Source organism: Jaculus jaculus, chromosome 5 (genome assembly GCF_020740685.1).
Source record: "Jaculus jaculus isolate mJacJac1 chromosome 5, mJacJac1.mat.Y.cur, whole genome shotgun sequence".
Taxonomy (NCBI): domain Eukaryota; kingdom Metazoa; phylum Chordata; class Mammalia; order Rodentia; family Dipodidae; genus Jaculus; species Jaculus jaculus.
The window spans coordinates 48,940,089-49,197,055 of record NC_059106.1 but is presented as its reverse complement, the minus strand read 5'-3'; the positions used below and the strand labels follow the sequence as shown (position 1 = coordinate 49,197,055).

General features: G+C 49.1%; 6 protein-coding genes across 7 annotated transcripts in view; 1 reads left to right on the top strand and 5 right to left on the bottom strand.

Annotated features, from left to right (window-relative positions):
* Casp9 (caspase 9) overlaps positions 1 to 4,357 on the top strand; it is a 17,745-nt gene extending 13,388 nt beyond the window's left edge. The window contains exons 7-9 of the mRNA XM_045149082.1: positions 3 to 104; positions 1,022 to 1,131; positions 3,669 to 4,357. Coding sequence (XP_045005017.1) covers positions 3 to 104; positions 1,022 to 1,131; positions 3,669 to 3,761 — 305 coding nt within the window. The 3' untranslated portion in view covers positions 3,762 to 4,357. The remainder of the gene's footprint in view (positions 1 to 2; positions 105 to 1,021; positions 1,132 to 3,668) is intronic.
* A 6,431-nt stretch (positions 4,358 to 10,788) lies between these two features.
* On the bottom strand, positions 10,789 to 20,936 carry LOC101615533 (chymotrypsin-like elastase family member 2A). Its single transcript, XM_004657364.2, has 7 exons — positions 20,897 to 20,936; positions 19,454 to 19,542; positions 17,919 to 18,016; positions 15,542 to 15,670; positions 15,089 to 15,225; positions 13,694 to 13,839; positions 10,789 to 10,962 (listed from the first exon to the last, which is right to left on the bottom strand). The coding sequence occupies exons 1-7, from the start codon at positions 20,934 to 20,936 to the stop codon at positions 10,789 to 10,791; spliced, it is 813 nt and encodes a 270-aa protein (XP_004657421.1).
* Positions 20,937 to 34,965: 14,029 nt separating this feature from the next.
* Ctrc (chymotrypsin C) lies at positions 34,966 to 43,413 on the bottom strand. The gene is made up of 8 exons (XM_045150006.1): positions 43,262 to 43,413; positions 41,808 to 41,899; positions 41,624 to 41,721; positions 40,861 to 40,986; positions 38,670 to 38,806; positions 36,718 to 36,863; positions 35,863 to 36,015; positions 34,966 to 35,046 (listed from the first exon to the last, which is right to left on the bottom strand). Exons 1-8 carry the CDS (start codon positions 43,299 to 43,301, stop codon positions 35,032 to 35,034), a joined length of 807 nt encoding a protein of 268 aa, XP_045005941.1. The 5' UTR covers positions 43,302 to 43,413; the 3' UTR covers positions 34,966 to 35,031.
* Positions 43,414 to 50,360: 6,947 nt separating this feature from the next.
* Efhd2 (EF-hand domain family member D2) lies at positions 50,361 to 69,177 on the bottom strand. The gene is made up of 4 exons (XM_004657625.2): positions 68,870 to 69,177; positions 54,690 to 54,837; positions 52,757 to 52,891; positions 50,361 to 51,921 (listed from the first exon to the last, which is right to left on the bottom strand). Exons 1-4 carry the CDS (start codon positions 69,175 to 69,177, stop codon positions 51,790 to 51,792), a joined length of 723 nt encoding a protein of 240 aa, XP_004657682.1. The 3' UTR covers positions 50,361 to 51,789.
* A 14,491-nt stretch (positions 69,178 to 83,668) lies between these two features.
* Positions 83,669 to 220,393, bottom strand: Fhad1 (forkhead associated phosphopeptide binding domain 1). Its single transcript, XM_045150005.1, has 34 exons — positions 220,353 to 220,393; positions 218,046 to 218,152; positions 210,637 to 210,843; positions 203,286 to 203,541; positions 197,695 to 197,804; positions 196,734 to 196,967; positions 187,695 to 187,818; positions 185,278 to 185,408; positions 182,035 to 182,124; positions 179,808 to 179,912; positions 172,379 to 172,486; positions 169,736 to 169,819; positions 168,000 to 168,152; positions 165,181 to 165,376; positions 152,361 to 152,431; positions 151,040 to 151,192; positions 144,772 to 144,879; positions 144,419 to 144,526; positions 139,021 to 139,128; positions 135,078 to 135,185; positions 130,894 to 131,067; positions 128,775 to 129,000; positions 127,070 to 127,154; positions 123,942 to 124,048; positions 121,504 to 121,663; positions 114,567 to 114,702; positions 105,549 to 105,678; positions 104,888 to 105,012; positions 101,060 to 101,146; positions 100,442 to 100,662; positions 99,791 to 99,953; positions 92,053 to 92,136; positions 88,521 to 88,574; positions 83,669 to 83,834 (listed from the first exon to the last, which is right to left on the bottom strand). Exons 2-34 carry the CDS (start codon positions 218,136 to 218,138, stop codon positions 83,721 to 83,723), a joined length of 4,413 nt encoding a protein of 1,470 aa, XP_045005940.1. The 5' UTR covers positions 218,139 to 218,152; positions 220,353 to 220,393; the 3' UTR covers positions 83,669 to 83,720.
* An 18,749-nt stretch (positions 220,394 to 239,142) lies between these two features.
* Tmem51 (transmembrane protein 51) lies at positions 239,143 to 252,590 on the bottom strand. 2 transcript variants are annotated; one of them, XM_004657626.2, is made up of 3 exons: positions 252,515 to 252,590; positions 244,938 to 245,470; positions 239,143 to 240,241 (listed from the first exon to the last, which is right to left on the bottom strand). In XM_004657626.2, the coding sequence occupies exons 2-3, from the start codon at positions 245,276 to 245,278 to the stop codon at positions 239,830 to 239,832; spliced, it is 753 nt and encodes a 250-aa protein (XP_004657683.2). In that variant the 5' UTR covers positions 245,279 to 245,470; positions 252,515 to 252,590; the 3' UTR covers positions 239,143 to 239,829. The 2 variants fall into 2 exon arrangements, with proteins under 2 accessions (XP_004657683.2, XP_045006039.1); XM_045150104.1 differs by having other exon boundaries at positions 240,180 to 240,237.
* Positions 252,591 to 256,967: the final 4,377 nt, after the last annotated feature.

Genomic DNA, 256,967 nt, shown 5'->3' with positions numbered 1-256,967 from the left:
TGCTATGCCCATTCAGGAAGGCCTGCAGACTTCCGATCAGCTGGATGCCGTGTCAAGTCTGCCCACTCCCAGTGACATACTGGTATCCTACTCCACCTTCCCAGGTGAGTTCATCCTACCAGCCCGTAGGTCCTCCTGTCTCCTCTCAAGGTAGCTCAGTCTTGGCTGCCCGTGTGGCCCTGAGCAGGTTACTTCATCTCTTGAAGCTCCTTCTCAGGGTGGTGTGAGCAAGGCACCTGTGGTTCAGATTTAGAAATCATGCCCCCTGGGGCCTGTGGCCTCTTTTGTCTCATCTTCCTCCAGGCCTGCCTCAGTCCTCTTAATCTTTTTTTTTTTTTTTAAATATTTATTTACTATTTTTTAGAGGTAGGGTCTCACTGTAGCCCAGGCGGAACTGGAATTCACTATGTAGTCTCAGGGTGGCCCCAAACTCATAGCAATCCTCCTACCTCTGCCTCCCAAGTGCTGGGATAAAGGCGTGTGCCACCATGCCCAGCTAAAATATTTTATTTTTATTTGAGAGGGAGAAAGAGGCAAATAGAGAGTATGGGCGCACCAGGGCCTCCAGCCACTGAAAATTAATTCAAGATGCATGTGCTACTTTGTGCATCTGGCTTACATGGGTCCTGGGGAATTGAACCTGGGTCCTTCGGCTTTGTAAGCAAGCACCTTAGCCACTAAGAGTTCGCCCTCTCATCTTTCAAATGTGACTAGTGCCTTGGAGTTATCTTGAGAAGTGAAAAGGGAGGGGGAAGCTGGGCAGTTCTTAAGCTGGGGCAGAGTAGGAAAGGAAGGAGTGAAGTGCTTCCTTCATCCTCTGAAGAAGTCACCTGCTTCTCAGACCCTTGGTGTCCTTGTTGAGAAAGCAGAAGCCACAAGCCACAGTCAGGAGGTGACCTTGAGGGTGGACAGGCAGTAGTGGGTGGCCCCCGCCTCACATAAGAAGGCTGCAGTCGAGTCGCGCCTGTGCATTGGGCCCGTGGCAGCTCGATGGCAAGACTGAGCCTCCCTCTTCCTGTAGGTTTTGTCTCCTGGAGGGACAAGAAGAGTGGCTCCTGGTACATCGAGACGCTGGATGCTGTCCTTGAGCAGTGGGCTCACTCCGAGGACCTGCAGTCCCTCCTGCTCAGGGTGCGTGTCCCTTCCTCTTGAAGAACAGGGGCAGCTGCATGGGGGGTGCAGGGGTAGTGAGGGGACACAAGGAGTGGCCGAGGCGCCAGCCCAAGGTTGTAGACCCCTGACTGCGTCTGATCCCTGGCTTGCTGGGAGAGTTGGCGGGTGCCTTCTGCTGGCAGTGACATTTTGTTTTGTTTTGCAAAGGGCCATCTTCTCTGTCCTCCTTGGAGGCCCCTAAACAGAAGTCTCCTGGTCCCTAGCTGACAGAGTGGTGGTGGTCAGTGACTGCTGGGATGGGTCAGTGGTCAGGCATGGCACCTCTGAAGAATGGCCATGGACCCCTCCCTCAACCACACGGCACAGTTCTTAATTCTTTTCCTTGTTTGCTTTCTTTTGTTTTTGGTTTGGCTTTACGAGGTAGGGTCTCACTGTAGCCCAGGCTGACCTGGAATTCACCATGTAGTCTCAGGCTGGCCTCAAACTCACAGTAATCTACCCACCTCTGCCTCCCAAGTGCTGGGATTAAAGTGTGTGCCACCACACCCAGATTTTATTTATTTATTTATTTTGTTTTTTGAGGTAGTTGTCTCACTCCAGCCCAGGCTGACCTGGAATTCACTGTGTAGTCGCAGGGTGGTCTTGAACTCTAATCCTCCTACCTCTGCCTCCCAAGTGCTGGGATTAAAGTGTGTGCCACCACATCCAGATTTTATTTATTTATTTATTTTGTTTTTTGAGGTAGTTGTCTCACTCCAGCCCAGGCTGACCTGGAATTCACTGTGTAGTCGCAGGGTGGTCTTGAACTCTAATCCTCCTACCTCTGCCTCCCAAGTGTTGGCATTAAAAGTGTGCACCACCTGCCCGGCAGATTTTTTTTTTTTAAAGAAAGGATCTCATGTGCCTCAGGCTAGCCTCAATAGGTATATACCTGACTATGGCCTTGAAATTCTTTATGTATGACTGTGTGTGTACATAGGTGAACGTGCATCTCTGTGTGTGTGACGTGTGGAGTGAGGGGACATCCTTCAGTGTCATTCCTCAGGTGCAGTCCAAGTTTTTGTTTTTCAAGGTAGGGTCTCTAATCCAGGCTGACCTGGAATTCACTATGTAGTCTCAGGCTGGCTCTGAACTCACAGTGATCCTCCTGCCTTCGCCTCCTGAGTGCTGGGATTAAAGGTGGGTGCCACCATGCTGTGGGGGGGTGGCGCTAAGAATTGGCACACCAGGGCCTCTAGCCACTGCAAACAAACTCCAGAGATATGTGCCATTTTGTGCATCTGGTTTTACGTGGGTACTGGGGAATCACGCCAGAGCCTCTAGCCACTGCAGTCGAACTCCAGACATGTGCGCATCTGTCTTTTGTGTATTCTGGGCAGTTGAACCTGGGTCCTTAGGCTTTGCAGGCAAGTGCCTTAACTGCTAAGCCATCTCTCCAGCCTTTTTTTTTTTTTTTTTTTTGAGGTGGAGTTTCACTCTAACCCAGGCTGACCTGGAATTCACTATGTAGTTTCAGAGTGGCCTCGAACTCACAGTGATCCTCCTACCTCTGCCTCCCGAGTGCTGGGTTTAAAGGAGTGTGCCAACACACACACCCAACTACTTTTTTTTTTTTTGAGACAGGGTATCTCATTGGCCTGGAACTCAACTACATAGGCTAGACTGGCTGGCCAGGGAGTCCCAGGAATCTTTGTCTCAGCTTCCCCTCCCACATCTCCCCCCACTGGGATTGCCAGTGCCTGCCACCATGCTAGGCTTATTTTATGTGGGTTCTGGGGATCAAACTTAGCTCTTCATGCTTGCAACATAAGCACGCTACTCACTGAGCCATCTCCCCAGCCGGACCTTGAACTTCTGATCCTCCTACCACCACCTCCCCAGGGTTGGTATTGCAAGCCCTGCACCACCATGTCTTGACCCTCAAACATTATGACTCCCCCTGGTTGTACCCCCTCCTGGGGAGGTCCCAGTTAAGAGAGTAGTCAGGGAAGGGGGTGGGCAGCCCTGTCTTGCTCCATGACAACCCAGTTTTTGGCACTTGCTTCTCTGAGGGTCTCAGAACCCTTGGGCTGCCTCTGTAAGAGGGACCTCTGTTCTTAATCCCTTATCCCAGGACTGTAGAAACTGGGCCTCCCATGCTTCCAAGGGGGTTCTGGCTTGAACATTGCTATGCAGAGCTCAGGAGAGTTGAGGGAATGAAGGGGTCACCTCCACCACTCCAGAGCTGTAGGAGCCATGGCCACAGGCACGTGACTCAGGCCTCTGGGTCCCTGTGGGGCAAGGAACAGCCAGGATCACGCAGCACATTTGGTTCCTGGTCCTGTCCCCCTTTTTCCAAGCTTCCTTGCCTGAGCCTTTCATTCTGGGTGGAACCTAGCAAGTTTTTGCATTGGAAGTTTTACATTTTACATTTTCCCAACCTGTAGTTGCGGTTCTTACCTACTCCCCCCCACCCCGGAAACTGAGTTGCCGTCAAAGGGCCCCTTCAGTGGACCTTTCCCCAGTGCCCCTTTTCTGTCCTTGCTCACAGACCTCCCTGTGATTTTGTTTTGCAGGTTGCCAATGGTGTTTCCGAGAAAGGGATTTACAAACAGATTCCTGGTTGTTTTAATTTCCTCCGGAAAAAACTGTTTTTTAAAACTTCATGAGGACCACTCATCCTGCATTTTCATTCTTCCCCAAACCTGCTCTGCGCCTAGATGTGCCTGAGGCCCAGACTGTCCTACAAGGCAAGGATTCTGAGGCCTGGGTGGGCTGCTCTTTCTCAATCCACAACAGAGAGGCTTCTAGCAGCTTCCAGGCCTACTGATGGGGGAGAGAAGAGCGTATAGACGCCAGGTGGCCTCCTCAGCTGTGGCCCCCAACACCCTCTCTAGAGTTTTTCTGCCTCTATACCACTGACCTATGGAGAGAATCCAGTCTTGGGGCTGTCTTGTGGGTGATAGGGTGTTTTGTGCCCCTCCTGGCCTGTACCTTCTAGCAGCTAGGAGTACCCCTCTGGGTCGCACCAATCAGAAATGTCTTCAGACATTATCACATGTGCCCCCGGGGAACATGCATATCCCTAACTTGAGAACCGTCGGTGCTCAGGGGTCTGTGGCTACAGCATGTCTCAGACTCACAAGTTCAGCTTCCCAGTGTGAACAGCTGGATCCATCATCCCGGCCAAGTTTCTGGAAGCTTCACTGTCCCTCTATTACATTATTTATTCTTAAAAAGATAAATCTTAATACTGAACAGTGGACACTGCAAGCCTTATATTTGGTCAGCCAGGCCAAATGAGCCAACAGGTGCAATAGTGGCATGTCTGTCATGGTGGAAACCAACTGCCCTCTAATTGGATTGGAGGCCTGCTCCAATGGAAGGTATACATCCCTGATACTGAAAACTTAAAATGGGGGTAGTCATGAGCCCTGGGCATATAGCATGTGCTGCTCTCTGGCTAAATGTATATACTATGCTTATCAAAGTCCCAGTAAGCACTTCTCTTAATGTTCATACCCTTATATTAATGCTACTCTCAATTTTGGTAGAGAATCTTCTCTTTTCAGATGACAGGGATGACTCAAAAGGCATCATGGTGCTGGGAAGAAGTGACAGGAGTGCTCAGTACTTCAAAATCTCTATCACAACTTCCAAGGCTCAGGGTCTATTGCTGAAGAGGTGGCAGAAAGAATGTAAGAGCCAAAGGAAGGGTAGGGCTCCTTACAATGTGCTCCCCCCATATACAAAATGGCCTGGATATCCATGACCTCACAGTGCCTGACACTACCTACACAAGACCATCATAAGAGGAGGAAAAGATGATATCAAAAGAGAGACTGAGAGGGGGAAGGGATATGATAGTGGAGTTTCAAAGGGGAAAGTGGGGGGAGGGAGGGCATTACCATGGAATATTTTTTATAATCATGGAACTTGTTAATAAAAAAAAAAATTGACATGGTGTCGTATATGCCTTTAATCCCAGCACTCAGGAGGCAGACGTAGGAGGACTGTGACTGCTGTGAGTTGAAGCCACCCTGAGACTACATAGTGAATCCAGGTCATCCTGAGCTAGAGAAAAACCCTACCTTGAGAAACAAAACAAAACAAAACAAAAATTTTGAAAAAAAAAATCTTAAACCAGGAGTAATGGTACATGCCTTTAATTCCAGCACTTGGGAGGCAGAGATAGGAGGATTGCTATGAGTTCAAGACCACCATGAGACTACATAATGAATTCCAGGTCAGCTTGGGCTAGAATAAACCCTACTTTGAACCCCCTCCCCCCAAAAATCTTAGAGCTGTGTGTGGTGGCACACGCCTTTAATCCCAGCACTCGGGAGGCAGAGGTAGGAGGATCACTGTGAGTTCTAGGCTACCCTGAAATTACATAGTGAATTCCAGGTGAGACTGGAGACCCTACCTCAAAAAAACAAAAGAATAATAAAAAGAAATCTTAGGTGAATATGGACTTTCTTTTGCCCATTACCCCTCATTTTTCTTCAGAAAGAGACTGGCTTTTTGTCAGGATATTTCGATGTCCACCCTAGCACAGGATGTGGCTGGAGCAGGGCCCAAGAGCTCTATGATCACGTTTCCTGTTTAAGGGAACACTGTCGTCCGAGCAGACACCGGGCAGAGCTGGGTTCTTCTGCCCCAACCTGGGTACTTTCCTTGCTGAGGGAACCCCATTCCTGGACTGCAGGGTGACCACTGCTGTGCTGTGGTGAAAGGCTGGTCTTCCCCACAGAAGAACCTGTCCCGAAGGTCTTTTAAACTGTCCCAAGTTCATTTAATTTTATTTTTCCCTTTTCCTTCCCTTCTTCCTCTTCTTCCTTTTCCCCCCGTAATTTCAATAGTTATATTTTGCTCTGCTATTCATTTGAGTTTAGATAAGAAGTGCCATGAAGGCCTCAGCGTTTTTTTTTTTTTTGTTGTTGTTTTTTTTTGAGATGGGGAGGTCTCACTGGGTAGTGCAGGTTGTCCTTGAGCCCTGGATCCTTCTGCCTCCCTGAGTGCAGGGGTTACAGGCTTGTACCCCCACACTCAGCTCCTCCACCCATTTCTTGTTTGGGGCCCAGAAGTTAGGATGGTTTGCTAATAAGACACACCAAGAGGTGATTCACGCAGTTGTGACTTTATTACCCTTTTCCTTCTGCAGTGCCGCCAGGGTGATATCCAGAGACTGGTTGTATTAGTAGTTTTGCATCACCTGCAGGAGTCACGTGAGAAGAGAAGCAAGTTAGTTCTGCCCAACACATAGCTCTTGGGCATCAAGTTCTTAGGACAGGTGGAAGGAAGTGTCAGAGCTTTCGTCTGGCTTGCTGGGGTCCTCCTACAAAGAGGGGTCTTCACCTGGAGTCCTGTTTGAGCTTCAGGCCCTGAGGACCTGCTAACCTATAACATTATATGCCTATTGTACAGATGTTTGTTTCTGAAGCCAAAGCTGCAGTTTGAGGCACCGGGGTGCACTGTGGGCGGAGCTTCCATTCGCGTGCAGAGGCCAGTTGAGCCGTGTTTTGGGGGTTGACAGTGGAACCCAGGGCCTCTCATATACTAAGAACATGATATACCACCAAGGGATAACCTAGTCCCTAAGAATTTTAGCTCCAAGGCCCAGCAAGGGTGGCTGCTTTTGTAACACATACTCAGACCAGGCCGAGCAGGCATGTTGGCCAGGAGTGGGAAATGTTGCTTATGAGGTCTGTGGGGTGGACGGCCACATAGCCATTTAGAAGAATGACAGGTGTGTACTCTGATGAGCAAAACGTGATGGCTAAGTAAAAACTAAATTGAGGGATTGAGGATCAGGAGTAAAATCCCCCTTTTTGGGTTCACATATAGGTGCTTTTGTTACTCTCTTTATTTTGTTGTTGAGATAGAGTCTCACTGTGTCGTCCAGGTTGTCCTTCAGTTTGCTCTCCTCGTGCCCCAGTCTCCTAAGTTCTTTGATTATAGGTGTGGACCACTGTGCTGCCCATCTGCATATTGGTGTTTTTGTTTGTTTCTTGAGATAGGGTCTCTTGTAGCCCAGGCTGGCCCCAAACTTGCAATATAGCCAAGGCTGTCCTTCAGTTCCCTATCATCCCGCCTTCACTTCGGGAGTACTGGGTTTCCTGATGTGCGGCACCACCACATCCAGCAGTAAAAGTATTTTTTTTGTTTGCACATAAGTTTCAGAAGAGCACACATTGAGTTATTAACAATGATTGCCCCTGTAAAGTGGGTCCGGAGATGTAGAATGAGAGGGGACATTTTCAACTTGATACACTTCTTTAACTATTATTCTAAAAAAATGTATTCCCTTCTGAATAAATAAAATAAAGCTAGTGATCGCTGAAGGCTCTCGTATTCCTGACATTCAATGGGTATTTGTTGAAAGGACAAATGCTCTGGGCCAACCTCTCCCACTTGTGTCTTATTGGAGGCTTGCTGGTTTTGTCTGGTCACCTGTCTAGATGTGTCCAGGCAAGTGCTCCCAGACTCGCTCAGGGCCTCAGCTATTTGTCACTCAAGGCCGCACACACACACACACACACACAGAGGCATGCACAGTTTGGCCCAGGGCTGGGACAACAAGGTTCCAGTAACCCTCCTGCACCTGTTGAGGTGGCTTTCACTATTGGGCCTTGAGAGGCCCGGATGTGAGGCCTAGTGGAACTTCCTGAGTCTGGCTAAAGGTTGGTGAACTGCCTCCGCCCAGCTATGACTCAGCAGGGGACCAAATGGCCTCTGGCCTGTCACTTCCGCACAGGAAGTTAGAGTCCCCCGCTCGTGCGCGCTTAGAACCAATCATCTCAGAGGTCGCGGTAAGCTATTGGCCCTTACATCTCACCCCACCCTAAAGTCTCCGCCTTCGTTGTCAACATTATATAAATACCCGCCTGTAACAATAAAGTGAGTTCCTGCTTCGAAAAGACTCCCGGCTCAGTGTGGTTTTTCTGCGGTCCGACGCTCATCATCCCCTCAACCCCTAAGGTGGAACCAGCAGGCCTGGTCCTTCCCTCGGCACCACCTGGCCCCACGCTCGGAGCCCGGCATCCCACCAGGAACAGCTGGCTGCCTGGCTTTCCTACTCCTGGCATCTGAGTGGCCCTGGCTGCTTTCCATCCAGCTGCCAGGCAAGGTTTGCTTTCCCTGTTTGTCTTTCCCTGCCCGTCCCCAACCATGTGGCCTGCTAGGTCCGCCTGCCCCTGGAACAACAGATGCTGAGACAAAGCAGGACATTTGTTCTTGGCACCTGCTCTGTATCCTGAAGGTGATGCCAGGCTTAGCTGCACATACGCAGCAGCTGGGACCACAAAAGAGGACCCTAGAGTTTTGCTGAGCAAAAGCTCCAAGCATTCTTCCATCCTGTCAGTGAGGTTCCTTTGAAATATTTGCAAGACATAGCTGGGCTTAGATTTCCCTCTGCCAAAATTTAATCATGATTTCCCTCAGCTTACAATTAAGACAAACAAACAAAAAAAAAAGCTACACACACACACACACACACACACACACACACACACACGGCCTAACCCCAGTTGTCTTTCTTGCATTTCCATTTTTCTCCAACAAACTTTCTTGGAACCTCTGGGTCTATGTCCACTGTCAGACAAATGGACACAGAGTTGGCAAGCAAAGCGGGCAGACTTGGGAACAGCCACTTGCTCACTTTGGCAATGCCATCTCCCTCCCAGGACCACATACATGCTCACGGCTATGCTTTCATATTTGTTTTGTAACTAACAATGACAACTTAACTCAATTTAAAGTTTGCTACAGAATTGAACTTGAAATCACAGAATGGCGCTAGCGTCCCGTCTCTGTAGGCTCTGCTGTAAACGTCACGGGAGTCTGGGCTCACTTCAAGTTCCAATTTACAGAAGATCAAGGAGGTGGCAATGGTGGAGGTAGCTTAAAATCTGCTCCATGGGCTCCCACCATCCTCACCCAGACCCCATGCCTCCACCCTCACCCAGGGACCCCTTGCTTCCTCCTGTTCTCCCTACTCCCCCAGCTGCTGCTATATCTGCAGCTGCTGCCCAGTGTGGGCGCCAGCAATTATTTTTAAGATTATGAGTTTTGTTTTGAGTTTCTGTAACAGGATCTTGCTATGTAGCCCAGGTTGGCTTTGAACTCAGGGTCCTACATCAATCAATCAAGTGCTGAGATTTGAATTATTTTAGTTTTTCAAGGTAGGGTTTCACTCTAGCCCAGTCTGACCTGGAATTCACTATGTAGTCTCAGGGTAGCCTTGAACTCTTATTTAGGTGATCCTTCTACCTCTGCCTCCCGGGAACTGGGATTAAAGGCAGGAGCCACCACGCTTGATTTATTATTTTTTTTATGTATGTGTTATGCACGTGTTACACATGCATGTGGATGCTAGAGGGCAACCTTGGGCGTTGTTCTCAGGAACACTGCCCACCTTTTTTGAGCCAGGATCTCTCATTGGCTTGGAGCTCACTAATTAGGTTAAAGTGGTTGGGAGCCCCGGGATCCTCCTGTCTTTGCCTCCCTAGTGGCTTGCAGGCATTCTAGCAATTTGGCATTTTGGTCTGAGGATCAAACTCAAGTCTTTATGCGTGGCAAGTGCTTTACCCACTTAATCCATCTGCAGACCCTAAGTCGTTTTTTTTTTTTTTTTTTTCTTCTCGAGGTGGGTCTCACTCTAGCCCAGGCTGACCTGGAATTCACTCTGTAGTCTCAGGGTGGTCTTGAACTCAGGTGGCTCCTACCTCTGCCTCCCGAGTGCTGGGATTAAAGGTGTACACCACACCTGGCTCTAATTTATTTTTATTTTTATTTTTAGGCAGAGTTGCACTCTAACCCAGGCTGTCCTGGAACTCACTTTGTAGCCCAGGTTGGCCTCAAACTTAGATTGGTCCTCCTGCCACAACTTCCTGAGTGCTGGGATTTTAGGTGTGAGCTACCATGCCCAGCTTCCAAACTATTGTAATAAATAATTTTTATGGTTATTATAGTAAAAAAGAAAATTGAGTTCCCAGGAGACGCTCTCTAGGGATAGTCACAGGAAGATTGACTCAACCCCATTTGCCTAAGAGTGGCCCATCATGAAACCAGTCCTTTTTCCCCCAGTTTTCAGGGCCGGTTGATCACCCTAAAGAACAGCTGAGGGGACTCTTCAGGGGCCTGACTTTTATTAATGAAGTGTGTGTGTGTGTGGGGGGGGTGCTCTCAGGCCATCAGGTTTGGGCTTTGCAGGTTAATGCGACCATTGATAGCAATGGAGGGTTAAGTCTGGGTCTGCACACCGATGACACCCCCAAGCAAAAAGCACCCCACTCATCCCAAGGAGCCCTTGATGCCTGAGACGTGTCTTTGTGTTTATGCCTTTTTTTTAAATTTATTTTTTGAGGTAGGGTCTCACCCTAGCTCATGCTGACCCGTAATTAATCGCAGGGTGGCCTTGAACTCACAGCGATCCTCCTACCTCTGCCTCCCGAGTGCTGGCATTAAAGGCATGTGCCACCACGCCTGGCTGTGTTCATGCTGTTTGAACACACTCATCTTTTGCCTTCCTTTCACTCAACTTTACCCAGAGGCCCATGGGGCTGAGCTGGGCTTGCCCAGGTTTGCAGTCCCCTCCAGGTGGCCCCTGTCTAGTTGGAGGAAGGAGTTCTGGGCCCCAGGCAGGCATGGTCCCATGAGAGCAAATGAGTAAGATGGGCTATGGGAGCTGTGGGCTCAGGGCCAGCTGGCTCTTACCGAGTTGATCCAGCTGATGTAGTTGGAGACGCGGGTGAAGACGGATGGCTTGCGGGGGTAGTTGCAGCCCAGGGTGGAGCCGAAGCTCACTATGCCGTGCACCTGCCACTGGCCGTTGGATGCCTGGCAATTCAGTGGTCCGCCAGAGTCCCCCTGGGGAAGCCAGAGTTGGGGGTGAAGGGAGGCCGAGGCTCTGCCCACTGGGACACTGGTTGTGTGTACTGATAGTGTTCTACAGGGCCACTGTGTCCTTTGAAGGCAGACGTGTAGTCACAGGTGGCACCAGTGGGCCTCCTGGAGCTACCGTTTCTGCTTTTCGAGACCTTGCCTCACTCGGTGGCCCCGGCAGCTCACAGCAGTCCGGCTCCAGCCTCCCAAGTGGTGGAACTACAGGGTGAGTCACCATCCTGGCTCCATCCCATTTTTCTTTTTCTTTTTTTTTAAAAAAGTGGGCTGGAGGGATGGCTTAGCAGTTAAGGTGCTTGCCTGCAAAGCCAAAAGACCCAGGTTTGATTCCCCAGGACCCACATAAGTCAGATGTACAAGGTGGTGCATGTGTCTGGAGTTTGTTTGCAGTGGCTGAAAGCCCTGATGTGCCCATTCTCTCTTTCTCTCAAATAATTTTTTTTTTTTTCTAGGTAGGGTCTCACTCTAGCTCAGGCTGACCTGGAATTCATATGTAGTCTCAGGGTGGCCTTGAACTCACGGTGATCCTCCTACCACTGCCTCCCAAGTGCTGGGATTAAAGGCGTGCACCACGCCTGGCTCAAATAAACAAAATTTTTAAATATATAAATATATATATATATTTATTTATTTATTAGAAGTGGGGCAAGTAGAGAGAATTAGCACCCCAAGGCCTCTAGCTACTGCAAATGAACTCCAGATATATGTGCCACCATGTACATCTGGCTTGCCTGAGTCCTGGGGAATCAAACCTGGGTCCTTAGGTTTCGCAGGCAAACACCTTAACCACTAAGCCATCTCTAAACCAGTTGTGAGATCGTTTCACTATGTAGCTCTGGCTGGCCTTGAACTTGTGGCAGTATCCTGCCTTAGCCTCCTAAGTACTAGAATTATAAGCATGTACCACCATGCTTGGCTATTTAAATTTGTCTTGAGATACGGTCTTGGGATGTAGCTCAGGCTAACCTCAAACTCTCAGTAATCCTTCTACTTCAGCCTTCTCAGGGCTGGGATTACAGACGTGAACCACCATGGCTGCTAACGTTTCTTCTGTGTGTCCCATGCTACACTACACACTTGAAAATATTTTATTTTTATTTAACAGAGAAAGATGGGGGGGGGAGTGGGTGTGCCAGAGCCTCTAGCCACTGCAAACAAACTCCAGATGCATGCACCCCCTTGTGCATCTGGCTAACATGGGTCCTGGGGAATTGAAGCTGGGTCCTTTGGCTTTGCAGGCAAATGACTTGACTGCTAAGCCATTTCTCCAGCCCCACTGCACACTTTATATATCCCATTTCATCCTCACGAAGGCCTGTGAGAGCAGCATGATTGTCCCTGGCTCACTGGAGGGGAAAACTGGGATGCTTGGAGGTTGTGACTTGCCCAAGGACGGGCAGTAGGGAAGGGTCAGAGTTGGTACCCTGGTATTAGGCCGTCGAGCTCTTTACCACTGCTGCTCCTTCCCCATGATGAGGGGCTTTCCTGGGGGTCTATGTGGGAAAGGGTCGGGCACAGTTGATCAGAAGGGGATGGAAAGTCCTTTCCTCCCTCTGTCCCTTCTCTACTGCAGCATCTTTTGGGTCTAAGGTTCTTAGTCTTCAGGAAGGTTTCCCCCTCACTCACCTCTCTCTCTCTCTCCCTCTCTCTTTCTGTAGATTCTCATGTCTTTGGAGAATAGAAGTTGACATTGGGTGTCTACCTTAAGTCACTTTCCACCTTTAAAAAAATTTTTTTTTGTTCATTTTTTATTTATTTATTTGAGAGTGACAGACACAGAGAGAAAGACAGATAGAGGGAGAGAGAGAGAATGGGCGCGCCAGGGCTTCCAGCCACTGCAAACGAACTCCAGACACGTGCGCCCCCTTGTGCATCTGGCTAACGTGGGATCTGGGGAACCGAGCCTTGAACCAGGGTCCTTAGGCTTCACAGGCGAGCGCTTAACCGCTAAGCCATCTCTCCAGCCCCTTTTTAAAATTTTTATTTTTGGGAGGTAGGGTCTCGATCCAGCCCCAGCTGACCTGGAATTCACTATGTAGTCTCAGGGTGGCCTCGAACTCATGGTGATCCTCCTACCTCTGCCTCCCAAGTGCTGGGATTAAAGGTGTGCACTGCCATGCCTGGCTTCCATCTTATTTTTTGAGACAGGGTCTCTCACTGAACCTACTGTTGCCAATTCATTGTAGACTGGCTAGCCAGGAGGCCCTGGGCATTTTCCTATCTCTACCTCTTCAACACCTTGATTGCAGGCATGCGTTACCGCATGCGACTTTTTAATATAGGTGTTGAGGATCTGAACTCAGGTTCTCATGCTTTGGTGGCAAGCATTTTGCCACTGAGCCATTTCCCACCCCTCCGAGGAGGCTTTTTACAGCAGCTACGCTGAGAGGTCTTTCTCTTGGGCCATTAATAGGATGATGCCAACACATAAGGTAGACGTCCTTTTATAAAACGGGACCTTAAGAGACCTTAAGAAGGACTTCCCAGCACTGAGGCAGTGTTGTTACTAGAAGGAGAAGCTTAGAATGTCCTTTCTGGGGACTGTAAGGACAAAGGTCAGGATCTGTAGTGTTAGGAGCTCTTTCCAAGGCTTCTGCTAAGACGTGAGAAGGGATGGGTGCTAGGATCCCCTGGGGGCTTTCCCCCACCCCAGTCGTACCCTGTTGTAGGATGGGGACACCCGATTCTGTGTACTCACATTACAGCTGGAGATCACTCCATCGCCTCCGGCGCAGACCATGTTGGTCTTCACAGAGCTGCCCCACCAGGTAGGGCTGGAGCACGTGGCGAAGTCCACCACCAGCAGCCGGCCCTGCTGCAGGATGTCAGGACTGGCCCCATTGGCTGCATGAGATCAGAGACAAGGCATCAGAGGACAAGGGACTCCTGAGTAAAAAGGAAGGAGTGACACCCGCTGGGTTTTCTGTCCAGCCCCTTTCTTGAGGGCCTGTGCACTTTCTGCTACCTAAAGGGCTGTGGTGGGAGCTATCGTATTTGTCTGCACTTTCTCCCCCCAGTTGGCGATTCGTGTTCTGGCTTCTAGTGATTGGTTCAGGGGCTCAGCACCTGACTCCTCAAAGGGGCTCGGGGTGCAGATGAGCAGTTGGTGGTGGCTGCCACCTCCTTCTGTGTAGAAAAGGATGATGTAGGGGCTGGGGAGGTGGTTCAGTGAGTAAAGATGCTTGCTTTCAAAGGCTGCTAGCCTGGAGTTCAATTCCCCATTACCCATATAAAGCCAGATGGTCAGCAAGACACCCTGGTGTATACACACACACATCACACACACCTGCAAATAATTTTTTTTGTTGTCGTTGTTTTCTGTGCTCTACCACACCCAGCTAAATAAAAATTTTAAGTTAAAATTTTTTTTTGAAGTAAGGCACTTTAAAAAATATTTATTTATTTATTTGTAAGCAGAGAAAGATAGAAGAGAGACAGACAGAATGGGCATGATAGGGCCTCCAGCCATTGTAAATGAACTCTAGGAGCATGTGTCACCTTATGCATCTAGTATTATGTGGTCACTGGGGAATCGAACCTGGGTCCTTTGGCTTTGCAGGCAAGCACCTTAACTGCTAAGCCATCTCTCCAGCCCATTTTAAATTTTAAATTGAAAAAAGAAAAAGATGGCTGGGGAGATACTCAGTGTGTGTGTGTGTGTGTGTGTGTGTGTGTGTGTGTGTGTGTGTGTGTATAATTTTACTTATGTATTTATTTTGGTTTCCTGAGGTAGGGTCTCACTCTGGCTTAGGCTGACCTGGAATTCACTATGAAGTCTCAGAGTGGCCTCCAACTCACAGTGATCCTCCTACCTCTGCCTCCTGAGTGCTGGGATTAAGGGTGTGCACCACCACGCCTGGTGAAGGTGCTGTTTTCTTTCCCATTTGACAGAGGAGGAAAACTTGCACTGGGCTCAGTCATGTGCTCAGATCACCCAGCTAATAGAGGGAGAGCTTCGGTTTGAACCTAGGCAGATATCGGTCCTGCAAGGCCACCAAACACCTTGGTGATGTGTGTTGTGAGAGGCACTAGCCTGATGGGCAACACCACCTCCCTTCCCCACCAAGTCTTGGGGCGTTAGGTTAGAACTCACTCTGCAGACGGCCCCAGCCTGTGACATAGCAAGGGTAGTTGTTGGGTAGAATGGTGCCAGCAGGTGGGAGGCAGGCCAGCTGGATCTTGCTGGACAGGGAAACTGGGTTGGCCAGTTTGACCAGGGCAATGTCATACCTGGATCAGGATAGAGGAGGAGCACCAAGATGGTTGACAGTTTCTCTCCTTTTCCTAACCTTGTCATTTTCTCTGTATATTAGTTACCCCAGGTTGTTCCTCTTAGGCAGGGTAGCAGGACTTCCCACTGGTTTTGCTTTTCCTTCCTCTAACCACACCCCACCCAGGCAGCTTTGGGTCTGGTTCCACGTCTAGGAGGTCAGAGTTCCTTCCTTCCTTTCAGAAGGGGCAGAGGAGGGGCAGGGTGGGGTTGGTTGACCCCTCTCTGTGCCTGCCAACCCCACCCCAGAGCACACTGGGATAGGACAAGACTAACCCATTGGACAGCATATTGGAGTTCCACTTCTCATGCACCACGAGCTTGGAGACCTTGATGGCCTTAGAGCCAAACTCATCATTGGAGAGACTATGGCGGCCCAGCATCACGCGGTATGTCTTGGAGTTGCTGGAAGGGACCAGGTGAGAGGTCAACAATCTCTTCTTTCTGCTCCTGACCCCATCCCACCCTGGACAAGCACATCCCAATGCAGAATGCCAGATGGTCTGAGAGAGTGACTGTCGTGTTAATCACTAATGGGGCTTGGGGATTTGTGTTCCTCAGGAATGACTGACTAGCTATAACATAAAAATATAACATTATAATTAGAACTGTGTAATAAGTTATTATCATCTCAGGCTAATTATAAGCAATAATGTATAATAAACATTATACATGAAATATTATGGAGAGAATGAGGAAAATAGAAGTCATATGCCCTCCAGGGCAGTTTCTTCTTCTTTCTTTCTCCCTTCCTTCCTTTCCTCCCTCCCTCCCTCCCTTCTTTCTTTCCCTCTATCTCTCTCTCTCTTACTTTCAACAGGGTCTTGGTAGCCTGGAAGTCAGTATGTAATCAAAGATGACCTTGAACTTAAAAAATATATTTATTTTTATTTATTAGAGAGAGGGAGACACTGAGAGAGAATAGGTGCACCAGGGCCTCTAGCCACTGCAATTGAACTCCATACACACGTGTATCTGACTTACATGGGATCTGAGGAACTGAACCTGGGTCCTTAGGCTTTGCAGGCAAGGACCTTAACCACTAAGCAATCTCTCCAGTCCCAACCTTGAACTCTTTTATTTTAAATTTTTATTTATTTACTTGAGAGACAGAGATGGGGGTGGGGAGGAAGAGAATGGGCACACCAAGTCCTCTTGCCTCTGCTGACAAACTCCAGACACATGCACCACTTTGTGCATTTGGCTTTACATGGGTACTGGGGAATTGTACTTGGCCACAGGCTTTACAAGCCAGTGCCTTTAACTACTGACTGTCTCCTCAGCTTGACCTTGAACTTGTGATCCTCCCTCCTTAATTTCCCCAGTATTCATATTACAGGCATGCACTACCATGCCCGATTTTATTCAGTGCTGGGAATCAAACCCAGAGCTTTGTGTATGTTAGGCAAGCATTGATTCTATTAACTGACCTACATCCCCAGCCCCAAGGAGCTTCCTCCACATTTTTCTTTTTCAGATGGGGAGACTGAAACCCCAAGTGAGTTCAAGAGTCCAGTGAGAATTCAGGCTTTGAGATAGGACATCTGACTCCTGGGGCTGTACTATTTTCCTCACAGTCTCAGATAGTGTATCATGAGGTGGGGGGGTGGGGGACCACACCCAGCAAGGAATCCCATAGCCCCAAGTGAAGCACCAGTGAATTCCAGCGGAGGACACAAAGAAGGACAAGAGCAAGTGAACCACACTGCAGAGCCTTTCTCTCCCTGGAGAGCTTGTATGATGGGTATAACTGTCATTAACTTTTTGTTGATGTTTTTTTCCAGGCAGGGTCTCACTCTATCTCAGGCTGACCTGAAACTCTTTTGAACTCATAGTGATCATTCTACCTCAAGCCTCCCGAGTACTGGGACTAAAGGCATTCACCACCACATGCAGCTGTCATCATTAACTTGTGTGTGTGTGTGTGTGTGTGTGTGTGTGTGTGTGTGTATACATTTGTGCGTGCTCTCGTGTGTATCAGGTGTACATACAGAGGTCAGAGTACAACTTTAGAATGTCAGTCCTCGCCTTCTGCCTTGTTTCATACAGGGTATCTCATTGTTTGGGGCTGTGTAAACCAGGCTGGCTGGCCCTTGAACTCCCATGATTCTCCTGCTCTGCCACTTACTTATTTTGCTATAGGTGTGCTGGGATTACAGACATCTGTACCACTGTGTTGGCTTTTATGTGAGTTCTGGGGATCTGAGCTCTTGTCATCAGGTTTGCATAGCAACAACTAAGCCATTTCCCCAGCTCTCTCACCACTGACTTTGAGCATTTATTAAGTGACAGGCCCTTTAGCATACCATCTTGTGTAATCCTCACAAATTCTGTTATCTGCCCTCATCCTTTTTGCAAGCGATAATGTTAAAGCTCATTGGAATTGCTAAGGAGACTTGATTCCAGATCCAGAGGGATTTTTCCTCCTGTGTACCCTCCCTCAGGGCCTGGCACAGGCTATGCAGCTCCTACCTTATTTGGACCCAAAGCTGAATGACCCTGAGTCATAGATAGACCAGTTTCCATGTCAATACTGGGCTGCTTCCAAGGCTCCTTTACACAGTACAGTTCAGCCTTTTGGGAATCCACACTTAGAGCTGAGTACTGGCTGTTGGGCAAATAGCTAGGTGACCAAAGAAAGACAAGTAGTTACCTGATGCAGTGTGCGGCTGTTAAGACCCAGTTGTTGGCCACCAGGGAGCCTCCACAGGTGTGATACCACTTTCCTAAGTAGCTGTACTGCAGGGAGACCTGAGGAGGAAGCAGAGGTGAGCTGGTGGAAAGAGCCGTGATCTCGCATGGCTGGCACAGGGTGAGGTGGGCATTTGCCACAGGTCCTGTACTTAGCCATCAAGATAAAAGTTTATGCTGGGGGTTATGGTGTATTCAGAATATGTACAGTTTTTGAGAGAAGATCTTGTTAGGTAGCCTACAAGACTTTTTTTTCTATAGCCAGTTACTCTCAGTTATCTTCAATAAGAGAAATTTTCTGATGTTGGTTGTAAAGTTCGTAATTTCCTTTGAAGATTCTAGTAAATTTGTGCCCCACAAAGTATTTGAGTCTTGATATCACCGTGATTACCAATACCATTGATTTGCCTGTAGTTAAAGGTTAATTTGCATAAGCATCACTGAGTGGTTCCTTAAAGCAAAGGAATTAGCATACGAGTGATGAATAGCTCAGAGGATAACTACATGGTTGTTTTTTTTTAATGAGAGAGATAGAGAATTGGCACAATAGGGCCTCTAGCCACCGCAGTTGAACTCCAGACGTGTGCGCCCCCTTGTGTGCATGTGCTACATTGTGTGCTTGTGTCATTGTATGTCTGGCTTATGTGGGATCTGTGGAGTTGAATGTAAGTCTTTAGGTTTTACAGGCAAGTGCCTTAACTGCTAAGCCACTTTAATTTTTGTTTTTAATTTTTTATTTATTTACTTGAGAGAGATAAAGAGGGAGGGGTAGAGATAGGGAGTGAGAATGGGCATGCCAGGACCTCTAGCCACTACAAACAAACTCCAGATGCATGTGCCACCATGCGCATCTGGCTTATGTGGGTTTTGGGTCCTTAGGCTTCACAGGCAAGTGCTTTGACATATAAGCTATCTCTCCAGTCCAATGACTACACTTTTAACTTTTGTTTGGTTTTTCAAGGTAGGGTTTCACTCTAGTCAAGGTTAACCTGGAATTCACTATGGAGTCTCAGGGTGGCCTCTGACTCACGATGATCTTCCTACCTCTGCCTCCCAAATGCTGGGATTAAGGTATGTGTCACCATACCCGTCTACACTTTTAATTTTTATCTATTATTTATTTGGAAGTTGGTGGGGGGAGAGAGAGAATGGGTCCTGCAAATGAACTCCAGATGCATGTGTCACTCTGTGCTTATGGCTTTATGTGGGCAGTGGGGAATCAAACCCGGGCCTCAGGTTTTGCAAGGAAGTGCCTTTAACTGCTGAGCCATCTCTCCAGCCTGATAACTACATTTGTAAACAAGCATCTTGTTGGTTGGCAGAGCTGTGAGTTGTGTGTCTGCATAGTGATAAGGGCAGCTCCTGGGCGAAGCTGGAAAAAGTACCTCTCCTCAAGCCCCAAACATCCAGTGGTTATTTTTGGTCAAGTTGCTTTCTGAGTTTCCATTAGCCCTCATCTCTGTCAGCACAACTGACCTAACATTGGGGTTGACTCACCTGCCAGGGCCAGCTGTTGGGTGTGGCATCTTCACCCCCAACCACTCGGCCCACGTGTGGCTGGTAAGTGGGGAGCCCGCAGCTGAGGGCTAGGAAAAGAGAAACAGCAATGACACAAGCTGCTCACCCAACCCTGAACAAGAAATCCTTGCTGTGACGGATCCCAAGAGGTTGTAAAGTCTTAACCCTTTGCTTCACTTCCAGGCTGTCTTCAAACTCACTGGGTAACTCAGGATGGCCTTGACCTTGTTATCCTCATGCCTCAGCCTCTAGAATGCTGAGATGACCAGGCATTTGCCACCATGTCTGGCTGCTCCACTTTTTTATTTTTTGTTTTTCTGCATAGCACATGTGTTTGTATTCATGTAGAGGCCAGAAGTCAGTGTCAGGTGTTTGGGTGTCTTTCTCAATCAGTGGCTTTGCACTATTTTTAAGAGGATTTTATTTTTTTAAATTTATTTATTAGAGACAGCCCCTTTGCACTTTTAAAAAAAATATTTTTATTTATTTATTAAAGGAGAGAGAGAGAGAGAATTGGCACACCAGGGCCTCTGCAAATTAACTCCAGATGCATGCGTCACCATGTGCATCTGGCTTATGGGCAATCAAACCTGGTCTTTAGGACAGCTAAGCCATCTCTCTAGTCCTGCACTTTTATTTATTGGTGTGTGTGTGTGTGGGGGGTCATCACAGCATACTTGTGGAGGACAGAGGATAACTTTTGGATAGGTCCTTGCTTTCTACCTCACTTTTAAGACAGGGTGTCTAGTTCCTGGAAAACCCTCCCGTCTCTGCCTCCCTTCTCAGTTTAGGTGCACTGGGATCACAGAAGCCCCCCTCCCCCCACTTTCTGGATTATTTTATTTATTTGAGAGAGAGAGAAAGAGGTGGATAGAGATAGAAAGAGAGTGGGCATGCCATGGCCTTCAGCCACTGTAAACAAACTCCAGACACATGCACCACCTTGTGCATCTGGCTTACGTGGGTTCTGGGGAATTGAAGCTGGGCCCTTTGGCTTTGCAGGCGAACGCCTTAACTGCTAAGCCATCTCTCCAGCTCCCACCTTCTGGATTTTATGTGGGATCTGGGGATCTGAACTCAGGTGCTCAGGTGTATAGCAACTTTTATCCACTGAGTCATCTCCCCTGCCCCTTAACTTTATTTATTCAAGGTAAGGTCTCACTCTAGTCCAGGCTGACCTGGAATTCACTATGGAGTCTCAGGGTGGCCTCGAACTCAAGGTGATCCTCCTACCTCTGCCTCCCGAGTGCTGGCATTAAAGGCGGGCGCCACCATGCCCGGCTTATTCCAGCTTTCTTAAATCTAGGGGACTGAATGTAGTGGGGAGAGGGGTCAGCAGGGAGAAAGGGAGGAAGGAAAGTCCCATTCCCAGCCCCATCAGAGCATGATGGAAAAGCCATGCCTCTGGGCGACAGGGCTTACCTCCAGCCACCAGCGCTGACAGCAGCAGGGTCCTGATCATGGTTTGTCTGTGGACGTCTTTAGTCCCGGACCCAGCTGAGCTCAGGTTTTATGAGCAGGCTTATCAGTGGGAGATATCGACAGAACCCGCAAGATGGAGATTTTCTCAAAGCCCTTTGGAATAAAGGGCTGAGATCCAATTTATTTTCCATTTCCTCCTACCTGCCACGTGGGAAATACACTGAAGATGGTATATACAGATATTGACATGTAGATTCTATTGGGCCTGTCATCCCAGCATTGGGAAAGTAGAGGCAGGAGAATGAGGAGTTCAAGGCCATCATTAGCTGTAAAAACAGTCTGAGGTCAGTCTAGGTTACATGAGACCTGTCTTAATCCACCCTCCCTCATAAAAAGAAGTGTTAATTCTGTCTACTTCTAAATGATGACATTGTATGTGAAGAGAAGGAAAAATACTGCTTGTTGGTTCTTGGGGTAGCTTTTTTGGAAGCAAGGATTAGGCCAAATGTTGAACAAACAGTACAGCTCTCAGTAGGGTCCGTTTAGGTACCAGGGCACACTTGATGCAGGCCTACAGACACTTTTGGTGGTCATGGCTGGAGAGGGCGAAGAGCAGAGAGACACCAAACATTCTACATGACGAGCAGGGATTGTCCCACTTGGTGACAATGCCAGTGGCGTGAAGATGGAGGAGCCCTGCTCTAGGCCGCGCTGTGGCTGGTTGTGTGACCTCGATGGAATCATGCGAGTCTCTAGGCTCCAGCTGCCTCTTCATGGAACGTGGAGAGAGATGTGCTTCCGCTTTGCTTCACAGCATCCTGGGGCTCAAAGTGCCGGATCTTACTTTGGGGAAGGGCAGGGTGGGCCCACGCGATTGGACCTGAAAACCCAGTGCGGGGCAAAGGAGAAAGTTGGCAGAGAGGAGCTTCCTTAGGATGGTCAGGTGCATTTTATCCTTCTGTTCTATTTCTCTTATGGAGGCAGGGCCTCACACCATAGCCCATGCTGACCTGAAACGTACTGTGTAGCCCAGGCTGGCTTGAAATTCACAGCAACCCTTCTGCCTCAGCTTCCTGGTGCTGAGATCACAGGACCATTTTCTGCTCCCAAGAAAATAACATTTTTTTTTCCTCCAAATGGGATTAAAGGAAGAATTTCTTAAAAAGAAAGTGGAGCAAACAGGCAAGGAAGGTGGCACTCAGATGCTTTCATATTTTCTGTTTCTAAAAAAAATATTTTAGTTTTATTTATTTATTTATTAGAGAGAGAAAGTATGGGTGCCTCTGCCACTGCAAATGAACTCCAGACACATGCACCATCTTGTATATCTTGTATATATGTGGGATCTGGGGAATTGAACCTAGGTCCTTAGGCTTAGCAGGCAAGTGCCTTAACTGCTAAGCCATGTTTCCAGCTCAGTTTTGTTTTTTTGAAGCAGGGTTTCACTCTAGCTTAAGCTGATCTAGAACTCACTCTGTAGCCCCAGGCTGGCCTCAAACTCATGGCAATACTCCTTCCTCAGCCTCCCAAGTTCTTGGACTGTAGGCATGATCATATTTCTTTTTTTTTAATATATTTTTTGCTCATTTTTTATTTATTTATTTGAGAGTGACAGACACAGAGAGAACGACAGATCGAGGGAGAGAGAGAGAATGGGCAAGCCAGGCCTTCCAGCCACTGCAAACGAACTCCAGACGCGTGCGCCCCCTTGTGCATCTGGCTAACGTGGGACCTGGGGAACCGAGCCTTGAACCGGGGTCCTTAGGCTTCACAGGCAAGCGCTTAACCGCTAAGCCATGTCTCCAGCCCATGATCATATTTCTTATCCTAGCCTCAGAAAACTCTGCATGCAAGTCCTTTATTTCAGATGAGGAAGCTGAGGTTTCAAGAAGTTGACTTGCCCACCACGGCCCACTTCCCTCTCTGGGGTGCGGGTTCCTTACTGCTGGAAAGTTTGACAATATGGCTGCCCATCAAATCTAAACTAGGCTGCAACCTTGAGCTTGCGGTGGGGCAGGGCTACAGATGTGATATTCTCACGGGTGTATGACTCATTCCAAATGAGAAGCCAGGTGGCTCCCTGGCTTAGGGCCTGGGCTGAGAGCTGGATGTGGGGACGCTGGTTGAGATCTCTGCTACAGAGTGTGGCCAGGCATGACAGCTGATTGGAAATTGAGAATTTCCTACCCCCACCCTGGGAATCAGCAACTGCAAACTAGCAAGACTTCAGGGTAGGATCTTGGCCTAGCTGTGGAGAATGTGTCATTTTGCTGTTCACAGTCAAACAGCCCCAAAGTTAATGCTGCTGAATTCAAACTGGTTAGAATTAGACAGCATGGGTTGGAGAGATGGCTTAGGGGTTAAGGCACCTGCCTGCAATGCCAAAGGACCCAGGTTTGATTCCCTGGGACCCATGTAAGGAAGACATATAAGGTATCTGGAGTTCTTTATAGTGGCTGGAGGCCCTGGCACACCCATTTTTTCTCTGTCTCTCTCTCAAATTAATAAATAAAAATAAAAAGAATTAGACAACATGATAAACTGGACATGATGGTGTTCACTTGTGATCCCAGCACTTGGGAGGTAGATACAGACCAGCCTTAGCTATATGAGACCCTGTCTCCAAACAACAAGAAGAAACCAAAACCAACCTAACAAACACAGAATTAAACAGCAATTTCCTTACGACCCTCAGAATAGGAAATGTGTAAGCATACTGAATGTACCATCATCATACAGGAGCTCATATCCCAAGCTGGCCTCAAACTTGCTATGTAGCTGAGGCTGGTCTTGAACTCCTCATTCGTCCATCCATTCATCTTTCCTTCTATTCTTTTTTTTCCAAGGTAAAGTCTCACTCTAGCTCAGTTGGACCTGGAATTCACTATGTAGTCTTAGGGTGGCCTCAAACTCATGGTGATTGTTCTACCTCTGCCTCCTGAGTGCTGGGATTAATCTTTCTTTCCTTCCTTTTTTCCTCCCTCCCTTCCTTCCAAGAGACTGGGCATACCAGGGCCTCTGGCTACCGCAAAGGAACTCCAGGTGCATGTGCCACTGAAAGGCAGGATGGAAAATTTTAAAGTAAACTTAGTGAAGAAACAGCTGGTTGCTACAGCTAGGGGACAGCCTGAACTGTATATTCAGAAAGGGGTAAATCAAAAATAGGCTAAAAGATAGGGTGCGGGTGGCCCAAGATATGGGTTGGTTGGGCCAACCTAAACTTTATGTCCCGGGAAGAGGAAAAACAAAAATGCAGGTTTTTTTTTTTTGTTTTTTGTTTTTTGTTTTTTGGTTTTTCGAGGTAGGGTCTCACTCTGGTCCAGGCTGACCTGGAATTAACTCTGTAGTCTCAGGGTGGCCTTGAACTCATGGCGATCCTCCTACCTCTGCCTCCCGAGTGCTGGGATTAAAGGCGTGTGCCACCACGCCTGGCAAAAATGCAGTTTTGAGAAAAACCAAAATAATAAAAGTTTCCCAAGACAGCCTGATCAAGGACTTAAACTCTGGTTGTGCACAAATAAGATATGTACACATAACTGTACAAGCTTTGCAAATACCCTTGTGAACCCCCCCTCCCCTTCCTTGCTAAAAACCCTATAAAAAGAAACACTCAATAGGGCTCAGGGTCGACTCCTCTGTCTCCTGCATGAGATATGTGTCGGCCCCAGAGCTCTGGTCTTTCCGAATAAAGCCTCATGCTTTTGCAGCAAGTTTGGTCTCCCGTGTGTCTTTGGGTGCGTGCTATCTCGAGACTTGAGTGAAGGTCTCCCTCTGGGGGCCTTTCACCACCATCTGCGTCTGGCCTATGTGGGATTCTGGGGAATCAAACCTGGGTCCTTGGGTTTCACAGGCAAGCATTTTAACCACTAAGCCATCTCTCCAGCCCTGAACTCCTGGTCCTTCTGCTTCTATCTCCTGAGTGCTGGGATTATCAGCACTCGGCCTGCACCTCTACACCCAGCTTCAGTGTTCTCTCTCTATCTGTCTTTTGCTCTCTTTCTCTTTTTGAGTCAAGGCCTCACTCTATAGCCTAGGCTGGCTTACACTTGCAATCCTTCTGCCTCAAGCTTCTGAGTGTTGGGACCCCAGGTGTGTACCACCGTTCTTGGCTCTTAATTCCTTAGTCATGTGTGGTGGTTTGAATGTGCGATGTCCCCCATAGCCTCACGTGTTTGTGATTAAACCTCATACTCAATCTCAAGCTAGTGGGTCCTTCAGGAAGGAGGTAGAGCTTTGCTAGGAGGTGGTGTGTCACTGGGGGTGCACCTTGAGGTTTGTCAGTCCAGCCCACTGGGTGTTCAGCACTGGCTCCCTCTTGCTTCTGCTTTCCAGTTTATGTCACAAGATGTTATGCCCAGCTCTTCTCCGCCATGATGAAACTTCCCCTCGAGACTATAAGCTGAACGAACCTTTCTTCCCATTAGCTGCTTTTGGTCAGGTGTTTTGTCCCAGCAATGGGACTATATCATGCAAGCCTCATATAGCAGAACAGCATGGAATTCTTCATTTTTTCCAACAAACAACCCACTAAGTCTGGGGTGTTCTTGACTTTTTTTTTGTGGAAAAGGCTAGACAGCAAGTACCTTAGGCTTGCAGGCCATATGGTCTCTGTCCCAACCAGTCAAGACTGTCATTGTGCTGCTGTGTTGGTTTGAATGTAAAATGTCTCCATAGCCTCATGTGTTTGAGATATAGCCTCCTATTTAATCTTTAGCTGGTGGAGCCTTTGGGAAACGGAGTCTTGCTGAAGGAGGTGTGTTACTGGGGGCGGGCCCACGGGATGTTCAGAGTTAGCTCACTCAGACTTTCCTTCCTGCTGCTGAGACAAGGTGTGACACCCTGGCTGTCTGTTGTGCCACACTTTCCCTGCCACAATGAAGCTTCCTTTTGAAACTATAAAACAAAATAAACTCCTTCCTCCCATAAGCTGCTTGTGGTCAGGTGTTTTGTCCCACTAATAAGAAAGTAATTGACTCAGCTGCCAAGTGGCAATCTGATCATGGCTGTATTTCAATAAAACTTTATTTACAAAACAGGTCTGGTTCATAAGCTCTAGAGTCACACCAGGAAAATACTCCAGAAGTCTCCTTCAGCTAAAAACCTTGAATGAATTTTGCCCATTCATGATGTAGCTGGTGGTGTGGTTTGAATGTACAGAGCTCTCCACAGGCTCATGTGTGTGAACACTTGATCCTCAGCTGGTTGGCGCTGTTTGGGAAGGTTGTAGAGTTTTTAGGAGGTGGAGCCTTGCTGGAAGAATTTGTCACTGGGGATGGGGTTGTAGTCTGTTCTCATTTTCTGTTTACTCTCTGTTTCCTGCCTAATGATGTGACCAGCTCTAATTTGTGCTCCAGTCACAATGCCTTTCCTTCCATAAAACTTCCCCTAGAAACTGTAAGCCAAATCAAACTCTTTTCCTTCTGTTAGTTGCTCCTGGTCAAGTATTTGTTCACAGAAGCAAAAAAAAAAAAAAAAACCACACAAAAAAAACACAAACCCCCTCCAAACCCCCCACCAAACCAAAACAAAACAAAACAAAACAAAACCCAAAACTAATATAGGTGGGTTTATTTATTAATTATTATTTTTTAATAATAAAAATTGTGCGTGGGTAAGTATGCCAGGGCCTCTTGCCACTACAAATCTACACCAAATGCTTGTACTACTTTTTGCTTCTGGCTTCCATGGGAGGGAGACTTGGGAACTGAATTCAGGTGGTAGGCTTTACAAGTGCTTTTAACTGCTGATCCCTCTTCCCTGTCCTCATTTAGTATTAAACTCTATTTTATTTATTTTTACTTCTTTATACAATTATTTACTTTTTTTTGACGTAGGGTCTCACTCTAGTCTAGACTGACCTGGAATTCACTATGTAATTTCAGGGTGACCTCTAACTCATGGCGATTTCTCCTACCCACACCTCCTAAGTGCTGGGATTAAAGGTGTGCGCCACCATGCCTGGCAAAAATTTATTTAGTTTTTTGTATGCCATACTCTCTTGCCACTACAAATGAATGTCCATCTGGATTTACATGGGTGTCTGGGGAATTGAACTCAGGCCATCAGTCTTTGCAAGGAAGCACCTTTAACTGCTTGGTTAAATATAATTCATCTTAAATTTATAATTAAATTTACACTTAGTAGTAAGGCCCCTTATTATTAAAATTTAGATGCGTGTGTGTATGCTTGCTCATGCGTATGCAGTTGCACACACATGGGTACATGTGGAGGCCAGAGGGCTATGTTGAGGATCATTCTCAGGAATGCTGCCCGTCTCTCTGGAGGCAGGATCTTTCACTGACCTGGGGCTCACCAAGTAGGCTAGATGAGCTGGCCAGCCAGCCTCAGGGATCGATCCTCCTGTCTCTACCTCCCCAGCACTGGGATTGTAGACATTCACTACCACACTCAGTATTTTTATGTGGGTCCCAGGAAAATCAGACTCAGGTCTTCATGCTTGTCAGGCACACACTTTGCCAGTTGAGCTATCTTTCCAGCCTGATTTATTTTCATATCAAGGGGCACACGCCCTGTAATCCTAGCACTCAAGAAGAGGAGGCAGGAGGGTCACAATCTGAGGCCATCTTAGGCTGACATAAATAGTGAAATCCTGTTTCAAAAAGTCAACAAGTGGGGCTGGAGAGGTGGCTTAGTGGTTAAGGCGTTTGCCTGCAAAGCCGAAGGATCCTGGTTCAACTCTCCAGGACGCATATGTGGTGCATGCGTCTGGAGTTCGTTAGCAGTGGCTAGAGGCCCTGGAGTGCCCATTCTTTCTCTCTCTCTGCCTCTTGCTCTCTTAAATAAATAAATAAAAATTTTTAAAAAACATATATTTTTAAAAAAAGTTAGCAGGAGCCAGGTGTGGGTGGTGCACACCTTTAATCCCAGCACTTGGGAGGCAGAGGTAAGAGGATCGCTGTGAGTTTGAGGCCACCCTGAGACTACAGAGTGAATTCCAGGTCAGCCTGGGCTAGAGTGAGATCCTACCTTGAAAAACCAAAAAAAAAAAACAAAAAAAAAAACCAAACTAACAAAAAACCCGTAAATGAACAAAAATAGACTTTCTTCTCTTCCAATCTTCCAGGAAAATGGATACTTGGATACTTTGGGAAGATACTCTGTGTATTCTCTGTTTCTCCATGGCCCCTTGAGCTGCTGCTAGGAAAATCTACATGTCTCAGGCTGATGAGAATGAGCTATGGGAGCTGGTTCCAAGGACATGCTGAGGATCTGAGGAGCACAAGAGACGGAGGTTGCATACTAGGAGTCCAAGGTATAAGGCAAAAATAACAGCAATGACTCCACTCAATCACCAGACTGTTACTACATTGGCTCCAACAGGCAGAAATGGCAGGTGTCCTTTTTTTGGAGGGGGCGGGGGTGAAAGTAGAGGAATTTATTTACCTGGGGGCCAAAGAGCCTGAGATAGCTCTCAACAGAATCTCAGACCTTGAGCTGCGATTTCTACTTTCATCTTGTATTGTGTATAGCCAAGTGGGGGAGGGGGAAGCAAGCAAGCCGCTGGTTTACAAAGGCAGGACGTGGCAATTAACTGAGCTGGCTTGTGTAGTCTGTATGATTCAAAGCAAATATTTTATTTTATTTTTTTAACATTTAAAAAAATTATTTATTTTAGAGAGATAGAATGGGCACACCAGGGCCTTCAGCCACTGTAAACAAAACTCCAGACACATGCGCCACCTTGTGCATCTGGCTTACGTGGGTCCTGGGGAATTGAACCTGGGTCCCTTTGGCTTCATAGGCAAATGCCTTAAAGGCTAAGCCATCTCTCCAGCCTAACATTTTTTACTGCACATGTTTCTTCCCATCATATGTATGCCCAGTTATCCATGGGCATAAGATGGTAAAAAGGAATTTCTCTCTACAATTTCACATTGAGGCACATGTTGCCTTACTAGTGGGCACACACCCCAAACCAGTCCAGGCTGGATGGCCCTCCGTTGCTTGGATCCCAGATCTATCTAAGAACGTTTTTGAATAAGAACTGCTCATGAAGAAAGGTCACTAAGGAGAGGAGAAAACGAGTTCATTGTGTGGAGTGGGGTGTAGGGGTGTTAGTGCAGCTCAGTACAGATTCCCAGCAGGTTGCTAGGTGCATTGTTTAGGAGAAGGGTGTGCTCACTGCTCAAGCCAAGCAGAGTCCCAGGGTGGCGCAGCTGCGCTCCATTTGTGCCTGCCTTACTGGCATGTCGTTATGACTGGAATGTAAAAAGCTTCCCATAGGCTCTTGTTTGAACCATTGTTCCTCAGCTAGTGGCGCTGTGTTGAGACACTGTGGACCCTTTCGGACATGGGCTTTAGGAAAGGGGCCTGAAGTCTATAGGCCTGCTTAGCTTCTGGCCTGAGTTCTCTCTGCTTCCTGGTCCGCAGCAGTGTGAGGCATCTCAGCCGCATGCTCCAACTGCCATGAGCTCTGTCATGCCTTTCTTGGCATGATGGATGGCACCCTTTCACACCATAGGCCAAAGAAATCCTTCCTCTTGTCATTGCTTTGTTAGACATCTGTCACCTCAGTGACAGATGAGCTGAGCATTAATGCGCACACTCAGCTTGTTTGCTCTGCCTCCCGAGTGCTGGGATTAAAGGCGTGCGCCACCGTGCCCGGCCCCGAAACTTTCTTGAATGCCGCCACTGCGCAGGACATGATGTTGGGGGTGCACACAAAGAGATGGTGGTTGGTGTCTCTGTCCTCAACATGCCAGCAGTCTATTTTGAGAAGCCACACCCTCCATGAGGAGAAGTGGAACAAAAGCAAGGCTTTTGTCACAAGAACCCCACGGGGTCTCACTGTATCGTCCAGACCTGGAACTTGGGGTGCAGTGCAGGTCGACCTCAGGCTTCGAAGTGCTAGGGGTACAGGAGTGTGCCCCGACGTCCAGCTCTTCCCCTTAGTTGGAACAGCAGTTAACAGCAGAGCATTTATTTAGCCCACTGGGTAAAAGTGGAGGCAGCCTGAGCTTGAAGTTCAGCCTTATCGCTTACTGTTAGGTGACCTCAGACAAGCTATTAGACTAGCTTCCTCAAAGCAACATTAAAATGGGGATTAGGTCAGTGCCTGTCACACGGTGAACACATGGGCTATCATCACTGTTATTATCTTCGCTAGGTATCTATGACTGTGCAAAGCAAATATTTTAAAACATGCACATTAAAACATTCCTGCAGTCAGGTTGCCCTAACTCTGAGCTCTATTTTACTTTATTTTAGCCTAAATTGTCCTGTCTTTGGGATCTTTCCAACTGCTGACAGAGATACGTTTAGCTCCTCAGCATTTAACTCTTACAGTAACTAGTGAATCAGTTCACCTTTCACTTCTTCTCGACTACCGGCTTATATCCAGTTCAAAAGAGGAGATATTTGGATAAGCCATTTAAAAGCAAAGGGAATTAAAACAAAATTGGGGACTGGAGAAATGGCTCAGCTGTTAAGGCACTTGCCTGCAAAACCTAATGACCCAGGTTCGATTCCTCAGTATCCATGTAAAGCCAGATGCACAAAGTGACATATGCATCTGGAATTTGTTTGCAACGGCTAGAGGCCCTGGTACACCCATTCTCACTCTCTCTTTCTTTGTTTCTCTTTTTTAAAATTTTATTTTATTGACAACGTCCATAATTATAGACAATAAACCATTATAATTTCCTCTCCCACCTCTCCCTTTGCAACTCTGTAATGGAAATATTTGTATCCCATCCCCCTCTGAGTTTCTTATTTTTATTTTATTTAAAAATTTTTATTTATTTGCTTATTTGAAAGAGAGAGGCAGATAGAGATAGATATAGAAAGAGAGAGAATGGGCATGCCAGGGACTCCAGCCACTGCAAAGGAACCCCAGATGCATGTGCCACCTTGTGTATCTGGCTTACACAGTTCCTGAGGAGTTGAATCTAGGTCCTTTGGCTTTGCAGGCAAGTGCCTTAACTGCTAAGCCATTTCTCCAGCCCCTCTTTTATTTTGATGTCATCTTTTCCTCTCATTAGGAGGGTCCTGTGTAGGTAGTACCAAGCACTGGTACATGGGTATCCAGGCCATTTTGTGTCTGGATGATTGCATTGTAAGAACTCCAGTCCTTCCTTTGGCTCTTACATTCCTTCTGCCGTCTCTTCCTCAGTGAGCCCTGAAGCCTTGGAGGGTGTGCTAGGATTGCTTCAGTGCTGAGCACTCCTCTGTCACCGCTTCTCAGCACTATGGTGCCTGTTTTTTTTTTTGTTTTTTTTTTTTGGTATTTTCGAGGTAAGGTCTTACTCTAGCTCATGCTGACCTGGAATTCACTATGTAGTCTCAGGGTGACCTCAAATTCAGGGCGATCCTCCTACCTTTGCCTCCCAAGTGCTGGGATTAAAGGTGTGTGCCACCATGTCTGACTATCTTAAAATATTATTTATTTGCAAGGAGAGAGAGAGAGAGAGAGAGAAGAGAGACAGAAAGAGAATGGGCACACTAGGGCCTGTAGCCATTGTAAACAAACTCCAGTTGCATATGCCACGTGTGCATCTGGCTTACGTGGGTCCTAGGGAATCAAATCCAGATCTTTAGGCTTTGAAGGCAAGCACCTTAACCACTGAGCAATCTCTCCATCTCTCATGTGGGATTTTTTTAGATGGGATTAATTAAGATGGAAAGACCCACCCTAAATGGGGGCATCACCATTCCACGGCTGGGGTCCTGGGCTGGATAAAGAGGAGAGGGCTGGCTGGGCAGCAGCGTTCATCACACGCTGCTTCCTCACTGTGGATGCTGTGTGAGCAGCTGCCTCAGCTCCTGACGCCACGCCTTCCCCGCCACGATGGACTGTGACCTGGAACCGTGAGCTGGAACAAATCCTTCCTTCCTTAAATAGCTTCTTTCAGAGCATGTTATCACAGCAACAAGAAAGGCAACGTCTACGACCACCCCACCCTTATGCCTTCATATTGCTTTGGCAAATGGAGCTGCTGGGTTCCCTTCCAGGCTGTTGGGACTTTATTCAGGACACTTGACCCCCCTTTCCCTCTGGGACTCACTAGGAGCGTGCTGAGCTGCAAGAAACCAGTGCTTGCTACAGTAGCTAGTACACATGCAGGTTTATTGTTCTTTCCCCCCAAAACTCAGAGGTGGATGGTTGTTGGCCTCAGATGGCCAGCTTGACACGGTCTGAGCTGATATGTTTGCAGTTCTCTTCGCCATCATGCCCACATTCACGCATCAACTGTGCCAGACCCCTTTTCTCAGGAAAGATTTAGCCCCCTTCTCTGTACCTTACAATGCAGTAGGGCTGGGTAGTCCAATGCATGGGCTCTGGGAGGCACATTACCAAAGCTTGTGGTATGCTCCCCACAGGACCCAAGTATGTATGTATGTGTGTGTGTGTGTGTGTGTGTGTGTGTATATACATATATATATATATATATACATATATATATATATACATATATATATATACACACACACACACATATACACACACACACACACACACACACACACACACACACACACACACACACATATATATATATATATATATGTATAAATTTTATTTGAGAGAGAGAGAGGTAGGGAAAAAGAGAATGGGCACACCAGAGCATCCAGCCATTGCAGATGAACTCCAGATGCATGCATCACCTTGTGCAGCTGGCTTCTGTGAGTCCTGGAGAATCAAATCTGGGTCCTTAGGCTTAGCAGGCAAGCGCCTTAACCATTAAGCTACCTCTCTAGCCCCAGGTGTTTTAATAAAGCTTGTAACTTGGGTCTCCAGCCACTTGGCTGGACGAGGTGTCACTTGGGGGCGGATCCTGGGGTCCAGCCCTAAGGTGTGTCTAGAAGTGACCTGATTTCCAGCCAAAATGTGTGCAGAGTGGCAGGGGCTCTTCCTGCGCCCCTGCTGTCTGCTGCTGGTTTTGCGCTTGTGCTTTTGGTGTTTGCTGGCTGGCGATGGTTTTGCTCTGCTTGGATGTTTGCAAGTAGCTTCTTCCGCCATTTGGTGGAACTTCCCTGCATCTGTAAGCTTGAAATCAACCCCTTCCTTCTGTAGACTGAGCCTGGTTTGGGTGTTCATCCCGGCAACGGGAAGCTGACTACAGTACAGCTCCACTGATTCGTTTCATTTCCTTCCCTCCCTTCCTTCCTTCCTTCCTTTACCAGTTCAGTAAACCAATGAGTTTATTGGGAGTTGCTTACAGAAGAGATTATTATAGGAATGTGGGACCCCCCCCCCAAAGCAGCCACTTTGATAGGGCTGGCATGCTTGCTTGCTTGCTTTCTCCTTCCTTCCTTTCCTCCGTCCCTCCTTCCCTCTCTCTCTCTCTCTCTCTCTTTCAGGTAAGGTCTCATTCTAGCCCAGAGGAAGGTTCCGTGCAGTCTCAGGACTACCCCTGCTATGTTACTGGCTGGGGTCGCCTCTGAAGTGAGTAAACCTCTCCATATTCCTGATGTGAAATCCCAAAGCTCTCCTAGAGGAAGTGTTTCACACAATCACCAAGCCACCATATTCACCTGCCATGCTTCCTTATGTCTTGCTTCTTCATATTTTTTTCTTTTTTCAGGCAGGGTCTCATTCTAGCCCAGGCTGACATGGAATTCACTGTGTTGTCTCAGGTTGGCCTTGAACTCATGGTGATCTTCCTATCTTGGCCTCCTGAGTGCTGGGATTAAAGGCGTGCATCACCACACCCGGCCTGTATTTATTTATTTATTTTTGTTTAATATTTATTTAGCCAGGCATGGTGGCGCACGCCTTTAATCCCAGCACTTGGGAGGCAGAGGAGGAAGATCACCATGGGTTCAAGGCCACCCTGAGACTACAGAGTGAATTCCAGGTCAGCCTGGGCTATAGTTAGACCCTACCTTGAAAAACCAAAAAAAAAAAAAAATTATTTATTTGCACGTGTGCACATGTATGGACACACCAGTGTCTCTTGCCACTGCAATCACCCTACGTTTGTGCCACTTTTAGCACCTGGCTTTGTGTGGGTGGCTGAGGAATTGAAGGCTAGCAGGCTTTGCAAGCGAGTGCCTGTAACTTCTGAGCCACCTCCCCAGCCCCTGGGTCTACATTTCTGTTTCTACATGCATCCACCCAAGGAATTCGATGGTATGTTTCTGGCCTGCCTCCTTCAAAGTGCGAACCTGGGGACGCTTCACCCCGGTGCTTGCAGAGTAAGCAAAGTCATGCCTGCGAATGGCATCCTGGCACGTGGGAGGCACAGCTCGGTTCCCACCTCCAGCGGCCAGTGTCTGACCGGGAAGCAGGGCAGTTGAGGGGCCAATCAGCAGCTGTCTTGGGGTTGTCTGAGAGGAGCTCAGAGGCTGGGGTGCAGCACCCAGTAGATCCACACATTCTCTGGAACACCTTACACCAGTCCCTCTGGCCAGGGGAAGGGCGTCCATTCGGGATGCCTCTCACTGGACCACGGGCATCTCATCTTGGGTCCCGCTGGTTTCCCGCCAGCCTCAGGAGAACATTCCTTCCCCAGCCCCTCCCAGATCACGGGCTACTGGCTTGTTCCTGGCACCAGGCCCAGCTCTCTCTCTGGGCCTCAGTTTCTCCACCTGTCATATGCGGTGAAGGCTACTCCTATGGCACAGTGTGACAACCACTGCTTTCCTCAAACCTGTGCTCTGGGGCTGGGGTTCCCCCTTCCTGTAGCCCACTGTGAAGGCTCATCCTCTGACCAACAGCCACTGTGGGGACTGTGCTCCGGGTCAGGGAGCTTCTCCTCAGGGGCCAGAGGTTGTCTCTGAGTTCGGGGCATCCTCCTCTGGCACGGCCTGCCTGGGCAAGGTGAGGCTGGCTGTGAGATGATTCCAGCCTCCACCTGCAGCTGAAGGCTCTGGAGGCAGGACTGGGGTAGACTGGCTCTCATCAGAGCCATGCTGGCTTATGGTGAGAGAGGGAGGGGCACGTGTCTGCAGTCCTGAATCCTGACCCAGCAGTCTTTCTCCAGATTCCCCTCAGGAGCCGGCCCCTCCATTAATACCTTAGTGGCTCCCTTTGAAGTCTCTGAACGGCCCCTCCCCCTGCCCCACCCCAGGGCCTCAGGAAAGGCGCAATTGACAGTCCAAGCAACTCAGGGAAGGAGGTTTGTTTATTACTGTTGCAGGGATGGGCTGCCAGGCTCCAAGAGATCCTCGCATCACAGCTGCATTTTCTGGGGGAGCAGAGGACAGTGTGAGGGACTCTGGGACTTTCTGGGAAAGCACAGGGCTCTGAGGGGTAGGTAGCGGTGGTGGGGGAGGGGCAGCCTGGTGTCGCCTTATCCCTGCCATCCCCCCTCCCCCCCCGCATGTTAGATCATGGTGCATGTGGGCTCAGACTGCATCCTGGGCCCGTTGAGGGCATCCCTTTCTCCACACCCTCAAGACCATCCTTGCTACCCATGCTGTCCTTCTGTTGCTGGGCCCTCCCTCATTCTTTTTTTTTTTAAATATTTTTTTTGTCTTGCTTTTTGAGGTAGGGTCTCACTCTAGCCCAGGCTGACCTGGAATTCACTAAGGAGTCTCAGGGTGGCCTTGAACTCACAGCGATCCTCCTACCTCTGCCTCCCGGGTGCTGGGATTAAAGGCGTGCGCCACCACGCCCGGCTTTTTAAAAATATTTTTATTTTAATTTTATTTATTTGAGAGAGAGAGAGAGAATGGGCATGTCAGGGACTCTAGCTGCTGCAAACGAACTCCAGACGCATGTGCCACCTTGTGCGTCTGGCTTACATGGGTCCTGGGGAATTGAAACTAGGTTCTTTGGTTTTGCAGGCAAGTGCCTTAACCACTAAGCCATCTCCCTAGCCCTTTCCCTCATTCTTGACTCAAGGTTTACCCTGGGTAGCTCTGGGCCAGGGCTTCTTCAGTGAGTGAGTGAATGTGTGAACTTGAATGTGGATATACGTGACCGTGGACGAGTGAACACACGTCAGAAGGAGCCTGTAGGGAGAGGTCCCATGAGGGGAGTGGCTACGGGAGACACCCACCTCGTTGATCCAGTCAATGTAGGAGGACACCCTGGTGAATACTGTGGGCTTCTTGCGAGTGTTGCACCCACTGGCAGAGCCAAAGCTCACCACACCACGCACCTCCCAGGAGCCGTTCTCAGCCTGGCAGTTCAGTGGGCCTCCGGAGTCCCCCTGCACCAGAGCAAGCACACTTTGAGCCTTAGGGGGGCTTTGGGGCCCAGGTGTCTGTGGTGGAGGATGTGTTGTAGGTCACCAGGCCCAGGACCCCTGCTTCTGGCCTGAAAATGTGGGGTGCTGACTTGGACCTCATTCTGGAGGTTCTGGGGTATCGACTAGCTCTTGGTTTGCTGTGTGACCTTGGCATGACGCCAGCCCTCTCTGTGTCTCGATTTCCTTGGCTGTCAAGATCATCGTGTCTAAAGTTGCAACGAGTTGCTCAGAGAATTGAGGAGGCTGGGAGCCTTTGTGTGTGTGTGTGTGGGGGGGGATAGCCTGGGATGTGGGGAGGCTGGAGTGGGCGAGGGTGGTATGTCTTGGATGTTTTGTGGTTAGGAGTCCTTGTGTCCCTGCAGGGGCTTCTATGTGAAGGGGTACCACAGTTCCATTTTCCATATGGGAAAGCTGAGGTTCAGAGAGGTTGCCCAACCCTTCACTGGCACATGACCTCAGCTGCTTCTGCCTCGCTCTCTGACATTCCCTACATGCTGGGGGCAAGCAAGAAGGGGTAGTAGGTTGGGGTGACAGCTATCCCCTAAGCCTGGAGCTCCATCTTCTCCCAGGGAAGGGTTTGCTCTATCCCATCCTGCTCCACACGTACAGCCCCGTCTACCTGGCTGCCTGCAGTGGGGCTGGAGGTGGGGCCCGCACACTCACGTTGCAGGCGGAGGTGACACCGTCTCCTCCGGCGCACACCATTGTTTTCTTCACCCGGATGAACCACCAGTCCAACCTGGAGCACGTGGCGTGGCTCACAACGGGCTGCAGACCCTGCTGGAGCACCTCAGAAATGGGGCCGTTGGCTAGGGAGAGAGTGACAGTGACCAAGGGGCCAGCTTGCTCCCCCAGCATGGCCCAGCTGTGGCCCTCATTGGAAGATAGGGACAGAACACAGTTGAGTATGGGGTGCTGTGGGACCCACGCGTGGGCCCATCATCAGGGTCCCTCAGGCGGTGAGGGAAGGAAAGTAGGGGACACAGGACACCCTTGAGGCATAGTACTAAGTAAGTCAGCTTTAATTTAGAGTCTGAGGTGTTTTTGTTTTCTTCACGTGCGCACACACATGTATGTACTATGTGTGGTGGTGTGTGTGTGGCGGATGCACGTGTGTGCAGGTGTGCATGTCCTGTACACACATGAGTAAAGGCCAGAGGAAGGCATCAGGTGTCTTCCTCTACTTCCCAACCCTGAGAGACAAGAGTCTTTCACTAAACCTGAAGCTGTTGTTGTTTTGGTCAGAATGGCTGACTGGTGAGCCCAGTGATCCTCCAGTCTGCGCTCCCCACCAGACTAGAATTACATGCCTGAGTCTCCATGCCCAGCTGTCTACATGGGTACTGGGGCCTCGAACTCAGGTGGCCTCAGGCCCTCATGTTTGTGCAGCAAGCACTCTTATATCCACTGAGCCATCTCCCCAGCCCGTGTGTGTGTGTGTGTGTGTGTGTGTGTGGCGCTGGGGATCAAACCCAAGACCTTTCTCATGCTAGGCAAATGCGTTACCACTTAGCTGTGTTCTCAACCCTCTTTTTGTTTTACTCATTTTTATTGAAATGTTTTATTTGTTTGTTTGTAAGGAGAGAGAGCGAACAAGTGAGCACCAGGGCCTCTAGCCACTGCAAATGAGCTCCAGATGCCTGCACCATGTTGCACATCTGGCTTTACATGGGTACTGGGGAACTGAACCCAGGCCTTCGGGCTTTGCCAGCAAGTGCCTTTAACCACTGAGCTATCTCTCCAGCCTTCTTTTTACTTTTTAGAGACAGGATCTTACAAAGTTACACAGGCTGGCCTTTAGTTCACTCTGTAGACCAAGCCAACTTTGAATTTGTGATCCTCTTGCCTCAGTTTCCCAAGTAGTTGGGAGGACAGGCTTGTGCCACCACTCCAGGCTTGAGCGTTTAGCTGTCAACCATTACCTTGTAAGTCTGCCTTTGACATCACTATTCAGAGGTATTTCTCATGATGTCCTAAGAATTGACCTGCGTGTCCTCTAAGTCTGGGTAATTTCCACTCGCACGTTACTTTTCATTCAGCTAGAAGGCACTTGGGCGTTAGTCTGCCATCGGGTCTGACCTCCCATCCCAGGTGCCTGAGGATGACCTTGAACTCCTGACCTGCTGCCTTCACCTCCCAAATGCTGCACCACCACAGCCAGCCTTGAATTTAGTTCCTTCTCGTGATGTGGGCAGTGCACCAAGTCCTGTCTAAGCAGCTGACCAGTACTCATCTATTAATCCTTGTGGTACCCATTGCATGCACTTGTCACATAGTCTATGATGAATAAATATTAGTTGCTATCATTACAAAGCTTAAGATATGAAGCGCCAGGTGGGGTGGTGCATGCCTTTAATCCCAGCACTCGGGAGGCAGAGGTAGGAGGATCGTCATGAGTTCGAGGTCACCCTGAGACTACATAGTGAATTCCAGGTCAGCCTGGGCTAGAGGGAGACCCTACTTCAAAAAAAAAAAAAAAAAAAAAAAAAAAGATAGGAAGAAACAAGACATGAGGAAGTGTGACGGGTGCATATGGTGGCTTGGTGATTGTGTGAACCACTTCCTCTGCGAAGGCTTTGGGATCTCACAGAGGGGGCAGGGAGGGGTTTACTCACTCCAGAGGCGACCCCAGCCGGTGACGTAGCAGGGGTAGTCCTGAGGCAGCACGGAACCTTCCTCTGGGAGACAGGCCACCTGGATGGTGTCACTCAGCTCCACAGGCTCTGCCAGCTTGATGAGGGCAATGTCGTTGCTGGGTTGCAGAGCAGAGGGCAAGGGGCAGGAGCATTAGGGCTGGGGTTGGGGATCGTAACAAACACCTGCCAGGGCCTTGTCAGCTGACGGGAGACACAATAGGAGCACCCACTGTGTTGGAGGTGGCTTTCCCCTTCACCCGTCAGCCCATAACAGGCCTGACAGATCAGGAGCATTCAGAAAGGGAGTCACAGGGCTGGAGGGATGGCTTGGTAGTTAAGGTTTGATTCCCTAGTACCCACATAAAGCCAGATGCACAAGGTGGCACATGTGTCTGGAGTTCATTTGCAGTGGTTAGAGGCCCTGGCATGCCTATTCTCTATCTGCCTCCTTCTCTCTCTCTCTCTCTTTTTTTTTTTTTGGTTTCTCAAGGTAGGGTCTCTCTAGCTCAGGCTGACCTGGAATTCACTATCTAGTCTCAGGGTGGCCTCAAACACATGGCAGTCCTCCTACTTTTCTGCATCCCAAGTGCTGGGATTAAAGGACTTACTTTATTTTTTAAAATATTTTTATTCGTGTGTGTGTGTGTGTGCTGCAAACAAGCACCACTTTTTGCATCTGGCTTACATGCATAGCCTGGGAATTGAATCCAGGCTGTCAGGCTTTGCAAGCAAGTGCCTTTAACCACTGAGGCATCTTCCCAGCCCCCAACCTTAACTCTTTCTAAGACAGAGAGAGGGAGAGGGAGAGAAAATGGGTATGTCAGGGCCTTCAGCCATGGAGAATGAACTGTAGACGCATGAGCTCCCTTGTGCGCATATGCGATATTACAACTTGTGTCACTGTGCATCTGGCTTATGTGGGACCTGGGGATTCAAATATGAATTGTTAGGCTTTGCAGGCAAGTGCCTTACCTGCTAAGCCATCCCTCCAGCCCTTGATTTTAAAAATAATATTTTATTTACTTATTCGTGCATGCACACATGTATGTGCATGTGTGAGAGCATCAGGCTCTCTTGCCATTGCAAAATGGAATTCCATGTTTCCACCACTTTTTTTTTTTTTTTTTTTACTCTTTGCACCTAACTTTATTTTTATTTTGAGAAATAAAGAGGCAGATAGAGAATGGGCATGCCAGGACCTCTAGCCACTGCAAACGAGCTCCAGATGCATGTGTCACCTTGTGCCTCTGGCTTATGTGGGTCCTGGGGAATTGAACCTGGCTCATTATTCCACCACTTTTTATATGTGGTAGGTGACTGGGAAATTGAACTGCAGCCTGCAGGTTTGCAAGCTAGTGCCATTAGCCATTGAGCCAACCCCTCGCCCCAGCTCCTCTGTCTTAATGTTATTAGTTGTTGCATTATTTTTGGTTTTTGGAGGTGGGTCTCACTCTAGCCCAGGCTGACCTGGAATTCACTATGTAATCACAGGGTGGCCTCGAACTCATGTTGATCCTCCAATGTCTGCTTCCTGAGTGCTGGGATTAAAGTCGTACACTATCATGCCGGGCTGCCACCTTATTTTTTGAGACAGGGTCTCTCACTGAACCTGAACCTTACTACTTCCGCTGGACTAGCTGGCCATAAGACCCCAAGGACATTCCTGTCTCTCCACTTCCTCAGTGCTGGGATTATAAACATGTGCCTGTACCAGCACACCTGGCTTTTTTTTCATGGGTGCTGGAGATCCAAACTCGGGTCCTCATGTTTGACTGAGAAGCATGTGATTCGCTGCCAACAGACCTGTTTCGACATCTGATTTTGCCATGCCCTGGGCTGTGTGACCTGGAAAGTACTTCAGACTCTCTGAGTCTCGTGCCCTTAAAATGTGAGCATGCAGCCAGCACTCACTCAAGGCGAGACCGGGCTCTGTCTGTGGCTGGGTGACTTCTGTCAGGACAACTGTCAGGGGTGGGGGGGGGTGTCCTTGGAGTCTCCATCTCTTGTGCGTCTTTCCCAGACCTTTAGTCAGTGTGAGGGACAAAGGGATCATCTCACAGTGGTGCGGGTGGGCATAGGTGCTGGGCACAGTGGACAGGCCTGCAGCTCTGTTTTGGGGGCCCTTCTCTTTCCCTGGCCCAGTGCTCTACTCAAGGTGGATGGTACTCACTGTACCAGGAGGGGGTTCCACTTCTCATGGACGTAGATGGTGTCCACCCCCACGTACAGGGCGCCTTCCTCGTCCTCCACTGTCAGGTTGTTCTTCCCCAAGCCCACGCGGTAAGTCAGGGCATCACTGTCAGAAGAGAGGAATGGGTCAGTTGGCCTTCCGCCCAGCCAGTCACAGAGTTGAGAGGGAGCTGGGGGATTTAGTGACCTAGCCTCCTGGTTACCATGGGGATCCATGGAGAAGAGGATCTGTTTTCATGGGCTTTGCCCAGGGTGGGGGCTGGGGGATGGGCCCAGGACGTGGAGCTAGGGACTTGGGTTTGGATTGTGGTGTTGCTGCCCCAGCTGGGCAGGCTCTGGCCCAGGCCCCTCCTGGGTCAGGTGGGTAATAGGGGAACTTACCTCACAGGAAATCCAAGCTACCATTGCCATTCTTGTGGCATCAGCCATCTGACTATCTCCTGCTCTGCCCTGGTTTCCCACTCTACTGTCTGCTCTTTGTCCTTTCCTTCTTTCCTTCTCTCCTTCCTTCCTTCCTTCCTTCCTTCTTTTTTCTTTCTTTCTTTCTTTCTTTCTTTCTTTCTTTCTTTCTTTCTTTCTTTCTTTCTCCTTTCTCTCTCTCTCTCTCTCTTTCTTTCATTCCTTCTCTCTCTCTCTTTTTAAATAGAGGGACTGGAGTGTGTGGTAAACCCTTAATAAGAGCCGTTTCATCAGGATCCTGCCCTGGGTGAGCAGCTGGATCCCGGGGTGTCTCTCCTGCTCACTTGATGCAGTGGGCAGCTGTCAGGACGAAGTTGTCGGCGATCAAAGTGCCTCCACACGTGTGCCCCCATCTGTCGTCCTTGAGGTACTGAAGAGAGACCTGCAGAAGGGCTGTGTGTCAGCCCACAGGGCCCCTCCCGCTAGCCCTGGGCCCCTTGTCCCAGCCGCAGCCCCGAGCTTGCTTACCTGCCAGGGCCAGCTGTGGGGAACAGCGTCATCTCCTCCTACCACCCTGGCTGAGAGGTTGGGTGGGAAGGTGGGGACTCCGCAGCTGGCAGCTGGGGAGACAAGGGGAGTGCAGGTGAGTGGCTGACCTCCCACGGGGAAGGGCAGGTGGGACACTCTGGCTAAGTAACGGGCTTCTCACATCCTACTTATTGACACTTAGTGGGGGAGACCCCTTAATTCCCTGAGCTTCAACTCCTTTTTCTGCGCGGTGAGAATAGCAGACGCGGGAGTTTTCCGAGAACTAGGTTACACAGCACACTTGAAGAGCTTGGACCAAGGCTCCGGGCAGAGCAGACGTTTAATCAGCGCAGGAAACAGACAAGCGCCTGGCGTGTGCCAGGGCCTGGGCACGCCTGGTCCTTCTGCCCCTTCATGGGCCACAGCACCACGCTGGAAGATTGGACATGACCTGAACAGAGCGCCACGCTGTCATGGCTGGGGAGCGGCGAGGAGGGCGCAAGAGCGTGTGCTCTGCGGCAAGGCAGACCGAGGTTCCCGTTCTGGCTGCACCGCTTGCCAGCCTGCAGTCCCGGGGAGGGCACCGACTGTCCCTGAGCCTCGGGGACCCCACTGTGAGGTGCAGCTGTAGATAGACCCTTGTACTTCAAGACTGTTCCTTTGGGGCTGGAGAGATGGCTTAGCAGTTAAGGTGCTTGCCTGCAAAGCCTAAGGACCCATATTTGACTCTCCAGAACCCACCGTATACAGACACACCAAGGTGAGGCCAGTGCAAGGTCGCATGTGCCCACTTGGTGGCTCAAGCATCTGTAGTTCGATTTCAGTGGCTGAGGTCCTGGTGCACCAATTCTCTCCCCCCCTTTCTCTCTTTCTGTCTCTCTCACTGTCTCTACGCTTGATCTTAGGCAAAAGGCTGAGAAGTGATCTTTTGCTCTTTCTAAAGAAAAAATAGATTGTTCCCTTGCGTATAGCAAGCAGGAGGTAGACGGGAGCCTGCTATGATTACTGTAGTTATTATTGAAAGGACTCTTCCTCAAGTGCTCTCACTTGCCAGAAAGGGTGATGTGTAGGGGTCCAACGGAGAGTGAGTGGCATTAAGTCATGTCCTTTGGTTCATAATCCAGGGGAATGCCACCAAAATGGGGGAGCAAAGAATGCCTGAGGGGGAGACCCAGCTGAAAAAGGCAGGCTCAGGGGTCTCTGGAGTGACTCCAGGATGAAGCTTCCATTGTGGACCCTTCGCTTAGTGCTTCCCACACTGCAATATGCTTGCCAGCTCTTGTCAAGGAGGTGGGAGCAGAGCCGTCCACTTGTAACTGACTCAACCGACACCCAGCTGCTCGGTAGCTAAACCCACACCAGATCCCGGCGTGCCTTTCCTTGGGAGCACAGGGCACCCAGAAGCCAACCTGAGCTCCTAGCTTGCTCACTGCCAGTACCCCCCCTCAGCTTACCACAGGCCAGGATCGCGGCGAGGACTGTGACACCCAACATGGTGTAGGTGACCAGGACTGACGGGCCGTGGAGGCAGGCGGGAGACTTATAAGAACAAAGAGGTGAGTGAATACACAGGGTCAAGGCCAAGCCACGCCTGGGGACAAACCTGTTTCCACCAGGTCTTTTCCCTGACCTTGGTGGTTACTATGTAATCTGCGAAGGTAATGTTTTCCCAACTACCCCAAGGTGGAAAAAATTCCAAGGGGTAAGATTTTTGGAGGGAAAGGGGGTTCTTGCTTGCACTTGGGGTGTGTTTTCATTCTCTTTCCCAACCTCATTCCTTTTAGTTATCATATGCCAATGAACTCAGTACAGTTTTGCTTTGTTTTCTTTTTTTGTTTTTTCGAGGTAGGGTCTCACTGTGGCTCAGACTGACCTGGAATTCACTATGGAGTCTCAGGGTGGCCTTGAACTCACAGCAATCCTCCTACCTCTGCCTCCCGAGTGCTGGGATTAAAGGTGTGCACCACCACGCCTGGCCCTCAGTACAGTTTTTATAAAAAAAAATTTTTATTTATTTGGGGGAGGGGGTGGAGAAAGGCAGATAGAAAGAGGGGGAGAGAATGGGCATGCCAGGTCTTTAGCCACTGCAAGACACTCCAGACACATACGCCACTTTTGTGCATCTGGCTTTATGTGGGTACTGGGGAATCAAACTGGAGTCCTTAGGTTTTGGAGGCAAGTGTCTTAGCCACTGTGCCATCTCTCCAGCCCTGTTTTTATTTTTTATTTTTGAGACAGGGTCACATGTTGGCCTTGAACTCGTTTTGGGTAGCTTGAACTCCTGATTCTCCTGCCTCCACCTCCCAAATGCTGGGATGACAGGCCCACCGCGACTGGCTTTGCTCAGCACTTGTACTTCTTGCATTATCTCACTTTAACTCTTCCAGCACTGTGACTATTATCCAGCCCCTAAAGATGGGAGCTGGGCTGGAGAGATAGCTCAGTCAGCTAAGTGCTCGCAAGAGGACCTGAGTTTGATCTCTAGAACCCACATAAAAACACAAAATTGGGGGCTGGAGAGAGGGCTATGAACACTTACTGGGTGAGCTCAAGAGCCTGAGGAGGCCTGAGAGAATGCTTGAGTTTGATCCCCAGGACCCACGTAAACACCTGGGCATGGCCTTGTACATCTGTGACCCTAGTGCTATAGGGGAGCAGAGGCCTGGCAAGCTCTGGCATCAGTAAGAAACTGGCTCAAATAAGAATGGGCAGAAGGGCTGGAGAGATGGTTTAGTGATTAAGGCGCTTGCCTGCAAAGCCTGAGGATCCTGGTTTGACTCTCCACAACCCATGCAAGCCAGATGTACAGGTGGTGCATGCATCTGGAGTTTGTTTGCAGTGGCAGAAGGCCCTGGTGCACCCATTCTCTCTCTCTGCCTCTTTTTCTTTCTTTTTTTTTCCAAGATAGGGTCTCACTGTAGTCCAGGCTGACCTGGAATTCACTATGTACTCTCAGGGTGGCCTCGAACTTATGGCGATCCTCCTACCTGAGTTCCTTCCTGAGTGCTGAGAATAAAGGAATGCATCACCACACCCAGATTTCTGCCTCTTTCTCTATTTATTTATTTATTTGAGAGTGACAGAGAGAGAGAGAGAGAGAAAGAGGCAGATAGAGAGAGACAGACAATGGGCGTGCCCAGGGCTTCTGCCACTGCAAACGAACTCCAGACGCATGTGCCTCCTTGTGCATCTGGCTAACGTGGGTCCTGGGGAATTGAGCCTTGAACCCGGGTCCTTAGGCATCACAGGCAAGCGCTTAACCGCTAAGCCATTACTCCAGCCCTCTTTCTCTCTTAAATAAATACAATATCTAAAAGTTAAAAAAAAAAAAGGGATTGGGAGCTTGTGTGTTGCTGGAAGGGTACATGCATGTGTATATGCCCCACACACTACACTGTACACACATGCTTTTAATTCCAGCACTGGAGAGGCAGAGATGAGTGGATCTCTGGGTTCCCTGTCTAGCCAGTTTAGCTTACTTGGGGAGCTGCAGGCCAGTGAGACTCTGCCTCACAGAAAGGTGAACAGCACCCGAGTTTGTCCTGTGCCCTCCACACGTGCATCTGCACGCACGTGAGCATACACACAAGGATGGGAAAGCCAAGACATGTAATTTAAGCACAAGGGAGGCTGAGGCAGAAGGATTACAAGTTTAAGACCAGCCTGAGCTGGACTGTGAGCCTGCTTAAAAAAAAAAACCCACAAAACAGGGCTGGAGAGATGGCTTAGTGGTTAAGTGCTTGCCTGCAAAGCCAAAAGACCCAGGTTCTATTCTCCAGGACCCGTGTAAGCCAGGTGTACAAGGTGGCACATGGATCTGGAGTTCGCTTGCACGCCCATTCTCTATCTGCCTCCCCTTCAAATAAACAAAGCAAAATAAAACAAACAAAACCCCGAGGAAGCAGAGACTCAGGGTGACATTCAGGGTGCAGGGTGGGGCGCCATGCAGCCGCACTTTGAGAAGTGACCCTGGTTGCAGCTCTACATATGACGAGGTTTGTTCTGGGCGGGAGCTTGGCGAGACACAGGCTGGAAAGTTCCTTCTCTATGGATTCCACATCCGAAACGACCTGGAGACCATGAGTGGTTCAGGATGCGAAAGCTGAGGCCCCTTTCAGCTGGGGCGCCTACTTCAACCATCCTCCAAGGCTGATTGGCTGATGAAACGTCTGTGAGGGTGGAGAGATGGAATGTTGCACATTCAGAGCCAAATCATCTTGGGCTATCTTTAGCTTCCATAATCACCACTTACTGCCCACCTGTGTGTCTGACCTAACACCCTTGTGACCATCTGGTGGTCAGGTGAAACCTTTCTGGAATGTACTAACCGAGCGCCAGTTTCCACTAACCCAAAGGCTGAGAATCCGTCGGATAGCATCAGAGATTTATAGCAGAGATTCCCCCACTCTGCTGTAACTGCCCACCTGATGGTCAGCCAATGTAGGTGAAAAGTGCCTTAATTTATGACTGTCTTTTTTTTCCCCTCAGGGAAATATTATTTATTTACTTGTTTGTCTATCTTTTTTATTTTGTTACTATAAAAACTTCATGAAAACGTTAACACATTGGAACATGGAATTTGGGGTGACTCTGTGTTCATTGGCCATGATCACTTTTATATGTAGCTCCAGAATAAATTATGTCCTATTTGCTTAGAGGCGAGAGCTGTGTGCTTGGCAGCAAGTTTCTGGTGTTTGGACAGAGGCCCCAAGGACAAGCCACTTTCACCGAAGGATCAAAGCTAGGTACCAGCAAGGGTCCCTGTGTCCAAACAACCTGGCACTGTCTCCTCAGGTGTACCATGATGAGTTCTTTCTGGGGCTTGGACCTCCCCTGATTTGCTTGACAGTCCATTTGTTCATTCTGAGCTGCTTCTAGGGTCCTATTGGTTGGCAACTTTTTTTTTATTAGCTGACAGAACCATCGCCTGCATCCCGCTGGACCCTGTGATTCCCAGGGCCTGAATCAGAGCTCCAAGGATGTTAGAGTTCTTGAGCTGCCACTCAAGGCCAGGCTGTAATAGAAAATGATCTGCAAGTGATCTGAGTGGGTAGTGGGAGGCAGCCAGATGACTCTCTGAGCCTCAGGAGAAGCACTGGCAAGGTTGGGAGGGAGGAGGTGGGGTGAGGGCCTGAGAAAGGGGCAGGTGCTCAGATCTTGGGACAGGACTCAACAGCCTCTTGGATGATGGAGGCCCACAAAAAGGGCAGACCAAGGGGTTGGCAGAGCTTCTCAACATCACATATGAGAATGGTGGGCTTGCTGAGGGATTGGAGATCGCCAGGGAGGAGCGGTAAAAGTTCAGGGGGGGGAGAGGGAGGCTTGGGGTCATGGGGTTTTAGTTGCTTGATGATGCCTCTGGGACCTGGTAAGAGGATTAATGAGAAAATGGGGTCTAGGGAGTGCATGTATGTTAGGGTAGATGTGTGTTCGTGTGTCTAGAAGCCAGAGGCAGACATCAGATGTCTGATTCAGTCAGCCTCCACCTTTTGACATAGTCTCATTGAACCCAGAGCTTATTGATTCAGCTAGACTGGCTAGCCAGCCTGCCTCAGGGATCTTCCAGTCTCCCGCCACTTCCCCCACACTGGGATTACAGGCACATGCTGCCAAGCCTGGCTTTTGTGTGGGTGCTGGGGATCTGAACTCAGGTCCTCATGTTTATGAGTGGCAAACACTTTATCCATTGAGCCTCCGTCCCAGCCATAATTTTTTATTTTAAAAACTATTTTATTATCATTTATTTGAGACAAAGAGTGAGAGAGGGAGAGAGAGAATGGGTATGCCAGAGCCTCTAGCTACTTCAAATGAACTCCAGACACATGTGCCACCTTGTACATCTGGCTTACATGGGACCTGGAGAATTGAATCCTGGACCCTTAAGTTTTGCAGGCAAGTGACTTAACTGCTAAGCCATCTCTCTAGCCTTATTTATTTATTTATTTATTCATTTTGAGGTAGGGTCTCTCTCTAGCTCAGGTTGACCTGGAATTCACTCTGTAGTCTCAGGGTAGCCTTGAACTCACGGCGATCCTCCTGCCTCTGCCTCCCAATTAAAGGATTAGAGGCGTGAGCCACCATGCTCGGCTTCCTATTTATTTATTTATTTTTTGAATAGGGTCTCTTGTAGCCCAGTCTGGTTTTGAATTCCTGATTCTCCTGCCTCCACCTCTCAGATGCTGAGATTAAAGGAAGGTTTCACAACACTCAGTTGTGGGGGAAAGTATTAGGGAGTCCTCTCTCTCAGGTTTGGGGTTCCTCTAGGCTTCCTCATTCCTCAGTGGGCTTCCTCTGCCAGCACTGGCAGCGAGCAAGGGTCTCGGCAGGCTGCGGCCCTGGCGATGGACAGCAGGCCCCTGCAGACTCTGGGATCCCAAGGGCTCCAGGCTCACAGACATCACCAGGCCAGCCAGAGTTTGACTGTATGTCTGTCTGCCTTAGGCTCCTCCCCATCCCTGAGTCCCTCCCACCAGCACATTAGGGGTCCAGGGTTCTTGCCTTGAGTGAAGGGTGCTGAAAGGCAGTGCTTAGCCTAAAATATTGTGCTGACGATGGTGTCATCTCAAGCACTGAGTAGCCTACTTCAGGACATACACCTAGGGGACTCTGCCCTAGCCAGAGGTGCAAGGCGGGATGAAGGGGGCGGTGTCACCTAGTACTGCAGTTCCATTCGTGGCCACGTAGAGGCAGCAACATCCAGGCCAACAGAACACTGCTCCCCGACTCAGCGCAGTGGCAAAATCAACGTCACACTGAGCAGATGGAGGAGGATGTGGTGGGCACTTATTTTGTCCACGGCCACCCCACCGCCTCAGGGGCACTGTCCCAGCTTGCTCAGGATTGTGAGTGTCTGTGTGTGGCGGGGGCACATTGGTCTCGAATTCCCATACTCTTGTTGCCATTCCTGACCGCTGTCAGGAATGTTGTTATAGATTCACTAGACAGGGTCTTAGAATGTCGCCCAGGTTGACCTTGAACTCTTGCCTCTGCCTGTCTAAAGCTGGGATGACAGGTGTGTGCTATCACATCAGGCTCTGGCCACTGTTGGGGTGTGTGTGTCCATAGACTTTAAGGCCTTCCTATTCTTTTAAAAAAGATTTGGGGGGAGGTTTGAAGAGATGGCTTAGTGGTTAAGGCCCTTGCCTTGAAGCCTAAGGACCCCAGTACCCACATAAGCCAGATGCACATGGTGTCGCATGCATCTGGAGTTCCTTAGCAGTGGCTGAAGGCCCTGGTGCACCCATTCTCTTTCTCAAATAAATAAAAATTTAAAGAAATATTGGGGGAGGTGCTGAAGAAATGGCTCAGCACTTAAAGAGCTTGCCTGCAAAGCCTAAGGACCAGAGTTCAACTCCCCAGGACCCATGTAAACCTAGGTGGTGTATGCATCTGGAGTTCATTTGCAGTGGCTAGATGTCCTGGTGCGCCTATTCTCTCTCTCTCTGCTTCTTTCTCTCTCTTGAATAAATAAAGTATTTTAAAAGGATTGTTTTAATTATTTTGGAGAGAAAGAGGCAGAGAGAGAACGAGTACACCAGGGCCTTCAGCTGCTGCAAACGAACTTGAGACATATGCATCACCTCGTTCATCTGGCTTTTGTGGGTCCTGGGGAATTGAACCTGGGTCCTTTGGCTTTGCTGGCAAGCACCTTAACTGCTAAGCCATCTCTCCAGCCCTAAAAAAAAAAAAAAAGATTTTTATTTGGGGCTAGAGAAATGGCTCAGTGGTTAAAGGCTCTTGTTTGCAAAGCCTGACAGCCCAGGTTCCACTTCCCAGTTCCCCCATAAAGTCAGATGCACAAAGTGGTGCTTTTGTCTGGAGTTTATTTGCTACAGCAGGAGGCCCTGTCAACCCATTCTCTCTCTAGCTCAAATAAATCTTCAAAAACATTTTTATTTATTTGTGAGAAAAAAATTTTCAGGGCAAATGAGCTCCAGATGCATATGTCATTTTGTACATCTGGCCTTATGTAGGTACTGGGGGAATGGAGCCTGGGCTTTGTCAGGCTTTGCAAGCAAGAGCCTTTAATGTTTATTATTATTATTATTATTATGAGAGAGAAAGAGGCAGAGAGAGAGAGAAAGAGAATGGGCATGTTAGGGCCTTTCAGTGGCTGTGAACAAACTCCAGACGCATGCACCCCCTTGTGCGCATGTGCAACACTGCACACTTGTATCACTGTGCACCCGGTTATGTGGGACCTGGAGATTTGAACATGCATTCTTAGGCTTCGCAGGTAAGTGCTAAGCCATCTCTCCAGCTCACAAGAGCCTTTAACTTCTGAGCCATCTCCCCAGCCCAGGCCTCTCTATTCTTACTTGGAATAGAGAGATTAAAAAAAGGCACCCCCTTCACGGTTTAAAGATGAAATGAATTTACAATACACATAGCGGGAGAATGGCCAGTGGCATCAGGTGGGCACTACAGACCAATCTCTCCATTAGGAGGAGTCCTCTCTTTCCCAGGCTCCTTGGCATGACTGCCCAACACCCAGTGACCTCATCCCTGACCCCTCCCTTGCCCTCCTGTTTACTATCAAGAATCACACACACATAGGAATATAGAATTTTATCTCATTTTAGTTAAAAAAAATAATCGTACCACCAAATGAAGAAGTAGCAGTTTTTCTTTTTTTGAGGGGTGAGAAGGGAGAAAAATAATAATAAAATGCAAAAAGCCAAAAGGAAAATTTATATTCATCTGTATAAACATATCTGCTAAGGCAAACGCAAGCCAGGGCCACGGCTGCTGCGCTCGGCTCGGCACCTCCTCGTCTCTGCAGGTTCTAAGGCCGAAAAAATAAAGCCTCTGCAAGTCCCACGGGAAGCTCCAGGGACTCTTGGGGCATCGTACTAAAATAAAGAGTTATCGAGTTTCCAAAGCAGTGATGCTGTCATGACAGACACTGAAAGTTGCATAACTGTGGCCTGGAGGGCCAGCTCACGTGTTGGGACCGGGTGACGTCACAGTTTCACGATACAGCAACGGGCACACACATACACACACACGAGCAAGCACATAGGAGCTATGGAAGAATGGCCGCTGGCATGGGCTTTACTATGGCCCGTGGCCACGAGCTTGGGGGTCCCCATGCTTTCTAGGGGGTGAGCGTGACAGGTGGGTGCCATCACTGGTGACAAAGGGGGAGTAGCCCCCGGGGAAAGAGTGTGTGAAAGGGGGCCTGGCCCCACTATGGGTGCACGCAAACACGCTGAAGCAGACTGTCAGGTTCCTTCCTCCCTGGGAAGGTCCATTCCTCCCTCCTCTCTACCCCTCTCCACAGCCTCTTGGGGACCCTTCGGCTTGTTCTGGAAGGTTCTAGGGAGTGGTGTTTCTTCATCCCAGAACCTTCCCCGCCCATGGCATGCCCAGCAGAGTGCGGCCTGTGAGGTAGATTCGCACAGCGGCCTTCACCCTGTCTGGCCTGGGACCCATCTCTACATCAGCCTGGGTTTATCAGGGCCTGGGTCCTTTCACCAAAACACAAGTGCCCCCCGGCCCCCTGCAGCAGAGAGGGGGCAGACCTGGAAGAAGGCGTGCTGGGGAGGGGCACCCAGGACTACCCGGGCCCTTGGGTCCTACTCTCTCCCTGTCTCAGTGGCTTTCTGTCTAGGAAGGGATTGTCAGGCAGGGCGGCCTGTGGTTAAGGTCGGGTGGGCGGGAGAGCAGCTGGTACACAGGGCAGGGATTTTCTGAAGGCTGGAGCGGGCAGCAGAGTGGTCAGGGAGCAAGAGACGCAGGGAGGGCCTGTGGGGGTGCTGGTGGCTGGTATCGCAACCTCAGGAACAGCAGGAGTGAGTGGGAGTGGCTGGGCCACTCAGGAGACCCCTGGAAGAGATCCCCCTTCACAGACTATTTAGGTTTTAGTAGTGGTCCTGTCGCATGGCCCAGGACTCAGGCTCACCTCCCTGGGTGGCTCATGCCCGCCCGTGCCCTCTGACTGTGCAGTGGGGCAGGGCTGGGTCCTTGGCCTTGGCCCACACTACTTGAAGGTGGACTGCAGCTCCTTGAAGGCCGCTTTCCGCTGCTTCATCTCCTCGGCCTGTTTCTTCCTTTCTTCCTGCTCGGCCTTGATCTCCTCCTCGAAGCGGCTGGACACGTTGATGGCCTGTACCTGGGAGAGGGGGTGAGAGGTACCTGATACACAGGCTGATGGGGAGGCTTAAGAGATAAGGCTTATTCAGTGGCAGCTGTGGAGTGGGCCCTGCAGGTGGGAGTGAACGATGCTGTCCTCCATGCCCCGTCCTGGAAACCACAGCACCCAGCCTGGTCTACTGCTGAATCCAGGAATGTTTGGAAGCCGGAGGGAAGTAGGAGGATGCCTTGGGGAGGAAGAGTCTGCAATGGTTGTCAACTTGACAGAATTTAGAATCACCATGGAGACAAATCTTGGGGCATGCCTGTGAGGGTTTCCCTGGATTAGGTTAAGTGAGGTGGGAAGACCCACCTTGACTGTGGGCAGCACCACTCCCTGGGCTGGGGTCCCTGACTGTATAAAGAGGAGGCGCTGGCTGAGCAGCAGCAGTCACCACTCTGCTTCCTCACTGGGGGCTGAATGTGAGCAGCTGCCTCGAGCTCCCGCCACCACGCCTTCCCCACCATGATGGACTGCGACCTGTAACTGTGTGCTGAAAGAAACCTTCCTTTCTTACACTGATTGTTTGTCCCAGCACAATGAAAGGTAACTGATACATGGAAAGAGGAGTAAGGACAGATGGGGGTCCTGGGTGGGTAGGATGCTGGAGCCACTGGACCAAATGTGTCCCCTCCATCCATGCCCACACGGGAGGAGATGGGGCTTTGTGTGTACCCCCATGGCTCTGCCCACACCACGGGGTCAGCTCTGGATCTGCCCGTGGTCTTAACAGGAAGGGACTGTGCCATTCCTCAAGCTAAGCTGGGGTAAACATGCCACCTGCCTGGGCTCCTCACAGCCCTTGGCTTCTCACCTTGGCTTCAAAGAAGCTCTTGGCCCCCTTGACGCCCTCCGTGGAGACGTCGATCTCAGAGAGGCGGGCCAGCACGTGCAGTCCGCTGTCTTCCTGCAGCTCCCCAGCCGCGGCCTTGCGGAAGATCAGGAGGAACTGGGGCAGGAGACACACGGTTAGCAGGAGACAAAATGAACCAAGTCCCAGGCCATACCCAGGCTCCAGCTCTCTCCTCCCCTAGAGAAGGGGCAGACGGGATAGGACTGGAGCCTGACAGCTGTGCTTTGGCTTCTCCCTCCGCAGGCCTCTATTTGCCTATCTGCACAATGGGATCTAGGGGGCTGGTCTGTTTGGCCAGGATCCTGGGTTAATGAGCACAGTCCATTCTCATTTGTGACTTCATCCTGCCTTTTATCTTTGTCACCCACTGTTCCCAATATGTCTATACTGTTCCACATTCACAGAGTCTCAGAGGAACCATGCACCCAGTTTGCAGAATGAGGAAGGCTCAGAGAGAACAGAAGAGTGCCAGAAGGATGTGATTCTGTCTGTGTCACCTGACTCCAAGCCATTGCCCTGGCCTGTCACCGTCTTCTTCTCTGGCCTCTTGTCCTTCTCAGAAGCCCTTACCTCTTCCCTCTCTTCTTCCTCCTTTGGCTTCCTGCTAACTCTCCCAGGCCCAGGACTTCACAGAGAACCCTGTTCCCATGCAGATAACCCCACAGCACCACGGCTATCTGCCTTTGAGCCTCTGCTTCCTTGGTCCGTCTGCAAACAGACTTCCAGAGAGTGCCCACTTCGGAGCGGAGGCTCAGGTCCATGATGTAAGTCACCGAGCATCATGCTTGGTCCCTTTGGCCTTCCAGCATGCATCACTGCTTTCCTGTGCCCCTCTTCCCCGGCACCAAGCACCGCAGCGTCTCTCTCCTGGCTCCTCCCCTCCAGGCTAGAGGGCCTGGGGCACAGGGCTTTCTGTGGACTGTGCTTGGGCATACAGTAATCACTCAACAGTTTGCTGGGGTGGCTCAGGCCTACAATCCCAGCACTTGGGAGGTTGAGGCAGAAGGATTTCTATGAGTTTAAGGCCAGCTTGGGCTACAGTGTAAAACTGTGTCTCCAAAAAGGGTGTGTGTGGGGGCGGGGGTGTGAGAGACATCTAGCTGGGGAGATAGCTCATTTGGTAAAGTGCTTGTCTTGTAAGAATGAGGACCCGAGTTCTGATCTTCAGAACCTGTATTAAAAAGGGACGGAGGGGGGGTTGGAGAGATGGCTTAGCGATTGAGGCATTTGCCTGCAAAGCCAAAGGACCCAGGTTCTATTCTCCAGGACCTACATAAGCCAGTGCACAAGGGGGTGCATACATCTGGAGCTTGTTTGCAGTGGTTGGAGGCCCTGGAGCACCCACTGTCTCTCTACTTCTTTCTCTCCCAAATAAATAAATAAATATATTAAAAAAAAAAAACAGCACAGCTGGGCATGGTGCCATGCTTGTGATCCCAGTGTTGAGCAAGCAGAGGCAGGACGCCCTGGGGTTCCCCGGCCAGCCAGTCAAGCCCATTTGGTAGGTTCTAGGCCAATGAGAGAGCCTGTCTCTAAAATGGTACCTGAGGAATGCCACCCCAGGTTGTTCTCTGGTCCCCACACATGCAGACACATACATGTACATATGCACAAACATGTATGTGCACACACACAAAGAAAAAGAAAATGCACCAACCACTCAACATATGCTCACTACAGGAAGGACTGGATGTCCCTCCTCCTTACTGAGGCATCTCAGTGTCCTGATGGGACCTAGGATGCCTTGCAAGCCTCACGCAGCCAAGTATCAGCATTCCCAGCTGCCTGTCCTTACCGCTCCCCGCTCCCCTGGGAGACAATGTCTGTCATTACCCGCACAGGCCACTCAGTGCTCAGGAGTGGCTGGGTGAGGAGAGGGCTGGGGTAGGCTCACCTCCCGGAAGCTGAGCTTGCTGTCCAGGTCCTCGTCCACCTCCTTGATCATGTTTTTCAGGCCTAGGTGGGTCTGGGGAGCCCCAAGTTTCTCCATCATGAGCTTCAGTTCCATAAGATCGATGAAGCCATCTCTCCCAGCATCATACCTGTGGGTGGGGAGGGAGGAGAGGGGGGGGGAGGGAGAGAGAGGGAGGGAGATATGGGGACATCTTGCCATAACTCTCATTTGACCAGGACACCTCCCACTATCACGTCTTTCCATCATGGTGGAAAGGGAGCTCAACGTCGGTGTGGCCGCCTCTGACGCCGGAGAACTCCCTGCCTGCATGTTGAATGCAGACTTTTACATGACCCGAGGCATGAGGGAGGAACCCGAAGCCATAGTTTCCTGCACCACGTGTGGCGTGTGCAGGATGGGAGCAAAAACTCACACCTCAGGGTGTGGCCCCTCCAGCTGTCTGTGGTCACCCAGCACCTACTGGCAGACTGGCATCTCCACAGACACTTAAGGGACATCTGAGCCTCAGCTTGACCCTGCTCTGTGACTCCATCCAGGTGGCAAGGCCTGGTGGGTCGGTCGGGGCGAGGTATCTCGACTTCAGAATGTTTGGATGGTGGACAGGGTCGTTCCTGGCTGTAGGAGCTGCTCTGCGCATTGTGGGATATTTATGGTAGTCTCCCTCCTGGCTTGCGACAGCTAAATATGTCTCTCAGTCACTGCTAACTTACCGTAGGGTGGGGGTCATTCCCAGTGGAGAAGTATGTGGTAAAGGAATGATGTGGAAGTGAGCAGTGGCCTCTGTTCTCTAAGACAGAGCTTTCCTATGCACGTCCCTGCCTGGCCTGGGATTAAGTAGACCCGGCCAGCCATGCATTTGTGGCGTTCCTCCTGCCTCTGGGACCATAGACATGCACCACCATGCCTGGCTATTTTATGGATTATCAGGGGGATGCTGATATGGAACCTAGGGCCTTAAGCATGTTAGGCAAGTGCTTCACCACTGAGCCACCCTCTCTTTCCACAGAATCGCTGCCTCTCCTTGTACTGCACTCCATACTGGGGACTTTCCCTCATGCCCCAGTGTACACTGACTAGGTCCTGGCAGGGAGCGTAAAGCACCTAATAGGTGCTCAGGCCGAACAACACAGGCACCCATGCAGGGACTTGAATATTTGGCAGCATCTTCCGCAGAGCGCTGTGTCCAGGAGGGCGGCCCAGGCAGGCCGACGGTCAGGTCACTGGGGAGGGAGCCTGGGTGTGTTCAGGAGGCAGGCTGTGCTTGGAGCGCTCAGGGAGTGGTGGAGATGGTGGCAGCCCCGTGGGGCACTAGGTGATAAGGTGGCCTCTGTCCCCACCCTGCCCTTCTCTGCCTGGAGGATGGGTGGTGACAGGTGCAATATCCCTCTCTGCCGGCCTCCTTGTGCCGTGAGTGTGCTCAAAGGTGGTCTCTGGTCTGTCCCCTGGTGGGGGAGGAGCTGCTTGTGTCAGGAGCAATGTCCCTCTTGTCAGGCTGACTAAACTCTTGTCCCGCTTGTCTCCCGGGGCAGGGGTCTGGGGAGAGTTGGTCTCAAGGTTTCATGCAGAACTCAGGGCCTCTAGCTGGCTGAGTGACAGCTAAAGCCCAGACAGACACACGTGTCCTGGGGACTTGGAGATCCTGTGTGGACACACAGCTCCTTCCTAGTGCATCTTTGGGCTCTCTTGGTCTCTCTCCCAACCTCTGCCTGACTTTGAGCATCTAATGGCAGCCACAAACTAAAATCTGTTTTTGCTCCCCTCCACCCCTGCCGGAGGTAGGGTCTCACTCTAGCCCAGGCTGACCTGGAGTTCACTATGTAGTCTCAGGGTGGCCTCAAACTCTGAAACTCTCAGCAGTCCTTCTAGCTCTGCCAGGGATTAAAGGCGTGCACCACCACACCCGGCTGTTTTTGCTTTCTTTTACTTAATCCCTTTTAGAGCCGCATTTTACAACAGAGGTTCAGAGAGGCTAAGTGACATGCCCAATGTCACACAGCAATAAGGAAAGAGCCAAGCTGCTATCCCAGGTCTGCTGATCTGATAAACCTGCAAGTTTGCTGTGCGCCTAGCCCCCTTCCGTGTCCTGTGGCCACCTGCGGCGCAGAGACTTCCTGGAGCACCAAGAGGAGCATTTGTGTGAGGGGTATAAATAGTTCACAAGTGAGTCAGGGCTTAGAAGTGACACCAGAAGGCAGAGATGGGACCCTGTGTTCCCTCCAGGGTGAGAAGGCTGGGTGGGGACAAGCGAGCTAGCAGACCCCATGGGTGGCGGGGGGGGGGGGGGGGAGGGAGGGCAGTGCCCCAGTGAAGACAGAAGTGAGAAACTGGAAGGATGAGGGTCAGGAAAGTGGAGGCTCATCTCCCTGTGCTGCAGGAAGGGCCTGTGGGGCGACTGGGCACCCCTCCTTCTGTCTCTCATCTGTGACTGTGGGAGGCTGGGTGTCTGTCGCATGTCTTCTGCAGCAGAAGCCTGTGAGGACCTGTCTTTCCCAAGCGAGCCACACGGACAGGTCCCCTCCTACTTTCAGAAGCTTGGGTCCAATGAAGGTCAGCAGTGATGTCAGAAAACCCTCCAGCACAATGTGCTGTGTCCTTCAAGGGACATTTGATGACATCTGGAGATGCTTTTGGTTGTCTAAACTGAGAAGAGGGGTGCTGCCAAGCCGAGATCATGGAAACTACCACACAGCCTAGAGTCCCCAGAACACAGCCCCGGAGCAATGGTTCAACTCCAGGTTCCACCGGTGCTAAAGCTCAGATGTCATGGTGTCTCTCACAGTCACTGGGAGAACTGCCCGAGTTCCCACACACCAAGGACCCACAAAGAACCCAACAGCGAAGCCAGCTCCAGTGGACGTCCCACCACTCCAGTGAGATTTAGTGAGCTCCACTCAGCTCCCTCTGCATGCCAGGCTCTCTCTAAGCTCAGCTGTCCTGGTGGGTCAGGAGAGGGCACAGAGGGCCAAGGATTTGGATCCCAACCTGGGAGCTGCATGCCAAGCTTCTCGGAGCCCCAGTTCAAGGGTCTGTTTCTTCCAAAGCCAGGGGCAGTTCAGTCTCAGAAGTTCAGTGTCCAAACTTAGATGGAAAGTCGGAGTGCGGGTGCCTAACTCTCTGGCAGCTCTCAGGCTGCCTGGGCCTCGGCTCAAACCACCGCTCATATCAGTCAAGGGCTAATCAATTACCAGGGATGGGCTCTGACCCAAGGAAGGCTCCCGGCGGTCATGGGCAATGATGAGGTTGGCCACAGTATGGGTAAATCAGTTACCAGGCCAGGTGTCAGAGGGCTGGGGTGGGAGATGAGCCCTGGAGGAGGTGACTGTTCCCAGGACTCCCTAGGGAAGGACATCTGTCACATGCCTGATGGGAGGTGCTAACCTCAGGGAAAGGGGCTTTGAGGTGTGTTCATGTCAACTCCAAATCCCTAGCTCTGTTCCCTGCTGGGTGGATGACCCTGCTCACGTCCCTGGACCCCATGAACCTCAACTTACTTATTTATATCATGCAGAGCAAAGGACTCATTTTGGGACCCAGACAAGGGTTGGCAGATATGATACAAGTTGAGTCTTAGGATGGAGACAACTTACTTTAAGCACCTAATACACACTAATTGCAACGATAATTGCCAGTGATTGTTACTGTTTGCCTTTGTTAAAGGGCAAACACAATTAAGGATATTATATAGTGGGTGCTTAAAACCTGTTAATGACATGATAATGGCATCTGCTTGCCACACTGAGTACATCACACATATGCCATGAAAATAGCAAGGGGGCTGAGGAAATGGCTTAGCGGTTAAGGCCCTTGCCTGCAAAGCCAAGGGAACCAGGTTCAATTCCCCAGGACCCACGTAAGCCAGCTGCACAAAGGGGCGCACACATCTAGAGTACGTTTGTAGCTGCTGGAGGCCCTGGTGTGCCCATTCTCTCTCTCTGTCTCCCTGCCTATGTCTCTCTCTCAAATAAATAAAGAAAAAATGGCAATATTAAAGAAGACTAAGAAAAATATTGCTTGCAAAGCCTGCCTGCCTCCCCAGTTTGATTCACCAGTACTCATGTAAATCCAGTTGTAAAAACAAAGCTAAACTGCGTGGTGGCACACGCCTTGAATCCCAGCACTCGGGAGGCAGAGGTAGGAGGATTGCCATGAGTTTGAGGCCACCCTGAGACTACATAGTGAATTCTGGGTCAGCCTGAGCTAGAGCGAGACCCTATCTTGAAAAACAAAACAAACAAGGACTGGAGAGATGGCTTAGCGGTTAAGCGCTTGCCTGTGAAGCCTAAGGGCCCCGGTTCGAGGCTCGGTTCCCCAGGTCCCACGTTAGCCAGATGCACAAGGGGGCGCACGCGTCTGGAGTTCGTTTGCAGAGGCTGGAAGCCCTGGCGCGCCCATTCTCTCTCTTTCCCTCTATGTGTCTTTCTCTCTATGTCTGTCGCTCTCAAACAAATAAATAAAAAATGAACCAAAAAAAATTTTTTAAACAAAACAAACAAAAACCTAGGCTGGCTTCTCCAGGGGCTTGAGGTGGATGGTCCTGGGAGATGGGAGTGGAAGATGACTCATGTCCTGCCCTCTTGTGCAGCCCCATTTCTTGTTCCCTACTAAGCCTCACTTAAAGGCCCAGCAACGTGGGCAGGGGACTGGAGCTGAGTTTGCAGGAGGCTCAGAGCACCCAAGCAAAGAAAGGCCAGCCTCATAATCTGGCCCACCTGCTCCATACTAGAGAGGAAAATTAGGGTCCCGAGTGGATAGTGACTAGCCCGGGGTCACCCAGCAGGTGGGCCTCAGAGGCTATCAGCTGTGGGCTTTCTCCCTGCCTCCCTCTTCCTCCTGGGCCGGGCCATGCAGGTGTTGGGGGAGGCTGGGCGGAGGGCCTCACTTGGGGCCAGTTTGGGAAAGCCAGTGTCATCCGGTGGCTGTGGGCGCAAAGCTCCCTGGCTGGGAGCTCAGCACTTTTCTCTAGCACTGGAGGGAGGCTGTGGGGCTGGCACCGGGCCCGCATTCCTGCCCGTCCCCCCCCCATAGTTCTTTCCAGGGGAAGGCTCAGCAGCTGCTGCCCCGGATGCTGGTGACAAAATCCCTCCCATCCCTCCCCTTGGAAGGGGCACACCCAGCTGCCACCCAGGCAGACCCTGTACTTTGAGCAGAGCATGCTCTCAACCCAGCTGACTGCTTCCCAGCTTCCCCGTCTCACCCCGGTCCTGATGGCTGGGAGTCCCAGTGGTCACTGGGGCTGGTCTTACTGGTACTTAGTATGGTCTGGCTCTGCACCCAGCTCGTTTACTTTCATAAAGTTCTCATTGCTGGTGACTTTGCTGAGCACTTACTCTGTGCTGGGTCAAGTGTTCTGTATCAGATTCTCCTAAGAACCTTGTGAGGGCTAGACAGATGGCTTCGTGTTTAAGGTGCTTGCCTACAAAGCCTAAGGACCCAGGTTCGATTCCACAGTACTCATGTAAGCCGGAAGCACAAGGCGGCATGTGTGCCTGGAGTTCATTTGCAGTGGCTGGAAGCCCTGGCATGCCCATTCTCTCTCAAATAAATAAACAAATAATTATTATTATTTGGTTTTTCGAGGTAGGGTCTCACCCTAGCCCAGGCTGACCTGGAATTCACTATGGAGTCTCAGGGTGGCCTTGAACTCATGGTAAATCTCCAACCTCTACCTCCCGAGTGCTGGGATCAAAGGTGTGTGCCACCATGCCCGGCAAAATAAGTTATTTTTAAAAAAGAACCTTGTGAGACAGGCCCAGATGTCTCTACTCAATAGACCAGAATCTGAGGGCAAAGAAAAGAAGTGTATCAGCAAAAAGTCAGAGGTGACACAGCTGAGCAAGAGTCCCAACCACAGGCCTGGCCATAAAGTACACTATCTCCTTCTGGTGCCTACAGACCCTGGGTGAGAGTGCGGCAAGGGATACTGGAGATCATGGCGAACCCTTGGTGAAGGCCACATTCCCAGTGCAGAGTTCCGGTTCCATGTCTTGAATACCTCTGAGGACAGGCGGCACACTGCTTCCCCAGGGCGAACTCTTTGGCTTCACTGAGCTGGCTGATGCCAGAAGGAAGCCATGGTCATGGCTGCTGCCCAAAAGTGGACAGGAGCACAGGGAATCCCAATGCTGTCCCTTCTGATACCCATCCAGGCCTTTGCTATTGGGCCCTCTGGGCATGTAGATTCCCAGGAAAGGTTGCTGGAAAGGGGGTTGTTTAGTTTATGGGCTCAGGAGCCCCAGCCCCCCAAGACTGCTGCCACTCCGCTAAGGGTATCTGTAGATGGGTGACTTCATCTGTCTGAGCTATTCAGTAAGAGGTGAATGGAGCTGAGATTAAGTAAATAATAAGCACAGGGTTATATTGGGCTCAATAACGCTTTTTGTAATTGCTCTCATAACAGTGATTATTCCGGGCTGGTGGGAAGAGGTGGTTGGGGGAACTCAGCCGAAGGCAGCCTCAGATGCTGTACGTGGAAGACACTGCCACTGTGGCTCCTGTGGGTGGTGCTGAATTTGAGGTTAGGATGTCCCCAAACCTTGACAGTCCCAGCAAGTTGCTGTTAGCCTGAGGTTCCCACTTGGTTTTCAGACTAGCTAGAAAGATGAGAGGCACTTGCAGCATACACACAGGTCCCTTCCCTTTGGCTGACACAGGGCAGTAGATCAAGGTCAGGGTCTGTCCCGAGGACCAGAGGAAGTGAGGAGTGCCCAGCTTTCCCCATGAGTCAGACAGTACGGGGTGGGGGTGTGCCCAGCTGGCCCTGCCTGAGCAGCATTACCAGGCACTGGGTACCCACCTGCCCTTCTTTCCTCTGCTGGCAGGCAGGGCCAGGCTGGTCAGAAGAGTTAGCAAAGTCAGAATTCATCTGTCCTCTAGAATGCTTCTGCCTCAAGGAAGCTGCCTTACTTCTCAGGACATTGAGTTCAGGAGTCACTTGGTCCTCTGTTCACAGGACTGGGAGGGGGCAAGGGGCTCAAATCCACAACTGTAATAATTATGATAGAATAGGTCAGGGATGCAGAGATATACAGCTCAGTGGTTAAAGGCACTTGCTTGCAAAAGCCCTGACAGCCTAGGCTTGATTTCTCCATTGCCCTTGTAAAGCCAGTTGCACAAAGGTATACGTATATCTGGACTTCCAGGCCCTGGTTCACCCAAAGTCACACTCTTTCCCTCTCTCAGCTTGCAAATAAATAAAAACTGAAAATATTTTTGATCCTCTCAGCGCTCTGTTCCCCATAAGGTAAGCGGCCTCTGACAGGTGCTCCCATCATCCCGTTCTGCTTCGCCATGATCAACCGAACTAGGACTTCAGATGGAACCTCTGAAACCATGGACCAGAGTAATTCCTCCCATTTCTCGGGCGTTTGTCTCAGTGACATCAAAAGTGACATCAAAGCCAAGGGACCCAGGTTCAATTCCCCAGGGTCCACATAAGCCAGATGCACAAGATGGTGCATGTGTCTGGAGTTCATTTGCAGTGGCTGGAGGCCCTGGAGCACATTCTCTCTCTCTCTCTCAAATAAAAAAATAAATCTGAATAGTGAGATTTAATTCTGGATTCTCTCTTTTCGTTTTTGCTATAATGATCTACTTTGTCCTTTTGTGATTAGAATTATCTGGTTTTAATTGTTCTTTGTGATATCTCTGGTGTTGGCTATAATGACTGACAAGATATGTGTTTAATTAATTTTATTGACTTGTATTAAATTTTTGGTACTTAGGGCTGGGGATATGGCTCAGCAATTAAAGGCACTTCCTTGTATAGCCTGTTGGTACCGTGTTCAGTTCCCCAGTACCCACGTAAAGCCAGAAGCAAAGTGCTGCATGTGTCTGGTATTTGCAGTGGCAAGAGGCCCTGGCATGCCCATATTCTCTCTGTCTTATAAATAAATGTAGTTTTAAATTTTATGGTATATACAAATACCTGATAAGTTTCAATCTGGAGCATTTTTAATTAAAAGAATCAATTGTTAAAAAAATATATTTTTTTGAAGAATAGGTCTGAAGCCCCCTACTGTGTGATAGCTATTTTTATTTTTTTTTGAGGTAGTGTCTCACTCTAGCCCAGGCTGACCTGGAATTCACTATGTAGTCTCAGGGGTGGCCTTGAACTCATGGTGATCTTCCTACCTCTGCCTCCCGAGTGCTGGGATTAAAGGTGTGCGCCACCATGCCTAGCACTGTGATAGCCATTTTATATCCAGCTTACGCTAACTCCTTAGTAATTCTAGAGGTAGACATTAATGGTAAAATAATCAAATTCTGATTCCAAACACCAAGGTATCATGTATGCTAGGCAAGTGGTCTGAGTCACATTTCAAGCCCCCTTTCTGCTTTGTATTTTGAGAAAGAATCTTACCAAGTTGCCTAGGCTAGCTTTGAACCCACTCTGCAGCCCAGGCTGGCCTTGAACCTTCTTTCCTCCTGTATCAAGTTTCCTGAGCAGTTGGGATTATGGGTCTGCATTACCAGGCTTGGTGAGCATTTCTGATGCACACCTAGGGAGGCTTGTTAAGATGCAGGCTCTTATCTGGCAGCTCTGGGGTGTAGCTGATGCTGTTGGCCCATGGATTATGTGAGGGGCCAGGGACCTCCCTCTGCCTTTCAAGGGCATGAGACTTTTACCTTTTGAGCCTATCTCCTTACTATGAAGTGGGTGGTGGCACCCTTGTGGGATTTTAAAAATGATTAAGCAGGAGGTCTGGAACCGAGGGTCAACAGTGGCCTTTTCAATCAGACATGTAGCTCAGTGAAGGGAGCCTCCCCCAGGCTCAGCACTGCCCATGCCTGGCCCCAGCTAGCTACACCTGCCTGGCACGGGTGCCTCATTTCTTCTCCCTTCAAAGCAGAAGTCTGCCAAGACTGCCAGGCAGCCAGAGGGAACTCAGCTGCTGGAGGGTGTAGGGACTGTCCTTGCAGTGGTTGCAAAGTGACCTCACCACTTCCACTGGGGTGGTCTTTCAGGAAGGGTTTCTTTCTTTCTCCTTCCTTCCTTCTTCTTTCCTTCCTTCCTTTTCTTTCTTCTTTTTTTTTTTGAGGTAGGGTCTCACTCTAGCTCAGGCTGACTTGGAATTCTCAGGGTGGCCTAGCACTCATGGCGATCCTCCTACCTCTGCCTCCCGAGTGCTGGGACTAAAGGCATGCGCCACCATGCCTGACTTCAGGAAGGGTTTCTGACCTGTCCTAGGGTACCAGAGCTGGGTATCCTGAGCCTGGAATCTGCAGATTTAGCCAGGTCTTGGCCTAAGGAGGCAAGGAAAAGCATGAAGGAGGGGAGGCAGGTAGGGAGGTGCAAACCCCAGGGAAGTAGAGGAATAGAGAGGAGAGCCCAACTGTTGGGAATCCCCCCTTTCTGGAGCGTGAGGCTCCTCCCCTGCCAGTCAGGCTCTTTGCTCCTATGGGCAAGGACCAGACTTCTCCAGCCTCCACACCCATGACCACAAACATAGCCCAGTGGGCCTCTGAGGGCTCCCTGCAGGGACACCCAGTTCTAATCCTGTCACCAGCACTCATGACCTTGGCCAAGTGACTCAACCTCTCAGCCTCAATTTCCTCATCTGTGGAGTGGGGGCAATGACCCTATCGACCCCACTGTGTTAATATGAAGATTAAGCTTGATCCCTAGGTGATTCAGCTAAGTTCCCTTGGGGGCAGCTCAACAGGGCGGCTCTGTTGAATGAGGACAGGACATGAAGGGAGCAGGGGCTGGCTGTGGGAGATAATGGCTGGGGTCTTTCCTGAGCTTTCTGGTCTCATGGTATAAATAAAGGAGCCTTCTATTTCTGACCATGTGGGGTTATCAAAGATCCTGCAGGTCATGTTCTCGGAGGCTTTAAACCTCTTGAAGGTCGGAACCTGCACACCCAGAAACTTAATATCTGTCGGATGAGTGATCACATGAGGAGACCTTGTTTTCCAAAAACACTATGCATGACGTAAATGGCCCCCAGGCCAGACACTGTGCTGGGCTGTTCCCCCCCACCAATTTTCAGTGCTTTACTAGGTAGGTTTTGTAGCCCCAAGAGAAACCAGGGTTCAGAAGCCCAGACCCTTGCTCACAGGGACCCAGCTGGGTGGCAGCAGGCAGGGACTGGCGTCCTACTTTTGTGTCATTCCAGGGCTGCTGTTTGCTTTTCCTTTTTTTTTTTTTTTCCTGCCACCTGCCTTCCACGTAATTAAGTGGTAATGAATTCATCTCTCTGTTTTTGTTATTTATCAAAGCTGTATGTGGCTGTCAATCACAGCCTCAGTTGGGCAGGAGGAAAGAGGAGTCTCAGGCTGGGTCCCAGTCACTCTGGTCCAGCCTGACCGCCTGGTAGCTGTGTTGGGGGAGGTAGAGGCAGCCAGTGGTCTGTGTGGAACTACCTTAATTTCAGCTCTGGTGGTGGCCAGCAGGGCCAGGGTATATGCTGAGTGGGGCTGATGGCAACTTAGTGCTGGTTCTGAACCAACCACTGGGTTAGTTCTGGGAGGTGGGAACTATTTATCCCTGTTTCAGGGTGAGGAGGGAGGCTCAGAAAGGTTTAGGCGTCTTGGTCCAGGCCCACCTCTGGGATTCAAACCCAAGGCAGCAGATTACAAAGAACCCACTCTCAACCAGGAGGGAAGGGCAGGTGGCCTCAGGTGTTTGTGAAGGGAAGTGCTGGCCAGAAAGAAAGGGATGCCTGCCTGTCTGATGTAAGGGGTCACGAGATAAAGGTAGGGCTGGTGAGGTCAGGCAGGATGGGGAAGTAGGGCACCTTCCTCAGATTCCAAAGCAGGCAGGTTTCAACTTACAGAACCCTCTAGAGTCCCATCTAGGCTGTTGCCAGTTTAGGGGTGGGCATCTCTGAAGGTCTCTGGAGTTGTCCTAAACCGCCTTGCCCCAGCAGGTTCTAGAAACAGTCCTAGATGGAAAGAAGAGATGCCCCTGTAGGCCCTGACACAGGGCAGAATTCAGTGTATGCCATCTCCGAGCCCTTGTCACAGAAGCAGGGCCGCTATCCCCATGGTCCATTTAAGAAGGCTCTGGTTCAGCCACTGAAAACCTCCCATGACCCTGAGCAGGTCACTTCTCCTTTCTGGATCTCAATTTCCTCCTCAGTAAAATGGGGAGAGGGGCTGCTGTCAGCTGGAGTCTCTCCTGGGGGAAGCTATGCAGCTGTTAAGTGTGGGGGTGAGTGATGGGTGGCAGACAGCCTCTTGCTTCCCTGTTCTTCCTCCACAGCTAGCCATCCTCAGACCACGTCTGCTGGTCCTCAGTGAACATGGACCAGAAGACTGTGGACCACAGGGCAGACGTGCGCACAGGCTCAGGGTGCTGCAGAAATAAGACTAGAGCCGAAGGACTTTTGGGAATCCTCAACACACAGCCTGTTCCTTTCGCACATGGTAGACTGAGGCTCGGCAAGGGAAAGGGGGACTAGGGGGGAGCCCAGCTTCCTAGGTCTGGCTGCCAGTGAAAGTCCTTCCAGGGCGGCAGGTTCCCCATCTCCCTGCTTTCAACAGAGCCCTGGCTGTGGTCCCTGCTGGGCCCCAGGAGGCAGCAGCCGCTTGCACAGGGGAAGCAGACAGGCGTTTTGTGCTCCACGAGGCAGTCAGTGGCTGTTCCCAGCCGGGACTTGGCTGGTCTGGGCTCAGCAGGCACAGTGAGGCCTTGTTTCCTTGAATACAAAATCAGTAGCTTTCTACTCTGGTCAGAGCCCCTGGCGGGTGGCACTTCCTTCCCTAGAGGTCCAGTTTTCTGGCCCCTTCCTGCCCCTTCACCCTCCCAATACCCCAGTGTGCTTGGCACCGGTGCCAAGAGGTAGCTTGGAGGGGGTCTGGATCTCACTTATCTCTACGAAATTACTTCTATCAAACTGGTTCCTGCAACAACCTGTGTAAAAGCTGAGTGTGTCTTGCAAACACGGTTTTAAGACCTCCCAGTGCTTAAGTGCAGTACGCCAAACCCTTGGGGCCTGGATTCCCCCAAACAGCTCCGTGGTTTTGGAGAACAGGAATATTACAGAATCCCAAGAGAAGACGGGACTAGGGGAGAAACGGAAAGAGGGCCGGTGGTAGACGCTCCAAGGAGTCAGGCACACACGCGGAGCGGGAGGTTGAGTGTGTGTGGGACTCTGATGCAGATGTCTGTGTGGGAAATCAGGAAGGCGAGAATGTGAGTTTTGGAGTCATCGAGTCTGGTGTTCAAATCCTGATCCTATCATCTTCTTGCTGTGCAATCTTAGCACATTGCTCTACTGGTGTGTGGCCTGCCTCCCATCTGCTCGAGGGTGATGAAACTGTCCCAGGTCACGGGGCTGGTGGGAAGCCCCATGGTGAGCTCCTCTGCCTCAGCCCCATCGCCGCAGGGCTCTGTGACGCGCTTGCAAACCTTCTACATTCTGCCACGGGGCAGCTCGACCTGATGGTCAGCTAGCCCAAGGCTCAAAAGCCAAGAATGCAGGCTCTCTGGGCCTGGTCAGTCTGGCTGGGAGGAAACTTTATCCAAACTCTAGTAGATACCCTGTGTCAGAGGGGCTCTGTGACCTACACGCAGAGGGGCCGAGGTCTGGGGATGGGGTTAAACAACGTGGGGTTTCCTAGCCTCTTGAAGCTGGGAACAGAAACCTTCTTCCCCTTGTGGTGTCAGAATGCAGAAGCTCCAAATATGGGGGAGTGAGAAGTGGGAAGGGCTCTCTCAAGCGTGGGCTTGGCAAATGCCCCTTTCCTGGGCTTCCTGGTTGGTATGTGGGCTCTGTTAGCTGGGTGTGGCCGAGGCTGTCCTCCTTCCTCTATGTGCCTCTGCCACCCCAAACTCAGCCTCTGATGAGACTACTTGCCTCTGCTACCCCAAACTCAGCCTCTGAAGAGACTGCTTGCCTCTGCCACCCCAAAGACAGCCTCTGATGGTTCTACCCCGGTCTGGTCACACTCAATTCCAGTGCCTGGGGGCTGTTCCCTCTAGAGGTGGGGTAACAGGAGGCTGTCCTAAGGAAGGGCACCTTCCCTTCCCCATGGGCAGGGCTAATGCAGGACTGAGGCGAGAGGGTGGACCCAGAAAAGGAATGGAAAGGAACAACAGCTCTTCCTCTCTAAACCTCTCCAGCTACTGGTTGGGTTTGTGAGGAGTGGAAGGACTGGGCCACGGGTCTGTGAGAAGCCCAGCTAACCTGGTGAGGACACAAGGAGGAATCCTAGGGACTGGAGGGTCGGGTCAGGAGGCCCCATGCAGGGCACATAATAAGGGGTTCCCTTGCTGCCTGGAGAGGGTGTGGGGTTATCAGGGATCCTATGTGGGGAGGGAGGTATGGTTGTGTGGGGGAGAGGGTGGCCTTTAGATAGATAGCAGGAGAGTGGCCACTAAACTGTTGGTTGTAGGGATGGAGGGGACAGGAAGGAGGACCCACAGTGTGTGAAGACAGACTAAACCCACAGCTCTGAAGGGACGATGGGGGAGAGGGGCCCCTTCCTAGAAAGATCCCCCGAGGAGCAAGGAATTGGGACCCTGCTAACAGAGTGGGTGGGGGACAGAGCGGACTGGAGAGTTTTCCTCCAGTTAGTAAACAGACTCACTGGGGTTGGGGGCAGGGTGTCTGGCCGGAACCCATGTTGAGGGATAGCAGAGATAAGCAGACAGAAAGGACCCCAGTGAAAGGGACGTGTCTGGCGTGGGTGCAGGGAATGCCCTCTTTGAGAGGCAATGGGGGTACGGTGGGGGTGGGGAACTGAGGATCTGGGATGGGGAAGAAGGGAGGCCACCGGTCTTCAGTTTCAGGGTGTGTGGGTGGAGGTGGGCGCAGAAGCAGGGAGAGGAGGGCAGTCCCCGTGTGTGGCGGAGGTGGGGGGGCGGTGTTCCAGGTTATCTGGGCTCCTCAAGCCGCGTGCGGGCCTACAGTGCACTGGACGCAGCATCATTAGTTGGAGGAATCACTGCCACGGGTCTAGGGACCCAGACCCACTGCATGGTGGGGTGGCCGTTCTGAAAGCCCGATGACGATCTGGAAAGGGTTGCCGAGTTTCCGAACCTGGTGTGTGGAGGTTCAGGGGAGCTCAGCTCGGAGGAGGGGGACCCTGAGAGGTGTGGGATCAGAGGGCTGGAGCGCGTGGGGGGTGGAGGGAGAGGGAGGCAGGGGTGGAGTTCGGGCCCAAGGCCGGGTCTCCGGGTTGGCGGGGAACCGAGACGCGCGGGCACTTACTGCTTGAACATCTTCTCCATGTCCTTGATCTGCTTCCTGGAGAACTCCTTGAACTCGGTGTAGGGGTTGAAGACCCGGCGGCTGGGCGACTGGGGCTCGCCGATGCCCTGGTTGAGGTCCGCGCGCCGCAGCAGCTTGGCGCTCAGCTCGTCGTCCGCGCTGCCCAGCGCCTCGGCCGCCTCCTCGGGAGCCCCGGGAGCAGCGGCCGCCGCCGCCCCGTTGAGCCCGGGTGGTTCGGTAGCCTCGCCGCCCTCACCCTCCATCTGCAGCCGGCGGCTCAGCTTGCTGGCCAGCTCGTCCGTGGCCATGGTGGCCCCGCGCGGCGCTCGCCTCCGCCCGGCCCCGCGCTCTGCCCGCCGCGCGCCGTCCTCCGCGCACCGCCGCTGGCCGCGCTCTTCCTCTTCCTGACACTCCCCGCCGCCAGGCGCCGCCCCCGAAGGTGGGACTTGAGGGACCGCCTGTCCCCGTCCCCTTATCCCCGCCCCCGGTTCCCAGCAGCCCGGCGCCCCGTTCCTCTCCGTCCCTCACCCGGGGGATAGGGGGGCGGGTGGATGGGTCAAGCGCGCGCAGCGTCTGAGCTCTCCATCATGCTCCCCGGGGAGGCCAGGGGGACCCCCGAGAAAAGCCATCATCATCTGGCCTGCGCGAGGAGGGTGTCTCTGAGCTGGGGTAGGGTCTCAATGGGAGGGAAAGAGGCTCGATCTCACGCTCGGGATTTGGCTATGAATTAGGGCCTGGGGGGGTGCGGGGTGTGCATCTCCCCTAGCCCCTTCTCTGGAATCCCCCACTCCGGAAAGTCATAATCCCGTGTCTGTGACACTCTGTCGGTTGCCATGGAGATGACTGCCAGTGGAACGGTGGTGTTCTCCGTGAGGTTGCCGGGGTCTGAAGAAGACAGACCCGGCGGCTGACGCCCAGTGTGGACGGCCTTCTCCCATCCGCTCGGGTCCTGAGCAGCTGGCATCTTTTTGGGAAAGGTGGACCCAGTAGCGGCGAGGGAGATGGGACTGGAACCCAGCACAGGAAGGTTCTCAAACACAGAGACCAGGGAAAGAGGAAGGGGGCTGGTCCTCTGCGGCTGGGCCTCACCACCGCTTGAAGACTCAGTAGGAAAGCTGCCTGGCCAAGTTGTCGACTATTTCTCCACTTTAGGGCGACAAATAGGGAAAACTTGATGTTGTCATTTTGATGAGGGTCCCAGAGGAGAGAGATCCCTCCAAGGCTCAAGGAAGCAGTTGGCTGCTGGTGGGTTCCGAGAGGATTTGTCAAAACAAAACAAAACAAAAACCCTGTCACTTTAAAACCAAGCCGAATCACCACCATCATCACATAAGGCAAGTGTTCAAGACCTCACCCGGTCTGCTTCCTGGCATGAGGCCGGGGAATGTGCATTTTCACTAGCCCTCCCAGCACTTCTGCTCATTGCAGTTTGAGAGTCTTTGACTTGGATGGTGGACTATGTCCTCTGCATATCCAAGTAATGTTAGGACAATAGCCAGGTATGGTGGTGCGTGCCTTTAGTCCCCTTAGTCAGGAGGCTGAGGTTGGAGGATCACCTTGAGTTTCAGGCCAGTCTGGGCCTATAGAGTGAGTTCCAGGTCAGCCTGGGCCAGAGTGAGATCCTGCCTGGAAAAAAACAAAACAGCCAAATAAACAATAAATAAAATGTTAGGATAATGCTGAGGATCCCAAGGACAACCCCCCTCTCACCAAGGTGCAAGGAAAAGATTGGGGGAAAAGGGGCGATAAAAACTGATGCTGGCAAGGCAGAGGGCACTCGAGAAAACAAAACCTGCAGGCTGTTATGGAATGACTTAAACAGATGACAGTCAATCAATATCTGTGGTGTGTTTAAGAACATTACTGAATTAAATGGCATTTTAAAGAATGAAATTGAAAAATATCCTCTGGAGTTCAGAAAGTGAAATTAAAAAAAAAACCCAACCCATTTTATTTATTTATTTGCAAGCAAAGAAAGAATGGGTGTTTTCAGGGCTTCCAGCCACTGCGCACTCCAGATGTATGCCAGGGTCTCTAGCCACTGCTAATGAACCCCAGATGCATGCGCCACTTTATGCATCTGACTTTATATTGGACTGTGGAATTGAACCCTGGTCATTAGGCTTAACCACTAAGCAATTTCTCCAGCCCCAATTATTTGACTTTTTTTTTTTTCCCAGTATAAGGTTTTACTCTAGGCCAAGCTGGCCTGACATTCACTATGTAGTCTGAGGCTGGCCTCAAACTCATGGTGATCCTCCTACCTCTACCTCCTGAGTGCTGAGATTAAAGGCATGCACCATCATACCTGGAGTCGGCCCCAACTTAAAAAAAAAATGATTTGCATGTAGGTGTATGGGTGTATTAAGCTCTCTCATGGCTGCAAATGTGTGCCAGATGCTTGTGCCACTTTTTGCATGTGGTTTTATGTGGGTGCTGGGCAATTGTACCTGGCCTGGCAGGCTTTGCAAGCAAGCTCTTTCAACCATTTAGCCATCTCCAAGCCCTATCTATTTAAAGAACAGTTTTATTAATTTATTTGCAAGGACAGAGAGAATGAGGAGAAAGAGAGGATGGGTGTTCCAGTACTTTTTGCCACTGCAAGTGAACTTTAGATGAATGTGTTACTTTGTGCATCTGATTTTATGTGGGTATTGGGGAGTCAAACCCAGGCCATCAGGCTTTGCAAGCAAGTTTCTCGAACCATTGAGCCATCTCTCCAGTCCCTTATTTCTTTTTCTTTTTCTCTTTTCCTTTTCTTTTCTTTTCTTTCTTTTTTTTTGGGGGTTTTTTGAGGTAGGGTATCACTCTAGTCCAGGCTGACCTGGAATTCACTATGGAGTCTCAGGGTAGCCTGGAACTCAAGGCAATCCTACTACCTCTGCCTCCCGAGTGCTGGGATTAAAGGCGTGCGCCACCACGCCTGGCATCTCTTTTCTTTTCTTTCTTTTTCTTTTTCTTTTTCTTTTTTCTTTTTTTCTTTTTTTTTTTGAGGTAGGGTCTCACTCTAGCCCAGGCTGATCTGGAATTCACTAAGGAGTCTCAGGGTGGCCTTGAACTCACGGCGACCCTCCTACCTCTGCCTCCCGAGTGCTGGGATTAAAGGTGTGCATCACCACACCCGGCTTCTTTTCTTTTTTATAGACAGTGTCTCATACTGCAAACCAGGCCAGCTGAGAACTCATTATATAGCCCAGGCTGGCCTCAAACTCATGACAATCCTCCAGCAGCCTATCCTTCTGAGTACTGGGATTAAAGATTTGAGCCACCATACCTGGCTTGAGCAACCTTTTATTTTTTATTTATTTTTTGTTTTCTCCAGGTAGGGGCTCACTATAGCCCAGGCTGATCTGGAATTCACTCTGTATTCTCAGGGTAGCCTTGAACTCATGGTGTATTCCTACCTCTGTCTCCCCAGTGCTCAGAATAAAGGTGTGTGACACCACACCCAGCTTGAGCAATCTTTAAATACTTCTTGTTGGGCTGGGGAAATGGCTTAGCAGTTAAGGCATTTGCCTGCAAAGCCTAAGAACCCCAGTTTGATTCCCCAGGATCCACATAAGCCAGATGCACAAGGGAGCACATGCATCTGGAGTTCATTTGCAGTGGCTAGAGGCCTTGGAGTGCCCATTCTCTCTGTCTGCCTCTTTCTCTGTCTCTTAAATAAATAAATAAATAAATAAATAAATAAATAAATACCTCTTGTGTTGATCTTTCTGGTACTTCTAAAGATTTGCAGGGCTCTGAGACTTGGGAGAAGGAGCTCGTATTGCTTGCTGCTCTGCCCATGTCAGAGGCTTTGGGTTTAGGTCTTGCCTGGAGAGCCCGCAGATGTCTAGAGAGAAGCACTCTGGAGAAACACTCATTTGAACTTCTTTCCCCTCAGACATCAGTGGGCTTCAGAAAACACCATAGTGAGGGAAAGAAAGGCAAAGTAACTGCTGAGCTCTGATGGGAGAAGAAACTTCCAGGAAGCACCAGCTGCCTTTTTATTAGGGGAAGTCACTTCAGAATGACCTGTAGTTTTGTGCCCTGAGCACCAAGCACCAGCAGGGACCAATCTGTGAGGGTGACACATTCCAGCATCTGGTCATGTGGAAAGAATGATCTTTAGGAAAATTCACACCCTCCGCAAAGGATTTCTGCAGAGGCTGGGGCAAGCGAGAGCCAATTTCGACGCTATTCCAGTGGCGAGGGAGCCAGGCCAGCTTAGTCATCGTTGACTTGTTTCTTCTCTTCCTCCTCCATGTACTTGTATAACTGTCTTTTGGGGAGGAGCGAAGGAATTTTAAGAAAAACAACAGTACTTTGAAAAAGAGGAGAATAGAACCAAGAAACAGTTGGGAAGAGCTGTCCGATGATAAGAGAGTGCATAGCCATGGGGTGGGGGTGGCGGACAATTCCAGAGCCTGACAGAACTGGGTGGTCTCTCCAGGGGGCATGCTGGAAAAGCAAGAAGGGATTAGGGAGACCAGCAGAGATAGCAGCGGCTCATAAAATGCAGCATGGGTTTAGCACTTTGCAGATAACAGCACACCTATTAATCATTACAAGCTCTCCACAGCCATCAGGGTTGAGAAAGATGCTCAGAGGTCAAGGTTCAGGGACACCATAAATTCTCACTTTCAACAATGGGAATCAACTTTTTTTTTCTCATGGCTGTGCATGTGTACACAGATTTTCACACTGTGTACACATATGTGGAGGTCAGAGGAGCCTGTCAGGTTTCTTCTACCTCTCATCTGAGTGTTTCTTTTAGATGGAGTCTCTCACCGAACCCAGAGATGCCATTTTCGGTCACATTGGCTGGCTAGTGAACCCCAGAGATTCTCTTGTCTCTGCTTCCCCCGAACAGGCATGTGAGGCCACACCCAAATTTTTAGGTGGGTGCTCAGGCTCTCATGCTTTTGTAGCAAGCTTTCTTACTTGCTAAGCCATCTTTCTAGACTCATACCCTCAAAAAAAGGTGGGGGGTGGAGAGATGGCTTAGTGGTTAAGGTGCTTGCCTGCAAAGCCTAAGGGCCCAGGTTTGATTCTCCAGGTCCCACGTCAGCCAGAGGCACATGGTGGCACATGAGTCTGGAGATTGTTCGCAGTTGCTAGAGGCCCTGGAGTGTCCAATTCTCTCTCTCTCTCTCTCTCGTCTCAAATAAATAAATAAATAAATCTTAAAAAGATCTTGTAAGATCTACAAGCCATGCAAAGGTTTAGTATGGGGAGAAGCTGGTATCAGCAAGGCACTCATAGGGTTACACTGAGTAGGGCGGGCAAGAGAAAAGAGGATAGTGTGTGTGTGTGGGGGGGGGCAACAGCTACAGGTAGACCATGTGCAAATTATTAGAAGTTATCTCCTGTGTAGAGCTCGTTGGGAGTTATCTTAGAGACTATGAATTTACCTGAGACTCTAGATGCTATTTCAGATTGCTTGCACGTGGGCTGGCTGTGTGCATGGTGTGCACGGGCGTGGGGCGGTACCTTGAAACCCAGCCATGCTGTCTCTGTAGTGATCTCTTGAACCCCTTCCAAAGTTGCTACTAATATGGGCTGTATTTTTTTTTTTTTTTTCCGAGGTAGGGTCTCACTCTGGCTCAGGATGACCTGGAATTCACTATGGAGTCTGAGGGTGGCTTCAAACTCACGGCAATCCTCCTACCTCTGCCTCCCGAGTGCTGGATTCAAGGCGTGTGCCGCCGCGCCCGGCTTAGTTGTAATTGTTTTTGCATGCATGTGTGCATGCATGTGCACATGTGCGCGCGCCTGTGGAGGCCACAGGTCGATGTCAGGTTTCGTCTTCAGTCGTTCTCCACTTTATTCTTTGAGACAGAGTCTTGCACTGGACTTAGAGCTCACCCAATTTGCCTTGCTAGCTAGCCAGCAAGCCCTAGGGATCCAACTGTCTCTGCCTCCCCAGGGCTGGGATTATAGCTATGCTCCTGTGCTCAGCACTTTCACACGCTGCTGCAGAATCTGTCCTCAGACCCTCATGCTTGCACAGCAAGCCCGTTGCCCACGGAGCCATTCTGTGAGCTCCTGATTGATATCTGTTTGTTGGTTTATTGTTTGTTTTTTCAAGGAAGGGTCTCACCCTAGCCCAGGCTGATCTGGAATTCACTATGTAGTCTCAGGGTGGCCTCGAACTCACGGCGATCCTCCTACCTCTGCCTGGGATTGAAGGCGTGCGTGACCACGGCCAGCTCCGGTTGTTGTTTTTGTACTGGCAGAAGCTACTCTGGGAAAGCCGTGTTCTGCTGCTTCTAAGCCAATCAAAACACATGAAGTGTGCTGGACACTGGGCATAGATGGGTACTAGACAGCTGCTGGTTTGAGGCAAGCAGGGGACCCATGCAGGGGCAGTCAGGAATAGCCACGTTGAAGCGTGAGAGTTACTGGATCCCACGGGCGGGCGGGCCTGAGAGTGGCTGCAGCTCTTGCGGGGGAACTCTCCCTCTTGTAGGCCCCAACGCTAATTATCCCTCATGAATAAAATAGCAGGTGCCCCGCCCCCAACTGGACTTCTTGTTTCAACCTTGCAGCTCCAGCACCCGGCATGGTACCTGGCCTGAGGCAAGCGCTGGAGAACTATTAGCAGAGTGAGTTAATGATAGCTTGTGATTCCTGAGGTACCCTGGATAGTTTCTGCCCTGCAGAGTGTCCGATGGCCCACTTCTAGGTCCCCCGGTCACTGCCAAGAAAGAGAAGCTGACAAAGACACACTCTGTGCACCCACATGACTCAACAGAATCAGCAGGAATGCTTGGGACACAAGCTTCTCAAGTGTCCATCCCCTGCCACCTCCAAGGACGTGACAGTGGCATCAGATACGGGTTGGGACTGCGTGACCTGCTGACCTTTGGGCATCACGGTGGCCCATGGGTCATTTAAGCAGCAATCTCCTCAGCAGACAGGGCAGAAGGAATGATAGATAAAGGTACCAGTAAACACCGCATGTGATCACTTCAGAGGCACCTGAGAATTGGGGACACTGTAAATTTAACACACTGTGGATCAAAGCAGAGTGAGGTGAAGTTAGGTGGAAGGAATGGCAGGTGCCTTCACCCAGGGCTACTGCTCTAAGGTATTAATAGAAAAACAAAGAGCAGGTGACTCAGCAGGCGTCAGGATGGCAGGGAGTGTAGAGAGAGGGGACACGTTCGGAAGGTGGCATCCTTTCAGGCTGGAACAGGGCAGCAGGCCCCTGGGCAAAGATCCCCGCTGTGTAGACACAAGTCTCTGATGGCAAAGGCAGTGTGGAGGGATGGTTGGGAGCTGGGTTTGCAGATCCCAGTGGGATGAGCTCAGAGAAATACTGTCTACGGAATGGTCCTCCTAGAGTTCCAAAGTCTGTCTATGGAGCCCAGGCTAGCCTTGAGTTTGCAGCAATCTGCCTGCCTCATCTTCCTCAGTCCTGGGATTACAAGGCTGTGCCCCTATGGCTGAATGTAAGGAGTTCCTGAGAGGATCAGACACCACTAACAAGCTTTCCATACTAAGACAGCAATCACCTGGCAGCCATGCCACAGGCACTAGCTATGCGGACATGAGTCATCTAGCCCCGGGAACAGTTTAACACCAGGGTTGGCAATTCTGGCCCATTACTCATTTTATAAATAAAGTTTTATTGGAACACAGTCCTGCTCATCCATCTATCATGCCTTGATGTTAGTGTGTAGTAGTGACAAAGGCCCTATTGTTGATTATGTATAATGGCCTTTTGTAGAGAAAGGCTTTTGTTGGCCTTTCACAGATAAAGTTTGTTACCTTTATCCGCAGTGGTAGGAGATAATGAGAACTGGGCATGGTGGCATGGGCCTTTAATCTCAGCACTCTGGAGGAAGAGGTAGGAGGATCACTGTGAGTTTGAGGCCAGCATGGGATGACAGAGTGAGTTCCAGGTCAGCTTGGGCTAAAGTGAAGACCTTATCTCAGACAAAAATAAAAAGAGATAATGAGAGGGATCCTTGAATGTCATTAAGGAAAGTGATATATTGAAGCATTTAAGACTAAGTCTCAGGGCTTGGGAGATGGCCTAACAGTTAAAGGTGCTTGCTTGCAAAATCTGTGGGCCTGGGTTCAATTCCCCAGCACTCGTGTAAGCCAGTAGCGAAAAGTGGCACAGGCATCTGGTATTTCTTTGTACTAGCAAGAGACCCTAGTACATTGCCCCCACCATGTGTGAATAAAAATAAATAACTTCAAAACTGAAAGAAGTCTGGACTCTGACACATGCTCTGTCACCTTGGGAAAGTTTCTTACCTGCTCTGGGTTCTTCATTTAACAGGCAAATCAGGAGTGACATAGAGAGAGGACGAGGTGGGGTAATGTCTGGACTGCTTGGCACACTGGCTGATGGTTCACAAGCACGCATGAAAAGCAGTTCCTGTTATTACTAAACAATGCTAGAAGGCACAAAGAACCCCCCAGAAGAGGGTCGTCACTACACGCAGCTCTTTAGAGAATGCCCAGCAGTAAGTTTGTGCTAACCCCAAAAAATATCCATGAATGTCAAAAGTGAACTTGGGGCTGGAGAGATGACTTGGTGGTTAAGGTGTTTGCCTGCAAAGCCAAAGGACCTTGGTTTGATACCCCAGGACCCACGTAAGCCAGATGCACAAGGTTTCACAGGCATCTGAAGTTCGTTTGCAGTGTCTGGAAGCCCTGGAGCACCCATTCTGTCTGTCTGTCTGTCTGTCTCTCTCTCACTCTCTCTTATAAATAAAAATTTTTTAAAAAGTGAGCTTGTTCCTGTAGCATATGCAGCCAACTGATTCCAACCCCTTTTATTTAAAATAGTAGATCAGAGCTGGAGGGGAGAAAAGGCCAAACCCATGGTGCCTAGCATAGTAACATCAGCACCAGGCTTAGAGTGGGTGCCCAGGATTTGTGGCCTGAATGAATGCAAGCTGATCTTTTACCTGTACAAGATGACTTGTCAGTCAAAACTGATTTCTCTAAGATCCCAGTTAGCCAGAGGCTAAGATTTCTGCTTCACTGTTTTGGGGTTTTAGGGAGGGAAGCTTATTTATTCTTATTTGTTTTTAGCATAAAGTATGTTTCTGATAAAGGTGAGAGGACACCCCAAACAGTCAACCTGCTAACATATCTGCTACAGGATGGAGGCATGGCTGAGGATTCCTGGGGACAAATGGGCAAAGAAAAATGTTTCATGACAAAAGCAAGACACATAAGGTCATGAGTTGGCCCAAAAATAACTGGGGCCACTGAGCAGACAAATGCAAGCATCCCATCTTGATGGAAATGAGGCCAGGCTGAGGAGCTGAGATACTGCACCTTCACCAGGCGCCTGCCTTCCTACCCGGGAGGCTTTGTGCAGGAGAGAGAACGGCATTCGCAGTCCTGGGTTCTCAGCTTCCTTGGGTCCTGACTAAGTCCCTAAACAACTAGAAACCACTGTACTCACCCGGAGCACACTTTGGAAGGCAGATCTCAAGCTATTTTTTTCCCTTCCAGACATCTCATGACTCTGGCTTCTGCAACAGCAGGCACTGGTGATTCTGCCAAGTTGCAAGAGAAGGGCACTTTATCTGCAAAGTCACGATTTCAAGCATTGGCAAGACTGAGGAAGTTGTCGTGGTTTCTTGGAGGAGGAGGTGACGATGGGGAAGACAGAGTTGAGGAACTACAGGTGCCTTGTTATGTGTTGGTACAGACCACCCACCTACCTACCCACACACCCACCCTTGCACCCAAGGACAGGTCGCTGGTAGCGTCTCAGAACCACCAGTGGGGGCTGCGTAACACTAACAGAGGGAAGTATGGACACAGACGATAGGAAAATCAGTGGAAGTGGACATGGGGAAGAAAAGCCAGTTCCCAACTATCCAAGCCTCCATTTTTTTAAAATTTAATACTTTTATTTATTTGTTTGCAAGCAAAGAGAAACAGAGGAGAGGCAGACAGTATGGGTGTGCCAGGGCCTCCAGCCACTGCAGACAAACTCCACATGCATGAGACACTTTTTATCTGGCTTTACGTGGGTACTGGGGAATAGGACCTAGGTTGTTAGGCTTTGCAGGCAAGCGCCTTAAGTGCTGAGCCATCTCTCCAGCCCCCAAGCCTCTGTTCTTTATTTTGTCCCTAGCCTTTCACACTCCATTGCAATGACTTTCTTCCTACCTGTGAGCCACAGGCAGTTTCTGTAGTCTGTTACCAAGGAGTCTTGAGTGATACAGGGGCTGAGTAGAAGCCAAAGGCAGGCGCTGGAGCCTACTGACCTTTACAAGAGAAGGATCTAGGGACCACGGAGTCATTGGGAACGAAGGTAACTTCTTCCTATAATCAGATGGGAATGGGATTGGCTTCAGATATCAGAACTCTGACGTGGGTAGATTATAAAAATTTGGACTGGCTCTGGCTCTGAAGGGATACTAACAAACACAAGGCAGGTAGAGACTAGAAAAGCGACTACACACTGGGGTTTGTTCTCAACAGCTGCTCTTGGGAACATGTGCCCACCATCATGTGAGCAAGCACGGTGTGGCTCGTGGGATGATGGGAGAGGGAGCCGAGCTGAGGCACGCTGTCCCAGCCAAGGCCGCCCTAGACCAGGTTTCACAACCTCGCTATTCATTTGAGGTGAAATACTTCTTTGTTGTGGAGAATTGCCTTGTGCATTGTGGAGTGTTTAGAAGTATTCTTGGCCTCTTCCCATGAGATGATAACAACAGTCACAAGCCTTGTGTGGTGTGAGGAAGTCAGGACTAGACATTGTAACAAATGTTTCTGGGGATGGGAGCTAAGTCCCCTTGGTTGAGAAACACTGCCCTAATCTGCTTGCCTGCCAGGAACCAGGTATATAAGTGAGGCTATCTTCAACCATCCAGAGTAGATGGCAAAGACCCCAGCTTGATCGGTGGAATCACAAGAAGTATTTGTGGGACTGGGGAGATGGCTCAGTGGGTAGAGCACGTTTTGTACAAGTGTGATCACATGAATTTGGATACCCAACACCCACATAAATAGAGGGTAGGTATCGTGGGCCACTTTTAATCCCAGTGCTAAGGAGGCAGACACAGGATCCCCTTAGCTGAACTGGCAGGCTTCTGAGTTTAAGGGAGACACTGCCTCAGTAAATAAGATAGAGAGGAATTGATGACATCAACCTATGGTCTCCATGAGCATAAGCACACACATGCACCCATAAGCACATGAACACACACACGTGCATGCGCGCACACACACACATGCACAAAATATGTCATTTTAAGCCACCAAGTTTTGGGTAGTTTGGCTGGTGATAGAGACATACACTTGACTACAGTGGCTTCAGTGGCTGGGCGGCTCAGTCATGACTTAGAACTTACTGATGCCACCAAGACCCACCAAGCCCATCTGTCTTTCCACCCCATTGTCCTTGGCAGGTGGCTCTGGTCTAGTTCTTGACATCTGATCAGTCCCAAGTAGGCTGTTCTCGCTCCACATCTCTGCCCCAGTGTGGAAAATGGGAAAGGCAAAGGGATGAGGGTGAAAGTTTTCACCTAGTGAAGCTTGATCTTTATTCTAGAAGGGCCGACTTTGACTTAAAGGGCCACCAGCCCGATCTGTATAATGCAGCCTGCCCTAGCTGCAAGGGAGGCGGGAAAGTCAAGGCTTTCAGCCCTCAGTCTGTATGGTGAGGAAGGAAGACAACCAAGCTGATTCAGGCAGAGGAGCATCTGCTCCTGGGCGATACGGATCCGCAGTGGCCCTGTGCACACTTTCAGGCTCTGTGGCCCCTCATCCCCACTGCTGCCTATCCACTCAAGCCCTTCTTTCTGAACACAGAGGGAGCATCACCGCCCCAGCTCTGGAGAAGGTGCATCACTCAGTTCACGAATAATCTAAGTGGTATTTCAGTGTCTGCTTCCAAACTCCAAGACCAGGGATGCTGATTGGCTCAGCTTGAGGAGGGAACTAAGATCAATCAATTGGCCAAACAGCATTGTGTGGGGCCAAACTGATGGTGTGGGTACTGCTCAGAGGGAAGACAGGGTATCAGGGAGTGAGGCTGGCTGTAATGTTGAGACAATAAACATATTTTTTCCCTTCTTTTTGTGGTGCTGGGAATGGAACTTGGTGACTTGTGCATTTAAGATAATCACTGTACTAATGAATTATATCCCCAGCCCATCTTTATTTATTTATTGTTTATTTTGTTTTTAATTTTATTTATTTACTTGAGTGAGCAAGAGAAAAAAAGAAGGAGAGAGGGAGGGAGGGAGGGGGAGAGAGAGAGAGAGAGAGAGAGAGAGAGAGAGAGAGAGAGAGAGAAACAGAGAGAGAGAGAGAGAGAGAGAGAGAGAATGGATGCACCAGGGTCTCTAGCCACCGCAAACAAACTCCAGATGCATGTGCCATCTTGTGTATCTGGCATACATGGGTACTAGAGAATTGAACCTGGGACCTTAGGCTTCATAGGCAAGCACTTTAACTGCTAAGCCATCTCTCCAGCCCCTGAGTTTTAATTAGTATAAAAGAATACAATTTTTAAAATCCTTTCTTTTTTAAAAAATATTTTTACTTGAGAGAGGAAGAGAGGGGGAGAGAGGAAGAAGAAGGAGAAGAAGAAGAAGAAGAGGAAGAGGAGGAGGAGGAAGAAGGAGAAGGAGAGAAAGGAGAGAAAACACCAGGACTTCTTGCCACTGCAAATGCACTCCAGGTGTATGTGCTTCTTTGTGTTTCTGACTTTACCTCGGTACTGGGGAATTGGACTCAGTCAGCAGGCTTTGTAAGCAAGTGCCTTTAACTCCTGAGTCATCTCCCCAGCTTGTTTTCTTTCTTTGTGGTGTGGTGTGGTGTACGTTTATGTTCTGACGTGGTGCCTCATGTACTTGCCTGCTGTGCCTGTGTGGTTGCCTGTGGTAACCAGAGGAAGACCTGGCTCATCCCCCTCCAGCCCTCACCCACCTGCTTTTTCTCCCTTGTGATAGAGTCTCTTACAGATTCTGGAGCTTGCTGTTTGGGATCCCCAGAGATTCTGTTTTCTCCTCCCACAGGACTGGGGTTACAGGTGTACATGACTGCACCCAGCTGTTGGTGCTCCTTCTAGAGATTTGAACTTGAGTGGTCTCAGGCCCTCCTGCTTTTGAAGGAAGCACATGCAACTGCTGAGCTGTCTCTTTAGCCCATATCTGGTTTTAAATATAATAGATATTTCTATTGTGGCTTTGAAAAAGAAATTTTTTTTGGCATCCTCCATACATATACACATTATTGTGGATTTAAAAAATAAAACAAAAATCAAAGCCAGGTATGGTGGCACACGCCTTTAATCCCAACACTCAGGAGGCAGATGTAGGAGGATTGCCATGAGTTCAAGGCCACCCCGAGACTACATAGTGAATTCCAGGACAGCCTGAGCTAGAGCAAGACCCTACCTTGAAAAATCAAAAAATAAACAATAAGCGAAAATAAAAATGAATCCTGATTGTGACTTCTGCCCCACCTCAGTGTGTGGTTGGCTGCCTGGTCATCAGAAAGGCCAGGAGAGGTGGGGGAAGAAAAGGCGGCACAGGGAATGGGGGAGGTCTCTCCAAATAAGTGGGAAGAGACTGTGTGTGCTTTGGTGACTGAGAACTTGGTCTGTCCTTGTGACCTGGGACTGAAGAGACCACTCGTCTTGGTGAAGCAGAGTGTGTGGTATGACATATAATTAGAAACCCAGATTTGAGACCAAGCTCCTGAGTGTACCAGCTGTGTGACTGCAGTAGTTTCAATGGGAAGTCTCCCATGAACTCATGTGTTTTGCATACTTGGTCTTCAGCTGGTGGCAATTTGGGAGATGAAATCTTTTTTTAAAAATTTTATTTATTTATTTGAGAGCGAGAGACACAGAGAGAAAGACAGATAGAGGGAGAGAGAGAGAATGGGCGCGCCAGAGTTTCCAGCCTGTGCAAACAAATTCCAGACGTGTGCGCCCCCTTGTGCATCTGGCTAACGTGGGACCTGGGGAGCCGAGTCTCGAACCGGGATCCTTAGGCTTCACAGGCAAGCGCTTAACCGCTAAGCCATCTCTCCAGCCCGGGAGATGGGATCTTGCTGGAGGAGTTGTCTTTTGGCGGTGGGCTTAGGGGTATTATAGCTAGTCCCCCTTTGCCAGAGCTCAGTTCACTCTTGCTACTGTTTTCCTCCTGAGACAGAGGTAACGTCCCGCCTCTGCTCTTGCCAGGCCTTTTCCCTTGCCATCATGAAGCTTCCCCTCAAGACTGTAAGCCAAAACAAACATTTTCTCCCACCAGCTGCTTTTGGTCAGATGCTACAACAGACTTTAGGCAGGACCAGCAACCTCTCTGGGCCTCAGTGTTTCCATCTGAGAAACGGGGAATGTGTACACTTTACCCTGCCTTCCAGGGCTTGGGAAGGGATTAAATGAGAAGTGTTTTGAAAACTGCAGCATCCCGTAAAAATGTTAGTCATGATTATGGAAATTATCAAGTTGATTGACATACTTAATTTATTATAAAATTCAGATATAAATTCATTATACCATGCCCAAGAGCCCCAAGGCTCTCATTCTGCTCCGTGGCTCTCCAGCAGGTCTGGAGTTTTCTCAATTTGTAGGTCTTTTGATCTCCTTGGAGGAGTGATGCTTGGCTCCATTACAACTCAAACATAAAACACATAACTTTAGCCACAGGCTTAGAAGTCTGGGTTATAGAAATACTCTTCATCTACCTGAATGTATAGACATTTTTAGGTATTTAAAAAAAAAAGCTCACCCTACACATTCCAAAATATACACTGTGCAAAATATCCAGAAAGCCAAATAAATACCCAGGCAACAGACTTTAAAGTCCTACAAAAGTGTCTCAGTATTTTGACCTGGATTAGGTGAGATCTACGCAATGATATTTTTCTAGTTCTTTCCACCAGGTTTAGAAAACAAAACGCTCTGGCTCGATTTGCCACATGTCTCTTTGTTTGGCTCTCTTTCTTGGCCCATCTTCTGCGTGGCTTTCTTGGCTTCAACCTTGAACAAATCAGAGGGACAAACTCTGTCATTGTAGTGGATCCCAAATGCCCTGTGCAAATGGTTTTGATCTGTTTTTGTATGCCAAATAAAACGTAAGATATATGCACACAGATATGAACCACGGAATAAAATAGTCATTATAACCACACTATCCAAAGATTAATCTCATTAATATTTGGGGTGCTTCCTTCCTGGCACGACCCAGATGTTGGGGTTATGAGTTCTGAGATGTAATCCACTCCTTTCCCGTCACGTGATTAGAGAGAGGCTGGAAGAGGGCTGGAGAGGTGGAGGAGCATGTGTGTGTGTGTGTGTGTGTGTGTGTTAGGCATGGCACGTGAGGTGGCTTGTCAGTTATTTTCCTTGGCTTTTACAAGACATACATTTCTGCGTCCTTATAAGACACACCATTTTTCTAGTAGTTTCTGTCCGGTGCAGCCCAGAATCTCTCTCTCTCTGACACATAGTTCTGTATGTACTGTAGATACAACTGGGGCTCGCAGCTTTCAGTCCAATAGGGTACCCCCTGCCCATTCTATCCTATACATATTTGACTCCAACCTGGTCCAGAGGAGAGCTGGGTAGTAAATTGAATTTCAGCTCTGTCAACAACTAGGTGACCTTCGGTTTCCTCATTTGCCAAACGGGGACCAGGATATGTTCTTCTCAGGGACAATCATAAGCTATTTTCACTCTAGGGAAGGTTTGAAACTCCTGAGCCAGTGGCTGAGGGGAGCACTGAAAATTCTTTTCTGGGGGGTCTGTGTGTATGCCACAGTGTGCATGTGGAGGTCAAAAGACAACTTTCAGGTGTTGGTTGTCACCCCCCCATCACGTTCTGAGGCAGAGTCAGTCATTGCTCATTGCTCTGTTCACCAGGCCAGCTGGTCTGCAAGCTTCTGGGAAGTTCTCCTGTCTCCGCCTCCCATCCATCTCCCAGAAGGCATGCTGGGATGACGGAAACCCAGTGTGGTTTCTGGCTTCCTCTTTTATGTGGGCCCTATGGGTATGAACGCGGGTACTCATACTTCTACTGAGTCCTCTCCCCAGCCTCTGATGTGTGCCTTTTTTTTCTATGTAGCCAAGGCTGACCCTGAACTCCTGATCCTTCTGCAGTCTTTCCTTTATACTCCTTTTCACCAGATGCTCAATAAAATTGCTGCTGGAAGCTGCTTCCCAAATGACATGTTGTGGAGCAGGAGCCCAAAAGATGCTTAAAAATAGTTCCTGTGGCTGCCAGGAGCAGGGGTAGAAAGGATTTTGGGGTGTTTATTTGACCCAACAAGAGAAGGGGCGGTAGCAAGTAGTTGCAGTGACTAACCCAAAAAGCAGAGGGAGATGAGGCCCGAGGGCCTGCGGATTTGATGCCCACGTGAGGGGCCGAGGAGCCTGGCAGAGCCCTGCCCCACGGCCATCCAGAGAGCACCCTGCATTCAATTTGCCACAGGCCACACCCTAAGAGTCAGAAGCAGTCCTGCAGAAGCACTGCTCTCAGGCAGAAACAGACGTGGGGCTGGCTGCTTCAGGCAACCTCCGGGCCCAGCCCATTCCCACCCAGCCACAGGTAAGCATGCCTTCCTTCAGAAGCCTCTGCTGGCTCGGATTGGGTGGGCCCTAGATAGAGGCTCTGGAGCACTGCCCACTGGTCTCTGCTTTCAAAGCACTCCAACCAAATTAATTATTTGTGCTTGCATTTACTTAAAAAAAAAATTGGCTCCAGGCAGAGATAAAAAAATCTCACAGATAGCACTGTATGTCTGTATATATACTATGACATATATATCATATATATATACATATATATCATATATATATATGTGTGTGTGTGTGTGTCAGTACACAGAAAGTTTGGATTTTGGATTTTCAGATTAGGAATGTGTGTGTGTGTGTGTACTTTTATCAAACTTGTATATGTATTGGTGATTTACATGTAAAGAATGTGTTTGCCCCCTTGGGGCTGGCATTGTCTCTAGTGGAGAAGCATGAATTGCTTGCCATATCCCAGGCTCCCAGCATTTCTAGCTTAGCTGGAGGTCCGACATAGGAGATGTCGTCTCAAAGTCAAACAACATAGAGTAAAACCAACCAAACGACAAGCGCATGTCTGTGGAAGGAATCACAGCCAGGTACAGCCTCTGCTGTTCTCGCTCCCTTTCCAGCGCCCTGAGCCCTGGCAGTTTACTCTAGGCACTCAGGTCTCTAGGAGATTTTGCAGAACATTTGACACTAGAAACATTTTCCCCTTAAGCATGTAATCCAAAAACAATGATAAAAGACTAGTGACTTAAATGAAAATGAAATCAAACCGCGGCATTTTGAAGGGTAGGAAACACAAGCCACAGGGCTTTGGGAAGCAGAGACACTTCTGACACTACAGATGAGGGAGCCGTGAGAGGGCAAGACTGGAAGAGACTTTCCATGGACTCTTTCCCCAGGTGGTCATGGACACCATTTCTCTAAGGACTCCAGACACGCTAGGAGAGGAGACAGGCCCTCACTTTGCAAGGAGCCTAGAGCAAACTTTCTGCACCGTATGGTCCTATGTCCCAAACTTTGAAGTCCTGCATCCTGCAGTGAGGCAAATATAATCATTCTCCTCTTAGTGAAGCTTCCCTTCTCTTCAGCCCAGAGGAGTCCTGACATCCCAGGACCTCCACGTGTCAGAGAAGCATAGCATCCCCACATCCAGGGTCCTCCAGACATCATCCTCTACCTGTAGGCGGCTGTGGGGAAAAACCTAGCTGCAGGGTGGTTCCCGTCGACTTCTCTCTCTCGTGCTGGGGGCAAACGTCTCAGCTCTAAGAGACCCTCAGGATGCTCTGTCCTGCCAGTATCCCGACATCCTGCTCTGAGCAACAGCCATCGTCGGGGGTTGGGACAAGGGTGTTGACTGAGAAGGGGCTTTTGAACTCTAAAAATGTCCCCTTTATGGACGATCTGTTTTTTCCAGTGATAATTTTGCTGTCTCGAAGTAACTGGTGGCCTTTCATCAAGTGTGGAATTACCCCCTCTCTGGCGTTCAGCGGAAGTGTGTCTAGCTCCTAAGCTTCCGAGAGCTTGCCTCTGCTTTCTGTGAGGTGGGAATGTGAATTGGGGCGGTTCCAGTTCTAAGGCTGGCATATTTACATTTTCATACTCTTGATTCTCAAACTCTTGAAAAAAAATAATCTGCACATTTCCTTGACATTAGAGAGAGAAATGCCACCTGAGTGACAGCAGCTTTGCGATCCAGAAGGCTGGGATGAGCACTCAGCGTGTCGGCTCTGCGTTGGGTCTCACTGGCATCTCCTAGTTGTGGTTTGGGACAATAAGACCCCTCCCCTGAAAGCTGGGACCATGTCCACTCCAGAAAGTGTTGGGCAGAGGGGGTGAGATGCAGTGAACTGCCCATGCCCGTCATAACTAAGCTCTTAGTTCCCAGAAGATGTGGGGTTACTGTACTGTTTCTTTCTTCCTTTTTTTTTTAAAGAATATCCATTTCTGTTTTATCATGGAATTGGGTGGGATCCTTTTCAAAGTCTCTATGTAAAAGGAGTTACATAAAAGAACTTTTACATTTAAGAATTAATTGCTGTTTTCCTTTATAAAACAGGGTTAGTTCTTCAAGATAGGTTTGACTCAAACTCCTGGAGGCAAGCGACACTTTCACCTCAGTCGTTCTGGAAGCTCAGCTTACAGGCATGGGCCATTGTGCCCACCTCTTTTGCAGTTCTTCCTTTGCTTCTTGGTTTCCTGAGTTGTTTCTTCAGAAATCAAATGCCTTGGTCAACTCTTCAGGAGGCACGGGGCACCATTCAAGTGATCCAAGCGGGCCTTCAGAACGTGTCAGTTCTGACTTGCTCCATACACATGAATCCTCCTCCCCTGGGTGCAACTCAGGGTCCACATCAGTCTCCAGATCAGAAACACCAGGCTCACATGGTGTCAGAGGTGGATCCTCAGAAAAGCTCATGGCACACGGAGTTCCGTTTTCAAATCTGGAATCCAGGCCATTCTTCATTACCACCATCAATTTCATCTGGCATGTGCCACACGTTCCTGCACAGTCCTCCTTCCCCTTCTCTCCCGAGGTCCCGGGGTGCCCCGCAAGCACTTCTCTGCCCCTATAGGAATGGGACTGGGGACTCCATCTCCACTCTGCTGGAGCACACCCTGCATGGAAGACTGAGTAGTGTTGTTGCCAGTGACGCACGGGTTCATTTCTGCAGATGTTTTATTTTCCAGGCTATCAGTATAGGAGAGTCTCATAGTGACATATAGAGAGATGCAGTGATGTAGCCATACACATCCTTAACTCTATAGGCATCGACCTGGCTGCAACTTTTGCCTCTGCAAGACCCAGGGTTCCTGGCTTCCTTCTGAACACCACATATGAACTACTTCAGACTGGATGGCAGGTTCCAGAAGTGTCCTGGGACAGGTTTTCAACACTGCTTCCATGAAGGCTTCAAAGACAAATAAAGCTGGGCATGGTGGCTCACTCCTATGATCTCAGCTGAGGTATAAGGATCAAGATTTCAAGGCCAGGCAGGAGGGCGGGCTCTGGAGTTAAGACACTTGCTGATGTCTGCTCAGAGATGGGAAGATGCTCAGCGGCTTGAGGTGCAGACCTGCGAACTCTGCGGCAGAAGCTGCTCTAGCCAGTGACACCTCCGCCGTCCCCCTCCCATACTTGTGGCTCACCTGCAAATTTGGGTTCTGGATCTTGTTCTTCACCATTTCCACAAACAAGTGTCTCTGGCGGAGAAAACAGTGATGACATTTAGCCAAAGTTCATACTCTGTCTCTTCCATCAAAGACAGAGGAATCCTCTCCACTTTAAGAGGCTACCTGTTTGAGATGGTGGGCAAGGAGTGACCTGTGGGCAAAGAGGGCTTGGGGGGGGGGAACTACTTGGCCTCTGGCAGCAGGGATGTCTGTTTACATTCCAATTAGGAGGAGGCTGGTCATCTGAACACTTCTGCAAGGCGTGGGCAGAGGGTTCAGGTACCCTACAATCCCCACTTAAGCTGCCCCACAGTGGATGTGTGAGGGAAGCCATGGTCGCCCCAGCCCTAGTCTGGAGCATGCTGTTTCCTTGATGTTATTTTAAAATATTATTTATTTATTTGAGGGAGAGAGAGACTGACTATGGGCATGCCAGGGTCTCTTGCCACTGCAAATGAACTCCAGACACATGTACCACTTTGTACATCTGGCTTTATATGGATACTGGGGAACTGAGCCATGAGCTAACCTGGGCTAGCAGGTTGCATTTAACGGGCAAGCAAGTGCCTTTAACAGCTGAGGTATCTTTCTGGCCTCCCCCACTGGGTTTCATTCACAGCCCCAGTGTGGTCTAGACCCTGCACATCAGGAACAGATCTCGGAAAAAAAAAAAACCAAAAAACAAAAAAGGCCTCCAGAGGTGCAGGAGTGAGCTGAGGCTTTCTGCGGCAATGGCAGTAAATGAACCTGCAAGGCGACTGGGGAGAGGAAGTTCCCAGACAACCCTGTGGTCCCATGGGTCACCAATCTGATGTCTTCTCCAGGGGCCAGGAGGGTAGAGAAAGGGGTATACTAGTGGCATCAGTAAACAAGGAGTCTGTGCCCTTCCTGAGGATTGTGGGTCTTGTGTCCCCATCTCTCAAGTTTCTCAGAGAAGCAGAAACATAGTACATTCTGTGGATATGCCCTGTATTGAGATGTTACTAAAATCATCCCCAAAACCCCAAATCAAAAGACAGCCCAGGAGCCAGGCGAAGCACATTGGCAGGCAGCTGTTTTGTGAACAGCTGCTGTGGAACCTCCCACCTTGGCACCAAGTTGGTGTTCAGTCAATACTTGCTGGTAGGTTGCCAGAGAAAATACACCATGCCCAGCTCCATTCAAACTTCAGAACGAAAACAGATCTCTATGTAAATATATCTGCATGCGGTACTTGGAGGACACTCAGAATAAATGACTGTTGTTTGTTGGGAATGCATGAGCTGAGGGCGTAGCTCAGTGGTAGAACACGTGTGTAGCATGCAGGGGACCTTGGGTTCCATCCCCAGCATTGCAAAAACAACAGTCCCGCCCCATGAAATTCAAATGTTACTGGATGTCCTATTCTCCCCTCCACCCCAAATCTGGCAACCCCACTGGACTTTCCTGATGCTCATGGAGGAAGTGAGAGGGACTGTCTTTTGGGACAGCAAATAAATAAGTGCTTATAAGTCTTTTCTAGACTCCCGAAGCAACCGTCTGTGAGGGCACTGGGGCCTTATTTAGCTCACAGTTGCCCTGTAGGTATTTTCCACTCAGAAGGGCTTGAGGCTGCAGCTGCTGGAGGTTCATTACAAACCGAGTTTAGAGGGAGGAGGATCAGATGATGGTCACCATCCAAAGTCCCTGGTATTATAAAGCGGTGATTTTTTTTTGGTTTCCTTTATTATTTATTATTTTTGTAGTACTAGGGATAGATGCCAATCAGGCTCCTTTGCATCACACCAGTTCTCACTCATGCCTCTTTTTCTGCCCATTGCTCTCTGTTTCCTTCTCTCTTTCTCCCTGCCCTCCAGCAGAACCTTTTACCCAAGCAAAGCCAACAAGGACCTTAGCAGACCAAACACATGAGTGAGAGCTGCTATGGTGAGGTGGGGTTGGGGATGTTAAAAGTCACATCCTTCGGGACTGGGAAGCTGGCTCAGCCATTAAAGTTGTTGCCTGCAAAGCCTGCTGTTCTGGGTTTGGTCCCCCAGTACCCATGTAAAGTTAGACGCACAAAGTGGCGCATGCATCTGGAGTGAGTGAATTTGCAGTGGCAAGGGGCCCTGAGCTTGACCGAAGTCACGAGGTATTGGTTATGTCAGTCTGTCTCAAGAGCTGTTCTTAGGCGTGGCTGGGCTGATGCCGTGTTTCTGCGGCATTATGGCTATTCTTAGGGGCGTGGCTCATTCAATCACACAAGTCCCTTCTTAGAGGATGCCCAGGGTGGGTCTTGTTCTAAAATGCTGTGAACATCCCATATATTTTATTTCTTACACACTAGGAACTGGCCACTAAGTTGGTTCTCTGTTTACAATTGGCTGCCAGGAAGCATTGGGTTAGGTGATGTCCCCCTGCAGGTATGGAGGCATTGCAATCAGAATATGTATGTGTGTGTGTGTGTGTGTGTGTGTGTGTGTGTGTGTGTGTGTGTAGACACTTGTGCAGTGTGCAGCCAGAGCCAGAGCACGAGGTTAGGTACCTTCTATCATCCTCCACCTTCTGTTCCTGAGGCAGAGTCACTTATCAAACCTGAAGCCTCCTGGTTTTTAGTTAAAATGGCTAATCAGGAAGCTGGGTGTGGAGGTGCACACCTTTAATCCTAGAACTCGGGAGTTTAGGTAGGAGGATAGCCGTGAGTTTGAGGCCACTCTGAGACCACATAGCAAATTCCAGGTCAGTCTGGGCTAGAGTGAAACCCGGCCTTAAAAAGAAAAAAAAGGGGCTGGAGAGATGGCTTAGCGGTTAAGCGCTTGCCTGTGAAGCCTAAGGACCCCGGTTCAAGGCTCAGTTCCCCAGGTCCCACGTTAGCCAGATGCACAAGGGGGCGCACGCGTCCGGAGTTCCCTGGCGCGCCCATTCTCTCTCTCTCCCTCTATCTGTCTTTCTCTCTGTGTCTGTTGCTCTCAAATAAATAAATAATTGAAAAAAAAAAAGAAAAGAAAAAAAAGCCCAGCAGGGAGCTCAAGCAATCCCCATCTCTTGCCCCCTCAGCACTGGGGCCATAGGCAGCTCTTTATAAGAGCGCTGAGGAGTCACCTCAGGTCTTCATGCTCTGCAGTGCGCACTCTGACCTGTTGAGCCATCTCCTCAGCCCACGTCGGAATTTCCATTCCTGTTTTAGGCTCCACTTTGTGCCTGCTTCCTCCCCATTTGCTTTCTCCTTCTGACAGAGTCCTGGGATTCCCCACTCTACCCTTTTCTTCTTTTCTGGAACTTTGTTCCAGGTCCCCAAACCACTTAGTGCCCAGGCTGTTTTCCCCATCAGCTAACAGGACGCTTGGCGTGCCCTCTGCCTTCTCTCACCGCAGACCCTGGGTTACACTCTCGCCTGCCTCTTAGGTTTTTGTCCAGGGGTGGGGCAGAGCTGGGAGGAAAGACCTGCAGGAGCACAGGTGCCCTTGGGCAGCACGGGCACAGCTGGCATTTACTCTCCCTTCGTAAGGACTTCTTAGCGTGTGGCTGTTGAGCACAGCACCTCTCCTACCTGCCTCTCGTTCTCTTTGAAGGTACAGTTGCAAGATGTCGACTCCTTGGCATTTCTCCGCTCTTTTGCCTCCTCTAATCGCTCCTGAGTGAAAATATCAGGGGAAGGAATGTTTGGTCCCTCCTCACTATTCCAATCCAGGGAATACCTCCAGGCTTCAGGGAGATGCTGGATTCACTTCCCCCCAATTCCAGAGGACGTGGGGTGTGAGGGGAGCCCCTCTTCTTTAGAACCTTTTATCCACTGACTGCATCATCCTATCTATCTGGCTCTTATTTTTTTATTATTGTGGGGGCCTGAGGGTGGCATCCTGAGCCCCAGTCCATTCCCATCCAATGTCTACCAATTTCCATTCCTCGATCAAAAACACACAGTAGTAGTTGGAGAGATGGCTTAGTAGTTAAGGCACTTGGCTGTGAAGCCTAAGGACTCATGTTTCATCTCTCTCCAGATCCCATGTAAGCCAGACACACGAAGGTGAGGTAAGTGCAAGGTCGCACATGCCCACTAGCTGGCACAAGCGACTGGAGCTCGATTACAGTGGTTGAGGCCCTAGCCAATTCTCTCTCTCTCTTCCTTGCTCTCGCTCTTTGTAAACAAACAAACAAACAAACACAGTAGGACTGAGGCAAACAGTAACTGGAAAAAACATTGAATTAAGCAGAACTGGAATGTTGATAAGAGTGACAGCATGTGTTGAATGGTCCTTTTTTTGTGTTTATTTTTACTTATTTGAGAGCAACAGACAGAGAGAGAAAGAGGCAGATAGAAAGAGAATGGGTGCACCAGGGCCTCCAGCCACTGCAAACAAACTCCAGACGCATGTGCCCCCTTGTGCATCTGGCTTACGTGGGTCCTGGGAAATCAAGCCTTGAACCGGGGTCCTTAGGCTTCACAGGCAAGCACTTAACTGCTAAGCCATCTCTCCAGCCCCAAATGGTCCTATTTGTTTAGGGTTTTATTGTATTTTTCCACTGTGCATAGTATGTGAGGTGTGGTATGAAGTATGATGTACGTGTGGTATAAACACTTGTGTGTACAAGTGGGTATATGCAGATGTGTGCGCCCATGCATATGCATAGGGAGGCCAGAGGAGAACACCTATGTCCCCCTCTAACGCTGTCCCACTGTTTCCCTGAGACAATCTCTCAATGAACCTGGAGCTGATGGCTTTGGTCAGAATGGCTAACCAGGGAGCCCCAGCGATTCTCCTGTCTCCGCTCTTACAGGAATAGGGTTACAGGTGTACTTGGCCATTCTCAGCTTCTTACTGGGTGCTGAGGATCGAACTCAGGCCCTCTTACACCCTCTCAGACCCTCATGCTTGCATGCCAAGAGCTCTTACCCACTGAGCCATGTCCTCAGCCCTTGCTCAGAACCTTACATTCATGTCCTTGTTTGATTGAAGGTAATGCAACTGGATTCTAAGGTAATGAAACTGATGAGGTTTTGGGGGCTCCAGCCCAATTAAAACCACCCCAAAAAGCTGTGGCCAAACCCCTAAGCTGGGATTTGACTGTCTGGAGCCTGAAAGGGAGCTGAGCTGCTCCCTTGGCCATAAGCAGCCACCGATTTCAACTGTTCTCACACTTTGAATTCTCATGCAGGGCGGGAAAGGGCTGGTGTGCTTCTCCAAGGGCAGCTCCCAAGTGTTTCAATGCTTTCTATTGAAAATTCCCATCTGAGCCATTCACACAAAGTAGCAGCCGTTTCTTGGCCCCAGCCCAGCTGTATTCAGCCACCAGAAAAGGCTTCACAAAGGAGCTGCCCGCTTTAGGAGGGGCTGGCGAAAGCCTCAGCGTTTGCTGGGCTGGTCAGCTGGGAGGCAGTTGCCTTTCTTTCTGTGTAGTAACTGAGTTTGCTGTGGGCCAGGCACGGCCTTCACTCTGCCACTCAGCCCTCCCCACTGGTCCACAAAGTACGTCCTGCTGTTGCGATTGTTGGTGGGAACCCGAGGACTGGAGATAAAATCACATTCCAGTCACTGAAGGGCACAAGTGTTCATGTGCCCCATGTGTTCTACTGTGTGCGTGTTCATGTGTGTGAACACAAGTGAGTGCATGCCATGGTGCATGTCAGAAGACAACTTTTGGGTGTATGTATGTTCACATGTGTGGGTGCAGGTGAGAGCATGCCACAGAATGTCAGAAGACAACTTTGGTGTGTGTGTGTTCATGTGTGTGAGTGAAGGTGAGTGCGTGCCACAATGCATGTCAGAAGACAACATAAAAAAATTTTTTTTAACTTTTTTTTTTTTTTTTTGGTTTTTTGAGGTAGGGTCTCACACTGGCTCAGGCTGACCTGGAATTCACTATGTAGTCTCAGGGTGGCCTCGAACTCACGGTGATCCTCCTACCTCTGCCTCCCAAGTGCTGGGATTAAAGGCGTGCGCCACCACGCCCGGCTAAACTTTTTATTTATTTGAGAGCAACAGAGAGAGAAAGAGGGAGAGAGAGAGAGAGGGTGAACGGGCGCGCCAGGGCCTCCAGCCACTGCAAACAAACTCCAGGTGTGTGCACCCCCTTGTGCATCTGGCTTATGTGGGTCCTGGGGAGTTGAACCTGGGTCCTTAGGCTTTGCAAGCAAGTGCCTTAACTGTGGAGTCATCTCTCCAGCCCCAGAAAACAACTTTCCGGGGGGTGTGTGTTCACGTGTGTGAATGCAGGTGAGTGTGCGCCATGGTGCATGTCAGAAAGTAACCTTGGGGTGTCAGCTTTCACTTGAGGCACAGTCCCCTGTTCTTCACTCTAACAGCTATGCTCGCTGCTCGACAAGCTCTGGGCTCATCTCCCATTTCCACCGCGCCTCTTGCTATTAGGCATGCTGGGATTACAGACACTTGCTATAGTGTCTGTTTTTTTCTGTGGGTTCTGCGGAGCCAAACCCAGGTACTCATGCTGTGTGGCAAGTGAGTTGTCCACTGAGCCATCTCCCCAGCCCTTGACTCTTAACTCTGAGGGACAAAGTTGCCTTATTGGGATGTACCAAGTAGACTGTACTAATCACAGCCTAGAACATTTTACTCATAGAGACAGCTATCATGTATCTCAGGGTCAGAGACCATGACCAGATAGCTTTCTGTAAGTGTTCATCGTGAGGTTTTCCCATGAGTTTTTTGTTTTGTTTTGTTTTTCGAGGTAGGGTCTTACTCTAGCCCAGGCTGACCTAGAATTCACTATGGAGTCTCAGGGTGGCCTCGAACTCACAACAATCCTCCTACCTCTGCCTCCCGAGTGCTAGGATTAAAGGTGTGCGCCACCACTCCCGGCTTTCCCATGATTTTTAATTAAAAAATTTTTTTTAGAGGCAGCATCTCACTCTAGCACAGGCTGACCTGGAACTCACTCTGTAGTTCCAGGCTGACCTCAAATTCACAGTTATCCTCTTACCTCTGTCTCCCAAGTGCCGGAATTCAAGGCGTGTGCCACCATACTCAGCTTTTCCCAGCGTTTTATCAAGTCTCATTGCACAGTCAAAAGTATTAACATGGGGCTGGGTGTGGTGGCAAATGCCTTGAATCCCAGCACTCGGGAGGCAGAGGTAGGATGATTGCCAAGACTTAGAGGCCATCCTGAGACTACATAGTGAATTACAGGTCAGTCTGAGCTAGAGTGAGACCCTACCTCAGAAAAAAAAAAAAGTATTAACATGGAGTGAATTAAAGAGAAATATTGTATGTTTTCTTTCATTGTGGTTCCTAGATTTTGAATGGATACATAAGATCATGTATACATATATGACCTTAGAGTAAAACTGTATAGAGACTCAAAGGGGGCTAATGGGATGGAGGAGAAAGGGAGGATGGGCGATACTGGGAGGAAGGTGCTCAGCCTACAGCATGTACTTGTATGAAAATGTCTTTATATATCTGGGCATGGTGGCACACACCATTGATCCCAGCAATCAGGAGGCAGAAGCAGAAGGATTGCTGTGAGTTCTAGGCCAGCATGGAACCACAGCATGAGTTCCAGGTCAGTCTAGGCTACAACAACAAGAAAATTTCCTTATGTAACCCAAGACCATGAACATTAAAAACAAAAGAAAAATTGTATTAGTATGGGGTTATGACTTTTCATTCTAGACAATTCTATATGGTGAAAGATGCTTAAATATTAAAACTACATTGAACAACAACAACAAAAAAATCCCTCCCTGCCAAAAAAACCCAACCAGAGCTGGGTGTGGTGGCACATGCCTTTAATCCCAGCACTTGGGAGGCAGAGGTAGGAGGATTGCTATGAGTTCGGGGCCACCCTGAGACGATATAGCTAATTCCAGGTCAGCCTGGGCCAGAGTGAGACCCTACCTAGAAAAACCAAAACAAAACAAACCAAAACAAAAAACAAACAACAACAAAAACTACAATGGTGTGAATGGGTGTGACTAATGTGTATGGGTGTGACATTGGTGTGAATGGGTGTGACTGGTGTGTATGGGTGTTACATTGGTATGTATGGGTGTGACATTGGTGTGAATGGGTGTGACATTGGTGTGAATGGGTGTGACATTGATGTGTATGGGTGTGTCTGAAAGGAAGGGTGTATCTGAAGCTCCGGGTGAGAAATTTTAATCCCTGAGGTCTCAGTGAGTCCATCTTTATAAACTGGTCATAAAATATTATACAAATCTTAAAAATATATATATATACATTTATTTGAGAGAGAGAAAGAGGCAGAGAGAGGGAGAGAGAGCATGGGTGCACCAGGGCCTCCAGCCACTGCAAACCAACTCCAGAGGCATGCTCCCCCTTGTGCATCTGGCTTACGTGGGTCATGGAGAATTGAACCAGGATCCCTTGGCTTTTCAGTCAAATGCCTTAACTGCTAAGCCATCTCTCCAGCCCATACCACTCTTTTAAAGAGTTAAGCCTCTTTGAGAAAATACTAAATGTAACATTTTTTCACCTGTGGCAAGGTCTTACTTTAGGCCAGGTTGATCTAGACTTCTCTCAGTAGACCAGGCTAGCTTTGAATTCATAGCAATCCTTCTATTTCAGCCTCCCAGGGGCTGGGCCTAAAGGCATGTTGCCATCATGCTTGGCAAGCTTCTATTTTTCAGAAGAACTCCTGGGAAGGAGTTGATACCACCACAGACGTGCGCAGGTTCCCTTCAGAACCCAGCGCAACTTTAGGATTCCACCCCCCTTGACAAACAGGAGTTTCTGACAACATGTTTAGCAACAGGCCTGAGATGCAGACCCGAGCCCTGGAAGGACCCCGAGAGTCATGGTGGGTGGTGGGGGAGGGCGAAATGGGAGCATGCAAGGGTGCAGGGGATGGGAAGCACAGGTATTGGACAGGGGCTGCTGGGTAGCCAGGTGCTGTGACCCTCTCTGTCGGCCTTAGTTTCTCTTCTCTGAGCAGGCTGCCCTAGGTATTCCCCTTGCACACGCGTGTGCAGTGTGGAGCAGGTGCAGTCAGCTGGTAGGCTTGCACGAACGAGATCATCAGTGCTATGTGATCCGCTGCCCTACGCTGGGAAGCCAGTGAACGCACAACACCCCAGCTCTAGCTCCTTTGGGACCCCTGGTGCAGGTTGAACTTGGCCACTTCAGATCTCCCACGCAGAAGGACTTCTGGTGCCAACAGGCTGCTGGATGGCTCTGCACTGTATAGGAATGAGGCGGCCCATGAATAATGCATGAGGCTCTGATTATGTAAATCCTCAGGTTTTCTTACATTTTCAGCCAGCACGCCACAATGGGCTTTTGGGGGACTCTTTGCCATCCTAGTCTGTAGTTGGGTGTCTCTGCTTGGGGACCTGGACTTCCAAGCCCCAGGGGGCACCTCCAGAAGGCCCAGGCTCCCTTGTGGACACATCAAAGGGCATGTTCTACCTCTGAACTGCCTTGGCTCCTCTGGCCTGGCTCAGTGCAGCAGGACCCTGTCTATCCTTTGCTGGAGGCAGCCTATGGCACATGCATGCAGCTTGTGATGTTTAATTCAGGACCACAAGTATGAGCTGCCGTGTCTGGGGCCTCTCTGAGCAGGAAGGCTGCTTTCACTGCTGGGGTGGGGGTGGGCTTCTGAGGAGAGCCCACCTGAGCTGTGCTTCCTGGATGGAGAGCAGCTTCCTTCTCTGGGGACCTGGCTGTCCCAGAGCTCAGGAAACAATACACACAATCATGTCCATGCAAGTGCACATGAATATACACCCCTATAGTCATTTATATGTGAACACTCACACATGTACGCACGCAGTCACACATATACAAACATTCATACATGCAGGCATATACACTAAACACTCATGTTCACATGCAAGTGCACATGTGCGCACACACACACACACACACACACACACAGCTCCAAAGTCAAAATACCTAGCAAATATAAAGGGAATCTGCCCAGTGTCTGACACAGGAATCAGGGCTGGAGAGAATTGGGATCAAAGCCCAGTCCTATTTGCTAGTTACTGTGTGAATCTGGGCAAATCTCTTAACCCTCCAAAGCTCCATTTCTTTATCTGTAAAACAGGACCACACCTGGTCCTGGCCTGGTCATGAAGAGATGGATGGTGGTGGCGGTTCATTTCCTCCCTGGCCGGATCCCAGCTCGAGGTCTGCGCCCGACTCTGAAATGTCAGTGTTTCAGCAGTTGGCCAGAGCCGTGCTGCAGAGCAGAGGCAGATGGATGCAGGCTCAGCTTGCAGAGGACACCAGGACACCCCTCCACCAAACCAGGCCGTGGGCACAGGGATAACAGAGCTCCTGAAGCTGGTCGGATGCTGGTTACTGGTGCCATGATATGGGGGAACTCAGCTGGGCAAACAAGGCAACTGGCAAGATGGAGGAGGTCAGCATGCAGCTGGTCTGGGCTGAGCACTTCAGACAAGATATGCCACCTCTTCCCCTCTGAAACGATTTGCCTCTCAGTTCAGACAGTGAGAACTTGGATAGCAGGGGCACACGTGTTGAATTTAATTCCTGTGGCAGCTCTGATAGGCAGAATCTTATGGCCCCACTTACTGGCAAGGAAAGTGAGGCAGAGAGAGAGAGAGAGGGAGAGTGAGAGAGCGAGCGAGCGAGTGAGAGCCTTGTATAAGGCCATACAGTTAATGAAGGGCGGGATTTCACCCAGCAGTGACCAACTTTTGTACTATGCCACTGTGATATCCAATGTCATGCCAGGAAACAAACCTCTCAACTTCTAAACTTTCCTGTGTGGCTCCTTCAGCCTGGAATGCCCACACCCTCAGTGGGCAAACTGCAGCTCTTCTTTGCAACTTGGCTGCTGTCATGGCATGGGGCCCCCTCCCTTCCTGAGTGCTCCCTGAATCACACATTCCCAGCACCTTCTGGTGCAGTTGAGTCCACTACACCCAGCTCTTCTCGTCTGCTCTGTACCAGAGGATGCACCAGAGGATGTTCTGTAAGGATCTCTCTCCACCTGCCCATTCATAGATCCAGTGTTCATCTACCCTCATGGACGCACTTACCATCCACCTATCTGTTGATTCATTCACTCAGTAGTTATTGAATATTTGTCATGTTCTGGTTGGATCCTTCTAAGACTAACTGTGTTATTTTTCTTTCCTTTTTCTTATTTTTTATTTTTATTTTATTTTATTTTTAGGGTCTCATTGTAGCCCAGGCTGACCTGGAATTCAGTATGTAGTGTCAGGGTGGTCTTGAACTCATGGAGATCCTCCTACCTCTGCCATCCAAGTGCTGGGATTAAAGGTGTGTGCCACCATGCCGGGCCTCACCGTGCTATTGCTCAGGGGCCAAGGTGCTCACCTTCTGTCTGAACACCCTGTTGAGCCTCTTCTCCTGGTGCAGCTGGTGCTCCGTGCGCTCCAGGGCCTCCTTCAGCAGCGCCTTTTCCTCGGCCTCTTTGTAGATGTCGTCCTCCAGCTTCGCGACCTGGGACTGGTACATCTGGACGGACACTTTGCTCTGCCTGGGTGCATGGAAAGACAGTCTTTTTGGCCTTCACGCCCGCTCACCATCCAGGTCCCACCAAGGGTCTCTCTAGATCTTTCCATATGGGGCTGGGGCTGACATAGGAGGCTGTGACAAGATTTGGGGAGCAGAGGGGCAGAAAATGCAGCTCACCAGCTTGGTGGGTGCAGCGTTGGGTGGTCGGGGTGTGCTACCAGCCCCTCCCAACGTTCTAGGGTGCAGGCGAGGGCCTGACACTCCTGGGGAAGTGATCGAACTCTCAAAGGTACACATGTGCTGAAGGTTCCGAACGCATGCAGCTGGCACATGGAGAGCGGACAGGACGGAGAAGCAAGGTGCTCGAGTTGCTGCTTTCTTAAGGACAGACTTGCCCCACTGGACCTCTTCCCTGCCCAGTGTTTTAGTTGTTCAGTATCCTGGCCTCTGACCTGCCCCAGCCCGGAGGTCTGCTGATGTCCATGCTTAGCCAGGGGACATGGGTGCTACCTGAGCTGATCTAGGTCACGCTCATATTCTTTCAGGAGCTCTTCCTTCCTCTGCAGCCGGGTCTTAAGTTGGGAGATCTTATCGAACACCAGGTCAAGGTCCCTTTGACGGAGGTGGTTGACTTTCTCCCTCTCTTTGGGGGACAAGTGCTTCATGGACACATGGCCTGACATGTCCTTGATGTTCATCAGGCTCCCAAGCGTTCTGCTCATGTCCATGTACTACAAGGAGAGTGGTCGCCGGTAAGGGGCAGTGCCTGAGGCCACACTGCTGCTGTCAGGTCACCGTCTGATTCTAGTTCATTCTTGCAGCCACAGGGGACAAACAAGTGTGTTGGGAGTGCAGTTGGGCCTTTTGTTCTCCCTCCCTGCCCCCACATCAGATCTTTTGCAGAACTGGCGAGAGACGCCAGCAGACACAACACTTATTCTAACTACCAGACTTGCAAGGAATGTGGCTGCGTGGTTTCTGACCCACGCCGGGGAGTAGGCTGGGTCTTGTAGAGTTATTGGAACAGTTTGATGGGCCTGGGAGGTTAATACTTAGTCAATGATCCTGTGGTTAACTGTGAAGCCCGGGGTCGTAAGCGGGAGGGGCACCGCTGCCGTGTGTACACACCAGCTTTTCGCTGAGCTCTAAGGCATCGGCCGTGTCCATTTTCCCTGACTTCTCCGTGGACTCTGAGTTGAAAAGGCCATTCTGAGGCTGGAATAAAAAAGAAATCAAGACTCTCTCTTGGTATTTTGTTGTCAATGTCTACTAGCAGAAGCTACAGTCCTGGGTGAAGACAGAAGCTGTGGTTGTTTAAATGTGAACATACTTCCTCCCCTCCCCCCCAGCCTCAGGTAGTTTTGATTAAGGTTAAGCTTCCTGCTTAAGGCTCCAGCAGGCAGCTGGAGGAGGTGTCACTGGGGGTGGATCCCAGGGCCCAGCCCTAAGGTGTGTTTGAGGGCAAATCTTCATTCCAGCCCGGAGGTGTGTGGAGAGCAGTGTGTGCCCTTGAGGTGCTGACTGGTGCCTTCTCTCTGCTTGGATCTATGAAAGGGAGCCAGTTTCTTCAGTCATTGGTGGTAGAACTTCCCCTGGAATCTGTAAACTTAAAATACACCCCTCCTCTCATAAACTGTCTGGTTGGAAGTTCATCCCAGTAACGTGGAACAGAAGAAGGGTGACTCAAGAGGCTTTTAATTTTGGTTCCTGAAGATCTAGCCTGAGTCATTTGTCATCTGCTCCTGTTGCAACTGTGTTCCCATCCTTCAGAGAGTGACTCGGGAAATTATACATGGTCTGGCTCCTTCTCTGATCCCTGCCTGTCTTCCCTCTCAAACGTTGTCTCTCAGTGGAGGAGATCTTGCCCCCATCCCCTGGGATGGTGAGCAATGTCCGGACACATCTGAGAAGGAAGAGTACAGATGGCACCCAATAGGTGGAGGACAGAGATGCCACTGAACACCCGAGCACACAGGACAGCCCCTTCTGCCCACACTGGGCAGAACCCATCTAGTCTCAACTATTAGTTATTCCAAGGCTGAGAAGTCCTGGTCTCTCTGACAAGCTCCAGATAGATGGGGCCATGTTGTCTGTGCAGATCATCTCTTGTGCCTAGCATGGCATTGGGCACACGGTGGCACAGGATAGCATGTTGAGAGAATGAAAGTGTGTATGTAGCAAGACGAATGCCATTTCCACGCGTCAGGTACGAGGTGTTTTGTGCGTGCTGTCGAGTGTTCTCCGGGTGGGTGAGGCTCCCTCAGACCGTTTCCTGAGATGATGCAAGGTGGGGTTTCTACCTAAGACTCTCATCAGCCAGCTGGCCCATGGAAACGTGGGCCAGTCACTGGGCCAGGCAGAAGGTGTAGAGAACCATGGGTGGCTGTAGGAAGTCTCCTCAGAACCCAACTGGATTTTAAGCCCTCAGCAGGAACCTCATGGACATGCTGGTTCTCAGTGTCTGTGGGTACTGCTCTGTGACCCCTTGAGATGAGAAATGCCAGTGACACACCCTGTCACAGAAACATAAACACCTGGACGTGACTGTGATAGGTGAGAGTGGACACAGCTATCTATCAAGATGAGAAGGAAAGAGGGTCTTTGAAGATGACAGGCTGCTGCAAAATAACCTAGGCGTCAGCCTGGGTTGAGGCCTCTGCACCCCTCTCCAGGATCCCCTCTTTCATGCTCCTCTTCAGACTAGCAGAGTACAAGGGGCAGACTGCCAGAGACAGAATGCGGGCTCTGTTCTTCTTTACCACTGTGACCTTGGACCTTGGGTGAGGCAGCACCTGGTCTTCTGAAGCCTTAATTTTTCTGATCTGTAAAATGGGGATAATGAAAAGGAATGGGGCCCAGAGGGTGAGCTGAGGTTGGGCCGGTGAGGGCTCCGCTCAATGCCCGGTACTCCATAAGCATCCATCTACACCAGACGCTCCTCCTCTTGCTCCTTCTCTTATAATTTCAAGTGCTGACTTGTTTGCATTAGTATGTGTGTATGTCCGTTTGCATGTGTGTGCATCCGTGTGGGGTCCAGAGGTTGACTTCGGGTGTCTTCCTCTGTCACCGTGCACTTTATTTACTGAGGTGGGACCTCTCCTTTGAACCCATAGCTCACTGACTTGGCTAGTCTATCTAGCCAGCTTGTCCTGGATCTGCCTCTTCAGCATCCATGTGGGTTGCCGGGGATCTGAGCTCAGGTCCTCACCCCTGCATGGCTAAACCATCTCCCCAGTCCCTGGATGGAGGATTTTAAAAAGAGAGTAAGGAGGTTTCCTGCTGTCTGGTGTCAGCAATGGGTTCATCTCCAAGGGGAAGGTCAGTTTGGAAAGAAGGATCAGGCCATGGGGTCTAACTGACCTCCCACTTGGAGAGTAACCCTTCACACCCAACTTTGGAGAATGAGGGTGTGAGTTCATTACAGACCCTGGCTCATTTCCAAAGACCTTTCTCCTGGATTCTGGTAAATGTCCAGAAAAATCAGTGGACAGAATGTTGGCTCTGATAGAATGTCTTTGTTGTTCATTCTAGAAGCTTCACTCTGCTTTAGGTCCAGCTGTGGTCCTGTGACTGATGCTGACCTGAGCTGTCCATTTTCATGTGTCCATCAAACACCCAGTCAAGCGTCCATTTAGGTTACAGGTCACCTCAACTTCACAATAAATCACTTCTGTAAATCCTGGCAGATTAAGATATGTCCTTTAGGAAGGTCTCAACTTTTCTTGAATAGAATCATTTAGCAATAACACCAGCAGTCTGAGCCAGGTACTGGGCTAAGTGCTTTCACAGAATTTATCATTTCAGATCGTTTTTTTGCATATGTATTTTTATACAAGCACTAGAGATTGAACTCAGTTCCTAATGCATATGAGGTACATAATTTATGGACTGTACTATCTTTCCAGGTGTTTTTTGTTTGTTTTTTTCTTTTTTCTTTTTTTTTTAAATTTATTTATTTGAGAGAGACAGACACAGAGAGAAAGACAGATAGAGGGAGAGAGAGAGAATGGGCGCGCCAGGGCTTCCAGCCTCTGCAGACGAACTCCAGATGCGTGCACCCCCTTGTGCATCTGGCTAACGTGGGACCTGGGGAACCAAGCCTCGAACCGGGGTCCTTAGGCTTCACAGGCAAGTGCTTAACCACTAAGCCATCTTTCCAGCCCTGTTTGTTTTTTTCTAGGTAGGGTTTTACTCTAGCCCAGGCTGACCTGGAAGTCACTATATAGTCTCAAGGTGGCCTTGAACTCATGGTGATGCTCCTACCTCTGCCTCCCAAGTGCTGGGATTAAAGACGTGTGCCACCACGCCCCGCTCTGGGTGCGTTATTTGAGACAGGGTCGTATGTAGCCCAGGCTTGACTTGACCTTGCTATACAGCCAAAGATGACCTTCAACTCCTGCTTCTCCTGCCTCCACCTCCCAACTGTTGTGTAGCATGCCTGGATGGCTCTCCTTTCAGTTTTTGCCATGATTTTATAGCTAGAAATGGAGCCCCGGAAGGGTCAGGGACAGGGTCAGGCTGGGGTTCGGCACCGATCCTCTGGCTGTAGAACTTGTAATCTCTTGATCAGCTACATTCCATGTGGCTGGATATTTGGTTTACAGTGAGTGGCAAACTCACAGCATAATGTTATCAATTTGCCTGTTGGACATTTTCTGCAAGATATCATACCTCATAGGAAGAGGGGGACTTTTATACTTCGATGGCCCATCTGGGCCAGTGCTAAAGCAATGACATGTTGTCCTGCACACAGGTTGGATAGAAGGCCAGCCACCTTTCTGTGCCAATACCCAATAACTTATTGATCAGCGAGGACAAGACATCTGCCCCTTAGGGAGAACCCAGCTCTGAACCACTGGTGTGTGGCCCTGTCAGGGCAAACAGCTTGGATGGTATCTGCCCTGCTGCCCACCCACTTCACATGCCAGTCACTGCAGACAAACAATCTTTGGTTACCAATTGGATCTCTAATCCCGAGAGAGTCGACAAGTCGGGCTTTGCGTCCAATATTTTCTGGACGTTTTTTTCCATTCTGAGGGCCTTTAATTCTAGCAGTGATTCACTCACGTGGTCCTTACGATCTATAAAAGAAATAATTTACACTCAGGGAGAAGTTATTTCGTGGGATCCCCCTAGTTGTGACTTACAGTTCACTTACCGGGGACCTATTTTAATCCTCGAGAACTCCCTGGCAGATGAGGAAATGGAGGCTTAGGGAGATTAGATGATTTGTCCAAGGCCACACAGGAGGCTGAGGCCTTGACAGTGTACTTCACCTAAGGCCTTCCAGCCACGGAGACAAGGGTGGGACTTGAACCTGGGCACCAGTGTCCAGCGCCCTGCCCAGGCATCGGCCCCCAGCACTGATTGAAACAGTTCCCATGGGGCCCCAGTGAAATAAGAAGGAGGACAATAGTGAATGTTTTATGATGTCCTATTTATTTAACATCAGGGCCTGCGCTTGACTCTGAGGCTGGGGCTGGTCAATCTTTCTATGTGTTTATAATGTCCTTCTGATTATGAGATGATGGGGGTGGTGGTCCTGACAAATCAGTAGTCCCCAAAGTGCACCGTGGGCTCTGGTGTGCCCAGCTGGACTAGAGAAGAGAGAACTTACTGGAAGAGCTGGTCTTCTCCAGTTCTTTGATTCTGATGCGGAGTTCTGACAAGGCCTTTCTCTGTCGCTGGATGACTTCCTCGTGTCGGCATCCTTTGCACTTGGCCCCCAAGTCGCTGAAGGCCTGCTCCTGGGGGCAGAGTGGCAGAGACAGCAGCTGGATAAAGATCTGGGTACTTCCCTTACATTGCCAGAAGTGTGACTGATTCCTGCTCAGCAGAACTTTGTCATTGCCCTTAAAATTTTTATTTTTTTTAATTTAAAAATTTTGTTTATTTTTATTTGTTTATTTGAGAGTGACAGACAGAGGGAGAAAGAGGTAGAGAGAGAATGGGAGTGCCAGGGCCTCCAGCCACTGCGAACGAACTTCAGATGCGTGGCCCCCTTGTGCATCTGGCTAACATGGGTCCTTAGGCTTCACAGGCAAGTGCTTAACCACTAAGCCATCTCTCCAGCCCCTAAAATTTTTATTTTTATTTCTTTATTTGAGAGAGAGAAAGAAGCAGATAGAGAGACGAGAGAGAAAGGGTGTTCCGGGACCTCCAGCTGTAGCAAACAAACTCCAGATGCATGTCTCACCTTGTGTATCTAGCTTATGTGGGTACCGGGGAATCAAACCTCGGTGCTTAGGCTTTGCAGGCAAGCACCTTAACTGCTAAGCCATCTCTCCAGCCCATCATTGCCCCTTGCATATCTCTGTTTTTATCCGTAGATGAATGCTGCTCCCAGCCTTGGACCACAGAAGTTTCTTTTTGTAGTGGGCCGAGGAGATTAATGGAGTGGTACTAGCTGGTGAAAGTGCTGAGAAAAAGTGATTAAATGACAACTCTACACCCCCGCCAAGGATCAGGGTACTTAGCTGAAGAGGGGGCAGAAAGAAGGTGAGGACCAGAGGATGGAGAGGAATGCTGCGGATCTCTGTCTTCTAAATACAACACGGCCGTTATACTTGTGGACTCACAGCAGCCGGGTTATACTTGTGGACTCACAGCAGCCGGGGTTTCCTGTGCAAGACTGAGCCCCCACCACTCACTCGTGGATGGGGAGTGGCTCACGAGACCCCACTCCTCCCAGAGGATCTGTCAGCAGACAGTGGTTGTCGGGAGAGGGAGAGTCATGCTTTTTTTTAAAATTTGTAATTTCTTTAATTTTATTTTTTTATTGATAACTTCTATAATTATTGACAATAAACCATGTGGAGAGTCATGCTTTTCAGCGGCAAGTTGCTGGTACCCCAGTAAATAACCTTCTGTTCACACAAGCAACACTAACTGAACTAAGTGGGTCACACAGCCAGGCACACACGTACACGCATGCACACACGTACATGCGCACACATGCCAGGACATGAAAGTAGACAGGTCATTAGTTGGAAAGAAGGGGTTTAATGAGAGTGGGGGGAAGGTAAGAGAGGGTATTGAGGATGAATATGATCATAATACATTATAACATGGATGAAGTCATCAAGAATAAATTTTAAATGAAAAAGAAATGAATTTAAAAAAGAAACTGTCATTTAGTGCTTCTGGAAAATATATATGCAGCAGAGAAGGGATTTAAATATTTCATCACAAATAGCAAATCTCATTTAGGAGGATTTCCAGCTTCCCGTCCCACTTAGTATCACTAGAAATAAAAGATCCCCTGCATTTCTTTTCCACATCTTTGTTTTTTGAGGTAGGGTCTTACTCTAGCTTAGGCTGACCTGGAATTCACTATGTAGTCTCAGGGTGGCCTTGAACTTATAGCGATCCTCCTACCTCTGACTCCTGAGTGCTGGGATTAAAGGTGTGCGCCACCACGTCCGGCTTCACACCTTTTTTCCTTTCTTCTAATCATCTTCTATGCCCAGGTCTCTCTGTTTGTTAGCATTCTGATTTTGTTCTGAATAGTCACACTGAGTTCTACTTCTTGAGAGACATTTCAATTTACCTTTTTCTTTCCTTTTTTAAAAAAATTATTTCATTTTTGAGAGAGAGAGAGAGGCAGGCAGAACAAGAGAGACAGAATGGGCATGTCAGGGTCTCTCAGCTGCTATGAACGAACTCCAGACCCATGTGCCCCCTTGTGTGTATGTGGGAGACTGCAAGCTGTGTCATTGTGCATCTGGCTACATAGGACCTGGAGGTTTGAATATGTGTTCTTAGGCTTTGTAGGCAAGCGCCTTAACTGTTAAGCCATTTCTCCAGCCCTTGTTTTTCTTTTTCAAAACATTTATTTATGAGGGCTGGAGAGATGGCTTAGCGGTTGAGCACTTGCCTGTGAAGTCTAAGGATCCCGGTTTGAGACTCGATTCCCCAGGACCCACGTTAGCCAGATGCACAAGGGGATGCACACGTCTGGAGTTTGTTTGCAGTGGCTGGAGGCCCTGGTGTGCCCATTCTTTCTCTCTATCTGCTTCTCTCTCTCTCTCTCTCTGTTGCTCTCAAATAAATAAAAATAAACAAAAAAATTGAAAAAAACATTTATTTATGAGACAGAGAGAGAAAAGAAGAAGGAGGAGGAGGAGGAGAATAGAGGGAGAGAATGGGTGCCAGGGCCTTTAGCCACTGCAAAGTCCAGATGCATGTGCCACCTTGTGCATCTAACTTTATGTGGGTACTGGGGAATCAAACCTGGGTCCTTTGGTTTTGCTGGCAAGTGCTTTAACTGCTGAGCCATCTCTCCAACCATTTTTCTTTTCTTTTGGTTTTTTGAGGTAGCCCAGGCTCTAGCCCAGGCTAACCTGGAATTCACTATGTAGTCTCAGGGTGGCCTTGAACTCCCGGCAATCCTCCTACCTCTGCCTCCAGAGTGCTGGGATTAAAGGTGTGTGTCACCACGCCTGGATTTCCATCTTTCTTTCCTTTTTTTTTGAGGGGCTGGAACCCAGGGTTTATACATATGCACAGTAGGTATTGCTCTACCACCAAGGCACAACTCTGAGGGTCATTTTAATTTTTGTCATACAAGGTCACATGGATCCCAAACTGTCCTCAAACTCACTATGTAGCAAGAATGACTGAACTACTGATCCTCTTGCCTCTACCTCCAGAGGGCTGAGATTATAGACGTGAGCCACCACTTCCGATTTATATGTTGCTGGGGACTGAACGCAGGGCTTTGCTCGCGCATGTTAAGCCAGCACTTGGCCCACTGAGCTGCATGTCCAGCACCAGAGGGGCGGTTTAGATAGCACCACATTAGGCTTTGATTTAAGCTTTTGATTTAATAAGGATGGTTTTCTAACCTCTACTGGTGGCGGATGGGGATGAGGTTCATGGGCGGGAACTTGACTGGCCCGCAGAGACCTCTGATACTCCAGGGACTTTTGAGTAGTATGTCCCACAGAACTTTTCTGTGATGATGGAAATTTCCATACTGACATGATCCAGTATTCCAACGGCTGGTCACATGTGGACCCTATGAGAGCCTGGGGTACAGACAAGGAAGGTCTTCCTTCTCTTCATGTGTGTGTGGTGTGTGCACATGTGTAAGCATTTTGGTATGTATATGGGTACACATGCATGTGCGCCTTCCTCAATCACTTTCTCAACTTTTTTTTTTTTGGTTTTCTGACGTAGTCTACCTCTAGCCCAGGCTGACCTGGAATTCACTATATAGTCTCAGGGTGCCTTGAACTCATGATGATCCTCCTACCTCTGCCTTTTGATTGCTGGGATTAAAGGTGTGTGCCACCATGCCTAGGCTCCACATCATTATTATTATTTTTTTCGGTTTTCTGAGGTAGGGTCTCACATTACCTCAGGCTGGCCTGGAATTCACTATGTAGTCTCAGGGTGGCCTTGAATTCTCTGCGATTTTCCTACCTCTACCTCCTGAGTGCTGGGATTAAAGCATGCACCAACACATCCGGCCTCCATGTTATTTTTGAGCTTTGAACCCAGAGCTCTGATTCAGCCAGAGTAGCTAGGCAGAAAGTTCCCCAACTCTTGGGATCCTTCTGTCTCTGCCTCCCCAGTGCTGGGATCATAGGTGTGTACCTTAGGTGAGTGCTGGAGATTTGAACCCAGGACCTCATGTTCTTATGGCAAGCACTTTACTGAATGAGCCATCTCTCCAGCCCCCAAGCTTTCCTCCTTCAAAGGCCCTGTTCTCTTTTAAGATCTAGAAGAATTTAAGATTCTTTCTTCTGAAAAATTCCCATATGCACACTCATTTATGTATAACTTTTAGAGGCTCAAGGATCCCCTGAAGCCCAGCCTTGGATTCCAAGTAATCCATCAGTTATCTAGAGTAAGTGATTCATTCAAACAGTCATGCCACACCTCTGAGTGGCAAGCCTTCCTCTAGAGCCTGGGGATCCGGCAGTGACTAAAGCTGGCAGAATCCTTGTTGGCCTGGACTTTGTATCCTCATATGAGAGGGCAATGAAGGAGATAAGGAGAGAAGAGATACGGTGGGCAGTGATCAATATTAAGCGGATAACTAAGTGGTGACATGAATGGGGTGTCAGGAGCTGTTTTCAGTTGTCAACTGAGTTGCTAGGGAAGGCCTCAGCCAAGCTGGCAAGAAAGGAAAGAGACCAACAATCTGGTTCTTTCATAACTATTTTTAAAATAGCAATTTTGATTCACTTTAGATTATAGATATAGATAAAGGCAATAAATAGAGCATGAAGTGAACCAAAATTATTAAAAAATGTATGGCTAGATATCTCCGTCTGTCTTTCTATTTCTGTATACAAGTATGTACGCATGTGTCTCAATCACGAGTTACTTTCTGGCTGTCCATCTCCATGCCACAGACATTACTCTAGGCACCAGGGAGAGACAGGGGACCAGGTGGATGGACCCTGATACTCCTCAGGAGCTGATGGCCCTGGACCAGACAGATGACAAACAGTCAGGCAGTGAACGGTCTCAGAGAGTGAGCAACACTCCCAGCCAACAACAGAGGAGGAAGAAAGAATTTGTTGGTTCTCTTCCCATGACTCTAGTGCTTCCGCCAGGCCTGTGTGACAGGTCTAAGGTACGGCGTTAGCCACATGGGCTGCTTGAGCTCAAGGCCCACAGCCTTCTTTCCAGGACCTCTAACAGCACCGTGGAGGCCTTCACGGGTCTGTCCGCTCCCACCACTGTCCCGGCCACTCGCTCCTTCACTTCCTTCCGGCTGTGCCCTTCATCTCCTTTTCCAGACGCCTCTCTGACCACAGATCTGAAAGACACCTCCCCAACATGGTGCTCTCTGTCCCCAGTCCTCAGAACCCACGCCCCCATAACCCTTGGACATCTCGTTCAATATTAACTTGTTTCTTTCTCTCTCCTCACTCCCTGCACACAGGCTTGGTGAGGACAAAGCTCATCTCCTCTAGAGACTGTGACCCTCTCAGGGCCGAGTGCAGTGTTGAAGAAACATGAAGCGTAGATGGAGAAAGGCCAGGAGCTGGTACTGTGAGAAGCCCCCCCAGCTCTGGTAGTGACCAGTGGTAGAGTCCTCGCTTGTCCTTAGGTCCTGGCTCTAGCCCTAGGGCCTGCCCCATGGTGGGCCCACATTACACTTTGGTTCTGCAGAGGCCTTGTGCCTCGTTCATTTCTTGGAGAGTGTGTCTTAGGAGCTATCTGAGACGTTCTCTACTTCTGGATGGCAGGGGGCAGGAGGGGAGATGGGCCAGTGGGTGAAGTGCTTCCTGTGCAAGCATGGAGACCTAAGTTTGATCCCCAGAACCCACATAAAAGCTGGGCCTGGTAGTGTGTGCCTGTAATCCCAGTGCTCAGGAGGCAGACACAGGGAATAGTTGGGGATTGCTGGTTAACCAGTCTAGCCAAACTATGAGCTCTACATTCAGTGAAAGACCTTGTTTCAAAAAATAAGGTGGCAAGCCAGGTGTGGTGGTGCACGCCTTTAATCCCAACACTTGTGATGCAGAGGTAGGAGGATCGATTACCGTGAGTTCGAGGCCACCCTGAGACTACATAGTGAATTCCAGGTCAGCCTGGGCTAGAGTGACACCTTTCCTTGAAAAAAAAATAAGGTGGCGAGTGATTGAAGACAACACTCAATGTCAACCACTGGCTTTTACATGCACATACACACAGACACACACACGCACGTATGCATGCATACTTGTACACACGCATACGCACGTGTGCCCATAAGTACACATGCATACACTGGCAAAGAAAGAAAGAGGAGGAGGAAGAGGGGGTAGAGGAGGAGGAGGGGACAGGAGAGGCAGACACAGCAGTGAGGCACGACTCCTGTCTGTCCCAGCCTTTCCTAGGCCCGGACAGAAAGCAGAGAACCATGTGACCCTTCCTCACGAACCTCTGGGAACTAACTTACTTAGAGAGGACAGAAATTCTTTCTCACACAACTCTTGAGTCCTCTGACCCTCTCTGGCTCTGAGAACAGGAAGTAGCCTGGGCAAGAACCACTGTTCCAAGAAGGGACACGTTTTGCCTTTTATCTTGCAGCTGCCCTCTTCCCGCCCCCTCAGCAAATGCCGCCTTGTGACAAAAATTAAAAGTCACAGGCATCCAGCTCAACAATCTTCTGCAGCAAACACACACCAAGTCTGGGTCAGTTTGGTGCTTACAGGGACCCTGTGTGAATTCCCTTTGTTTCTGGGATGAGGGCCTGGCATACAGCAGGTGTTCAATAGCTGCTGAAGGGATCAGGTGGGTCAGGTCCCGCCCTGAGGTCTGGAGATTCCAGCAGGAGTGACTCATCCTTCCTGCCCAGCAGAGCTTCCAGCAGCCTGAGGCCCAGGCAGCCTTCCCAGCCCTGGTTGCCCTGAGTAATAGGAGCCACTTCTATTAAAGCGCTCTGGGCAGTGCTCAGTGCCAGGGTCGGCTGGCTGGACCTCGAGGAGGGAGCCCTTTCTTCCGGGCTGCCATGGCCCTGGCTCTCCGCTGTCTGGCAGGGGCAATGTCTTCGCTGACACATTTGGCCCTGTCTCCAGAGAGCATCCAGAGCCTCTCACCAGAAGCCCTGCTCTTTGGTTTCCCAAAGTGAAGTGGAAAGGATGTCCTGGACTCTAGGAAGCCAGTGTGCTCCCATAATTAGCTTCCAAGGGAGAACAAGCAATGTCATAGCGCCAGGGGCAGGGACAGAGTGTGAGGGCCAACTTCAAGGATTTTCTGATGTAGCCTGTTGTCATTCCGACACAGCCCCTGCTGGATAGGCAGCTGGGACTTCCGGGCAGGCGTACAGGGAGACATTATGCAGCAATCATCACATGGCATTACATTAACTGCATGGGTCTCTGGGAAGGCCATTTGGTCCTGTGCAACTTAGGAAGACTTTGGACCCAGCACTTTCACAGGCAAAATTATTTATTTATTTATAAGCAGAGAGAGATAGAGAGAAGACAGACACACAGAAAGAATGGGCATGCCAGGGCTTCTAGCCACTGCAAACGAACTCCAGACGCACGTGCCTCTTGTGCATCTGGCTTACGTGGGTCCTAAGGAATTGAACCTGTGTCCTTTGGCTTCACAGGCAAATGCCTTAATTGCTAAGCCATCTCTCCAGCCCCCAAATTATCTTCTTTTAGAGAGAGATAGAGAGAATTGGCATGCCAGGGCCTCAGCCACTGAAGTTGAACTCCAGACGCCTGCACCACCTAGTGAGCATGTGTGACCTTGTGCTTACCTCACCTTTGTGTGTCTGGCTAACATGGGATCTGGAGAGTTGAACATGGGTCCTTAGGATTTGTAGGCAAGCGTCTTAACTGCTAAGCCATCTCTCCAGCCCAAAGTGATTTTTTTGGTGTGTGCGTGTGTATGTGTAATGTGGTGTGTATGTGCATGTGTGTGCAGATGTGCATACCCCTTGTGCACTTGCTTGTTTCCTTGAGAGGGAGTCTCTCACTGGTGCCGAAGCTTGCTGTTTTCATGGGTCCCTGCTGTTCCCTAATCTCTGCTATCCAGAGGGCTGGGGAGTGTGCACGTGGACACACCCAGCTTTTTATGTGGGTGCTGGGGAATCAGACTCAGATGGTCTCAAGCCCTCTTAGGCCCTCATGCTTGCATGGGAAGTGCTCGTAACCATGGAGCCATCTCTCCATTTCCCAAGGTAAGTTCTACATAAGGGCCAGTATGTTCACTACAGCATCATGTGAAAGGAAGAACCACCTAACAATCCACCAACCAGGGACTGGCTGGATAGAAGGCGAGCCTTGGAATCCTATGCGGCTACTTAAAAGAATGACATAGACCTTCAGATACTTAGTTGAAAAGATGCCACTGGCTAGTGCTGTGTCAGAGCTGGGGAGATGACGGCCTGCGTTTCAGTACCCTAGCACCCACGTGATACCAGATGCACAAAGTGGTGCGTGCATCTGGAGTTTGCTTGCAGTGGCAAGAGGCCCTGGGACATCCATTCTCCCTCCCTCTTCTCTCGCTCTCCTTGTAAATACATCAATGTAGCTGCACCTTTAAAAGAGATAGTAGTAGCTGAGCGTGGTGGTGCACACCTTTAATCACAGAGCTTGGGAGGCAGAGGTGGATGATCTCCATGAGTTCTAGGCCAGCCCTAGATGACATAGTGGATTCCAGGTCAGCCTGAGCTAGACTGAGACCCTACCTCAGAAAAAAAAAGATAGTGCTATGTGTAACACACTGCCAAATGCATATATGGGTTGACATCAGTAGCAAAAGTGACCTACTAGATAAATATATGTATGTGTATCAGTAAAATCTATTTCCCAGCCACCCTAAGAGGTGGGAACTGTTCTTGTTCTCAGAGGAAACTGGTGTACCGTGTCACAGGCTTTCTAGGTGGAGAAGCTGGGATTAGAACCTGGCTCTATCCAAGCCTGATCTCCAACCATTACCCATATGAAGCCCTAGTGGCCTCCATGGAGGGAGAACTAGTGACACACCCACTTCTCACTGTTGGCCCTGCAGACTGTGATGGGTGGGGCAGGATTCTGTTTTGCTTGGTATGTTGTACAAAGGCAAGCAATGCTCTTGGAATTTAGAATGGCACTGTTTCCAGAAGGAAGGAAACTCCCTGGCCCTGGGGGTCTGCCTGCAGACGGGCATCTCCGGAGTCCAGGACACAGCTGCTCACCTCTTGGCTGCTGGAGAAAGCATCTGGATGGACTGGCTCAATCTGCACCGAGCTGTCGCACTTCTGGGTTGTATCCCCGGGCTTATGCTGCTTCTCCAAGCTCAGCTGGGCTTCTCTGTGTTTCTCGGAGGGAGCCCTAGGACACGGAGGGGTGTCACAGAGCTGGCAGCCACCTCTGCATCCCTCTTCAGGCCAGAAAGCATGGCTTTGCTTCCACAGGTAATAATCCTTTAAATCTCAAGTCTTGTGCCGCAAGAGTTCTAGAGAATTTGATTTCATGGTACTTCAGGGCAGCGAGGGGACAGAGGGCAGCATCTGTCCTTCCTTGCCTGTAACTCTGGGTCTGTGACCAGCTGCTGTGGTGTTGAGAGGGATGTTGACTGAGTTTCTGTCACAGACTTAGTCTTTTTATATCTGCTAACTTCCATTCTTTTTTTTAAAAATGCATTGAAATTTTTTTTTGTTTACTTACTAATTTGAGAGTGGCAGAGAGAGAGAGAGAGAAAGAGAGAGAGAGAGGGAGAGAGGGAGAGAATGGACGCATCAGGACCTCCAGTCATTGCAAATGAACTCCATATGCATGCACTACCTTGTGCATCTGGCTTATGTGGGTCCTGGGGAACTCAGCCTTGAACTGCAGTCCTTAGGCTTCACAGGCAAGTGCTTAGCACTAAGCCATCTCTCCAGCCCCCTAACTCCCATTCTTGCCACTCTACATGCCCCATTTCATAGACCAGTGACACAGCAAGCCCAGTGTGCTGATACGTGCCTAACATCCTAACACTCTGGAGACAAGGCAGAAGGGCTGCAGGTTCCGGGCCAGCCTGGGTAACATAAAGAGATTCCATCTCAAAAAACAAAAAACAGGGCTGGGGAGATGGTTCAGTGGTTAAAGGCGCTTGTTTGTGCAACCTGCTCTCTGAGGTTAGACTCCCCAGCACCCACATAAAGCTGGAAGTAAAGTGGTGCAGGTGTCTCTGATCCCAGTGAACCCATGGGAACCGATGGGGAGTGTAACCAAGAGAACTAGAAGCTCGTTGGCCAGATTCATTCTCAGTGGCATCAGACCTTCTCTTACAGAAAGTGGAACAGACACTTTGAGGCTGTCTGCTGATCTCCACAGTGGCATATGCATGCCCCCCCCCACATGTCCACACAAAACAGATATATAAACAACAAAACAAAACAAAAAGAGTGCAAAAGAACCACATCCTGGCCACCGCTACCACAACAGCAAAGGAGACACAGGGTGATTTATTCGATCATAGTCATGGAACTTATAAGTGGTTGTGTCTGGCTATGAACGTAGGCAGCCTATGTGACTGCTTTGACTATGAGCCACAAGGCTCCCAAGCTCCAGGAGATATACAAAACGTCAACTGCACTTAAGACATTTTTGGGGGAGAAAGTGGGGAATCACTCATTTTAAGATGTGGGTCAACTATTCCATTACACTGCCCACCAGGGATTAGTTTCCAGGGGATCAGGGGTGAACTGAAGGATGACAGGAATCAAGAAGAACATTGAGGGGCTGGAGAGAAGGCTTAGCAGTTGAGGCTTGTCTGCAAAGCTGAAAGACCCAGGCTCGATTTCCCAGTACCCACATAAAGCCACATGCACAAAATGGTACATGAGTCTGGAGTTCGTTTGCAGTGGCTAGAGGCGCTGGTGTGCCTGTTCTGTCTCCCTCTCTCTAATAAACAAACAAATAAATGTAAAAAAAATTAAAAAGAAAAAAAAAGATGTGGGTCAGCTCTGGACAAAAACACAGACTCATTTTAGGAAGAATCCATGGGACAATGGCAGTACTCTCTATTTCTTTTCAGCTGACATCTCCAGCTTATTCATGTGTCCAATACACATCAAGTTCCCTTGTGTGCCAGACGCTATGTGAGTTCTGGAAGTCAGCGGTGGGCAAGGTCTCTATAGACCTGTCCTTAGGCTGAGGCAGGCACCAGAACAGACAAGAATAGATTTGCTGGCTGGAGAGATGGCTTAGCAGTTAAGCACTTGCCTATAAAGCCTAAGGACCCCGGTTCAAGGCTCAATTCCCTGGGACCCATGTAAGCCAGATGCACAAGGTGGCGCATGCGTCTGGAGTTCGTTTGTAGAGGCTGGAAGCCCTGATGTGCCCATTCTCTCTCTCTCTCTCTCTCTCTGCCTCTTTTTCTCTCTGTCTGTTGCTCTCAAACAAATAAATAAAAAAGAATAGATTTGCTGTGTGGGAAGGGGTAGGCAGAGTGTGGGGACTGAGGGATTCAGATATAGCAGAGCACTTTTTTTTGGCTTTTCAAGGTAGGGACTCCCTCTAGCCCAGGCTGATTTGGAATTCACTATGTAGTCAAGGGTGGCCTTGAACCCATGGCGATCCTCCTACTTCTCCTCCTGAGTGCTGGGATTAAAGATGTGCACCAACATGCCTGGCAGCAGGAGCCCTTTGGCTTGAGTGTGAGGGTGAGGGAGGTAGGCTTCCTGGAGGAAGTGGCATTTAGGCTCATCTCAATCATCCGGGATAGTGGCCAGGGACACTTGAGCACCACTGAACTAAGTGACCTCTGTTTCTTTTCTTTTTTCTTTCTTTCTCTTTTTTCCCTTCCTTTCTTCCTTCCTTCCTTTCTTCTTTCTTTCCTTTTACATGTATATGTGTGTGGCATGCAAGCATTTGTGCCACAGAGCCATCTCCCCAGCTCCTGAAGAAAATCTGTCTTAATTAATAAGGCTGTGAGACAATGACACACGTATATTCATCCCTCAACTCAACCATTATTCATTGGCTCCCCTCGGTGCTGGGTGCAGGGGAGCCCCTCCCCACACCTGAGCCCTCCCCACACCTGAGCCCACCCCACACCTGAGCCCTCCCCACACCTGAGCCCTCCCCACACCTGAGCCCTCCCCACACCTGAGCCTTCCTCACACCTGAACCCTACCCACACCTGAGCCCTCCCCACACCTGAGCCCATCCCACAACTGAGCCCTCCTCACACCTGAGCCCTCCTCATACCTGAGTCCTGCTCACACCTGAGCCCTCCCCACACCTGAGCCCACCTCACACCTGAGCCCTCCCCACACCTGAGCCCTCCCCACACCTGAGCCCTCCTCACACCTGAGCCCTCCTCACACCTGAGCCTTCCCCACACCTGAGCCCTCCCCACACCTGAGCCCTCCCCACACCTGAGCCCTCCCCACAACTGAACCCTTCCCACACCTGAGCCCTCCCCACACCTGAGCCCTCCCCACACCTGAGCCCTCCTCACACCTGAACCCTCCCCACACCTGAGCCCTCCCCACACCTGAGCCCTCCTCACACCTGAGCCCTCCACACACCTGAGCCTTCCCCACACCTGAGCCCTCCCCACACCAGAGCCCTCCCCACACCTGAGCCCTCCCCACACATGAGCCCTCCCCACACCTGAACCCTTCCCACACCTGAGCCCTCCCCACGCCTGAGCCTTCCTCACACCTGAGCCCTCCCCACACCTGAGCCCTCCCCACACCTGAGCCTTCCTCATACCTGAGCCTTCCCCACACCTGAGCCCTCCTCACACCTGAACCCTTCCCACACCTGAGACCTCCTCACACCTGAACCCTTCCCACACCTGAGCCCTCCTCACACCTGAGCCCTCCGCACACCTGAACCTTTCCCACACCTGAGCCCTCCTCACACCTGAGCCTTCCTCACACCTGAACCCTATCCACACCTGAGCCCTCCTCACACCGGAGCCCTCCTCACACCTGAGCCCTCCCCACACCTGAGCCCTCCCCACACCTGAGCCTTCCTCATACCTGAGCCCTCCCCACGCCTGAGCCTTCCTCACACCTGAACCCTTCCCACACCTGAGCCCTCCTCACACCTGAGCCTTCCTCACACCTGAACCCTTCCCACACCTGAGCCCTCCCCACACCTGAGCCTTCCTCATACCTGAGCCTTCCCCACACCTGAGCCCTCCTCACACCTGAACCCTTCCCACACCTGAGCCCTCCTCACACCTGAGCCTTCCTCACACCTGAACCCTTCCCACACCTGAGCCCTCCTCACACCTGAACCCTTCCCACACCTGAGCCCTCCTCACACCTGAGCCCTCCTCACACCTGAGCCCTCCTCACACCTGAGCCTTCCTCACACCTGAGCCTTCCTCATACCTGAGCCCACACCTGAGCCCTCCCCACACCTGAGCCCTCCTCACACCTGAGCCCTCCTCACACCTGAGCCCTCCCCACACCTGAGCCCTCCTCACACCTGAGCCCTCCCCACACCTGAGCCCTCTCCACACCTGAGCCCTCCCCACACCTGAGCCCTCCTCACACCTGAGCCCTCCCCACACCTGAGCCCTCCTCACACCTGAGCCCTCCTCACACCTGAGCCCTCCCCACACCTGAGCCCTCCCCACACCTGAGCCCTCCTCACACCTGAGCCCTCCTCACACCTGAGCCCTCCCCACACCTGAGCCCTCCCCACACCTGAGCCCTCCCCACACCTGAGCCCTCCTCACACCTGAACCCTCCTCACACCTGAACCCTTCCCACACCTGAGCCCTCATCACACCTGAGCCCTCCCCACACCTGAACCCTTCCCACACCTGAGCCCTCCTCACACCTGAGCCCTCCTCACACCTGAGCCCTTCTCACACCTGAACCCTTCCTCACACCTGAGCCCTCCTCACACCTGAGCCCTCCCCACACCTGAGCCCTCCCCACACCTGAGCCCTCCCCACACCTGAGCCCTCCCCACACCTGAGCCCTCCTCACACCTGAGCCCTCCTCACACCTGAGCCCTCCCCACACCTGAGCCCTCCCCACACCTGAGCCCTCCTCACACCTGAGCCCTCCTCACACCTGAGCCCTCCCCACACCTGAGCCCTCCCCACACCTGAGCCCTCCTCACACCTGAACCCTCCCCACACCTGAGCCCTCCCCACACCTGAGCCCTCCCCACACCTGAGCCCTCCTCACACCTGAGCCCTCCACACACCTGAGCCTTCCCCACACCTGAGCCCTCCCCACACCAGAGCCCTCCCCACACCTGAGCCCTCCCCACACCTGAGCCCTCCCCACACCTGAACCCTTCCCACACCTGAGCCCTCCCCACGCCTGAGCATTCCTCACACCTGAACCCTTCCCACACCTGAGCCCTCCCCACACCTGAGCCTTCCTCATACCTGAGCCTTCCCCACACCTGAGCCCTCCTCACACCTGCACCCTTCCCACACCTGAGACCTCCTCACACCTGAACCCTTCCCACACCTGAGCCCTCCTCACACCTGAGCCCTCCGCACACCTGAACCTTTCCCACACCTGAGCCCTCCTCACACCTGAGCCTTCCTCACACCTGAACCCTATCCACACCTGAGCCCTCCTCACACCGGAGCCCTCCTCACACCTGAGCCCTCCCCACACCTGAGCCCTCCCCACACCTGAGCCTTCCTCATACCTGAGCCCTCCCCACACCTGAGCCCTCCTCACACCTGAACCCTTCCCACACCTGAGCCCTCCTCACACCTGAGCCTTCCTCACACCTGAACCCTTCCCACACCTGAGCCCTCCTCACACCTGAGCCCTCCTCATACCTGAACCCTTCCCACACCTGAGCCCTCCTCACACCTGAGCCCTCCTCACACCTGAGCCCTCCTCACACCTGAGCCTTCCTCACACCTGAGCCTTCCTCATACCTGAGCCCACACCTGAGCCCTCCCCACACCTGAGCCCTCCTCACACCTGAGCCCTCCTCACACCTGAGCCCTCCCCACACCTGAGCCCTCCTCACACCTGAGCCCTCCCCACACCTGAGCCCTCTCCACACCTGAGCCCTCCCCACACCTGAGCCCTCCTCACACCTGAGCCCTCCCCACACCTGAGCCCTCCTCACACCTGAGCCCTCCTCACACCTGAGCCCTCCCCACACCTGAGCCCTCCCCACACCTGAGCCCTCCTCACACCTGAGCCCTCCTCACACCTGAGCCCTCCCCACACCTGAGCCCTCCCCACACCTGAGCCCTCCCCACACCTGAGCCCTCCTCACACCTGAACCCTCCTCACACCTGAACCCTTCCCACACCTGAGCCCTCCCCACACCTGAACCCTTCCCACACCTGAGCCCTCCTCACACCTGAGCCCTCTTCACACCTGAGCCCTTCTCACACCTGAACCCTTCCTCACACCTGAGTCCTCCTCACACCTGAGCCCTCCCCACACCTGAGCCCTCCCCACACCTGAGCCCTCCCCACACCTGAGCCCTCCTCACACCTGAGCCCTCCCCACACCTGAGTCCTCCTCACACCTGAGCCCTCCTCACACCTGAACCCTTCCCACACCTGAGCCCTCCCCACACCTGAGCCCTCCTCACACCTGAGCCCTCCCCACACCTGAGCCCTCCTCACACCTGAGCCTTCCTCACACCTGAACCCTTCCCACACCTGAGCCCTCCCCACACCTGAGCCCTCCTCACACCTGAGCCTTCCTCACACCTGAACCCTTCCCACACCTGAGCCCTCCCCACACCTGAGCCCTCCTCACACCTGAGCCCTCCCCACACCTGAGCCCTCCTCACACCTGAGCCCTCCTCACACCTGAGCCCTCCCCACACCTGAGCCCTCCCCACACCTGAGCCCTCCCCACACCTGAGCCCTCCTCACACCTGAGCATTCCTCACACCTGAGCCCTCCCCACACCTGAGCCCTCCTCACACCTGAACCCTTCCCACACCTGAGCCCTCCTCACACCTGAGCCCTCCCCACACCTGAGCCTTCCTCACACCTGAGCCCTCCCCACACCTGAGCCCTCCCCACACCTGAGCCCTCCTCACACCTGAACCCTTCCCACACCTGAGCCCTCCCCACACCTGAGCCCTCCTCACACCTGAGCCCTCCTCACACCTGAGCCCTCCCCATGCCTGAGCCCTCCTCACACCTGAGCCCTCCTCACACCTGAGCCCTCCTCACACCTGAGCGCCTCCCTGAGGACCTTCAGCTCCCGGTCCTTCTTCTCCACCAGGCCGCTCAGCTGCGCCGCCTTGACCTTGAGCCTGCTCAGCTCTCCGCTCTGCTTCTGCACCAGGGCCACTTGTCGCTCCAGCTCCACCTTCTGCTTCTCACTGAGCTCCCCTGGGAGTGACAGGAAGGGTGCTGAGTGTTCCCCCACTTTGGCCGGAGCTCTCCACACGTGACAGAAACAGCTGTCCTTCCAGAAGGTGTGACTGAGCCCCTGCATATCCCCCACCTCATGTTTCTACCTCGCTTCAGCTGCTGTGGGGGGGGGGCACTGGCGATGGACTTCCTGGGGTTTAGGGTACTCTGGCTGGCTGCTTCTGCATACCAAGGGTCTTCTCAGGCGCCTGGAGCCTCCAGAGTCATTCCCGCCCATGGCTGGGGCAGGCAGCAGGCCTGCCTGTCACTTCCCCAGGCCTCTTGTGGACAGCACGCTGCAGAATTGGGTGTGGCTGCTCTAGGTAGCAGCTTGATTGACAGCCCACTGTTACTATTTTCTACCTCTCGCAGTTCACTCCCTCCTTCACTGCTGATGTTTTCTCGAATTATGTCCTGAGTAAACCAGTTGCAGCAGAGTTCTGGTCTTAGGGTTTGCTCAGAAGGGAACCCAATCAGCACAGCAGCCTCTAAGGGAGTTAGTTACTCACAGCCCCACTTCACAGATGCGGACACCAAGGCTTAGAGAGGTAGAGAATCTTGCCCAAGTCATGGAACTAATAAGGAGCAAGTTCAGGCTTGGATCGAGTCTTCTGGCTGAAGAACTAGGCACTGTGGTTGTCCCTATAGTACACGTGCCTCTACTTACTATAGAAAAGCCCCTCTGCCAGGGGACTGGGGACACGGCTCAGGGAAGAGCTCTTGCTGCGAAAGAGTGAGGCCTGAGTTTGATCCTCAGCACCCAGTAAAAAGCCAGGTGTGGGGGCTGGAGAGATGGCTTCGCGGTTAAAGCGCTTGCCTGTGAAGCCTAAGGACCCACGTTCAACTCCCCAGATCTGATGTGAACCAGACGCACAGAGTGACGCATGGGCAAGGTCGCACATGCGCACAAGGTGGCACAGTGTCTAGAGTTTTAATGTGGTGGCTGGAAGCCCTGGTATGCCAATTCTCTCTCACGCTCATTAAAAAAAAAAAAAAGGCAGCTGTGGCCATGCACACCTGTAAGCTCAGTGCTGAGGAGAGGCAGAGGCAGAGGCAGAGGCAGGAGGATCTCTGGGCCTTACTGGTCAGCTAGTCTGGGGAACAGCAATAGTTTTCCACCTTATGTTCTCCACTGGCCTCTGGGGGTGTGCGCATGAGGCATGTGCTTCTGCGCACACACATGTATTACACATACTCTCTCTCTCTCTCTCTCTCGCTCTCAACCATAAATGCACTGAGGGTATTCACAAAAATGGTCCCAGGAAGCAAATGCCACTGCAGGGCTGGGGTAGGGAGTATTACGGATGGATGAGGTCTTTCTGTCCCTCCCTCCCTCCCTCCCTTTCTCCCTCTCTGCCCTCCTAAATCTAGTTTCATGAGCCACTTGGCTCACGTCTGGGCTTTTTGTCTAGATAGAGACTAGAGGTGGTAAAAAGAAGGTGGCTGTAAGAAGAGGAAGGACACAGAAACCTAAGGGCAGAGAGGTGCTTAGGAGGGACTCTGAGCCGGGCTCAAAGTCTGTGCAGAAGACTGTGACACTGGGCTTTCCTGCTCGTACCCTCGGAGGTCACTGAAGCCCAGTCATCCCTGGGAAGCAGGCATGTGACCTTTTATATGAGGAAGGGGAAGCCTGGAAAGGCTCCTTTGCACTGAGTGCTGGCGGGGGGGATCCCTTGGAAACTGCTCTGATCTGGGGGTGCTCCACCACTGTCCTCCCGGGGAGCAAGTTCTGTGTGCAAAAGAAAAATTGCCCCCCACAAAGTTCCACTTCTTTGGCATGTGTTTTATATGTGTTCATGTGCGTGTGTGGGGGTGTGCATGTGAGTCCATATGCATGTGCAGGACAGAGGACACCCTTGGGTGTTCTTCCTCATGCATGCTTTCCACCTCTTTGTCTCTGCCTCCTCAGTGATAGGATTGCAAGTGCATGGTCACTATGCCTGGTATCTTATATGGGTGCTAGGGACCTGAACTTAGGTCCTCATGCTTTCAAGGCCAGTACCTTACATGACACAAAAGTTGCATGTCAATGCAGAAGTCCAAGGAGCTCCACAGTATGTGGCCTGGGCCCTTGGGGACTGGTAGCGGGCACAGGGCCAAGTCCAAGACAGACTATGTGACTGTGACCAGGGGTTACAGACGTCCAGGAAACCAGGTCCTTTGGGGATTTGGGGGTCAAGACTGCTGACTCTTTGACCTCACTTCCTTCCTCTCTCCTGTGGTCAGGATGACAGGAGACTCAGCAGCTCATACAAACCTCTGAGGTCTGACATCTTGCCGTGGGCCTCATGGAGGTCTGTCCTCAGCCTCATGATAACCTCCTGCTGAGACAGGATTTCCTTCTGAGCAGCCAGGAGGTCGTCTCTGCAATTCACAAACACGAGGGAGTGGAGGTCCAGTCAGCTCATCTCCATGTCTCTTGTGACTCTGGAGTAGCTGGAAGGGAGGCTATTGGTACAAAGGCTTGTAAGACTCAGTTCTGGTTCTTAGGACCCCCACCCCCAGCAAAGGGACAAGATAGCCTTTAGATGCTGTAGAAAGAAGCCTGCCATGGTGGCTGTGGTGGTTTGAATAGATGGCCCCCAATATATTCAGTTCTTTATTGTTGGTAGTTTGCATCTGCTGGCTACCTGGCTGGAGGCAATGTCACTGGGTGATCTTAAGGTGTGGTGGTGGGTTTCCTATTTCAATCTAAAGATATGCAAAGTATGCCTAGCTGGAGTTCCTGAGGTGTGCTGTGGCTGAGCTTTAGGCTTGTACTTCTCTCCTCTTGGACCTGTGAAGGCAGGCCAGCTTCTTCTGCCATTATGGAACTTCCCCTGGATCTGTAAGCTTCAATAAATATCCCTTCCTCCATAACTGTGCCTGGTCTGGAAGTTCATCTCAGCGAGCCTGAAGCTGTCTGCTACAGTGGCTCACACCTATGATCTCAGAATTCGGGAAACGGAAGTAAGAGGATTTCAGTTAGTTCAAGGTCAGCTTGAGCTAGAGCGAGAACCTGTCTTTAAAACGAAACAAAGCAAAAATATAAATATTCTACAATGAATATTTGTTTTGATGTATTCATTTAGAAGGAAACACTGTGTGACGGAGCAGAGGGCCCTGGCTGGGCTGGACCTGAGGTGCCTGAGGCCCCACGGTTACAGGTGGGTGATGGTGACAGCCATCCTGCTCCGGATCTCTCAGCACGGACTGACATGCCCATGGGCTTTGTTTGGGTGAGGAATGGAAGAGCACTCTGAGGTCCAGGGCCTCTCTGAGGATGGGGAAGAAGAGACGGCAACATGGTGTTTCTGTTCTCTCCCCAGCATGTTGGAATGGTGGGGGAAGGTGGCCTGGGGTGGGTGGATGCTATTCCCAGAGCAGTAGTGGGAACTGGGCTGGCTTTGGAGACCAGTTAGCCAAGGAGCCAAAGATGGTGAGAGACTGTTTACCCACATGCCAGAGCATGGCTATGCCCAGGGGAAGGTTGCAGGGACAGCGGAGGAATGAAAGTGGGAGGATGCAGGGAACATTTCTCAGTGTGAGGGACCAGAGCTGCGCAAGATGGGTCCATGTATGTGTTTTCTGTTGGGGGACGGACGGCTCTGCGCTGAAGCTGGTGACAGGCTCGGCAGGTGGCTCCTGTCAGTGCAGGTGAGCACACAGGCTTCGGAAATGCAGGGTCTGTGGTACAGTCTGCCCTTTGAAGACAGGGTCTGACCGATCTCAATCCCAAGATCCTCCTGCTTTAGCCTTCCATGTGCTGGAATTCCAGGCGTGCACCACCATGCCTGGCTGCTGTCATACAGACTTTGGAAGGTAGAGAGTGTATTCATTATGGAACAAAGCAAAATATTAGTGTTTACTTCATGTCAAAAATGGAAGATTAATAGTGTGTGTGTGTGTGTTTCCTGTAGCTGTAACCCTCCCAAGGCTAATGCAGTGACCAGAGAGTAGCAAGGCTACTAAGACCTCTCCAAGTCGGGCCAGTGCTTCCTGAACACAATCAGAACCAACAGGTGGCCAGGAACTTTCGGGAAGCTCCTTATTCACCTGCTGCTTTGTGCTTGCTTTCTCACCCAGTGTTGTTTATTTTGTGTTTTTAAGTTCTCCTCCTTTTTTTTTTTTTAAAGATACTCTTTATTTTTTCATTTTTAGAGGAGAGGGAGAGAGAGAAAATGGGTGCACCGGGGCCTCCTGTTGCTGAATTTGAACTCCAGATGCACCTTGTTTATCTGATTTTATGTGGGTACTGAAGAATCAAACCAGGACCATCAGGCTTTGCAAGTAAGTGCCCTTAGCCACTGAAGCACCTCTCTGGCGCGCCCCCTCTTTTTTGTGTAGTACTAGGGATCGAACTCAGGGCTTTGCACATGCAAGGCAAGAACTCTGCCACTGAGCGACAGCCCCGACTCTCGTGTGTGTTCTACCCCCCTTTTTTTTCCAGTTTTTTGAGGTACTGTCTTGCTATATAGCCAGGCTGACCTGGAACTCACTATGTACTCTCTCAGGCTGGCCTCAAACTCACAGCAATCCTCCTACCTCTGTCTCCCAAGTGCTGAGATTAAAGGTGTGTGCCACCATGCCCAGCTCTACCCTTTTTTAATATTGACTATTTCCATACATGTACATAATGTATTTTGCTCATAATCTCCTCCTATTACTTTCTTTTGCTCTTCCAATGATCCCTTTTTGCCAAGTACTCCCTATTCAATTTTTGATTTTGTTTTGTTTGGCCCTCCTCCATCACACAACATGCTGATGAGCCCAGTACTGGGCAGGTTTGTTTTGTGTGTTTGAGACAGGTTCTCACGATGTAGCCCAGGCTGACCTTGAACATGTGATCCTCCTATCTCTTCATCCCAAGTTCTGGGATTACATATGTACACTGCCAGGCCTGGCCACTGGTAGTGTGGATTCTTTGAAAACTGTCAGTTCGTACAGGCTCCAGTTAGGAGAGGTCACCAGTTAAGGTCATTTAGTCCAACCTTCCAACTCTTTCCAGAAGTCTACCCTCCCTTCGCTGTTTGAGACCTCCACTGTAAGGCTAGGTCATGGGCACGGCTCCCTCCCGCAGGGACTCGGGAAGAATGGTGCATCACGGTGTCAGCGTGCATGCACTGAGGGTGAGGCGTGCACATCCTTAATCCGAAAAGGGAGAGGCCGGTGCTCAGGGAGGTGGCCTGGTGTACACGGGCCACATAGCCAGTGAGTGTGGAGCCAGGATCGGAACACAGACCTACTGGGATCCCTCCATGGCTCCATCCTGACCTGTTGCCCGAATGGAGACATCTATGCAAATGGGTCTCAGCTGCACTCCTGGGTTCTGAGCACGTGGCCCCGGCCATGTGCTTGCTTCCTGGGTGCCTTGAGAAGCGCTGGCACTCGCCCCTTGGTACTCACATCAGGTGGTCGCACGCCATCTCTTTGGCACTGCTTTCAGACAGAGGTTCCGCTGGGGGCTTTTGGGGTGTTTCCTCCTTTTGAGCTGAATCAGAGGGACACACACCATCATTATAGTCCTTATGCAGGGGACGCTGTCCTTCCCCTGTCCTTGTGAACACGCCTGTATTTCTCATGATCCACAACACCCCCTGCGCCTGCAGACTTCTCCACCCTGAGGCTACTCCATGTGTGTAAGGTCATGAAGGCAGTTTGTCCTCCGAGATGCTGTGCTGACATTTCATCCCCACTGGGAGGAATTAAGAAGGGGAAGACCTGAACCCACTGTGTAGTTTAGGAGGAAGAGCCTTTGGGGGAGGTGATTAAAATTAGATGAGGTCATGAGGTAGATAGAACTACGGCTTTAATAAAAGGGACAGAAGCCTGACATGGTGGCACACGCCTTTAAATCACAGCACTTGGGAGGCAGAGGTAGGAGGATCGCTGTGAGTTTGAGGCCACCCTGAGACTACATAGTGAATTTTAGGTCAGCCTGGGCTGGATAAGGCCCTACTTCAAACAACCAAAAAATTAAAAAAAAAATAAATAAAGAAGGACAGAGACCGAAGTACATGTATACTCCTTGTCTCTCCCTCCTGGCTCATCCTGGGTCACCTGTCAGTGCTGTTACCTGGGGGCAGTCACTGGCTTGTCATCACAGACTCCTGTGTGCCTCGAGGGGGCTGAGCCATCACAGATGCTGAGCTAAGCGGGGTGAGTGAAGGATGCACGAGGCGAGGTGAGCCTGGAGACACGCCTGCTAGAGACGAGGGCCATGTGTCCCACTGGAGACCATTCTGCCTCCAGGGGACATTTGCAGATGGTGAGACATTTGACTGAGATGTAGGCACACCTAGTGAGTAGGTGTCAGGGTTGTGGCCAAGTCGCTGTCACATGCTTGGGACAGGCACTTTACCTCCCAGCAGACTAGCCCCCAAACATCAACAGTGCTAATGTTAAGAGCCACAGCCACGCTGGAGGAATGGCTTAACGGTTAAGGCGTTTGCCTGCAAAGCCAAAGGACCCAGGTTCAATTCCTCAGGACCCACATAAGCCAGATACACAAGGGGTACACTTGTCTGGAGTTTGTTTGCAGTGGTTGGAGGCCCTGGCGTGTCCATTCTCTCTCTCCCTCTCTCTCTCTTTTTCTGTCAAATAAATAAATAAATAAAAATGAAATACTAAAGAAAAAAGAACTACAGCCCAAGGCCTCAGCTTCTAGAACTTCTACCCAGACCTTAGTGCCTGTCATGACTGACCAAGGTTATTTAGGGCTAGCTAGCAAGTGACACTATTCTAAGTGCTATTTTGAGCCAGTTTGGGGCTCACTGTGTAAAAGACTGTCCAGGAAAGTGCATTTGTCAGGCAGAAATGGCCGGCAGCGCAGTGAGGGCCCCGCTGGGAGGCTTCTCATGTGGAAAAGATGACTCCACTTCATCCTGCTCACGGGGTACCTAATGGCTCCAGCTGCCTGTGTCTCTCCAGCTCGCTGGGTCAGCACAAAGGATGCTCCAATTCGTTGTCATTACTTTGGTTCACACAATGAGGGGCAACTAGCCGGCCAAGAATGAGGGAACCTTTAGACAAAGCCCAATTTTTCTCTCAATGGCCTGGCCCTGCCAGAACAACCCCGATGCCCTGGTTTCACCGCAGACCCAGGGCCTACCTGGGTCATTGTCCTTCAGGGTCGTGATCTCTCCTTCTATTTTTTTCTGGTGCTCAGTCACATGGTGGAGTCTTTCCTCCAGACTCAAGATCGTCAGAGAATGCTGTTTGATTTGCTCCTTATACTCCATGACTTCCTCTTCGAAGCTGAGCTGCTGGGATTCGCGTTCGTCCTGCAGGGTCTTCACCGCCTGCTGCTGCAGCCTCATCCGGTCTTCCATCATGATCTGGGGAAGCAGCAAGGAGGACATCATCGTGGGAACTGGATCGGGGGTGGCCCCAGTCTCTGGCTTTCGCACACACAGCTGCTGAGCTGGGCCCCACCTCAGGTCCTTTGTGCATGCTGGGCCTTCTGCTGCCAGACTCCTTCCCTAGCTCCTTGTGTGGCTGAGGAAGCATCTTTCAGGCCTCAGCGCCACCACCACCATGGAAAGGCCCTCCCTGACCACCTGTGTGCCATTTCTCCAGCCCTGAAATGATCTCTTTAAATTTTTAAAAAATTTACTTATTGGAGGTGTGGGGAGAGAGAGTATGGGCACATTGCCAGGGCCTCTTGCTACTGCAAACGAATTCCAGATACATGTACCACTTTGTGCATCTGACTTTACACGGGTACTAGGAAACTGAACCCAGGCTGGCAAGTCTTTGCAAGCAAGTGCCTTTAGCTGCTGAGCCATCTCCCTAGCCCCTGAAATGGTCTTGTTTCTTTGCTTTTCACTCTCACTGACCCATCAGCCCCACCCAGCAGAAGCCTCCTCTCTCCTGTGCCCATAGCATCTGGACACAGATGTCGGACCCATACTCATGAAAGGATGAAGAATTCTATAAGAAAAAAGCAAATTAATTGCACTTCATTCCTTTTTTTTTTTTGCTTGCTTGCGTGTGTGTGTGTGTGTGTGTGTGCGTGTGTGTAATGTGCATGTGTGTCTAGTGTCTGCACATGTATGTACATGCATGTGCCCTTGTAGTGCTCCATGCACCTGTGGGGAGGGGGGTGCTGGCCTAGGCGGGTAGAGAGAACACTGGGCAGCCTGCTCCAATGCTCTTCCAGCCATCCTTACTTTCAGCTGGAGTCTCTTACTGCTGCCAGAGCTTGCTGATCTGTTGTGAGCTCAGGTGATTCCTGAGTTTCTGTTCCCCTGTGGGGCTGGGGTTACATGTGTGTGTGGCCACATCCGTGTGTCTGTGTGAGTTCTGGAGATGCTAATGGTGGGTGTGCCCTTTCCTTCCTTCCCCACCGGGAGAGTCCAAGCCTGGACCACAGCAATGGCTGCCCTGGGTCACCTCCTAAGCTGGCCTCCCAACTCTACTCCCTCTCTCGTGTTTACTGTGTGCACTTGGAGTGAGTCAGTCTTTGTTATACCCTTGCCACAGACCTGTGGGGAGGGTGTATACATGGTGTACTCTTGCCCACAGACCTTTGGGGTGGGTGTATACATGGTGAGTGGAACACAGTGCTCTGAATGTGGGGGGCCTCGAGTGCTGACTGGAGCTTTCAAACGATCTTAAGAGTCTGTGAGTCAGCGATCACTACCATTTGGGGCTCACTGGTCCTCCCCTGGAGCCTGGAATGCATCTGAGAATGCCTTGGGAAGAGGTAGCATGGTGTCCTTTCTTTCCAAACTTGTGTTTCTTCATTTTTTTCTGTACTGGAGAGCAAAGCCAGCATCTAGATAAGTACTCCACCAGTGAGCTGTACTCCAGTCCTCTAAAAACTTTAGTCTTTTAAATTTTGAGACAGGGTCTCACTAAGTTGTCCAGATGGACCTTGAACTTACTCTACAGCCCAGGAAGGGCTTGAACATGTGACCCTCCTGCCTCAGCCTCCTGAATAGCTGGGATTACAAGCCTGTACCACTAGGCCCAGCAAACCAGTGTTTCTCAACAGAGGGTGATTTTGCCTCTGGCAGACTCTTGGCAGTACCTGAGACATTTTGGGTAGCCACAGCTCGGGGGAGGGGGTGCCACTTTATCACTCTATAGGGCACAAGCAAGAGGTGTCCCATCCATCCAGAGTCTGGGCAGAACTGGCCTCAACTCCATGTTCTCATGACACCATCATTGTCTGTCAAGGGCGAGCTTACCATTTTTTTAAGCTTACCAGTTTTGGAGTGACTCACCATTTTCGTCTTGGCAGTTTCCAGCTCAGCTAAGGTTTCACTTAATTTCAGGGCAAGGCTCTCTGCTTTTAGACTTTCAGTCAGGTTCTTTTGCCGAGTTTCTTCTACTATGGCCAGAACACCATTTAATTTATTATTTAAAATGTCCTCTTTTTGCTCTTTTAATTCTATTTCCTAGACAAACAAAAACCATCAAATTAATAGATGTTCAGGATTAAATATTTATCCTTGCCCTCCTGGTTCCTTGTGCCTGTACAGAAGATGCCAGCTCTACTTTGTTGATGCCTTTTAGGTCCCAAGCCTGTGTTTTCTCTGGAAGGTTCCAATTTTTGTGAAACCCTTCTTCATCTTCAGCTGAAGTTTGTCTCCTTGTGATAACTGGTTTCTGAGCACAGTTCTGTCTCTTGGAGCTCTTGAGTCAGTTCTATTTCTCTTTTATGAGACAGCCCTTTAAATATTTGAGGAGGGTTGTGATGTCTCTCTTGACATCTATTTTCCAGAATAAATGTGGAGTGTCTTCACCCTTCATCATGCGCTGGGCTTTGGGGTAGTGAGCTCTCCTCCCCTGTTCACCTGCCCCTGCCCTCTAGGCCTGCTCCACCTGCCGCTTCAGACCCCAGTCACCAAGTCATCAGAACTTATGCCTCCCATCTTTGTCACAGCCTATTGTCCCCTGGGAGGACCTCCCTTATGATGGGGCGGGTGGGATCCTGACAGGCTCCATGCTGGGGCATGACATACAGTCAGTCCAAAGTGAAATATGGATTTGAGACACAGTGCTGGGCACTCCTCACAGTGCTGGTGGTACAGTGAATGGGTATGCTCTTTCTGGAAGTCACTTTCAGAACCAGGACTGCGAGTGAAGGTGTTTGTCTTGGGAGATCTGGTAGTTTTGGGAATGTGATGGCTTGAATGAGATGTGCCCCTCAGCCTCTTGAGTTTGGAATACTTGGTCCCGGCTGGTAGTGGTTTGGGAAAGTGGTGGAGCCTTTGGGAGGTGGAGCCTTGCTGGAGGAGGTGTGTCACTGGGATGGGCCTTGGGGTTTATTAGCTCAGTCCCAGTGGGTGTTCACGAGCTAGCTCACCCAGTATGTGATAGATTCCTGCTCGTGTCACCCTCTCCCTGCCATAGTGAAGCTTCCTCTTGAGACTGTGGGCTGAAATAAACCCTTCCTTCCAGCAGCTGCTCTTGGTTGGGTGTTTTGTCCCAGTAATGAGAAGGTAGCTACAATAGGGAATTTATTCCAAGGTTGGAAAGTTGGATGCACAGGTGTTCAGCCAAGGATCTCTCTCTCTCTTTTAACTTTTGAGGGTGTTTTGGAAGCAGGGTTTCACTCTAGCCCAGGTTGACCTGGAACTCACTCTGTAGTCTCAGGCTGGCTTCAGACTCACAGTGATCCTCCTACCTCTACCTCCTGAGTGCTGGGATAAAAGGCGTGTGCCACCAGGCCTGACCTAGCCAGGCATCTTTAATGTGTGTGTTCATACACACATGTGCATGATTGCGCACATACATATGTACACACATGTGTATGGGTGCCTGTGTACATGTGTGCACATGCATGTAGAGGCCAGAGGACAATGTTGGGTGTCACTGCTCAGCTTTGTTTTGAGACAGGATCTCTCACTAGCTTGGCACTTGCCTACTAAGCTATATTGGCGGGTCAGCAAGCCCTAGGGATCTGCTTGTCTCCATTTCCCCAGTGCTAGGATTACAACCATGTACTACCATGTCTGGCTTTTTGTTTGTTTGGTTGCATGTGTGTGCGGTTGCATACTTGGGTGTGTGTTTGTTGGGGGGAGGCATAAGTAGGTATGTGTACATGTGGAGGCCGGAAGTTATAGGTCTTCCTCAATCACTGCTCCTCACCTTTGAGACAGGATCTCTCACTGATGCTAGAGTTTATCAGTTCAGCCAACCTAGCTTGGCAGTGAGAACCAGGAATTCCTTGCCTCAACCTCCCCAGCCTTTCACATGCGTGCGGGGGATCCCAACTCAGATCCTCGTGCTTCCACAGCAAGCGCTTTACCCACTGAGCCATCTCCCCAGCCTCACACCTGGCTTTTTTTTTTAAATATTTTATATTTATTTATTTATTTGACAGAGAGAAAGAGGGGGAGCGAGAGAGAAAAAAAAAAGGGCATGCTAGGCCCTTCAGCCACTGCAAACAAACTCCAGATGCTTGTGCCACCTTGTGCATCTGGCTAACGTGGGTCCTGGGAAATCGAACTTTGATCCTTTGGCTTTGCAGGCAAATGCCTTAACCACTAAGCCATTCCCTCCAGCCACATGTGGCTTTTTAGGTGTGGGCTCTGGGGATTGAATCCACATTCTCATGCTTGAAATCAAGCACTTTACTCACTGAGCCATCTATGTAGCCCTGTTTTTTTTTTTTTTTCAGATAAGTCTTCAATAGCCCAGGCTGGCCCTGACCTCATGCTCCTCTTGCCTTGGCCTCCTGAGTGGTGAGATCACAGGTATGTGCCACCACGCTCGACTCTAATCATCTCTTATATCCATGGCAAGTGGGAAACAACCCCAGACTCACCACGAAGAGAGACAAACAACCCAGAATCTATCCAGCTCAGGGCAGACCCAGGGCATCCTTCAGCCACAGGTCGTGGAAGCTGGCTCAGTGACACAGAGACGCTTGAGAAGTAGGTTACATATCAAAACTCCTTCTGGAAGCAGTGTGCGCTGCGCCGCTGCACAATTCACTAACTTGGTCACGAGTCTGGAGTCACCTGCGCCTACGGGACAGCCAGGGGAAAGGTGCTGTGGGGGGTGTTCCATCCCAGGGTCACCGGCGACAAGCCTGCCCTGCCTGGAGTGGGGCTTGTGATGCTCTTCTGAGCAGCTTTCTCCATTTATCAAATGTTGTAGAAGGACAAAGGCGTCTTTTAGAAGCAGAAAAGGAAACTGGTACTTTTGGGGGAGAAATGAGGTGCAAGTACCACTGAACCTCAGTGGGGAGTCACTTCATCCTCTTAATGTCTTATGTTTTATAGGGAATTAACACCACCGCAGCACTGATGACCTTCCTGGGGATAACATACAGACCTAGCCTGAGAGGACACTGGTCTGACTCCTACAGGGAAACTTGTCACCTGCTGCCCAGCGGATAGTGTGTGGGGGGGAATAGGGGGTCTCTGAGGACCCACCAAAGACTGAACTTGTTTTGGGGCTGACTGTGAAGCTGGTCTTCCCAAGGAAAACCTGCTGTTGGGCATCTTTGTTCTGTCCCCATGATGGCCAGGTTGGCTATTTGCTGCTGGTTTTGACTTTGAGATATTGGCTTATGTGTGCGTGTGGGGTGGGTATATGTGTTTGCACACACATTATTTACACTGTGGGAACCCAGGATAAGTAAATGATGCCTGTCATTTGTGAAGTTGTGTGCAGTCCCCTCCTCTCTACCCATGGCATCACAACAGTGGGTCCTAACAGGAAATTCATTTCTTTTTTAAAGATTTATTTACTATATTTGTTGTTATTATTATTATATTTATTTATTTATTTATTTATTTTGTTTTTTTGAGGCAGGGTCTCACTCCAGCTCAGGCTGATCTGGAATTCACTATGGAGTCTCAGGGTGGCCTTGAACTCATGGCAATCCTCCTACTCTGCCTCCCAAGTGCTGGGATTAAAGGCGTGCGCCACCACGCCCGGTTCAGGAAATTCACTTCAATCTCAAAGTGATGGTGATCATGGACCACAAGTTGTGCTGGGAAACTGACATGGAAGTGATCAGAGGTCCATATGGCTTCCTCCTCACCTCCTTTTGCCTAAGCAGCTCCTGTCTTACTCCATACAAGGCTGAAGTGCAACAGAGTGAAAGGGTGCAGATTAAGGGCTTGGGAGTCCTGGGTTTGGACCCTATCTTTTCCATGAGCTTGTGATAATTCTATGATCAGCTGACACACACAGCGCCCACTGTGTGAAAGGCTGTTTGTGTGCTTGATGTATACGCAGGCAGTCATGTCTCATGATAGATCACAACCGACTTCAGCAAGCATCATATGTATTTCACACATGGAAAGCCCAGGCACAGAGGTGACAAGTAACTTGCCTTGAGTCCCGCAGCCAGAGGTGGGCAGAGGCAGGATTTGAACCCTGACTGTTGGGCTGTAGGGCCTGTGGAGGGTCTGCAGAGACCTGTGGCTCTCTCCTCTGAGACTCCTACCTCTTTCTGCTTGGTCAGGCAGTTCTCCAAGTCCTGCACTTTCCTCTTCTCCTTCTCCAAGGTGTCCTTCATTTTGTGTCTCTCGTAGACGATGCTGTTCTCTGAGATCTGGAAGGCAAGGACAAGCAGCTCGAGGCTGTGTGCAGAGGGAAGGAAATGCCACTACAAGGGCAGGCCGGGGGAGTCACCCCCGAGACCAGTGACACAGGGTTTGGGAGCAAGAGCCCAAGGACCAAGCCGCCGGGGAGGGGGACAGGAATTTTGGCACCACACCAGGCTAAGGGCCAGGGAGCCAAGTCTCAGTTAGTCAAATGCAGAAACTTGTCATTCTTGATTTCAGGGCTGGTATCAGGAAGTGACAGCTTAGTGAGTGTTCAGGCCTGTCACTGGGCTCTGAGCCACTGGCTAACCTGGCAAATGTTGGCTCTAGCACTGGAAAGTCCCTGGCTTTTGGGAGGTGGGGCAAGAATGACAGCGCTGGGGGCGGGCTTCCTAGCCTAACACACCTGATGCCTGTCACTTCAAACAAGCGTGCAGACAGTGCCTTCTGCTATACAAAGGCATGGGTCTCCAAACTCCCCATTGGGACTGTATGGAACTGGGGCCACATACCCCAGGAGGAGGTTAGAGGCCTGAATGCCCTTGCACAGCCTCAGGAGGGACAGACAATATGGGGTGGAAAATCCTACTTGCTGCCATTGAAAACTCTTACAATTATGCCCCAATATAGACAAGAAGTTCACCAGGAAGACATTTTAATCACACGTCCATGTGCAGACAAAAGACCAGGGAAGTTTGCACTGAAATGTAAGTGGTTATTGGGAGGAAATTACCTTTTTATGAATCTGCCTCTTTCAATGTTTTCTTTCTTTAAGATCTTTCATTTATTCATGTATGAGGACGGAGGGGGGTGGAATGGGTGCACCAGGGCCTTGGCTGCTGTACAAGCATTCCAGAGGCATGTACCCCTTTGTACGTATGGTTCTATGTGGATATTGGGGAATAGAACCCAGACCATAGACTTTGCAAACAAGTGCTTTTAAACCACTGAACCACCTCCCCAACCCCTAACATTTTCTTCTCCTCCTCCTTCTTCTTTTTAATAAGTGTGCATTTTCTTCCAAAAAGAGAGTGACAAGAAGTCATCATCGAGAATGCTAGGGTAGCTAAAGGCTTTGATTAGGGCTGATGAGGCCATGGGGAAAAAGTGGCAGTTAGCTCATGCTCCCCATGTCTGAACAGATTGCACGAGGGTCCTGACCCACTTTGTTGCCCACCTACATAGTCCTCCTGTCCTACTCGGACTAGACACAGGCTTCCCCCCACAGCCCTGTCTTGGCTCAGCCTGTCTGGCCCCATCCCTGCAGGTCCACTTCCAGTTAGTCACTGAGACCACCCATTTCAGTTGCATGCTCCGTCTCAAAGTCCCTTTGCTCTTCTGGTTACCCGCTGCCAGGCATGTGATGAGTGGAGATAATCTATGTGACCCTGAGCAAGCTTCACCAGGCCCACCCTATGCCTGGCATGCATTAGTGTGCCCACCCTACAGGCCCTTGAATGGGTAGTGTATGCCCAGTGTTCCCCACTTGGCAGGTGAAGAAGTGGGATCTGGAGCTGAGGCTGCGCACTGTGCACCTGCCCTGACAGTGAGCCACAGGGCCCAGGCCCCGCCCACTGGACACAGCCCTGCGCATTAGGAAGTCTGTACTTCAGACCTAGATGTACATGAGTGGATGCTCTGTGGCAGCCAGGACCTCGGTTTATCCCACTCCTCATAGATACTATCTGGGCATCTGTGTTCTTTGCCCCACTGGACTCTGCCCTCACCCCCTCAAGGGCGTGGCATAGTCCCAATGCCTACCTGGACTCTGATCTCTCTGGGATCTGATCTCCACCATCATGAACACACTGACTGCTCTCGTCAGACCTCTACCCACATTACAGGTGTGGACACAGAGAAGGCAATGGCTTGTTAGAGTCACAGAACTTGTTAGGGCAGAGCTGGGGTTGGAACCTGGAATGGATACCTTTAGCACCCAAACTCTCTCCCCCCAAGCTTACCTCACCAGAAATTTCTTTCCTCCTTTTTGGACCCCTTCTCAGTCCAGCTTTTGCTTAGTTCCTCTTGTCTTGTCCCACCCCCCTTGACTAGCTTAGGTTCCATCCTCTTCCTCTAAGTTTTGCTCAGATGCCAACTTCCTCCCTGTCTGCTGGTCACTCTAATCCACCCTCCTCTAGGGATGTCCTGTTTGCTTCCATGGTGTTCTGACCACTTATGCTAGGATGGGACTCTGGTGCCCTATGGTCCCAGACTGTTTTTGACATTGTGATACACTGGGCCTGGCACGGAGGGGAAGGGGCACAGAGTCTATGGGAAGATGAATGAATCAAGTCACACAACTCACCGGTTCTTAGCTCTGTTTCTGGAGGTTTTGTGAACGCAATGGGGGTGTGTCTATGCCACCTCTGCACCCAGCTCATAGAGACACCCCTGTGGGTCACTGAGTCAGGTCTCCCTGGATCCAAGGGTGTGATATATCAGGGAAACCAAGTGCCATCCCTTTGGCTGACCTTGGAGCCTGCCTTTCATGGCTTCTCTGGTGACCTTGTCCCTGGAGTGGTGGGTGAGGAGACGGACATCTCCCCCTCTGTCTGAACCTGGGACTTGGGGACTACTCCTTGCCTCTCCTACATCCTGGTCTCCAGAAGGCTGCACTGTGACCCACCTCATAAGGCATAGGAACCTGGTGCTTTTGTAATATGACAATGGTGCCTGCCTGCTCCAAGTTACTTTTTTTTTTTTTTTTTAGTTTTTCGAGGACTCTGGTCCAGGCTGACCTGGAATTAACTCTGTCATCTCAGGGTGGCCTTGAACTCATGGCAATCCTCCTACCTCTGCCTCCAAAGTGCTGGGATTAAAGGTGCATGCCACCATGCCCGGCTAGACCGGCCTTTGTTATGCAAGAAAGTGAGAGTGAGAATGAGAGAGAGAGAGAGAGAGAGAGAGAGAGAGAGAGAGAGAAAGAGAATTGGCATGTCAGGGCCTATAGCCACAGTAATCAAACTCAAGACATGTGCGCCACCTTGTGTGGATGTATGACCTTGGATGCTTGCATCACCTTGTGTGTCTGGCTTATATGGGACCTGGAGAGTTGAACATGGGTCCTTAGGTTTTACAGGCAAGTGCCTTAACTGCTAAGCCATTTCTCCAGCCCCCATTACTTCTGATGTTTGTGTCTCTTGTCTGTCACCCAGTACTAAGATGCTGGCTATTGTGGTGTGAGTGTAAAATGTCCCCCCCATATCATCACGTGTTTGTGATTAAACCTCATACTCAGTCCCCATCTGGTGGTGACTTTGGGAAGCTTTGCTGGAAGAGGTGTGTTGCTGGGGCCAGGCCTTGGGATTTTATTTTGTAGGCCAGCTTGTTAGTCAAGAGCTCACTCTTGCTGCTTCCTCCCTGCTGTGTGATGACGTGAGCCAGCTGACTGCTCCTGCCATGCTTTCCCCTCCACGATGAAACGTCTCCTGAAACTGTGAGCTGAAATAAACCCTTTACATCAACAAGCTGTTTCTGGTCAGGAGTTTTGTCCCAGCAACAAGAAGGAACTATTGCACTGGCTCAGAGACCGGCAAGCCTGCACCTGGGCTTCTCTTATCATACCCCTGCCCAAGGTGGCTGAGTCAGGTAGCAGTACAGGCTAGCGTCCCCACAAATGGGTCCTGCTCTAAGGACTTTACATGCAGTGACATTTGTCACACGCTCATTTTTCAGATGAAGATACCATGGGGCAGGAGGGCAGAGGATCTGCCCAGGTCAGCAAGTGAGTGGTAGGTGTTAGCCACTTCCGGAAGTTGTTGCAGGCCATGTGCCTATGAAGCCACCAGGCTCTCAAGCTGGCCTGGCTTGGGACTCCTCCCAGAGGGTGCTTACTGCTCCTACCTCCTTCTGTTGGGTCAGCTGGTTCTCCAGGTCTTGTACCTTCCTCCTTTCCATCTCTAACATTTCCTTGGCTCTTCTTTTCTCCTGAGCCACACTGTTCTCCAAGACCTGAAAGTCAAATCAGTCCTGCTTCAGATCACCTGTCCTTTGGGTGGCAAAGTCACTAATACTTATGTCCCAAATGATGATATAGCTAAGATTTTTAAAATTTTTATTTATTTATTTGCAAGCAGAGAGAGAGAGAGAGAGAGAAGAGACAGATAGAGAATGGGCATGCCAGGGCCTCTAGCCATTGCAAACAAACTCCAGATATGTGCCCCTTATGCATCTGGCTTTTGTGGGTCCTGGGGAATTGAACCTGGGTCCTTTGGCTTTACAGGCAAATACCTTAACTGCTAAACCATCTCTCCAGCCCTGGTATTATATTTGTGCTGTGAGTTCCAGGTCAGCCTGGGTTAGAATGAGACTTTGCCAACAACAACAACAACAACAACAAAAACCCCATAGAAAACAATGAAATAAAACAAAGAGAATTAGTGAGCTGGGGAGGTGGCTCAGTGGCCAAAGTGCTTGCCATGCAAGCATCAGACCTGAGTTAAGACCCCCAGCACCCATATAGAACGCTGGGAGGAGTGGTGTGTGCCTGCGACCCCAGCACTGGGAAGGTGGAGGCAGGAGGAGCCCTGGGTGCCGTCCAGCTAGTCTAGCTGAATCACTGAGCTCAGGTTCGGTGGGAGACCCTGTCTCAAAACTAAGGTGGGAGGACTGGAAAGATGGCTTAGCAGTTAAGGCACTTGCATGCGAAGCCTAAGGACTCATGTTAGACTCTCCAGATCCCACATAAGCCAGATGCACAAAGTTGGGGCAAGTGCAAGGTTGCACAGGCCCACAAGGTGGCGCGTGAGTCTGGAGTTCATTTGCAGTGGCTGGAGGCCTTGGTGCACCACCAATTCTCTCTCTCCCCCGCTCTCTCTCTGTTTCTCTCTCTCTCTTTCTCACACACATATGCACAGCAATCTGTTGGACTTGTGTAAAAAAAAAAAGTGGGAGCCACTAAGAATGACACTTGGTATCAATCTCTGGCCTACACACACACACATGAACCCCCCCCCCAACACCTGATCACACATATGCTGCCATCCACTACAGCCCTAGGCAGCCCTGCATTTCCAGGATGACCCTCACCCTGACAGATATCCTGTCGGGAAGTGCTCTAGGGCCCATTTTACAGATGAGGAAGCTGAGGACGAGGAAGAGATGAGGGTGCAGAGCACATGGCCTTTCATCAGGGATGCTAGGGTGGGGATCTTACTCAGATCAAAGCATACTGGGAAGGAACCAGCAGGCAGAGGTCTGGGCTGCGGAACCTTGGAGCAAGGTGGTCTCTGGAGGGGAAGGGTCTCACTGATAATGGAATCTCACTATCAAACAAATCTGTGAAGGAAACAGTTTCCAGAGGACAGAAGTGTGCTGCAGCACACCGCCTTCTAGAAGGTGGGAGGTGAGCCCTGAAGGGACGCTTGGAGGACGAGGGAAGAGCGTCAGATTAGTAGTTTCCCAGTCAAGGGATTTCAGCTAGTATGTTACTTGTGTGTATGTTTTTAAGTTTTAAAGCTGTTTTTATTTTTAGAGAGGGTCTCATTCTAGCCCAGGCTGACCTGGAACTCACAGTGGTACTCCTACCTTGGTCTCCCTCATGCAGGGATTTCAGGAATGAGCCACATGCTCGGCCTAATCCTATACTTGTTGTTATGCTATCCAGCTAAAGAGTTTATTGCAAATCCCTAAAGGATAGAAAATGTGGGCCGGGCTCTTTTCTAAGATCCCCAAAAAGGTTGTCCCGAACGTTCACATGGGCTCCTTCTGTATACCAGCTGTGCTGCCGGGTGTCCAGAACTCGGAACACAGCTTCCATTGCCGTCCACGAGCAAGGCCCAATTGGCCTAGGGAAGGCACTTCATCTGAAGGGAGTGGAGAGACTGTAATTTTCAGTGAAAAATAGTTTTTTTCTTTTCCACTCTCCTCTCTCCTTTCTCTTCTCTTACCTTTTTTCTTTCCCTCCCTTCCTCCCTCTTTCCCTTCCTCCCTTCTTTTTTGACACAGGGCCATGCTATATAGCCCAGACTGGCCTCATACTTCCTGGAGCCATAACTCAGAGACAGACCTTGGGGACACTATATGCAGAGGGCTGTGGAGTAAAACTGCAGGAAGCAAGTGTCAGCGCCCCTCTCGGCATCAGATCAGCTTGTCTGGGTCTCATGCAGGGGGGCTCTTGTCCGTCATGGGAGGTAGGCAAGAAGGGGTCTACGCTGGGGAGGGAAGGTTAGCAGGAAGCAAGGGCTCCTAAGAAACAAGGGCTGTGGTGACTGACGACAAGGTGACCACTTATCTAGGAGTGCTTCTAGGTCACTAATTTTTTGTTGTTGTCTTTTGAGGTAGGGTCTCCCTCTAGCCCAGGCTGACCTGGAATTCACTCTGGATTCTTAGGGTGGCCTTGAACTCACAGCGATCCTCCTACCTCTGCCTCCCCAGTGCTGGGATTAAAGGTATGTGCCACACACCCAGATAACATTTAATCTTTTTTTTTTTTTGTTTTTGTTTTTTTTGAGGTAGGGTCTCACTCTAGCTCAGGCTGACCTGGAATTCACTATGTAGTTTCAGGGTAGCCTTGAACTCATGGCAATCCTACCTCTGCCTCCCCAGTGCTGGGATTAAAGGTGTGTGCCATCACACCCAGCTCACTCATTTAAAAAAATTTTTTTATTTATTTATTTTAGAGAGAGAGAGAATGAAAGAGACAGAGAGAGTGGGCACTCCAGGGCCTCTAGCCACTGCAAGTGAACTCCAGATGCATGCGCCACCTTGTGCATCTGGCTTACGGGGTACTGGGGAATTGAATCTGAGTCCTTAGGTTTCACAGGCAAGTGCCTTAACTGCTAAACCATTTCTCCAGGCCCTGGGTCATTCTTCACTGTACATTATCTCTGACCTTCAAGACCCCTTTCAAAAAGAAGGTACTAATAGACCTATTCCAGTTCGGACCTGAACTCCCATCTCACCGGCTGCAAAGCCTTAACCCTTCCCTGTGCCTCGGGATTGAGGGATTGCTTGAGAGCATGTGTGGAAGAGGCTGAGGAGTCTGAACTCAATGGGAGTCAACAGTGGAGCGGCTTTCCCATTAGCTAGTTTGGGCGCATTAACGGAAACACAACATTCTCAACAGAGAAGGGGAGAGTCCTTCCCTAGGCCTCTGTGGTAGTTTGATTCAGGTGTCCCCCTAAACTTAGGTGTTCTGAATGCTAGGTTCCCAGCTGATGGATATTTGGGAATTAATGCCTCCTAGAGGGAGTGTATTGTTGGGGGCGGGTATATGGGTGTTATAGCCAGTTTCCCCATGCCAATGTTTGGCACACTCTCCTGTTGCTATTGTCCACCTTATGTTGACCAGGGGGTGATGTCCACCCTCTGCTCATGCCGTCGTTTTCCCCTGCCATCGTGGAGCTTCCCCTCGAGCCTGTAAGCCAAAATAAACCTCTTTTTCCCAGAAGCTGCTCTTGGTTGGGTGATTTCTATCTGCAATGCAAACCTGACTGCAACAGCCTCCATGGTTGAAGAACAGTGTCTGGTTCTGGCTACCACACCTGCAGAAGAAACAGCATCTAATGACCAGACACCAAAACTGACGTGGGCTGTGACAGAGGAGGTGTGGATGGTCCTAACTGCTGCCACCTGCCTCAGCAACAGCCCGTTTTTTTTTATTTTTTATTTTTTATTCCTAAGCGGAAACAAGGACCAGATTTTTGGACTTTTCAAGAAAGGATGGAAATCTGGATTTTAAAATACATTTTATGGATTCCAACTAAAACATTCTGGGACCAGATATAACACATCCACAGGCCTCTTTCAGTCACTGAACCATAAGGCTGTGACTTCTGAGAGCCGAGCAGGCCCGGGAAGAGGACTCTAGTCCTGCTGTGCTGGGCAGGAGCCACAGGCCTGGGCTGCTGGGGAGCCGCGCGGATGTGAGAGCAGGTGCTGGGCTTTCAAACACCTGGGTTGCTATGGGGAGGAGGAAGCCCTGTGTCTTTCAGGAGCCCAAGAAGGATGGAAAACATCTACTCCTGTGGTAGGAAGAGCTCGACCTAACCTAATGTAACCTATAGGAAAAATGTCCTGTAGCCTAGGGGATCTGTCTGTATGGGGTTGGAGAAATTCCTGGGTGGTGGGGCTGAGGCTAGGTGAGTTTAGAAAGACATTGAAATCCCAAGACTCCATCATTCCCTCTTCTGTGTTTTGATGTACAACCTGCAAACTTGTCTTAGACTGTGTTTTATGCAATTCATACTTTTATTATTTATTTATTTAAGAGAGAGAAACAGGCATATATATAGAGACAAAGGGTGCTCTAGGGCCTCCAGCCACTGCAAACGAACTTCAGATGCATGCACCATCTTATTCATGTGGCTTAAGTGGGGTCCTGGGGAATTGAACCTGGGTCCTTTGGCTTTGCAGGCAAGCTCCTTAACCGCTAAACTATCTCTCCAGCCCCACATTTTTTTTTTTTTACTTGTGTATGTGTGATACGCATGTGTGTATGGAGATGTGTGTGTCCCACGCATATATGCATGTAGAAGCCAGAGGAGGATGTCTGATGTCCTTCCCTTATTGTTCATCTGCACGTTTCTGTCCTTTTTCAAGCTGCTGCCTCTCAGCAAGCCCCAGTGGTTCTCCATGCATGGCCACACCCAGCATTCCATGTGAGTATCGGGGAGTCTTCAGATGAGAGGCTCTCATGCTCAGTGGCATGTGCTCTTTAACCACTGAGCCATCCCCTGTCCCTGTTTTTTTTTTTTTTGAGACAGAGTCTTGTAGCCCTAGTTGACCTCAAATTTATAGCAATCCTCCGACCTCAGTCTCCAAGCATTGAGGTGACAGGCCTGAGCCACCACACGGCTCAACATGTTCACATTTTATTTTCCCCAACTAGTTGGCAAGGGTCCATCTCCAAGGCTTTCTCCTAAGCCCTCTGTGTTTCCTCAACTTGCCAGCCCAGCCTGGAGCAAAAAGCACCAGGCCAGAATGCCCATGCCACGTCCCCTCCCTTTCCCCCTCTGCTGTAGTGGTTCTGAACTTCTTTCTTTAATTAATTGATTTGAGAGAGAGAGAATGTGTGTACGTGTGTGTATGAGCGTATATACAAGGGTCTCTTGCCACTGCACACCAACTCCAGATACATGCACCATTTTGTGCATCTGACGTTATGTGGGTACTGGAGAATTAAACCTGGGCCATCAGGCTTTGCAAGCAAGCATCTTTAACCACTGAGCCACCTCCCCAATCCATTTCTGAGCTTCTTGCATAGGTTCCAGCTCACCCTGCATTCGCAGCAGCTGCTTACCTCCTTCTGGCTGGCCAGGTGACTCTCCAGCTCGCGGACTCGCCTCTGTTCCTCCTCTAGGGCCTCCCGAGCCCTTTGTTTCTCCTGAGCAATGCTCTCCTCCAAAGCCTGCAAGCCAACAGCTGTTACTGAGTACACCTGTTGCCATGGCAGGAAAGTGGACTCTCCTAGGCTCTGCCCAGCTTGCCCTTTAGTCCCCAGCCATGCCCCACGGGGCACTGCGCAGCAGAGCCAGGAGCTGGACAGACTCTGGAGTAGCTGGGCCCATGCGAGAGCCCCGATTGGACCCCGCCAGCTGTAAAGCCTGGATTCGTGCTCTAGGCGACTCAACTCTCCCTCCCCGAGCTGCGTACCTTCTTCTGGTGGGTCAAGCGACTCTCCAGCTCCTGGGCTCTCATCTGCTCTTTCTCTAAGGCCTCTTTCGCTCTGTTTTTGTCTTGAGCAATAGTTTCTTCCAAAGCCTGCAAGTCAAGGAACTTAGTTGGACAGGCCTCGTCACCATGGCAGGAAGGTGGACTCTGCCAGGCTCTGCAAGGTTCTCCCTTTGGTCCTTAACATATGCTAAAGAGACTGTGGGAGTAGAGCGCAGGGCCTGGAGCGTGGGTGGGTCCAGGTGAAAGCCCTGGGTGGATTCCTTGCGGCTATTGTCCCTGGTAAGTGAGAATTTATGTATGGAAGCCTCAGTTTCTCCATCTGTGCAGTGGGGTCAGTACTAGTGCTCCCTGCATTGTGTTGTTCTGAGGAAGGAATGAAAAATGATGGCTGTGAGATTCTTGGCACAGTGACAGCCACCCATGTCCCCCCAAAGAGCAGGAAATGTGTTTAGAGACAGTAGGGGATCCATCCTCCTTACTAGAAATGACATGAGCAGGGAGGTGAACCCTGGCCCATTTGATTCTAAAGTCTATCTTCTAAAACAGGGTTTGCAAACTGTGGCTTGTACAATCTTCTGGCCCCCTGCCTCTGCTTTGTAAGTAAAGTTTTTATTGGCACACTCCATGCTCACTATTGATGTGTGGTCTATGGCTATTTTACACAATAGTGGAGTTGAGAAGTCACAACAGAGAGAGGAGAAAGTGATGGGCAAATAAGAAAATATATTCTGTTGGGCTCTGTAGAAAGTCTATAGACCCTTATCAAAGTAACCATGTCTGCCAATCAAGCAGACGCTGTCCACAATCCATGGTAATAAAAAAGGGAATACTAGATTGATAAAGGAACCCAGATTTTCTTTTGGTGCTGAAATGGAAATTTTCAAACCAGCCAGGAGTCATGAGAGGAAGTCATGGATGAGCTGGAACACAAGCCTTTTCAGAGAGGGTGGCATGAGGGGTGTCACAGGGCAGGAGGAAGGGTCACTTGACTAGGACAACCAACCGAGCATGGTGGCTCAGGAGGTAAGAGGATTGCCGTGAGATCGAGGCCAGCCTGGGCTAGAAGAGCCTGCCTCAAAGGATGCTTCAGAACACCGTCTTGCAGACACAAAGTAGTTGGTGCATTCATGACTTCACAGCAGTTGTGTTACCTGCACAAGATCTGTATAAGATGGGGCCCATCAACACGTTATCATGGATGATGGAGGAGGGATGAGTTGGAAAGAAGGTAATGCAAGGGGTTGTAATCAAAATACACTATGGGGTGTTCTTAAGTTGTGCAGAGAAAAATAGCCACAGTTTTTTGCTTGGTCTTGCATGTATTTGAAAGATGTTGGTAGCGCTTCAATCCTATGAGGTAATTGTTTTATTTTATATAAATTTATTGAATTTTTATTGAACTAGACTGCTATAATAAAATGATAAGTATGGCAAAATATGCATTTTTATGAAAACTGCCAATAAAAAAGTTAAAAAAAAATAAAAACATACAAACAGGGATGGAGACATGGTTCAGTAGTTAAGACAATTGTCCATAAAGCCTAATGACTGGTGTCTGACTTCCCAGTACCCACGTAAAGCCAGATGCACAAAGTGACACATGTGTCTGGAGTTCATCTGCAGTGGCTAGAGGCCCTGGTGAGCCCATTCTCTCTTTCACAGTACATGCCTTCAATCCTAGCTCTAGGAAGCAGAGGTAGGGAGATTACTATGAGATTGAGGCCAACCTGAGACTACATTGTGAATTCCAGGTCTGCCCGGGATACAGCGATACCCTACCTTGAAAAACCAAAAATAAATAAATAAAATACAAACAAGCAACAGCACCCAGGATACTTAGCAATAAAGTCTAAGAAGTCTTGTTCAGATCACGCTGGTCTGGGTGACCCTGGGGTGGGAGCCAAGATGGCCTTGAGCAACGCTTCTTTCTCTCCGAGTGGGGGCCTGACGTCACTTCCTTCCTCTACCAGGGCTGTGCTCTGAGGCTTGTGTGCTTAAAGGGGCAGTACTTGAAATACTTCTGGCAGGAACAATGGCATGAAGAGTGTGGGGCAGGCCCAGGCGAGTGACCAGAGGGGTGTTTACCATGGTGGGCTGAAGCACTGTGTGCCAACAGTGGGAACAGCCAACCTCCCGTTCGGACAAGAAAGAGGGCATCTGCTGTCTTCTGAACCCAGTGTGGCTGTTGCAGCCACGAACTCACAGCGGCTGTGGTTTGCACAGGCTAATACCCACCAGCGTTCCTTCGCGATGAGGGGGCACCTCCCTGAGGAGCTGTTGGCAGTTAATGGTAGCTGGGGGAGGGGAGACATTTTCTTCAGTGGTGCAGCCACTGGTAAGGCGCCCGTGCTCCAGGAAACAGCCCCTCATCCAGGCTTCAGCAGCCTTAATTTAACCCAGTGACAACGAAACCCAACCAACCAACCAAACAGCACAAAGCTGGGTGTGGTGGTGCACGCCTTTAATCCCAGCACTCAGGAGGCAGAGGTAGGAGGATTGCCGTGTGTTGTGTGTGCGTGTGTGTGTGTGTGTGTGTGTGTGTACACACGCGCGTGAGCGTGAGCGTGTGTGTGAGTAAGTATGGAGGCTGTCAACAAGAGTGAAAATGCCGGGCATGGTGGCACACACCTTTAATCCCAGCACTCGAGAGGCAGAGGTAGGAGGATCGCCGTGAGTTCGAGGCCACCCTGAGACTCCATAGTGAATTCCAGGAGAGCATGAGCTAGAGTGAGACACTACCTCAGAAAAAAATAAAAGTGAAAAACATTGACCACCACAATTTTCCGCTTTTATGGTTTGAATCTGAATGTTCCCATAGGCTGAACATTTGGCTTCCAGCTGGTGGTGATGAGATCCTAGAACATTAGGAAGTGGGGCACAGTTGCAGGAAGTAGGTCACTGGGGTATGATACTGGAGGTTGTATCTGGTCCTGTCCACAGGGAAGTGAAGAGCAGCCTGTTTCACCTGATCCTGCCGCTGTGATGCTCTGTACAAGTGTGTTAAGGCCAAGCAACCACGGACAGAATCCTCGGAAACTGGGAGTGGAAATAATTCCTTCCTTCCTGTCACAAAACTAAACATAGAACTACCACAGGTCCAGCTAGTCCACACTAACTCACTGCACAGAGATGTCTCCACGTCCATGTTTATTGCTGCACTAGCCACAATAGCCACGATGTGGAACCAGCAAGAAGCGCAGCACTGATGAACGGATGAAGAAAACATGTCAGGTGTACAAAATGGAACCATAAGGAAGAGTGGAATTTGGTCATTCTCAGAAAAATGAATCGAACTTGAAATCATCATGTTCAGTGAAATAAGCCAGATTCAGAAAGACAAATATCACATGTTTCCTCTCACATGTAGAGTCCTGATATATGTGTATATCATATATATATATATATATATATATATATATATATATATATATATATATACGATATATGTGTATATCATATATATATACATACATATATATATGTATATATATATGTATATATATATATATATGTATATATATATATACTGAAATTGTGTGGGGAGAGGAGGAGTCTAAAGGGAAGGAGGAGGAGGAACAAGAGATGGTAATGGGAAGAAAGAAATCGAATATTTTGCATTTTCTCTCATATGTGGACTCTACAATTCAATTATGTGTGGGTGTAACCAGACATGGTGGCTCACCGTGCAGATATCTTTACTCCCGGCCCTTGGGAGTCTGAGGTACAAGGACAGAGGCTGAAGTAGGAGTATCACCTTGAGTTCAAGGCCAGCCTGGGCTATAGATTGAGGTCCTGGGCTATAGATTGGGCTAGAGTGAGAGACCCTACTTAAAAAAAATGTGTGTGGGGGGGGCTGGAGAGATGGTTCAGTGGTTAAGGTGCTTGCTTGAAAACCCTGACTGGTCTAGGTTTAATTCCCCAGTACCCACATAAAACAAGATAGACAAAGTGACACATGTGTTTGGAGTTCATTTGCAGTGGCAAGAGGCCTTGGTGGTGTGCCCATTCTTTCTCTCCCTACCTCCGTGCTTGCAAATAAAATATATTTTTTTTAAATGTGTGTGTGTAAGACATGAAGGCAGAAGGGTGTTGCTCTGAGGAGGGCAGGAACCGGTGGAAGGAGAGGGAAAAGTGAGGGTGCTGAGAGGGTGAATATGAGCAAAGGATGATATTCAGGCATAAAGATGCCATAATGAACCCCATTATTATTATTTTTAATTTAATTTATTTGAGAGAGAGAAAGAGGCAGGTAGAGAGATAGATAATGGGCAAGCCAGGGCCTCTAGGCATGGCAAACAAACTCCAGACACATGGGCCACTTCATGCACCTGGCATCCATGGGTTCTGGGGAATTGAACCTGAGTCCTTAGGCTTCACAGGCAAGCACCTTAACTGTTAAGCCATCTCTCCAGGCTCTTTTTTTTTTTTTTTTTTTGTTTTGTTTTTTGAGATAGGTTCTCACTCTGGCCCAGGCTGACCTGGAATTCAGTGTGTATTCTCAGGGTAGCCTCAAACTCAGGGTGATCCTCCTACCTCTGCCTCCCAGGTGCTGGGATTAAAAGCATGCACCACCATACCCGGCTTTTCCAGGCCCTATTTTTTTAGACATGCTCTCATATAGCCCAGGTTAATGACAAAACTTGCTATATTGCTGATAATGACCTTGAATATCTGATTCTAATTCCCTCACCTCCTAAATGCTGAGATTATAGGGGTGCATCACCACACCTAGTTTATTCCATGCTGGAAATTGAACTCATGACTTCATACATGCTAGGCAAGCACTCTGCTTACTCAGCTACATGTCCAGCCTGGAAAACCATGGTTTTATATGTTAACTAAAAAAAAATTTAAAGACTCCATCCTCCTTTAAATTATTTATGCCAAGAGTTCTTTCACTGTGAAAACACTGGCTGGTATTAATCTTACCTCTCAAGGGTCACGTTGAATTGGTGATGGCTCTTCCTTTCCATCCTTTATTTCTCAAGAGATATAAAGAGAGGAAGAAGCAAACAGAACAGGGAGAAAGAGAGAGATGTCCTGAGAACTGAATAAAACTAGAGGATGGAGATAGGCATGGAGAGCAGTGTGAGTGATGAAGAGAGGACTGAGGATGGAGTGAGTGACAGAGGAGTGAGGATGGAGGGTGAGTGATGGGGAGATGACTGAACATGGGGGATGAGGATGGAGAGAGGACTGAGGAAGGAGAACGAGGGTTGGAGAGTAGCTCTTGGCCTCAGGGATCACTGATTGTGGGACACTGAAAGATGGTGATGGTCCAGTCCTCCATGGGTGAGAAAAGAGGTGCTAGCAAGGTACTGTGTTCAAGTGCATGGGTGCCATTGTCTTTGGAGGAAGATAAGACATACCGTGCAGTTGTCCCTCCACATCAATCCCCCATCAGAAGTTCTCACTGTTGCTGAATGTTGGAACCACACAGCTTTACAAATCAGAGCCTTGGGTCTACCCCAACCTCCTCCCGAGAATCCTCGATGACAAGGTCTGTTCAAATGCAGGAGCACTGGCCCCTGCAGGAAGTGATGAAAGTAGAACTAGGGTGGACACTGAGTCTCCCACGGCCAGCTTCAGGACAATGAAATGTGTTTTCCTGTTTCTTTAAAAAGAAATTGTTTTATTTATTTATTTATTTGAAAGAGAGAGAGAGAGGGGTGGGGGAGAGGGAGAGAATGGGTGCGCCAGGGCCTCCAGCCACTGCAAACAAACTCCAGATGCATGTGCCACCTTGTGCATCTGGTTAACGTAGGTCCTGGGGAATCAAGCCTTGAACCGGAGTCCTTAGGCTTCACAGGCAAGTGCTTAACCACTAAGCCATCTCTCCAGCCCTTTCTTCCTTTCTTCCTTTTTTTCTTTCATTTTTTTGTAATTGCTTTTGGGGTGTGTGTGTGTACGCGTGTGAGTGGGCATGCACATGTACCGTGAGCACTATTGTGGTCAGAGGACACCTCAGGTGGTGGCCTCACCTTTCACCTTTTGCTGTTTGCTGCGGCACGCGCCACTCTAGCTGGCCTGTGAGCTTCTAGGACTTCTCCTGCCTCTGTGGCCCTTCTTGCCATAGGTGCGCGGAATTACAGACGCTTGTGCTACTGTGTCCAGTTTACCTGGGTTCTTGGGATCTGAACCTAGGCCCCCACATGTGCGCACAAGCGCTTTATCTGCTGAGTCACCTCCCCTGCCCCCTTATGTCACTTTTTCAGCAGCAAAGGAGATGGCGAAGGGACCGCCCTACCTCTTTCTCTTCCAGCAGTTGCCTGATTCTAGCTTTCTGCTTCTCCTCCTGCTCCAGCTTCTCCTTGTTAAGCTTCTCCTTCTCGTCCAGATGCTCCTGAAGCTTTTTCTGTAGCAAGGAGTGCAGATTTTCCTGAGAAGTTTTCACCTGGATCTAAATTGAGAGGAAAAAGCAAGCCGAAGAGAACCAGGGCAGGACTCAGGAGTCCTACTTCCTCCTTGTTACAAATTGTTTACCTTTCTGGGGGCAAAGGTTTACATAACAGCTTCTTGACGGGGCTGGGGAGATGGCTCAGTGGATAAAGTCCTTACTATGCAAGCATGAGGACCTGAGTTTGATCCCCAGTACCCATGTGGTAGTATGTGCCTAAAATCCCAGTGCTGGGGAGGTGGAGAACAGGACCCTTAGGGCTTGCTGGCTATGTTGTCTAGCCAAATCAGTGAGAAGCCCTGTCTTATAAAAACAAGGTGGAGCAGTGATAGAGGAAGACACCCAACATCCACCTCTGACACACACACACACACACACACACACACACACACACAGGCACCTATGCACATATGTCAGGTCTACAAGCGTCCCAGCTCTAGGTACTTTCATATGATTTCCTATTCAGAAAGTGATGACAGCCACAGTATTGCATCAGATTAATGAGATAACAAGGGGCAGTCCTCACCCCAGTGCAGGGGGCACTCCAGGTGCTCCGCCAATGGATGCTAGACTTACTAGTCAGATTTGCTGGTTGCAAGAGCATAAACTGTGAGCTACGAATCAGCAGGCCTGCGCTTCTGTCTTGATTTTTAAAAAATATTTATTTATTTATTGTTTGCTTATGAGAGAGAGAGGAGATAGATAGATAGATAGATAGATAGATAGATAGATAGATAGGGAGAGAGAAAGAGGCAGGTAGACAGAGAGAATGGGCACGCCGGGGCCTCTAGCCACTGCAAACAAAAACAAACTCCAGACGCATGTGCCACCTTGTGCATCTGATGCTTTGCATGGGTACTGGGGAATGGAGCCTGGGTCCTTAGGCTTTGCAGGTAAGCGCCTTAACCACTAAGCCATCCTTCTTGGCTTCTGTCTTGATTCTTTAGCCAGATGGTGGTGTGGCTATCAAGTCTCCACCAACCTCTCTGGACTTTGATATCTGCCCTGTCTCAATCCCACTGTGTGCAAATGGAGACTCCTGTAAGTTTTGGAGGATATGGCCCCAACTCACTCACAGAGTGAACACGGATTTCCAATGCAGTGCTGTGTAGATGGGGCATGGGAACAAAATGAACTTGGTGGGGGGGGGGGAGGGAGACAAAAGCATTACCTGGAGTTCCTGGTTCTGACTCATAATTTTCTTGGAATGTTCCAGAAGATATATCAGATACAAAGAGAACCCTTAAAAACAGAATAGGAAAAGGGTAAGATTGATGCATCTCTTTGGCTTTCTGCATAGTGTATTTTTCTCTTTTCTTTCTTTTTTTGCATATGTGTAGATTATGTGTGTATGTGATGTGTGTGTATGTGTGTGTGCACATGTGTGTATGTGTGCACATAGCTGTGCATGTCCCATGGTCAGGGGAGAACATTGAGTGTTCTTTTATTGTCTCTCTCTCAACCTGGAGTGACTATCAGTCAGCGAGGCTCAGTGGTTCTCTAGTCTCTGCTCTGCTCTCACCTAGGTTCTCAAATGTGCTTGGCCCTGCCCAGCTTTGTTGTTGTTGTTGTTAATGTGTTGAACTGACAGCCTCTGGCTCAAGTAATCCTCATGATTAAATGGCAAACACTCTTAACCGCTGAACATCTCCCCAGCCCTTTTCTTCCCTTCCTTCCTCCCTCTTTCTCTTACTTCCTTCCTTTCTTATTCATTCTTGCTTCCTTGCTTTCGATGGGATCTTGATACACAGTCCAGGCTGGCACTTGTGACCATCCTGCTTCAGCCTTCTAAGTGCTGAGACTACAGGCAAGTACCACCACACTCGGCTCTGCATGGTGTCTTATCAAATTCCTAAGCATTGCAGAAAGGAAAAGGAAGGAAGGAAGGAAAGAAAAAGGTAGAAGAAGGGACTAAGAGCAAATGAACAAAAGCAGAATCTGAAAAAAGGCAAGGAGCTGGTTTTCCCTGTTGCATCTGCAGCAGAAAGCAGCCTGGGGGCACCTTGGCTTTGCCCCATGATATTGATTTAGACTGTTGGCTCCCAGCCTGGTAAGAGAGAAGATACACGTTCCAAGCCACTCTGCTGGAGGTAATCTGTCAGGGCAGCACACAGCAAACCACAGGGGATGAGGGCAGGTGGGGCCTGGGGAGAGGCTGGGCTTCCTTGGACAGCTGATGGAGGAGGGAGGTGATGTTGGATGGGAGGCTGAGGCCCCTCTGTGGGGACCGGGTTGGGGGGGGACAGTAGCCTGAAACATGCAGACCTGATTTCAGCATCTTGGAAATGAGCTGAGTGTCGCCTATGTGCCTGGTGCTCCACAAAGCCATGAAGCACTTCACACTGTGGAGTCCTGTCATCGCCCCATTTGATAGATGAGGCAGAGGCTCTGAGCCCCTGTGGCGGCCAATGGCTGGGCTAGGACTCAGCTCCCAGCTGCGGGGTCTGTCACAGCTGCTCCAGCACTTGGCTCACTGAAGAGCACTTTGGCAGAACAATAATCGAGATGGATTAGAGAGGAAGGAGTGAGCTGGCTATCTTTCCTGTCGTGCTGCCGGCCTGGCTGGGGCCATGTTCTGCTCCAAAGGGTTTCAGAAACTTCCCTGGTCTCTGCTGACTAAATGCTGGTAGCGCTTCACTCCCTCACTGCAGTCCTGAAGGAAAATGTTGTCCAGATGTGGCCCATGTGCGCCAGGTCTCAGAATCTCCTCTGCAGTAGAGGCAGAGGACTCAGCTTGGAGCCCAAGGGATGCCCAAGTGTTCAGGGCTGATAATCTGCACTAGGTTGGAGAAGCAGGCCTGGGGAGAAAGGATGAGGGACATGGAGATGGGAGCTATTGTTTAGATTCCAAAGAGGGCTGGTCAGCAGGAGCTGGGCACGGCAGTCAAGGCTAGCTCTTCCTGTCCAGGAGCCTGATGCAGATTAGGAGAGTCATCCTCTTACTTGCGAATAGCCAGGTCCAGAGCCCCATCTGCTGCCTCAACTGCCTTTGTAAAATTTTTTCTTTTAGTTTTTTTTTTTAAAATTTTTGTTTATTTATTTGCAAGGAGAGAGAGAAGAAGAAGGAGGAGGAGGAGGCAGAGGAGGAGAAGAGAGAATGGTCACGCCAGGGCCTCCAGCCACTGCAAACAAACTCCAGATGCATGCATCACTTTGTGCATTTGGCTTTACATGGGACCTGGAGAGTCGAACCTGGGTCCTTTGGCTTTGCAGGCAAGTGCCTTAACCGCTAAGCCATTTCTCCAGCCCGTAAAATGTTTTAAGAATTAAAAATATTTTCTTTATTTGCAAGGAGACACAGTGAGAGAGAGGTGGGGGGTGGGAAGAGGGAATATGGATGGGTGTGCTAGGGCCTCTTGCCACTATAAACAAACTCCAGATGTATGTGCCATTTTGTACATCTGGTTTTCTATTTTGAGTTTTTTTTTTTCTCCTCTCCACCATTCATGATGACATGTTGATGGGCCCTGTATTGTGCAAGTCTTGTGCAGGTCATGACAGTCACTGTGCGGTCATGAATACAACACCCACTTCATGTCCCTCTGCCTCCTGAGGGCTGGGATCAAAGGCATGTGCCATCATGCCGGGATCTTTCAGTCTTTTCACCCCTCCCCCACTTCCGCAGTGTTCCCTGAGCCCCAGAGAGGGAGATACAGATGTCTCATTAAAAGCAGAGCACTCAGTGTCACTTCTCAGCACTCTGAGGAATTTTGAGTCCCTCCTGATGGACTTTTTATGTGGGGTCCAAAATATGCTCCTGTCCCAGCATCTCTCTGCTGACAAAGAGGGCAAGAGTGGAGGGCCAAGAACGGCACTGGAGAAGGCATTCCCGTTAGTGACAGGAGGTAGGAGAGGGGCCTTGTTAACAACTAGAAAAGCTCGGGGTGCAGCAGGCCAGGGAGCCAATGGAAAGAGAGTTCAGAAAGCCCAGAGCCATGGGCAGGCCAGAGGGCACATCGCCTGAGCAACATGGCAGCCTATCAGTGCAGCGCCTGATGGGGGCAAGAGGCAAAGGGAAAGTAGGAAGCAGGCAGGGAAGATGGGGTGTCGCACATCCTCAATGTCATGAGTGGGGACAGGAACAGTAGGAAAAAGAAGCAGTAGGCTCCATGAGGAATTCCTTTCTGAGACGGTACAGCCATTGTTTTGCTGTTGCTGTTTTGAGACAGGCTCTCATGAAGCCAAAGATGAACTAAAACTTGCTATGTAGCAGAAGATGACCTTGAAGTCCGATCCTCCTGCCTCCACCTCTGGAGTGCTGGGATTGAATCCAGGGCTTTGCGCATGCTGGGCCAGGCACTCGACCAACCGAGCCACGTCCCCAGCCTCATAGAGTTCTCTTATGTGTGTACTTGACTGCAAAGGGAAGGAGGGAAAGTCCTGGCAACCAAGGAAGAATCTGCCATTCAGGACCTGGGGCAGCAGCTCCCCAGGGATGAGGAGAAAGAGAGGGAAGGCTCAGAGGAGGGAAGAGCTGCATCTGGAAGGAGGACGCAGGGGGTGGAAGGAGGGAAGGAAGGGAGGGGAGGAATAGCGGGGCTAGGATCTAGCTCAGTTGGTGGAGTGCTTGCCTCCTAAGCATGACACCCCCCCCCCCCCGTACTGTGAAAAACAAAACCGAAGGTGGAAATAGAACAGAGAGGAAGGGAACGGAATGTGCTCCTGCCTGGCGCCTGTCTCTGGCCTTGCAACTTCCTGAGAATTTCCAGCGTGGAAGAATGAGAAGAATAATGTCACAACAACTGCTGTCAAGCATCAAGCACCTGTTATTCTACACAGGCGCACTGCCCAGAGCTTTGGGCTGCGAATGCATTCACATTTGCAGGAGAAACGACAGCAGTTCAGGAAGGGCCAATGATAGAGCCTTGAGTGGCAGAGTCAGAATTCAGACCTTGGTCTCTTATTCCCTATGAAAAGGGATTGGAGGGGCTGGAGAGACAGCTTAGTGGTTACCAGCAAAGCCAAAGGACCCAGGTTTGGTTCCCCAGGACTCACATAGAGCTGGATGCACAAGGTGGTGCATGTATCTACAGTTTGTTTGCAGTGGCTAGAGGCCCTGGCATACCCATTCTCTTGATTGCTTGCTCTCTCAAATAAGCAAATAAATAAATAAATAAATTTAAAAAAAAAGAAAGGAAGGGAGGAAGAAAGAAGATTGGAGGCTCAAGGGAGAGGCTTTTGGAAGAAGTGTGTGGCCAGGATACCAAGATGGCAGGAAGCAAGGGGCTTGGCTGACACTGGCCATAGCGAGCAAAGTGGTTTTTGGTGGCTGAATCAGTGAAATGCATCTGGGCTCCCACTCAGCTGTAACCTGTGACCCGGGGACCAAAGGGAGGGGCAAATCACGGTTGTACGCGTGGAGGATCCACAGATGATTAAGGGGAGAAGGGAGCCAGGGAGGGGGAAAAGGGAGATCCAGTGTCAGGTGTTTCTAGATTAGATGTCATACATTGGGATTTTGCTTTTCTGGGAAAAAAGCAAGTCTTCATTATACTTTTAGTTACAAAGCCGTATGTGTTCATGATAAAACCCCAGACCTTACAGAAGTTTATCATGTGGTGATCTCATGGCCGTACCTTCAGTGTTCCTCACAGTAGGCAGAACACAGAGGGCCTCCATAAATAGTTGTTGAGTGACTGAATGAAAAGTAAAGGCCTTATGCAAGCCAACTTGTTGGGGTAGTGCTCCCTACAGTTGAATGTCTTTTCTCCAGATGTCTCTTTTGGTCAGCTAGTTTTTAAAAAGCAAACAGGTGGGGGTGGGGAGCAGTATGCATAATATATTATGACTAGTTTCTTTTCTTTTCCTTATCTGAATATATTGTATCTCATAGATTTGGGAGAACTGGTGATTTCTCATATGTGCAGAGAAGCCTTTTCCTTGTACTGACTTGCAGCAATAGATATGGACAAGGGAGTTGCAGAGAAAGCTGTGAATAGTCCTTTCTTTCCCTTATCAAGGGAGCCTGGGAAATGAGTGGGCATGGGGGAATGCTGAAGACTTTCAAGGTTCCCCTTTGATACTTCCTGTCTTCCCAGCACACCCTTCACCAATCAAACAGTGAGCAGCACACACGCAAAGCCAGGCAGGGTGCCTCCCAGCGAGATTTCAATGTTAGCCCCTGCTCTTAGGCGACCTGGCTTACTCTGGGCTTATGTCAAGACTTACTAACTGCTAGCTGTATGTTTTATTTTTTCAAGGCAGAAGGTGTGCTGGTTAGAAGCAGAAGCTTTGAGATGGAAGGGACTCGGACTCAAGCCCAATGTGCACTACTGGGAGCAGAGTGACAAGGCCCTTGTCAGGCCTCTAAGGCTAGGGAGCTTTTTCTGCTGCTGCCAGTTGCAGTTGGGGTCCAGATAAAATCACCTTGGTGGCCAGGTGTGGTGGTGCACACCTTTAATCCCAGAGCTCAGGAGCAGAGGTAGGAGGAGCGCCATGAGTTCAAAGCTACTGTGGGACTACATAGTGAATTCCAGGTCAGCCTGGTTTAGAGCGAGACCCTACCTTGAAGAACCAGCTCCCCCCTCCAACAATCATCTTGGTGTAAGTCAGGCTGCACTGCCCAGATATATGCCTGGTCACCATCCACTTTAAATAACCAGACATCTCTCTCATGCCCTCCAAGGCTGAGGGAACATGGGAGGGACAAGAATGTATGAGACATAGGATTGGAGGGAGTATTTTGGGTCACTGTCCTCTGGATATGAACTGGCTGGGGCATTCATGACCTCCTGGTAGTGGTCATTACCCCCACAAGACCTGAACTATATTGAGCCCATCAACATTTTGACATAGTACCCAGGTATAAAACACCTTACACAGTGCTAAGTACCCAGGAGTTAAACTCCTAGCATGGTGCTAAGTACCCAGGAATAAAATACCTAATGCAGGGCTGAAGAGATTGCTCAGTGGTTAAGGTGCTTGCCTGCAAAGCCTAGAGACCCAGGTTTGATTCCCTAGTACCCACATAAAGCCAGATGCACAAGGTAGCACATGATGTATCTGGAGTTCATTTGCAGTGTCTGGCAGCCCTGGCATGCCCATTCTCTCTCTCTCTCCTTACAAACAAATAAATAGACTACTAAAAATATACCAGCCTGTGGAGGCCACTGAGAGTATAAGAAGAGTCTTGGGGTTCCTTGCCAATACCCCAATATATGCCAACACACCAATAAATTTTTAAAGACAAACATCTACTGCAATGCCAAGTACCCGGGAATAAACACTTGCACCCACAGTGTGAATCTACCACAGTCCTAAAACCCAGGTACAAAAGACCCAACATAGTGACAAATACACAGGAGGAGTCAAGTGTCAGAGAGTCCCCATCCTTCCCTCAGGAACCAGGGATGCATAGGCCCTTGGGTGTCTGCAGATGACAATGACCAGATGAGGACCCTTGTTGGTCTCAGTAATGTGAAGCACTTTGGGTCACCTTATCCTGCTGGAGTAATAATAAAAACAGGTTTGTTGAGCTTGTCTCCTCATTTCTGAGATGAAGACCATTGTCTCTGCCTTCCTCAGCTGCTGTGAGGGCGAGCTGAGGCAATGCAGGGAAGATGGTGAACATGGTGTGTAAGATGCATGCACTCGATCATGAATGGTTCGACCCCTCCCCATCGTCCTATTCCCACCACCACCATCTTCACCACTACCCTCACTTATACCACCACTACACTTGCCATTACCCTTACCACCATCATCACCTTTACCACCACCATTGTTATCATCACCTTCACCATCATCATCACCATCTTCACCATGAGCAGCAGCATCACCATTATCATTGCCCTCACCCTCACCACCATTTTCACCTTTACCACCACTATTATCACTTTCATTATCACCATCATCATCATCACCTTCACCATCACCATCATCACCACCTTCAATACATCATCTTTACCATCATCATTATCTTCACTATATCATCACCTTCACTTTCACCATCACCATCACATTCACCATCACCTTCACCATCATCATCACCTTCTCCATCATCTTCACCTTCACTATCACCTTCACCTTCACCATCATCACCACCTCCATCACCTTCACTTTCACCTTCACCATCACCATCATTACCTTCTTCATCACCTTCACCTTCACCATCACCTTCACCTTCACCATCACCACAACATTCACCTTCACCATCATCATCACCTTCTCCATCACCTTCACATTCACCATCATCATCACCTTCTCCATCGTCATCACCTTCACTACATCATCACCTTCACTACATCACCATCTTCACCATCATCACCTTCACCATCACCATCACCATCACCTTCACTACATCATTATCTTCACCATAACCTTCACTATCACCATCACTTTCTCCATCACCTTTACTACCATCATCACTTTCACCATCATCACCATCTTCACCATCACCTTCACCATTCTCTCAGTCTTTTGGGACCTCCCCCTAATGCTGCGTGTACCCTTTCTTTTACCACTTCTTCCTCTTCTGCTGAGTGATGAAGGATGGCTTCTAGCACTAACCTTTCTGTTATTACCCTTCAATCTTTTCCCCTTGACTTCTTAAGAAATATATATATATATATATATATATATATATATATATATATATATTTATTTATTTATTTATTTATTTAGAGAGTATGAGCATGCCAGGGCCTCTTGCCACTGCAAATGAACTCCAAATGAATGCATCAGTTCATGCATCTGGCTTTATGTGGATACTGGGGAATTGAACCCAGGCCAGCAGGCTTTTGAAAGCAAGCACCTTTAACCATGGAGCCATCTATCTCCCTACCTTATCTGGACATTTTAGAACCATGTTGTGATCATAGACTATAGCCAATAGACCATTGTTTCACAGCAGGTGCTTCATAGAACATTACTCCAGGAGATGCTAGCTGAGGATAAGGGCAGCAAGGAGACCTGCCTTTGGGGGCACATCCTCTCCTTCACCCCATTCTTGAAGATGCACTGTGAACATCAGAGCAATTCTGCAGAGTGACAGTGTGACATTGCTCGAAGCTGATGACTCTGAAGTTCAGAGAGAAAAATGGGCCTGAGAAATGCTGCTTAAAGCCAGTCTTTCTCAGCCTTCCTGGAACTGTTAGTTTGACAGTTTAACTTTACAGCCACATTTCTTTACAGTAGCAGATGGTTAGATTTACAGACACAAGCACAGATGACTGAAATGGTCCTGGGAGTGGGAAGGGGTCCATGTACACACATCTTGGCCCAGCTGCGACCAAAAGAGATTAGGGTCCGCTCTCTGGGAGCTCCTGTCTGGAAGGACAGAAGAACTCTGCGCCATAATCCACCTGCTATCCTGTGTGCTAAGTACCCGGCCGTGGTTCCAAGCATAAGGACAGTGACTCAAGAGACACTGGGCCATTGGAAGCACCCAGCCCTGCCACCTCTCTGCCTTGGCCTTCCAGTCCCCCTTTCTCCATGTAGACGCTTAGACAAATTAAGCTTATTTTTACTTTTGCATTTTAAAAAGATTTATTTTTATTTGTTTATGAGAGACAGAGAGAGAGAGAGAGAGAGAGAGAGAGAGAGAGAGAGAGAGAGAGAATGGGTGTGTGCCAGGGCCTCTAGCCACTGCAAATGAATTCCAGACGTATGCACCACCTTGTGCATCTGGCTTTTGTGGGACCTGGAGAATTGAACCTGGATCCTTAGGCTTTGCAAGCAAGTGGCTTAACTGCTAAGCCATCTCTCCAGCCCACTTTTACATTTTTTTTTAAAAAAAATATTTATTTGAGAGAGATAGGAGAGAAGGAAGTAGATGGAATAGGCATGCCAGGGCCTCCTCCAGCCACTCAAATGAACTCCAGATGCATGTACCACCTTGCATGTCGGGCTTTACATGGGTACTAGGGAGTCAAACCTGGGTCCTTTGGCTTTACAGGCAAGTGCCTTAACCACTAAGCCATCTCCCCAGCCCTACTTTTTCATTTTAAGTATATTTTTCTCTCCCTCTCCCTCTCCCTCTCTGTCTCTGTCTCTGTCTCTCTGTCTCTCTGTCTCTCTCTCTCTCTCTCTCTCTGTGTGCGTGTGTGTGTGAACAGGCATGTCAGGGTCTCTTGCCGCTGCAAAGGAATGTCAGGCACATGTGCCACTTTCTGTGTCTGCCATTATGTGGGCACAGGGGAATTGGATCCAGGTTGGCAGATTTTTTTTTTAGCAAGTGACTTTGCTAAATTACCTCCATGGCCCCTAAAAGCCTTACACTACCTTCTGGCTGACCCTGGAGACACGCTAGCTGTGGGTGTCGCAGCTTTGGAGGGTAAAAGTCACTCCTACACTCTCAGCCCTTGCTGTAAGAATGGCATATTTCTGCAGCTTCTCTGCATAAATTTCTACAGAAAAAAATTTTATTTTATTTTTTTGCTACCATCTCCAAAATGTTTCTTTTAAAGGTACATCCATGGGACTCCCCCTTCTCGCTAAATATTTTCTTCCTAAGTGAGAATCACTCACATCTATGGTTTAACTCACTTATCTACCATCCATCTATCCATCCTCTCACCATCTACTCACTCAATGTAAATTTATCCATGTACCAATCTACCCACTCGTGCATCCATCTATCCATCCACCCATCTACCCACCATCCATCTACCCATCCATCCACCCACAATCCGTCTACCCACCCACAATCCATCGGTCCATCAACCCATCCATCCACTCTCCCATCGTCCATCCATCCATCCCTCCAATGCCATCCATCCCTCCTATGCACTCGTTCATTATCTCCCTTCCATTCTTTCTCTCTTTCTCCCATGTATCCCATGGCAATTTCTGGTGCTCCCATAATGCCATAGAGCCCTCCTGAGTTCCAGGAAGCAATGCCACCCTCTATTTCCAGCCAAGGCATTTAGGTAGAACTGCTTGATATCTCAAAGTGCCTTCATACTCATCTGCCCCCTTGAACCACATCCAGCAAGGCAGAAACATGACAGCCACACAGTTCTCTTCCTTCCTGTCACTTCCATTTTGAGCATATTCAACTCCACCATGGAGGCCTATTGACTCGTTACTGCCTAAAGACCCTAGAATCTTCATTTTCTCCATCCCTACTGCACCCTGAATGACAGCCCACTCCCCGTCTCGGCTGCTGGTGCTGCAGGCTGGCCACCCTTGAGTAACATTTCCACTTGAGATCAAGGTGATAGTCTCAAGTTGTAAGCTTGCTCCATTAGTTCCTTACTTAAAATCTTTCTTTGGCTTTTTTTTCCCCCCTGTGCATCTGGCTTTCATGTGGGTACTGGAGAATTGAACATGGATTATTAGGCTTTACAGGCAAGCATCTTACCTGCTGAGCAATCTCTCCAGCCAGCAGGTTTTGTTTTTCTGAGATAGGGTCTCTCACTGGCCTGGAGATTGCCAAGTAGGTTAGACTGGCTGGCCATGGATCCCTAGAGATCCACCCATCTCTGCTTCCCCAGCATTGGGATTACAAGTGCATGACACTACATCCAAACTATTTTCCTGAGGACTGAACTCAGGTCTTCATGTTTACAAGACAAAGATTTTACCAACTGAGCCATCTCCAATCTCCCCACCCAATGTTATAAACATTTCAAGCATAAAATTGGACAAGTTTTGCAATGAACATTCATATACCCACAATCAGAAGTCTACCCATTTCTGACCTCACTGCGTCTCTGTCTTGCTCTGCATCTGGTGCCTGGTAAGCAAGCAAGGGATCGGGACCAGCTGAATACGTGATGGTGGGTGCCACACAGTGAACTCCCCTGCCACTAGGCATACTTATGACATAGAACAGTGTGCGCTGGTTGACATGGAAGGGACTTGCTGCTACGGTACCATTGGGAATAAGCCTAAGGACTTTGGAATCCATAAAACATTTTTTTGTAGAATTAGAAAATCAAGCTGGGCATGGTGGCACATGCCTTTAATCCCTGCACTCAGGAGGCAGAGGTAGGAGGACCACCATAAGTTCAAGGCCACCCTGAGACTACATAGTGAATTCTAGATTGGCCTGAGCTAGAGCAAGACTCTACGTTGAAAAACAAAAACAAAAACAACAAAAAAATAGTCAAAAGCTGGAGAGATAGTTCAGTAGTTAAAGATGCTTAATTGCAATGTCTGATGGCCCAGGTTTCATTTCCAGTACAGTATAAAGCCAGATGTACAAAATGGTGCATGTGTCTGGTGTGGCAAGAGGTCCTGGGGCACCCATTCATATTCATTCTCTCTCTCGCTCGCTTTCTACTTGAAAATAAATAAGTAAAATTAACATATGTAGGTAATTCCTATTCTGGATGCATTTTTTTTTTGAGGTAGGGTCTCACTCTATCCCAGGCTGACCTGGAATTTACTATGTAGTCTTAGGGTGGCCTCAAACTCATGGTGATCCTACTACCTCTACCTCCCACGTGCTGGGATTAAAGGTATGCACCACCACACCTGGACCTTGCTTTTTTCTTTAAAAATTTTTATTTATGAGAGAGAGAATGGGTACACCAGGGCCTCTAGCCACTGCAAACCAACTCCAGACACATGTGCCACCATGTGCATCTGGCTTACATGGGTTCTGGGGAATTGAACCTGGGTCCTTAGGCTTTGCAGGCAAGTGCCTTAACCACTAAGCCATCTCTCCAGCCCTCTGGATGCATTTTAATCCTCACACCAATGCTAAGAGGTTGTGCTCCTTACTACACCCACTTTGACATCAGGCGTCTTCCTGTCTCTCCACCTTCCTCTTCGAGATACACTGTGATGGTTCCTTTCACTGTCAGTTTGACAGGATTTAGAATAATCATGGAAACAAATCTCTGGTCATGTCTGTGAGGGATTTTCTAGATTAGATTGTATGTTCATGAGCATGTGTATGTGGAGACCACAGGTGTGCCTTGGGTGTTATTCCTCGCTTGCCATCTACATTTTCATTTATTCATTCATTTTGCTTGTGCGTGTGTATGTATGTAACATGGTTGTATGGTTTGTGTGTGTGTGTGTGTGTGTTGGTGGTGAATGCACATGTATGTGCCCTTGTGGTGCTCCATGCGCTTGCCTGTGGTGGGCCATGTTTGTCTGCAGTGGCCTGAGTGGAGATCTTGTTTGAGCTGGCTTATTTTACAGACCCCTGAGCTCGGGCTTTTCTTTCATGAGCTCCTGCGATTCCCAGATCTGCTTCCCCAGAGGACCTTGCTGTTCATCGTGGGTTCTGGAGAGTCAAACTCGGGTGGTCTCAGGCCCCTCAGGCTCTCACACTTGCTGCTCGGGAAACACATTCAACCGCTGAGCCATCTCTCCAGCCCCCATCCACCTTTTTGAGACAGGTTCTCTTACTGGTCTGGAGCTCTCCAGTTATGCTATAATGACTGTCAGTGAGCTCCAAAGAGTACCCCACCACTATGCCTAGCATTTTTTAAAAAAATTTTTTATTAACATTTTCCATGATTATAAAAAAAAATATCCCATGGTAATTCCCTCCCACCCCCCTGACACTTTCCCCTTTGAAATTCCATTCTACATCATATTACCTCCCCATCTCAATCATGGTACTTACATACATACAATATCAACCTATTAAATACCCTCCTCCCTTCCTTTCTCTTCCCTTTATGTCTCCTTGTTAACTTACTGGCCTATTTTCCTTCTCACGCAGAAGCCCAATCATCTGTAGCTAGGATCCACATATGAGGGAGAACATGTGGAGCTTGGCTTTCTGGGCCTGGGTTACCTCACTTAGTATAATCCTTTCCAGGTCCATCCATTTTTCTGCAAATTTCATAACTTCATTTTTCTTTACCGCTGAGTAGAACTCCATTGTATAAATGTGCCACATCTTCATTATCCACTCATCAGTTGAGGGACATCTAGTATGCCTAGCATTTTTATGTGAGTTCTTGGGATCAAGCTCTGGCCCTTATGCTTTGCAAGGCAAACACCTTACCCACCGAGCAATCTCCCCGGTCTGTCACTGTGATATTTTAGAGACATATAACTATGTGAGAGGAAAATGCCCCAGTAACCTTTGTCGGAGCTGGACAGCTGGACACCGAGGTCCCTGAGTAGCTGCTCCATTTCCTCCAGCCAGGACAGTGCCAGGTTCAGGATGTCCAGCGTCACCTTCTGGAGCGCCGACACAGGTGGGGTCACCTGGAGCTGCTGAAGGAGTCCCACCTCCCTCTTCAAGCTGCTGCTGCAGCAGGACGTTCTCATGCAGGCCTGCAAACAGACAGACGGTGAGCCCCCCCATCGTGTGTTCAGAAATGACCCTACGTGTGACTTTAAAGGGATAATTCAGGACCTTGGGACTTGGGAGGTGGCTGAGCAGTGAAAAGCACTTGCTTTCAATGCTTGATGGCCCAGGGTTCAATTCCCAAGACAACCATATTACTCAGATGCAAAAAATGATGCAAGCCTCTGGTGTTCATTTGCTGCAGCAAGAGGCCCAAAGTGGACCCCCCCCCCCACCACAAATAAAAACATAAAAAATAAAAAGACGATTCAAGGCCTGGCCAGGAGGCAGCCAGTGCAGTGTGCCACCACCCCCACGACGGCCCAGGTTTCTTCTATTTATCTTGCCAGTTTGATTTTCTTGCACTCTGGGATGTTGGATGGCTGAGGGAAATCTCCCTTTTGGGCTGTGCAATGCCAAAGACAAATTCTCAGTGCCGATGTGGCTGACGTGAGAACCAAACTCGGCTACCTCTAGTCATTAGAATTCCTGTCAAGATCCGCGCAGAAGCTGGTCAGAAAGCGCAGCTTCCTGATTGCTTGGAAGAGTGCTGACAGGCCAAAATTTGCACAATGTCCCCAAATAGTAGCTGCTGATGTCAAGGGAAAGCAGAACCAGCTGCTGCTGGCTCCAGCAGGCTCAGGGCGGGCCCCCAAGGCGCACCCAGCGCCCCATCCCACCTCCTGCACAGGCAAAGAAGTGGAACTATAGCCCCCATCCCTGGGCCACAACAGAAAATGCAAATAATGACAGGGACTTTTCTCTGGAAATAAGAGGAAACTTTTTTTTTTTTTTTTTTTAATTCTGGAGCTGGGGCTTCCCAAAGTTGTTACAATTATCCTTACATATCTCTGGGGGATTGGTTCTGGGGCCCCCTACTGGCACCAATCATCATTTGAGGGCCCTCAAGTCCCTTATAAAAAGTGGCAGAGTGACCGGGTGGATAAGTTAGCAGGTAAAGTGCTTGTCCCTAAGCATGAGGACCTGAGTTTGGACCCTCGGCACCCTGCAAAGCCAGGCATGGTGGTGCAGGCCTGGACACCCAGCTCCGGGGAGGCAGAGGTAGAGGCAGGAGGATCCTCGGGATTGGCAGGCCGGCCAGCCAGTCTAGCTGAATCAGTGAGAGACTGCCTCAAAAAAAAAAAAAAAAAAGGTGAAGAATGACCGAGGTAGTCACAGGATATCAATCTCTAACTTCCACATGGAAACACACCTGAGCCCACACATGTATGAACGTACATATCACATGTGCAAAAAAAGGTGTGGTGTTTGAATAGGAACTACGTGTACCCTCTTGTGTACTTTGAATCATCAACCTAGCACAACGTACATGGCAGGGAGATACTTGGTATCTTATGTTTCTTTAAATGAAAATGACATTAAAAGCATCTGGGACTGGGGAAGATAGCTCAGTGGTAGGGCAAGTGCCTAGTGGGCCCAGGCCCTGGGTTGCACCCCCAGCCCTACGAAACCAAACAAACGCCCTAAACACAAACAAAACTTATCTGGCACATGGCTGGCACCTTGTATGATTAGTTTGCAAGAGCAAAGGAAGTGTGCCCATGCTCAGTATGGGTGCATGCTTCTGACCTGCGGCTAGTTGAATCTGTAGAACGTGGAACGTGCGGATAGAAGTAACTACTTAGAGATGTTCAGGCCTCTTTTCTCAGCCACATCAACTTCCTCTGGGAGCCTTCTTTTCTTTCCTTTCCTTTGCTTTTCTTATCTTCTTGTTTCTCACGTGTGTGTGCATGTATGCTCGGGGGTGGTGTATGCGCCCATGCAGCACCCACGTGCTTGTCTGCGGTGGTCACAGTGATGCATCAGGAAGCCCACTCCATAGCTCTTTGGCCTTTTCTTATTTGAGCCAGTCTGTTACTGACGCAGGGGCTGGCCATTTTATCACAAGCGTTGGCAATTCTCAGGTCTCTGCTCTCCATGGAACAGGAGTTACAGACGTGTGTGGCCGTGTGTGGTCCTCAGAATAGAACTCAGGCAGTCTCTCAGGCCTCCTTAGGACCTCATGCTTGCACCAAGCCGTCTCTCAAGCTCTTTTTTTTTTTTTTTTTTTTTGAGATAGGGTCTCATTTAGCCCAGTCTGGCCTTGAACTTGCTATGTAGCTAAGGACAACCATAAATTCCTGGTCCTCTTGCCTTCACTTCTCGGGTGCTATAATAGGTATGCACTATTGCACCTGGTTTGTGCAGTGCTGGGGATCGAACCCAGGGCTTTGTGCATGCTAGGCAAGCACTCTACCCATCAAGTTACATCCCCAAGCCCCTGACTTTTTTTGTTTGATTGTTTTTTTGAGGTAGGGTCTCACTCTAGCCCAGGCTGACCTGGAATTCACTATGTAGTCTCAGGGTGGCCTTGAACCCATGGTGATCCTCCTACCTCTGCCTCTCAAGTGCTGGGATTAAAGGTGTGCGCCACCACACCTGGCTCCTAAGAGACATTTTTGAGGCCTCTGGGTTTTTGTTCTCCAACAAGAGCAACAGTTGATATAAAGGAGGGTATTTCTCTATATCTGATCCAGCATAGTTTTTCAAACAAGTATCACAGATATTAGATAAAAGGGGACAGCCATGGAGAGTGTCATGTGGGGCTACCTGGCAGCTGTCCAACAGTGTCCTCAGCTTCTCCACATGCTCCACAGTCTCTTGATGATCAGAACTTCTCAGCTGGGTCTCCTTCTGCAGGCTCCACTTCCTCTGCTGGAAGCTGAGGCTGTCCTCAGTGGCCTGGACGATTCTCTCTATCAGCTGGAGGGACAAGAAGACAGAGGAATGTCACAGGCTCTGTGATGCTGCAGCCCAACTTCTCAGCTCAGCAAGTGGGTATGAAGGCCCCAGGATGTTGGCTCAGAAAGAGAACACTAGGGGCTGGAGAGATGGGTTAGCAATCAAGGCACTGCCTGCGAAGCCCGAGGACCCATGTTTGACTCTCCAGATCCCATGCAAGCCAGACACACAAGGTGATGCAAACGCACAAGGATACACATGTGCACGAGGCAGTGGCTGGAGACCCTGGTATGCCAATTCTCTCTCCCTCTCTCATAAAAAATACAAAAGAAAAAGAAAGAGAACATCAGTCTGTCGCCAGGACACACTGCTTAGGCGATGGCCTGTAGTGTTGCTCTGAACTTGTTCCAGAGCCTTCTGCCTTTGTGGCAATGACTTCTATTACCTTGCCAGATGTCCCATGTGCTCCTATACCTAGTATAAACCACCTACCTGTGTCTTTGTGTGTGTGTGTTCAGGTGCATGTGCACACATGTGGGCGTGCATGCGGAGGCTCAAGGACAATGTTAAGTGACGTTCCTCAGGAATGCTGTCCACCTCCTTTGAGATAGGGTCGCTCACTGTCCCGGAGCTCACCAAGTAGGCTAGACTGGTTGACAGGTAAGCCCCAGGGACCGTCCTCTCTCTGCCTTGCCAGGGTTGTGGCTGCAAGCGCATGCCACCATTCCCAGTTTTACTTTTCTCTCTCTCTCTGTGTTTGTGTGCATGTGTGTGTGTTAGGCATGCCAGGGTATCTTGCCACAGCAAAAACCAGAGCTTGTGCCTTTTTTGTTTTCATCTGGCTTCTGTGGGTGGCTTGAGAATTGAACCCAGGCTGGCAGGCTTTTCAAGCATGTGTCTTTAACTACTGAGCCATCTTTCCAACCTTTTTAAAAAAATTATGGATTGTGAGACAAACACTTTGCTGACAGAGCCATCACCCCAGCTCCCCATCTGTGCTTTCATTATTTTCAAGTACTATTTATTTATTTATTTGCAAGTTTGCGTGGAGGAGAGCAAGCACCAGGGTCTTGCCACTGCAGACAAATTCCTGTCTGGCTCCACAGGGCTGGGGAATTGAACCTGGGCGGGCAGCCTCTGCAAGCAAGGGCCTTTAAGTACTGAGGCCATGTCCCCAGCACCCGCTACCTGTGCTTTCTCACCTATGCTTGACAGAGCTGTGGAGGGCAGCAAGGTAACTATTATGGCCTATCTACATTGCCATGGTCATCTCTTCCTTTGGGAGGGACCAACCAGGCCACCCCTTTGCTCACAGGGCTAGTGAAACTTCAGTGTGTGTGTGTGTGTGTGTGTGTGTGTGTGTGTGTGTGGTGACTAGAGGTGAGCTGGACTTGATTTCCACTATTATATTTCAAGGGAATTTAGCCGGCTTTTACTTTAAAAGCCAGGAAATCCCATAAAATCAAAACAGATCTTTATGGTGTAGCAACAGTATGAAAAATACATGCCACCAACAAAAACAGAAGCATATGGTCCCAGGGTCTGGCATTCAGATGCCCCAGGAAGGAAGCGAAGGAGTCACGTGGCCAGAGCGTCTCACTAACCTGCTGGTCGGTGACAGGCTTGTCATGGAATGGCTTTGCTCGTCCGAAGGTGGCTTTGACGACCTGGCTTCTGAAATGCTCGAGCTGAGGCACAAAGGGGACCACGGGTCAGTGGAAGCTTGTGGGAAGAGGCGAGATGGCGGCGGGGAGTGAGGGGGGGCATCAGCTCTGCGGGGGGGAGGGGAAAGTCCCTTAGAAGGGTCAGCAGGCACAAGTGGTCGTTCCGTGTTCTTGTGCACTAGAAGCTTCGTACTGCGGTGGCAAGAGCTCGGCAGGCTTTAATTACTTCTCAGTCAGGCCTGTTCAACCCAACCCAGGCACGTGGTCCACTCACACACACGTCTCAGGCCCTCAAAGAGTCACTTGCTGCCAATTACCCAGTGGGAAGTCTGGGGCCGGGAGCGCCTTTTCATAATTGCTAGGCTGTGAAATAAATATTGAGGCTGTCAGCCCAAGTAAGTAGTGTGATCAGCAGCGGCGCCTGGGAAGAGGAGAAGGCGTTCTCTCCCGTCATTCAATGCCTGGGACCCTAAGCATCCTGAAGATTCCATCCACCGTATCATTTCTGTGTCCCTGGAGCTGGCATGGAGTGGGCACTCAGTGGGCACCTAGACACAGAAATGCCCATCCAGGTCAGGCCCAAAGCAGGTGGCCAGGGCCTCCCATGAGCTGGAATTTTCATATTCAGGTGGAGAGGACCACCCACAGAGGAAAGTCAGCACTTAGAGAACTGCAAGTCCAAGACGTCCTGGCTTCCATCAGGAGGCAGAAGCAAAAAAAAGCCTGTCTTGCTCTGGGACCATACCTGCCAGGCAGCCCTTGGCCACATCTGTGGTCTGATGGCAATATGTGGGCATTAAAAACTCCAATGTACCACCTGCCCTGAGGGGACCCACCAAAACCAACTTACAAGTCAAGGTGTTCTGACACACAGGGATTCCGGCAAAGCAGCTACAGTACAGGGCTCAAAAGCTTTAAGCAGGGCACTCTAAGCTGTGCTCTGGTTTCATGATGAGGGAGGGTCCCAGCTGCCCAAGGACTTGGAGATATAGAGACCTGTGTGCCAGGGCTCCTCAACACCACTGGAGGCAGCCTGTGGGAATGCCTCCCCAGGGCATGAGGGATGTGGGGGGCAGGGACTGAGGATCACGGGCTAAGGAAGAGAAGAATATCATGTGGGGCAGGGTTTTAAGGTAAAGAGGTGGGCGTGAGGGTCAGGTGTCAAAGACAGGGCTGGTCCCCTCTCTCTGGAGTCCATGCCTGAAGGAGTGTCAGTGTCCGGTACATGACCTCTGCCCAGAGCTGTGATGACAGCCTTGCCCTTTGCACAAGGGGTGTGTGGTGGTTTGATTCAGGTGTCCCCCATAAACTTAGGCGTTCTGAATGCTAGGTTCTCAGCTGATAGAGATTTGGGAATTAACACCTCCTGGAGGCAATGTACTATTGGGGATGGGCTTATGGGGGTTATAGCCAGTGTCCCCATGCCAGTGTTTGGCACACTCTCCTGTTCCTATTGTCTACCTGATGTTGGCTGGGAGTGATGTCCACCCTCTGCTCATGCCAGCGTTTCCCCTGCCATCACGGATCTTCCCCTCAAGTCTGTAAACCAGAGTAAACTCTTTCTCCCACAAGCTGCTCTTGGTGGGGTGATTTCTGCCAGCAATGCGAACCTGACTCCAACAGGCCGCGTGGCATGGTCTCCGACCAGCCGTGTGCTGGGGAGTGCCGAAGGCAGGGGAGATGAGGGGCACAGACCAGCAAGGCTTGCGATGTGACAAGGCTGGAGCTCCTCAGGAGCATGGCTGTGTGGCAGTGAGGGGGTGTTGCCTGAAGGGGCTTCACTATCTGTCCAGTAGCAACACCGCTGTTCAGCGTGTGTGCCTCCGGGTGTCAGTGTGTGGGGACAACGCCGGTCACGCTGCCTGGTCGCGGCTTGGATGGTAGCAAATGGAAAGGTTTGGGGCACTGAGCTGAGCAGCGTGAAGGGATCCCATTGGGACTGTAGTCCTTAGCCCTTCTGAGACGCCTCTGAATGGCCTGGTGGACTCTCCTCCCAGAAATAACCACAAATTCCTATGCGCAGAGATTGAGCCTGGGTGAGGCGCCAGGATAGGATCCGGTGTAGGATGATCCAAGGTGGGCTGCCCTGGGTGGGTTATACTTCTGCCCCCAGCCTCCCTTTGACCTCTGGCTGGAGCACTAGAGAAACAGCACGCCTCACCCAGCTGTGTGAGGGCCGCTCGCCACCCTGCCCAGGACCCTCTCAGTCTAGCGTGGGCTTTGTACGCTTCATCAAGAAAAGAGACATTTCCTTGTGGAGACACGGCGACACCTGCTGGCGGTCCGGGGGAAGAACAAACGGTGGGATGGAAAATGTTAGGGAGAAAGTTCTAGGGCAGGGTGGGCTGCCTGGCCAGGGTCTTGGTTTCCAGCACACGACAGGAGTGGGGGCTCCCCAGCAGGAGAAGTCTCTCAATGTTCACTGGGATGAGAGCCCACTGAAGGCCCTGGCCTGAGGCCGCAGGGGATCGAGTGCTGCCCATCTTCTTGCCTCGGGCACCCTGTCTGCCCCCACTGGCTGCCTGGGTTTAGGAGATCCCTGGGGAGCATGGGCCAGTGAGGAGGGCTCTAAAACACGCCTACCTGACCTACTGCCCTTTCCAAATTGACTTTTATGAGGCTCTCTCTGCTCCCCATTTCTTGTAGTTGAAGCAATTTCTTTCTGGAATCTTCCTGAAGTTTCTCTTCAACCTGAAATGACGATGAAAGCACATGCTTGCTGCCAATGCAGTTGTGATGCACTCCGGGGAGATCCCTCTAGGAGATCTAATGGCCGCAAGGGGGTCTCATAGGGGTAGAGGCAGCTGTGACCCACACAGCGGGGGTCACAGGCCAGCATGGGGTGGAGGCAGGCTCATGAGGTGCCATCTCGTGGGGCAAAGAGCCAGGCTCTGCTCTCTGGGCTGAACTACACCCATCTAAACCCAGGCTACAATCTCAGTGCAGCTCCTTAATAAAGCTATGCGAGCTCAGAAAAGTTACTTGGCTGGTCTGTGACTAAGGGTTGCCTGCAGACAGCTGGGGTCAATGACGTTAGAACTGTGGGTTAAGAGCTTCTGGAAAAGTGAAGGTATCTGACAACCACTGTACAAGTATCTTAGGCTTGGTTGCAACTTGCCATAGCCGGCTAGGAACATGTACCATACAGCATCATCTTGATGCTCTAAGTAACCAGTCCACAGGGGGAGGGGGGACTTGGTAAATGTCGCTATTGGGACACACAGCCCGCTCACCACTCCCTCCTTGCCAGCCCCCCACACGCCCTGACTCCGACTCCGACTCCGACTCCCGGCCTTGGATCTGCTCTGCGCTCCTCATCCCAGGTTGGCCTCCCTGGCCACCTTTAGCGACTGGCCTGCGCCACCCTGGTACACGGTGTCCCGAGCCTCCTCTTCCTCCCTCGCTGTGTGCTTTCAGGCCTCAGAGAGCTGCTGGGCCCCTTCCCCACACATGGACTCAGCCTGGGCACTCGGGCCTTGGGCCTCCCTGACTCTACTTTCTTTGCTGCTAGTGCATTCTCTGTGGTGCTGTTGAGAGAGAGTCACCAGCCCAGGAGCAGCGCCAGCTGAGAGCGCTTTCCTCCCTATCCCAGGCTGTCTGGTGAGGTGGCCACTAACTGTGTCTGCCTAACGGGTCTGAGGAATACGGTCAGGGGAGATTAGGGTTTAAATTTACTCCCTTGTTCAGTGGACATGTTAAGTGTTCAATTTTATTTTATTTTTTTTAATTTTTTAAATTTTTATTAGCATTTTCCAGGATTATAAAAAAATATCCCATGGTAATTCCCTCCTTCCCCACCACACTTTCCCCTTTGAAATTCCATTCTCCATCATATTCAATTTTATTTAAAAATAATGTTTGAAATTTTACCTATGTATTTACATTGCATGTGTGTGTGTTTATGGGTACTCCAGGGTCTCTGCAGACCAGAGCCACTGCAAACAAATGGCCATCTATATTTTTAAAAAATTATTTATTTGAGAGTGTGTGAAAGAGAGAAAGACAGAGAATGGGTGCACCAGGGCCTCCAAGCCACTGTAAGTGAACTTTGGACACTTGCGCCACCTTGTGCATCTGGCTTTTTGTGGGTACTGGGGAATCAAACCTGGGTTCTTTGGCTTTGCAAGCAAGTGCCTTGACCACTAAGCAATCTCTCAAGTCCAAAATATTATATTTTTAAATACAGATGTGGAGGAATTGAATTTTCTAATTTATTTTATTTCTGGTTTAATAGTGACCTGTCACTAGTGGCTATACCATAGTCATGGGTCAGGCAAATATGGCTTCTGGTCTGGGCTTCATTCCTTCCTGGCTGTGTGGCTACACATTAACCACTTGGCGCTGGGCCTTCACCTCATTCTTCACATCTTCATCTGTCAAATGGGCATAGGCATTTCTAGACCATAGACTGAGTGTGGAGGTGAAAAGAGAGAAATGTCTGCGATCATGCCTACTATGTGACAACTTGTAGCCATCATCCCCACCTTTGTCATTCACCACAGACTTGCTCAGCTCACTGCTCTGGTCAGAGGCCGTTGGTAGCACCGTGCTGCCCTTCTTACATGGCTCAAGTTCCAACGTTAATGAAAAGTACCAAGAAACCCATAGGAAACCAAACGAGATGAGGAAAAATGAACCCATACCTATGAAAATTATAATAAAACTTTTGTGAGTCAAAGGAAAAGAAAAATCTTTAAAACATCCAGAGGAGAGACAGATTATGCAATGGCGCAGGAATTAGCCTTACAGGGCTGTAGAGATAGGTTAGCGGTTAAGGCGCTTGCCTGTGAAGCCTAAGAACTCATGTTTGAATCTCCAGGTCCCACATAAGTCAGACACACAGTGATGCACGTGCACAGTGTCACGCATGTGCACAAGGAGGTGCATGTGTCTGGAGTTCATTTGCAGTGGATGAAGGCCCTGGTATGCCCATTCTCTCTCTCTCTCAAATACATATTAAAGAAAAGGAAAAAGAAAAGAAGAATTCATCTTATAGCCGGAAGATCAGAGAGATGTAGTTAACGCTGTCTACGATGGTGTAGCAATCACCACCTCACTGCAAGACAAAACATGCAAGCCGGAGCAGCTGGTGGCAGGGAAGAGCTTGCTTCAGCTTCTGCTTTCCAGGGGAAGTGTCGTTATGGTGGGGAAAACACGGCGGGAGCAGACAACCAGGTGACACATCTTGCCTCATCAGCAGGGAGGAAGCAGCAAGAATGAGCTAGCTAGCACTGACAAGGGGCGGGGTGCTGGACTCTAAACTCCCAGAGTCCACCCCCTGGTGACACAACTCCTCCAGCAAGGCTCCACCTTCCAAAGGCCCCGCCAGCTGAGGATTAAGTATGAGGCTTTATCACAAACACCTGATGCTATAAGGTATATTTTACATTCAAACCACCACTCCCCTGACCTCCACACTCGTACCCACACACATACACAGAAACACATATACATGTGTGCACACATAAATAAATGTAAAAGAAAGCTAGTGTAGCTGATGAAATTCTGTTAATGACAAAGTAGACTTTAATGGAAAAGCATTACTATAGATGAAGAGTGTCATATCTTCCTTTTTGCATATGTATGTGTGTGGTGTGCATGCATGTGCAGACATGTGTATGGGTGCTTGTGTGTCTGTGTGTGCATGTGAGCTCAGAGGTTGGTTGGAGTGTCTTCCTCAAGTGCTCACAATCTTATTTTTCTGAGACAGGGTCTCTCACTGACCCTGTAACTCAGTGATCCAGTCAGATAAGCTGGCCTGCAAGCCCTGGGGATTCTCTTGCCTTCAGTCCCCAATGCTGGGGTTACAGGCACATGTCACTATGTTTGGATTTTATGTGCAGGGGATCTGAACTCATATCCTCATGCTTGTGTGGCAAGCACTACTGACTGAGCCATTTCTAGTTCTATTCTCTTAAAATTACCTGGATCAGAGTTGGAGAGAGTCTCAGTAGTTAAAGTGCTTTCCTGCAAAGCCTAAGAATCCAGGTTTGATTCCACAGTACCCACATAAAGCCAAATGCACAGAGTGGTATATGCATCCAGAATGTGTTTTGCAGTGAGTGATTGGAGCCCTTGGTGCACCCATTCTCTCTCTCTTTTTCTTTCTTTTTTTCTCTCTCTTCTTCCTTGAAAAAAAATGAACAAAATATTTTAAAAATAAAACAAATTATCTGGATAATTTTTTTCCTGGGCGAAGTTTTCAAATTTGAATTTGATTCATTTATAAGTTTTTCTGGTCCTTATCCAATATCTATCAATCACAGCTCTGTCACTGTGTGTTTTTTGACCTTCACTTCTCCCCCCCATATTAGCTTTCGCATGTCTAATTTTTTTTTTTTTGAGACAGTGTCTCATGTAGTCCAGGCTGGTGATAAATAGCTGATGAGGATGTTGAACTTCTGATCTTCCTCTCTCTCTACCTCGGAAGTGCTGGGATTACAGGGGTGCACCGCCTGCCACACTTGGTTTTATGGGGTACTAGATAGGGGTGGAACCCAGAACTTCATGCCTACTAGGAAAGCACTCTACCAACTGAGCCCCAGACCCATATCTAAACTTTAGGATACCTGATTCTTCTCGCACTTTTTAGTCCATGTCAAATTTCATCAGGCATCTTTTGCTGTTGGTTTTAGTTTGTGTTAACTGTTTCTGCCAAGTCCACATATGTCTCACCAGCTTTTACAGGTTGTCATGCTAGCAACAAGTGCATGGTGTCCGCTGGCTTCTTGCACAGTGTGTATTTAGTCTAAATTTTAATTACCCTGACGGTTATAGGAAGTAAAGAGTCATCTGTGATCCTAATGTGCCCACCCTGGGAGGTGGGGCTGGGAGAATTTGAAGCTCACAGGCCAGCTAGATGGGGTTTGTTGGCAGCAGCAAGAGACCCTATCTTGAAGAAGATGGAAGAAGAAAGCAGACACTTCATTGACATCTGACCTCCACATGTGTCCCATGGCACTTGTGCACTCATGTATACACATGCATACATGCACACACACACACACACACACACACACACACACATGCAAGTAAAAACAATTTGTTTTAAAAAAAGAATCCCAGTAATAATATTTAGATTTGCTCTGAAAATATTCTTACTTTTTTAGTAAGGCTATTGCCAAGGTTCTTGGTTGCCCATGAGACCTGGATAGTAAGAGCCTATTGCTGAAGACTCTGTGTGCTTTGGTTTCAGGTTTTTGAGACATCAAGTTGGAGCTGAGCTAGAAAATGCCTCCATCCTGACTAGCTGTCGTGACGCTGGAAAGTGCTCTGCACACTACTGGGGGAAAAAGTCAAGAGTCTTAACCATCAGTGAGCTACACAGTTGATCAGCCAGGCAAGATGTGCCCGCTGGTAGAATAGTGGCATGATTGTTACTGGGGAAACCAACAGCTTTGAGGTCCACTCTACAGGAGGGGGTTCATACCTGGTAATGTACTCCTAATTAAAAGCCTATGGCTGGGGAGGACAAAAGTCCTGGGGGGAAACATGTGCTGTTGTTTGGCTAAATGGATATATTATGCCAATGAAATTGCCCTCTCAATAATTATGGTTGTGCCCATATGTTAAGGCTACTTTTACTTTTGATGAGTAAAGCTTCTCTTTTCAGATGTCCATGAAAATCGGGGCAACTCAAAACTCATCAAAGTGCTGAGAAGTGACAACTGAGTGCTCAGTGTTAAATGAGACATCTCCATCACACACTCCGAGGCTCAGGGAACACTGCGGAAGAGATGGTGGGAAGAATGGAAGAGCCAAAGGATGGGAAGGAGTGCTTTGGAACACTACCTTCCAGACGTAAGGTGGCTGGTGCACTCACAATCTCTCAGCGGCTGTCGTCACTTGCACAAGACCTACATAATGATGGGGCCCCTCAACATGTTGTCACCGGTGATGGAAAGGGGCAAAATAACGATGACGTCGAAGTAGGAGCAGGACTAGTAGAAAAGAGAAAGGGCTCAGTAGAGGAGATAGGGAGGGGGACAAAGGAGGGTGGTGGGAGGGGATTATGGTGAGGCTACGCTGTGTTACATTGTGGAGACTGGCAGTCAAGTTACTTTAGAATATTCTTGGTTTTCTCCATGACTCCAGTCTACCTATCAAAGAAAGGAGCGGGTTCACTTTGAGAGGATACGGTCTTCAACTCTTATTGTTTGGGACCTGTTGGGAGCTATGAACCAAACCTTGGCCATGTTGACAGAAACCGCCATATAGCAAGTTAAGTTTCTATTTCCTCATCTAATGATCTATTACCAGAAATGAAGGAGCCGTTACGCCTGGGTGACAGCCTCTCCTGGTGCTGCCGGTAATTGATGAAGAAACAAAGAAATTACATTTAACCAGTAACCCTGTGATCTCTGGCCTGGTTACGATTCCTTTCCCCTACAACCCTATAAAAACCTATGTGTAAAAATAAACTTCGAGACCTTGACAAATACCTAGCTTGGTCTCCTTCTTGTGTCTGTTTGCCTCCCCCATTCAGGTTGGCTTCTCCCCGAGTCCTTGTTCAACTCCCCGCTGGCCAGGGCAGGGACCCTACACTATCATCTTGGAGTTTTAAAAGTATTTGTGACCCACACACATTGTCTAGTTTTTTTTTTTGTTTGTTTGTTTGCTTGTTTTCTTGAGGTGGGTCTCACTCTAGTCCAGGCTGGTCTGGAATACACTAAGTTATCTCAGGGTGGCCTTGAACTCATAGTGATCCTCCTACTTCTGCTTCCTGAGGGCTGGGATTTAATGTGTGCACCACCACACCAGGCTCATCTAGTTTTTTGGTTAGTTATATATATGTTTAATTAAAAATTTATTTGCATGCATGTATGTGTGTGTGCACACATGTGCATGTGCACTATGGATGCATCAGGGATTCTTGCTGCTACAAATAAATGTCAGCCACCTATATTACTTTTTGTATCTGACTTATGTGGATGGTTTGGGATTTGAACCTGAGCCTATAGGCTTTACAAGCAAGCACCTGTACCTGCTGAGCCATCTTCCTGGCTTAGTTTTAGTTAAAGTGGTCACATCACTGCACTTCCAAAGTTTAAGACTATAAAAATTTTTTTTGTTTGATTTTTCAAGGAAGGGTCCCATTCTGGCCCAGGCTGACCTGGAATTCATTATGTAATCTCAGGGTGGCCTCGAACTCATGGCAACCCTCCTACTTCTGTCTCCCGAGCGCTGGGATTAAAGGCATGTGCCACCACGCTTGGCCTAGAATGTTTTATATGTTTATTGTATTTATTTATTTATTAGAGAGATTGGGTGTGCCAGGACCTCTAGCTGCTGCAAATGACTCCAGACTCATGTACCACCTTGTGCATCTGGCTTATGTGGGCTCTGAGGAATTGAACCTGGGTCCTTTGGCTTTGCAGGCAAGTGCCTTAATCACTAAGCCGTATCTTGAGCCCTAAAACTACAGAACATTTTCTGATGACCGAAATGTCCCCTATCAGTGCTGTCTAATGTGCTAGCCACTGGCCACATGTAGCTACTGCACTTGGGAAGTGGCTCGCATAATGAGGAACTGAATCTTGTTTTATTTAGTTAGAGTTTAAGTAGTCCTGCGTGGCTACTAGCTACCGGGATGGATGGCATTAGCCTAGAATAAGCAACAAAGGATTTCTGTTCCCCAGGATGGGGAGGGATGCTAAAAAAAAGTAAGCAACATGAAAGCCACTGGGACCTGGAGATGCAGTGTGGGTGGGTCTCATTAAGACAAAACAGGGGACCGTTGCAGAAGGTATCCCGGGGTGGAGGTTACACACCAGAGCTTTAGAGTAAGCCCTGGTTCCAGTCCTGCCACATCTACTCTATCTGGACCAATAAAGGGGCAGCGACTTCCTTGAGCCCTCTCTTCTGTACGGAGGGGATGATACCAGCACAGACCACACGGAGCGCTGCAGGCATGAAGGGGGATGACGATACCAGCACAGACCACACGGGGCGCTGCAGGCATGAAGGGGGATGACGTAGGCGGACGGGGCGGACCCGTTCTCCCACCACTCACCTTGCTCTTTTCTCGCAGAGTCCTGCAGACCGCGCTCTGCTCCAAAGAGCTCTTCCTCAGCTCCTCCCTGAGCTTCTTTATTTCTTTCTCCATGTCTTGCATGTGCTGTAAGAAAGTTTCAACCACAGGAAGGTCAGCTTCCCCAAGGGGCAGCGGACACCTGGGTGGAAAGGTCCCAATCCTGAGTCCCTTTCTACAGGGCTAAGTGTGGTGCCACCTTGCTTTGTTCTTTCTTTGTGTGCCAGCTCTACATCTGCAGGTAAAGTGGGCTCCCCAGTTCAGACAACCATACATGTCACTAGGTTGATAAATGAGGGAAAATACTTTTTTGGAAGTCAGCTCAAATTCTCGATTAAACACTACAAGGTAGCCTTTAGCGCAGGAAAACCCCTTCTTCAGGGGGCACATTTTTCAGATTGGCTAAAATCGGGGCCAATTATTTGAAAGAATGGAATAATGAAAAATTTCTGGTGGTGTTTTTGATTGATTGGTTGATTGTTTTGTATTTGAGGGAGAAAGAAGTGTCCCTGACCTAGAGAAAACGTGTCCCCTCTTCATGTCAATGGCAGCATGCTTCCCAGTGAGTAGAAAGTATCCGGTGACACGCAAGAGGGCGTGGGTGGTATGAGCAACAATCACTTCAATGAAGGTCATGTTTTTAGGGTAATGAGTTATTTTGTTGTGCGTGCATGCATTGTGTATGCAGAGCATGTGTGAGGCCTGTGGTGTATGAACGTGTGTGTACAGATGCATGTGCTCCTTGTGCACGCATGCAGGGGCTAAAGGGGAACACTGGGGTCCTGTGGTGCTCATCTGCGTACCTCCTTGAGACAGGCTCTGTCCCTCAACCTGCAGCTGCTTTTGGTCAGCGAGCCCCAGTTATTCTCCAACCGCTCCCGGCCACCCCCGAGGCCGTACCCAGCTTGTTACACGCGGAGTTGGGGAGTTGAACTTGGCAGTCTCCAGCCTCAGAGGCCCTCATGTTTAAGGAGCAAGAGCTCTTAACCCCCGAGCCATCTCCCCAACCCTCAGCGCCTTCTGTCTAAGGCAAGGGATAACTTTCCTCTGTGCTCCACTTTTCCTGAGTGATATAAAATTTGTATGTTAAAGGGTGGTGTTCACAGTGTTGCTTGTGACTACAATAAAATTTAAGATGGCAGAGTGGGAGTTTGGGGACCACAGGTCCAGGGCAGGAGAGCAGAGTAAACTTCTACCTACACGTGCTGGCCAACTGGCCACCCTCCCACCTGTACTCTTGTCCTTGTCCAGCCCAGCGGGACCCATGAGGGAGACAGAACACCAGGGCCACCGAGTCCTGGGAGAGTTTCCTACAGCTTCTCACCCATCGCACTCTGACAGCCAGAGGCAGCAAGCAGCAGACCGTAAGACTACATTCAACAACAGAAGCGCTGCGGAGGTGGCCTAGTGGGCAAAAGCACTCGCCAAACAAGCATGAAGACCCGGGAGAGTCTGAGTTCAAACCTCAGCACCCATGTAGAAACCCAGGCATGGCCATGTGCAGCACCTGTGACCTCAGGCCCATGTGTGTGTGGGGGGGTGGTGGTGGAGATTGGAGGATTACTGGGCTAGCTGGTCCAGCAGCCTAACCATAAACGGAAGCTCCAGGTTCAGTGAAAGGCTTTCTTGGGGGCTGAAGAGATGGCTCAAGGATTAAAGACATTTGCTTGCACACACACTGGCCTGGGTTCAATTCCTCAGCACTCACATGAGGCCAGAGTTGGACCCCAAATGGGGCATGGCTGTGTGATCCTAAAGCTCCTATGACCACGGGAGGCAGAGCCCTGAGAGACTCTTTCTCAAGGAAACTACCAAGAAGAGTGATACCGGAGGACATCCGACATTCTCCTCTGGCCTCCACATGGGTGTGTGAGGTTGCACACCTGCACACGTGCACACAACCCCGCATGGGTGTGTGAGGGCACACACACCTGCACACAACTCTGCCTGGGTGTGTGAGGGCACACACCTGCACACTTGCATACAACTCTGTGTGGCGTGTGAAGGCGCACACACTTGCACAGGTGCATACAACTCCTCATGGGTGTGTGAGGGCACACACCTGCACACGTGCATACAACACACACACACACACACACACAGAGCACAGAACTTTCTGCTTTGGGAAGGCTCATGTATCCTACCACCAACCCCAAGGTCAAAGCCTAGCTCCTCTGAGGGTGCGTGTGGATACGGAAGTTGAACTCACGCTTTTGCAGAGTTTTAACTCTTTCTCCTGGGCCTCCCTGTGCTCCTTGTGGCCCTCTTCCTTCATTAGCTCTTCTTTCAGCACTGAGCACTGAGGAGAGAGGATGGCAGACACAGAGGCTGAGGCTGGCTGTGAGGAGGGGGCCCTGTCTTTCCCAGAGCACTCTGTCCCATTCTCACCCAGCAGCACACCCATGCTCCAGCCTGTCTCACAGGCACATGAACGCTGCAGGAGCTCTCGGTTCTTACCTCGTTCTTTCCGGATCTGAGGGAAAACAAATCTAAATTCCTTTCCAAAAGCTAGCAATGCAGGGGTGGAGAGGTGGCTGAGTGCTCCTCTCTGTAGATCCTGTAATTCCACTTAGGAACACATCCTAAAGCTAGGGACTGGATCCCTCTGTGAGCCTTCATGAAGGTTCAGAGATCTTCTTCACAGAATTTCAAGTTTTTTCCCCATGTCTGATAGTTTCATACATGTATGTAATGTTTTCTGATCTCATTTTTCTCAGTCCTCACTCTTATCCCCTCTCCCTCCTATTAACACCCTTCTTCCCCATCAACCCCTGTCTTATTTTCATGCCTTTTATTTTTTAACCCATCCAGTTAAATGAGTGTAGCTTGCATGAGTGAAGCTTGCATTCTCATGGGTGGAAGGTTACCTACTGTACAATGGGCAATTTACCAGTGGCTAAACCACTGATGCGCCTGACCCCTCTCTCCCGGTAACCCTTAGGTGTCAGTAGGTAATCCGGGAGGTGCTGGGTCCCACGTATCCTTCTGCCATCGGTGGTGAAGTCTAGACAGGTGACTTGAATGCAAACTGTCGCCTATAGGTAGGAGGTGGAGCCTCTTTGGAGGAAGTGGATCACTGGGGGCCGGACCTAAGGTTTGATGGTCCCGAGCCACTGCCTGTATGCTCTCTGCTTCCCAAGTGTGCTGCCTCCTGCTGCCAACTGAGAGCCCAAATGCACCCCAACTTCCCTGAGTGGCTGCTTCTGCCAGGTATTTGATCACAGCAATGAGAGGAACCAGTACACTTAGTTACACTGTGTACAGACCAGGGACCATGACATAGCCTTTAAGACCAATGACAATGCAAGAGAAAAACAGGAAATGTCGAAGACTTGAAGATACAGGTATAAAACAAATTCAGTATATTTCTAGGTAATATACAGAAACAGCAGTGGAAGAACAGACAATAAGAGATGCACGTTTCTCTTTCGTGCTTGGTTTTGCTTTTTCGGGATTGTGTACTTGTGTTTCTAAAATTCACACACAGGCCAGGCCTGATGGGACATGCCTATAATCCCAGCAATGGGGAGGCTGAGGCAGGAGAATGGTGAGGCAGGAGGATTAAGGCTAGCCTGAGCTCCATATTGAAACTTTGCCTCAAAAAAAAAAAAAAAACTTACACATGATTTATGCAATAAGAGGCCAGGTAGGAGAGATACTGTTGGCCATGGGGACAACATCCTGAGAAAGAAAGGCACAGGATAGAACGGAAACCGGAAGGGGTCAAAATGACTCAAGTTCACTTAGGGTGGCAGGATACAAAACAGATTCTGTTGTTCTATCGTTCTTTTGCTTTATCCATCCCCCTGCCTAGCAACCCACCCCAACATGCAACAATTGTATTTTAATCCAGGAAGTCAATATGTCCCCCTGCCCCCCCACAAAATGAAGGCAGAGAGCTCAGAAAGGTCAGATGGCATGTGCAGAGCAGAAGGGTGTGTCAATTATCCATTCACTTCCTGAAAAAGATTTCTTGTTTCCTTGTCACAGACGAGGAGATAGAGGTCACATAAGTGCCACTAAAAGCAAGTTTGAGGATTGGGCCCTGGTTGGTCTGATGCCACACTCAGTGCTCTGCCTGTCCTGTTCTGGCTGTAAGAAGTTACCCCTAAATGGACAAATCGTACAAACACAGATCTGGGCTCTGAAACAGGGTCTGGATTCTAAAGTCAGTGCTGCAGGTGAAATCTGACCATTATGTTCAAGAGGTTTTAACTTGTGTACCAGGCTCATTTCACACAGAGACACCTTCATCTGCTCTAATGTCTGAAGGGCAGAGACCAGTCCAGATGGCTTCACCCCAGCACTCTGCATGGAAGTTGTTGGCCAGAATGGAGGTTAAGGCCATTGTGGTCCTGCTTTGCACCTATCCAGATTCCAGTCCTGTTTCATGTTAAGCCTCACTATGCTCTTAGGTACGTGTGCCGCTGTCTTAAACACACTGCTGTAGTTGCCTTCTTATTTCTGGGACAAAACACCTGACCAAAAGCAGCATATGGAAGCAAAGGTTTATTTCTGCTTACAGTCTCAAAGGGAGGTCTTATCATGTCACGGACAGCAAGGCAGGGCATAAGCTGGGCATCACATCTTGTCACATCAGCTGGGAAGAAGTAGCAAGAGTGAGCTAGTTAGCACAGTCAAGGGGGGCTGGATTAATAAACTCCAAGGCTCGCCTCCAGTGACACACCTCCTCCAGCAAGGCTCCACTTCTCAAATGTTCCACCAGCTGGGGATCAAGCATAAGGCTTCATCACAGACACGTGAGACTATGGGGGACATCCAAACCACCACACAAACTAATTTTTTTTTTTTTTGAGACAGTCTCACTATGTAGCCTCGGCTGGCTTTGAACTCACATTCCTCCTGCTTCAGCCTCCCAAGTGCTTGGATCACAAGTGTGTGTAGCATACTAACTCATAACAGACGTTAGGAAACATGTTCAGGATTTGAATCCACATGGTGTTTCTGAGCCATGTGCACATTATAATTTTTTTTTTTTTAAGAAAGCTGTAGGAATCATGGCCACCTGTTTTAATCTTTTTTTCCCAGGTCACTTTAGGTTTCTGCCCTCTGGGCAGCTCCTCCTTATGACCTTGGCCTCCATGCTGTGAGAAGAGGCTGTGAATCTAGTATACCCTTTTTTTTTTTTTTTGTACTTTTCCTGCTTTCCGGTCCTTCTACCCCTTTCTCTTTTGGGGGAAGGGGTTTCAAGGTAGGGTTTCACTTTAGCCCAGGTTGACCTGGAATTCACTATGTAGCTTCAGGCTGGCCTCAAACTCAAGCAATCCTCCTACCTCTGCCTCCCAAGTGCTGGGATTAAAGGCCTGCGCCACCACGCCCGGCTTCTCAAAGCCAGTGCCCAAGGTAAATGAAATGAGCCTGTAGAGTTACTGTAGTCTAGGACCTTTCCACTGGGGTAGCGGGGGACCAGGACAGTGACCTGCAAACTCACCCTGGAGCCCAGCGCTTCCAGCTGTTGCTCCTTCTCCTTGTTCTGTGTCTTCAATTGAGTCACTTCCTCTTTCAGCTGCTGAACCTGCTCGTTCCTTGCTACCATGTCTTTCTGTAAAGATGTCACCATCTCTGTTTTTTAAAAAAAAGACACTGAGATCAAAGAGGCAATGGGGGTTACTGTCCTTCCTGTCATCTTCAGCCACTTAAGAATGACCCTGGCATTAAGATACTCTCCCCTTCACATCCCAGAATGGGGCTAAGAGCAAGCTGTTCAGCCATTTCCTCTAAATTAGAACATTTTCTCCAGCAGGAAGATAAACTGAAGCAATTTACCAGGCTCAGGAGGCCCAGAAGCTTACAAGATTCAGGGCTCCTTCCCAGGTTTTATATAAGCAGTAGCAGTTACTGGAGAGGAGACTCTTTGGTAGAGCTGCCGACTTAGTTGTGCAGGAGGCTCCAGGGTGACAGCCTATAGGAGCCATTACCCATTCTGGGCTGGGCTTTCCAGTGATGCAGTTGCCTTTGACTCTCCCAAGCTCCTGTGAGCCACAGCAACACACTCCTTGGTTTACCCAAGCTAGACCCGGGGAGGACATAGTGCACTATCTGAGGTGGATGGACATTTGTTCATGGGACTCCAGGAAAAGTCACAGAACAGACCAACAACCTGAACATCACTTCAGGCCTCAGGGACAATCAAGAGAAGTTAGGGGTATCACTGGGCATAGAAGAAGCATGAGGACAGGGCTTGTGACCTACAAATCACACTCTGGGCTTAGGGAGCAAAGGCCCACGATTAGAGAGCCATGTGATGGGCTTGGGGTCAGTGGCCCATCTTGGAGGCTTGCTGGTGGGGTGGATGGAGTCACACTCATCTGAGATCGAAGCCTGTTTCTATCACTTGATGAGCTCAGTGGTCTGAAACAGGCTACTTCATCTTCCACTGTGCCTACAGAGCTATACTGCTTATAGTTAACTGAGATGCTGTGTACACAGAATGCAGCACAGGGGTTAACATGCAGTTATTGCCTGCTACCTGTGGTCATTTGTGATGCTAACTTCCAAAATGGCCCTGGGGTTTCTTGTCTCCCTGGACTGAACTCCTTTGAGTAGCTACCTCTCAGCCTGAACAGGACTGAAGTGTATAACCGATTATGACCTTGTGAATGGTAGAATGTGACTTCCAGGTCTTGGCCTTTGCTCTTCCCCAGCCTAGGATGTCCTGGGATGCTGGCTGAGCACCTCATGTGGGACAGGCACTGCACTGAGCCCCAGAAATAGGAAGAGGTGTTCCTGGGCCCGGCCTTCCTTCCCTGTGTAGACCTGTCGTATCCCTCTCACTTCAGCCTCAGACACCACCTGCTGTAGTCAGGGAGTCAGACAAACCTGGGCTTAGGCATTGTTTGGAATGGGGGAGGCCCTTGTCACTCAAAGTGAAATCATCAGATATGGTGTTTGAGTGAAATGCCCATAGGCTCATGTGTTCTGTGTTTTGAATACTTGGTCCCCAGCTGGTGGCAATTTGGGATGTGAAGCCTTGCTAGAGGAGGTGTGTTGCTAAAGGGTGGACTTGGCTTTGGGGTGATACATGTTAGTTCCCCCTTGCCACAGCAGCTTTCTCTTGCTGCTTCCCAGCTGCTGTGGCAAGGTGTGATGCCCAGCCTGTGCTCTGCCATGCTGTGATGAAACAACCCCTTGAGACCATGAGCCCAAACAAACCCTTTCCTTCCACATGCTGCTGGTGGTCTGGTGTTTTGTCCCAGGTAACTCCAATACCAGGGCACCCTGAAATGGGCTTGTCTACTTATCTGTCTGCTCATCGTTACCTGTCATGCTCTCCCATGAAAGTCCTGTAAGTACAGTAATAGATCATGACTTGCTGAGGTGTTCCCCTCACAGCCCAGAACAGCAACTGTGATGAATGAATGAATCCAAACTAAATAACCTGTGCTCCGCGGGGGTGGCGCATGAGTTGGCGGCCCCGCTTCCAAATCTTCCCACATCAAATTGCCTTAGCTGGTCAATAAGTGAACTACTTCCACTTGGGCCCAAGAGCACTGGGGCAAAATGGGTCAGACACTGGGGAGCCTTACAGTGGTGCCTCACTCCAGAGCCACATGCAACTCCTGCTTTCTCTGGTGAGATCAGCGCCCAGAAAGTTTCTTGTTAAGAGAAGAAATTTGTTCACACATCGACCAAGGCTGACTTTGAGCCACATGTGCCAGACCTGCCTTTGCAAATACTCTCCTTGGAAAGACTCCCATTCATGGATGGCGCTGATGGAAGAGCCGCTGAGAACCCTCAGGTTCTGGCCAAGCTCGGGGAGCAAAATGCGGCAGTTGATTGGTGATGTCTGCCAGGGCCAGGACGGGGTCGGGAGGTGGAAGCATATAAATCCAATTCAAAGGAGCTCACCGGAGGTGATGGCGTGATCCCTCTTCAAATTCTCACCCTCGTTCTTCAGGGATGCGATTTCTGAGTTCCGTTCCGTCAGGGTCTGGCACAACACCTGGCTGTAGCCTTTCTGAAGGGCACTAACCTGTGGGAGGAGGTGGCACCTGGTCAGAGGGAGCTGGCCCAGGTCTAAGACCCATGACTGCTTCCCAAACAAGAGATTCCCACTGACCACACAATCTTGTCTTGGTCCTGACAAAGGGGCAGAGGCCCAGCTGCCCAAGGTACCTTTCCATCTCTTCTTTTTTCCCCCTAAGGCAGAGTCTTACTGTAGCCCCAGGCTGCCTACAAATTCAAGGTGATCCTCCAACCTCAGCTTCCCTAGAGCTGGGTGTGCCACCATGCCCACCCACCCCCCCTTTTTTTTTGCACATGTATGTGGGGTATGTATGTGTTTGTATGGATGTGGGGACATTGTGTATTGTGTATATGTGTATATGCATGTGTGCATGTGTAGACCAGAGGTTGACGGCAGGTGTCTCCCATGGTCACTTTCTACCGTGCGTCTGTGTGAGGGGGAGTCTGGGTGGTGTGGTGCGTTACATATGGCCTATGATACGTGTGCCGTATGCATGCATGCAGCAGCCGGGGGACAACTTTGGGTATGGCTTTCTATCATTTGGTCACATACTTCCTGCAGACTGGGTCTCTCTCTATCTGAAGCTGCTATTTTTTGTCAGCACGCCCCAGCAAACTGGGGTTACAGATGTGTACAACCTGCTTTTAATGAGTCCTGGGGAAAATGAACTGGAGAGGTCCCAGGCGCCCCCAACCCCAGGCCTTCACGCTTAAGCAGCAAGCGCCTTTTACTGAGCCATATCCCCAGTCCTCCACCTTATTTCTTGAGACGGGGACTTATTACAACTATAGCTCACCAAGATGGCTAGACTAGCTAGCCAGCAGAGCCTAGGGATCCTCATGTCTCACCTCCCCAGCACTGGGATGACAGGCATGCGCCACTGCACCCAGCTTTTACAGGGGTGCTGGGATCTAGATCTTAACCCTTATGTTTGCGCAGCTCTTACTTATCCCCCTGAGCTATCCCTCCTCCCCCACTCTACCCTCTTAATGGGCCTTTTCTGGGGCATTAGAAAGACCAGCTGTGGCTTTCCCCGTCAGCCAGAACTTCCTGGATTCAAAACAAAGTTCAAGGGAGGGGTGCAGGTTGTAACTTTAATTACCTCAGATGACAATGACAACAGGCATATGTAACCCTACCCCTGGAGCTTCAAGCTCACTCACGGCACATACACTGCACACATGTGTGCGCCATCAGGACTCCTTCCACAGAGCCTCATGAAGGACGTCTCTGTTCCGTTCCCACCTTTAAATTATTTTTAATTTTCTATTTAGAGAGAGAGAGAGAGAGAGAGAACTGGCATGCCAGGGCCTCAGCCACTGCAATTGAACTACAGATGCTTGCGCCACCTAGTGGGCATATGCAACCTTGAGCTTGTATCACCTTTGTGCGTCTGGCTTACATGGGATCTGGAGAGCCAAACATGGGACTTTAGGCTTTGCCAGCAAGCACCTTAACTGCTAAGCCATCGCTCCAGCCCCCACCTTTAAAGTGAACAAACTGAGACTCAGAGAGGTGGGGTCACTTGTTCAGGACCTCACAGCTGCCCAGGGTTGTGGCTCCCATTCAAGTCCAGCATGCAGGTGTCTGGTTTCCAGTCTTCCTCCCTATTGCGCTGCATTTGAAGCTGGAATCAGGCTGGGGAGGTGGCTCAGAGGTTAAAGTCACTTGCTTGCAAAGCCTGGCAGCCTGGGTTTGATTCCCCAGTACTCACACAAAGCCAGCTGCACAGAGTGGTGTATGTGTCTGGAGTTCATTTGCAGAGGCAAAAGGCTCTGATGTTCCCATACTTTCTCTCTTTCTCTCTCTGTGGCCCCTCTTCCTGTTACATAAATAAATACTATTTTTTAAAAGAAGCTGGAGTCTGTAATGTACAGCCTGGGCTTTTGAGCCAGACTTGATATCTGCACATGTGGTCCCCGCCACACTCAGGCTGAACCAGTGCAGGGGGACACGATCGTGTCTCAGGTTGTCACTTTGAGTGTGACGGTGCTAGTCTAGATTTCATGAGACGGTTGGGAGATTTCAGTAAGTTAAGATATCTGAAAGTGCTCAGCCTACACTGAGAGCACAGCATATAGACATTAGCGATGATGACCCCACCGGGTTTGAGCTTTGGTCTCTGACTGACTGGGGAAAGGAAGGCAGATTGAGAATACTTTTGTGTGTGTTTGTAAATCTTGTCTAGACACACTTAACTGCTTCCATTGAGAGGAAATAAAGCATCCCTGCTAACTGTCACATGTCACAAGCCTGGCATGACAAAGGGGGGATGGAAGGAACAGCTTAGCTCAGGCTGAGAAGGATGTGCTGTGTCTCACCACCAGATGGCGCTCATAGTCCAGTTTTTGGTTTCTTTCCTGGACCCAGGATTATTAACTGGTAGAACAGGATCAAAGCTTTATAGAGTCTCTCACTGACCCTGATTCAGCTAGAATCCTCCTGTTTCTATCCGTCTACTCCCCACCCCCCCCAGAACTGGGATTATGAGCACGTGCCACTGAATATTATGTGGGTGAGGATCCAAACTCAGGTCCTCACATTTGTGAGGCAAACACTTTACTGAGTCATCTACCCGACCTCAGGACTACAATTTATGTGCTTCATTTCATGTACTCTTGTGGTTAGATTCTGTGACCCTTGGGGCAGCACACTAGGGACAACTGAGACACCGGAGAAGGGAGCATGCCAGACACGGGGGGAACACAGGCTGTGTCCCCTTAGCCTCCTCAGAGCTTCACTGCTGTGAGTTTGTGCTTAGGAAATTTTGAATGAAGACAACTCACCTTTTCCCATTTACCTTGTAGAAAGAAACAACGTTGCCACAAAAGATACTTGGAGGCTGGAGAGATGGCTTAGCAGTTAAGGTGTTTGCCTGTGAAGCCTAAAGACCCAGGTTCAATTCCCTAGTACCCACATAAACCAGACACAAAGTGGCACATGCATCTGGAGTTTGTTTGTAGTGAGAACAGGCCCTGCTGTGCCCATTCTTTCTCTCACTCTCTAATAGATAAATAAAATAATTTAACAAAGACATTTGGAATTTTTTTTTAAAGTTTATAGTTTGTAGTTTATTATCAGTTACCTTCTCCTTGCTGGGACAAAACACTTGACCAGAAGCAGTTTATGGAAATAAAAGGTTTATCTCCAGCTCATAGTTTTGAGGGGAAGCTTCACCATGGGAGTGCATGACAAGAGAAGGCAGCCAGGTGTCACATTGCCACACCAGCAGGGAGGAAGGACAGGGTGCGCTTGCTGGCGCTTGCAAGCAGGGCTAGGTTGTACAATCCCAGAGCCTGCCTCCCAGCAACACACCTCTTCCAGCACGGCTCCACCCCCCAAAGTTTCCACCCCCTAGGGACTAAGTATGAGGCTCAATCACAAACACATGTGACTCTGGGGGTCATTTCACATTCAAACCACCAAATCTTGAGGCTTTCATTGGCATGACACCAGTGGCATTCTCCAAGAATGGATTTACCCCTGGGATGGGCAAGGATGTCCCCTCAAGAGTTCAATGCTAGTTGTGTGTATGGTGGCTCATGCCTTTAATCCCAGCACTCAGAAAGCTAAGGTAGGAGGGTCACCATGAGTTTGAGGCCAGTCTGGACTACACAGTGAGTTCCATATCAGCCTGGGCTTGAGTGAGACCCTGGCTCAAAAAGAAAAAAAAAAAAGTAAATACCTACAGAAAATATTTCAGTTTATTACAGCTTCAGGATTTCAGATGGTTGGGAATTACCCAGTAATTTTCAAGCCTCTTTATGACTTTTATTACCAAAATAAATATCCAGATTGTCTATCATTGGCATAAACCCCAAGATGTTTACTGCCTGGTTAGGCCGTGTAATAAAACAGGCACTGGATCATAAGAAGGTTAACAGCGCTGGGAAGAGTTATTGTCTCGGCATAGCAACCCGTCTGTTAATTAGCACAGCCGCCGCCATGGAGGTGAGAGTTTTCTAGCAGCATCGGGTGGCTGGGAGATCTCTGCGAGCAAATGGTTACTGCGCATGCTTTCAGGGGACCCTGGGGAACACTGGAAAGCAATCAGAACAATAAATCAGCACCGTGCTTCTGCCAGGGTGCTCTTCTGGCCATGGAATACGAAGGAAGCTGAAGCACAGGCAGAGGAAACTTGATTTGAATTTAAGCCCTGTGCATCTTGTAGTTGAGGAGTGCCTGTTATCAAATATCCCCTCTCTGGGATGAGCAGCGGTCAAGACAGGGAGGGAGAGCAACAGCGCAGTAAATCAAGTGTAATGATCTCCAGAATGTTCCGGCAATTTTTCAGATGTCATTAGTCACCTGAAACAACATTTAAAACATGACCTTCTGACATGGTCTCAAAGATGATCGTTATTTCATGGTATTGCTCTGTGATGGTTAATCTTGTTAATTTGGTGGGATTTAGGATCACCATGGAAATACACACCTCTGGGCATGTCTGTGAGGGGGTTTCCAGAGTAGGTTCATGGAGATGGAAAGACCCCCCCCAGCTGAGGGCGGCACCATCTCGTGGGGTGGGGTCTCAGGCTGAGTGAGGAGGAAGTGAGCTGAGCACCAGCCTTCCTTTCTCTGACCAGCTTTGCTTCAGGCTCCCTCCACTGTGCCTTCCCCACCATGATGGACTGTGACTTTGAGCTGAGAGCCCAAATGAACCCTTCCTTCCTTAAGTGGCTTCTTGTCAGGGATTTTGTCACAGCAACGTGAAGGTGCCTGAATGGTGTTAGAACACAGACGTGGTTACTTTAAGAGGCTCTGCTGACTGAGGCCTTGCTTATAAAGCAAGATAAGCTCCCTTGTTGCCCAGGTCCCAAGCCCACCTGAGTTACAGCCCTGGGTCCTCTCTAGTGCCGTGCTCACTTTCCTCACCCCCAGCCAGCACCTCCAAGGCTCTAGCACATAATCCGAGTCATGTGGTCTGGACTATTCGTCCTCCCCCAAAAACTTACACAAGTTGGGGACTCCCTGTGTTCTTTGGAAAGCAAAGCCCCGCTCTTTCTTTGACTTTAATGACTATCATACTCTTCCATAGTATACTAACCACTCCAATAAACCTCCCCCCTCAACCAAATACATTCCAATAAGTCTTCCTTAAGCCTGTCTTTAAGAACATTTCTACATACACACACACACACACACACACATATGGGAGAGAGAGAAGAGAATAGATGTGCCAGGGCTTCCAACCACTGCAAACAACCTCCAGACACATGCACTCCCTTGTGCATCTGGCTTACATGGGGTCCTGGAGAATCGAACCAGGGTGCTTTGGCTTTGTAGGCAAGAGCCTTAACCACTAATCCATCTTTTCCAGCTCCAATAATTTTTCTTTTAGGGCTGGAGAGATGGCGCAGCAGTTAAGGTACTTGCCTGCAAAGCCTAACAACCCAGGTTCAATTCCCCAGTGCTGACGTAAAGCCAGATGCACAAAGTGGCATGAGTGTTTGGAGTTAGTCTGCTATGGCTGGAGGCTCTAGAGTTCATATTCTGTCTGGCTTTCTCTCTTTCTCTCGGTCTCTCAATCTCTGCTTGAAAATAAGTAAATAAAATATTTTTTAAAAAGAACCTTTCATTTAAAAGCTTACAGGTGGGACTCGGCTATGCTCTGAATTGGGAGAATTTCTGAAAAGGGTATTTCACTATCTGACTGCAGAATTGTACTCAGCTGAAGTGAAAGATGCTTGTCAATGAGACAGCTGCATGTCAGGGAAGCTGTTTGCAGTGGGCGTTCCTGTAGGACCTGCTGTGTTCATTATTCTCTCATAAACAGGCCCAAAGGAAGGCTATTCATCTGCTTAACTATTAGAACATGAATTTGCTTACCTGTTTATTATGTTTCCTTCATCAGAACATGTATTAGCCAGCTCTCTGTTACTGTAACAAAAATCCCCAAGACAGTCAACTTAAAAGTGTTACTTTGGCTCACAGAGCTTATGGTCCTTGATCAGGTGGCCCTGCACTTTGGGCCTGTGGGCAGAACATGACCATGGGAACATGTGGCAGAGACAGAGACTCCTCACATGGTGACCAGGAAGCAACGAGGGAGAAAGAGGATCGTCTGGAGTCCCTATATCTCCATCAAAGGCACATGTGTCCTCAATGACCTAACTGCCTTCAACCAGACCCCAACTTCTGAAAGGTTGCATCACCTCCCCTGGGATGGAAACCAAGCTTTAAATAATGGGCTTCTGGGGGACACACAAGAGCAAAACTATAGCAGAAGAGAACCAAGGAAAGCAAAGACCATGCCAGCTTGGTTCCCTGTTGAGTGCCCAGAAAATAGCATGGTAAAGACTAAATATTTATTTATTTTTTAATATTTTTGTTTTTTCAAAGTAGGGTCTCGCTCTAGCCCAGGCTGACCTGGAACTCACTATGTAGTCTCAGGCTGGCCTCAAACTCAAAGTGATCCTCCCACCTCTGCCTTCTGAGTGCTGGGATTAAAAGCAAGTGCAACCATACCTGGGGAGAGAATGAGGATAGGGATGGGCATGCCAGGGCATCCAGCCATTGCAAATGAACTCCAGATGCATGCACCACTGTGCATCTGGCTTTATGTGGGTACTGGGGAATTGAACCTGGATTATTAGGCTTTGCAGGCAAGTGCCTTAACCACTGGAACATTTCTCCAGCCTAGAATATCTATTCTCCAGAATAAACAAATGGATGAATGAAAACATGAACCAATCAATAGACAAGGTCCATACCTGTGGGAGAGGAAGTCAAAGACCACCCTCAAAACCTTAGAGAATATCAAATCCTACACACACTATGTTTGTTTTTGTGGCGGACTGAATGTGAAATGTCCCCCACAGCTTCATGTGTTTTGAAGACTTGGTCTCTAGCTGGTGAATTTGGAAAGGCTGCAGAGCCTTTGGGAGGTGGAACCTTGCTGGAAGAGGTGTGGCCCTGGGGGAGGACCTTAAGGTTTACTGGTCCAGCAGACTGGGTGTGCAGAGCTCGCTCACTCTTGCTGCTACCGCCCAGCTGATGTGACAAGATTTGATGTTCACCTGTCTTCTCCTGCCATGCTCCCCCCACCATGATGAAACTTTCCCTCAAAGCTGAATGCCTGGAATAAACCCTTTCTTTCCATCAGCTGCTTCTGTTTTTTTTTTTTTTTAATTTTTTAAAGAGAGTGAGTGAGAAAGAGACAGAAAAAGAATTGGTGCACCAGGGTCTCAGCCACTACAATCAAACTCCAGACGGTTGTGACACTTAGTGGGCATGTGCGATCTTGCACTTGCCTCACCTTTATGCATCTGGCTTACATGGGATCTGGAGAGTCAAACATGAGCCCTTAGGCTCCACAGGCAAGCACCATAACTGCTAAGCCATCTCTCCAGCAATGGTTGGGTGTTTTGTCCCAGCAATAGTTTTTAAGCATGCAAACACATGATAAAGTTTACTTCATGACTTATCATAGGAAGAGATTAACAGCAACAATAACAAAACTTATAATAATAAATATAATGATATCCTGTAACAAAAGTTATTCAAAGCATATGAGCTGCTTCCTTCTGGAAGTTTTCAGTTAGTATTTTTCAGCTGTGGTTGGCCATGGCTAACCCAAGATGTGGAAAAGAGGGACTGCAGTATTTTTATAAGGAACTGGGCCCCATTCTTGACCTGTGGACCTTCCATCTCTGGAAGGACTGCCATGCATAAGCCATGTCCATGCCCAGAGCAGAAGCCATGCTACTTGAGCTGGGTATAGGAGGGAAGAGGACAGAAACAGGGACTGGAGAGCAGAGGCCTGGGTGGGGTGGGAGGAGATGACCACACTTTAAGCAGCATCAGCTTTGTCTGTGGCTGCTTTCTTTCTATCAGCTTTGCTGATGTACAATTTTTGCACAAAATCAATGCCTGTGTGTGTCTGTGTGTGCATGTGTATGCCATGCATGCATATGGAAGTCTTTCTGGCCCTTGTCTCCCACTTTGTTTGAAACAGAGTCTCTATCCTCACTCTGCCTCCAATTGCTGTAGCCCTGTTGGGAATACACACACACACACACACACACACACACACACACACACACACACGGCACCTGTGTCTGGCTTTAAGTGAGTTCTTGGAATCCAAATGTCTTTGAGCCATCTCCCAAGCCCCCAATGATCTTTTTTTTTGGGGGGGGAGCTGGCAGGATCTCTCTCTCTCTCTCTCTCTCTCTCTCTCTCTCTCTCTCTAGTCCAGGCTGACCTGGAACTCACTCTGCAACTCCAAGCTGGCCTTGAACTCATGTTGATACTTTTACCTCAGCCTCATGAGTGCTAGGATTAAAGGTGTGTACAACCATACCTGTTTTGTTTTTTATTTTTAAAGAATTTGGGGCTAGTTTCCAGAGACTAGAAGACACCTGATAAATCCAAACCTTCCAGGTGGCGAATGTTCATTTGGTGAAATTACCCATCATTGAGGCAGTAACTAACTACCTTCAGGGCTCAGAGAGAGGCCTCCCTCCCCTTAGCTAACCACCCACTGTTCTTCTGGCTGGGGAGTGGGTGTGAGCATTGGTCACTCAAGCAATGAAACAGTGTTGGGTAAATGTGGGAAGCAAGGAGCAAAAGCAAGACAGCGGACCAGAGTTCAAGGGGCATCCCACCTCTGACATGCTGTGCAAGCTCTAGGCAGTTCCTTGGCATCTCTGGGGCTGCCTCATTTTCCTTATCTGTACACTGGCTGTCAGAGGACTGTGAGGTTGAAGTGGGTCCAGCACTGAAAACACTTCACTCAGCACGTGTCAATGTCACTCTCACCGTGCTGGGAAGCTGCTGAGCCTCTGTCCCCCATGGCCTCCTGTCCCCAGCCACCACACTGCTATAATCACTCCCTTTTCCCAGCTGTCCTCTGTCTGTGCTCCCTGAGAGCCATCACCCTGTGGTGTGAGTGGACTCCGACTCTCTCCAAGTCCTACCTGGCTTTTTAAGTTCTCCATCTCTTTCTGCCTGGGATCCATGCCTTCATGCAGTCCCTGAAACTTCGGGATGCCCCTGTCACTGTGCCTGGAGGCAGCAGTCTCTGACAGCCTGTGACTGAGGTTGACCACTTCGCTCTGCAGGTTCATTATCACGGCGTCTTTGTACTTGGATTCGATCTCGAAATCTGAGAGCCGGTTCACCTCTCTCCCCAGCAGCATAATGATCTCATCCTGCGGGAGGACCACACGGAAGCTTAGAGGGGGGTGTGGAATGAACCCCTTTCTAAAATGTGGGGAGGGCAGTGTCACTGTGGGGGGTGACAAGGACAGGTAGAAATAGGGTCTCTCACTGAACCCAGAGCTCACTGATGAAGCTGGGATTATGGGCATGTGCCACCACACCTGGCATTTTGTGTGGATGCTGGGGATCCAGACTCAAATCCTCATCCTGTGCACACAGCACTTTGCCCAGTGAGCCTCTCCTCACCCCTCATCCATTTCTTTCAAAGAAAGGGCTACAGCTCTTCCAGCCATTTTTTTTTCCTGTCCCGCCTCCCCATGCCTCTGTGCCTTGGGCTGGTCAACCACGCCCTGACTCCAAGACAAAGAGGGTTCTGCATCAGTGGAGAGACTCGAGCTCATCCAGAGAGGAGAGCTGGGAGCAAGGCATCTTCTGTGCAGTTGTTGTCCCTGAGTGATGTCTGTTTCCTTTGCCCCCAACTTTCTGCTAACCTGCAAGTCACTTTGAAAAGCACATGTTGGTAAAGAGATGAAATTTCTGAGCAAGTCTTAGGGTGCTGCGCAGTGTCTGTCCTGGCTTTCTCTAGCTCCTCACAAATAAATAAATAAATAATAAATAAATTTTCAAAAGAGGTGGTAGAGGAACTTCTGTGCTGCAGAGAACAAAAGGGGGTGGTGAGCCCCGCTGTTGGTGACTAGAGCTTCTGAGACCCCTCACCTTGTCCTGCTGGTCTAGGTCCTGGTCCACATAGATCTCCATGGGGGGTGCTGCTCCCGAGAGTCCCTCCGCCACAGTTTCTTCTGACAGTTCCATGGCACTGGCCCACACTGTGTGACATCAGCAGACAGCGCAAGATACCGTAAGATCCCAGCTTGTGTGATTTTTCCAGACTGGCTTCATATCACTGCCTCTGAGATTGTAATCTTTCTTTTTTAGTTAGTTTTTTTTTTTTTTTGCATGTTTTTGGATATGTGTGTGTGTGTGTGTGTGTGTGTGTGTATGTGTGCACTTGTGTTTATACATCTGAGATCACATGTGTATGTACATACATGTGGAGGTCAGAGACTAACATTGAGATTTTCCTTGATCACTCTCCACCTTATATTTGAAGGCAGGTTTTCTTTTTCCTTCCTTCCTTGCTATTTTTTTTTTTTTTTTTTGAGTTAGGGTCTTGCTCTAGCCCGGGCTGACCTGGAATTCACTATGTGGCCTTGAAGTCATGGTGATCCTCCTATCTCTGCCTCCCAAGAGCTGGGATTAAAGGTGTGCACCACCACACCCAGCTGTGAAGGCAGATTTTCTTGCTGAACCTAAAGCTCACAGATCTGGCTAGACTAAGCTGGCCAGTGAGCCCCAGGCATTCCCTGTCCCTGGCGTCCCAGGGCTGGGATTACAAGCATGCACCATCATGCCCAGCTTGTCTCAGTGTTGGAGCTGAGGCCCTGAGCTTGGGTTCTCATGCTTGCATAGCAAGTGCTTTACCCACTAAGCCATCTTCCCAGCCCTGCTTTCAGTTTTTGAAACAGGATCTCATTATGTAGTCTAAGCGGGCCTGAAACTCACCATGTAGCCTAAATTGGCCTTAAATTTGGGGCAGTCCTTCTGCCTTAGCCTCCTGAGTGCTGAGATTACAGGTGTGAGCCACCAAGCCTGGCTCTGAGGTTTACATCTACTCTGATGTTAACAGTACAAAGAAGGGGCTGCAGAGATGGCTTAGTAGTTAAGGTGCCGGCCTGTAAAGCCTTAGGACCCATGTTCGACTGCCCAGATCCCACATAAGACAGACGCACAAGGTCACACATGTGCATAAGGAGGCACATGCTTATGGTGTTTGATTGCAGTTGCTGAGGCCCTAGCATGCCAATTCTCTCTCTTGCCCATAAAAGAAATAAAAAGAAAATAAAGTACAAAGGAGGGCTGGAGAGATGACTTAGCAGTTAAAGTACTTGCTTGCAAAGCCTGATGGCCCAGATTTAATTCCCAAGTACCTATGTAAAGCCAGATGCACAAAGTGGCAGGATGCCCTGGCTCACCCATACCTATACACTCTCTCAAATAAGTAAATAAAATATTTAAAAATAAAAATACAAGTACAGGCAGGCATGGTGGTGCATGCTTTTAATCCCAGTACTAGGGAGGCACAGGTAGGAGGATCGCCATGAGTTCAAGGGCACCATGAGAATAGATAGTGAATTCCAGGTTATCCTGGGCTAGAGTAAGACTCTACCTCGAAAAACAAACAAACAAACAAACAAAAAATGTTCAAGGGGAGAGCACACAGAGAGAATGACTTAAATGGAAAGGACTAAATGTGATGGACTAGAAAATTCTATTTTTTCCAGATGCAAAACAATGTCAGGAAATTAGTTCTTTTAAAGAAATTTTATGTATTTATTTATTTATTCATTTATGAGAGGGAGAGAGAGAGAGAGAGAGAGAGTGAAAGAGAGAGAGAGAGGGAGAGAGAGAATGGGTATGTCTGAGTTCTTGCTATCACAAACAAATGCCAGACACTTGCATTTTTGTTTATGCGGGTACTGGGGAATTACACCTGGGCGGGCAGGTTCTGCAAGCAAGTGCCTTTTACCTAAGCTGGGCCATCTCTCCAGCCCTGCACAAGGTCCTTGTGATGACCAATCTGACTCCATCTTAGAGTTAGGAGCCATTTTATTATCAAGTCAAGATCAGTTTCGTTCTGCTTACTATGAAACTTAAGTTTCTGTTTGGTCTAACTGTACCTTGACCACCTGCCTGGAGCCTGCAGCTCTTGGAACTTCCCGGAACCTGAGTTCTCCCCACTCTGACAATGCCTTGCCTCAAGACTCTCCCAAGATGTCAGGTCAAGTAATCGTGAACTGCTATTTACTTCTGTATTTTGCTTGCCAAGTTCCCTATTGGAAATCTCTCGACCTTACAGTTTGGGAATTATAAAAACCTGCCTTTGGCTCAGGGCTGCTCTCTGCACCCCTGCCTTAGAGAGGCAGCTGCCAGCCCGGCTCCACTGTGCACAAATAAAAGCTTGCTTCAAATTGGCCATAATTTGTGGCCGGTGGCTTTTATTCTCGTGAATTCTAGGTTAACACTTATTCATTGTGTATGTGAGGCCACAGGGCTTCAGGATAACTTGCTGGGTAGCAGTTAATACCTAATATGTATGTATGAAGTTGGCGTGGGAAACACAAACTGTCAACCTGAGTTTAGGATAAATATGCTAAAAAATAGAGGCAATACTACAAATGCATGGGATTTGTCTTAAAATGCATCAGAAACTAAGATGAATTCGTGGGTGTAGAGTACCGTACAGGTGGGAGGGCCTCTGTAAAATGATTTTTTTCAGTATTCTGGATGGCACTCACCCTTCTAACACATACTAGGAAAGTTCTGTATAACTGAGCTATCTATCCAGCCCTCTTTCTACTTTTATTTTGAGACAGGCTCCTGCTAAGTTACCCAGGCTGACCTGGAACTCCTCTGTAGCCCAGAAAGACAATAACCCCACATAATCTTCTTGTCTCAGCCTGGCTGGCATTATAGGCTGGCACCACAGGGCATAGCTTTAGTATTTTTTTTTTTTTTTTACTTTGCTATATGTTTGCAAATGTTCCTATCCAAGGCTGGGGAGATGCTCAGCAGTTAAAGGCACTTGCTTGCAAGCCTTTTGGCCTGGGTTTGATTCCCCAGTATCCATGTACAGCCAGATGCAAAAAGTGGCACACGTGTCTGGAGTTTGCAGCAGCAAGAGGACCTGGCATGCTCGCTCTTTCTTTCTTTCTTTCTTTCTTTCTTTCTTTCTTTCTTTCTTTCTTTCTTTCTTTCTTCTTTCTTTCTTTCTCTCTCTCTCTCTCTCTCTCTCTCTCTCTCTCTCTCCCCACAAATACATATATAAAGAAAATAAAAATAGCATGGGCTGGAGAGATGGATTAGTGGTTAGAGCACTTGCCTATGAAGCCTAAGGACTCTGGACCCTGATTCAATTCCCCAGTACCCACGTAAGCCAGATGCGCAAGGTGGCGCATGTGTCTGGAGTTCGTTTGCAGAGGCTAGAGGCCCTGATGTGCCCATTCTCTCTCTCTCCATATATACCTGCCTCTTTTTCTCTCTCTAATAAATAAATAAAATAAAACATAAAGAAGAAAAATAGTCTTAAAAATTCTCAATTAAAATAAGAAGGGCTGGAGAGATGGCTTAGCGGTTAAGCGCTTGCCTGTGAAGCCTAAGAACCCTGGTTCAAGGCTCGGTTCCCCAGGTCCCACGTTAGCCAGATGCACAAGGGGGCGCACGCGTCTGGAGTTCGTTTGCAGTGGCTGGAAGCCCTGGCGCACCCATTCTCTCTCTCTCCCTCTGTCTTTCTCCCTGTGTCTGTCGCTCTCAAATAAATAAATAAAATATGAATAAAAAATATAAAAAAAAATAAGAATGAGGGCTGGAGAGATGGCTTAGCGGTTAAGCGCTTGCCTGTGAAGCCTAAGGACCCTGGTTCGAGGCTCGGTTCCCCAGGTCCCACGTTAGCCAGATGCACAAGGGGGCGCACGTGTCTGGAGTTGGTTTGCAGAGGCTGGAAGCCCTGGTGTGCCCATTCTCTCTCTCTCTCCCCCTCTGTCTTTCTCTCTGTCTCTGTCGCTCTCAAATAAATAAATTAAAAAAAAAATAAGAATGACACCATGGAAGAAACCTGTGGCTCCAGCTGAAGGTCTAAATTGACTGACTGCTCCATCACTGAGGCTATTGTGACCAAGAGGACAGGGGACAGAGCAAGTCCCATCCCCAAAGGTCACAAAGCTTTGGTGAGGACTAGATGAGGGATGTCTACTCTGAACAATACACCTCATATAACCAGCTGTGAGTGGACAGTCACCAAGATAACATTATCCAAAACCATTACATTAGCCTGGCGTGAATGTACTTACGTCCCCTGGGGAAGGCAACTCCCGGACTTGGGTGAGCTCCGTGTCCTCCTCCTGTACTGTGCCGACACCGTGTGAAACCTCCCGGGGGCAGTGGTGTGCAAAGGGGATTTCAGTTACCAACACGCGTGCACCTCTGAGCCCAAAAGTCATGTAGGCCCTACCACACACTGTGCACGTGTGAATACACATGCACGCCACCTCACGCTCTGCACAGGGGCCCTGCCCTGTGGACAGGGGTTCTACACAGCCTGGGGTCCATGCCCAGAACTCCAAGAACAAATCAGGCCATATGGATTACACACTGCATAGCTATCTTTTTTTTCTTCTCTCTTTCTTTCTCCCCCTCCCTCCCTCTCTCTCTCTCTTTTTAGACACGGTCTCATGTAGTCTAGGCAGTTGCCAAGATGACCTTAAACATCTAATCTTCCTACCTCTACCTCCTGAGAGCTGGGACTGGTACGAGCCACTACGCCTGGTTTTATGAGGTGGTGGGGACTGAACCTAAGGCTTTGTATATGCTGGGCAAGCCCTCCACCAGCTGAGCCATATCCCCAGGACTAGAGCTGTTTTTTTTTTTTTTTTTTTTTAAAAAAAACAACACTATTTCTGGGCCAGAGAGATGGCTTAACAGTTAAGACATTTGTCTGCAAACCCAAAGGACTCAGATTCAATTCCCCAAGTCCCATGTAAGCCAGATGCACAAGGTGGCACATGTGTCTGGAATTAGTTTGCAGTGCCTGGAGGCCCTGGCATGCCCATTCTCTCTGCCCTTTTCATCTCTCTCAAATAAATTAAAAATAATTTTTTTAAAAAAACTATTATGGGGCTGGAGAGATGGCTTAGCATTTAAGTGCTTGCCTGTGAAGCCTAAGGACCCCGGTTCGAGGCTCGATTCCCCAGGTCCCACGTTAGCCAGATGCACAAGGGGGCGCACGCGTCTGGAGTTCGTTTGCAGAGGCTGGAAGCCCTGGCGCGCCCATTCTCTCTCTCTTCCTCTATCTGTCTTTCTCTCTGTGTCTGTCGCTCTCAAATAAATAAATAAAAAATTAAAAAAAAAACTATTATGATCTGATATTCTGTTTGTCCTTAATTTTTTCTTGTTCTTTTTTTTTTTTTTTTTTTTTTTGAAGCAAGTATCACTCTAGCATAGGCAGACCTGGAACTCACTCTATAGGCTGGTGAATTCACAGTGATATTCCTACCTAACTCTCCCTGGTGCTGGGATTAAAAGCATGTGCCACCACCACACTTGGCTATGCCCTTCATTTTTTTTTTTTTTTTACATCTAACCATATTTTATTTTTAGAACCAGAGACAAGAGAATGACAAACCCCACCAAGGCCCATCTATCTTCCTGGCTTTAAATTCATTCCAAAGGCCACCCCCGGGGCCCCATGCTACCTTGCTTGAGGACCGGGGAATTGTGGTCCACCACAAAAGAGAACATCTTCCCGCTGGTGCTCATGGGCCGCTGATGGGAGGCCTGCGGGTCCATGGCGCTGGGGAATCCCTGGGACCAGCTCCTCTGCACAGCTGCTGGTCGGATGCCTTGGTGGAAGGGCAAGTTAGGTGGCGAGCACTGGTTCATCTGCTGTGCGCCTCGAGGGCACTGTGGTCTTGGCCAAGGTGCCGGACCCTGCATCCATGGGTATGAGACCTGTGGGAGACAGGAGGATCAAGGGAGTTAATATTCAGTCATACTGGCTGTGTTGCTCTGCCCTACCTGTCCGTAACCTCCCTAGGTCTGCCCTTCTGGCATATTTTTATTTATTTAATTTTAATTTTAATTTATTTTTTATTTGTTTTGGTTTTTCAAGGTGGGCCTCACTCTAGCCCAGGCTGAATTGGAATTCACTCTGTATTCTCAGGGTGCCCTCAAACTCATGGCGGTCCTCCTACCTCTGCCTCCTGAGTGCTGGGATCAAAGGCGTGCACCATCACACCTGGCTCCGGTATATTTCTTATGTTTGGGTCAGGGCCTTGGGGTGGGTCACTGGCACACCATCATATCACTGTTTATTACACCGCTCACTCTATCAAGAGATTTACATGTCAGCTAACTGAACACAGTCCACATTGATAGCACTGAGTTGGGGCAAGAACAGGGAATTAGTTACTTTGTTGTAGCTGGGACAAAGTTGCTGACCCGTAGCAGTGTAAGGAAGGGAAGGGTTCATTCTTAGCTCTGAGATTCGAGAAGCCCATCATGGCAGGGAAAGCCTGGCAGGAGCAGGACGCCAGGAGCTGCGTCATCACATCAGCAGGGAGGAAGTAGAAAGCGGAAGCAGGGCTTGACTAGAAAACTGCAAAGCCCACCGGGCGTGCTGGTGTGAGGCCTTTAATCCCAGCACTCGGGAGGCAGAGGTAGGAGGATCATTGTGGCTCCAAGACCAGCCTGGGACTACAGAGTGAACTTCAGGTCAGCTCAGCCTACAATGAGATCCTACCTCAAAAAGAAAGAAAGAAAGAAAGAAAGAAAGAAAGAAAGAAAGAAAGAAAGAAAGAAAGAAAGAAAGAAAGAAAGAAAGAGGGAAAAAAAAAAACACCCTCAAAGCCTACCCCCACTGACACATTTTCTCCAGCAAGGCTTTACTTCCTACAGGTTCCACAACCTTCCAGAACACCACTGTAAACTTGGGATTAAGTATTCAAACCTGTGAGTCTATCAGAAGACAAGCTGCATTCAAATTGCCACGACAGGTGACTTTCTCAAAGCCATGGTAGTGAACTGCTAAAACGTCACCTTGAGGGGGGCAGCCCTTCTGTCCTCCCTCTCTCACCCCTACATCTGCAGCACCCAGAGAAGATAGTGGCTGAAAGGATGGGTGAGCTGAGGTTCAGGCCAACTCCGTGGACCCCGTAGTGCACTTTGGCTTCCTCCATTGTCCCAGAGGTTGAGAGCTCTGGGGATGGGCAGTAGCCTTCACTCTCTGTCTCTAGCACACGTGGCCCGGCAGGTCAGGGAGATGCTGGGGGGCGTTGCAGCATAGGACCAAGGAAAGGTGCTTGTGGCTGCTTCAGTGGAGAGCCCAACAGAACACATTATCCCAGAGGATGAGTCAGGATCCTCCCTCATCTGTCCTCCCAGGAGGGGCAACCTGGGACAGGCTTGGTGGATTTCTCCTTCCTGCCTTGTGGTTTAATGACGACATCCATGAGGGCTGTCACCTACTGAGTTGGACTAACCTATTCCCATGACAGCCCTTGGAGGAGTCGCCCAGGCTCAGGAGCACTGCAGAACACTGAGGATCTACGTCCCACCCCTGTCTTCCTTTCTTTCCTCCTTCCTTCTCTCCCTCCCTCCCTTTCTCTGTGTATTCTCTCTCTCCTTCCCATCCTTTTCTCTTTGTGCCCCCTTTCCTTCTCTCTCATCCTCTCTTTTCCAGCTCTCTGAGCACAAATAGCACATGTTCTAAGAGCCACACGTCTGCTTCCAAGGCTCCTGCTTTCCTTTTGCAGGCTACAGAGAGCACTCGCTCAGGGCCCCAGGGGGAGCACACAGAGCTGCAGTCAACGCTGACTGACTTCTGCTGGGGTTCAGAGGAAGCCTGCTCCCTGCTCAGGACCTGAACTGGTGTGAAGTAGTTTCAGGATCTTGGTCACCCTCTGAAGACCCTTCAAGCTAGTGAGGAGGAAAATGACCAGGAGAATTGAGTCACTGGGGGAGGCTGGCCCTGCACCTGGTCATTTATCCCACACCTGGTCATTTATCCCACACCTGGTTGTATAATCCTCACACCTGGTCGTATATCCTCACACCTGGTTGTTTGTCCTCACACCTGGTTGTATATCCTCACACCTGGTCGTTTGTCCTCACACCTGGTTGTATATCCTCACACCTGGTCATTTATCCTCACACCTGGTTGTTTTTCCTCACACCTGGTCATTTAACCTCACACCTGGTCGTTTATCCTCACACCTGGTTGTTTATCCTCACACCTGGTTGTTTATCCTCACACCTGGTTATATATCCTCACATCTGGTCACTTATCCTCACACCTGACTGTTTATCCTCACACCTGGTTGTTTGTCCTCACACCTGGTTGTATATTGTCACACCTGTTGTTTGTCCTCTCACCTGGTTGTATATCCTCACACCTGCTTGACAGACTTTTGCCTTCCTTTTACTCTCAGCTATTGTGATTGAGGTTGATGTAAATTGGATACACAGATAGAAAAACTGATGTGGCCAGGCATGGTAGCACACACCTTTAATCCCAGCACTAAGGAGGCTGAGGCAGGAGGGTGGGGACTCCATCATAGGGAGTTAGTTTAGCTAGGTAGGATCAGGATGGCCCTTAAAGGGAGACATCTTAGGATGCCCCCTTGCTATGTCCATCCCAGCTGGCCTGCCTATCTCAGCTTGCCCCACCTATATCAATCCTGGGATTTAGTGCTTGCCCATCCCATCCACTTAGAACTCTCATGAGTGCACACCCTGCCCAGGTGTGGGTAGATCTCTTCTCTAAGCCCAGACCGATTGGCTAGGACACCTGGTGTTGCAGTCAGGTTTTCATTGCTGGCAGAAATCACCCAACCAAGACCAGATTATGGAAAAAAGAGGGTTATTTTGGCTTATAGGCTTGAGGGAAAGCTCCATGATGGCAGGGGAAAACGATGGCATGAGCAGAGGGTGGACATCACCCCCTGGCCAACATAAGGTGGACCATAGCAACAGAAGAGTGTGCCAAACACTGGACAACACTCATAAGCCCCCCAAAATACACTGCCTCCAGGAGGCATTAATTCCCAAATCTCCATCAGCTGGGAACCTAGCATTCAGAACACCTAAGTTTACGGGGGATACCTGAATCAAACCACCACACCTGGTATAGGTGTATCCAGGTGAGGTGGTGCAAATTTTAGCATATATCACCCCTGTACCCACTGAGAGGATTGGGTATTATTTTCTCTGTCTCCAAAATTGGCAACAAATTTTTTTTTTTTTTGTCTTTTTGTCTTTGGAAGGGTAAGATAGCTCTCTCACCCTAGCAGACATGCAGGGGTGGGTAAAGATGCTTTTTAAAAAAAATCTTTTATCACTGTCTTCACTTCTAATATTTTTGGAAGTGCACATTTTTTTAAATCCCCTTTAATTTCCCTCCGAAGATCCATGTTTGTTTACATGGGATCCTGGGCTACACATGGCATACATGGGCTTTTGGGATCCACATGGCACATCTCTCTTCTCCCCACTTTACCTTCCCTTCCTTACCTCCAGGTTTTTCCCTCCCTCACATCTTTGTAAGATCTGGATAAAATGTGGTATTTAAAAATAATTTTCTTTCTTTCTTTCATTCTTTTTTTTTTTTTTTGAGGTAGGGTCTCACTCTAGCTCAGGTCAGCCTGGAATTCAGTGTGTAGTCTCAGGGTGGCCTCGAACTCATGGTGATCCTCTTACCTCTGACTCCTGGGTCCTGGGATTAAAGGCGTGCACCACCACGTCGACTCCATAAAAATAATTTCCTTGATTACTAATTCTTTTGTTAGTTTGCAGATAGAAACTCAGGGCTCCAATTCTCCGGTTACAAAAGGATCACTGAGTTTGAAGCCAGCCTGAAATTAATTCTAGGTTAGCCTGGGCTAGAGCAAGACCCTACCAAAAAAAAAAAAAAAAAAAAAAAGAAAGAAAGAAAGAAAAGCTGATTTGCCTTGAAGTACTTGTGTGGGAGACTGGTCAGAGCTGGTCTCATTGGCAGCACACAGTTTTTCTAAAAGGGGGGGCACACTTCATAAACACAGCTAAGACTGTGGTTGGCTGTTTGGGTTCATAGCTTGTTAATTTAAGATGGCTTTAATGGAAAGCTAAAAGTTGGGTATTTGGTTTAGCAGCTGTGCTGTGTTATAAGCAGGATCAAGAAGGTCAAGTGAGCCAAGTGTCGTGGCGCACGCCTTTAATCCCAGCACTCGGGAGGCAGAGGTAGGAGGATCACCGTGAGTTCGAGGCCACCTGAGACTACACAGTGAATTCCAGGTCAGCCTGAACTACAGAGAGACCCTACCTTGAAAAAACAAAACAACAACAACAGAAAGATCAAGTCTTTCTCAGAAATTGCCACTGGTACTAGAAGGAGAAGGCAAGAAGGAAGACCATTCCTCAGAGGTCACTCCTGGCTGTGTGCATTTTAATTATTCATTTATTTTTGAGACAGAGTGTCATGGTTTGAATCAGCTATCCCTCACACACTCGTGTGTTCTGAATGCTGGGTTCTCCAGCTGATGGCAATGTGGGAGGTGGGGCTTTGCTAGAGGAGATGAGTTCCTTGTGGCCAGCGTCGGGGTGTTACAGGCAGTTCGCCTGGCCTCCCAGAGCTCCGGCTCGCTCTCCTGCTGCTGTTGTCCACCTGCTGTGGCAGAGGTGATGTCCACCTCTGCTCAGGCCATGCTTTTCCCCTGCCACCAGGAAGCTTCCCCTCAAGACTCTAAGCTGAAATAAAAGATTTCCTCCCACCAGCTGCTTTTGGCTGGAGGCTTTATCCCAGCAATGAGAAGGTGGCTGCAACACAAGGTCTCCTGTACCCTGGGCTGGCCTGGAATTCACTATGTAGCCAAGGATATCCTCGGACTCTGAATTCCTGGTTTTTGTCTCTTCCTGCTGAGTACCTCAGCACATGTGCCACCAGGCTGGATCCATGTGGTGCTGGGGCTCAGACCCAGGGCTTAGTACACACGGGGCGAGCACTCCACCCACTGGAGCACAAATCTCCAGACTGAAGATGCATAAAGTCGAGGTCAGTGACAACAAGTGTGCTTCTAGAAATGTTTAGTTTCAGGCCTTGGGAGACGGGCCGGTGGTTGAAGCTCACCACTGAAGCTCGAGCACCCACGTTCGGACCCCATGCCAACAGCTGGAAGCCATGGCGGGCTTTTGGAATCCCAGCACTCTGACTGCGTGAGGGAGGCAGGCGGAATTTCCCGAGAGTGTGCAGGGAGCGCAGCAGAGCCACGGCACAGCGAGAGCGAGAGAAACCGCCTCCGATGAGGAGGAAAGGCAGAAAGGACCCAAGAGTTGTCCTCTCGCCTCCACACGCACACCGCGGCACAGACGCACCTGTACTCTCACAAACACACACACACACACACACACGCACGCACACACACACGCGCGCGCGCGCACACACACACACACACACACACACGAACAACTTCTTTTTTTTTTAATAAAAGAAAACTTTAGCTTAACAATATATGCTGGGGCTGGGGAGAGGGTCCAGTGAGTAAAGCTCCTGCCTTGTAAGTATGAAGATATGAGTTTGATCCTTAGAACCTGTGTAAATGATGGGCATAGAGTGAGAATCGATGCTCTCTGGAATTCACACTAACTAGCGTGGTACACTTTATTACTGTCTGTGAGCAATGGGCTGGGTGTTCTTCCTATCAGTGACTTTTAAAAAATTATTTATTTATTTGAGAGTGACAGAGAGAAAGAGGAAATGAGAGAGAGACAAAGAGAGAGAGAGAGGGAGGGAGAGAGAGAGACAGAGACAGAGAGAATGGGTGCGCCAGGGCCTCCAGCCACTGCAAATGAACTCCAGATGCATGCGCCCCCTTGTGCATCTGACTAACGTGGGTCCTGGGGAATCAAGCCTCAAACCGGGGTCCTTAGGCTTCACAGGCAAACGCTTAACCGCTAAGCCATCTGTCCAGCCCCTATCAGTGACTTTTACCCTACCCATGCAGGCTCTACTTTTCCCAAGACCTGTTGGTTAAACATTTACTAACAGATTGCTGGTGGGACCCAGCACCCAGCATGGTGCCTGGTACACACTAATGGTGTTTGCTTCCCCAGGAGGAGTACCAGTGGGCAAACAGTGGTGTAAGCTGAAGGCCTCTCGCTGATTCTGGGGTTGGGGAAGGGAAAATAAAGCCTGAGTTCAGGGTCTCTTGCAATAGCAGAAAATAAAGATGTATTGTTACCTGCCCAAGACGTGCACAAAATGTGCTGTCGTGGCGGAAGACGGACTTAGGAGTCTCTGTCTATCCCCAAGGAGCTACTGACAGCTAATGGCTGCTGGGGACGGGTGTCATTCTCTTTAGTGAGCAGTATGAGCAGTATTCTCTTTTAGAATGTGGGATGAAGAAAAGGGGGTGTGGGGGGAGGAGAAAGAGCCATGAGGGGGTCTAGCTGGTCAAATTGCAATATATAGGTGAAAATGAAAAAAATTCACAGAAAATATACAAACAAGAGACCAGTGCAGCTGAGGCTGGAACCACCTGAGTGACAAGGCAAAATGACAACATAGTCATGTCACTCCGAGTATAAAGTCCAGGCTTACATATATGATGAGTAAATCAGCGTGGGGCAGAAGAGGAAATCTTCCTGCCTCTGCGGGCACCACCCCCGGGAGGCGGAGCATACCCCCCACCGAGGCCGTGCTCTGACTAGTGACCTTCTACTCTGACCCAGTCTAATGAGACTGGGGAACACTGTTCAGGCCTGGAAGAGGAAATGCCAACCTCTGCGTGCCCAGCGTCTCTGGCCAAGCCGCTCAGGGTCCTTCCTGGGCGTTCTGCACTTATGCGTGCAATACCAGTAAATGTCCAGGAGGGGGCGCAGAGACTCCCTTCTCCCCCTGCGCTCCGGGAGGGACCAGGGCTGGGCAGGGTGGAGTCTGGTCACGGCCACGCGAGTGCAAGGTGAGATTCCAGAGCTGAGCGCCACCTGTGGCTGCACCTCAGGAGGCCACCCAGCCTGGCACGTCTCCCTACCCCCCGCCCCCGATAACCCCAGCCGTGCCGTAGCCTGGCTCACCTGAGGGGGGTTTTCGATGACCAGTTCATAGGTGAGCCCTGCGGTTCCAAACCTCAGGATGTCTCCCGGGATCAGCTTCACGGCCACGTTCTGAATGTGACACTCGTTGACGAACGTGCCGCTGCGGGAATTGAAGTCCTGCAGGACGAAGCTGCCCTCCGAGTCGTTGTATTCGATGAGCGCGTGGTGGTTGTCGATGTCTGTGGACTGAAACCGAGTTTGAGGACGGTGCTGGCTGGGAAAGGGCACGGGACACCCCCCCACCCCCTGCCCGACCTCCATACTGCTCAGTGGATGCCCAAGGCCGGCCCTTACCTGTGCCGCCCTACTGGGTCCTTACCAGTTGTCTGCCCCCCGCATTTTATTATTATTTATTTATTTGAGAGAGAGAACTCTAGACACTGCAAACGAACTCCAGACCCATGTACCACCTTGTGCATCTGGCTTACGTGGGTCCTGGGGAATTTACCCTGGGTCCTTAGGCTTTGCACAGGCAGGCACCTTAACTGCTAAGCCATCTTTCCAGATCCCCCTTCCTCCCCCATTTTATTTTCTACATTTGCATCGAATTTTCCCAACCAATAACCTCACTGCTTTGACTTAGGCTTCAACCATTTTCTGGTTGGATTATTTTGACTCTTGGGCTTCCCAAGCTCAACTTTGTTGTGACAAGAGAGGGCTCTACCATGCCACCTCCCAATAAATAGTTACTCCTATTGTGGATTTGCCTGGTGCTTATGCCTCCTTATCTGTAACCCCGCAACAGCTTAGAGCAATGTCTAGGACACACAAGGAATCCGTTATTACTATCCTTACTACTGCTTTCTTGTTGGAGACAGTCTCATGTTCAAGGTCCAAGCTGGCCTCTCTACCTGTAAAATCCACCTTTAGTCCCAGTACTCTTTCTTAGTGTTACTAAGTGTATCATCCCACTGTGGCAAAGTATATGGCATGACTGAATGATCACCTATGGATCCCATCCTGTCTACCAGATTATCTTCTGGAGGGCAGAAAGTCACGCTACATGGTCAGTAATCATTGAGCCCACTGTCCTCGTTTGAAGAGGAGGACTCTGAGGCCCAGAGAGGGTAGGTGAGATGCCAACCCACTGCTAGAGGGTTGCTGAGCAGTGCTCTGTTTGACTACAGACCGGAGATGGCGCCCAGGCTATTGGGTGGAGAATCAAGTAGCACACAGGCAAACAGCCCGCTGCGAACTCTTATGTTTGGCCCGGGAGCTGGCTGCCCCCTTGGAGGTGTGCTCTGGTGGTACTGAATGGCAGGGCTGGAAAGGGAAGCATTCTCATACGAACCACAAAGGCCAGTCAGCAAGAGCAGGCAATGCCTGCCTGCCTGCCTAGTGTCTGGAAGGAAAATGACAACTTCGTGGCATGGTATGGCATGGGCACAGAGAGGGAAGAGGGTGCCATAATCTGTATGTTGTAATCACTTGGTTACGCATTTTAAAAAATATCTTTATTCTTGCTGGGCATGGTGACACATGCCTTTAATCACAGCACTTGGGAGGCAGAGCTGTGAGTTTGAGGCCAGGCTGAGACTTCATAATGAAGTCCAGGTTAGTCTGGGCTAGAGAAAGACCTTACCTCAAACAACACCAACACCAACAATCTTTATTCTTACTGCAGAAAAGTACAAATAGAGAAAACACCCCAAAGCCACTAAAATCACTTAAAAGCCCATTCCCAGGAACAGCCACTGCTAATGGCATTCACATTCTCCAGGGACTCCTCTCCCATCAGACACAGATGGCTTCAGAACTTCCTCTAAAAACACGCTATGCAAGGAAGGACTTCCTGTGAGAGGGGTCCCGGTGCTTCCGTTTGTTCCTTTTCTCTTGCCGATTGTTTCTGCAACTGCTGCGGAGAGCTTGCCTAACCACTAACCACGAATGCTGTCCTTTCCTCGGGGCTCTGGGATGACTGCAGTCCCCGAAGGCAAGGATCCCCGCCAGCACGCCCGGGAGCTGATGGTGGGACAGAACTTCCCTGTGATTCCACTTCCGTGGGAAACGTGAGCCAACCCGGGGAATGCTGCAGGAGTCGGAAGTCACAATTTTTGGCTTCAAAGGTTATTTAAAATAACAGTAGCCAGCCCAGGGTGGTGCTGGTACACACACCAGAGCTAACCAGTCGCAGGCAAATCGCCAACCCAGTAATAATCCATGGTATGTATGGTCAAATGATGAGTGTACACATGTTCACATGTGCTTGGGATCAAGTGGGTGTGCACGCAAATGCACATCAAGGACAGAGGACAACTTCAAGTGCTATTTCTCAGGAACACTATCCATCTCGTTTTGAAGCAGGGTCTCTCTTTGGCCTGGAGCTCACCAATTTGGCTAGCCTAGCTAGTCACTGAGCTCCAGAGACTCTCCTGTCTCCAGCTCTGGAATTACACCTAAGGCACAGCCTGCCACAGCTAGCTCTTTACATGGGTTCTGGGGGTGAAACTCAGGTCCCCACGCTTGTGATGCCAGTACTTTACCCATGGAAGGGGTCATCTCCCAAGCGCTGGTCAAATGATTTTTGACAAACAAGCAAACCAGCAACACAACACAACACAAGGAGGAAAATGCACTATGGACTTCCTCACCCTGTCACGGCAACTCAGGCTCATGACGCTGCCGCAATCATCCCCACGGCACGCGATCAGAAATGGAAACTGAGCACAGCTTCATACCTTACCCGCACCCTGGACACCAGGTCAGTGCCGAGGTCACACACTTGACTGGACCACTCCGAGCCGCTCACTCAGCAGCGTTCTTCCCTCCGCCCGTTCAGTCTGTTCTTAATACTTTCTCTCAAAGCACCGGAGATAACACTCAGCCCCAGTGGAAAGGCCCCGTAGGGGAAGGCTCCACTCTTCCAAACTCGTTCTGCACTGAATATGTCCCGTCCTGCCTGCTGCTTCCAGCCACCCTCTGACCCTTGTGCCCCACCAGAGCATTTGTCACCAACTCCAGACCTTCACACCGGCTGCCTCTCACACCCAGTTGTCTTTTTCCACCCTGCTGTGTGTCCTCTGAGGACCGGCCACTGGCCCTCGGGACTGGCATCTGTGGGTCCAGTGATACCACCACATCCTCTTTACCCCATCTGCCTGGCAGAGGGAGCCAGCCTGGGGCACTGGCCCGTGAGAAAACAAGCTTACAGGTTTGCCCTCATTTAAGATGCCACGGTCTGGAATTCCCCTAGCTTAGCTGGCTGCCTTATTAGCTCATCGAGCTCTCAAGGAACTTCAGGCACTTAAATTGCCAGCTGTTCCCAATGTTGCATGTACAGATGAAGGGTGACACTCCCCACCCCCCTAAAAAAAGCATAGCCAGAGCCCTAGGTCTAACCTGGCCCCTAGCGGCTGTGCAGTTTGAGGCAAGTTGACTGAATCTTCCTAAGGCCCATTTCCACATCTTTGTGTGGACAATAACTATAGTGATCGTTCCTATTCCATGGGGCTGAAATTCATGTACGGAAATAGCCAGGGGGCATATGTCAAACAGTGGGAGATGCAGAGGAATCTCAAGTGTTGACAAGGATGTCAACACTTTCTTGTGTGGATTCTTATGACCTTTGCTGGGGAGGAGAAATGGTGCAGCTGCTCTGGAAAACAATATAGCAGGTCATCAAATAATTAAATATTGGATCTAGAAATTTCACCTCTGAGTACCCAGCCTAAAGAAGTGAGAGTAGGGTCTCCATGAGATGCTTGTACATCTATGTTCATAATGCATGCAATGACCAGAGGGTGGAAGGTGGAAGGGTCCATCTGCCCAAGGACATGTGACTGGAGAAGGGAATTGTGGTCTGTACACACAACAAAAGACTATCCTGCCTTAAAAGGAAGGAAGGGGCTGGCGAGATGTCCCAGTGGTCAAAGGTGCTTGCTTGCAAAGCCTGACAGCTTGGGTTCGATTTCCTAGTACCCACGTAAAGCGTCTGGAGTTTGTTTCCAGTGGCAGAAGGCTCTAATGTGACCATGTTCACTCTCTCTGTCTCAAATAAATAAAATATTTTTTATTATTTAAACTTTTTTTTAAATTGACAACTTCCATAATTATAAACAATATCCCATGGTAAAAATATTTTTATTATTTTTATTTATTTATATATTTGACAGAGAAAGCGAGAGAGAGAGAGAGAGAATGGCATGCCAGGGCCTCCAGCCACTGCAAACAAACTTCAGATGCATGCACCCCCTTGTGCATCTGGCTAACATGAGTCCTAGGGAATAGAACCTTGGTCTTTGGCTTTGCAGGCAAATGCCTTAACCACTAAGCCATCCCTCCAGCCCATAAAAATAATTTTAAACGGAAGGAAATTCTGCTGTATGTGATGTCAGGGATGAACCTTGAGGATATTATTATAGTAGTGAAATAAACGAGCCAGTTACAAAAGGACAGCTACTGCGTGATTCCAGTTCAATGAGGAGCCTGCATCGATGGAGACAGAGAACACTCGGAGTCAGCATGACAGATGCTCCTGGCCAGGGCGGGCAAGGGAGGAAAGGGAGTTTTTCTTTAGCGGGGATAGGGCTTCAGTTTCAAAAGAACAAGAGTTCTGCAGATGGGGACGGTTACACAATAATGTGTAATGCTTAATGGTGGTGCAATTTAATGTCACATATTTTGGAGTGGGGGAGGAGATACAGAGAGATTATGATATTACCCTGGTCCTTTCTTCTGAAGTTCTTGATCACCTGTTAGAGGGAATGTGGCCCATGAATTTCTATGATGGGAAGGGTACTGTTTATCCTTACCATTGCTGTGACCAAATCTGTGGCCAGAAGTAACTTAAGGGAGGAAGGGCTTTCCATAGAGTTTATCACAGGGGGGAGGTTTGCAGCTGCAATGTGAGGATTCACTTCTCACTGGTGTGTGAACTCAGCTGGCTGTCTCCTTTCTCTCTCGCTCTCTATTTTTTTTCTTATTTTTTAATTTTTGCGGTGGGGTCTCATTCTAGGCCAGGCTAACCTGGAACTCACTATATAGTCTAGGCTGGCCTTGAACACATGGTGATCCTCCTACCTTAGCCTCTGGCGTTCTGGGATTAAAGTCATGCTCAACACTCAGCTTCCTTCCTTGTTCCCTTTTGATTCATTCAGCCTGGGGCCCCAGTCTATGGGATGGTGCTGCCCACATTTCTCTCTGGAGACACCCTCGTAGACAACTAAAGGTGGCCTTCTACAGGTTCTAAATTTAGTCAAGATGACAATGACAATGAAGATGAGCCATCCCAGGAAATGACCATTGGCATGAAGGAAGAGAGTTAAGTTCCTCCAGGATGACTTAGTGCTTAAGTGCTTGCCTGTGAAGCCTAAGGACCCTGGTTCGAGGCTCAATTCTCCAGGACTCAGCATCTGCACAAGGGGGTGCACGCGTCTGGAGTTTGTTTACAGTGGCTGGAGGCCCTGGCTTGGCCATTTTCTCTCTCTCTCTCCCTGCCCCTTTCTTCCTCTGTCTGTCGCTCTCAAATAAATAAATAAAAATAAACAAATTAAAAAAAATCCACAGGGCTGGAGGGATGGCTTAGCAGTTAAGGTGTTTGTCTGCAAAGCCAAAGGACCCTGGTTTGATTCCCCAGGACCCACATTAGCCAGATGCATGCACAAGGGGGTGCACGCATCTGGAGTTTGTTTGCAGTGGCTGGAGGCCCTGGTGCACCCATTGTTTTAAAGGAAGAATAATTCCTACAAAAACAATGGACAGTGGCAGTACTCCCTGCTGGGGAGGTGGAGGAGGGACTGTGACTCACACACCACTGGTAGAAATGAGAGCGGTGCAGCCACTTTGGCCAAGAGTTTGGCAATTCTTTAGATATCAAGCAGACATTTCCATGTGATCCCAAAACCTACCCACACCTGTGTACAGTTGGCTTATCTATAATAATCCCAAATGGGAAATAATCAAAAGATCCTCCAGGGCTAGAGAAATGGCTCAGTGGGTAAAGTGCTTGCCTGCAAAGCCTAAGGACCTAGGTTCGATTCCCCAGTACCCATGTAAGCCAGATGCACAAGTTGGTGCATGCTCCTGCAGTTTGTTTGTAGTGGCTAGAGGCCCCGGTGCACCCATTCTCTCTCTGTCATCTGTCTGTCTGTCTGTCTGTCTGTCTATCTATCTATCTATCTATCTGCCTCTTTCTCTCAAATAAATAAATAAATAGATTTTTTTAAAAAAATCTTCTAGCTGGTGGCACACTCCTTTAATTCCAGTACCGGTGGTGGTGGGGGGGAGGGGCAGAGATAGGAAGATCACTGTGAGTTTGAGGCCAGCCTGAGACTACACAGTGAATTCCAGGTCAGCCTGGGCTAGCATGAGACCCTACCTGGAAAAAAACAAACCAAAGCAAAAAGATCCTCCAGCAGGTGAATGGTTAAGCACATGGTAGCACGTCCATGTCAGGGACAGCACTCAGCACCACGAACGGAATAAGGTGGCGCTCTGAGCAGATCACTGGGGCCAAGTGAAAGAAACCCCAAATCTACAAGGTCTCATATGATCTTATTTCAGTTATGTGACTTTCTCAAAATGGCTGCAGTAGTTGTGGACACAGAGACAAGAGGAGGGTCGGGAGGTGCTAGGACTATAAAGTGGGGTCCCGTGGAAGATCTGATGATAGGGACAGTTCTGTCTCTTGACTACTGTAGGTAAATTGCACATGTGATAAAATGACATGGAAACCAGGCATGCACGCATGCACGCACCCATATGCAGGCGCCATGCCAACGTTAATTTCCCAGTTTTAACTACACAAATGTGATAATTGAGAGAGATGCAGGAAAACACATATTCACTTGTCTTATTTTGGGAAGGTCTTCTGAATCTACAATTATATTAAAATGAGATTTTTTCAATTTTTTTAAATTGTCAAATTTGTGTATGGACCTGTCTTTTGGTTATGAATTCATTCCATTGTATTATCTGCTCTACTTCAACATTTTAACCTCCTTGAATATCTTACAAGGCTCCAGGCCACTGCTTTTATTATTCATTTCTGTCTTCCGCTCGCTGGCTGTCCCGTGAGCTAAGGCTTTGGACCAAACCACAGCTTGTCAGAGAATGAAAGGAAATCCCAGGATGTGGTGGTTAAACCCAGGGCCCCACCTGGCTCATGTGTCCTCAGAGACAGTCCTGAGGGGCTGTGGCAAGGAAGAAAGCTTGGGTGGAGGTGCTTGCACCCAGAAGGCTGCTGGGGAGGGGGCCAAGGGTGAGACTTGTGCAGGTGTGTTGCATGAAGGACAGAGGACCTGCCACTCCCGCACTGTATTCAGCTTTGCTCCTAATGCAGGGACACTGATCCTTGGCAGCACCAGCAGCAACACGGCTGCTTGTCCTTCCAGAGACTCTTGGGGCCAGGGGAGGCCGGGAAGACTGCGAGTGGTGGGCAGAGTTCTTACCTTTAAGACAAGGTCTGAGTCCACATGCTTGCCGATGGTGGTGCTTTTGTTCAGGACAAAGAAGCCTTCTGCGCTCTTCAGGTAGGCTTTCATTCTCTGGGTTTTCCCTAGAGAAGGTTAAGGAAAGGATTGTGTTAGAAAAACACATTCTGTGCCAGATTTAGAATGAATGCCATGGCCCAGGGGAGACACCAGCCAATATCATGAGTGGGCAGGTGTCTTTTAAAAGTATCATAATGGGGGCTGGAGAGATGGCTTAGCGGTTAAGCACTTGCCTGTGAAGCCTAAGGACCCCGGTTCGAGGCTCGGTTCCCCAGGTCCCACGTTAGCCAGATGCACAAGGGGGTGCACGCGTCTGGAGTTCGTTTGCAGAGGCTGGAAGCCCTGGCGCGCCCATTCTCTCTCTCTCCCCCTATCTGTCTTTCTCTCTGTGTCTATCGCTCTCAAATAAATAAATAAAAAAAATTTAAAAAAAAGTATCATAATGACCAGGGCTCACCTTTGAAGACTTCCTTTCTCTCTCCCTCCCTCTTTCTCTTTCTTTCTTCTTCTTTCTTTCAGAAAGAGTATGGGAGTGCCATGGACTCTTGCTGCTGCAAATGAATTCCAGATGCACGGCCACTGTGTGCAGCTGGCTTTACATGGGTACTGGGGAAATGAACCGAGGCCAGCAAACTTTGTAAGCAAGTGCCTTTAACCACTGAGGCATGTTCCCATCTCCTGAAGACAATCCTTTCTAATGGTGACATTTAGCACAAAAGAGTTTGGAGCTGGGCATGGTCGTGCACAACTTTAATCCCAGCACTTGGGAGGCTGGTGTGGGAGGATCCTGAGTTCAAGGGCAGCTTGTGCTATAGAGTGGGTACTAGGTCAGCATCGGCTGGAGTCAGACCTTATCTAGAACAAAATAATAAAAAGGGGCTGGAGAGATGGCTTAACAGTTAAGGTGCTTGCTTGTGAACCTAAGAGCCAAGGTTTGATTCCCCAGGACCCATGTAAAGCAGATGCACAAGGTGGTACATGTGTCTGGAGTTATTTGCAGTGGCCGGAGGCCCTGGTGTTCCCATCATCTCTATCTGCCCCTTTCTCAAAATTAATAAATTAATTAATAAAATATTTTTTTAAAGATGGGCTTCCTGACCTGGAGATTCCACAGACTCACTGGACGCATGGCACCCACTTGGCTGGTCTGCAACCCTCCCCACCCCACGGGGTTGCAGAATAAGGGAGGCAATGCAAAAAGGTCACTGAAGTTGCTTGCTGTCCTGTGTCTATGGCTTAAGAGTCTCTTGTCATTTGTCTGCATGTATTCATTGTTAGCTTGTGTGTAGGCTAAAATATTAGACTCCTGCAATTCCTGACAGAGCCGCTCACGGTGCCTCTCCAGCACCCAGACCTGCCTTGCCTGATGGGCCCTTAGGTGCTAGGAGATACCTATGGAGAGAATGAAAGAACAAAATCATGCTCAGAAGTCAGTCAGCACAGCCTCTGACCTTGGATGGTAACTCCCATCCACTTCCAGAGATGGCTTAGTGGTTAAGGTGCTTGCCTACAAAGCCTAAGGACCTAGGCTCAATTCCCCAGTACCCACGTAAGCCAGATGCACAAGGTGGCACATGTGTCTGGATTTCATTTGCAGGGACTGGAGGTCCTGGTGTGCCCATTCTTTCTCTCTATCTGCCTCCTTGTCTCTCTCTTTCTAATAAAATAAGTTAAAAACAAAACAAAACAAAATCAATGCTAGATGACATTCTGGAAAACTAGGTGTAGTTCTTTGCATTGGGCAGTGTTCCTTCACCTCACTCTGGCCCTGCGCAGTCCCTGGCCCGTCTGAAAACACTGCAGACATTTGAATGAGTTAACTTATAACTTGGTTCTTAGTGGTTGCCATGCTGACGAGAGCCAAAAAGCTTTGATTAGCTGCTGCTTTCCTGGGACTACAAATGGGTGAGAGGTGGGTCTTGGGAGAAGCATGCTGTTGAAAGCTATGGGGTGTTTAAGGCCGAGGGAAGCCAGACGGGCTCCTAAGGGTTAAATGTGGGCAGACTATGGTCAGATGAAGGGACTTCTCTGACCACTGAGTGGATGTTACCCCTAAGGCAGGGGGCTTCCCCTCTTTTCCCAGCTGTAAAACTTGGACATCCTAGAGGCCTAAGTTTCCAGTGGAGCCACCTCTGAGCATATGATGGAGAATGTTGGGGCAGCTCCTCTGGGCGCCCCTTGCACAGGAGTCTCCTCTCTCCAGCCCCTGTCCTCGCCAGCTGGCAGGTCCCTGCTCTGGGCCCTGGAAACCCAGCCCGCACTCACCTGGCAGGAGGAGGAAGTTCACGTTGCGTCCTCCGCCCAGAGCCCCGGGGGCTGGGAGGCGCTGGTCAGCTCCAGCCGCAACCCCAGCGCGCCAGCCCGGCCTGTGTACGCGCGTCCCCATGGCAACGTGGGGGCAGGGCCAGCAGGTGAGGGGCGTGGTCTGGTCCGTGGCCCGGAGCAGAGCATCCCTGCTGCTTATGCTTATGTGTGCAGGCATGGAGTTAAGAGGTATGACCCCCATGTGCTCTAGGTATCCCGAGTTCATCCCATTCCACAGACAGGGAAACTGAGGCTCAGAGGTCCAACAAGGTTTTACAGCGATTAAGAAACAGAAGATTCCACCAAAGATTCCTTTTTTCTCCCCCTTTGGTTTTTCAAGCTCAAGCTGACATGGAATTCACTGTGTAGTCTCAGGGTGGTCTTGAACTCATGGCAATCCTTCTACCTCTGCCTCCTGTGTGTGGGGATTAAAGGCGTATGCCACCATGCCTGGCTTCAAAGATTCTTTTTTTTTTTTTTTAATTATTATCCCTTATCTTAAGCAGGTGTGTGGAGTGAGGGGTGGCAAATGGGGGAGAAGACTGAAAGTTCTTCATTTTTCTACTTCCCCCTCCCACAGATCTGTTGTCCACCCTTGACAGATCCAAAAACCAAAAGTGGAGGGATTACACCCTCTGGGGTGAGTATGAGATTGATTGATCCTGGGATTGGCTGATTAATTGTTTGGGTCAGATTGATATTCCTTTCCCTGTTATCTGAAATTCTCCAGAAAAGATGATTTCCTGCCTGTGATGCTGGGTCTGTTCCCATACCTACAGCCCTCCTGCCCACGCCTTCCTGGTTACACAGGACAGCTATTCATTCGCCCTATCTCTGCAGACATCTCCTGGTCCCTGGAAGCATCACACCATGGCCCCAGAATTGACCTGGATCCCCCACTATCCTTCAGAAGCACCCTGCCTGATGGGCACAGGATTGGGTTCAAAGGATGTGTGAGAAAGACTGGTTTCTATGCCATTAGGCGAACTTGATACCAAGATGTGCCCAGGACAAAGACTTGCTCCCACTACTACACAGCCAGCTTGATACTGGGACCGCCTATGGCTCCTACCAGCCTTCAGGCATCATATAAGGCTGTCAGCAGGCCCCTCGGTGAAGGAATACCAGGCTGAGAGTGGAGGTGACATAAAGAGCCCCTGGAGCAGAAATTGTCAGATCTGATGAAATTCTTCAAACCCAGTTCCCTGCCATCCATGTGTATTTGGAGAACAGGACCACACACCCTGGTGAAATCCTACAAACCCAGTTCCCTGCCGCCCATGTGTATTTGGAGAACAGGACCACACACCCTGGTGGTATAGGACTTTATGATGGCAACTCGGGCAGTGAGTTGGCCATTGAAATACCGTCTTTGTAGAAAACAGTCGAGGTCTTGGCACCTGTAACAGACCCATTTCGTTGAATTCTGAGGGGCTCCCACGGGCGCTGTGGGATGGGTAAATCAGGGGCTCTGGCATCTGAAGGGTTAGCTTCTCATCCTGTCTCCACTGTGTCCAGCTGGCATCACAGTACTTGAACCGAGGGCTTTCTACCTTCTGGCACTAGTCTCCATCCTTCCCCTGGCTGTTATATTGTAACTATGTACGGGACCGAAACAGCCAGGAGGGTGACTGCCCAGGGAAGCATCAACAATGTCAGTGGTGGGCTGGAGGGATGGCTTAGTGGTTAAGGTGTTTGCCTGCAAAGCCAACGGACCCAGGCTCGATTCCCCAGGACCCACGTTAGCCAGCTGCACAAGGAGGTGCATGCATCTGCAGTGGCTGGAGGCCCTGGTGGGCCCATTCTCTCTCTCTCTCCCTCTTTCTGTGTCAAATAAATAAATAAATTTAATTAAAATTTTTAAAAGTCAGTGGTCCTCATAGTTCTATTAAAGCATCATCCCCCAAACAGGAAACTGAGGCAAGGAGACCCCACAGAGTATACCCCAGGTTATACCACCTAGGAGACCCAGCAGGATGTGAGTTAGCAAGTAGCCTCTGATTTAGGATTTTTCCTCTTTATAATGGTGCAAAAGTGACCCTCACTTCATTTCGCACTTTAGATTCTGAGTTTTGATTTTTCCCCAGGCTAGTGATATGGTATAAGTGTGATCCCATTTCTTTTTCCTTTTCATAAATATTCTTATTTATTTATTCACACCCACACATGTCCACATGCACACTCTATAGGCATTCCAGAACCTCTTACTACTGCAAAGGAACTCCAGTCACATGCACCACTCTGTGCATCTGGCTTTATGTGGGTGCTGGGGAATTGAATCCCTGCCAGCCAGCTTTGCAAGTGATACATTAGGATAGCTCTGTGGGGCTGGGGAGATGGCTTAGCAGTTCAAAGCGCTTATATTCAAGCCTGCCAGCCAGGGTTTGATTCCCCATTACCCACATAAAAATAGATACACAAAGTACTGGGTAATTGAATCCAGGTCATCAGACTTTGCAAGCAAGTGCTTTTAATCACTGAGCCATCTCTCCAGTCCTTTTCAAACTTTGTTTTTGAGGTAGGATTTCACTCTAGCCCAGGCTGACCTGGGACTCACTTTGCAATCTCAGGCTGGCCTCAAACTCACAGTGATCCTCCTACCTCTGCCTCCTGAGTGCTGAGATTTAAGGCATGTGCTAATACACCCGGCTTTTTTAAACATTTTAATTGATAACCTCCATACAGATATCTACACACAATATACTAGATCATAATCCCCTCACTGCCCTCCTTTGTCCCCCTTCCCCATCTCCCCTTCACCGAACACCTTCTTATCTCCAACTAGCCCCCTTTTCTATTTTTAAAAAATATTTTATTTATTTATTTATTTATTTATTTGCAAGGAGAGAGAGAATATATGAGAGTGGGCATGCCAGGGCCTCTAACCACTGTGAACAAACTCCAGATAACAGTGCCACTTTGTGCATCTGGCTTTATGTGGGTCCCAGTGAGACAAAGCCAGATCACTAGGCTTTTCAGGCAAAACTCCTTAACCAGTGGGACATCTCTCCAGCCCTCACTCTTCTATTTCTTTTTCAAAGCAGGGTCTCGCTGTAGTCTAGTGTTGTGGTCAGGTTTGTATTGATGGCAGAAATCACCCATCCAAGAGCAGTTTGTGGGAAATAAAAAAGATTTATTTTGGCTTCCAGACTCGAGGAGAAGCTCCACGATGGCAGGGAAAAACAATGGCATGAGCAGAGATTGGACATCACCCCCTGGCCAACATCAGATGGACAACAGGAACAAGAGAGTGTGCCAAACATTGGCAAAGGGAAACTGGCTATAACACCCATAGGCTGCCCCCAACAATGCACTGCCTCCAGGAGGTGTTAATCCCCAAATCTCCATCAGCTGTGGACCTAGCATTTAGGATACCTAAGTTTATGGGGCACACTTGAATCAAACCACCACATTCTGGCCCTGGTCTCCATAAACTGATATCCATACATGATATAAAATGCAATGCATTCAGTGTAACTTTAAAAGTTCCCATAGTTTTTTTTTTTTTTAATCAATCTTAATGATGTTCAAACATCCCCATAATCCAAGGTCTTTTAACTGAGCCACAATACCAAAAGATACACAACAAAACCCATAATGGCACAGAATAAACATTCACACTGCAAAAGATGGCACTGGGCATAACAAAGAAATATTCAACCAATACAAGATTTGAAACAACCAGGGCAAACATCAAACTCTGTAGCTCCAAGTCCAACAACTCTAGACAGTGACAAATTTCCAAGTCCAAGAATTCTAACCAGCAACAAGTCTCTGGAGTTCCAATTCCGCCACCCAGCTAGGCTACTCGCAGTCCTGGAAAACTTCATCGGGGCCAGAGCTCTCCTTGGCAGCCACCTCGTGGTCCTGGCATCTTTGCTGGATCTCCACTGCAAGCCATGGTCCACCCTCACAGCTCCATCAGGTCTTCATGCAGGCAACCAGTAAACCTGTTTCACACTTCCTGTGGCCATTTCCAAAGCACAAAACTGCATTGCAAATTCAATGACCCTCTCTTTCCCGCATTTCTTATACTCCATTATACCAGGTGGGGTGCCAGTTTGTTAATCCAGGGGAGGAATAAAGCAGACTTTGAAGAACAGAACACTCCTTCAGCATCCAGGACCCTTCAAAAGGAGTCTACATTCCTCCTGTTGTCCCAATCTCAAAGGTGGTAATCACTCATATAATTGCAGTTGAATGAGCAGAAGTTTCATCAAAGATTTCATTTCTGTGCCATATCTCTCTGCTCACACCAGTCCATTTATACACAAAGCAACCCTGCACAAGTTCTCAGGTCATGGACATACCAGCAAGCCTCTCACATAAACTACTTCTAGCCCAGTCCAAGCAAAGCTCTTTCTCACCCTCATAAGCCAAACCTCACAGTCCATAGTTCTTACTGCAGCCAGGTCTTTCAACTCTGACCAGAATTGTCCATCAAGCTGTACTTACAGCACTGCAAGCCATCTCTTAGGCCAAGGTTTTCAAATCTTTCCACATTCCTCTTGAAAATCAGTGTAAAAGGCCAAGGTCACATAGTCAGGTATCTAGCAGCAAATGACCCCACTTCTGGTATCAACTTTTCTGTTGCAGTCAGGTTTGCATTGCTGGCAGAAATTACCCAACCAAGAGCAGCTTGCGGGAAAAAGAGGTTTATGTTGGCTTACAGGCTCGAGATTCTGGGAATAAGAGGTTGTTGAGAGCCCAGTGCTAAATGAGACATGTTTGTCAGACTCTCCAAGGGAGCATCACAAAATAGGGGGTAGAAGGAAGGTAAGGGCCACAGGTGGAAGGAGCACTTAGGGGCACTGTCCTCTGGTCATGAACTGTGTGGTCCAGCTACTCATGATCTCATAGTGGAATTCCTTACCTTCATAAGACCTGTATTGTATTGAGCCCATCAACACTTAAAAAAATATTTTATTTTATTATTTTTATTTAGTTTTACATGAGGGGTGGGTGAGAGAGGGAAAGAGAGAGGGCACACATGGGCCTAATAATGCCACTGCAAACAAACTCTAGACACATGCACCAATTTGTGCATTTGGCTTTACATGGGTACCGGGGAATTGAACCTAGACTGAGAGGCTTTGCAAGCAAGTGCCTTACCGCCACACCACCTCTCCAGCTCCCCCATCAACATTTTTTTTTTTTTTGGTTTTTTGAGGTAGGGTCTCACTCTAGCCCAGGCTGACCTGGAATTCACTACGGAGTCTCAGAGTGGCCTCGAACTCACGGTAATCCTCCTACTTCTGCCTCCCGAGTTCTGGGATTAAAGGCGTGCGCCACCACGCCCGGCCCCCATCAACATTTTTGACAGAGGATGAAGGAGGATAAAAAGAATGAGACATCAAAACAGGACTACTTGGAAAGAGGAGGGGCTCCATGGAATATGGGAGCAGGAGGGAAAAAAAAAAAGCAGGGGAAGGGGGCAGGAATACAATCAAATCACAGCACTTTCATGTGCTAAAATTCTCAAAGAAAAACAAAGGGGGAAAGTCTCTCTTACTTTCAGCTTGGGATGACCTCATGCGCTGTCGCCCTGGTCTCCTGGAGGTTCCGGGGTGTCTTGCTGCTTCTGTCATCTGAGTGGTGCTCTTGAATGGGCTCATTTCCCACCCTCGCCTTTTATCTTCCTCCCCCAGCAGATCAGCCTCCGGCCTCTCTAGGCACCTCTCCTCGGGTTCCCCTGAATCCCTTCACCTGCGCCGACCATGTCCACTCTCCCAGCTCCTCACCGCGCTCAGCACAGACGCTCTCTTTCCCAGAGAACAACTGCTCTTTTCTTCCTGACCCCTCGCCCAAAGCCTCGTCTTTCACTGCGTCTTCTGACCTCTCCCAAGAACGGATTGGTTTCTGAAACTTAAGCCTCACAGATCATCCCTACTGACCTGCGTCTGAATGTAGACCTCTGTCAAGGGGCAAGGAGACCAGCACATTCCTGAGTCCCTGGGATTCTCAGCAGAATGCCGGTGCTCCATAGGCGCTCGAAGGGCTGGAGAGGGAAAACTATGGTCTGGATGGATCCTAAGTGACTGCCAAGGCTTGGTACTCAACTGAAGGTATGACTGGTAATGACTGGTAAGTGCTGTGTGCTGTAGGAGGCGGGGTCTAGCGGAAGAAGCATGACATTGTGAGTCTACCCTTGAAATGAACATGAGGACCCAGGATGGGTCTCTGTCTCTCTGTCTCCCCTGGTCTACATGAGTCTACATCATGCAGGCTGTCCCACACGTGGCCTGCCCTGAGGTTCTGTCTTTCAAGAGTCCTGACATGATGGTGCCAAGCAACCATGGATTGCAACCTCTGGAATCATGAGTCAAAATAGCCTTCCTTCATTTTAGTTGGTTGTGTCAGGTATTTTGTCACAGTGAAGGAAGGCTGACTAACACAGGAGGGACCTGCCTGGGCTGGGGCCTGAGGTCTCAGGAAGGGATCTAAGGGGGAGAAAAAGTTTTGCTGGTCATGGTATCGCACGCCTTTGATCCCAGCACTTGGGAGGCAGAGTTGGGAGGATCGCCATGAATTTGAGGCCACCCTGAGATTACTGAATGAATTCCAGGTCAGCCTGGGCTAGAACGAGACCCTGCCTTGGGGGGGGGGGGGAGTCTTAAAGAACCAACAGGATCTCAGGAGGCAGGAAAAGGAGAAGAGTGTGGTGGAAGGGGCTGAAGGGTCGGGGCCTGTGGTAGTTCGGATGGATGTCCCCCAACACATTCAAGATTTTTTTTTTTTTTTGAGGCAAGTCCAACAGACTGGCTTTTTTTTTTTCCTATGAGAAAGAGAGAATTGAGCACCAGGGCCTCCATCCACTGCAATTGAACTCCAGACACTTGCACCACCCTGTGCGCACGTGTGACCTTGTGTGCTTGCATCACATTGTGTGTTTGGCTTACGTAAGACCCGGAGTCAAACATGAATCCTTAGGCTTTGCAGGCAAGCGCCTTAACCGCTAAGCCATCGCTCCAACCCAGGAGGTTTTTTAAAAAATATTTTACTTAGGGCTGGAGCGATGGCTTAGCGGTTAAGGCGCTTGCCTGCAGAGCCCAAGGACAAGGTGGTGCATGCATCTGGAGTTTGTTTGCAGTGGCTGAAGGCCCTGGCATGCCCATTGTCTCTCTCTCTCTCTCTCAAATAAATAAATAAATAAATAAATAAATTTAAAATTTATTTGCAAGCGGAAAGGCACAGACAAAGAAAAAGAGAGAGAGAGCAAGGGTGGCGGAATGGGCACAGCAAGGCCTCCATTCATTGGAAATGAACTCCAGACGCATGCATTGCTTTGCGCATCTGGCTTTACGTGGGCCCTGGGAAATGGAACCTGGGTCCTATGGTTTCGTAGCAAGCGCCTTCACCATTAAGCCCTCTCTCCAGCCCCACTTTCAGTTTTGACCTGTTTCTCACCTTCCTCAACGAGGTCACATGCCCATGCCTACCACTTGAGATGAAGTCACTCCTACCAGGAAGACACTGAGAGACAGGCTGAGACTGCGGGAGAGGGATGGTCCCCACATGAGAATTGGGACGGTGAAATATTTCAGAAGAAAACTGACTCCAAATTGGGTCACAGAAACATCCGAGGTCAACCACAGTGGCTAGCATGTATAAATCATTTGAATTCTTTGAAATCTGGGTTTTTCAGTTTGTTTGGTTTGGTTTTTTTTCTTACAAAACTGGAGCATCTGTTGGGCTTCCTGGGGACAGTGCAGCAGTGTGCCAGGGTCAAGGAAAAGCCTTCCTCTGGGCACAGCTGCACCTGCCTGTTGCAGGCATTCCCAGGTGTACACTGGCCTCTGTAAGCGCTTGAGTTGTTTTTACACTGGTGTGCGTGTATGTGTGTGTGTGTGTGTGTGAGAGAGAGAGACCTATTTCATACACACACACACACACACACACACACGTATTCAATAGGTTTCCTTAGTGCCACAAATCCCTGAGGTCAAATGCCACCATTCATTCATTCTTTCACATGTGTATGTGTGGGGTGTGTACATATGTATGTGTGTGTGGAAGCCAGAAGTTGTCATTTTTTTATCGTTCTCCATCTTATTTATTGAGACAAGGTCTCTCACTTGAACCCAGAGCTCGCACACAGCTGGTCTAGTTAGCCAGCTAACCCCAGGGGAGCCCCTGACTGTGTCTCCTCTCTCCTGAGTGCTAGGGTTATAGACCCCGTGCCTACCTAGTAGGTGCTGGGGAAATCCAAGCTCATGTCCTCATGTTCTTGTGGCAAAAGCACTTTACTGACTGGGCCATCTCCCCAGCTCCTATTTCTTTCTTTACCCATGTATTTTATTGAGATGCTGGGATGGAACTCAGCTTCCCTTCCCCCCCCCCCCATGCTAGGTAAGCTCTCTACCACTGGGCTTCCTCCCTAGCCTCACCATCCCCTCTGGAGCTGTTTTCTGGTGTTCTAGAACAACCCACTGAAAGCCTTCCTCTTCCTTGGTGGATGGAGCACTGTGGAGGGCGCTGCTTACTATGGGCATTTCGATCTGGCTGGCTCACTGAGCAAAGCCCCAGCGCTTCACCTCCACTGTCCAGCGCGTTGACTTCTCAGACCGCAGCAGTGCTTATCCTCGGGGGACTGGCTGTGGTCCTGCTGGTGCCTTGACTGTAGCTTTTGCTGCCTGGGGTGTGTGTGTGTGTGTGTGCGTGTGTGTGCGTGCGTGTGTGTGTATTCCTATGAGACTACTTACTTACAAAAAAAAAAAAATTATTTGGGGCTGGAGAGATAACTTAGAGGTTAAACGTTTGCCTGTGAAGACTAAGGACCCTGGTTCGAGGCTCGATTCCCCAGGACCCACGTTAGCCAGATGCACAAGGGGGCACACACGTCTGGAGTTCGTTTGCAGTGGCTGGAGGCCCTGGTGCGCCCATTCTCTCTCTCTCTCTCTTTCTCTGTCACTTTCAAATAACTAAATAAAAATAAAGAAAATTATTTGTTGTTGTATAATTTTGGAAACATAACAGAAGTAGAGAAAAGAGTTTAATTAACCTCATGTACCATAAGCTAACTTTAAAGCAAATTAGGCTGTCTTATTAAGAAATACTTCCCAAACTGGGCGTGGTGGCACACGCCTTTAATCCCAGCAGTCAGGAGGCAGAGGTATGAGGATCTCCCTGAGTTCGAGGCCATCCTGGGACGACATAGTGAATTCCAGGTCAGCCTGGGCTAGAGTGAGACTCTACCTTGAAAAGCAAAACAAAACAAAAAAAGAAAGAAATACTTCCCAACTAAAAGGAGCTATTTTTCTTCTTTGTATTTTACTGCAAGACACGGTCACATCTAACAAAGGTAATGAGAATTCCTGTGTGTAACAGGATGCCAGTTTCTGCCTGTCTTTCCTGGATTCTGTCAAAGAGGCCGTTCCACTGGTGGCTTGCTAACCTCAGGGTGTGGAAGTGTGGCTTGCTGTAGCTCTGAAATCTCTCTATCGTTCACTTCTTTGGTTATATTTATTCTTAGCTACTTTTTGAATTCCTTTTAGATATTATATAAATGGATTTGTTTCCTTCTTAGCATTTTGTTATTGATGCACAAAAAGCTGTTTTTGATAAATATTTTTGAAGGAAAGTAATTATTTTTTTCCAAATTGAAAAAAAATATATTTATTTATTTATTTGACAGAGCAAGAGGGAGGGAGAGAGAGATGATGGGTGTGCCAGGGCCTCCAGCTGCTGAATGAACTCCAGATGCATGTGCCCCCTTGTGCATCTGACTAATGTGGGTCCTGGGGAATCGAACCTGGCTCCTTTGGCTTTTCAGGCAAATGCCTTAACTGCTCAGCCATCCCTCTAGCCCAGTAAATCCTTAAAAAAATATGTTAGTTAGTTATTTCACAGAGAGAAAGAGGGAGAGACAGAGAAAGAGAATGGGTATTCCAGGGCCTCCAGCAGCTGCAAATGAACTCCAGACGCATGTGCCATCTTATGCATCTGGCTTACATGGGTCCTGAGGTATCGAACCTGAATCCTTTGGTTTTGCAGGCAAGCACCTTAACCACTATGCTATCCCTCCAGCCCAAGTTTATTTTATTTTATTTTATTTTTTTGTTTGTTTGTTTTTTGGTGGTGAGGGTCTTACTCTAGTGCAAGCTGACCTGGAACACACTCTGTAGCCCAAGCTGGCCTTGAACTCACTGCGATCTTCCTACATCAGCCTCCTGAGTGCTGGGACTAATGTTGATTTTTGTATTCTGCAATAGTCAGTCAATTTCCAATGTGGCCAAAATTGAACAACACGATCAATGCTAACAGACTGTTCTGTCCACTGTAAAGCTTCCAATAACTTTTGTTTTAAATTGTGGCACAATGCATTAATAAACTTTACCCAATTTTAAAGCACATAATTTAGTAGTGTTAAATGTGTTTGAAAATTCTGTAACCAATCTCCACAAAATTGTCATTTTGCAAGAATGAAACTCTGTACCCCTTAAACACAAATTCATCCCCTTTCCTCCCAGAATCTGCAACCTGTTCTATTTTCTGTTTCTATGAATTTGACTGCTGTTGGTGCCTCATAGAAATGCAGTCACACAGCAAGTTTCTCTTTGTGTCAGTCTCATTTCACTTACTGGTAAACGGAGTATTATTTGGCCCCTGTTGTGGTTTAAATATGAATATATTGTTCAAGGTCATTCTCAGCTACATAGGGAGTTCAAGGCCAGCACAGGATATAGAAGACCCTGCATAGAATAAACAATTACACATCTCAGAATTTCACTGCCTGTAAAATGGGGTGGTCTGTTTTTAGCATCACCATAGAACTCAGCCATCTGATATCCTTCCACACTTTCCCCTTTGGTCTTATTCTTGGCTCAGATTTTGCCTCCTGAGACTTTTCTATTATTGGCCTAAGGAAAGATTAATGGACGTTTTATTGCTTTTAGCCAGTGGAAAAATTTTAGGTTGTAAAACATTTTTTAACTTGGAAAATAAACATCAAAATCAAGTCTTAGATTTTTTGGGGGGGGTTCTCAATTCTTTTTGTGTCATGTTGGTGGGTGAAATGGTTATCATCAATAAACTTACACTGCTAACCTTTTAAGCCATTAAAATTCTTGTCTCCTGCCCTCAGCTTCTCCCATAAGATATGCTTCTGTGTGTTTTGTTTTGTTTTTTGCTGCATTTGAGCTGATTTGAAAGGACCTTGTTGGTGCCAAAATGAATCTATCATTGTCTAAGGCTTAAATGGTAGGCCATTTCTTATACAAAACAAAACAAACAACCCACTCTCCCCAGAAGTGGACTAGTGCTTTGAATCTGTTTTTTAAAATAGACAACTAATTTGTCAGAAAAAACTGGCTTCCCCTTGCTTGCTTTCTTCCTCTCACTATTTTGTTTGACTTTGGAAGAGGCAGAAGATTCAATAAAGCAGGTGCGTTGAGTCACCGGTTTCTGTCAAATACTCACCCGGTTTCTCCCACAAACATCTATACAAACAGCTTAGCAGATTTTTATCCAAAAAGTCCACGTTTGCCATCTCATTATTTTTCTTTCCCGTGTTTTCTTACAGATGTTAGTGGTTAGGGTTCATTCAGGAATGACACCTCAAGGACAGAACACTTGTTCAGTTTTAAAGTCCCTTCATAATTCCTGAGTTTTCTACAGTGCTGAGCCCAGCTTATCTCAAAGAAACATGCTGTCTTATCTGACAACGTTTATTTTTCTGAGAAGATTTATAACCCAGGCAAAGTCATGAATTTTTGCTTCCGAAATTGTATTCTAGTTGTTTTATTTGGTTTTATCCCCTTGATGGCTCCAAGTGTGCTTTTGAATGATCTACTGGTTCTCAAGGTCTATTTAAGTTTATAAGTACCTTAATAAATTCCAAATTATTACAACTTATTAAAAGTGAGCTGAGAAAAGGAGAAAGGGCAGAGAAATGTGTTTACATTATGACATGAAAAATTAGAATTTTAATTCTGCAGTCAAAGAAAACAAGTTATGGGCTGGAGAGATGGCTTAGTGGTTCAGCGATTGCCTATGAAGCCTAAGGACCCCGGTTCAAGGCTCGATTTCCCAGGACCCACGTTAGCCAGATGCACAAGGGGGCGCATGCGTCTGGAGTTCGTTTGCAGTGGCTGGAGGTCCTGGCATGCCCATTCTCTCTTTCTCTCTGCCTCTTTCTCTGCCTTTCTCTCTGTGTCTGTTGCTCTCAAATAAATAAATAAATGGAAAAAAAAGTTAAAAAGAAAACAAATTATATAAAACAAGCTTTATAAGTGTGGTGTGTTTTGTCTGTATTTAAAGAAAAATGTTAAGTGACACTCTCAGGTTGATGTCCAAGGAGGCCCGTTTGCTGCTGCTCTCTGATGGAATCCACGCCAAGTTGACAGTTCTCTGGAACTGGAGTCCCCACTGCCTGGGAGACTGGCATATTTCTGATCATCCAGGGCTGCCATTGTTGACATTTGGCATGGGAGAATTCCTTGTCATGGGGGCTGTCATGGGCATTGTGGGATCCTTGGTCAGAGAGCCAGCAGCTCCCCTCCTCCATTGTAACATTGCCAAGCGACCCTTGGGGAGCACACTGATCCTGGTGGGGAATCCCTGGTGAGAGCAGAGACGGTTTGGGGCTGTATCTCCCAGCCTCCCTGGGGGTGGAGAAGACCTCCATACACATATGCCCAGGGATCCGTTGGTGCTCTAATTTGAGGGTTCCTGAAAGTTCACATGTTGGAAACTGGGTCCCTGTCATGGTTTGAGTATAAAATGTCCACCCAGGCTCATGTGTTTGAACACTTGGGATCCAGCTGGTGGTGCTGTTTGGGAGGTTATATAATCATGTGTGTGTGAGTGTGTGTGTGTGTTTGAATGCTCATATATGTGTGGGTGCGTTAGTTACCAACCTCAGGTATTTTGTGATAGCAACAGAAAATGCAGTCAGGCTGCTGGCTCCTACCAGCTTGCTTCCGGATGTGACCTCCTTTCTTTTTCTTTTTTTTTTTAAAATTTTTATTAACATTTTCCATGATTATAAAATATATCCCATGGTAATTCCCTCCCTCCCCACCCCCACACTTTCCCCTTTGAAATTCCATTCTCAATCATATTACCTCCCCATTACAATCATTGTAATTACATATATACAATATCAACCTATTAAGTATCCTCCTCCCTTCCTTTCTCCACCCTTTATGTCTCCTTTTCAACTTACTGGCCTCTGCTACTAAGTATTTTCATTCTCACACAGAAGCCCAGTCATCTGTAGCTAGGATCCACATATGAGAGAGAACATGTGGCGCTTGGCTTTCTGGGCCTGGGTTACCTGACTTAGTATAATACTTTCCAGGTCCATCCATTTTTCTGCAAATTTCATAACTTCATTTTTCTTTACCGCTGAGTAGAACTCCATTGTATAAATGTACCACATCTTCATTATCCACTCATCTGTTGAGGGACATCTAGGCTGGTTCCATTTCCCAGCTATTATAAATTGAGCAGCAATAAACATGGTTGAGCATGTACTTCTAAGGAAATGAGATGAGTCCTTTGGATATATGCCTAGGAGTGCTATAGCTGGGTCATATGGTAGATCAATCTCTAGCTGTTTTAGGAACCTCCACACTGTTTTCCACAATGGCTGGACCAGATTACATTCCCACCAGCAGTGCAGAAGGGTTCCTTTTTTTCCACATCCCCGCCAACATTTATGATCATTTGTTTTCATGATGGTGGCCAATCTGACAGGAGTGAGATGGAATCTCAATGTAGTTTTAATCTGCATTTCCCTGATGACTAGTGACGCAGAACATTTTTTTAGATGCTTATATGCCATTCATATTTCTTCCTTTGAGAACTCTCTATTTAGCTCCATAGCCCATTTTTTGATTGGCTTGTTTGATTCCTTATTATTTAACTTTTTGAGTTCTTTGTATATCCTAGATATTAATCCTCTATCAGATATATAGCTGGCGAAGATTTTTTCCCATTCTGTAGGTTGCCTCTTTGCTTTTTTCACTGTGTCCTTTGCGGTGCAAAATCTTTGTAATTTCATTAGGTCCCAGTGGTTAATCTGTGGTTTTATTGCCTGAGCAATTGGGGTTGTATTCAGAAAGTCTTTGCCAAGACCAATATGTTGAAGTGTTTCCCCTACTTTTTCCTCTAGCAGTTTCAAAGTTTCCGGTCTGATGTTAAGGTCTTTAGTCCATTTGGACTTAATTCTTGTGCATGGCGAGAGAGAAGAATCTATTTTCATCCTTCTGCAGATATTTATCCAGTTTTCAAAACACCATTTGCTGAAGAGGCTGTCTCTTCTCCAATGAGTATTTTTGGCATTTTTATCGAATATCAGGTGGCTATAGCTACTTGGGCTTACATCTGGGTCCTCTATTCTGTTCCACTGATCTACATGTCTGTTTTTGTGCCAGTACCATGCTGTTTTTGTTACTATGGCTCTGTAGTATAGGTTAAAATCAGGTATGGTGATACCACCAGCCTCTTTTTTGTTGCTCAGTATTATTTTAGATATTCGAGGTTTTTTGTGATTCCAAATGAATTTTTGGATTGTTTTTTCTATTTCCATGAAGAAAGCCTTTGGAATTTTGATAGGGATTGCATTAAATGTGTAGATTGCTTTAGGTAAGATTGCCATTTTCATGATATTGATTCTTCCAATCCAGGAACAAGGGATGTTTCTCCACTTTCTAGTGTCTTCTGCAATTTCTCGCTTGAGTGTTTTAAAGTTCGCATTGTATAGATTCTTTACTTCCTTGGTTAGGTTTATTCCAAGGTATTTTATTTTTTTTGATGCAATTGTGAATGGGAGTGATTCTCTGATTTCATCCTCTGTGTGTTTGTTGTTAGCATATACGAAGGCTACTGATTTCTGTGTATTTATTTTGTATCCTGCTACATTGCTGTAGGTTTTGATCAGCTCTAACAGCTTGCTAGTAGAGTCTTTAGGGTCCTTTATGTATAGAATCATGTCATCTGCAAATAATGATAACTTGATCTCTTCCTTTCCAATTTGTATCCCTTTTATGTGTGTCTCTTGCCTTATTGCTATGGCTAAGACTTCCAAAACTATATTAAATAGAAGTGGAGACAGTGGACACCCTTGTCTTGTTCCTGATTTTAGTGGAAAAGCTTCCAGTTTTTCCCCATTTAGTAATATGTTGGCTGTAGGCTTGTCATAAATAGCCTTTATTATATTGAGATATGTTCCTTCTATTCCCAGTCTCTGTAGGACTTTTATCATGAAGGGATGTTGGATTTTGTCAAATGCTTTCTCTGCATCTAATGAGATGATCATGTGATTTTTGTCCTTCAACCCATTTATGTAATGTATTACATTTATAGATTTGCGTATGTTGAACCATCCCTGCATCTCTGGGATAAAGCCTACTTGGTCAGGGTGAATGATCTTTTTGATATACTCTTGTATTCTGTTTGCCAATATTTTGTTGAGAATTTTTGCATCTATGTTCATGAGGGAGATTGGTCTGTAATTTTCTTTTTTTGTTCTATCTTTGCCTGGTTTTGGTATCAGGGTGATGCTGGCCTCATAGAAGGAGTTTGGTATGATTCCTTCTTTTTCTATTTCCTGGAAAAGCTTAAGAAGCAATGGTGTTAGCTCTTCCTTAAAAGTCTGGTAAAATTCAGCAGTGAATCCATCCGGGCCTGGGCTTTTTTTAGTTGGGAGATTATTGATAACTGCTCGGATCTCCATGTTTGTTATAGGTCTATTTAAGTGATTAATCTCATTTTGATTTAATTTAGGTAGGTCATATAGATCAAGGAAATCATCCATTTCTTTCAGATTTTCATACTTTGTGGAGTATATGCTTTTATAGTATGTCCCTATAATTTTTTGAATTTCTCTGGAATCTGTTGTGATGTTACCTTGTTCATCTCTGATTTTATTAATTTGTGTCTCTTCTCTCTTTCTTTTGGTCAGATTTGCTAAGGGTTTATCAATCTTGTTTATCCTTTCAAAGAACCAACTCTTTGTTTCATTAATTCTTTGGATTGTTCTTTTTGTTTCTATTTCATTAATTTCTGCCCTAATCTTTATTATTTCTTCCCGTCTACTACTTTTTGGTTTGCCTTGTTCTTCTTTTTCCAAGGCTTTAAGGCGAAGCATTAGGTCGTTTACTTGTGACCTTTCTAATTTCTTAATATAGGCACTTAAGGCTATAAATTTACCTCTTAGAACTGCCTTCATTGTGTCCCAGAGATTTTGGTATGTTGTGTTCTCATTATCATTTGACTCTATAAATTTTTTGATTTCCTTTTTGATTTCTTCATTGACCCACTCATCATTTAGTAGTGTATTGTTTAGTTTCCATGATTTTGTGTATGCTCTATAGCCTTTCTTGCTACTGATTTGTAGTTTAATTCCATTGTGGTCAGATAGAATGCAAGGAATTATTTCAATTTTCCTGAATTTGTTAAGATTTGCTTTGTGTCCTAATATATGGTCTATTTTAGAGAATGTTCCATGTGCTGCTGAAAAGAATGTATATTCTGCAGCCTTTGGATGAAATGTCCTGTATATATCTGTTAGTGACCTCCTTTCTTAAACACGTACATTCCCAGTGTCTGCTTGTCCCAATCTGAGGCACTGGTGTCACCCAGACAGGCAGGGTGGCAGTCTGATGGGAAAACTGGTGGAGGGCTAGTTGCTGCTGTGTGTTCATGTGCGTCTGTGGTGTTCATGCATGTTTATAGGTGTGAGTGCATATGTAGTCAGAGCCTTCCTCTATTGCTTTCCACCCTGCCTGGCTTTTACATGGAAGCTAGGGACACAGATTTAGGTCCTGGTGCTTGTGTGGTGACTATTTCACCCAACAAACCATCTCTCCAGCTCCCAGGGCTGCATTCTTGAGACCTCTAGTGTATACCTATGTGAGTCCTGTTAATGGCTTCCTAGAAAAATTTTAGCTTGTGTAACGCCCTATATTGGTTACTCAACACCCAAACAACAAAAACCTGGGGCATGTCTTGGAGAAGAGCCCATCCCTTGTCACCTCAACTTCCAGGGCTGCTGCAGTCCCTGACTTAGAGGCACCCCTCTCACCTCTGCCTCTGTTCATAGCTCCACAGCGTGTTGCTTATAGGGATGTTCGTGGTGGCACACAGGGCCCATCTTGTAGTCCAGGATAGTCTCTTCATCTCAAAAGCTTAATCACATTTGTGAAATCCTTATACAAAGCAAATCCCAGGCTCCAGGGGTTAGCCCTCACACCCCCAGGGGTCAGTCTGGAATAAGCCCAGAATCTCTTTCTCCAACCAGGTGTCTAGGATAGGGTAGATGTAGGAAAAGGTCCTGGACAGAGGCCAACTTGAGAACCCTTAGAAAACTGTTCCTTAGCTCATCTGGGACCTGGTTCTTTCCCTTGTCTTCCTTTTTTTTTTAATGTTTTTTTAAATTTAATTTTATTTATTTGATAGAGAAATAGGGAGAGAGAGAATGGGCACGCTAGGGCCTCCAGACACTGCCAATGAACTCCAGATACATGTGCTCCCTTGTGCATCTGGCTAATGTGGGTTCTGGGGAATCGAACCTGGGTCCTTTGGTTTTGCAGGCAAGCACTAAGCCATCCCTCCAGCCCCCCTTTTATTCAGGAAAAAAAGCAGGTGTCTTAAGTATGCTGCCAGGGACAACAGGCTGGGCGGTTCCAGGGACAATTGACTGTGCAGTAACAATGTACAAGTAGCTATTTGCTTTTTCCCCCATTATGAAGGAGGGGAGTCACAGACAAGCAGCCCAGCCCAGGGACCCGGAGAGCCACAAGGGGCTGGGGAACATAGCAGGCCCCACAGCCAACCTCAGCTCCGTCCCTTTTAATAACAGATCTGCGTAAGGAAAGTGACAGTTTGGAATTTTGCGTCTGTCCCAGATAAGAAGCCAATTTACCTCCTAACTGCCCGAGCTTGCAAGCCTGAAAACTTCCTCTTCCTTCCCGGTTCCAAGGAGCACGGGCTCCCAGCAGGCCCGTGCCCCCAATGCCAGGGGCCAGGTACCATCCTTTGGACTTGTCTGTTTCCTGGGTTCCAGGGCCGAGACCTGACACCTCCACTCTCTTCATTTGACCGAACTCAGCAGTGTGCAATCCCTGGGGTGCCGCTGGCCTTTCTAGGAGGACCTTTCACCTTCAGTCAGTGCTGAGGGCAGATGGCAGGCTGAGCTTCCTTCTAGGGAAGGAGCGGGATGATGGGGGGGGAATGCTTAGACAGGAAGAGAGCTGCTGCCTAAACCCCGGGTGCTTTCTATATGGCCCATGCGGCCTCTGAGCTTTTCAGAGTCTGTAAATCGGGCATGGTGGCACACGCCTTTAATCCCAGCACTCAGGAGGCAGAGGTAGGAGTATCACCGTGAGTTCAAGACCAGCCTGAGACTACATAGTGAATTCCAGGTCAGCCTGGACTAGAGTGAGACCCTACCTTGAAACCCACCCCCCCTTTAAAAAAAAGTCTGTAAATTATTATCTCACTGAGATGCTTGAAGTGGGGGTGCGGTAAGAACTCAGTCTCCGGAGCCTGATGGCCAGGGCTCAGAGCCACTCTCTATAGCCATGGAGCACGGGCCACCTCCCTTTAAGCTGCGAGTCGGTGAGCTAACCCGCAGAATCATGCGTTGTTTTGGGTACGGATGACAAGGTAGCAACTTCCAGGGCTTGGGACGGTGCTCACTACATATGAAGCATTCTGTGTCTATTGGCTGTCATTAGTGATGTTTTCCCACCAGCAAGCTGGTACTGGAAGAGCTGCTAAGGTGATTCTGAGCACGCTGAGGCACTACATATAAAATACTTTATTATAAAAACCTCAGACACACAGCATTCGAGAAGGAGCAGGTCACTCGGCTTTCCTCTCGTCTCTACCCAGGAGAGACTGGTGAATCGTACCTGCTAGACGATGATGTGCCGTGTGCCAAAGGTCATCAGGTCCTGTGCCCTCAAAAACCCCAAAGCACTTGGGGCCATCCTAGAGAGACACCCCCTGGGCCGGCCCCCCACATCATCGTTTCATTCACAAGACCGACCTGCGTCCCTTTAGCAAGGATGAGCCTGATTTTCTCCCTCCCTCCCCCTGTCCCGTTCAAAACTCCAGTGAAAAAAGCAAACACAGCACTTGGTTTTTCTTTTGGAAACAGAACTGTAGTGGAAGCAAGACTAAACAGCCGCAATCTAACAGCAGTCACGAGGGATCCCGTCCCAGCTCAGAAGAGGAGTGTGTCACCAACGATCTGCAGTTGGGAAGGAAGGTGGGGAAGATGCTGCACCCCTGTGGTGGTCCAGGGACTCGCACCCCCACCCCCACTCAGGCAGCATCCTTCCTTCCGATGCACCTGCTGTGAGCGCTCTTCCCCTCCCCCCAGAGGCTAAGAGTGAGTCAGCACTTCTTCTGCGTCTGAAGGGCCTCCGGTGCAGTCGGTGATCGGTACATTGGGCGAGGCAGCAGGGGACCCGGTCACAGGGGCCGTTCAGTCGGGTGGCCGTGCATCCGGGGCCTTCGCCTGGACCTCATCGTACTGTGGAGGAGGCGTCAAAGGCTCGATGGAGGGAGGAGGGATATTTTTGTCTGGGAGGTTGATCCTAAAGTCTTTGAGGTGAAGTTTTTCAGATTTAATTCTTCGAACTTTGAGAGGCTTCAGGTGTTTGGCTAACTTGGAGTTCTGTCTGTCCGGAGCATGCCCCGGGCTGGTCTCCACGTCCACCCTGGTACTGGTGGGGGTGGTCTCATCGAGCCCCGTCAGCGACTCATAGGACGGGAGAGAGATGCTCAGCCGTGGGTTCTGCTCCTGTCCCCTGGCTTCTGAGTAGCTCGTGTTCATCACTTCCTCGTAGCTGGGGACGTAGTACCTGGAGGAAGCCTCCTCCTCCTCTTCCTCCTGGCTGCAAGATGGCAAAGACACACAGGCAGTGTCAGCATGGACCACTCAAGTCACTTCGAGTCCCCCAGTGGGGGGAATGCAGATCCCGTGTGGGCACTGGCTCTGTCAACCATACATGAGTTCTAGAAGGAGTCAAAGCTAACATTTTACCTGCTTCCTATGAGTGGGGCACAGTTGTAAGTAACATGTTGAAACCAGTTTCACATTCCTAACCATTCCTGTTTTTTTTTTTTTTTTTTTGAGGTAAGGTCTCATTCTAGCTCAGATTGATCTGGAATTCACTCTGTAGGCTCAGGCTGGCCTTGAACTCACTCACAGCAATCCTACCTTTGTCTCCCCAGTTCTGGGATTGAAGGTGTTGTGCCACCACACCCAGCCTATAAGGACTTTTATTATGCACATCAGGGTCTCTTGCCACTGCAAATGAGTGCCTGTTTAGCTTTGTGTGGGTGGCTGGGGAATTGAACCTGGCTGGCAGGCTTTGCAAGCAAGCACCTTTATCCACTGGGCCATCTATCCAGACCCAGTTTATGCCCATTTTATGGATAGGGAAAGAGATACATCAAGGTCAAATGACCTGGTCATACCTTTAGGAAGTGGAAGGGCAGATGAAATCCTTGCTTCAACTATTATCTGGTACTATTCCAGTGTTAAGTTCCTATACATGAAGTCTTTTACATCTCATAATGTGTGGCTGGACCATTTACTCCCATGCTTATCTGGGATCTTTGGCCCATTTTTCAAAGCAAAATGGTTTTCCTTAGGTAAAGAAAAGATGATCTGAGCTATAATATGTGTGTGCCTCTCAAATTAATTTAAAAAATATTTTAATTATTTATTTAAGACTACTTATGAAAGGTAGATAGCAAGAAAGAGGGAGAGGGAGGGAGAAAAAGAGAAAGAGAGAATGGATGTGCCAGGGCCCCCAGCCACTGCAAATGAAATCCAGGTGCATGTACCACGTTGTGCATCTGGCTTACGTGGGTCCTTGACTGCTAAGCCATCTCTCCAGCCTTTATTTTTCTTTTTCTTGGTAGGGTCTTGCTTTAGTCCAGGTTGACCTGCCATTCACTATATAGTCTTAGGATGGTCTCCAACTCATAGCAGTCCTTCTACCTCTGCCTCCCAAGTGCTGGGATTAAAGGCGTGCACCACTATACCAGCTTAAAAAATATTTTATTTATTTTCAAGGACAGAGAGGGAGGGAGAGAGAGAGAGAGACAGACAGACAGACAGACACCAGGACCTCCAGCCACTGAAAACTAACTCTAGATGCAGGTACCACTTTGTGCATTTGGCTTTATGTGGGTACCTGGGTCATTAGGCTTTGCGGGCAAGAGCTTTAACCATTGAGACAGCTCTCCAGCCCTCTAATTATTCTTCATATGCTTTCTGGAATTCTTGAGATAGATTCTCACGTAGCCCAGGCTGGCCTTAATTTCCTTATGTAGCCATGGGTGATCTTCAACTCCTGAACCTCTCGTCTCCATCTCCTAAGTGCTGGGATTCCAGGCATGTGCCACCACACCTGGCTTAATGTGGTGCTGGGGGCTGAACCCAGGGAGTCGTGTATGTTACCAAGTGCTTTACCCCCTGAACCATATCCCCAGCCAGCTCCTTTGTGTGTGTGTGTGTGTGTGTGTGTGTGTGTTGTTTGTTTTCCAGGCAAGGTGCCACTCTAGCTCTGGCTCACCAGATGAAGCATTACCTTTGAGTGTCTGTGTTCTGTCCAGGCCCTCCATGGATTGGATGAGACCTGCCACATTGGGGAGGACATCCTCTGAAATTCATATGTGAATCTCTTCTGGAAAGATCCTCACAGACATTCAAAACTAACGCTTCACCTGGCCACCTCATAGCAGTCACATAAAATTAACCATCATGCACATTTGCTCTAGAACACATGGGAAACACGAAAAAGAAAATCAGTCGAGAAATCAGTCGCCCATAATTCTCCACTCAATCATGTGCACACGGGAGTTTCTTAAAGGTGAGGACAACAACAATGAAAAGTAAAATAAGCAAAAGTGAAAACTAAAGAATAGGGGCTGAGAGTCACATACTCCTTTAGTCCCAGCACTCGGGAGGCCGAGGTAGCAGGATCTCCGTAAGTGTGAGGCCAGCCTGGGACTACAGAGTGAGTTTAGGTCACTCCTGCTCTGAACCTGTGATTGTTGCCATGGGCTCGAGGCCTCTGACTTGGACTGAATGACACTTTCAGGAAGTCTCCCTGGCTGTGGCAGTTTGAATCAGATGTCCTTTATAAACTCATGTTTTCGAATGTTTGGTCCCCAGCTGGTAGTAATTTGGGAGGTAAAGCCTTGAAGCTTTGGGGTAGCATAGCCCAGCTCCCCCTTGCCAGAGCTCAGCTCACTCTCTTGCTGCTATCTTCCATCTGCTATGGCAGAGGTGACATCCACTCTCTGCTCTACGCTTCCTTTCCCTATCACCACGAAGCTTCTTCTCAAGCCTATAGTCCAGATAAACTCTTTCCTCCCATCAGCTGCTTTTGGTAGAGTGTTCTCTCCCAGTAAATGAAGGTAACCATGGCACTGGCTCCAGCTTGCAGATCGGGGGACTTCTCAGCCTCTATGATGACACAAACCAACCTCTCTGAATGTCTCCTTTTATTTATTTATTTTTAAAATTTTTATTTATCCTTTTATTTGAGAGCAACAGACACAGAGAGAAAGACAGATAGAGGGAGAGAGAGAGAATGGGCGCGCCAGGGCTTCCAGCCTCTGCAAACGAACTCCAGACGTGTGCGCCCCCTTGTGCATCTGGCTAACGTGGGACCTGGGGAACCGAGCCTCGAACCGGGGTCCTTAGGCTTCACAGGCAAGTGCTTAACCGCTAAGCCATCTCTCCAGCCCTCCTTTTATTTTTTATTTTGTTTCTTTGAAGTAAGGTCTCACTGTAGCCCAGGCTGACCTAGGATTCACTATGGAGTCTCAGGGTGGCCTTGAACTCACAGCGATCCTCCTACTTCTACCTCCCAAGCACTGGGATTAAAGGCGTGTGCCACCACGCTTGGCACATGTAATGTCTCCTTTTCAAAGTACATAAAGGCCTGCAGAGATGGCTCAGTGGCTAAAGCTTACAAAGCCTGATGGCCAGGGTTCCATTCCCCAGTCCCTACATAAGCCAAACACACAAAGTGGTGCATTGTCTGGAGTTAGTTTGCAGTGGCAGGAGGCCCTGGTGTGCCCATTCTCTCTCTCTTCCCCCATTTCTCTTTCAAATAAATAAAAATATTTAGAAATACATATAGAGTTGGGCATGGTGGTGCACGCCTTTAACCCCAGCACTTGGGAGGCTGAGGTAGGAGGACTGTGTGATTGGGTGGTTAGTCTGGGTTAGAGTGAGACCCTGCCACAAAAAAGCGGGGGGGGGGGGGGGAAGAAAGGAAGGAAGGAAGAAAGAAAACAAAACAGAACAAAGTGAAAGCTCTAGAGACTCTGCGGCCTTCCTCTTGTTTTGGTGCATGGCAGTGGGCAACTGCTGAAGGGTGGAAGCGGGAGGAGTCCTAGGCCACCCTGGGTAGGGCATTTTCACCGAGCATGGTGGCTCACACTTACAATCCCGGCACTTGGGAAGCCGAGGTCGGAAAATTGCCATGAAGTTGAGAGCAGCCAGGTGGGGCTGAGCTGCAGTTAGCGTCTGCCTCCTACGACAAGGAAAAGAAGGGAAGCGCAGCGAGGTAAGTGAGCACTAGCTTTCACTGCCCTCGGCTTTCTGACTGCAGAGTGAGCGTGACCAGCCACCTCACACTCCTGTCACCGGGCATTCGCCACCCCGGTGGACCGCGCCTTCCAACTGTGAGCCAAAATAAAGTTGCTCTCGTCGGATATTTCAAAAAAATTTTTTTGTTTATTTTTATTTATTTATTTGAGAGCAGCAGACAGAGAGAGAAAGAGGCAGAGAGAGACAGAGAGAGAGAGAGAGAGAGAGAGAGAGAATGGGCGCGCCAGAGCCTCCAGCCTCTGCAAACGAACTCCAGACGCGTGCGCCCCCTTGTGCATCTGGCTAACGTGGGTCCTGGGGAGTCAAGCCTTGAACCGGGGTCCTTAGGCTTCACAGGCAAGCACTTAACTGCTAAGCCATCTCTCCAGCCCTCTTGTCAGATATTTTGTCACGGCAACAAGAAAGGTAGCTACGACAGGTACCAACAGTTATCATCATGTCCCTCACTCTATCACCTGTTTTTAAATATATTTGTGGCATCTTGGTATAGGACTGAGTCCTGATCTCTTCAAACCAAAGCAGAGGCACACAGCACATGGGACAAATGACCAACCTGGATCCCTGGTCCCCTAGGGCCTGTTCATTCTCTGTCGCGTACCTGTCATTCACCCGAGCTCCATGGTTTGGGAAGCTTGCATCTAGAAGCACACAGGTGTTTGTGAAACAGCATCTGGAGACTTGAAGTATCTCAGTGGATAAAGTGCTTGCTGAGCGCGCAGGAGCCCTGGGTAGATCCCTAGCAGTGCATAAAGCTGGCGTGGTGGTGCACGCCCACAATCCCAGCGCTCTGGACGTGGAGGCAGGAGGATCAGAAGTGTAAAGTCATCCTCGGTTTCAAAGTTTAAGGCTAACCTGGGCTAAATGAGACCTTATCTCAAAAAAAAAAAAAGTGTGGAGGAAACTTCAAGGAAGAAAGTGGGAAGTTCAGCCTTCTACAGTGAAAGCAAGCTTACCTGTCTTCCTCCTGGGCGGGGGGCCCAGCCCCCGCCTGCTGCTGGATGCGGGCCAGCTCCTCGCTCTGTCGCAGCTTCCTCCTGTCGCGGATGCTCAGGCAGATGGACAGCAGCAGCAGCATGACCCCGGCCCCGACCAGCACGTAGGCCACCGAGAAGGTCTTGCTCTTAAGGATGCCACTGCTTACATCTGTCTTGTTCCCCTGAGCCGTCGTCTTGTCAGCAGCGCTGAAGCCAGGGACCAGGTTCCACATGGCCATGATGACCCCCAGGACCAGCATCCCCAGGCCGATGGCCGTCAGCGCATAGTGCGAGCCGTTGGCCTTGGACTGAGCCATCATGGTAGCGGGAGTGGGGAGAGGCCCGGCTCAGAGAAAACAAATAAATAAATTAAAAAGCAAAAAGGTCTTCCATGTACTGAAGAAAATCTCTAGTATCACATTGAAAAAAAAAAAATCATCGGCTGAACTTGGCAGTGATGGCTCCAGGAGAGCTCCAGGCATGGGGGACGGTCGCAGTCGCGGTGGAGGGCTCTGGAGGAAGAGCAGAGGAGTGGGAGAGAATCAGCCCAGGCCCAGGGCGGCTCTGGGAACCCAGCGGGTCTCTGCGGGAAAGAGGCACGGTGTAGAGGCCTCGCCTCTGATATGTTCCAGATGTCCCACGGGCTCCTGCTCCTGGTGGGAGTACGCAGGAGAAAACAAGCCCCCACCCTCACACCAAAGGGGAAAAAGCAGACCCGTCCCCACAGGGGCACGGCAAGGTCAGCGCTCAGAGCATCCAGATACATTGTGGGTGTTTAATCAAGTCCAGTCACATCTCAGTCCTAGTTGGATAAGGCCACAGCATGGCTGGGGTGTTGGTTAATATGGACAACTTGATAAGATCTAGCTAGAACCGGGAGTTGGAGAAATGGCTTAGCAGTTAAGGCACTTGCCCGCAAAGCCAAAGGACCCAGGTTCGATTCCCCAGAACCCACGTAAGCCAGATGCACATGGTGGTGCATGTGTCTGGAGTTTGTTTGCAGTGGCTGGAGGCTCTGGCATGCCCATTCTCTCCCTATTCCCTCCCTCCCGCCATCATAAATAATTAAAAAAATTAAAAAAAAATAAAAAATACATACAATCACCTAGGAGACAAATCCATGGGTATGTGTGTAAGGGAGTTTGTAGGCTGGCTAGCTGAGGTGGGAAGAAACACCCTAAGTGTGGGTGGCGCCACCCCATGGGCTGGGGTTTGGATGAAGGAGGGAGATAGAACTGATCAAGGACATTCACTGCTTCCATTACACTCTGCTTCCAGTGTGAGCAGCTGCCTCGGCCCCTGCCACCATGCCTTCCCGGCCACGGTGGACTGTCACCTCAAACGGGAAGCCACAGTAAACCCTTCCTCCCCTAAGCTGCTCTTGTTAGGTATCTAGTCACAGCAATGAGAAAGTAACTAACATGCTAGGCGTGATCAGTCATTGTCACAGGATCACCTCGGTGGCTGATCTGTTCTTAGGTCCCTTTGGGGCAGCCTGCTGGGGTCTGTGTCCTACCCTCATGGGTTCCCTATTTCCTACCGGAGAAAAATCCATGTCCTGACGATAATGCTCATGGTCCCCATAGCCAGGGTGCTCCCTTTCTCACGTCACCTCACTCTGCCCTTATATGCACACCCCATTCTAGCATGATTGTAGTTACGGATCACCCCACTTCAGGAGCCCCTCCCAGGTGCCCTCAAGAGCCCCACCAGCTACTAGGGCAGGTCTCTGTCTTTTGGTGGCTGCAACATCATCTCTCAGCCTGGTGCACAGCAGGATCTCAAACGGGGTTTGGTGGGCACATGTCCAATGAAATGAGTGCAGAACATGCCAAGCTGCCCACAACACAGCCTGTCTTCCCACCGTGTGTGTCTGCGTTGCTCCTTGTGCCTGGGTGCCGACAGCAAGTGTCCTTCTCTTCTACTCTTCCACTTTATTTCCAAGACAGGAATTCTCACCAAAGCTGGAGCTCATGCTGTGTGTGTGTGTGTGCGTGTGTGTGTGTGTTTTCAAGGTAGGGTCTCACCCTAGCCTAGGCTGACCTGGAACTCACTTTGTAGTTCCAGGGCTGGCCTCAAACTCACAGTGTAAGGGTGTGCACCACCATGCCCAGCTTTTCATGCCATTTTAAAATTAGGCTGGCTGACCGGTGATCCCCTGTCACCACCCTCCTCAACATGGTGGAAGCAGGTGTGCATGCTCACACCTGACTTAAAAATTTTTTTTAAATTTTATTTCAGAGAGAGAGAAAGAGAGAGACAATGAACATGGGTGCACCAGGGCATCTAACCACTGCAAATGAGCTCCAGATGCATGGCCACCCTTGTGTATCTGGCTTTACATGGGTACTGGGGAATTGAACCTGGGTCCTTAGGCTTTGCAAGCAAGCGCCTTCACGGCTAAGCCATCTCTCCAGTCCACACCCGGCTTTTTACATGAGTGCTAGGGAACAAACTTGGGTCCTCATGCTTGCCCCCCAAGTACTCTTACCCAAAGAGCCATCCCCTGGTCCCAAGGTTTCCTCTTCCTAAAGGGGGAGAAGACTGCACATGCCTCAGCTTGGTTATGACCAGGGGAAGCAAGGAACTCGCTTCCCATTAAGACCCAGCTCATGGGAGGAGCCAGCAGTCCTGGGATTCCAGAAGCCTCAGTGGCCTAGGGAACTGAGGTAAGTCACCCAAAAGCTCTAGACTAGAGGCCCTGGAGAATATAAGTTGACCACTCCTTGGCTCTTCCCAGGTCAGGAACTTTGCCCAGTGGTAATGTTGAGCTGACGTTTAAATGGGCAGGCTCTGTTTTCAACTGCACATTCTTTCCGATCTTTCCAAAAGGACATCTAACCAGGCAGCTTGAAATCCGATGCCGCGGAGATATTTTCTTGTCAAGCCAAGGGCTTCCTCTGAAAGGGGCCGCTCTGTTAGTAGATACCCTAAAAATATTTGGGACAACATCCTTGGTCAGCTGGAAGTCTGTGCCTTCTTCTTCTTCATCTTTTCTTTTCAACCAGCTAATATTTCTTATGCACCCAGGTACCTGTGGGCTGCGTGTGAGGCCGTGGGGGAGGGAAGCAAGGTAGGAAGCAGGGACACAAGGGCACCTCGCAGGAACCTGAGGAGCTGTGGAGCTGGCCAGCGGGGCTCCTGGCTCTCGCTGGAGGAAAGCGTCACCAGTGACGGGACCGCATCCAGAATGCATGGCCGTGGGCAGGTGTGTAGGTGTGTACTCTCATCGTGTACATGCACGGCTACATGCACGCACATGCGTGATGAGTGGGACGTGAACATACGTGCATGTTTATGTGTGCCTGTGGCAAGCAAGCACAGGTGTAGACAGTGCACATGCCACCTGTGTATGGGCGTGACAGGCATGAGTGACATGTTGAGCATGGACTGGAGACCCTACACCTAACTGCAGTGGGGACGAGGGCCAGTCTACCATACAGGGAACCTTTCTTTCCTTTTTTTTTTTTTTTTGAAACAGGTTCTCAGACTAGCCTGGAACTTGCTGTGCAGCTGAAAATGACCTCGCTCTTCTGATCTTCCTGCCTTCACCTCTGAGTGTTGGGATCACAGGTGTTCACCACCACTCCAAGCAACAAGGTTGAGCTAGCAGAAGGTTGGGTGTGCTTCTAATTTTTTTCCAGGTTCTATACACATATGGGTACATGTGAATAAACTGAAAAAGTATTGTAATTGTCCTCATATTAAAAAACTACTGGGCCGGGCGTGGTGGCGCACGCCTTTAATCCCAGCACTCGGGAGGCAGAGGTAGGAGGATTGCCGTGAGTTCAAGGCCACCCTGAGACTACAGAGTGAATTCCAGGTCAGCCTGGACCAGAGTGAGACCCTACCTCGAAAAACCAAAAAAAAAAAAAAAAAAAATTCTAAAAAACTACTGGGCCAGGGAGATGGTTCAGTGGTTAGAGGTGCTTAATTGCCAAGCCTGCAGCCTGGATTCAATTCCTCAGTATCCACGTAAACCCAGATGCACAAAGTGGGCTTGCATCTGGTGTTTGTTTGCAGTGACAAGAGTCCCTGGGGCTCGCATACTCCTCTCTCTCTCTCTTTTTCTCAAATAAAATACTTTTAAATTAAAATTTTATTTTTTATGAGAGAGAGAGAGAGTTGGTGTGCCAGGGGCTCCAACCATCGCAATCAAATTTCAGATGTGTGTACCATCTTGTGTGCATATGCGACCTTGTGTCACCTTGTGCATCTGGCTTATGTGGCACCTGGAGAGTCAAACCTGGGTCTTAGGATTTGCATGCAAGCACCTCAACCACTAAGCCATCTCTCCAGCCCTCAAATAAAAGTATTTTTTAAAAAAGTATTTTTATTTATTTGAGAGAAAGTAAAAGATATGTGTGTATATATAGATATATGGAGAGAGAGAGAGAGAGAGAGAGAGAGAGAGAGAGAGAGAGAGAGAGAGAGAATGGGCACTCCAGTGCCTCTAGCCACTGTAAACAAACTCCATACACATACTCCACCATGTACATCTGGCTTATGTGGATACTGGGGAATTGAACCTGAGTCCCCAGGCTTCTCAGGCAAGTACCTTAACTGCTAAGCCATCGCTCTAGTCCTCAATAAAAAAAATTTTTTAAAACCCTTAAATACAATATTTTTTTAAAGTTTTTTTTGCTTGTTTATTTTTATTTATTTATTTGAGAGTGACAGAGAGAGAAAGAGGCAGAAAGAGAGAGAGAGAATGGGCGCGCCAGGGCCTCCAGCCACTGCAAATGAACTCCAGACGCGTGTGCCCCCTTGTGCATCTGGCTAACGTGGGTCCTGGAGAACCAAGCCTGGAACCAGGGTCCTTAGGTTTCACAGGCAAGCGCTTAACCACTAAGCCATCTCTCCAGCCCTAAGTACAATATTTTAAATACAATGTTTTATATATACAAACATGCGTATAAAGATCCTGGGGGGGAGGGAAGTATATTCCAAACCCTAACCCTAACCCTAGCTATTACTGTCGATGTGTCTCACTCCCAAGGGCCAGAACAAACAAACAGAAAGGGTAACTTTGGTGTTAAAATTTCCTGGGGCTGGGAAGAACATTCCACAAAGACTAATACAAAAAGACTCATTAGCACAGTGACAAGGGAGAGTAGGTTGGGCAACATTATTTACAGTGTTATAAAGTTTCCCAAACCCTTAATTACATACATCAAGATATGTATAGTTATTTCCTCTGTGGGGCATGACTAAGCGTGGTTTCTGTTTTCTTGTTCTTGCTGGGATAAGAGTTGGAAAGCAAACATGTTCACGGTTTCTTTTATACTTGGAAAGTGAAAGAGAGAAAGAAGGTTTTGTTCCCGGGGTCCCTGGCTGGGTTGCACCCAGAGGGAAAGATCCAGTCCTGCTCCCAGAGCCCTTGGTCTCTACTGCAAACCCAGTTCCCACTGGCTGCCTGTCTGTCCTGTTTCTGACATGCTGACCCCTCGCTGCCCTGTGGTATATTTAGCTTGGTTCTCTTTCCTTTGCAAAAATATACAAAGAAGCTAATTTTATGCTTAGAAGGTTCATACCATAAAGCTTCCATCATGTCCCTCAAATGAAGGAGGCTTGCATGTGGGGAGGAAGGGGTAGGTAGAGACCCTGGCTTGGCCAGTCCTTGTGTTCAAGGCATTCCTGGAGGTGCACGGATGATGCTGCCTTCAAGCTTGGGACCTTTTTTTAATGTTTTTTTTTTTTTCTTTTCTTTTCTTTTCTTTTTTTTTTTTTTTTTTTTTTTTTTTTTTGAGGTAGGGTCTCACTCTGGTCCAGGCTGACCTGGAATTAACTCTGTAGCCTCAGGGTGGCCTTGAACTCACAGTGATCCTTCTACCTCTGCCTCCCAAGTACTGGGATTAAAGAAGTGCGCCACCACGCCCGGCTCTTTTTTTTTTTAATGAGAGAGAGAGAGAGAGAGAGAGAGAGAGAGAGAGAGAGAGAGAGAGAGGGAGGGAGGGAGAGAACTCCAGATGCATGAGCCAATAAAGTATTTTTTAAAAAAGTAAAAATAGGGGCTGGAGAGATGGCTTAGCTGTAAAGGCGCTTGCCTGCTAAGCCTAAGGTCCCATGTTTGACTCCCTAGATCCCACGTAAGCCAGATGCACAAAGTGTCATCTGTGTCTGGAGTTCATTTCCAGTGGCTGGAGGCTCTGGCACACCCATTCTCTCTCTCTATCTGCCTCTCTTTCTCAAATATCTAAATAAAAATAATTTAAAATATTTCATTTATTTATTTGAGAGAAAGACAGGGAATAGGTGTGCCAGGACCTCTAGACACTACAAACTCCAGATATATGTGCCACCCTGTACATTTGGTGTTACATGGGTCCTGGGGAATTGAACCTGGGTCTTCAGGTGCGTCTGGCTCATGTAGTATCTGGGAGTCAAGCATAGGTCCTTAGGCTTTGCAGGCTGGCACCTTAACTGCTGAGCCATCTCTCCAGCCTCCAGGTTTGTGATTGTTCTTTTTTTTTTTTTTTTTTTTTTTTTTGAGACAAGGTTTCATGTATGCTAGGCTGGCCTCAAAATCACTATGTAGCTGAGAAAGATCTTGAAGTTTTGATCTTCCTTCTAGTTACCAAATGCTGGGATTACAGGTGTACACCATGCCTGGTTCATTCAGTGTTGGGAACTGAACCCAGGATGCTGTGCATGCTAGGCCAGCATTCTACCTACTGAGCTACATACCCAGCCTTGTATCTGTTTTTTTTTTTTTTTCCTCTTCGTTTTGTTTGCAAACATAGAGAGAGACAGAGAGAAGAGTGATGGGGGGAAGGGGGACTGGAGATGTGGAGAGAGAATGGACACATCAGGACCAGTAGCCACTGCAACTGAACTCCAGATTCATGTGCCACTTTATGAGTCTGGCTTTATGTGGGTACTGGGGAACTCAGGTTGTTAGGATTTTCAGGCAACTGCCTTAACTGTGGAGCCATCTCTCCAGCCCTATTTTTCTAAATATATACCTGTTTTTTTTAAATATATACATACATACATATGTGTGTATATATATATATATATATATACACACATATATATATACACACACACACATATATATAATATTTTTATTTATTTATTTGACAGAGAAAGAGGGAGAGAGTGAATGGGTGCACCAGGGCCTCCTGTCACTGGAAACGAACTCTAGACACATGCGCCCCCTTGTGCAGCTGGCTAACGTGGTCCTGGGCAATCAAACAAGGGTCCTTTGGCTTTGCAGGCAAATGCCTTAACCGCTAAGCCATCCCTTAAATATATTTTTAATGTTTTTTTATTTATTAAGTTGAAAGGGAGAGAAAGAGGCAGATAGAGAGAGAATGGGCATGCTAGGGCCTCCAACCACTGCAAACAAACTCTAGAGGCATGAGCCACCTTGTGCATCTGGCTTATGTTGGTCCTGGGGAGTTGAACCTGGTCCTTTGGCTTTGCAGGCAAGCACCTTAATTGCTAAGCCATCTCTCCAGCACCCCCTTTTTAAATACTTTTAAACAATATTTTTTATTTCCTACCTGGGTTTCTAAGACAAGCTAACCACCAGTGAAGAGAGGGCCTTTTACCTGTGGTCACCTGGGGAGACTCAAGGCAGGCCTGCATGCAGCCATCTTGCTCCAGCCTCCAGTTCGGGAGCCACCTAAAAAAAAACAAACACACCAGAGATGCATATCCACGTGAGCCAAGCATACTCTGATTCTGTGAGCTGTTTGTGGTGTTGGGGTGGCTAGACATATATAAAAGACCCAAAGAAGGGCTGAGAGATGGCTCAGCAGTTAAAGGTGCTTGCTTGCACAGCCTGATGGACTGAGTTCCATTCCCCAGTACTCATGTAAGTCCAGATGTACAAAGTGGCACACGTGTCTGGGATTCGTTTGCAAGTGGCCTTGGCACACAAATACACACTCTCTCAAATAAAATGAAAAAAAAAAAAAAGACCAAAAGGAGCCTAAATTACACACTACTATGGGCTGTACCACAGATAAAAGTGTCCCAACCATTTCAGGGCCTTCTCCATTTCACATCAAGGCTCCAGGAAGAAAAGGTTAGCATTTCCAAGTCATCAGGTCATGGTATGAGGAATGGATAACCTCACTACCAAAACCATGAGAGGACACACCCTAGGGGAAAATGACAGGCCAATCTGACCTGCCTGCCCATAGCACTATCTTATATTAGCGCATGGAACCTCACAAAACAGCCTATTACCACCATGGGGTTAAGTTAGTTCAGTTCAGTCAAGTTCAAGAAGGCAAGGCCTGCCTAATGCTGAGAACTTGAATGCCATTTCACCAAACAGGCTGCAAGAGCGCCCCTGAGTGGTGGTGTGCTGCAGTGACGGTGACTGACCGCTGGGGGCACCTATGAGGCGCCTCCCACTCACAATGGAGAAAATCAGTGCCCTATGTCTACCAGGCTGACTCTATTTAAAGGGAGCCCAAACTCGATGGAAATAGTCCTCTAGTTCTTTTACTTTTATTTTAGGAGGAAATACAAAGATAATACACCAAAATGCGGGATAATCACCTCCTGGAAGTATGAGGGTTGGGGAAGGGAAGAGCCAGGGGGACATGACATTTTCTGCTAGAAGACGCACATATCTTAGCTGATCATAGTGGTAGATGCTGTACCCCAGCACTTGTGAAGCTGACAGTAGAATTTTTTGTGAGTTTGAGACCAGCCTGTGCTACATAGGAAGACCTTATCTCAACGTACAAAGTTAAAAAAAAAAAAAAAAAAAGAGAGAGCCAGGAGACAGTTCAGCTGATGGAGTGTTTTGCCTCACAACCATGAGGACCTGAGTTTGTTCTCCAGAATCCCTCTAAAGAAGCCAGGTATGGTGACACACACGTGTAATCCCAGCACTGAGAAGACACAGACAGGTGTAGTCCTAAGGCTTGTTGGCCACTTAGTGTAGCCCACTTGGTGAGTTCTGATCCAGTGAGAGACCTTGTCTTAAAAAAAAATAAAGTGGATGGCACATGAAGTTGTCCTCTGGCCTCTATGTGCACTATATGTTTATAACATACACATAACAATCTCTCTGCTCCAAAACAACAAAAAAGAAAAGATCACATACATATCTTACATGTACTCTTTAACTGGTTGGAAATATTTCAAAATGAGAACCCCTGCAAATATAGTAGTGCTTGTCCCCCCTTTTCTTAATATGAAGTCCAAACTCCTTCACCAGCATCTTCGAGCTTCTTAGCTTAGACTGGAGAGGGTCCCCATTTCTCACCAGCTCTCAGTGACTTCTGGTCTGTTTTGGTCACACTAAGTTCTTCCTGCCACAGGGCCTTTGCACCTCCATTATTATCTCCATTGCTTGAGAATGTTTTCCCACCTGTGTGGCTTGCAGCTCTGTCAACTCAAGATTTCCTCAACCTGAACCTATGTGAGATGCCCATCTTTCAGCCCCTGATTGGTTTCCTGGTGACATTGCTCCCAGGGATGGGGATAGAGGACACCGTATCCATCTGTGATAGTCTCTCTCTCTCAATCTCTCTCTCTCTCTCTCTTGCTCTCCTTGGCTCCCTATCTCATTCATGGAAGCATGAGCTCAGCGCCCTGAGAGAAGACTCTTGTCTGCCCAGCTCCTTGATAAGTAGCCAGCACCCAGCACATGGAGCTAGGAACGAAACCAGCCTTCACTAAATATTTGTAGATTGAGCAAATGCAGTATCTGGCAGGTTTAACCACTGAACCCATGTCTCCATCAATGAAGGGAACTCCCAGCCAAGGTGGGCGGGTTGTTCAGGGTGGCGCCAAAGAGGAGAGGGTTAGCAGGAGCTAACTGAAGAGTCAGGGGCACATGACCCTTATGCAAATAGCATGCCAGCGACATGGGAAAAGGGCCCAGAATAAAGGAAGTCCATCTTTACAGCCTCTCTGATGGGTCTGAGGTTACAGCAGCTCCCTGGTCCTTCCAGGTGGAGGTCAGCACAGAGCCCCAGAGCACAGCATCCCTCGGCCTGCGGAGGAAGCCCCCTCTCAGACATCAGAGGGCTTCCTCCTCCTGGCTGGGACCAGAGCCTGTCATGAATGCTAGTCCTCACAGACCAAGTCTCCATGAGCTCTGACTGAAAGGCAAAGAGTGAAGCGGGATCCATCGAGGACTGGGGTGTGGGGGTGATGCCGTGGAAGGGCCTCTGCTGCTTGGGTGCATCTCAGCAGTGTAACAACCAAACAGAAGGGAACGGTTTCTGGCTGCACACAGGAAAAGAGCCACGGGTGGCCCAGGGAGCCGGCCTTGCTTCCTCTGAACCTCTGCCAACAGGACCCCAGCTCTGCCTGGCTGCCAGCATGGCGGAGCCCCCCCAAACGCAGTGTCAGCTTTAATGGGAGAGCTTGCCAGTCCTGGATGGCCAGCAGCGCCACATTTAGTTGCACCACATTTACCGGCATTCACCAGAATGGTTAGCAGAGTTACCGAGGGTCTGAACCTGGGTCCCGACAGGCAAGCCAATTAATCAAACAAGTGATAGTGAAAACATGAAGGGGAGATTTCTTCAATGTGGCTGCACTGGGAAGAGCGACAAAGAGAACCAGTGATTCCCCACTGCAAAGGACAAATTCCAGGGTCCTGAGATGAAGTTTAGGTTTGAGTCGAGGGCCACGTGTGTGCGTAGCTGAGCAGCCCTTGTCCAGGTGCGGTCCTATCCACCTTGTCTGGGCTCCAGTCTTTCCTGCAAGGTGGTGTGACAAGCTGTCAGAACTGGGTGGGCTGGAGAGATGGCTTAGCGGTTAAGCGCTTGCCTGTGAAGCCTAAGGACCCCGGTTCGAGGCTCGGTTCCCCAGGTCCCACGTTAGCCAGATGCACAAGGGGGCGCACGCGTCTGGAGTTCGTTTGCAGAGGCTGGAAGCCCTGGTGCGCCCATTCTCTCTCTCTCCCTCTATCTGTCTTTCTCTCTGTGTCTGTCGCTCTCAAATAAATAAAAATTAAAAAAAAAAAAAAGAACTGGGTGACATCTCTTTCTAGGAAACAAGTTCAGCTGGGTGGCATCTTTTCCTTCTGCAAGCATGAGACTCCTGGGGGTGGGGGGGGGGGAAGAACCGGGGACTGTGGTTTTAATAGCCTGATGGCCAAAGGGAAGGACCAACACAAGTGTCTCTAGAATGTCTTTGTTCCTGTCAGAATGGCACATCACAGCTTGGCCCCACCACAAACAGGTTCCTGGCTGCTCTCCCCGTGTGACCTACAGCTGTCTGCCAAGCTGTGTCATAGGTACAAGGGACTCCGCTCTGGGAACCAGGCTGGGCTCCATGTTCACCGCAAAGGAAGAGCTCTGCAGCGCCTCTCCTCCCAGGAGGTGCTCAGCCAACTTCCAGCGCAGCCTCCTGCGGTGGGGGCGGGAAGAATGGCTCAGAGCTTCCTCTGCTGCTGCTCCTAAGGTTCTGCTTGCAGGGGTTCCAAGTCCCCTCCCCAAGGACCAAGGTCAAAAGGTGTCAGGTGTTTATTTTAACAGAGCCCAGGATCTTTCAGACCGGCATTTAGGGAAATGAAAACCACTGTGCAAATGAGTCACAAAAGTAGACCAGTGGGGGCTGGAGAGATGGCTTAGCGGTTAAGCGCTTGCCTGTGAAGCCTAAGGACCCCGGTTCGAGGCTCGGTTCCCCAGGTCCCACGTTAGCCAGATGCACAAGGGGGCGCACGCGTCTGGAGTTCGTTTGCAGAGGCTGGAAGCCCTGGCGCGCCCATTCTCTCTCTCTCCCTCTATCTGTCTTTCTCTCTGTGTCTGTCGCTCTCAAATAAATAAATAAAAATTAAAAAAAAAAAGTAGACCAGTGGGAAGGAGGCGGTGCCAGGGAGCAACGGGCAAAGGCACAAGGAAGCTGAGGGGTCTGTGGTCATAATGATGTCAGTGATGGGGGTCCCAGCGAGAGCTGTTCTAAACTTACTGCTTCAAGGCCACCTTCAAGGTGTGATGAGCCCCATCATCTCCAAGTCTCAGACAGCGTCAGTCATTTGCCCCAGGTCATACAGCACAGTCAAATGTAGCTGACTTGGAAACCACC

Bases quoted from the DNA above. Each gene is read 5' to 3' on its own strand.
- LOC101615533 (XM_004657364.2), bottom strand. From the start codon at position 20,936: ATGATCAGGACCCTGCTGCTGTCAGCGCTGGTGGCTGGAG. The intron at 19,543-20,896 runs GTAAGCCCTGTC...CTCTTTTCCTAG, and splicing joins GTCAGCGCTGGTGGCTGGAG to CCCTCAGCTGCGGGCTCCCC. The intron at 15,226-15,541 runs GTTAGTCTTGTC...ATCCTGATCCAG, and splicing joins TCCAATATGCTGTCCAATGG to GTATGACATTGCCCTGGTCA.
- Ctrc (XM_045150006.1), bottom strand. From the start codon at position 43,301: ATGTTGGGTGTCACAGTCCTCGCCGCGATCCTGGCCTGTG. The intron at 41,900-43,261 runs GTAAGCTGAGGG...TTGTCTCCCCAG, and splicing joins CGCCGCGATCCTGGCCTGTG to CTGCCAGCTGCGGAGTCCCC. The intron at 40,987-41,623 runs GTGAGCAGGAGA...CTCTTCTGACAG, and splicing joins ACAGCTGCCCACTGCATCAA to TGATGCCCTGACTTACCGCG.
- Efhd2 (XM_004657625.2), bottom strand. From the start codon at position 69,177: ATGGCCACGGACGAGCTGGCCAGCAAGCTGAGCCGCCGGCTGCAGATG. The intron at 54,838-68,869 runs GTAAGTGCCCGC...CCCCACCCACAG, and splicing joins ATGGAGAAGATGTTCAAGCA to GTATGATGCTGGGAGAGATG. The intron at 51,922-52,756 runs GTGAGAAGCCAA...CCCCTCTCCCAG, and splicing joins AGAGCTTCTTTGAAGCCAAG to GTACAGGCCATCAACGTGTC.
- Fhad1 (XM_045150005.1), bottom strand. From the start codon at position 218,138: ATGAAAGCCTACCTGAAGAGCGCAGAAGGCTTCTTTGTCCTGAACAAA. The intron at 165,377-167,999 runs GTAGCCCCACAT...GTCTGTTTGCAG, and splicing joins CACTGTTGGACAGCTGCCAG to GCCTGCATGAGAACGTCCTG. The intron at 135,186-139,020 runs GTAGGAGCAGTA...CTTGCCTTCCAG, and splicing joins AGCTGACCCAACAGAAGGAG to ATCTCAGAGAACAGCATCGT.
- Tmem51 (XM_004657626.2), bottom strand. From the start codon at position 245,278: ATGATGGCTCAGTCCAAGGCCAACGGCTCGCACTATGCGCTGACGGCC. The intron at 240,242-244,937 runs GTAAGCTTGCTT...GCCATCTTGCAG, and splicing joins CCCGCCCAGGAGGAAGACAG to CCAGGAGGAAGAGGAGGAGG.